Genomic DNA, 243,793 nt, shown 5'->3' on the forward strand with positions numbered 1-243,793 from the left:
TTTCCTTCCTTCTTTCTCTTTCTTTTTTCTTTTTCTTTCTTTTCCTTCCTTCCTTCCTTCCTTCCTTCCTTCCTTCCTTCCTTCCTTCCTTCCTTCCTTCCTTCCTTCCTTCCTTCCTTCCACAAAGTTTTCATGCCTGAGAGATCATTCTAGGCACGTTAAGCAACATTGTTCTCGGTTTGTTACCCAAAGTTATTTCTTTCTTTTTTAAAAAGTGGGAATCTAAACAGGGAATGAAAAAAAAGGGAGCTGAAACAGTAACCAAAAGAAGAAGCTGAAAATGTAGCAAATCACACAGGGAGGAACAAAAACACATTAAAGTCCCAAAATGGCAAAAGTAACAGAGGAAAAAAAAAATCATTTCCTAATTGGGTAGACATTTATCCCAGTTATCCAGGCTTGCTCCAAAGAGATTGGATGTCCCATCATCCCAAGCCAAGAACAGCCTTCAGCTGCCTCCTTATGCCTACCCTACAGGGCTGTTGCTGAATGTTTTGTTTTAGTTTTCTGTGGGAATTGGCAGACCGGCTCCTGGCAACCTTGCTAGTAACCTAGTTCAGATGCTACAGCCTTGACCTGACCTGGCTTTCCTGCATCCTGCTGTGCACTTTGCTTTGAAGAAGCTGCAGACATTGGCCTGCGGGCAAATTCTGGGCCAGGAGTTATCTGAGGTTTGAACCACTTTAAATAGTTGGCAATTAGACCCGGAAGGTAAACCACAAATGTCTGCCAAAGAGGCCTGAGGCTTTGCAAAAACATGCCTTTAAGTCCCCCCCACCTCCCCATTTTTGCTGGAACACTCTCCTAATGAACTGTTGACTTGCTTTTTGACAAACACAGTCCTTTTTTCCCTTTTTCAATTTTTTTCATCAAAAGAAATAAATAACTCTTCTTCTTCTTCTTCTTCTTCTTCTTCTTCTTCTTCTTCTTCTTCTTCTTCTTCTTCTTCTTCTTCTTCTTCTTCTTCTTCTTCTTCTTCTTCTTCTTCTCCTCTTCCTCCTCCTCCTTTGACAGTGAATCTCCCTCCCTCCCTCCCTCCCTCCCTCCCTCCCTCCCTCCCTTCCTTCCTTCCTTCCTTTAGAAAGCAGTATTGCAGGCTGACTCTGCTCACTGCCAGGAGTTCGATTCTGACCAGCTCAGGCTTAACTCAGCCTTCCATCCTTCCCAGGTTAGTAAAAGGAGGACCCAGATTGTCGGGGGGGGGGGGGAATATAAACTGATTCTGTAAACCGTTCAGAGAGGGCTGTAAACTACTGGGAAGTGGTATGTACAGTAAGTCTAATGCTATTGCTATGTTTCCTGAAATGATACTTGTCTTGGCTGTGGCTTTAATTTGAATTGGTGGCAGTTTTGAGCTGTGATTTATCTCAATGGAGGGCAGTGCAACCCGAGAGGGTCCCTAAAGGTCAGCAGTGTAAATATGGAGTGTGAGCCACTGAGGGGAGTAAGCAGAGGCCGTGGCGTCCTTCTGCTGCCCCTCGCCTCCAACAGCTGCGCCTCTCCTGGGCAGGACAGGCTTTGGAAGTTGGCTCCTCTCTCGCTCAGTTGCTGCCGTCCTTCCTTTCATCTCAAGGTGGCATGCAAACCTACATGGGGGGAAACCAGGTTAATGCCCCAAAGTCTTTTTAAGACCCTGCATTTGCGGTGCGGCGATGACCAACTGACCTACTGGCAGTGAAGCCCATTCAGATAATTGGATTCCCAGATTTTTATTTTAATTTGAGCAGGGGGTGAGAATGTTTTTTAAAATGAGATTTTAATTGTTGCTTGCTGGGGAAAAAATCCTTCCCTCCCTCCCTCCTACCCTTCTCCTTCCTTCCTTCCTTCCTTCCTTCCTTCCTTCCTTCCTTCCTTCTTCCTCTCTCCCTCCCTCCTTCCCTCCTTTCCTTCCTTCCTTCCTTCCTCCTGCCCTTCACCTTCCTTCCCTCCCTCCCTTCCTTTCTCCCTCCCTTCCTCCTTCTTTCCTTCCTTCCTTCCTTCCTTCCTTCCTTCCTTCCTTCCTTCCTTCCTTCCTTCCTTCTTTCCTTCCTCCTGCCCTTCCCCTTCCTTCCTCCCTCCCTCCTCCCTCCCTTGTCCTTCTTCTTGCTCCTTCCTTTCCTCCCTTTCCGATGACATTTTCCCTCTCCCACTGTTTCATTTGTTGTGATCTGTAACACGCGATATTATTTTGCCTCTCTAGTTCTGCCGTTGATATTATTTGGGGGAAAAAACGCGGTCACCTTAAAACCACCTAGAAGGCCCACTGTGCCCAAGCTGGGATTTGCACCTCTGCTTTGGTAAATCCCTGTTTAGACAGCCTTGTTCTATAGTTCAGAGGGCTTCTGGGTGGATCAAGCTGACTGTCAGATATCCAAGAGACAATCAAAATAAGAGAAAGAAAGAAAGTGAATGCCTTGAACCAAATCAGTTCAATCGGTTTCCGGGTGTTTTATATATGGTCAGGGAACCATCCTCCCTTGAAGGATACAGAAGAGACTTATGCTGTGCTGCTTTTTCTTTCTTTTGCAAATATTTCAGAGGTGGGTGAGAAATGGAACTGTGTGGGGGCCCTCAGCCGTTCTTGAGGAATGCCGTAATCTGGATACTGTATTTATTCCTTCCTCGCGTCTGTTGAACGTTTTGTTTCAAAAAACAAAAATGAATTAACAGTCCTGATTTAAACATCCAGCATCAGGATCCTTCCAATTCTGAATTTAAAAAAAAAAAAAAAGCTGATCTCTACAACACAAAGGGAAATTACCTGGCTGGGGAATTCTGGGAGTTGAAATCCGCAAATCTGAAAGTTTCCAAGGTTGCGCACATCCCTGCTTTAAACAAATGGTTGTGGTTTTTGGGGTTTTTTTTTTTGCAACATCTTTTAATGGCACATTCCCAGCCCTGGAGAATCTTCTGTGAGTAAATTAAGCTGTGGATGTTTGCAGGTGTAATCATAATAATGACCCTTACAGAGAGGGAAGACGAGGGCTCCCTTTCTAACCCCCCCCCCACATTTCTCTCCATTAATCCAACTCTCTGGGTGGTCTGCATCAGCCTGCTGAAGATTATGGGAAGCCCATAAATGGAGTCACACTAATGCTTACATAGCACTCGTCCATCACCGCCTTTTGACAGGCTTTCTATTACAAAACATAAATGCACGTGTCCATTAATGTCAATCTGCCCAACAATGTGATGTGCAGAGATTACTTTAAAGGGACACGGCTGGCCTGTCCGGGGTGACCTTAGACCCCACTTCCTGTTGGAAGAAGGGACACAGCTCAGCCCTGGGAAGAGGAGACAAAATGGAAGAGGGCAGACCCCACCCAAGGATGATTGTGGAAACCTACATCAACCTGCTTCAAAGAGAAAAGATTGGAGAACCATTTGTCTAGAATGGTGTAGGCGGGTCTCCTGCTTGCGCAGGGGGCTGGACTGGAAGACCTCCAAGGTCCCTTCCAACTCCATAATTTAGTTATTCAACCGTTCATCATACAGTTTAGCCTCCAGCCCCCTATTCATCTCTGCTGCTCTTCTCTGTACTCTTTCTAGAGTCCGAACATCTTTTGGGTACCATAATGACCAAAGCTGGACTCAGCGTTCAAAGTATTGTTGTACCAGTGCAGTATAAAGCAGTACTAACTTAGTAGATTAATGATGGCAAATCTATGTGACCCAGGGTAATGTTGCAGGATCCAATGGGGGTTGGTCACCTGGACCAGAGAGGATTTGCCTTCCAAGCTTTTGGACTCCTGCTGGAGCCCACCCTCAAGAGAACTTCTCTCTAGGCCTCTCTAAGCATCTCCTCAAATAAGAGGAAACCTCGGTTGTATTTGGGGACTTAAGATTTTCTCTCCAAAATCAAACTTGTGCTAGGCTAGAAGAACCCAGCAATCTTGTCTAACCCAAACTCCTTGTGGGCCTCTTGATCAGGTATGCCACCAGATGCTTCTGGCCATGTGTGTGTTTGTGTGTGTGTGTGTGTACATGCCGATGAGTGTGTGGTGGACTGTACTAGGCAGAATTTCAACCCGGCTCCGTAATTAAACCCCTCCCTGTCTTTTGCTGGAGAGCTTTTTGACACTCACAGTCGGGGGAAAAAAACAGTTATTATGACATCCAATTCCAGGTGGCTACAGCAGAACCTTTGAGTGTTTGCCTGCCGTGGCCTCCTCTTTGTGTTGTCAAGGTAATGGTAATGGAAAGGGGAAAACTGACACCTCGAGAGCTTTACTAGGGCTTGATTAAATACCTGGCAGGCAGTCAGGGGGTCGGGAGCGAAGGTTGCCAACTGACCAGGGAGATAAACAACCAGAAGGCAAGCCAGACAGATTGCAGAGAGGTTGCCAAAATTTTGCTGCTTGGAATGCCGGGAACGCTATCGTGTCCCCCTTGCATAAATCCAATCCCTTTTTAAAAAGCAACGTGGTTTATTGCAGCCAGTTAGCCTTAGATTAATCCATCGAAACCTTTCTGAAGGTACCACTTTTTCCTTGACGTACGACCACAATTGAGCGCAACATTTTTGTGGCTAAGTGAGACATTGGTTAAGTGAATTCCCCCCCCCCATTTTACAACATTTTTCCTTTCCGCAGTGGCTAAGTGACTTACTGCCGTTCTTAAGTCAGTAACAAGGTTGTTAAATGAATATTGCCAGTTGACTTTGCTTGTCAGAAGGTCGCGAAAAGGAGGTCACTGCGACCGTCATAAATTGGAACCAGTTGCCAAATGTCTGAATTTTAATCACGTGGCCACAGGGAGGCTGCAGCGGCCGTAAGGGTGAAAAACAGTCATCGGTCACTAAATGAAATGTTGTAAGTTGAGGACTACCTGCAGTAATTTTAAGAGGCAGAATCTGTAATTATTATTATTATTTTTTTAACAGCAAAGAAGGGAAAACAACCAGGACGGTAATTAGTTCAACAGCCACCCTGATAAATTCATAATAAACACTGGAGCATTCTGAAATGAAGTTTTGTCTTTTTTAAAAAAAACACCTGTTTTGTTTTGGAGGAAAAATATGGGAGAAATTGGAGACGCGTGGTTCAGTCCCGCCGGAATTTCAGCATTTTATAGCAGAAGTTTGGATGGTTGAGATCCAAAGCTAGTTAATGCTAATCTCTTCCCATACAGGTGGCTTGGAAAATTTTATTGCATGTGTTTTATTCCCTTTTTCCGGGGTCGGTTGTACGCTCTCCTCTGCTTTTTTTTTAATGTTAAACTGAAATGGGCTTTGACGTTCCTAAACCAGGAGTTTTTGCTATATTTGTTTTAATTAAATTGGCTGTTCCTACTTTTCTCTTGCAGACCTGGCCATTCTCTATTTCTTTGGGGCTGTGTAAGGAGAGGCAACTGGATTCTTTTGATCTTTGCAATAAGCAAGAGAGAAATATTTGTGTGTGGGCATGCACTGGTTGGTATGTGACCGTGTTTTGGGATTTTATAGAGGTAGATGTCTTGCGGTGATTACAACTCTGGTTTAATTTGCAGCTGTGTGTGTTTGTGTGTGTGTGTGTGTGTGAGAGAGAGAGAGAAAGGAGGTAAGGTTTGCAAAAAGCCAAAATGGGGGCTTGACTTGCAGATACAAGCTGAAGCCAGTGTGAGATTTATTGATTACAGCTTGTCCTGACAAGCTGTCTGCAGCCAGTAAATTTACACCCTGTGACTCTTGTATTTTCGGCCCATAAGTTGCATGTAGAAAAGGCGTTACTGAAAGAAAGATGAAAGCAAACGGCATCGATCTGAATTGATCTTTAAATCGCTTTTTTCTGATGATGAAACCTAACGATTAGGTGTGATATTTTTTTCCTCTCAAGCACATATACAGACCTGTTTTGTTTTTTTTTAAGTTTATGCCAATAGGAACTAGGTAGAAATCTGTTGGGGTGGAAAGAATAAAAAAATGTGTACTTATCTATATTATTATTATTATTAGGGCTTTTTTTCTTTTTCAAAATTTGAGAATAATAATAATAAAGGTTTTGGCTCAAATCAGCTCAAAGGAGGCAAACTTCTTTTTTATACTGTAAAAACAACTCAAAATACTTAGCTTAATAATAATAATAATAGTAACAAACTTGGAAGAGACCTTGGAGATCATCTAGTCCAACCCCTGATCAGCATCAGGAACTACCTTGATGCTGTAGGGTTTTGGTGGGGATTAGTCCTGGAAGGCTGGCATCTCTGCAGAGGAAAAATATATCCCCACAAATCAGGTATGCTGATTTCATCAGAGAGAATATCAGCCATACGATAGCTTCTGTTGAGGAGGGTGAGTTATATTTAACATGGACAACCTGTTCCCCACTTATACTTTTACACACTTAAATTGTTTTGATGCATTCCAGTGGAACAGCCACTGGGAAGAGGTGACCTACAAAACTGAGATTTTCTGGGACAGCATGGCCACTTGATTAAAAATAAAATTAAATTAAAACCTGGTACTCAGAAATCTAACCTAACAGGGTTAAACAAATTGCCTTGACATTTTTAAGGGTTTTTAAGGTCTGGAGGAATTGAGAATTGGGGGGGGGGGAACACATTTTATCTCTCTCTGACTCTCTGCGAGTCAGGCTGTGTGATAACTTTTTTTTTTTAGAGCTCGTTAAGCTATTTTTTTTAAGCATGTAGTCCAATAAATAAATAATGAAAACATAGTTATTTGCACGTCAAATCACATGGGAATCCGAGTTAAGTCTGACATGGATTCTACATTTTTAAGCTTCTAAATTTAATAAATAAAAACAAGCGAAAAGCACTGAAGCACGCAAACCGCAATATACGTGCGCAGAGGGGAAAATGTACTTTAATGCTTATTGCAGTTAAACATTTACCTTATTATTAAGACAGATCTTTTAAAGACAAAGGTAAAATTGGGCAGAGAAGGGAGGGAGACAGTTTCTCAACAGGATGCACACTTGTGTACCAAGAAGGTTTCCACAGGGACTTAAAAAAAAAAAATACCAACTGCTATCAGTAATATTTCATTGATGTTATTTTAATATGCCTCCTGGAATTTAACCTTGAGCCCTTATCCTCTCTATCTTCTACCAAGAGGCCTCAGACTTTGAAAACCTGCCAATATTGCAAAATCTGGATTTTCCAGTTCTGAGGAAGTGAGTGTGAAATTCTTTTGTGTTGAAAAGGACAGGGAAAGGGCATAGAAAAGGCACAGAGGGGGAAAAAAAAGATTGCTCTGTTAAATAATTCTTCTTCTTCTTCTTCTTCTTCTTCTTCTTCTTCTTCTTCTTCTTCTTCTTCTTCTTCTTCTTCTTCTCCTCCTCCTCCTCCTCCTCCTCCTCCTCCTCCTCCTCCTCCTCCTCCTCCTCTCTTTATTAATGCTCTGCAAGCTAGAAAGATATAAGTCAGGGGTGTCCAACTGTGGAAACTTTAAGACCTGCAGACTTAAATGCTGGCTGGGGAATTCTGGGAGTTGAAGTCCACAAGTCTGAAAGTGGACAGCCCTGGAGCGAACAGTCTATATCCCAGCTGGTTCTCAAACCTACTAAACTAGCCGAAAATACAGGAAGTCCTCAACTTACAACAGTTCATTTAGTGACCGTTCAAAGTTACAATGGCACTGAAAAAAAGTGAATTATGAACTATTTGCAGAGCAGATGGTTAAAGCTCTATTGCTTCTTGGGCAAAGTCAATTTATTTTTTTTACGGTTCCGCGCCAGAGTTTGTTTTGTTCTTACCTTGAGCTTGAGATTTGTGACATAGCAACCTTTACAAAGAGATAACCGCCTTATAATTTATTCTCTGCTGCTGTAAACCAGCGAAGAAAGAGAAGCTTTATCTGTGACTTCATGTCTGACCTTTTTCCCTATTGGAGAACAAGCCTAAGGGGTGGGGGGGTGTTTCATCCTGCAATATTGATCAATAGATAAGTTTCCACTTCTTTTAAAGTCCAGGTAAGTGGCAGGAACACAAGGAAAAGAACGTGACATCTTAATCTCAACAATGTAGAACTTTACTCAAGACACTGAATTAAAAACAAAACAGGCACTCCATTAGCCATCGGGGTTTTTTGGGATGCAGTTCAAGGGATTTTTCCAGGATTTTTTTAAAGAGCTTGGGGCTTGGCTCTGGCATCAGTCTTAAGCTATTGAACGCTGTTTCTCAGGAGTTCTATTTTCCATTCCACTTTTGGAGAAGATTTCAGATCTTCTTCTGAAGGCAGCTCTTTTGAGTTTGACGAGGCCAGCTTGTCAGTGGTACTCGAATGATTGCTGTTTCATCTTAGAGGGCAGCCTGCCTGGAATGCTTGCTTAATGCCCCATAAGGGAAAGAAGGCAGGGAAGTGATAAAGCTAATAAACACATTTTGCCGCCTTTTGACCAGCTTCCAAAATGGAAGGAAGCCCACAAGGGACAGTTGGATTTTCTTAGTTCAGGATTGGCTTCTCATGACTTTCATGGATGCTTCCCTGTGATTTCCTTGGTCTTGCTACAGAAGGAGTGCAGGGGTGGCTTTCCCAGTCTAGCACTGAGCTGTCTCTCCCAGCAAGTGAGGAAGATGGAATCTTAGCTTGTTCAAGATTAGCCAGATCAGCTCAAGTCTGCCATCTGCTGTAAATGAGATCAGGGTTCCTTGCCTTGAGTAGAACTTCCAGTGACTCTATGGACATGTTTGTGTAGTTCTCTGGCAATTAGAGAGAAGAAATGGATGGATGGATGGAGGGATGGATGGGATGAGAAGAAGAGATGATGGATAGATGAAAGATGAGAAAAAGACAAGAGAAGATGAAAGCGATGAAAAAGAGATGATAGATATATGATGGATGGATGGAAAGAAGGATGGATGGATGGATGGATGGATGGATGGAAGAGATGAGAAAAAGATGGGTAGATGAAAGAGATGAAAAAGAATAGATATATGGTAGATGCATGATTGGACAGATGAGAAAAAGATGATAGATAGATGAAAGATGAGAAAAAGACATTAGATGATGAAAAATCCATCCATCCATCCATCCATCCATCCATCCATCTACCACATATTGTTTTGAGAAAGAGACAATAAATAGTAGATGATGGGTAGATGGATGGGTGGGTGGGTGGGTGGATGGGTAGACAGACAGACAGATTAAGATAGATACTACTTTTCAGTCTATCCTAGTGGTCTCATCCAAGTATTAACCAGGACTCCAGTTAGCTTTCCTGAAATCACCAAGGCCAGCGAGGGGCTGCCAAATACCTGGCTGGCATCCTCAGCTAATGTGAAGGTTGGGGTCATGCAACCCGCCAACCCACAAAAAAACAGTCAATATTTAGCAAGCCGATCCTCTGACGGGACTCCAGCTACTAGGGTGAGCAACTAAAAGTGTACTCTAGGAGCTGAGCAGAACGGAGTACCTACTCCAGACTGAAATCCTTGAAAGCTGACGAAAAACAAAACAAACATGCACTGGAAAGTTGGCTTTCTACCAACGATCCGGCTTCTTCATGAAACACCATTGTGCCTTTTATTTTAACAGCAAGGTAAGGTCTTTGTCGGTGTTTACACACAAAAGAATGAGTCACCGACAGAACAGACAGCCTCAGTTGGATTTTTTTTCCCCAGCTGCCCTCTGGAATTCTGTAATCGGTCTGTGTCAATAGCTCCGTGTTGGAAATCTAGAAATTCTGCTACAGATGGCTTTGCTGTTGGGTCAGTCTTTGGTTTTAAACTGTTCATTCATTCAGAAGACATTTCCAGTGCAAACAGAACAGGAAGGTAGGAAGGAAAGTCCTTGGAGATCCTCAGAGCCGATTCCCACCCAACACAGGAAGGATTCTTTGCTAAGGGTCCTGATGCCCATCCAACTTTTGCTTCAAAGCCTCCAGCGAAAGTCCACTCACTACAAGGAGTCCTTGAGTTATGGCCACAACTGACCCCAGAATTTATGCTGCTAAGTGAGACCCTTATTGAGTTTTGCCCCATTTTACGACCTTTTTTTTTACCAGAGTTAAGTGAATCCCCGCAGTTATTAAAGGAGTAACACAGTTACTTGAATCTGGTTTTCCCATTGTCAGTAGGTTGTAAAAACGGATCACGTGATCCCATAACACTGCAGTCATCATAAACACGAGCCAGTTGCCAAGCGTCTGAATTTTGATCACGTGTCTGTGGGGGTGCTGCAAGGGTTGGAGGTGTGAAGCAAGGATCGTAAATCCCTTTGTTCACTGCGGTTGTAACTTTGAGCGGACACTAAATAAACTGTCCAGGACTACATATAAGAAACGGTTGCTGGAATTGGGGGTGTCTAGTTTAATGAAGAGAAGGATGAGGGGGGACATGATAGCCGTGTTCCAGTATCTCAGGGGCTGCCCCAAAGAAGAGGGAGTCAAGCTATTCTCCAAAGCACCCGAAGGCAGGACAGGAAACAAACAGAGGAAACTAATCAAGGAGAGAACCAACCTAGAACTAAGAAATGGTATAGGGTTTCCTGCCTGGGCAGGGGGTTGGACTTGATGGCCTCCAAGGTCCCTTCCAACTTTATTATTATTATTATTACTATTATTATCATTATTATTATACATGTACAAGCAGAGTGGGTGAGGGTGAGGAGGAGGAAGGATGGCTGCCTAATGAATTGCACACAGAGAAGCAATAAGTCTTAGTGCTTTTAAAATACATCCTTCCTTCCTGCCCAGTTGTAAACAAAACACCACGCGTGCACACACCCACAGGTTGTCCCTTTCCTGGAGTTTCACAACACACTTCTGAAAACCCTCCTGATTTTTTTTTTTTTTTTGCAACCTTCTGTCTGTAGACAGGTTTGCTTTTTTTTTTTCAAAAAAATTTCTCTTTAGTCACACTTTAGAGAACTGGAGAATGCTTTTTCACACCATTTTCTCCAGTTTGTCTAACACGGCACCCGGCTGACACCTCCCTGGCATAAAACGACACCCCTTTTTCTACCTTCTGTATTATATTGCTGACAAATGGGGAAAGCAGAGCTTTGCACAACAAACTCAGGCGTAACATGGTGCAAGTTTGGTTTTAATTTAGGCGCCAAGCGATTGCCGTTAACTAAGTGGCGTTGATGACGCCGTGGCTTCCAATTTCTTCTTTTTTTTTGTAAAGGTTTTAATGAGAGTTTATTGTGAGATAAAACACAAATACGAGCGAAACTTGAGGAAGTTAAAAGAGAGAAAGAAGGGTACAGAGAGAGCAAAGACAGAAAACCTTATTTGATGAGGATGTCTATGTAGGATTGGCAAAAACTGTGACTGGAGTTAAAAGAAGGACCAGCCTAGAATCTCTACGTAGTCACAAGTAGTCAAAGCCCTACTTTCCTCCAGTGTTGTTGACTCTTATCTAATTCTAACTAGGCGTCCACGTTAATTAGGGAAGATACTTAGATGTAAACAATAGCAATAGGTACATCAGTTTAATGGAGCCTTTGTATCAGTTTAATTGAACCTTCACATGGAGGACCTGGTTTCTTCATATCTGACAGTTCATCATCCAATGGCAAGGCAGGGATTAGAATGACCTTCTTTATGGGGCACCTTGGATGGGAGGGGATGATGGGAGAAGCCGTGCATCCAGGAAGAGGCAAGCTGTGATGCAACCTCTGATTATGTGAGGTTTAGGGCAGAGGCCCCCAACCTTTTAGGCACCAGGGACCAGTTCTGTGGGGAGAGATTTTTCCATGGACTGGAGGGGATATGGTTTCGTGTGCTGCCTGCATCTTTGCTTGTTTGCGCCACCCAGTTTCTGGGCGATTTCTGGTTTAGGGTGGCCTTTCTTCCCAGCCACCTAAATTGCCTATGAAATCAGGGTCAGTGTTAGTTTGTTGAGTAAGCCAGGGTTGACTGAATCTCAGGTAGGATTCCAATAGGTGAACAACCAGTTCTCTGTGTGGATGCAGCTTCTGGGAGTCCATTCTGGGCCTGGGCCACAAAAAATTAGCTACCAGTTCTACCGAACTGGTGCAAACCGGCTGAATCCCAACACTGGGTCGACTACCAAAGCCATGGTTTGCAAATTGCAGCATAGTCAGGTGAAACCAAAGGAAGAATATTGATTGATGCATGCAGCAATCATCTCTCTTATCCACAAAGGCAAGGAAGTAGACCCCTGCATTACTTTTGGGTTCCTGGGAAGGAGAGGTGAAATTAAAGCAATGGTGGTCAACGAGATCCCTTTGAACAACTGTGTCCTTCAGGATCACCCACAAATGCTGACAGAGGACCTCAATCTTTCTTGTATTCCTTTTTCTCCTCAAGATTTGGAGTGATAAACCAAACCGGTTTGGGTGTGGGGGGGGAATCGTAGCTTTCAGCCCTATAATACATCTCCCCCACTCACAGTTCTGTGGTAAGCCGTTAATTTCAGAAACAGCAAATGTCACCCCTTACTGAGAAATTCCGTATTTATATTTTGAAGGGCAAACAAGGAAAGGAGGAGGAGAGGGAAGGAGGGGGGAAAAAACGGATGTTTCTTCAGAAACAGATCATGTACGGTACCCCCCCACCCCACCCAAAGCGAATCTGAGTTTTTAAAACCAGGTCATTAGAAAAAGCAACTTCCCTTCCAGCTGTAGGAAAGACATAATAATTTAGTATTCTGGCTTTGCCTACCTATACATTTGCCGCTGTGTGTGCGCGTGTGTGTCTGTGTGATCCATGGTACTAGGGACACACAATTTGCCTTTCAAAATAATTTAGAGCTGAAAGACTTTTTTTTTTTTCTTAGACAAACTATATTTGGCTCATATCTGCTTCCTTTTTTTAAACAATCAAACTGGAACATCTGAAACCGATTACAGTGTTTTAACACAGAGCAAAAAGCCTTGTGAAATTCTCTTCTCAAAGCAATGAATTTTACATTTAGGAGCTTATGGGAAACACACACACACCCTCCCTTCACATTTCCCCTAAATTCTTAAATTGTTGAAGAATGCCATTACAAAACAAACAGGAAGGCTTTAATCCAGACAAACAAGATAAAGGTTGTCATGCTCAAACTGGGTGCAAATGGATTATATTTTAAGACACGAGAAGAATATTTTGGATGGGTGTGTGTGTGTGTGTGTGGAAAAGCAGAATTGTTTTGCAGAAAAATCAGGGTTCAAACCAGCCTCCCCAAAAGGCGATGTATTTGACCTTCTGCTTGAATATTTCAAAATGCATAGCTTTACAGGATTACCTGTATTAATTTTTTAGAAAAAAATTAGATAAGGAAGGGGCTGCAAGCTCCCTCACAATTTTTTTTTTTTTTAAAAATACTTTCTTATCCCCAAGACTGACCGGTGCACACTTGCAGTGTATAACCCACACATTTGCAAAACAGCCTATTTTGGTGACTCTTGCAGGAAGATGTGGTTGCAAAACCATTTCACAACAGAGTGTGATGTTTTCTAGAGATAAATAACATGATTCTCAAAGGGTGATGGTGGGGCTCCGATTCTTTTATTCCCTTTAATAAATAACAGCCCTGCTCCTCAAAATAAAAATTTTAAAAATGAATTTAGCACGAGGCCTCGGTTTATTTCTTTAGAAAACTGGAAAGGAAAGGTGTGTTTTTGTATGTGATTTCCTGCTAAATTAGAGCATTGAGGGAAATTGGATTCCAACATAACGAAGGGGGGAGAATTAAAAGGACACAAACACACATACATACACAATTGTGTTGGGTTTTTGTTTTTTTGCAAGACATTCTGACTCACCTTTTAAAAACTTTTTCCCCCCTCCCCTTAGCAACTAGGGGCTAGTATTGCAACCCTTAGAATATTTGGGTCAAAAGTCATGTCTGCTTTTTCATTTTGGCTAGAGGTAAACCTATCTTGTGTAGTCTAAATATAAAATGGAAAAGAAGGGTGGGGAGAGATAGTGTACGCTGCTAGTTTCAAGGTTAAAATTACATTTTCACAAGAGGCTAGAATTTTTTTTTACTATGATGCAGCTAAGCCAGCTGGCTAGATTGACACCTTAATGACACCCAGTTCTCTGGAAATAGCTGCAAATTACCACCAGGTCAGAAAACTTCCAGGGGGGGGGGAAATAACTGGGATGGGACAGGAAGCTTAAAGGAACAAGAGCCCTAGACTTACCAAGAGGTGAAGCCATGGACTTCAGCACAGCCCCATCCTGAGAATCAGTCTGGGTTGACTGGCGTAGGAGAGGATAAATGTTTAAGGTTGCGTCAGGTCCATAAGAATCATGGACAAAGTGGGCAAAACAAGCATGTTTGGGAATAATTTCTTGCCAATTTTAGTTCTGCTTTAAGGGTGAGGCATGGATTTGAAAGAAACTATCCTAGGATGGAGAGAGAGTGGAGATGAGTTAGTACAGTATAAGAACAAGAAATATTTGAAAAAAGTAAAAGCTTTCCATATCCAGAAAGACAAGAAATTAATTCCCCTCCCACATATATAAAATCAATCAATCTATCTAATCTTTCTCCCTCCCTATCTTTCTCCCTCCCTCCCTATCTATCTCTTCTTACCTATGCATCTACTTACCTACCTAATCTCTCTGTGTAATCTATCTATCTATCTATCTATCTATCTATCTATCTATCTATCTATCTATCTATCTATCTATCTATCTATCTATCTATCTATCTATCTCTTCTTACCTATGCATCTACTTACCTACCTAATCTCTCTGTGTAATCTATCTATCTATCTATCTATCTATCTATCTATCCCCCTATTTTCTCAGAAATCCTTGCTGCCTGCTCTCAAGTAACTAAATAGAACGGGAGCCTTTTAAAAAAGTCTTTTCCCTTTGGGGTGTGTATATTTTATTTTGCCCGTCTCCTTAATAAGCCAAGCATATTCTTCCATCCAGGTCACATAGGTAAAACGGACAGCTCCGCCTTTGCACAGAAAACGGGGTGGGAGATGGGGGAGAGAATGGGAAGGAGATCAAAATAGAATTAAAAAGAAACAGGGGAAAAAATAGAAAGCTAGAAATAAAAGGAAGAACGAATGGGGGAGGAAAAAAAAATCCGGGGGGGAAAAAAAATCGAAAGGCAGAGAAGAGAAACTTTCTGTTCTGGGTCTAAGCAGAGGTGCCTGCATGCCGCTTCCAATAGCCCGGAGGCCAACGAGACAGGCGGCGAGACGTACAACTTATTTTAGCTCCCAACCTGGAAAAACAGCTGATGGCAAATTTTAGTCGCTCTTTGCTAGCGCGCACCGCGACGCCCCAACGCCGCGCAAATACCGCTCCGGAGAGATTGCGGGGCGGAGGGGAAAAGGAAGGGAAAGGGGGGGGGGGAAAGGAACCACTTTTCAAAATTCTCATCCCCCCTCCCCCCAAAAAGGCCCTCTTCCCTTTTAGCTCCCCACCCAGCCGCAGTTCACAAGATGGCTTCCAGTCGTCCTGGCACTCCCCACCCGCCCAGGACCCCCCTTCTCTTTGGTGGGTTCGCTTCGGTTTCGAAAGGCGAAGACGCCCCCTCCCCTTCTCGCGCCTCCCGACCTCTTACCCAACCGCGGGGAAGCTTCCTCGTAGCTCGAGTTTGACTCTTAACTGGGTTTTTTAAAAATAATAATAATAATAATGATGATGTATTTATTTTGCTTTTCGCGTGGAAAGCGATCCCTCCCCCTTGGATCTTGGCTTCCAGAGTAAAGAGTGGGGGAAGGGAGGGAGAAAGAGAGGGGGGGGGCTGGTTTCCAATCGCTTTCTCCGGAGAAGTGAAAGTGGGGGGCGCGCAACGAGACAACAGAGGGAGAAAAACAGCCGCCTCCGCTCTCTGGCCTTGTTGCTTACAAGGAACAAGCTCGGGGCGAGAAAAAGGGGGTTCCTCCTCCCCCCCATTTTCTCCCCCTCTCCCCACCCCTCCCCTTTTTCCTCCCCCTCCCCCTTGCCTTTTCTTGCCGTGCCGTGAGAATCTGGGGAGCCCCTTTCCCGAGGCGCGCGTAAAAGGACTGGGCTGTAAAGAACATCCCCCCCCCCATTTCCAATTTTCTCTCGGGTGGGGAGCAGGGGAAACTCTAGGGGCGGGTGGGGGAGGGGCAAAAAGAAGAAGAAAGGTCTCGAAGGGCCGAGCGACGGTAATGCAAGGCAGATGGAGGGGCGTCCGGCTCGGAGGGAACGCGCGGCGTGGACTTTATCGGGATTTCTATATTTGGTGCTTTTACGAGGCGGGCGGGGGTTCTCCAACAGCTTCGGGGGTGGGGGGGAGGCTGTCATTAATCTAATGAGCGGCTCTGGAGGGGGGGAGGGCTGGAAATGCAGTCCTCCTCCTCCCCAAATAACCCCACGGGAGAGAATCTCCCCGTTTCCAAGAACGAAGAAATGCTGTAAAAATCAGAATTTGGCCGCTAGCGTCTTTTCCCACGAACCGTGGTTTTTTTTTTTTTAATTTTTATTCCCAGCTGCTTTTTTCGCCACCCTGGAACTTCAACCCGCTTGTCCGACCGACGTTCCGGGTGAAAAGAAGTGTGTGTGTGTGTGTGTGTGTGTTTTCAAGTCCCACCCACCGCCGTGCCCAGAGTGTAAAGTGTGTTTTGGCTGAAAGGCAGGGGAACCCCCCCGCGTCCAGAATTGGGTGCTCCCCTTTCCTGGAGAGAGAGAGAGAGAAAGTAATACAAATCGGTCAATCCGGGAAGAGCCTCGGGCACTCCTGCGCCGGGTAGGGGGCGCGACTAGATGACCTCCACGCTCCTTTCCCACCTTTTAAGATGTTGGGGGGTGGGGTGGGGGCTTTGCGCGGGGAAGGGGCTCTCCTGTCGGTGTGAAACTCTGGAGAATTCACGTAGCCCGGGGAAGCGAGAAAGGGAAGCCTTTGGAAAAGCAGCCGTTCAAAGACAACACACACACACACACACAATAACACGCGACCGAAATCTGGGATGGTGTGTGTGTGTGGGGGGGAATTGGTTTGTGACCGGGCGAGGAAACCCCACCCCCGTCTTAACACCTCCGTCTGGTTGATCCTCGCTAATTTGGAGCCCATCCATAAAGGCCCGCTTGCCAAGTCGTCAGCCTTTCCTCCGGGGGGGGGAATGGAAGTAACGGGGGGGGGCAGGCACGTTTAAAAAAAAAACAAAACCCGGGCTGCAAAATTAGCGGCCCTTTTCATTAATAGCCTCGCCTTTGGATTTTTTGTTTTTTTTTCTTTCCTTTTCATCTTACGCTACTATTTTGGATAGCTTTTCCTCCCCCCCCTCACTTTTTTTCTCTCTCTCTCGTTCCCCCCCCTCGTGTTTTCCTCCTCCTCCTCCTGTCTGCTTTCCAACGAAGGGCAGCCTTGAAACCGCCCTGGGGAAAGCTCGGGGGCAATTGGAAACGGCTCCGTTCCGAAGAGAGAAAAAGAGCGAAAGAAAAAAAGAAAAGAGAGACCCTCCCCCCCAGAACTAAACCCATTTGAGCCAAAAATTCTAGGGGGGGGAACTTCATTCTCCGCTTCTTCTTCTTCGCCCCTTCCTCCCCTTTCCCTAAAGGGGAGTCGCGTTTGAGTCTGCCCCGGTGTCCCAAAAGGCCGCCAACCCCGAAAAATAAAATAAAAAATAACCCCCAGATGCATGTTTCTTGGTCGCTTTTATTTTTCCGAGGGGCAGATTTTTCGCTCGAGAAATCCGCCTCTCCAGTCCTCAAAAGCGGACTTGAACAGGGCCTTGAAACCCGAGACGGACAGCTCCAAGTGGGGCGGGGAGAAGGAGGGGTACGTGTCCTTAACCCCAAAGAGGATCGGGTTTTTTTCATTTCTCCCCTCCCTCCTTCCTTCCCTTCCCCCCCCCCGGGAAAACCGCGGGGAGCCTGCATGCAAATACAGGCGGATTACGAGCGATCTTTGGTATGCCTGCCCCATAAAAGAAGAGAGATTTTAAAAAAGAAAAGAGGCTAGACGAAGGGAAAAAAATATATGAATTATTTGCCTATCTCAAGTCCCATCTTGTTTTCCTTAAGCACTCTGCAAACTGCCACGGTGTGTTTTAAACCAAAAGCTTATATATATAAAATATATATTAAAAAGCTTAGATACTGTATATAAAAATAACACATCCTGGCCGGGCAACAGCGGATACATGATCCATCCTCCACGGCTTGCTATCAAACCCGTCCCTTTATTTATTTCTCCCCGTGCCAAGCGAACGAATTTAAGGAGCCTCGCCTTAGCCCCCCTCCCTTTCCTTTTTCCGAAGGAAGAGTGGGGGGTGGGTGGGAGGAAAAAAAATAAAAGCGAAAAGAATGCGAATGCACAGATTACGTCCCAGAAAAAGGCATTTTCCCCCTTCCAGCCTTTCCGGAGGGAAACGAAGGGTTTAAAAAGCATTATTATTATTATTATTATTATTATTATTATTATTATTATTATTATTATTATTATTATTATTATTATTATTATTTTGCAAAATTACCCTTCCCTGGTAATAGTAGCGTAAGATGAAAAGGAAAGAAAAAAACAAAAAAAAATGGTTTTTTTTAATTCCTTCAAAAAAAATGACAAAGGGAGAATCCGGAGCTTTTGTAGATGAGGGCTAGAAAAGGAATGTAGAACAGGTTTGGGGGAAGGTGGGGGTCCCAGAAATGTAATCTAGGAGAGAAAAAAAATAAGACCTCCCCCCTGCCCCGTTTCTGAGATCACACAGCGTACAAAACCGCTGGACTTTAATCAACGTTGTTTAAAGAAGAGGCGAAGCGAGCGTGGCGGATGGGAGTTAACAAAAACCAAATGGGTTTTACTCACAATAAATTATTGACTCGGGTATAACAACGCCGCCATCCTTCCCCCCCCCCTTTGCCGCTCTCCACCCTCCCCCCCAAAAAAGCACGTCCTGAAATAACATCTAGGTAGATCTATTTTGGGTATAATTCTTGGGTCAATGACAGCCCCGCTTCGGTTGAAAACTTGGAAAGGAAGAGGGGAAAAAAGATGATTTACTCCGCTCCAAGAGGCGTCTTGGCTCCCAGGCTTTTCAGGGCGGCTGCTGCCGATTCTGGAGACACGGGCTCCGGATAGAGTGTCCTCCTCCCTTCGCCGGGGGGGAAATCGGTGGACCCCCGTGCAAAGGAGGATCGCCCCCTTCCCCTCCCCCCGAGGCCAGGATCGGCTGCTTGCTTACCTGGGGGCGCCGCGCGCTTTCCTCCCGCGTGAAGCTGTCCGGCTCGAAAAAATAAAATCCAGGCACAAGACCCCAGTCCTAGCCCAGCCGCCCCACGCGCGACCCCAAGCCCAGCAGGCGAGACCCCTTCCCCTTCCTTCTCCCCCTTCCTCCCCCTGCAAAATCTTCCAGCCTCTTCCCCCCCCCCTCCAAATTCCTTTTCTTCCTTTTATCAAGAATGCATCTCCGTCTTCACTTACTTTATTCGAAAAGTCCTTTTTTTAAAAAGAGAGGGAGAGAGGGAAAGAGAAAAGAGAGAGAGAGAGAGAGAGCGGAGGGCCGTTTTTTAGCTTGGGGCAGCGCGCTGAAAAAAAAAAACCAGGCAGCCCAACCGCCACCATCTTTCTTCCTCCCCCCTTCTCCGTTTCGATCAAGCCTGACCAGCCCGGAGGACGAAAAAAAAAAAGTAAGAAAGAAAGAAAGAAAGAAAAAAGGGGGGAAAAATGAAGAAAAAGGGTGGAAAACAAAAACCACAGAAACAAAACAGGAAGGTTGAATCGGAACTGGAGGGAACTGGAAAGGGGGGCGCCTGGAAACCGCCCTTCAAAGTGCGCCCCGCCCCTTCTTGCTCATTCAAGCCAAGCCGGCGGGGGGAGGCTAGAAACTGCTCGCCTCCTCCTCCTCCTCCTCTTCTTCCTTCTCCTCCCCCCCCCTTCCATAATTGGTTTGATAAGGTTGGCGGTCAGCCAAAGTATTTACATGAGCGCGAGTGGCAGGCGGGGCAGCCAATGGGGAAGCCCACGAAGACATTCCGAGTGGCGGGGGGGGGGCGGGCTGGGCGAAACAATGCTTGTTTCATTGCTAGTTTCTTTCTTCCTCCCCTCCCCGCCTTTCTCCTCGCCCTCCCCCCCTCTTTTTTTTTTTTTACATCTTCGGAGAGAAACTTGCAAGGGGGGGGGGCTTGGGTAATGTACCTTTTCCGACGCGGAGCGTATATGGAGATGGCCAAGGATTAACCAGCAGGAGCCTGGGCGCGCTTCGTAGGGGAAACTAAGGCAGCGAAAGAGGCCAGGGATCGTGGGGTTTTCCCCCCCCCTCTCCACCCAGCAGTTCGGAATTCTCTCCGCCTTCCTGGGGGTTTCTTTCGGGCCGGAGGGGGCCGTCCGTGCAAGACCCCCCCACCCGCGAAGAGCCAAGAGGAGGGGGACCTGGAACGGAGGAAGGAACCGACCCCCGGGGCTCTCCAGCTAGGGCGCATTTTGGTTTTTACGCGCCGGGGCGAAAATCGGAAAGGGGGATTTTTTTTGCGGGGGGGGGAGGAAGAGAGGGGGTTTCTTTGGCCCCCCCTTTTGCTGATGGTGGTGGAGGCAACGGATCCGAGGGGCCAAGAGACCCCTCTTCAGAAAATGCCCACCAGGATCGGGCTAGGAAGCCAGTGAAGGCATCTCCCGAGAGAGGAAGGTAAGGGCGGCGCGGCCAACTTTCCCACTTGGGGAGGGCTGTTTTGGCTGGGGAGGGGGGCAGAAAAAAAAGAGGGGAGTGAGGGGGGGGGAGACAATCTTGACTGTGGGGTCAGCTTTTTGCCCCCTCCCTAGACGTCTGGAGAAAGAGGCCGGATGGAGTTGCAGCCCCTTTTTTCAACCGGAGAGAAGTGACACTATCTAGGGCTATTTTTCCCTCCTTTAAATTCTTTTTTTTCTTTTTCCGCCCGTTCTTGGAAAGAAAGCAAAGCAAACAGGCATTTTCGCGTCCCCCCCCTCCTTCCCCGCTTCGGGTGGGCTGTTTTTAATTAAAATCGGGGATTCAGCCATTTTGGGAGAGGGAGCACTGATTACTGAGGCAAGCAAGGGGAAAAACGAGATAGGAGGGGGAAAAAAAAATCTCTTAATATTTTGGCCCAAACTCTACATTGGAAGTTGCAGAGGAAGTTTATTTTCACCCTGAAGAGAGCGAGCGGAGCCTTGGCGTGTGGATCCACCCGCACCGACACAAACACACACATACACACTCGGTCCTGGAGGAATCCTGTGGCCAGCGGGACACCAAGAGAGAGGATTTATGGCGATTTTTTTTACACGCGTGGACACTTTGGGGGGAGCCTCCCGCCCGAAGAAACCCAGAACTTTCCCTTTCACAGGGAAAGCGAACTCCCGTCTATTCTACGGAGTCACCTACCCAAAATCGCAATTAGATCTTCCCCCCCTTCCGTTGAGCCCCCTTTTGCCCCCACGCCCCCCAAAGTAGAGGATTGCCTTGAATCCAAGAGACGGTAAAACCCGATTCGGCCTAAAATGAAAGCTTAGGCGTTATTTTATTTTTATTTTTAAATTTGATTTTAGTTCAGCCTCTCCTGCTCTCTGCGTGACTTGATAAAGGGCAACCTTGAGACTGCAGGATTAGGGCTTTTATTAGTAATTTTTCCAGGAAAGGTAGGAAATAGATTTCCAAGGGGCTGGGGGGTGGGGGGACAGAAATCAAAGCCGGCTGGCCAGTGGGGAGGACGCAGAAAGACCTGGTTTTCCTCCCCCCCCTCCCCAAAGGCTTTACCTTCGATCTTCCTCCGCGCATTTTGGGGAGATTTCAATCCCTCGTTTTGGAATATTTTGCAAAGGGCAGGCGCGAGCAGGCGGAAAGCGAGAGACGTATTCCTTTAAATAAAATACGACTCGGTAACCGAAGCCCGCTTGTAAATATAATCGCTTAGGGGTGCTTAAGCCGGCTCCCGCCTGTCCTGGCTCTCCTCGGCTCTCCTAGATGCCAAATGGGAGAACTGAATTCCACACCGGCTTCGCGCATTCTCCACCGGGGCGTAAACTCACGTCTGAATCTTACCAGCTTGCAGCTCCCGCGTCCTTGAGTAAACAGGGAGAATGGGGTGCCCTTTTTAGGAATATGTAAAAAGTGGTCCTGGATATCTCTCTCTCTCTCCTCTCTCTCTGTCCCCCCCCCCCGTTTTCCCTCCCCACACCAGCCTGGATTTCTTAAGCAGCAAGTCCTCATGTCCACAGCGGGGCTTCTGAGTTTAATTATCTCAGACTGCAGAGTTAGAAGGCTGGGAGGGAAATGATTTTTTTTTGGGGGGGGGACGGGTATCGGGGGGGGGAGATTGTTTTTCACTCAATGACGAGAGCCCCCCCCCGAAGCTTTCTGCATTTAAAAAAAAACACAAAAATCCTGGCTCTTTATCTGAGCTAGCTTGCCTGCGAGGCGGAGAAGGTTAAACATTAAATACGTCGCTATTTCCACTCTTTATTTTTAAAGCTGGGGACAACCTTAACCCTTTTTTACATTTATTTATTTTTGGAGGGGGGCTGGGGAAGGGTTGAGGTTATAATCAGATTTGATAGAGAAAAAAGGGGGGAAAATGAAGGTCCGAAACAAATAAAATATAAGGGAAGAGTGAGGTTCAGGAAGCCTGGATCGGCGCGGTGTTAATCCATTGAAATGGTCTTTATTTTTTTTTTTATTTTTTTTCAAAACTAACAGGGTGGGATCAAACCGGGCGGGCTAATTTTCCCTGCACAGCCTCCCCCCCCACGCCATAAATTGAGGTTCAAGGGCAGCGCAATTTTGAATGCGGGTTTTTTCAGCTTCTCGCTCACCGCCCCGCTTGGGGCTTTAGGTTGCAGCTTCGCCGGCTGCCTTCTCCTCGCGAGTAAATGTCCGCCCAGGTGGGTAGGTAGGTAGGTGGGTGGGGGGCTGGAGCGACCCCGGGGGAACGCAAAGCTCTCTCAGCCTTTCCCCCCAAAAAAAAGAAAAAAAGGGGGGGTGTGCGGAAAAAGGGATTATTTCCTCCCTCTCCTTTTTGTCCGTAAAAAAAAACAACTACCCAAATGGGTTTAAAAAGACGCTCCCCGTTTTGAAGAAGCGAGGCGGAGGCGTCCGACAGCTGCTTGTGACCCCCCCCCAGACCTCGCGGTGCGTTTACGTGAGAACGCAGCTTCCATTTGAAGAGGAAGGGGCGATCCTTCGGGGGTCCAGGAGCCTCCCTTTCTCCGGGGGAACTCGGGGTGACAATTCTCATTTTGCTCTCCCTTCTCTCCTTCCTGCATTTCACCACCCAGGACTGAATGTATTTCTCTCTCTCTCTCTCTCTCTCTCTCTCTCGAAAGGAAAAGCCAGTTACACCCCCCCCCCAAAACCAGGCAGCTGGGTAAGGGGAGGGGACTCCCAGAAAGGCTAGGTTTTGGGGAGGGGGCTCTCTGCCCTCCCCCAGAGAAATCCCCCCCACCTTCCCCCTTTCCAGGGATGTGCCTGTCTGTCTGTCTGTCTCTGGCTGGTTTATCTTTTTTTAAATCCTTGCTGTCTCTCTGCCCCCCCCCTTCACTCACCCCCCCCACCCCCGTTTCCTCAGGCTCCTTGGCTGGAAGAGGACTCCAGGACCCCCCAGGATGATGGATCCCCGATCCCCGCGGGCGCGCTCCGGACTCCGCCACCTTTGAGGCTGGGGCCGGCCCGAGGAAGAGGAGGGGGGCGGCGCGGGCGGCCATCGGCCAGCGGAGGATGGATGGAAGAGACCTGGGGGCTCCCCGCGCCGTCCACGTCCCCTCGCCGCTGCTCTCCGGGCTGGCCATGGAGAGCCACGTCGCCGCCGCCGCTGCCGCCGCTGCCGGAGCTGCGCGCCTGGCTCCTTTGGCGACGCCGCCGCTGCCGCCGGGTAAATACCTCGCCGCCCCGGGCCTCAACCTCCATTCCCACCCGGGTGAGTCTGGCTGGGCTTCTTGCGCGGGAAGAATGGGGGGGGGCCTTGAATCGCCCCTTTTTAGGGGGAGGGTGGACCTCTTTCCCTTTAATCCCCCCTCTTTAAGGTGGGGTGCACATCTTTCCCTTTAATCCCCCTTTTTAAGGTGGGGTGCACCTCTTTCCCTTTAATCCCCCTTTTTAAGGTGGGGTGCACATCTTTCCCTTTAATCCCCCCTTTTTAAGGTGGGGTGCACATTTTTCCCTTTAATCCCCCCTTTTTAAGGTGGGGTGCACATCTTTTCCTTTAATCCACCCCTTCAAGGGGGGAATTCTGCTCCCCCATCGCTCCCAGAGGGAGACTTCACTTCCCCTGCTCATTTTCTGCACAAAACAGCCTTCCCCCCCTTCTGGAACAGCCCTGCAGGTACCCCAAGAAACCCCAGCTGCACCCCTCTTTTGGCTGCCAAGGAGATTTAAGCCTGCTGTGGCCGGTGCGGTAAAATTTGGAGGGTTGGCTGAGAAAATGCCGGAGGTGTCCCCATTCCAAGTAAAAATGGCTTAGGCTGTTGCCTGGTGGATTCTTCCCTTTTCTGTTTAGCCATCTGGGGCCACCCCCCCAACCTTGTTTGAGAGGGGAGGCACAAACATTTAAAGCAAAAAAACGGGAATGAGCTGATCTTTTCTTTGGAAGCAGCTCAGGACAGCTGGGAAGCGTCTGCCTGTTTCCAAATCTTTCTGAATCCATGAAGGAGAAACCAAGTTCCATATGAACCATGTAAACCAGATGTCTGTTCCCCTGATAGGGACAAAGTTATTATCAGTAGATCCCTGGCTGGGGTAGGAAAAAAAAATAATCTGTTTTTAACCGGGCAGATAGCAGATGGTATATTTCTTCCCAATTTGCCGAGGGCAGGAGGAAATAAATTCATTTTCTCTTAAGATTGAAAGGAAGCGAGAACTGAAAACTGTTGTTTTGGTGCCTATTTTGAGAAGCTGACACATACGATTCAACTCTAAGCCATCACATTTCTATCTTGAGCGAAATGTCAGGGCTGAAACATCTGGTTTATGGCTTGTTTTGTTTGCTTTTCCTGCATTTTTATTTTTTCCCCTGGATTTTTCTATCCTGGCACATCCTATCCCTTGCTTTCTCCCCCCCTCCCCTTGTCAGTTGATTGGCTCCAGAATGAGTGCTGGAGAATTTGAAGCTGCTGTTGTCTCTTCTGCTAGTTTGGTTTGTAAAATAATGGTGTTACTGTGCTTGTCTGAGGATTTTAGATTCCCCCCCTTCCCTTGTGGAATAAAAAAGCCTGATCTTTATTCTCTTTTGTTTCTTAAGTATGCTTTGGGAAAGTCCATGTATCTTAGCAGCAGCTGCTGTTTGTTTCTGCAAATGGCTCTTCCCAAATTTGCTTTTTTGCTCTTGTAAATTCCCCTCATGGCCCAAGATCTTTGTCTAGTAAAGCCTTTTTGATTTTGATTTTAAATGGATATGGAAAACATATATGGAGTCCTCAACTTACAACAGTTTGTTTAGTAAGCGTCTGAAGTTACAACAGCCCTAAACGAAGTGACTTATGACCGTTTTTCACACTTACAACCGCTGCAGCAGTCCCCTGCTCACTTGGCCATTGGCTCATATTTATGATATAAAATAAAAAATAAATCGGGGTGTTGGAATTAAAAAGGAGACAGGCTTTGTTGCTCTGGTGGTGTTTCTAAAGTTTTCATACATACTTCAGAATTGCAAAAATTGCTAATGGATGGTTGAGCACAAATTGGTAGAATAACTTTTAGAATCTTCGAAGCAAAACTGAGTTAACCAACAAAAGTTTTGAGAACGTTCTTGAATTGTATCTTATGCTCGAAGGACAAATGCTTGGGCAGCATTTAAAACAGCCAAACACATTCCTTTGCCTTTTGAATTGTTTATCTTGCTGGGACCAAAGTTTTGAACTAGTAAAGAAATAGCTGGCTTGGCTTAGCAAGTTCCTTGTGATGGCAGTTAAAATTAACTCCTTTTTGGGGTGGCAGGGAGAAAAAAAGCTGGTGCTTTATCCAAATAAAAGCTTTAAAAAAAATTAAGTTGGAGAGCTGGTATGATTTTTTTTTTAAAAAAAATCTTGTCATTGCATTGTGTATATGTATGTGGTAGGGACATGACTGAGGAATAAATGCATGTGCTGAGGTTATTCCTCCATCTTTCCCCCTCCCCTCGTAATGTTCTCCTTAACTATTTCTTTCTCTCCTGCAATTCAAGAATAAATGAATTGCCCTTTAATAAAATCAAAATAGCAGCGTTGTGGGGTGTGTTTTTTTCCCTGGGTCTGTGTGTGGATAAGTGCAACTCAAAATAGATGACAGAAATGGCTTGTCTTTCTGAGCTGAAAAGGGGAGGGCAGAGGGTTTGTGTGTGTGTGTGTGTGTGTGTGTGTGTTGGGGGGTTATGAATTAATACAGAGGTTAAAAGATTGGGAGCCTGTACATTGCAGTGCATTTTACCTTCAGACGCCTGTTTGTGGTTAGGGTTACTTTAGAGGCATGGTATAAAAGCCAGACACAGTCAGAAGTGTGGTGTATTAAGTAGGTGGGTGTGTATTTTTTTTTAAACAACTGCAGATGTTTAAAATCCTGTGCGGGTAAGAACAAAACTCTCTTTTTTAAAATTACAAGTATCTTTGTTTTTTTTTTTACTTGAGGTGGAGGTTGATTTATTTTTCCCACCTTAACTGAAATAGCCTTTCTGAAGCCCTTCATTCTTTTCAAAGTCGACTTTTTTTAAAAAATATATCATTCTCAGCTCACCCACCCTTACCTGGAATGTCAGGTGTTCCATACTGGAAGGAAAATAAATCATTTTTTTTCCCCATCAATGGACTGATGTGGTTGGCAGGTCTTGGGACTTTCCAGCCTTTTTCAAATGGGTCAAGAATCCTTTGGTACATGTTTTTTTTAAAATACAGCTTCGTGAGTGGGTTTGCTTTTCTTCCCCCCCCAAAAGATTGGGGTGGGGTAGGGTGGAGTGAAGGATAAATCCTGGGTGGGAGAGAGGCAATGCAGAATTGACTTGAGGACTTTGGTGGGGTGATAGGTCCTGAAACCTGCTTTGAAATTTTTGCAAAACCCAATTGCCAGCAACAGAGGAAAATAGGAAATTTGCAGAAAATATTTATTGGGTTTTGGAGTGGTTGACACGGGCAATTTTCCAGGTGCCAACAAAACTCGGAGGTGCCAAATGCACAGCGCTATCAAGAGCATTTTATTCACACACACACACACACACACACCCTCTGCCCTCTTAGCACTGCCACTATGCTTTTAAAAAAAATAATGACATCACTTTGCAGACTAGCTCAAACTGAGCCAGAATGGAGCTGTTTTAGCATTTAGGGTTTTTTTTTTGTTTTTTGTTTTGTTTTTTTAACATCGAGGTCTCCAATATATTCCATTTACTTTGAGGCTGTTTCCAGATAGGATGGCTTTGCATATTAGCTGATTCTAGCACTTGCCTTTTTCTGTCTATATTTTATAGAGTTCTGCCAGGGCTATAGGAGTAGTCCTTGACTTACGACCAAATTTGAGCCCAAAATTTCCGTGGCTAAGCGAGACATTTCTTAAGTGAGTTTTGCCCTATTTTTAAGACCATTCCCGCCACCGTTGTTAAATGAATCCTTGCAGATGTGTCGTTAGGTGAACCCGGCTTCCCCCATTGACTTTGCTTTGCAAAAGGGGATCACATGACCCCAGGACACACTGCGACCGTCATAAATATGAATCAGTTGCCAAGCGTCTGAATTTTGATCATGCTGCAATGGCTGTAAGTTTGCACAATGGTTCTAAGTTGCTTTTTCAGTGCTGTTGTAATTCTGAATGGTCACTAAAGGAACTGTTGTAAGTGGAGGACTGCCTGTATTACAGTAACCAGCATTGCCTGGTTACCTTTGGGGAGCCTGGCAGAATGTTCAGCATTTGCACGTGAAGCTTGACAAAAGTAAGCCAATGTTAGAAAGCTTGAGGAATGTCTACAGACCCGCTGTAAATCAATGCTCCTGCTGGAACTTCGCCCTGGTTGCTGTGTTTCCAGTGGGAAATTTATATTCTTTATGTTCCAGAAAAATCTACCCTCTCTCTGCTATTCAGGAGCAGAGACAGAAAACAGCTTCTGAGGTTCCCCAAATGTTGAGAGTTTGCCTCCAAGGCACCACGTTAGAGAAAGTTGGAGGTCCATCCTCTCCGTGATGGAAAAGTGCTCCATTCATTGGTGGGGGTCATTGCCTGACTTGGATCATTGGGGTTTACCTGCTAATGCAAATCTTGGCGAGTGTTAACCTTGGTTAGAGTCTGGGGCGGTGTTGTGGGTGTGCTGAATAGACCCCACCTGTTGGATGGGACTTGGAAGATGATGTGACTGGAGAAGGACACAGTCATTTATGGCAGGGGTCCCCAATCCCCGGTCCAGGGACTGGTACCGGTCCGCAACGTGCCAGCAACCGGTCCACACAAACAAGCAAAGCCCCATCTGTGGGATGCAGGTAGCACACAAAACTATACACTAAGTCCGTGGAAAAACTTTTCTCCATGGAACCGGTCCCTGGTGCCCAAAAGGTTGGGGACCTCTGATTTAGGGGGTCTTCTGTGAAGGCAGCTGGTGTGAAGGAATTGGGTAGGTGGGAACATGGACATACAGGTAGTCCTTAGGACCACAATTGAATGGTTGTAAGTTGAGGACCTATGAATTGTTCCTCCATATTTCTGTCATTTACAATTTCTGTTGTCTATTTGGTGGCGCAGCTGTAGCTGGGCTGTCTTGCTGTTCAAGCTAAAAAGCTAGAAGAAAGGGGACTTGTTATTATTTCTATCATCCTAGCACTGATGATGTTCCCTAGTTGGGTAATGAAATGTCTGCAAGCAAGCAACCCAACTCTCCTCGCATTGATGTTACCTAGTTACCTAGAAGTAACCCAGCTAAGAGAGCACCAGAGACCCCACTATTATTACTTTTTTCTGTTTGCTTCCTTCTTGTCACCCTATTTCCTGCAACTTCCTTGACATTTTTCAACAGTTGATTAAGATAAGGGCAGAACGATGCCCTTCCCAAACAAACAATGCAGCATGTTTCTGGTCCTCATTGTGTTGGGATGAAAGTGAAAGACAGCAATCCCCAACCATGCTCCAGTCTGCCTCTGAGAGCAATCTGCTACTTAAAACAAGGCAAAGAAAGCTAGGTTTCTAATCCTTAGGGGGCTGGAGTTGTGTTTCAAAGCAGATTTTTTTTTTTTTTCCAAAAAAGACCCTTTCCCATCCCTGCAGAATTTCAGCAGTACTGTATGTATATCCTTGGATATTATTAGACCGTCTGAGAATTTGGATCTGTTTGTCTCAAACTTCATCTCCTGAATTGTTCTTTGGTCTGTGTTTCCTCATCTTCAATTGCAGGCGAGGGTTATAAATATCGCACTTTTAGGATGGATTTTTTTTTTCATTTCAAACGAAGATCGAACGCTTTAAAAAAGCGTGCATCGCTTTTTGCTCGCCTTGTCTCGATGGTGTATGTGCTATTTATACGGCAAGTCTAGGTGGAGAAAACATACCTTGTCTTGGATCAGCCTATCAAATCTAGCAGTCGCCCTCTTTTAAAAAAAAACATGTATGGCCCAGCCTATAAGGACTGAACTATTTTAAACCTCAGCTTTGCCAAGTGAACCTTGTTGCTAAACTTAGCAGCCGAATTATTTCATTTGACAGGCTGGGGGGGGGGTCGAGGTGGAGCAGAAACGGCTCTGCTGCTCTGGGCCTCCTTTAAGGCCGTATTTATTCTTAATGTTAACTTTTCAAGAAATGAAAAATGGCCTGCAATGAAAAACAGGCAATGCTTTATGTCAGAAGAACTTGAGCCGGCTGTTGGAATTTCCCTTTGGGGGGGGGGGGGAGAGAAATCTGCCTTAGCTTGTAGAAGGGAATGAATTAAGACCTCTGCTCCTGGCCCAGCCTTATGGAGGTGATTGAGCAAGGTGCTAGTCCATAGGACTAGGGCTTGCTTTGTGCTTTGCACCGTCATAATAAGGTTTGGGCTTGGCAGGATGTGGTTTGCAAAACCAAGATAAGGCCCTAGTGAAGGTGTAAGGCTGAATATACATCCACCTAGTATATCCTTTTCGCATTTAGACCTCATGCAAAATTCACTAGTGGAAGTTGGGCTGGGTGTGGGAAAACAGGTCTTGTTATAAGCAAATTGTGTTAATATCAATGATGAGAATTTGTAAAGATTAATAGGTAGAAACAGAAATATACATTATTCCTCGTGGCAGAAAGAAAAAGAAGTAGGGGACGACTGTTTTATCCAAAGAAAAGAACATTACAAGCAGTTAAGGCCAGAATTGAATCCCGGAGTTGTGTTGCCAAGTGAAACATTTGTTAAGTGAGTTTTGTCCCATTTTACCAGCTTTCATACCACGGTTGTTAAGTGAATCACTGCAGTTGACAAGTTAAGTAACACAGTTCCCCATTGAATTTGCTTGTCAGAAGGTTGCAAGAGAGGATCCCGTGACCCCAGGACACACTGCAACCGTTGTAAGTCTGAGTCAGTTGCCAAGCGTCCAAATTTTGATCACTTGAGGAGGCTGCAACAGCCATAAGTGTGAGAAACAGTTACACATCACTTTTTTCAATGCTGTTGTAACTTTGAATGGTCACTAAACAAACGGTTATAAATCAAGGATTACCTATACTTAAATTTTGTTCTTAATTGCTTCTCATTTTTGTGCTTGTGATGGAAAGGATGCAGCTTTGATTTTGGGTTTTGCTGCAAGATAGGTTCGTTTTTATAGAAATGGCTACTATATATTATTGTGTAAAAGGAAAAAGTTGAGGTCATGATGTTTATGATTCTACTGCGCTAAAGAGAGAAATCAATGCCTTTTTTTTCTTTCTCCCCTTTACCCCACCCTCTTCCTTTCTCCTTTTTTTTCCTTCCTGTTCCCCATTATTTTTATTTCCTTTGAATCTTTTTATTCTGATCAACTAATAAAATTTTCAAGGGTGAAAAAAAGCTACAACATAACTTGGCTGCAAGGGAACCGTATGTAGCCTAAGCCTTCGTGCTGCAGAGTAAAAAGTGCTTTGAAAAGCAAATGACAGCTGTTAAAAACTGGGTTGTGAAGTTAGGAAAAGAAAGCTTTCCACAATTCTGGTTCTGCCTGTGTGAATCACCGCAACCCTCTCACTTCGCATCTATCTGCCCAACCGTTGCAATTTTGCGCGTTCAAGGAACAGATTTGCAGGCGTCTTCGGAGCTTCAAGCAGTGATTCTCAGCCTGGGCTGTGTGGACTTCAACTCCCAGAATTCCCCAGCCAGAATTCTGGGGGGGGGGTTGAAGTCCACGCCGCTTAAAGCCGTACAGCTTAAGAAACACCAGCTTTAAAAAGTGTTGTGTGAGTTCAACAATTGATGGCATATTCAATGCATCTTTGCTTTCATGCAATGGAGGGATGGAGAGATGGATGATACAACGGCTCTTTGTAAAGGTGAGCATCTCCTACCTTGCCGTTTGGACTCTACTTCTTCAGACAATTTGAAATTGAGGTTCCCAAGTGTGAATTTTTGTAAGTGGCAACCATGAAAAAAATAAAAAAGCGAATTGCTTGCTGCTGCCCTTGAAGAATCTATAGCAGGAGACATGGAGTCGGAATTTTCTGCTGGAATCCAGAGCGCATGGAATTGTTTCTTCCAGGAGAAAGAACCCAAATCTGTATTTTCCTATATATATATATATATATATATATATATATATATATATATATATATATATATATATTTTCTGAGGTTTTCGCGGGTGTTTGTATGTAGGTCTTTGGTTGTTCGGGTTTTCTCCCGCGTAAAATTGGAAGTGTCTTGGCGACGTTTCGACGAAGTCCCATTCGTCATCTTCAGGCTGGTGTTTTCAGCTTCGTGCTTCGAGGAGCACGAAGCTGAAAACACCAGCCTGAAGATGACGAATGGGACTTCGTCGAAACGTTGCCAAGACACTTCCAATTTTACGCGGGAGAAAACCCGAATAACCAAAGACCTATATATATATATATAATATATATAAAATATATATTTTTCCCCAGCTGCAGCCTGAAATGGTGCAGCTGGCTTCTTTCTCTCCTTCAGCTAATCTGTCCTTGGCCTTGAGATTCTGATTAGATGGTGGGAGACGACATGTTTTTCTCAAGGTCCTAAAATCAAATCCTGGCAATGCACTGGCCGCAGAAAAACCTTTGTATATTATTCTGGAGACCTCTGCTATTCCTCCACTCACTAAGGAAGCATTCTGGAGCACCATCAGTGGAGGAGGAGGAGGAGGAGAAGGAGAAGGTTTAAACTCTGTGAACTGCAGTGAGTGGCAGGATGCTGTCTGAATTATTTTCAGGTACACAAATAGAAAAACAATGAGGAGACTGTTAAGTCTCAAAAGACTACAACAAGAGTTGTCTTGTATAGCCTCTCCTAGGAAGTCTGCTGGTGAAAGCTGTGTTTTCCTTGTTTGTTTAATTTGAATGTGTGATTTTTTAAAAATTATTTTTAGTAGGGGAATGCAAACAGCTACCAGACGGATACACGGAAAACAAATAGCTATGGCTATACAGAAAAAGGTCTGCCTACATTGGTAGGGATTAAAATGGAAGGAAGGAAGGAAGGAAAGAAGGAAGGAAGGAAAGGAAGGAAGGAAGGAAGGAAGGAAGGAAGGAAGGAAAAAAGAGACTGGAGGAAGGGAGAAAGGAACGAGGGAAGGAAAATGTTCATGTAATATCAGCCTAGAATTAATTTGGTCCTTAAGTTTATCTAGACCAGTTTTTCTCAACTGCGGCAACCCCAAGATTGCAGACTTCAAATCTCAGAATTCTCTAGCCAACAAAACTGGCTGGAGAATTCTGGAAGTTGAAGTCCACACCTCTTCCAAGTGGGCAAGCTTGAGAAAGGCTGCTCCAGATGGAAGCATATGACTTCAGCTTCTCATTTTCCCAACCAAGATAACAGACTCGTAATCTGAATAGATTCCTTGGTACTAGGCGGAGAAGTTGGAGACGACTGTTGGAAGGGGTCCCAACGCCTTCGAAACCTCTTCCCTGGATGCTCAATTTCTGCTTTTGGAGCAAGGAAGTGGTGCCCAGTGGTTGCTTCACAATCGGCTGCAGAAGCCAGGCGATGTGGTTGAGGAAGCCTTCGTTCTTGCTACGAAGGAGATCGTGGATGTTTGTGGAGGATAAATTTGGCAAGCTCAGTCTGTTGAGAGCAGATGGGTTGCCAGCCCTTCTGATTGCAAATGGGAATTTCCCATTGCATCAGTTCTTGCTCAACCTTCCCGGAATAACTAGGAAGGCTGGTCTCCATTTCAGCTGGTGTTTAATTAAAGCAGGGACACCTTCAGAGTGGGTGTGGCTGTTTTGTCCCTCACATGGGCTCCGTTTGGCTGGGTTCCCACCTCGATGCAAAGCAGGCGTATGGCTCGCCGTGCAAACTCAGTCATGGGTGAGCTGGGGAGATAAACCCTGGCGAACGGCTGGACGGGCGGTGTGAAGCCTTGCCAGTTCCATAAACCAGAGCTTTGGGTGGGTGGGGGAAATGGATGAGTTGGGTTGGCAGCTTTGGAAGATCTGGTGGGTTCCTGGAGATCTTGCCTAGATTGTCAACATAGGGGAAGGTGAGGAAGAGCAAATTTGGGGTGGCAAGGAGAACAGTTTTAGATCAACGGGAGCTGAGGGCCTAATTAGATGGGCTGAAGTTATTAGAAGGTCCCTCATGTGAATCTCACCATGTTTCTGTATCTACCAAGAAGGAAGGATGGCTTTTAAGAGGGCTTTCTCTTAGGACAGGAGTCTTCAAACTTGGCCCTTTTATGACTTGTGGCTGAGGAATTCTGGGAGTTGAAGTCCACAAGTCATAAAAGAGCCAAGTTTGAAGATCCCTGTCTTAGGACCTCCTCCATTGCAGTGGAAGTTCTTGGGATGCTAGGACAACCTTCTCCAAGCTCAGAATGTAGGATTGTTTTGCATGAAGAAATGACAGGCGTGGCTCTCCAGGTGTTCCCAGCATCCTTGACTCTTAGTCATCCTGGGCCACTCTTTGTAGTAAGTTGTGTGGACCTTGTGAGTACAATGCCAGCTTGGAATGTTGATGATCTAAAGCTCAGGTTTTGTAACTGTAGATTAAAGGTAGCTGTTATAGCCGTCAAGGGTTTTGGATCACAACTTCCACCAATGTTAATTAATAGGTTAATAGGTACTGTAGTCCCACAGTACCATTTCTGTGGGAAAGAGGATTTCTTTTTATTTATTTATTTTTATTTTTTAAACCAACAAAACAAAACAAAACATAACACACACACACAGTGTACACTCCTCCCTTTTTTTAAACAGCGATTTCATAACGGTAATCTTCTATTATTTACATTTTCCCCCCTTATTCTTCTTTAGAATATTTGTTCTTATTGCCCCGTTGTTTCTTATTTGCATTTTTCTTCCTTCATACTATACTTCATATTAAGAATAATACATATTATTATTACTATACATTATTATACACACGTTTTCCACTTTTGACCTTTCCACATTTATTCTCTATTATTTCTAGTCTCCAATTTCTTCCTCTGATGGTATATTCTCATTTTTCCAGAACTGTGTCTATGCTATTCTTGCTGTCGAAAGAGGTTTTCAAGGATCCACAAGTAGATTGGGTCTCTCAGGAATAGGTGATACAAATTGCAGCCACAGTTGTTTTTCTAATGTTGCGAAGTAAAATATAATTTCATTGCACCTTTTGTGGAAGAAATGCAGGTAGTCCTCAACTACAATTGACCGTAAGGTTTCTGTTGCTAAGTGAGATGGTTAAGTGGTTCAGAGTCACATTGGTGTGAAAAAAAAAAAACCCACCCGGTCAGTTTCCTAAACTTCTCCTAAGAGGGGTTGCAACCCACCTGTCTGCTTTCCTTTGTGGATTGCTGATCTGTGCTCCAAAGATTCCCAGCTGTTGCACTGCCCTTCTGTCCCACAGAAGCCATGCGCTGCACATCGCATGTTTTCTTGCACGCCACTTCCCCTTCTGATGATTGCAACCCTACGGCATCATTGCTGCCACATAAGCAGGATTTTGCTCTCTCTCTTTCTCTCCCTCCCCCCCTCTCCACCAGTCTCCACCCTTTGCCAAGCCTTGCCAACTGCTTAAAGATGTCTTTTTAGCCGATTAACTCTTCTGGGTTTAAAATGATTAAGCAATTAAGCAATTACCTTTATTGTGTTTACATCTTGCCCTTTCTCCAAAGAGGAGCAAGGGGAGCATATTATATACGAAGGTGGTAATTGCTTACCTGGATCTTGCGAGGTAGGCTGGGTGGGGATAGGGACACTGCGGGGGGGGGGGGACACATGGATTGGCTAAGCTGGGGGGAGGGCTTAACCTTGGCACCCTGAAGCCCTCAGCTTAGAGACAGTCCAGGGGGGGGGTTAAAATTTTGGTGGGGGAAAAAAACAACAACTTTGGTTATCCTTAACTTTCCCTTGAAATTTAGCCTGTCCTGTTATTGGTTTGATGGGCGAATAAATTAGCGGATGTATTACTACATTACACTTGTGATTTTTTTAAAAAAACACATATTTTCATAACTGTATTTTGGTCTGACTGGCTTGCTTTGTATGGCCTGTATTGGTGTATTTAAATTAATTTTTATGAGAATGGGTTTGTAGATTTTCCCAGGTGTTCAAAGAGTTTGGCGGTCCCAAAGGTTAAGACTTGTGTGCCAACACAAGATTGTTTACCTTTTATTTTCTTTTTCTGAAAAGAGTTTTTGTTTAACGGGAGAGCTGGCTGATTAGTAATCATCGTAACAACCCTGCGGCATTTCATATTACGAAACAACATCTGCTTATGTTACGTCCTTGGGAGGGGCTCAATAGGTAGACAAAAATGCCAAACCCAGTCTAAACATCTGGCTGACTGCGTGATCAACCATAATAATACATGTATGTGTCACCTGGCTTCCAGTAACTCTGATTAGCCAGAAGGTTGAATGGAGTCTTCACTTTTATAGTCTGGCCAATAAGGACTAGAATCTTTTTTTGTTTTTTTCCTTTAGAGGAGAGGCTAAACTTTCAAAGAGCTGCTACCAAATCAAAAGCTGACAAGCAGGAGGTCCCGTTGTGTGACTTCTTTTTGTTGTTGTTGTTATTGTTATTATTTAAATGCCTATGCCACCCGACTCCCCATCACCTCTGGATGGTTTTAAAATTATTCAAAACACGAAAAACGAGAAATGGGGAAACAAAAGGAAAGGTAGAGAGGGCAGAATAACAAACTACGCAGAAATGAAAGATAAACAAACTAGGTTAAAAAGAGGCTTCGGTCTTCCCCACCTCCATTCAAAATAACCAGATTCACACATTTTGTTAAACTTTGGTAAGTGACCCACTTAACAACCGTAATGGCAGGCTTAATTATGATTGTTAAGTCGAGGATTCCCTGCACCGGAACTCCTCAGCTTTACAACTGTTTAGTGACCGTCCGAATTTATAATAATAATAAAATTGGAAGGGACCTTGGAGGTCATCTAGTCCAACCTCCTGTTCAGGAAGGAAAGCCTATATCATTTCAGACAAATGGCTGTCCAGTCTCTTCTTAAAAACTTCCAGTGTTGGAGCATTCACAGCTTCTGGAAGCAAGTTGTTCCACTGGTTAATTGTTCTGTCAGGAAATTTCTCCTTCGTTCTAGGTTGCTTCTCTCTTTGGTCAGTTTCCATCCGTTGCTTCTTGTCTTATCCTTCAGATGCTTTGGAGACTAGCTTGACTCCCTCTTCTTTGGGGCAGCCCCTGAGATATTGTAAGACTGCTATTATGTCCCCCCTTGTCCTTCTCTTCATTAAACTAGACATACTCAATTCCAGTAACCATTCTTTATATGTTTTAGCCTCCAGTCCCCTGATCATCTTTGTTGCTCTTTTCATCCGAAGTAGTCAAACAAACCACTTAAAAAAAGAGTTATTTGGGGGGCATTCGGAGTGACATTGAGAATCCCAAGGGACTTGGATGCAAGAGAAGGGAAGCTCCACCTTCGAAAGAAGGAAGCAAATTCACTTTTGCAGTGTTGGCCATCTTTTAGTTTGCAATGTGCTCAGCCTTCCCCCCCCTCCCCTTTACGCAACATGGCAATGCCCCCTCAACAACCCCCTTCCCCTCCTCCAGGCTTCTGGAGTCTCTCTCTCTCCTTGACTAATGATAGTGTCAAGCAAGAACATCTCTTCGGAACCATGACAGATAGATCATCCTTCAAAAGATGGCTTGATGGAAGGAGAAGTCCCCCAAGGCGCTCAACCCTTAAAACGCTTGGATTCCAGCCGCTCTGCGTAATGCATTCCCATCCGGAGAGGAGCTGGTCTCCAGCAGAAAACATGCTGGGCTCTTCCCAACAGCTTTTGGGAAGCATTGTTAGCAGGTGTGGGGCAGTACTGAAGAGAAAGCTGCCAAAGGAAAAGAACATCTGAACATCGGCCTCTGATTGTAAGGCGAAGAGACCCCGGCCGTAACGCTTTGGACCATGTTCTCATTGGTTTTTTCTTAACTTTTCTTAACTTGCACAAGGATCTCGTTTTTTTTTTAAGCTTCTTCACCGTAGGGTTGAGAATTCCTTCCAAATTTCTCTTTATGGATGGATTTGAGCTGGGGTGAGTGCTGGAAGTGACAGAAGGGGTGCAGCTCCTGTTTAGGTTGTTTGTCTATCCCACGTTTGTTCCTCCTAGGAAGCCACCCTGGTTCCTGACATTTCTGCGTCTGGAATAATTGCTTCCTGGTGCCTCCCTTGGGGTGGAATGGGAGCAGGGAAAGCCAGAACAACGACTGCACTGTAGAAAGGGAAATGATACAACCAGTGTAAAAATGTCACATTTGTCCTTTGAGAGAAGGAGGGTTTATTGTTGTGTTGCACAACCTGTCAGTTAGAACAATTAATCCACGGAACAACCTGCCTCCAGAAGTTGTGAATGCTCCAACACTGAAGATTTTCAAGAAGAGATTGGACAACCATTTGTCTGAAATGGTGTTTCCTGCCTGAGCAGGGGGCTGGACTAGAAGACCTCCAAGGTCCTTTCCAACTTTATTATTGTTGTTGTTGCTGTTATTATTATTATCACCCAGGTGAAATTTGGGAATGCTGTTTTTCAGCCTACAGCAGGCGTGTACAGCAACCTTGGCAATTTTAAGACCTACGAATTTCATTTCCCTGAATTCCCACAAGCCACCACATGTCTTCAAAGTTGCCAAAATGGGACACCTTTGATCTACAAACATGCTTTTGCACATCCTTGTTGTTTTCAGAAAAGAAGTTGAGTTTTCTTTTTTCTTTTTTCCCTCTTGGCCAGAGGAAGACCTTCAACCTATATTCTAAATCTGATCTGCAGAGATTTCGGCCAGCCAGTTTGCTGACTTTCTTTGGAAGTTCACAAAAGCTTGTGGTTTAGTTTATTTTTTTTATAAAGGGTGAAGGACGTACCTAAAACTCTTTCTTCCTCCTATTTTTCTCCCACAACAACCCTGTGAGGTGGATTGAGCTGAGAGGGAGGGACTGGCCCAAAGTCACCCAGCTGCCTTTCATGTCTAGGGTGCAACTAGAACTGACCGTCTCCTGGTGATTGGCCCAGAATCACTCAGCCGGCTTTCTCACCTAAGTCAGGACTAGAACTCACCGTCTCCTGGTGATTGGCCCAAGGTCACCCAGCTGGCTTTCATGTCTAAGGTGGGACTAGAACTCACTGTCTCCTGGTAATTGGCCCAAGGACACCCAGACTAAAACTGAGGTCTCCCATTTTTTGGGCAAGATGTCTTAACCTGAGGGCCTTTCATTTTTTTTTAATTTAATGTTTACTTTTCTTTGCATTGGTTTTTCCCCCCCTTTTCTTTCCTTTTCTTTCCCTTGCAACCTTGAGGGTTGTCAAAACGGCTGCTCGGTGACATTTCCTCTTTCTTTGAATTGCACAATGATTGCCTTCCTGGCACCCACTGCTTGCGGGTGGGGTTGTGAGACCACAACCTGGCCGAGCTGGAGGTGCCCTCTTATCAAAGCCCCAAGGCGTCCTTCTCGTCCTCCCCCCCCCCCCGTTTGACTTCCTCCCCTGTGACTTTGACCGCCAAGCCCATCATTTTAGAGTCTGTCTCGGCTTCAAGGATTCCCAAACCCCTGATGCCCCCCCAGATGGAAACGGAATCGCCAAGCACTTGCAGACCCATTTCCTCAATTGGGGGGGGGGTGCTGGGGGTGTCAGCTGCCTCCTGGGACGGGGAGTTGATGGAGAAGTGAGATGTTGGTCTTTGGACTTCCCTTCAGTGGCCACCAGCTTGTCTCTGTGGCCAAATAAATTGCAGAAGGAATTTAGGAAGCTGTTTGGTCTCCATTTCTTGACCACTTTCAGAAATTTGGGGTTTTTTTTTTTTGAGGGGTAACATTGCTAACTGTCAACTCTGCTCATTTTTGTCAGGGTTTCCTCCCCCCCCCTCATATTTTTGACAAAACAAACGGAGGGAGGGAAGAAGGCAGCGTCAGCAGGACAGTTGAACAGCCCGACTTTTTTTTCTTTTCGGTTTCTTAATGGAACTTTTTAAAATTAAATTTAAAAGAAAATACCAAAAAGCTAAGGGGAAAAAAAGAGGACATGGGGGAGGGGAGGGAAAGGGCAGGGAGAAAGCAACATGGGGGGGGGAGCCCTTTGAATCCTGAGCTGATCTGTGAATTTTTCTTCCTTTTTAGGTTTCTCCCACTTGCCAAGTGGTCTCTACCCCTCATACATTCCTTTGAGTCACCTGGAACCCCACGGCAGCGGGACCCCCTTACTTGCTCAGTTGAATCAGCACAGCCTCTTTGAGACCCCAAAAGGTTAGCCTCTCCTTCCTTCTCTCCTTCCTTCCTTCTTCTCATTTCCATCTCCTTCCTTCTTCCCTCCCTCCCTCCTTCCTTCCTTCCTTCCTTCCTTCCTTCTTTCTTCTCCTTTCCATCTTCTCCCTCCTTCCTTCCTTTCATTTCCATCTCCTTCCTTCCTTCCTTCCTTCCTTCCTTCCTTCCTTCCTTCCTTCCTTCCTTCCTTCCTTCCTTCTTTTCATTTCCATCTCCTTCCTTCCTTCCTTCCTTCCTTCCTTCCTTCCTTCCTTCCTTCCTTCTTCTCATTTCCATCTCCCCCCCCCTCTCTCCCTTCCTTGCCATTTTGCCTGCAAATTAGAATTTGAAACCATCTGTTCCAAGGTTAAAAAACATCTGACTTGGCATATTTTAGGGCCAGCCCACTTCATCCTTGAACAGTTTTGTACACTTGGATTTGTGTGGCCAAGAGAATTGATCTCCCTCTTTGATTTGCAGATGGATTTTACCTTGCTGGGCACGCAGGACAAGCTGCCTTGCACCCCCAGGCCACCCCGTCCAGGGCAGTCCCCAACCCCACCTCAAGCGCCCTGCTCCACGAAAAGGACTTTGGGCATCCGCACAGGACCTCCAAGGACAGCCCCAAAGAGCTCGGTGGGAAGGACCGATCTTACCGGGGCAACCTCTCCTTGTCCCTGGCCAAGAAGGACGCCAAGCTGCGTGAGGAGTCCCGGCCTCACAGCGTGGTGGATCTCACCCAGGACACCAAGCCGGACAACGAGAGGAAAACGAACGGATTTGAGAAGGCCGTTAAGGTTGGGGAACGCTTGTCTCCCTTCCTGGCGGAACAGTTGCCCAACCGGGGGATCTTCAGCGGAGAACCAAAGTCCAAGAACCCACTTCAGACCTCTTCACTCAGCAACTGCAACACGGGTGGAAGCGCCCAGGGCTCGGAGCTGGACCACTGTCCCAAGGACCTCAGCAGACATGACGAGAATGTAAGGCCTCCTCCTTACGTCTTCTCCGACCGGTTGAAGAAAGTCGACTCTGCGGTCAGTTCGGTGGCCAACTTGCACGTGGCCTGCAGTTGTCCTTCTCCAGCTCAACCCGGGAAGCTCCCCCCGCCCTCGGCCTTCCCTCCCCAGCCGATCCACCCCAACATGTACACCATCTTCCCCTTGACCAAGGACTCCGGGAGGGAGCACAAGGTCATCGCACCCACCTTCATGCCTTCCCTTGAGGCTTATGACGAGAGAAAAGGCCCCATTCAGATAGCTTCCCAAGCCCGGGACAACACCAAACTGAAGGAGAAGGAGGTCCCTGCTGCCAACCGAGTGGGGGTCCTCCAGGCGGTGCCCAAGAGGTGTCTGGCTGATGCTTCTCACAACCTTTTGGCCCAAGAGTTCTCCCTCCATGGAGATGCCAAGCGGATGGAGGTCTTGCGGGAGAAAAGTTCGGTCATCAGGGCCAACTCCATGTTCCTGAAGAAACAGGGGGCTTCAGAAACCTTCTTGAACAGGCCAAGATTACGCTCCCCCGAAAACAGGGAATTCCTCCCTTTGAAGGACTTGCCCAAAGCTGGCTTGGAGGCAGAACATCACTCCTGTGAGCGGGACCGGTTTCAAAGACCTGGCTGCAAAGAAGCGGCCAAGATCTATGGCACTTTGGACACCTCTTCCTCATCCTCATCCTCTTCCTCTCGGCAGCATTTAGATCCCAGCCAACAATTGAAGCCCCCGGAACAAAAGTGGAAGCCTTTTGAAATGGGCAACTTTGCCACCACCCAGATGGCTGTTCTGGCTGCCCAACACAACCATGCCAACCGGGTGGAGGAGGAAGTCAAGAAGACCTACCTGGAGCCCAGCAACCTACAGAGGTCCTCAGTCGTGGGAGCCCGGAGTGTGACAGACGGCCTCCACCCTCCTCCGTCGCACGGGGAAGGATCTGCCATGCAAAGCCTCATCAAGTACAGCGGGAGCTTTGCTAAAGAGGCATCCTCACGGCAGGGGGCTGGTAAGAAAACCCCTTTTGGGGGTCTGGGCAACATGAAACTGGACCCTGGTCGACAGCCTTCCCCCAAGGTCCAGCAGCTGCTGTCCCACCAAGCTGGCAAGCAGCTGAAGAAGGAACCTGAACGACCGGAAAGTGCCAAATCTTTCGGACGAGAGAGCATCGGATCTCAAGGAGAGGTGGAAGTGAGACATCTCCCCGTTGGCATCGCGGTGGCGGTGGCCCGTCAGAAGGACAACAGCAGTGGCGGAAAGCTGGGGCTCGTGGACCGTGATCGATCCCTCTCCTTGAGTAACGTGAAAGGTAGGCTGTGGGCAGGGAAGCGTCGAGCTCTGGATGGGACAGTTGCAACTGCTGGATTGACGGTATCGATGAGAGAGTTAATGGGAACCAAAGTTCTCATCAATAAGCTGCGAAGGTTGGCCAGATGGGAATCGGCTATGGGAATTCTCCAAATTGTTAGCATCTTCGGAAAGTTTGGGCAAAAAAGTCAGAGGGGATAACACGGGAAGGTGACCTTTGAGCCAGAGTCATGATGGTGTTGATTATTATGGTAGTGCTGTTTCTAGGAGAGAGAAGGGACTTGATGTTTTACAGAAGAACTTTGTTGCAGGATCCAATCTGGGTCGGTCACCGGGAAGAAAGGATTTGTCTTCTTGGACTTGTGCTGGACCCCTTTTTCAGGGAACTTCTCTCTCGCCAGTGTGTGCTTTATGTGGTGCTTGGTTGTGGGTGGCTTTTTTATTTGTTGATTGGGGTGTTGATGGCTGGCTAGAATAGAATAGAACAAGGATCTTCAAACTTGGCCACTTTAAGATTTGTGGACTTCAACTCCCAGAATTCCTCAGCCAGCTGGGAGTTGAAGTCCACAAGTCTTAAAGTGGCCAAGTTTGAAGACCCCTGGAATAGAGCAAACATTCTGGTGAGAGGAGATGGTCTTCAGCACGAATCCGAAAGCTTGGAAGCGTAAATCTCTGGTCCCAGTGACTGACCCAGATTGGATCCAGCAACATTATCCTGGGCGTCCCAGGATTCTATGTGCCGTCGATTCACCTTCATTTGTGAAGAACTTTTGTGCCTAGTGAATTCTCTGTGTCAGTTTTGTTTTCATGCTCAAACCAAGGAGCCGGTACAAGGCCATCATATCTGAGGCTGATACCAGATTTCAGGGTCAACCATCTTGGTAGGGTTGAAGAAGCTTCATATTTTCATGCAAGCTTCCATTTTTATTTTTGGGGAAGAAACCAAGTCTACAAGGAAATGCGTTGGCTATGCCATAGGGTGTCACTGTTGCACTGCTGTCTTTTGCGCACAAAATTAACACACGATATAAAAGAACAAGCCCAACACACAAATACATCATATAGATGGAGACTAACCTTCTTGAATCTAATTCCTTCTGCTTGTGGAGAATTCTAGTCTGGTGTTTACAGGAGACACCACTGGGCGAGATTCCTTTTGAGTGTGGATTGCTTCAATCTACTCCAAGTTGCTAGTCCCTGTCGGGCAGATGTTATTGTTCTTTTATTCTTTAAAAACCATTTTTATACCATGCTTTTCTCCTTAAACGGCTTAAAATCAGTGGAAAGGAGGAAAAAAAAAAAGTGATTTGGTCTATAGGTTTACAGTTGACCAGAAGGGAAAAAAAATGAACGAGAAAGGAGATGTTAAAAAAAAAATGGTAAAAAGTTTCTTCTGTGCTGCTTTTAGGGATAAATGTTGATCTGCTGGACATTTTTGAGCTTGCCTCCTTGGGTGTATGTGACATACCATCGCCCCGAAGTAAATCACTGTCACTTAATTCTCAGGTTTGTTTGTGTAAGATGCTAAGAGCTCCTTCCCAACTAAGCTGCTTTTTTATTTGAAAGAGAATCTAAACTGCCTTTCATTTTTAAAAAACAAACCACACCCAAAGTCAACGTTTGAAGCCACCACATCCCAGCGTTTTCTGCCTCGTGAATAATTGCAAGGAGAGACGGGTGTAGCTGCGTACAACAGACACGTCATAATTAAAAGTGGGGACGCAATTAAATGAAAAAGGAAGAAATGGCCATTTGAATGAGGATTGTTGAATGATGGCAGCTATTTGTGATGGAAAGCCTTGTGATTCTGGACCATTCCGGATGTGGAATATAGTAGATCTCTGTTGGTTCTGAGTGATCCCGGAAACCCAAAGTTAAGCTCCAGACCAGGTGTGGTTAGAGAAAATTAATCCGGAAGGCTACTGAGTGGGGAGATAAGCCAGCCACCTTGTTGTGTGATCTCTTCTGTTCCCGCCCAATTTGGTGGCCAAATGAAAATTGCAGGTCTTCTGTAAGATTGTGGTAGCCAACGCCAAAGGCTTTTGCGCAATGTCGGTTGAGATTTCAGCTAAGCCTTCTCTGAAATCGTGAAATATTGCCAATTAAAGATGGAGGAAAGAGTTTGGAAGGTTGCCTTGACTTTCCTAATTCCCAAATTATAGCACTCTGTAGTCTGGATCCCTGACAGCTCTTCGGACTACAGTTCCTGCAGATGTTCTCTGCGGTAGAGAACATCTGCAAGACAGGGGTGGCGGAAATGGAATGGTGAGCAGCTAATAAGTGGGGAAGGAAGGAACCTAGGTCTGGTTTTAGGTGTCCTAAAGGTGCTTTTTCAAGAGGCAACTTTATTTTTTCTTGAAGGCATTTCGCTTCTCTTCCAAGAAGCTTCTTTAGTTCTGATGGTGCAGAATGGAAGGATTTATATTTCTTGCAGACAGCTGGTCCTTAGCACACTCTGAACTAAAGAAGAGAAATGTCTTCAAGGACAAAAACCAAGAAAGTCCAGTTGCCTTTTGAGGGGGGGAAAAAAAAAGCAAAAAAACCACCTTTCGGATAACTATGACTTTGGATAATTGAGACTCTCCCTGGACGTCTTGTTTGAATTATTATGAATTATGAATTCTCCCTCTGCCTTTCATTTTGCTAGTTGGCAACTTCAGAATGTGCCGAGCCCTGATTTCTAACCGTGGCCTCTCTGTATGTATTTGCTAACTCCCCCAACTTTTTTTTTTTTTTAAAAAAAATAAGATAAAGATAAATAAATCGAGTCTTGTCTATGGAAAGCTCGCAGACACCACTTAGCTCTGTGGGAATAACTTGGGGAACATTTTGTTAGAATGAGTCACGGTAACGGCTATCCAACTTCCCTCTCTCCCCCCTCCAGTTAAATTTCTCAGTGGGTCACGTGCAGTTCTGCTGATGTGTGCAGTGTATTTCCATCTACATTTTATTGCAGTTTGCTTTTTTTTTAAAAAAAATTGCTTCACTGCAGCCAGTCTGTTTTTCAACCAATTTGGCATTTCAAGAGCATGTCATGGGCACTCCGACAAAATGGCAGATGGGGCTGGCCTTTTTAGAGAGGGTGCAGATAGATAGATCCAGAAAGTTCGATATGTCCCCGTTATCTTGCCCATACCCTCAAAAGTTACCAGTCCACCTACGTTTTATCCCCTGCTTTTTTTTTTCTTTCTAGGCAGGTAGATAACCATGTTCAAAATCCATTTTTAATTTTCTGTGAAAGCTGATTGGAGGTGGGAGAGAGAGGGAGAGAGCAAGCAGACGTTTATTGGAAATTAAGATGCTTTACAGAGACTATCCCCTGTTTTTGAAGGGTATAATCTCTTAGAAAAGCTGTACAAACATCGGGGTCCTGGACATGGCATTTAGCCCCTCTAAAATAAGGAGATGAATGGAGAACATGGAGGGGAAGCTTAACTTCACCCTTTGATGGAAAATCATAATATTTTTACCCAAAGGTGGCTGTTGAAGAGGTTCCAGACTGGTACCAATATTTATTTTATTTATTTATCCCATTTTAAATACTGCCCACCTCACTCACCTTGTGTTTCCCTGCTGAACTATGTCTAGGAATTCAGGTAAACAGTCCAGCCAGCTTTCCTTGAATTCTCAAAATGTGTACAGGAAATCCTTGACTTACAACCACCATGGAGTCAGGCGATTACCGTCGTAAGTTGAGGACGATCTGCAGTGGTGCTGTGAAATAGTGAAAACCAGCTGAGTTTCCCTTCACTGTTTAACCAGGCGTTGTCAAGGCAAGTTTGGTTTTAATCCTGGTAGGTTTGTTGATTTGGCAGCTTACGGTGATGGAGGCACGAATTTGTGGCAGCGTGGCGTGTGGGCAAAAAATCCAGGCAAAGCTTAAACTAATAATTACGATTTCGAGTTTTCTAATTGATCCATTTGGTTAATCACTCACTTACCTTTGGTGAATGACGCCAGGGAGAGAGCATTGGGGAGATGAACAAAATTAACCAAAATGTACAATTCTGGATAATTTCCCAAGATGGTGATGTTTCAGGGGTTAGAGGCATATTAAAAAAAAATGGGTGGAGGTTAAATCACAGGATGGAGACCATCATCTTGACATTTCTGATTCCCCCCCCCCCAAGGACACTGGCCTGTAGGTGTGCAAACTGGAATAAAAATGGTGTCCATCTTGTTGCAAGATCGGAGAAACCCAACAAGAACTGATGGCCACTGAAATCATGGATAGTGGTCCTTCTCTCTTGCTTTGCTAATTTTGTAAGAGTGATTCAATTGGTTGCTGGCCAAACATTCCCCAGATTTTGAGATGGGGGGGGCGGGAAGAACATATTCCCAAGTCCCTCCCCACACACATGCTGGCTGCAGAAGGAGACCCTTGAATTTGGGGGGGGGGTGCACAGAGGCAGAATGTGGCTGAAATTTGTGAATTGGGAGTCTTGAATTGGTGTGTGTGTTGGGTAGCAACTTAAAATTTGCCAATAGGGACCCCCACTCTCTCCCTGCCAACTCACAAGCTGTGTGTCCTTCCAAGCGCATCGGTGCCCTCTTTCCATCTTGCCCACCTCTCCATTTTGGGTGGGTGGGTGGGGCAGCCAGCTGCAGTCCAAACCTGCTCTGATGCCTCTCTGTCAATCCGTCTGTCCATCCGCTGGAACCCCCCAGGCCCCCCCTGGTTCAGCCCTTTTGTGTGCAGCGGCCAGCCGACTTCATTTTTCCGGCTGGGTTCCCACAGCCTCTTTGCGTCTGGAGCCAAGAACTGGGACTGGTAGCCAACAAAAGAGATGTGTTTGTTTGAGCTGGTCTGAAAGCTTCCAACCCCCCTCCCATATACCCCCCTCCCCAGCCATCCCCTGCTCTCCCCCCACCTTGCCTCTGTTAAATGTAATTTACTGAGCAGAAATAAGAGCTGGCGAACAAGGACTGTACTTTGTCTGGTTGCTAAGCAATGGAATTGGCGCACAAGGCTCTCCTTTTTGCCCAGTCTCGCAGCAGCCCCCCTCCCCAATTCTCCCTCGCCCCTCCACCCTTTTCCCGTCCTTGCGTGCCAGGAGACTTTCTTCCTCCTTTCTTTCTTTTTTTTTTTTTAAAAAAAATTAATAATATTGAGTTGGTCTGCGCCAAGCAGAGGGCGCGTGAAGGTGCCAACCCTTTTAAGAGAGAGAAAAGCAAGGGGGGGGGTTTAACTTGGCTAATCTAGGAAGATTTGGTGAGCCAAACCACACATTGAAGAGGGGTGTTGGTCGTCAAGGAAATGGGGCCTCCAGAGATATTTTTTTCACACACCCCCCCTGTCTCCCTCCCTCCCTCCTTCCCTCGCGGCTCTGTGCATAACCGATTGAATTTTGCACGGAGATAAATTTTGCTCAGGCGGACTTCATATGTCATGTCAGGAAATTTATAAAGACAAGATTGCCTATTGAAGATTTGGGGGGGGGGCGGGTTATGAAATGGCAGTTTGTCAGTTGTCTTTGGGACATTAAGGGGCATGCAGAACCCTCCCCCCCCAGTACAGCCACACGGGACCGCCCTTTCGAAAGGCTGATTCACCATTATTCCTAAGCCAGCAAGGAAATTATGGGGTAGGCTATTTTATGGTTTTTGGGTTCTAGCTGCAGTGCCCTGGATGGGGTGCCAGTGGGGTTCGGAAACATGCCAGGGAAATAAAAGTGATTGGAAACATTTGCAAGAATGAGGTAGCTTATTTAGGAGAAACCTAGTTACTACCATCAGCCTTTCACGATTTAAACCACCTTTTGAGAGAGAGAGAGAAAAAAAGAGTACCCACAGAGATGACCGAGAAGATGGAAGGCAGACAAATCCCAAATGCCAGGTTCTTAAAGGGGGAAAAAAATTACTGACCGTTTGTGATGGAAGATAAGAAGATTATCTTCTTATTACAGGTTGCCCTCAACTTATGACCTCAAGAGAGCCCACAATTTCCGTTGTTAAGTGAACGAGACATTGGTTAAGTGATTTTTTCTCTCCATTTTGCGACCTTTCTAGCCACAGTGGTTAAGGGAATCACTGCAGTTGTGAAGTTAGTAACGTGGTTGTTAAGCAAATCTGGCTTCCCCCATTGACTTTGCTTGTCAGAAGGTTGCAAAAGGGACCCTGCACCCGTCATAAATACGAGTCAGTTGCCAAGCCTCTGAATTTTGATCTCGTGACCGTGGGGATGCTGCAACAGTCATAAGTGTGAAAGTTTCAGTGCCGTTGTAACTTTGAAATGGTCACTAAATGAACAGTTGTACGTTAAGGACTAGCAGCATTGGGGAGCAGAACCAGGAATTTATCTATAGGCATTTGAAGCTTGCTGATTAAGCGGAGACGTGATCTGTCCTTCTGGTTCCACTTGATCTCTTAACCATTATACTATTAACTGTATCTTCAGGCTTCTCCATCCGGGATCTTGGGATCCTGGTTGTTCTTGAGGAGAGGTCTAGAACAGGGTCCCCAACCGCTAGGCCTTGGACCGGTACTGGGTCGCGGCATGCCAGCAACCGGTCTGCACAAAGAAGCAAAGCCCCATCCATGAGATGCAGGCAGCACACAAAACCACGCACCTTCCAGTCCGTGGAAAAACCTCTCTCCACGGAACCGGTCCTTGGTGCCCCCTCTGGTCTAGACCTTCAACTGTTGGCTGGAGAATTCTCAACGTTTGATTATATTTACAGGAGGCTCAGCTAGCTTTGTTTCGGTTGCCCCTTAGGACACGGACGGTTGGATGAGGACTGTGGGGACGACCGTCCACGCCTTCGAGAAAACCACCTCCTAGCAAGCCGTTTGGAGCGAGACCAGGAGAAACTGCTCAGGTGATCTTCCTTAGGCTTGGGATGCTTTGCCTAGCTCTGCTTTAGCTGTAACCTCGGGCCTTTTCTGCCCGCGGTTTTGCAGTCTGAAAGGTGCAGCTCTCCAAAGTTATCTGTAAATGGAGAAATATATTTTAGCCACACCTGCCACAAAAGCAAAAGCAAATAAACAGCAGGGAGAAAGACAGAATTGCCAAGCAAAAAAAATGTAGATAAATTCAACAAGCTAACCATTTAGTCTAAGCAAAAACATTCTTGCTGGCTGGTGGAAGGACAATGAAGAAGGGGCTAAGTTCAGAAGTTATCTGAAGTTAACTACATACCCCCTCTTCCTCCTCCTCCTCCTCCTCCTCCTCCTCAACCTCTACTACCACCACCACCACCACCACTTCCTCCCCCCCCTCCTCCCCCCCACTGATGATGTAATCTAGATGGGTCATGAAATGTCCACAAGAAAATTCAGAGAACATCAAGGACCCCACAGTTGTAGTCCTCCTCCTCCTCCTCCTCACACTAATGATGTAATCTAGTTGGGTCATGAAATGTCTACAAGAAAACATCCAAGTTCAGAGAACATCAAGGACCCAAGTCCTAGTCTTCCTCCTTCTTCCTCCTCCTCCTCCAATTTTGAAACTCTTCCACAAATGCCTTCCACCATCCATTGAAGTGTTGTTATTTCCCCTCCCAATGAAGAACAGAAGGACCATGTTTGAAACCCATCAAGACTTGGGTCCCTAAGCTCCCCGCCCCTCTTCTTTTTATTTTCCCCAGAGAAAGCAAAGAATTGGCTGATTTTGCTCGGATCCATCCGGCTACTTGTGCTACCAGTGGCTTAAACTCCAACCTCATGGTGACTGGGGGACCACCCCTGACTGGTTCAGGACGGTGGACTGGTGACCCCACACCACACCTGGTGACCCATCCATGGTTACCCAGAAGCAGCAGTTCGTCCATGTGGCTTACTGGCCACCCCTACGGTAATGAACTCCAAGTTGCCTCCTGTTTAGACCATCCATCAGGGGTGTGTGTGAATGTTTCGTTCTGAAGGGTTTTTGGCATGAAATTTCGTGAAAAGCCCTGTTTTTCAACCCCCCCGGGCAGTGTTTCAAGTTTGAAAAAGCCCATTCATTTCACATTCTCCAGCAGGGTTTCCCAACAAGTATGCTGATGTCCAGCAATCTCATGTGTGTTTTTTATGCTCTTGGAAAATGAATTCTTTCAGCTTGTATGTTGTCACTTAACACAGTGGGCGCCTGCAATGATTCTAGACACCCCAAGGGACTAGAATTGAAAATGATGCAGCAGTTACTTTATTATCCATGCATGTCTCAAAGGTGCTTTTTCAAAAGGCAACAAAAACTTGTGGAAGGAACAAAAAAGCTATTTTTTTCCTTGAGAAAAAGTGCTTTTGAAAAGGCACCTTTGAGACAACTATGACCTGGATGCATTTATGCATTTATCCATGCATATCTACGTTTTCCCTGTGTGACCAGCTGTACAATCCTAAAATATCTTTGTTTAGGCACAATCTCACCTGGTCTCATGCGACCTTTGATCGGTTTCTCTTCTGATCCTGTCTTCTTTGCAGGGCACCCTTCTTTGCACCAAGGCATGACCCCTGCTTTTCCTTCTGGCATGGGGGGAGCACTCCCCTCTGCATACCAATTTGCCAGAGATCCTCAATCCGGCCAGCTTGTCATGATCCCCAGTGAACACCTGACCCACTTCGGTAGGTACCCAAAGAGAGTTGTACCTTCAGATGTGCAAGTTATTGTTCGTGTTCAATAAGGTAGAATCTGGTCATCTCTTGCCTGATCCACCAGGAATGGCTGACAAGAGATACTTATTGGGAAGCACCAGCCTGGCAGGGAGGAGGGGGTCAAGCATGGAATTATCCTGGAGTCACTGGGCAATCACAAAAGGGTTACAACTGACCCTGCCTAAGTTCCTTGGAGCCTTATCTAATTGTTCCTAAGAGTAGGCTTACAGACTAGGTGTCAACTCTGCAATGGAACTGGCTGAAGCCATCTTGCTTGTTTTTGGTTGCCACAAGATTGGGGGGAGGAGATGGGGAGTTTTATGCTAGCCTAAACAAATTCCTGTCCCTTGGGAACCAAGGTCATTTCTGTTCATTAGATTGGGGGGTTGTGTCTAATGTTAGAAACCCCGCCAAACTATTCTATTGGGCGACGTAATTAATTGCATAGTTTTGGGGTGGGAAGTTTAACTTTGTAATATTGTTACTCCTTGGGTGGGAGACTTTAGTCTTGGTTTCACTTTTGACCGGGCCGAGACTTTGTAGCCAATAAACATGTTCTTATAGGAAAACTCAAGCCTCGGAGTTCTGCTTTAACTGGACTCATTTGTCGGAACCATGGCACTAGGGAGATTCCTGTATTATAGGCAGAACATAATAAAGTAGTTAGCTTGAACTCTACACATATGGGCCTGGTTGTTTCCGCCTGGCATGTTTTGGGTAAAGTTCATATGTGGCCAACTGAGTGGTACATAGCCCACCTCCAGGTTGCTTAGTCCTTGAATTCTGGCTTGGATGGGTTTTCAAGTCAATCTGTCTCTTCATTCCAGCAGAATTGATGGACCGTGCACCTCCTCTCTGGCCTGCCATATATTCTCCTACCAGGAGCTCCCTCCAGCACGCTCACCAGCTCCAGCTCTTATCTCACCAGCAGCTGATCCGTCAGCATGAGCTATACCTCCTGCAACAACAGGCTGCACATGCCCAGTTGGTGGTAGGTCCCTTGGCTTCAACTCTTGCAACTGCCTTTGGGAAACCAACCTTATCTGTCTCTCCTTTCTGAAAATGGGTCTCCAGATGTGATGAATGGAGAAGACCTGGCTAGATCCTACTTAGCATTAATTAAATCAGCTAGACTGATGTGGTGGAATGTAGTAAGGAGGTGGTCCCCCAAGATGGAGAGGCTGCATTCCAAATGAGTTAGGAGGCAACTCAGCCCAGATATCGTGTGAAAGAAAGAGGGTGAGGACAGCTCCTCCCTAATAGTTCCTAGAGTATAAGATAGATGCAGATAGTGGAGACTTCAGTCTGGCAAGATTCTGTCTATCATTGTGAAACAATAAAGAACTCAGCTTGGAAGAATCACCACTTACCATTTTTTGGTTCTGGGCCTTATAGCTGGCCTTTTCATAGTGTTGTTATTCCTGGACACTATTCCTTTTATACAAGGCAAAGTGGGACAATTAGTGAAAACCAAGTTGTCTATGAGAAACTCTAATCCAGCCCATGCATTAATCCATGTTTCTTGAACATCTGAAGGTCTACAATTCGTTCTGGCCAAAAGCCTGCTCCCGTTATTGCAGGGAAAAAAAAAAATCGCCTGCGTTTCCAAGCATTTGTCACTTCTAATCAAGTTTTGAATGACTTGCCTTGTGTCCAACCTAGTTTACTTCTGGGTCCCCTTTGTGGTTGATGTAGCATCAGTGGAGAACCACCACTATTTCAGAGCTCCTTTCTTTCAACAGGAGAGGCTAAAAGCCAGCGAACAGCGGGCAGAGATGGAAGAGAAGATCACTAAACGGAACCTGGACAATGCCAAATCAGGTTTGCCAACGTCTGCCTCAAGCCTTCTGCACCGGAAGCCTCCAGTTTTGTCTCCAAGCACTTCTGTGTCCTACAATAAGGCGATCAGCCCTCCTCCGCTGTCGCCCAGGTCCTCTTCTGTGTCGTTGCTCAAAGCTGAGGTTATCCAAAAGTTGGAGGAACCACCAAGCCAGCCGACCTATTCCTACCCCACAACTCCCATCACTCATCCATCTAGCCCACCTCCTGCTTCTCCACCCCCTGCCCCTAACCTTCCTCCTAAAGAAGAGGAGGAAACTGAGAACATGGAGAAGAAAGAGCTGGAGCTGGAAAAAGAGACCTCTGCTTCATATCAGACGTTATTTCCAGGTACAAAGCCCTGCTGTTTTTTTAATCCACTTTCTTTTATTAAATTTCCTGTTTGGTCTTTTCCTAATTCTGCCACTTTCCCAAAGCTCCTTTTCTCCCTGGAAAAAGATGTGAACGTTTATGTAAGCAGATTGGTTTGAGATGACTTCCATCCTACAATAGGAGTTCCACTATACTGTGCAGCTGAGTGCCCAAAACTGGTTAACAGAAATTCATTTTTCTTTCTTTCTTTCTTTCTTTCTTTCTTTCTTTCTTTCTTTCTTTCTTTCTTTCTTTCTTTTCCTTCCTTCCTTCCTTTCTCATTCATTCATTCATTCATTCCCCTTCATTCCTTCCTTCCTCTTCTTTCTTTCTTTCTTTCTTTCTTTCTTTTTTCTTTTCCTTCCTTCCTTCTTTTTTAGAACAGGGGAGATTTTGACTCAAGTCAATGGTAAAGTTTGGAAAATAAATTCCTCTAGTCTGGAAAGGTTGAGGACCACTGTTGTTAGGGACCCTCCTCAGAAAATATGGGACTTATCTTCCAGTTTTTAATTTTTGCTGCCCTCTTGCAGAAATTCCATCCGGCTATCCATTCCAGTCCCTTCCAGACTCCTTCAGAAGACACTACCCATACCTTCTCCAGCCAACCGCTACATCCGATGCAGATGAGTTGGGCTCCAGTGTCCCTCTGCCTACCAGCAGTCCCGAGCACTTGACACTTTCTCCAGAGGTGAAGCCTATTCATCTTTCCCCATCCAAGATTGTCAAGCCCATCCAGGCTGTGGAGGAGGAAGAATCCTTGGAAGAACGGGTGAAAACGGAGATGGAGATGGACAATAGCCAGGAAGAAGGCAGCTGTGAACAGGATATGGAGGTCCTGGGTATGGCAACTTCGGTTGCCCTCCCTGTTGAGGACGCCGATGGTTGTGATCTTCAGTTGCACCACGGCAAAACCCTCAGGACTTCAGACCACGAGGAAGTTCTTGAGGATTGCCAAGCTGCCTACCCAGAGATGTCCTGCTCGGTGGAGATGGACACCCAAGCAGACGAGACCAATGACAGTGAAACCTGCCCCATTCATGACTATGGTGGAAGTTTGTTACAGAGAGACACTGAACAGTCTGAGATAGGACTGGTCCCTCAGCCTGAGAAGTCACCGTTGGCTGTAGAAATGCCCCATATCAGTTCTCCCTCAAACAAGGAATTTCCCAGCATGCTTCAGGAAGAGGGGGAACCCACGGTAGAAGCCCCCATCTACAGGAATGAGATGTATTCCTGCCCACTCCCACCTCTGGATATCAAAATGGATGACCCATTGGCTGGTATGAACGCCTTAGCAGCAGCAGCTGAATTACCCCAAGCGTGTTCCTTGCTCACAAACAGTGATGGTGGTGTCACTCAGGAGGCAGTGGTGAACTTAGAAGTGTCTTCTAGCCTGTCCCCAGAGCACACCTTTCTGCACGGAATTACCCTCCTGAGCGAAATTGCAGAACTGGAGTTGGAGAAACGGCAGCAGGAAACCGAAGGTGAGTAGATATGGACCTCCGTTCAAGACAACATTCAAGGCTTAGCTTTGAGCCTCAAGCTCTTCTCTTCTGGCTTGTACGCCAGGTGTGAAAGGCCAGGTCCACAGGTGAAGGTCCAGTTAAACTGATTTAGTGCACAGGGATCTTCTGAACTCATGGTTAGCCCCTACTAGGAATTAGATAAAGGAAGGTTGGACTTTGTTTGCTTAAGCATTTCCCTTGGTCCTTCTCTGTTGGACGTCCCTCCTGTTCCTAACCCCTTGTCCATCCTATCTCATGCAGGTCCAGAGAACTTCTCAGCTCATCCAGCCTTGGAAAGCCTGTTAGCTGCTGGTACCCAGATGCTGATGGAAGTCCTCTCCACCCCCTTCATGGATAGCCTGAAGAACATCCGTCTGCCTCGGGAACTGGACCCCAATAAGAAATACAGCTGGATGCAGAAGAAAGATGAGCCGGTGAATAGGATGGGGAGAGTAGATTTGCAGAGATGGGGGAAGTGGTTAGGAAGAGTTTTTTTGGGTGAGATGAAGCAGCCCAAGGGATATCTCAATAGATTTCCTGACCTTTGAGGGACACCAAGGTCTATTTTGCAGCCAATGTGGCTCTGTCTGTCCTTTCTCATTGGAAGTTGCTCTTTGTGATTCACAGGTGGTTGCCAAAAGCCAATCTGTGTTTTAACTGAGAGCAGAAACCTGTTGGGAGAAAGATATTATTGAATTCTTAATTGCCATCTTCTGCCCTCTAGATAGGTCAGCCCTGCAGCTGGTCAAGAATCCTAGGAATTGCACCCTTAGACTTAATACTTACTCAGATTTTGTTAGGAACTTGATTCTGAATTGTAGCTACTGAAGGGAACTAACAGAAGAAAATATTTGTAGCTCAGGGTTGGACTGTAGGGTCTTCAGTGCTTTCTGACCTGGGTTGTTTTCTTGCAGATGTTTCATGACCCAACTAGGTTATATCATCAGTTTTGGAAGGGAGGAGGAGGAGGAGGAGGTTTGTGGGGTCCTTGGTGTTCTCTGAAATTGGTTGTTTTCTTGCAGACATTTTATGACCCAACTAGGTAACCTTATCAGTGCTAGGAAGGAGTGGGGTTGGGTCTCTATTTCTGTATAAGTGGCTGTGAATGAATGAGACTGACAGATGTTCTGGTTTTCCTTCTCTCCCAACTCTTTGCTGTTTTCTTGTCTCAGATGTATTCCATTAAATCGTCCATTGGGAGCATGGATGCCATGGAACTGGATTACCGGATGAAGTTAGCTGAGCTGCAGAGGAGATACAAGGAAAAGCAGAGGGAATTGGCGAAGCTGCAGCGGCGGAGAGACTCTGAGTAAGTCACCCAAGGACCTTCAGATATCCTTCTGCACCTGCCCGGTTGGCTGGGCAGTGGCATCATCTTTGAGTCTTGCACCATCTTGGCTTTTCCACCCCTCTTCTTTGTGCTCTATGATACTCAAATTGGACTTTGAGAATGTGGCTTGGCAACATGACCTACTGTTTGTCCATGGGGCAGATGCTGTAGGCACTTCATTAGCAGTTGTGGCCTTCCATGGGGATGTTTTGAGTGTAGGTCAGTGTAGAGGTTTGGTGATGGATCATGGCCTTCTATCTTCTTCTTCTTCTTCTTCTTCTTCTTCTTCTTCTTCTTCTTCTTCTTCTTCTTCTTCTTCTTCTTCTTCTTCTTCTTCTTCTTCTTCTTCTTCTTCTTCTTCTTCTTCTTCTTCTTCTTCTTCTTCTTCTTCCACCCCTCCACCTCTTTCTTTCTTTCTTTCTTTCTTTCTTTCTTTCTTTCTTTCCTTCTTTCCTTCTTTCCTTCTTTCCTCATTGCTCTTGGTTAACGGTCAAGTGTGTGGTTTTTTTTAAGGGAAAAGCATGACGAGAAAAATAGAAGCTTGGCAAAACGAGGTCCAGGAAGGCCCAGAAAACGGAACCATGGATCAAGCGCTCTGTTGCCCCCTAAGGAGCGAGGGAAGAGTGACGGAAGGAGTGGAAAGTAAGGTTGGGCTGTGGGGTGGGAAAGGGACTGTAGCAGGGTCCCACCCTGGTTGGGTTGCCTTCTCTCTGCCCCAAACACGGATGTTGGTACATAGTGTCTTGGCCGTTGGGGGTGCCACCAGGATGAATAAGACTTGTGTGGAGTATTATGGGATAGATGTTGGTTAAGCAACAGGTAGGGCCATCGTGGGGTAAACTGTTGCGATCTAGAGGACGTGTTGATTATTGAGGAAAGAGGAGAGTGAAGTAGAGCAGGTTCTCTGTCTTTAGGGCTGCGTATGGGTGAAGGGTGGACTTCCAGTGGGAACGCTGTGGATGTTGGATTTTGAACTTGTTTTCTTCGGCACGAGTGGAAGAGAAACCTACCTGTGTTAGGATACGTTTTGGTCCTGCTTTGCTTGTCTGTGGTGCAGCCTCTGTTTCCCTTTTGTTCTGTCTTTGCTTTCTTGCTGATACATTGAGAACTCGGCTTCGCCTTTGTTTAAGGGCCTCCTGCATTGTCAACCTCTTTGGCCTGATGTTTCAGATTTTTCAAATGAGGGAAATTAAGGAATCCTGCTTGATCTGGAGATTGTAACCTGGTCGTTCTTCTTACCTTTTTTAAAATCCCCCTGGAGCTTTTGCAAAATCATGGTGTGAAGGTTCTCCTCTCTCCTCCTTGTTTCTCTCCTCTCCCTCTCCCCCTTTCCCTTCTCTTCCCTCCTTTCCCCTCCCAGCTCAAGTATCCAAATAAAAGTCCAGGATTATTTTCATTTCTGAAAAGCTTACTATTTATTGAATACACAGCTTGGTAAAGGCGAGGTAAAACTGACTCTAAAATCCCAAGGCATCTGACCATAGCATGTAACAACAATTTTCCCAGACAACTGTCCCCACCCCCCATGTCCACACAGTTCATGTAAATATGTTCTCTTTGTTATGAGACCCCTCTGCTATCTCCTTCACACTTGCTAGAATGTCCTTGAAAGGTTTCCATCCTGCTGACTTTCACCTCCATAGCACTGGAAAGGTTTCATTTCTCTAAATAACCCATTTGAAAACAACACCTCCCTCCCACCCCCATTCTAATGGCAGGATGAAAACAGAGAGGTACGTAGCTGCCACATTTTCACTCTTGATGGACCGGTTGTAGAAATTCCGAATGGTCACTAAACAAATGATTGAAAGTCGAGGACTGCCTGCATTTATTTGTTTAACACCATCAGATTTCCTAGCTGCTCATCGCATCATGATGACTCCGAGCAGCTAAGACAAAAATCAAAAACGGAAAACAACCAATAACAAACATCTCTCCTTCATTTCTTGGGCTTCTATCCTGCTGGTGATGCTACTAAGGTTCTCCCTTGGTCATCCTCTTTCTTTTTCTTTTTTCCTGATGTTTTCAGGCTGAGCAAATCCCTGTCGCTTTCCGAAGACTCAGAAATGGGTGATGGGAGGGAGGAGAAGCACCGAGGGCTTCTCCTGGATGAGGAAGAGGAGGGAGAGACCAGGAGTGGGAAGACAAAGACCAGGCATCGCAGTTGGGATGAGCAAGATCTCTTGATGAACTTCTCCAGCGAGGTGAGTCTTCTACCATATTGGAGACAATATGGTCGAACCAGAACAAATAGTTAAGCACAAAATGGAAGAGGGAGCTGTTGTTGTTTATTCAGTCACTAAGTCGTGTCAGACTCTTTGTGACCCCATGGCCCATAGCAGGCTAAGAGCCCTGTCCTCCACTGTCTCCTGGAGTTTGCCCAATGACACTTATCTAACCATTACATCCTCTGCCGTCCCCTTCTTTGTTGGTCTTCCATCTTTCCCAACATCAGGGTCTTCTCCAATGAGGAGGGGGGGTGGTAAGCAAGGTTTAACTTTTCCATTCCAGATTTAGGCTGAATAGATACAATTGCCATGGCTCTCATCTTCACTTGAGCAATCTTAAATCAGCTGGGCAGATTAAATTGTTGAAACCATTCAATTATTTAACCATTCAATCATGTCCAACTCTTGGCGACTTATATAAGCAAGTGCTCTCCATGCTACCTGGCTTCCTTCAGTTGTTGAATATTCAGCTTTGTATCAGTTTTGAGGGTATCAAGCCAACATGTTGCTTGCCCCTTCTTCTTGTTCCACTAACTACTCCTAGCCTCATTGACTCCTCCAAAGAACTTGCATGTATGACATGACCAAAGTAAATCAAATGTAGAAGCTTGTGGTTTTGGCTTCTGCCGATGTTTCTGGTTTTATGTATTGAAATAAATTGGATGTAAATCCATCAGAGCTATCATAGAACATTCCCCTTCCTCAATTTGAGGACTTCTGGATGGGTTGCAATCCCCAAATTCCAGTCCTGGAGATGAAGCCATTGGAGAAGGTGTCAGAACCTAGCTCAGAGTTTTTGAAAACATCTAGTGGATTCCACCTCAAAATGCACAGAGATTTCTGGATGAAGAAGTCATTCCTTGTGTGACTTTTTCTGGATCCCTTGCTTTCCTCGATTTCCGCTCATTCTCCCTCTCTCTTTTCTTTCTGCAGCTCAAGATTAAGAAGAAGAAGGTGGCCTCTGATCAGGAACAACTGGTGAGCAAGCTCGACAAAGCCCTGTCACTCACCAGGCGCAGCAAGCTGAAGTCTCCGTTCAAGTTCGTGGATAGGTCCAGAGGGAGGCAGAAAAATGGCGGCTATTACAACAACCGATACTTGTCCCCCCACGGTGCCTTGTTTGGCAAGGATGCCAAAAACAACTTGGCCAAAAGCCTCAGCTTCTCCTTGAAAGCCTCTAAAGAAGGTAAAAACAAAATGGCGGTCAAAATGAAGAAGTTGGAGGTGGGGCTCAAAATGAAAGGCCACCATCTGAAGGTTTCCAACTCACCAGCGATATCTGAAGTGAGCAGTTACTCCTACAGTAAGTAACTTCTCTTTTCCTAGTGTCTTCTCCTCCTCACTGTTTTTAGTGGGTTGTATTTAACAGAATAGCAAAGTTGGAAGGAACCTTGGAAGCACTTTCCTATTATTTTTTTTGGATATACCGAAGACTGATTTAGATTATTATTAGTTTAATATTTTACTAATAAAGATCCTGGTTACAGGATTTCCAGGCCTTTCCCTTAATTTGCATTCTGATCTTTCAAATTCAGAGATGCCTCTTCTAGGGTCCTTTTCTTGGACCCTCCTGAATGGTTACTTTTAATGTGACAGAATGGAAAAATAATTAAAACACATGGGAAATAATCATCATCATTGCATTGACTGCATTGAACATGGATGTAATTGTAATGGAGTCAGTTTAATTCTTGGTCTGGTCTGTCTTTTAGAGCAGGATTGACAGGTCCCTCAAAAGATTTACGGGTGGCCCTTGACCCTAAAACTTTGAATAACGGACAGCCACGCTTGAATTGGATGTGAATAATAGACAACTAGGTTTGAACTGCAGGGGTTTGGGTGTTGAACATAGGATTGCATTGTGCCAAGCCAGCATATTCTAACCCTCTTCCATATTCTTAAGTCTGTGGTCTATAGACCTAAAAGTACAGTGCTTAAAATTGTCCCAAAGACAACTGGAATTTGTTTTTCCTTGAAGACATTTCTCATCTAAGAAGCTTCTTCAGTTCTGATGGAATAGTGGAGGATGGAAGGATTTATATTCCTTGCAGTCATCTGGTCGTTCAGCCACCATTCACCTCCATCCTCCACCGCTCTTGGCTGAGAAGTGAAACATCTTCAAGGAAAAACAAAGCCCAATTGCCATTTTTGGGACAACCCTGACCCGGAATCTCCATAGACAGTGCTTAAAGTTGGCAGTCATGTCTGGCGTTTCTTTTTTTTTTTTTAAAAAAAAAAAATAACTACCTTGACCCCAGATACAGATTCTGAGGAAGAGGAGGAATCCTTGAAGGATGAGTGGTCTTCTCATTCCCCAACCAGTGCCAGGATGAGACCCTCCAGCCTCTATAGTGTCATGGCCCCCAAATGCAGCAGGATCTCTGACATCTTCAAAGCCGGCAAGAAGAGCATCACCTCAACAAGGACTCTCAAATCTAAAATGGCTGCCAATAGAAAGCGGGAATTTTGTTTACTGTCCAGGGAGGCCAAAGCTGGATCGTCATACAGTGACTCTTCGGAGGACTCGTTCGATCAAGGTTACTAGCTTATAACCCAACCCCAAATGTCTAGGTTTGAGTGAATGGGAAGGAGAAGGAGGAAAGGGTGGGTGATCATTTGAAATGGCTCTGTGGATGGCCAACTTGTTGATACCATAGAAGATTTTTTGGGGGTAGTTTATGGTTGATCACTAGTCTTACCTACGCCAACAAATCTGCTTGTTCACAATTGTTTTGTTCCTGATCAGCTCTTTCAAGAGCATCCTAAGTCTCTTTTCCACACACACGTATACTTTTTCTCTCTCTCTATTTTTTTTTTTAAAAGGAGAATATACATCATTTCTTGTTACCATCGCTGTTGTTATATGTGGCTTATTTTTTTTTCCTTTCCAAATTTACTTTTGGCATGTGTTAGAGGGCACGGGAGAGGAACTGTGTAAATTAGAATATCTGTTGTGTGGGTGCGCCCCCCCTCCCTTCCCCCAAACCCTGAGATGTTTGTACTACAATTTGGTACCAAGCTTTTTATTAAAATTATCCAGTTTGTTTTTAACTAAAACCGTCTGCCTTGTCTCTCTCTTGCTGTGTCTCTTTAGGTAGCTTGATGCTTCACTTCATCTTGCTGTCTCACCTCATTCCCAAAGATTTAAGGGAAAACCAAACCAAACCAAACAAACAAACAAACAAAAAAGGAATTAACAAAATTGAGATGTGTTTCCTATTATTCAAATATCCCTGGCTTCAATTCTCTACTTTGCAGGAGGAAACAGACAAAGCTGTCAGCTGATCTCATCTTTCCTTTAAACCGAGTGCAGCTTCTTACGTTGTGTGTAAATTATTCTAGAATGGGCTGGACTGTTTTGTCCTCTTGTGTACATACTGTTGCATTTTCATTTTTCATTACTTTTTTATTTTTTAACAAAGGGCTTTTTATGTTGCCAAAGGCACACGCACACACAAAAACCTCATTACGTTTCGAAACCTTAAGACAGGGGTCTTCAAACTTGGCCACTTTAAGACTGGTGGACTTCAACTCCCAGAATTCCTCATTGGCTGAGGAATTCTGGGAGTTGAAGTCCACCAGTCTTAAAGAGGCCAGGTTTGAAGGCCCCTGCCTTAATGGCTTTAGTTTCGTCAGTGAAACGCCCGTGTCCCGGCCACTTCCAAATGAGGGTCATCTCCTCTCAAATTAATTCAACTTGAAAAGAAATTGATGACAATTTTCAACAGCCTGCTTACGAAGAGCAAAAAGCAATGATTAAACAGGATCTAATATACAGAGAGGAAGATGCAATTGTTTTCTTTTTTTGGTCCCTTCTTCTTTTTGCTAGATCTGCTCTTCAGATTTGGGAAAGTCAAGAAAGAAGGCCAAATCCCAAGAATGGTCCCAATGGACCACATCTCTCCATCCACCTACCCAACCTCTTTTTAACCACTTTGGTCGTAATAGAAAAGATTAAATAAGGAGCCCCTTAGGGTTAAGACAGGCTGAGATTGTGGTTTTCTATCTGTAGGTTAACGAAGAGATGGGTTCCCATCAGCTAAGTAGCCTATCCTCGTTGTGGCCTTGCCTTATAGCCTCTTTTATAGCTCCCTTCTCTTTTCCTAAAGGTGTATACTTCGGTTGGTTACGGTAGATGGAAGTATGTAGTAGTAGCAATTAATATTTTCCCCTAAAATTGAATGATCTCCACCCTCAACAACGCCTTGATAGACCTAGCCTGCCATTTTCTTGGCTGCTGTGTGTTTACTGTTTTGCCATTGCATTCTTCAAGAATGGGTTTTTTTGACATTATCCTTACTATTACTACTAATTTTGCCATTTTAAAAACTTGGAAGAGATCCTTCTTGAGGGGTGGGGGGTTTGGAAGCCAAAGGTCTTTTCACTTTGAGGAGACCAACAATTATAGGATCTCTTATTTATTTATTTATTTATTTATGAGACTTATATACCGCTTTAAGTGCAAGCACTCTCTAAGCGGTGTACACCAGTAAGCAATGTATATATATATTTACATTGCCCCCAACAATCTGGGTCCTCATTTTACCTACCCCGGAAGGATGGAAGGCTGAGTCAACCTTGAGCCGGTGAGATTTGAACCACTGACCTGCTGAACACAGTCAGCTAAAGTGGCCTGCAGTACTGCACTCTAACTGCTGCGCCACCTCGGCTCATATTGAACTTTTGTTAACCCTTCCAATCAGTTACTCTTTGTCCAAGTAGATAAGTAGCCCTGGAGAACTTCTCAAATGGAAGAAACAAATAAATAAAACTAAATAAACTCGAGAAGCATTTTCTTAAAGAGAGGGGTGGAGGGAGAGAAAAGGTAGACCTGAATGAAAGCCTTCTTAGCTTATTGATTGATTGATTTGAATTTATTGGCCACTCAACTCCTCATTAACTCCCCTTAAAAGCTGGGATACAATGTAGGCTTAGCTGCATATGAGTCCCATTGAATTCTATGGGATTGGTTTCTAAGTAAATGGGACATCTGCACTCTAGGGTGCTGTTATTTTGACTCTTGAATTCCAAAGATTGGGTGTATGTGGATGTGTGTGTATAGACACACACAAACACACACAGCTAGAATGCTATTTTTGCCTTTTTTTCACCCCATTTGGATAGCACATCCCTTTTTTGGACATCTTCAAATTTTGTTTCCTTTGAGCATCACCCCATTCCACCTTACAATTGTGGGAGCCAATGGATAAATTTCCCAATCCAATGTGCAAAAGGTGTCTGGTCTGTGGGCGGGGGTGGAATAGGAGGGAGGGAGGGTGGGAGAAATTGAATCTTTTTGTCAAAAAAAAAAGTCTATGCAGAAATATATATGTATATATATATACATGTTTTCTTTGGACATTTGTTTTAAGGGATATTTGTGTAATAGCTTTGCTAATGCCTTTCCCTGATTTTACTAAAACCATTAATAACCTCAGCTTTTCAAGCTTGCTTTCGCTCTCCTTGCAGCTGCTTGACCCAACCCTTCACCCTGGTCCCTTCTCATGATGCTTTGAGTGTCTCTGTCGCTCTCTTACATTTGCTCTCCCGCCTCCACGGCTCAGCGAAAAATCTCTGAGCCTTATCATGTAGGTAGGCAAAATTAGCTTTCTCTTTCTCTCCTCTGTAAAAAAAGCTTGGCAATTTTGCACTCGTAAAAATGGTTCAGGACAAGGATGGAACTGGGTTGCCTGATTCTCCTCCTTGCAAACACTGGAGGTTGATCTGGGTTTGAAGAATTGAAGGACAGACATGAGGGGTGGGGTGTCTTTGGAGAAGACATTTCGAGGAGTTTCAAAATGGTAGTGGGGACCAAGGATGGCCAGGCACATCATCAGTAGACTGGATAAAGAGTGGTCCATTCATGGTCCCTTCTTCATCGTCATCTTTGCAATTTAAATTGGGGGAATTCTGAGAGGGGAGAAGTTTGGGTTGTGTAGACCCCTTGTTCCTCCCATTCTAATTTTGGAACTCCTGAACAGGAAAGGCCTTTGGCTCCTGACTCCAGAAGGGTGTTTGCTGTTCCTGCTACCTGCATGGCAGATGTTTACATCTCAAGCTAAAATTTCCGTGTTCCTGTTCTTGAGAGAGGTAGCATTTTATAAGTCTTTCTCCAGCCAGACTGAGCTTGGTTAACCTGCTTAGAGAAGAAAACCTCCTTTTCTGGGATTGCACAAGAGAGGGAACCAGGCCAGGAATGTAAGATTTGGATTTGGACAGCAGGCTTTGCCACTGAGAACAATCCAACATCCGTGAACCAGAATTAGTAGTAAGCCAATTTAGCAATGCTAGATCTCAACTGGGTCTGCCTGGAAGGTCCCTTTCAGCCCTTGGATTATATGATTCTATGATTGTGTAAATGCAGCCCATGTGTCATTTCACCCTTGAAATTTAAGTAGAATAATATTCCAGAAAAAGAGGTTTTTTTCCATGCAACTAGCTTGATAAGTACATTGATCATGCTGGGGTCAAATAACTTCGCTAGGACCCCAAGAGATTTTATGTAGCACCTGTTTTGAAATTGAAGCTGACTTCCTGGCCTCTCTTGTCAAATATGTAATTGAGATGGGAAGAATATGTAATATTTTTGCAAAATGTGTTTCCTAATACTACACACCTTATTGGATCAATCTCTTGGTTTTTAATTTTTTGTGATTTTTTTTTGCCCCTTTTTGTTTTGTGATGGATTGGTGCTGATGATGTAGGAAGCTTTCTAGTGGCAGAAATATTCCATTTTTTTATATATTTAAAATTTAAATTTATTAAAATTATTATGGCTGCCCACTCTGACAGCTCACATTTCTCCTGCAAAAACAAACTGTATTTTTAAGTTAATTGCATTTTTTCAAAAGTTTTTCTTTCAAAAGCATCACCAAATAAAGATGGAAATAAATTTGGGCAATAATCAAATTCAGATCTACACTTTTTTTTATGGATCACATTATTTTCTGACAAAACATGCACTCCCTATTTTTTTCCCCCTTTGCGATTCTTTTTTTTTTTTCTGGAGAAGGCCATTTGCAAACTTGTCCCCACTCGCAAAGTTCTCTAGAGCTGATTCGAGAAGAGACGCATCCTCCAGAATATTTGACGATCATTACAAAGGTGTAACCATCAGGCTAAGCAGCAGAAATCAATTAAACCCTCTTCTGGAGTCAGCAGTGTGAAAATGCACTTGAGAAAAAGCTATGAAAATGTCTTTGTGTTTTTTTGTTTTGTTTTGTTTTTTTGCAAAGGTCTGTCCAAATCTGCAATAAAGTTGAAAGTGGGAATTTGGACAGGCCAAGGTGAACCAGATGTGGAGGGTCAACAGCTGTCTCAAATCTGCCTGCCTTTAAGCTTTCTAGGTTTGTTTGCAACATGATAACTTTGTGGCTGTTTGGTCTAATGTATATATCAGTGTTAAATATATATATATACGCGTATATATTTAACGATGCCGAATTAATCTTCAGTGTGCTTTTTTTGCTACCTGCTATTTCTCCTCTCATTCCTGAGCCATTCCCAATCATCTTGTTGCCTTTTGTAGTAATTTAACCAATGTCTGTCTGCTGTTTAACTCGTTTTTTTTAAATTGTTGAGTTTTGAGGCCTGAACTGAAAGTAACGCAAGAAAATCTGTACCAAACTGCGGCAATTTATTCCACCCACGGCTGTAACAGATTGCATGCCAAACTGCCTTGCTGGAATCTTGATCCATGTCCACGTTTTCAGTCCTTTAAATCAATAGGTTACTAGTCCTCAATGGTTCAAGGGCGAAAAATCAGAGGGAAATTTTGGCAGTCAATCTCTTTTCCGATGAAACCCAAAAATGGCTTGTGCAAACGATGCAACTCAAATCAGAAAAAGGGCATCGCTATTTTTTTTTTCTGGATATGTTCCCCTCCAACAGGAAAAGAGGATTTAAAAAACAAAAACAAAAACACAAAACGATTGTTGCACAAATCTTAACGGCCAATTGTTGCATGTGACTTATGAATGTCTGGTTTTGTTTTAATGCCCCTTCTTTAATCTCAAAACGCATTTGCAATTGTGTAGCTTAGCAAAAGGTGTCCTAGAGAGACAGAGAGAAGGAAGATGAAACGGACTCAAATGCATTTGTGGAAATGTTAGTTGCATATTTTTTTTTGAAAAAAAAATGTAATAAATGTCACGCTGCAGATGCAAAGGGGTGGGGAAGCCCAGAAGAGAGCTAGCAGATCCATTTCATTGGGTTGCCTAAAGCTGATGTACTGAGGTATATTCTGCTAGTAGTAGTAAAAATTCTCTTAGCTCAGAATAGCTAATTTCTGTTACTAAGAGAAGAACGTATTTGTAGCTCAGGTCCTTAATGCTCTTTGAGCTTGGTGGTTTTCTTGCAGACATTTCATTACTCAACTGAGTACCAGTACAGTAAACTACAGTCTAATCAAGTAACCATCCAGGACTCCCTTGCTAGGATGAGCAACCTCCCTTTCCTTCTAGCGCTGATGATGTTACCTCGTTGGGTCATAAAATGTCTGCAAGAAAATGGCCAAGCTCACGGAGCACCAAGGACCCCATCGTTTTTTCTTCTCCTCTTCTCCGCAAACCCCATTCCCTTCTAGCACAGATGACATTACCTAGTTGGGTAATGAAACGTCTGCAAGAAAAATACTAAACTCAGAGAGCACCAAGGACTCCTCATTTCTGCTCTTGGTTAGGATAACAATAACTAACAGTCTCTGCTAATACTAGAGATAATTTCCCTTCTTCATCACCCAACTGGTGGAAAGCTGTTTTATATGGTCTAATTTATTTATTTATTTTTTGCTACCTTTTTCGAAACCATGTCCTTTAATGGACAATGTTTTCCACAGTCCCAGTTAGGTCTTGAGTTTATTTCAATCACGATGCTATGTAATTTCACTTTCCTGTTAGTTTCTGGCCAATGTTTAAGCCGTTATTCATAAATGTCCATCCTTCCTTGATTAGTTTGGTTCAGAACCAGCCATATTTTGTTTGTTCTGAGGCTGGTCCGCATCGTTGCTCCAAAGTTAAAAGAGGAAGTGTTATTACTGAAATGAAAGATTGCCTGAGTCTTTTGTGTAGGTGTGTGTGTGTGGTTGTTGTTGGCCTGTCCAAAGAGGAGGACAAAGTTCCCAAGAGTTCATGTTGGCTACTGACTTGGAGATTATGGGACTTGAAATCCAGAACCTCAAAGAGGTCCCAGTTTGGAGAACATGATTCTAGATGATCTCTGGCTTTAAAAAGGGAATATTCTGTGCTATTCATGGAAAGCCATTCTTCTCCGTTGGGAGACAAAATTCTTATCTACATTTTAAAAGCTGAGTTTTGTATCAATTGTAACATTTTGGCATTTCCCCCCCCCAATTTTTCCCCCCTCCCTGCTCCTTGTAGCAGCAATTTGGTGGACAGGCACAACGTTCTATTTAATGGATGCTTTCTAGGGACTTCTTTGAGACTTTCCTTAGGTCCAAAGAATTTCAGGTCTCTTTGCAACGGTTAAGAAATAGCCCTGATGTTATGTTCTTCTAATAACAAAGCAGAGGTTCCCTCAAAAGAAGGACATCTCAATGTAATTGCTGTTCTGCACATGCTTTTGTAGAATTGTGTTCTTGAGCACTCGAGATAGCCTTAGCTTAGCAAGATGGAAAGGCGTTACCTTTCTATCATCCATGAGTTTTGAGCTCCTGATAGATAAACAAGCTTTTTTTTTTTTTTTTGCAATGGCTCTCTGGGAAGGAAAACTGGAGGGGAGGGGTCTTCTTCATTCCGATCGTGGGATTGAAGACCTCTCCTTTTTCTGGGAATCTTCTCCTGGCGAGACTTGGAGTGTGGAGTACAAAAATGCCTAGGCCTTTTCTAGCCAGAAAGGGGTGTACGGAAATGGTCTTGAGATCCATCAGGATGAACGGTGGATTTGAAATCCGGTTGCAGGTTTATGAGAGGTTTTCATCTTGTCACCTTCAGATTCTAGCTCAGAAGAAGAGGACGAGGAGGAGGAAGAAGACGATGATGACAATAATGATGAAGAAGAAGAAATGGAAGGCTATGGGGCAGCGGTCAACGAGAGGCTTTCACCATCTGCTTTGGATGAAAGTGGCTTGGGGCTCCTGGCCAGGTTTGCAGCTAGCGCCATCCCAAGCCCCATCATTGTGCCTTCCGTGTCCATCGTCCAACTGGAAGCCAAACAGAAAGCAAAGAAGAAGGAAGAGAGACAAAGCCTGATGGGTATGTTGGCCACAGTGCCATGGGGGGTGTGTGACTAGATTGGCCTCGGGTTAGTTGGGGATGAAAATGCTGGTGGCCTCCATGCCTCGATTAGATTTTCAGTAATCAAAAGGTTGAAGAAATGGAGTTGGAGCAAATGGGACACCATTCAAATGGGGTGCCCAACTTTGGGGCAAGACTAATCAAGCCCTTACCAAGATCAAAAGATGGATGTCCACCTCCATGCATTGATATTCAGAGGACCATAGGTTTTTCCACCCAGTGATGTCAACCCCAGCTTTCATATCTCTTGGTAGCCTTTCCTTAAACCACTAGCATCCTAATCCCTTCAGTACCCATCTTTTGAGTTCATCTCCCATCCAAACACTCAGCCAGACTAAACCTGTTTAGCATCTGAGATCAGTCTAAGTAAGGAGTCTTCAGAATGGGGCTTTCTGGAGAGAATTACAGGAAGGTTGTTATTTCCTCTGTTAATTGGGATGAAAAAAAAATTCTAACTATGGCTGAAACACCTTCATTGCCTCAAATTAAATCAGCAGAGTTTCAATCAACTCCATTAATTAATGTAGATTGCATATTTCAACAAGGGAGAGACCCAAGCAACTCACTCCTGAGAATATCTGCAGAAATCTCTTTTGGGTTTGCCCCCCCCTTACCCACTTTATCCCTCCCCTCCCGGGGTCTTGCTGATGTGAATGATTAAAATGTCACTTTTTAGTCCCTTTGTGCTTCTCCAATAGCAAAACTGCCTCAAAGGCAGCATCCTTTCAAGTTAAATTTGTTCTAAATCACCACAGAACTACTTAATGCAAGATAACTGTATCCTAGGCCCCTTCCTTCCTTCCTTCCTTCCTTCCTCCCTCCCTCCCTCCCTCCCTCCCTCCCTCCCTCCCTCCCTCCCTCCCTCTCTTCTAATTTTTCTTTCTTTCTTTCCTTCCTTCCTTCCCCCTCCCTCCTAATTTTTCCTTTCTTTCCTTCTTTCCTTCCTTTCTTCCCTCCTTCCTCCCTCCCTTCCTTGGTTCCTTTCTTCCTTCTTTCCTCCCTCCTTCCTTCCTTCTTTCCTCCCTCCCTCCCTCCCTCCCTCCCTCCCCCTCTCTCTTTTTCTATTTCTATAATGAGTTGTCCCATTCTGTCTAAAGATTGTATTTAGAAACCCCTTTATTCATATAGACTAATGATCCTGGAATTTCTAGTTGGTTTTGGAAAGGAAGGGGCTATTTTCCACGGGATGACTTGATGGCAACAGCCCTTTCCCCAGATCAGTCCTTTGAAAAGAGAGCAATCTCTCTCTCATCCTTCCCTCTCCTGGCTCCCTCCCAGAATTCCCAAAAGCCTCATGGAAGTTGTAGTCCGGACACCTTTGGAAAGGAAATAAAATGTGCGCTTTGGAAGAGAAGGAAAAAGCCGGGGAGATAAGCAGGGGGGGTTTCCAAGAGGTGCAACTGTGGGTGGAGAGAATGTCACGGAACAGAAGGGGATTTCCGTGAGGTTGTGCCTGCCTGGTGGTTGGGGAAACTGAGGCACAGCCAAGCCTTCTGAAAAAAGAGGTGGGGAAAAAGTTCAGCTCTCGTATCTGGTTCTTCATAGCGAATTCTAAAACGTTTTGAAATTGCCATCGCCAGCCTAAATCCAAATCCATTTCTTTTTGCGATTTTGAGGCACGGAAGCCAGTAGCTGAGTCTGGAAAACATATCACGGAGTGATTCTTCTGGCTGATAGATCCTTTTTGTTCCACCTTTAGGGACCGAGTTTGAATATACGGACTCTGAAAGCGATGTGAAGATCCGGAAGAAATCTCCAGCGGGTTTACTCCATGGGAAGAAAGGGTCCCTAGAGCAAGGCCCAACTGCAGGCCCCATGGAGACCTCCTCAGGTAACTCGTTGGACAAGACCAAGATGGTGACTGAGAAGAGCCGGAAGCTGAAGAAATTCAGATCGCCCAAAGAGCTGAGTTTTGAGTTTGGGCTGGAGGTCAACGATGACGATGCCTGGAATCGGCGACGGAGCGAGAGGATCTTCCTTCACGACGCTACCACCTCAGCTGGCTTGGCCTCCTCCACCCCGGCGAGCTCCATTCCGGTTTCCAAAAGTGGACGCTGCCTGAAGGGGACCCTGTTGAGCCCCAAGAAGGAAGGGAACAGGGGGAAGGAGAGGAAAGAGCTGAGCAAGGTAGGAACCGGGGGAGGGGGGAGCGTTGAGAGGGGGGAGAGAAAGGTTGGAGGGAGGAGTGAATTTCTGGCCATTTGGACTTCTGTTCTTTTACCTTGAAAAAAAGAGGGGGCCAAATGGAAAGCATATAATAATAATAATGATGATGATGATGATGATGATGATGCAGGAAAAATTAAAAGGACATTTTTTCCAGGAAAAAACAAGTTAAAGACAGATAGTCATGGAGAAAAAATCCTTCCTTCCTTCCTTCCTTCCTTCCTTCCTTCCTTCCTTCCTTCCTTCCTTCCTTCCTTTCTTTCTTTCTTTTTCTTTCTTTCTTTCCTTTTTTCTTTTTCTTTTTTGCCTTTCTTTTCCTTCCTTCCTTCCTTCCTTCCTTCCTTCCTTCCTTCCTTCCTTCCTTCCTTCCTTCTTCTTTCTCCCTCTCTTTTCTCTCTCTCTACAAGCCAACAGTCTGTTACCATCTCTGTATCTTTTCCCTTTTGTCTTGCAGAAGAAGAAAAACAAGGAGGGGGCTGTCTGCTCTTCCGCTGGTTCGTCCTCTTCTTCTTCCTCGTCCTCTTTGCTTTCTCCTCTGGGCATCGCCAGCTCCCTGCCGGACCTCCATGCCAGCTTGGCCAGCTCTTTGACCTCCAGCAAGAAGAACAAGGGCAAAGCTAAGACAAAAGAGGCCAAGAAGGAGGTGAGAATCAAAGCCAGGAAGAAAAGGGGCATCACCCCAGTTTTGCCCTCAACATCTTGTCCCTAATGAAGCAGGATCTTCACGCTAGATCTGAACTCCATGCAGACATGGAATGGAACCATTAGGCCACACGATCCCTCTAGCCTTGCTAGGCAGAATGGGGATGAATGCATGGAGGGTGTGAGCTGTGTAATCTGGGAATCAAAGCCATTCAAGGTTGTTTACTAAGAGGGAGGGTTTCTGTCATAATAATGGTCTGATGCTTAATTGGGGGATGTGGCCTGCTCTGTCAGGGGAAGGGGAGTGTCTATATTTTTAATTTACTGTTCTGGCGCCCGTTTAAAGCAGAGCTGATTTTCTACTCATCTGTGCCGATATGGTGCGCTCAATAAAGTTTTGCATGAGAGATTGGAAGGTCTCAGTCGGAACCTTGACATCTGGTTTCGCTCTAGACCCGAGGGAAGGGAGGAGCCGTGAGCAAACTTATGGAAAGCATGGCCGCTGAGGAGGACTTTGAGCCCAACCAGGACAGCAGCTTCTCGGAGGATGAGAACATACCCCTGAATCTCCTTCTGGAAAGGCCCTTGACTCCAGGTGGGTAGATAAGATTGTGTGTGAGAAAGACCTTGGCAGAGGGAAGGGAGGAAGACATTCTGCCTAGCAACAGTTGGATAAGAGATGGCCTGACGGGAGTCCACCTCTTAGCTCTGGTTCTCTTACAGCTCCTCGTTCTTGCATCATTGACAAAGACGAACTGAAGGATGGCTTGAAGGTCCTGATCCCCATGGATGACAAGTTACTCTACGCTGGGCATGTCAAGACCGTTCATTCTCCTGACATGTGAGCAAAGAGATTTCTCCATCCTAGTTCCAGTGGGCCTACAGAAGAACCTTTGATATTTTTTTTCTTGTTAGAAACAATTGTTTTTTGTTTGTTTGTTTTGTGGGCTTTAAAAAGGCTGTTGTACTTATTTCAGATACCGGGTTGTTGTGGAAGGCGAGCGAGGAAATCGGCCTCATATTTACTGCTTGGAACAGTTGCTGCAGGAAGCTGTAAGTTGGTTATCTTTGTGGTTAAAAGTATGTGGCGATGAACTTGGGAGATGGGGGAAGAGATGCTGCTTAGGGAACAAGTAGATAAAAGGTGGGAGAGTCCACAGGCAGAGGAAGAAACTTAGAAACTTAGAACTGTCCTAACTTACCAGATGATTAAAAGGCTGCAGTAGTGGCACCGTGGTTAGCATGCAGTATTGCAGGCTGACTGCTCATTGCCAGGAGTTCGATCCTGACCGACTCAAGGTTGACTCGGCCTTCCATCCTTCCGAGGTTGATAAAATGAGGGCTTCAAGAGGGCTGTAAAGCACTGTGAAGCAATATATAAGAGTGCTATTGCTTATTGCTAAAAAGAGACAGTGGGCAATTTGTATTTTCAAGATTTTGTTAATGTAGCCTTACAGTAAAGTAGAATGAACTCATCTGGATGTGCTTCCTGTCCAGTCTAATTGGGAGGCCAACATAATGTCCCGGAATATGAGGCAGAAAAATATACCTAACCACCTATCTGAAATGGCAGAGGGTTGGACTAGAAGACCTTCAAGGTCCCTTCTAGCTCTATTCCGATTGATTGAATATAACTCAAACTTGTCTTCCCTAGAGATTGTTCTAACGCAGACAGTGGCTGATGCAGTTCCTGGTGCCTGTTTTACCGCTGGCATGGAAATTGTCCCCGTTTCTTCCGTTCTTCAGCTCTTGCATCTTCCTTCCTATTCAGATCATTGATGTCAAACCCCCTTCCGTGCGGTTCCTACCAGAAGGAGCACGAATAGCTGCCTACTGGAGTCAGCAGTACCGGTGCCTCTACCCGGGGACGGTTGTCCGAGGTAAGTCTACAAATGCCTCAATCCACTTCTAGGACAATGTGAAGGTGGAAGCAAGGAACATTGGGTCCCAAACGTGCTTTTTCGAAAGGGAACCGGACTTTGTTTTCCCTTGAAGACATTTCGCTTCTCATCCAAGAAGCTTCTTGACCTGGATGATTGAGAATCTCCATAGACATTTAGATTGAAATATGTTTTGTTCTTGTGCTCTCCACCGTAATTCTCAAGCCTGGGAGGAGTAAAACCACTTTTTACGGGCAGGCCATATATTCAGGATGGTGTTCTCTTCAAGGAATTTGCTGCCCTCAGATGTGCTGACGACTTATTGCCTTAAAGAGCTTTGAAAAAATAATAGAAGTGAAGATGGTTCTCCACTGTTAGGGTTCTGCAGACTTCTAGTCAATTTTGTGGAAAACAAGAGGAGGGGAGGAAAGGCTACTGCTCTTCTTTTTGCCTCCAGTTGCAACTCTTCCCTCTTCGGTCTACAGGGGTCCATGATCAGGAGGAAGATGGTGATTTGATCACAGTGGAATTTGATGATGGGGACACTGGGCGGATTCCTTTATCTCACATCCGGCTTCTCCCCCCTGATTACAAGATCCAATGTGAGTTGTTTTTTTTGCGACATCCCTGGAGAAATAGCCTCCTTATGTATCTCAAGATGAGGTGGGCTCCAACTTCCTTCCTTCCTTCCTTCCTTCCTTCCTTCCTTCCTTCCTTCCTTCCTTCCTTCCTTCCTTCCTCTCTCTCCTTTTTTCTTCCTTCCCCTCCCTCCCTCCCTCCCTTCCTTCCTTCCTTCCCTTCTTTCCTCTTCCTCTCTCCCTCCCTCCTTCCCTCCCTCTCTCTCGTCTTCCTCCCTCCCTGTTTTCCTTCCTTCCTTCCTTCCTTCCTTCCTTTCTTCATCCCTTCTCCCTCTCTCTCTCCTTTCCATCCTTTCTTCCTTCTGTCTTCCTTCCTCCCTCTCCTTCTGTCTCCTTCCTTCCTTCCTTTTCCTTACCAACTTACCAAATGCAGGGATTCATTTAACAATTGTGGCACGAAAGGTCGTAAAATGGGGCCAAACATGTGTCTCACTCAGCCACAGCGGTGGTCGTAATTGGAGGACCACCTGTGCAGTACATGCCCTAGAGATTCTTCTGAGCCTCTGGGGATCCCTGGGATGTGTCCGGTGCCCACTCAAACTGGCCACTGACCCTCACAGGTGCCGAACCCTCTCCTGCCCTTCTGGTGCCCAGCATGAGACGCCGCAGCCGCAAATCCAGCAAGGACTTGGGCGAAGGAAACGGGGTGGAATCGGAAGAAGCCGGAGCCAAGGGCAAAGGGCGCGGGAGGAAGCCGAACAAGAAGCAGAAAACAGGTGCGACTCGCCCATCCCTGTGGGGGGGGGAACAGCCTTATCCCCAAGCGATTTGGAGTTTTTCCTATGTCTTTAGAAAAAATGCAAGATTGCAAATGATGTGGTTTTTTTTTACGATGGATGATTTTAATGTTTTTTGACATTTTTTATGTCGTAAGCCACCCAGAAATGTTGGTTACAAGATGCATGGGAAATAAATTTATTTTCTTTCTTTCCTTCCTTCCTTCCTTCCTTCCTTTCTTCCTTCCTTCCTTCCTTCCTTCCTTCCTTCCTTCCTTCCTTCCTTCCTTCCTTCCTTCCTTCCTTCTTTCTTTCTTTCATCCATCCATCCATCCATCCATCTATCTATCTATCTATCTATCTAAACTAACTGAATGACTAATTAACTAAATACAGGCATACATGCATATGCAAATGGGAGATTTTGTATTTTTTAACCCTGTTCGCCAGTCCTTCTGGTTTCTGTCTCTTGGTATTTGTCAATCTTTTGGATTTAAATCGATCGATAGATTTCTCTCAACTTTAGAAGTGATGCGTCCTCGCAGGGCACACAATCTCTCCTAGGCAGTGGTGTCTACAAAATGTGTGGGTCAGAAATCAGCACAATGGGCAGTGTGGCTTTGCAGTCCATGCTCCAACCCTTTTGTACGTTTGTGTCCAAAGGGAATGGACCTTCCCTTGTGGTGCTGTGGCTGCCATCTTGCAAATGCGGGCGTCCCTTTGGGGGAAACCTCTGTCTTTGTTTATTGTTCCCAACTGTTGTTGTTCTTGCTTTCTAGAAGAATCTGTTCTGGCTGATCAGACCATCACGGGAGAGATACTGGCCAACTCTTCTATTGGCTCGGAACTGCCAATTTGCAAACCAGCTGCCAAAGGCTCTCAGAAGATCCAGTCGGTTCCTTCCAGGACTCCTCCAGCTCCAGCAGAAGACAAACATCACAGCAAAACAGGCAAAGGGAAGATTTCTTCCAAGCTCCATGGCTCCGTTCCCACCACCTTCCAGACCCCGGTGTTTGGCAATGTTCGTGGGAACGAGCCCTACCCTGGACCGTTTGGTCCTTCCAGTAGCTCCTCGGGAAAAGTCAAATCAAAGAAAGGAAAATCCACCGAGGAGGGACAAGAATTTGGGTCTGCGCCCAAAGCCCAGAGGAAGATCCCAGACAGTGAGATCCTGATCAAGCTGGACCACGAGGGGGTCATGTCTCCCAAGACCAAGAAGACCAAAGAGGCCATGAGGATGCTGGGGGAGTCAAACTTGGCCAGTAGGAGAGACGCTAAGAACCTCTTAGGACTTGGGTACAGCGCCATGGGCTGCCCAAACCCCAAGCAGAAATCTTCCCGAAGCAAGACTGTTATGGAGGGAGAGCCTCCTCCTAATTTTGGAAGCACGTTTGAGAACTCTGCAGATCCTCCATCTTCTAAGGCTCAAGAAGATGGTGGTGAACTGGCCCCGGCGAGGGATGAGTCAGAAAGTAGTGGTAGCAGCTCAGATTCTGAAGGCGAAGAAGAAACGGAGAAGAACGGAGGTGGTGCTCAAGATAGCAGCTCGGCCAGCTCAAGGGCCTCCACCCCAATGTCCTCCTCAAACTCCTCCTCCTCTTCTTCCTCCAGCAGCAGCAGCTCGTCCTCCTCCTCTTCCTCCTCCTCCTCCTCCTCCTCTTCTTCCTCCGCCTCCAGCTCCAGCTCTTCTTCCTCATCCTCCTCTTCCTCCTCTTCTTCCACCACCGACGAAGACTCCTCCTGCAGCTCCGAAGATGAGGCAGCAGAGACCCAACCCAGCGCCTCTTCCACGCAGCCCACCAGCCCAGCCAAGCCCACCAAGGCCTCAGGGAAGTCTCCGTCCTCTTCACATTCCCGGAATCCAAAACAGCCTCAGCAGCAGGTGGTGCAGAAACAGCAACCAAGCGGGAACAAGAACCGGTGCAAGAAACGGGAAGGAATCCACCTGCCCACCACGAAAGAGCTAGCCAAACGCCAGAGGCTGCCCTCGGTGGAGAACCGGCCCAAAATTGCTGCCTTTCTGCCTGCGCGACAACTTTGGAAGTGGTTCGGGAACCCTACCCAGGTAAGAGCGCCATCTTGGATTGTCCTTCGCTATGAACTCTTCGGTTGAGGTGGACTCTTCTTTCAGCCAACGTTCATTATTGTGTAGTGGGTTTCAGTAGGCAAGGAGCAGACCAGCATAGTTACAACATCATTTACTGACTCAAACTAGAACTGGAGAACTGCAGGCAATTGCCTGTAATTTGTACTCTGAGCCCACAGGGCCTTAACCAATCACAATACTTGAAAAGCCCGCCCAAATACAATGTTCAAAACTCCAAAACAGTTGGAGTTAACAGTCAGGGTCATCTAAAGGTTAGTTTCATTTTCGCTTCACAAGCAGTTGGAGTTAAGTTAGTTTCACTTTAGCAGGGATTAACACAACTTTATATATATTCAATACATAACATTCACGCTGGTTGGGTGTCTGGAAATTGTCAACCCATATCTGGAAGGCACTAGGCCAGGGGTAGGCAACCTTGACTCTTTTATGGTGGGCTTCAACCAGGTTATTAATTTAACAACTGCAGGGATTCACTTCACAGCTATGGCAAGAAAAGTTGTAAAATGGGGCAAAACTCACTTAACAAACATCTCATTTAGCAACAGAAATTTTGGGCTCAATTGTGGCTGTAAGCTGAGGACTACCTGTGCTAACTTAACCAGTGAGCTAAGTCAACAGGCCAGTCAGTCCACAGCTTAGCTGAATGTGAAAAGTCAAAATATGGAGGTTTCCTAACTCCCTGCTTTTTCCCGCCACAGAGACGCGGGATGAAGGGGAAAGCCCGCAAGCTCTTCTACAAGGCCATCGTCCGCGGGAAGGAGATCATCCGCATCGGAGATTGTGCTGTCTTTCTGTCAGCGGGGCGGCCCAACCTCCCGTACATTGGCCGGATCCAGAGCATGTGGGAATCCTGGGGAAACAACATGGTGGTCCGAGTGAAATGGTTCTATCATCCTGAGGAAACCAACCCTGGGAAGAAGCTCAATGAAGGCAAGGTTAGTCAAGTCACGTTAGTCAAGGTTGGTCAAATGTTAGTCCAAGTTAGCCAAAGGTTGGCCAAACTTAGTGAAGGTTGGTCAAAAGTGGGTCAAAGGTCAGTCAAAGGTTGGTTAAAGTTAGTCAAAATCAAAGGTTGACCAAGTTAGTAAGAGATTGACCAAGTTAGTCAAAGTTGAAGGTTGACAAAGTTAAAGTCAAAGGTTGACAAAGTTAGTCAAGGATTGGTCAAAGGTTGGTCAAGTCCAACCATATTGAAACTAGCCAGAATGCCACATTAAAAGGCAGGGTTAGGGAGACCAGAGAGGAACAGTTTTGGAGATCCCTTAAGGATCCTTTCAAGCAAGGGGTGTCCAAACCTTCTGCTGATGTAGGCTTTCATGGCCAGTATCTTCTAGGATTTAGTGATCGTGGTCTAGACAATGAGATTTGATGATGTTTCACCAATAGCTGTGGCTGTCATCTTCAGATAGGCAGACCACTGGCAACTGAGCAGGGACTGATGGTGTACCTGTCTTTATAACCAGGTGTCCTGGCTTCTAATTGGCTGAGCTAGTTTCTGGTTAATGAGGGCAGGTCTTTGCACCAACTCAGAACCACCATCTTGACTGAAGACCAATCAGAAGCCAGGGACCCAGCTATAAAGAAAAGAACCTCAACAGTCCATGTTCAGTTGCTGGTGGTCTGTCTATCAGGTCCCCTTGCCTCTGAAGATGGCCATCATTGCCAGCGAACTGTCAGGAAGTCTGTTCTCTAAACCATGGTTACTAACCCTTGAAGGCCAACAATGTTCAATGATGTCAAAATTCTCTATGGAAACTTTGCTTACTGGTGGATGGGCTTTTAGCGGTAGGGTGGGGATCAAGGAACTTATTCAGTGGAAATGTTCCTCCATTGAGCTGATGAACAAATGACTGTATCGGTGAAACATTGCAATTTGTCCAATGGGGTGATACCTCTGAACATAAGTAGGATGTTCTGTTGAATTTCCCCTAATCCATCCAGAAAAAGGAGAGCATTCTGAGAACAGAACCATGAAAAGGAAATTGATATTTTTACTATTTAATTTATATGCTGCTCATGTTACTGTCAAGTGACGGTTGGATTTGCCTTCTAATCATCTTCCTTCTCCTTGATGGCTATATTTTCCCCCTTCTCCTTGACCCTCTCTGCTGCTTCTGCACGACACTTGAACTTCAGCGATGGGATCAAAAATCTGTCCGGACCTTATCAGCAGCTCTTCAAGCTTCCAGCCAGAGAAAGGACTTCATGGAGGTGTGTAAAAAAAAAAAAAATCCACAATCACAAGGAGCCCGTAGCCCCTTTTCTGACTCACACATTTTATGAAAAGCTTTTGGGAAAGAAGCTGATGCCTTCTGATTTTGCCATTGGTGGCCTTAAATTATTCAGCACCAATGGACTTGTAGCATCTTAAGGGAAAAAAAACCAGATTTTTGATGGTATATATTTTGGTGGGTAATGACCCATTTCTTCACAATCCATGGGTTTAATGGAGCAGGCTGTAACTAAGGTCATCATGCATCTTTTAGATGTTGAATCAGAAGTTGGTTCCCTCTTCAAGATCTGGGTGTTACTGCAATCAGGTGATCCGTATCCTCCAATTATTTAAATGCAGTTTTGGAGGATTTGTGGACAATGTTTTGTGAGTGATAGGTACCTGGGCTCTTTGGGGGCACCGTCACTGTGTTGCCAACGATGACTTTAAGATGATACAAATATTCTGCTGTTGTTCCTAGAGTGCTTTTTCAAGAGGCCACTGAGCTTTCTTTGTTTTTCTTTGAAGACGTTTCACTTCTCATCCAAGAAGCTTCTTCAGAACTGTCTTCAGGGAAATGTCTTCAAAGAACTGAAGAAGCTTCTTGGATAAGAAGCGAAACGTCTTCAAAGAAAAATAAGTAAGTCCAGTTGCCCCTTGGAAAAACACTTTGGGGAAAACTATGACTTGGATGATGGAGAGTGTCCATAGATAACCTGCTGTTGGTTGCGTGGCAACCGAGTAACTGGAAAAAACTGATAACCTTTTGTTAAGCATGCTTAATACATTTAGGTCTCATACTTCTGAGAATGACGTATAGAAGCTAGGAGAGATAAATAGGAAGAAACAAAGATGAGAGAGACGATAATAATGGGAGGCTCTCAACATGTTTTGAGGACACAGGGACCTTAGAAGCTCTTCCTTGCCTTCAAGCCCTGAAGGAACCTTCAGCAGATGTTCTAACATCTCTGTTCTTTTCTTTCTAATCCAGAGGGCTTTGTACCAGTCCTCTCACGTGGATGAAAACGACGTTCAGACAATCTCACACAAATGCCTGGTAGTTGATTTGGAACAATATGAGCAGATGCTGAAGACAAAGAAGTATCAAGACAGTGAAGATTTATACTACCTAGCAGGGACTTACGAGCCCACCACGGGCATGATCTTCAACACTGATGGCGTCCCCATCGTTTGCTAGACAGCTTTGAGAAAGACAAACGGGGGAGGCACCTCGCACCTTGTGCCTCCCTCGGAGGAAGAAGCACGGAATGAAAGTTATGTGCCTGTTGAAACGACAGCATGATTGTGTAGTGCTTGGTCACAATGTTTCCAAAATTTTAGAAAAAGGTTCTCCCCATGCTCAACAACTTCATGAACTCAAGAGCGATGGATTGGATTCTGTGGCCCCCTGAAAAAGGAATATAACGTTGGGATTTTTAAGAAAATTAATTCTTGGGCAGTGGGCCTATTTCTGGTCCTTTGCAATATAGTATTGGACTACAGGCATCTCCATCATCAATCTTTGAGTATGAACCTTCATAGGTTATTTCAAGAGGCCAATTTTTGGGGGGGAAATTGGCACTTTTTTTTAATCTTCAGGGTACTGGTTTTATCTGCCCTCACCAACTGAAAACTCAACTTATGGAAGAATACGTGGTTGGTTCAGGGACAGCTTTGAGCAAATGCCAATCAAGTGGTGGGCTGGGCCGTTTTCCACCCACTTCTCTATCTCCAAAAACTGTTCTATCAGAGAACTGGTATGAAGAAGCAATTGAAGAAGCTCCGTTGGCCAATAAGATAGTTACTGGAAGAACAGTTGTCCCACTTTTCTTTTGAGTTACAAGGACTTAAGAACAGGTGGTTCAGAAATCCACCACCGAATCTCATTTATTCTCTTTTGCAACCCTTTCTCTCCAAACCCTTGGAATGATGAAGGAGCCTCTTTCTCCTCTAAAGAAGAGCTATTCAATGGACATGCTTCCTCCCTCATGTGAAGTGAATGTATTTACTCCAAGTCGCGCTTGGAAAAATGGCTCCTCATCAGAGGTTCATAAATATTGTGGGGGATCTATATTTGAGAAAGTAGGCATGTTAGCTTCCTCGCTAGGCCCACCTCAAGGAACATTTCAAGTACATCTTCAACTTGCTCTTGAAGACTACTGGATGGTCACTTGGAGCAAAATGCTGAAGCTTGCGTCCTCACTTCTCACCATCGCCCAAACTCAGCACTTGAAGGACGCACGGAAGAACCGTTGGCTGGTAGTTTTGGGAAACCCACTTGGGTCTTGTCGCAGGATCATCTGCTTGACCTCATCTCATTTATTGACCATCCAGAAACTGAACGGCATTCTTCTGCCCCAAGGGTGGTGAGACCTTGAACATTACCACCTGCCCTAATTCAAAATGAATGAAAAGTCCCTTGGGGGGGGGTGAACAACGTCTTCTTGGGTGTGGCTCTGCTGCAAGGCCAGAGAGGATATCGTGACCATTAAAATGCCAGTGTTTTTGCACTTAAGAAAACTCACCAAACTCACACACTACAAGAGAAGACACCACAATTGTTTCAGATAGGGACAGGTGTACCATTTCAAGCACTACAATGGGGAGATGATTTTACCTGTCTTAACACGGGCAGATTTCTCTTTTATTTTTGGCTATCCGCTATGGTACAAAAGGAATGCTACCCTCAGAATCCTTTCACAACCTCTTTGGAGAAACACAGTGGTGCTGCCCAGCTTCAGATGCCTCCTCCAGTCCACCAGATCCCAGCCGCCAAGCCTTAGGTGGACAATCTTTCTGGATGGGCAACGCCGGGCTTGTACAGTTTTCATACTACACCCAAAAGGTTCACTGGAGCCCTTTTCCAACGCATTGTTTAAAAAAAAAAAAAAAACCATACAAAAAACACACAACAAAACAAAAAACAACTCTTTAACGAAACAAAAATGGAGGAAGGGAAAAAAAAGGAAAGAGTGAGCGAGAGAGAGAGAGAAAGTACGAACAAAAAGCAAAAAAAAAAAGCAAAAACGGATTTACCTTTTTAATTATAAATATAAAGTATAAATATATAAATATATATAAATATATAAACTTTTTAAAGAAAAAAAACTGTGAAAAAAATTATGGGAAAGTATAAAAAAAAAAAGAAGCAAAACACGGTCTGACATTGAGACGCTTTTATTTTTATTTCCGGTTGGAATTGTGACTGTAAAAAAAAAAGAGAGAGAGAAAGAGAGAGAGAGAGAGAGAAAAAAAGACAAGAGCGAAAGAACGAATGAACGCACACAAGGGGAATAGGAAAGCCAGGCATTGCTTACAAAACAGTGGACTGTATATTGTAGAAGCGACTCACATGAGCTTCTGGAAGAAAAAGCAAGGCGACGCGAATGTTAAAATAGAAAGCACTTAACTGCCTACTGCCTTCTATGGGACACAAGGATTTTTTGCAGACAATCGAGAGAGGAATGGAGCCACGGGGTTGTTTTTTTTTTTTTGTCCTCCCCCCTTCCCTGTCGTTTTGTGTGTTTTTTTTAACATTTTCATCTGTTTCCCGTTCCCTCCCTCCCCCTTTTTTTTTCTTGCATTCTGTTCATTGCTGTATGATGTGTGATTCTTTTTCATAAAAAAAAAAGAAAAAAAGAAACCTTGAAAAACGAAGCAGCTACGGGATTCTTCTGTTGTTTTCTTGGCTTCGACTTAACGGGGGCTGAGTTCTTGGCTGCCCCCCCCCCCATGATGCTCTCTGGAGCCTTTCCAGGAGCATGCCCTCGTTTCAGATGGCTTGAAATTAATAAAAGAATGACAGACTCGGAAGGGACCTTGGAGGTCTTCTAGTCCAACCCCCTGCTCAGGCAGGAAACCCTAGACCATTTCAGACAAATGATTGTCCAATCTCTTCTTAAAAACTCCCAGTGTTGGAGCATTCACAACTTCTGGAGGTAGGTAGTTCCACTGGTTAATTGTTCTCACTGTCAGGGAATTTCTCTTTGGCCATCCCTGTGTTTTAAAGAGGGCTGTGTGCATGGGAAAAAAACTTTAAAAAAAAAACTGTGATGGTAGATGAGCTCCGAAGCAAAAGGGTATTATTAGATTAGGTTTTTTAAATTGGATTTTTATGATGATGATCCTGAAAAGAACGTCCTTGATTGAAAAGGGGCAACCTGTGACTTTTGGGGGCCCCAAGTGCTAATTTTAAACACTACCTACATAAACTCAGTTCAGATCTGGGAAGATCCTTTGTGTCCCCCACCCCTAAAAAAAAAAAAGACACAAAGCAAATTGCTGCAACTTTGCAATGCTGGAACATCCTTATTTTACGAAACTCTTGATTCTACCCCTTAGAATGCCGCCCGCCACACCTGCAGATCTTTAGGTAATTGTGATCTCAGGCAAATCATGGTTTCTTGGCTTCTGAGGTCCCTTGCCCCAAAGCGAACCTGGTGGAGAGACGATGGTGACGTTCGCCCCCGAGGGGGGTGTGCTGGTTGCTGCACAAACTAGAAAATTGCGCAAAGGGTATCCAGTCTCTCTTTCATTTCTGTCCTTTGGGGAGGAATTTGAGAACATTTCAGCCTGGGTGTAAAAGTGGTTGGGAAGTGGGAGGGGCTTAGCTAAATTGTGAGCCCCAAAGACCCCCCCCCCACACACACAGACACACTTCCACCCTGAGCTGCAACTATCCTCTTCTATAAATATATGGTTCAGGAAGATACAGAGCAACAGGATCCATCAAAGATCTTTCGAGCTTCTTGGCTTGCAGCAAAATCAAGCTGATTTTGTTGACATGGTGATGGCTGTAGTGACAGCCCAACATAAAATAATAATAATTGTAAGCAGACTTTTTTTAAAAGTCTGCTGTTGAATTAGACTCATTCAGTGATGTGGACAACACACAGAAATGGAAACAAACCACAATAGATAACATCCTCAACACGGTTTGGTTTCGCACAACATGGTTCTTAGCTTCTAAGTCAGCTGGCACAACATCGCTGCTGCTTTAAAAAAAAAACCAACTTATTTTATGAGATACACCTAGAATTTCACACATGAATGTCCCACGGACAAACTAAGGGAGATTAGGGTTTTGCGTTCTTCCCCTGCGGAAATGAGAATTTTCATCTGCAATTTAAATTTTAATCTAATAAGCTCTGGTTGAAGGCGTTTGGTACAGAGGTTGTGTGAGTGTAGTTCCATCAGGGAAAAAAAAAACTTTACAGATTGTCCTTGACTTACAACAGTTCGTTTAGTGACAGTTGAAAGTTACAAGGGTGTTGAAAAAAAGTGACTGATCAGCATTTTTTTTACTCTTACAACCATTGCAGTCATGTGATCAAAATTCAGACCCTCGGCTATAGGATGGTTGCGGTGTCCTGGAGGGTTGTGTAATTCCCCCTTTTGTGATCTTCTGACAAGCAAAGTCAATGGGGAAGCTGGATACACTTATCAACCGGGTTACTAAGTTATCAACTGCTGTGATTCATTTAACAACCGTGGTCGTAAAATGGGGCAAAACTCACTTAACAAATGTTTTGCCTAGCAACAGAACATTTGGGCTCAATGGTCATAAGTCAAGGACTACAGCAACTTGCTCTGACGGATAAAGCTGCAGCGAAATATCGCTAAAATAAGTTCGGTTGCCATGATGCGGCCCCCAGACATTCTGTTTTGCACCCCATTCTCCTTTGCGCCCTAAAACCACAGTGCCACGTGCAAAAAACCCCTCTGCACCAGACTGTCTCCAAGTGGGGAATCGCCTCTTCGCAGGAGACGGGCCGGGCCTTCCAGCTGTTGACTGAGCAGCTGCCTAAAAAAAAAAAACCCAAGCAGGAGACAGCAAAGGCTGCCTATGTCATGACATGGGCCAGGTGCTACTCTGACCAATGGATTTAAGTGCTACTAGAGAGAGCTGTAGTAGAGGAGGCGAAACAGTCCATTGGAGAAAGAAACTTCCTGCTCAGATGTAGCTGGGACGAACAGGGGCAACGCAACCTGCACAGAAAACTAGCCACATGGGTCATCATGTACCCATGCGAGTATGGGTTAGGATATATCACACACATGGTCATGGGCAAGGATGTGGCTTGGATTTTTCCATGCGGATCCTGAAGGAGCTAGGGCTGTGCCTGCAGGGGGCTCACAAGCTCTCTTTCCCCGCTACCATCTTGGCTGGCATGCCTAGATGTCAGTCAGTGCCCCGTTGATGGTCTGGTCAGTTGCCATCCAGGATGGAGGCAGTGTAGTTCTCTGGGTAGAGGCAAGAACTTGGAGAAGTGCTGGTCAGGCTGTAAGCAGAGTAGGCGACAACAGAGCCCAGGGTCAGCCCTGTCATGTAGGACACCGTCATGGTGTTACCTGGGAGGGAGAAATGGAGGAGAAATGGTTACAACTCTTGAGTCTCCTGTCAGAGAGAGCAAGGGATGTTCCAGGGGGAAGGGCCGTGACGTCATCCTGCAAAGTATGCAAGTTACACAATGGACCTACTTTGCAGGATGATGTTCTGATGCACAGGTCTTCGTGTGAGGGAGGACCACATGCATAATTTATTTTAATAATTACTCTCCCTCAAGATGGATGGATGGATTGATATAGATAAATGATAGATGGATGATAGATAGATGAGGGAGACATAAGAGAGAATGAGTAGATAGATAGATAGATAGATAAGATAGATAGATAGATAGATAGATAGATAGATAGATAGATAGATAGATAGATAGGCAGGGAGGGAGGCAGGCAGTCAGGCATGATAAATATGGATAGCTATAGATGAATGGATAATAGATGATAGAGATAGTAGATGGATATATAGATGGATAGATTAGAGAGAGAGAGAGAAAGAGAGAGAGATAGGTAGATAGATAGATTAGAGAAAGAGATGATAGAGATGATAAATAGATTGATAGATGATAAATGATATAGATAGATAGACAGAGACAGACAGATGATAGAGATGATAAATTAATAGATGATAAATGAGATAGACAGATGATAGACTGATAGATGATAAATGAGATAGATAGATATAGATACAGAAGATAGAGATGATAACTAGATTGATAGATGATAAATGAGATAGATAGATGATAGAGATAAAGATGGATGAATGGATGGACAGATAGATGGATGACAGATGATAGAGATAGAAATAGATGGATATAGATAGATGGATATAGATAGATCATAGATGATAGATAGATATAATACATGTTAGTTATAGAGAATGAGAGAGAAAGATAATAGAAAATAGAGAATCAGAGTATGATGATAGATATAGAAAATGAGAAAGATGATATAAATAGATATAGAGAAGGAGAGAGAGATGACAGCTAGCTAGACATAGAGACTCCACAATAGTAGTTCTCAAGTTTGGCCACTTTAAGGTGGGTGGACCTCAATGCCCAGAATTCCCCCAGGCTGGCTGGGGAGGTCCAGACAACTTAAAATTGCCAGGGTTGAGACTTCCTGCTTTGCAAGGTGCTTGCTCTAATGAAATAACCATTAAGCGGAGCTGGTGCCGACATTGTCCCCTCTGATCTCAACACTCTTCCTGGCCTTTTTTTTTTTTTTTTGACAATTCTTTTTGGAGGGGAGAGGCGTGCAACTGTTGCACTAACCTGCCAATTCCCGCTGCTCGGGGTTCACTTTGCCGGCTGCCAGGATCATGGGGACGCTGCCGAAGTAGCCGTTGGTGATGCCCATCAGGAGGGAGAAGACGCAGGGCCAGGCCGGGTGACTAAATGTGGGGCTCCCGTTGGGGTAGATGCACAGGATAAACAGAGGGATGAAGACCACTCGCAGGCAGGAGCAGAGGAGGAGGTGGGCTCCTCTCCAGTCGTAAGGCAGTGCAGCCAGAATCTGCAAATGCAGAGGGAGAATTGAACGCTTAAGAAACGGCGGAATCCACGAAAGAAAAGTTAAGAGAGATTTCCTGGATCTCTGTCTGAGCCCGTCTCCCACACGAGGCCAAGCCAACGGTCGGGTTCCCAGATAGACTGCCACAGGCTGGGGAGTCTTGTTGAACCAGAGGACTTGGGATTCTGTGCCTGTTAAAACACGGGCAGAGGTAAGAATTCATCTGGGATTTATTAGCGGGCACTTCTCCTGAACTGGCCAACGGGGCTATCGAACTATTTTTCAAGCAACTTTGTCCTGGTTTCAAAGTCTTTCCCCCAACAGAACAGCTCAGGTTTCGGCTTGGAATGGAAGATGAAACTGGGGTGAGGGGGGAGGAAAGGGGGGTCAGAGACAAAAAGGGAGAGGGGGTCACATCAAAGAGATCCTTGTCATCCCTCCCTTTGATCTGACCCACGGCTGGCTTGCTTCATCTTTGCTCACCCTACAGCCCCCATCAGAGAATCAAGGGCAAAGGGTACCTATCCCAGACCTTGTCTGTCCCCAATGCCAGCCGATGGATGGCCCCTGTCGCCCTGTGATTCCCTGCAGACTTGGGGGTTCTCCTCCTGCACAGAGATGCCCGGTCCTCGGGCCGTTGGGCAGGATCCCGGCCAAGAGGGTTACCTTGCCCACGAAATCGGACAGGTTGAAGACGGCCATGATGAGGATGGGGAGCCATTCGCCCAGCGTGCAGTTCCGGATCTCTGATTCCAGCCCAGGAAAGAGGCACAGGGTGATGAAGTAAGTCACGGCGATGGACGCCATGTAGGTCCAGATCACGCGGGAGACGATGTAGCGGTGGAACATCATGTCTGTCGGAATCCAGAGAAATAAAGCAGTTAAGCCAGACATGCTTTTCCTGCTGGCTTGTTGGCTTCATCTGAAACCAGGCAGGTGACCTAGAATAGGTGGTGGAAAGAAGAGAGACAGGTGGTGTGTCTAATTGCCAAAAGAAAGACTGGAAGTCTCCCTTCCTTCCTTCCTTTCTTCCTTCCCCTCCCTCCCTCCCTCTTTCTTTCTTTCTTTCTTTCTTTCTTTCTTTCTTTCTTTCTTTCTTTCTTTCTTTCTTTCTTTCTTTCTTTCTTTCTTTCTTAAGATAAGATAACCTTTATTGTCATTTTTTTTACTGTGGACACAACGGCACACATCAAAAATGAAATTTAGTTGCCCGCTCTCAAAGTGAAACCCATACATGACACACACCTAAACATACTATGAACATGTGTACAGACCCACATCCCTACATATACGTAGCAAATAAATATTAAATACTGTCCATCTTGAATATATAACGGAAGGAGGAAGTTTGAGAGTTTTTTCTTTCTCTCTCTCTCTCTCTCTCTCTATCTCTCTCTCTTTCTTTCTTTCTTTCTTTCTTTTTCCTTCTCACTTTCTTTTTCTTTTTTCTTCTCTTTTCCCTTCTTTCCTTCCTTCCTCCCTCTCCCCCCCTCTTTTCCTCCTTTCCTCTCTCTAAAAAGGCAATTGTATGAAAAGAACCAAACGCACACAAACAAGCTCTCAAGAACCACCAGTCTTCGGCCTTCCCCCCCTTGAGGCTTTGATATAGTTACCTCTGAAGCTTGGCCAATTCCTTTTGATTTCAGGTTGAGGGACATCAAACCGAACGTAGGTGCCACTGCCAGCCAGCTCACCTGCATCCGCAAAGGTGTCGGGAGGGGACCCATTTTGTCTGGGGGGCCGATTCTCCTTGGAGTGAAAGGACAGAGAAATAGTCACCATCAAGGTCGGTTGCCAAGAACTTTCAGCACAGCTCAGAGGAGGAGGAGGGGGGGGAAGTTGCAATGATGATAATAATTTAAATAATTTGGAGGTACACTGCTTTTAAACGTGAAGGATTTCTCTTGGAGCCAACATGCCAATTATGCATGAATCTCTCCTGGCATAAGTAGATTCATTTTCTTTCTTTCTTTCTTTCTTTCTTTCTTTCTTTCTTTCTTTCTTTCTTTCTTTCTTTCTTTCTTTCTTTCTTTCTTTCTTTCTTCCCTCCTCTTTCTTTTTTTCTTTCCTTTCATTCTTCCCTCCCTCCCTCCTCTTTCTTTCTTTCTTTCTTTCTTTCTTATTTTCATTAAATCTCTGGAGCTCAGACAGTATACGAGGCTGCTAATTTTTCTCTACAATGCAACCCTGAAAGTGGATTTAAATCTAGATTTCCTTAATTGTACCAACATTTTAGCTATAACACTAAAATCTTGTAGTTCTCTTGATTATTCGTTCCTCTGAGAACTATCCCTTGGGCCAAAGGGGAGGTTGAAATTTCCCCAAAAGATCTTTGAAGCCCTCTGATCAGATCTAATGTCTCTTCTAATTGACTTGAGTTAACTTCGTCTACCAGAAGGGGTCGCCATTTCTCTCCTTCAACCAATCCTTGGATCAGTGTTTCTCAACCTTGACAATTTTAAGGCATGTGGACTTCAACTCCCAGAATTCCACAGCCAGAGATCCTTTGCACCACAAAATCCATTCAATTTACAATCTTTATGTTACAATGTAAAACTCAAGGAGGAGCACAAAACTTTTCTGGCCACAACTTACAAATCGGATGTCTTCTGCAGTGACATCATGGTGGACTCTGTATCCGATGCCGTTGTCCGTCGACCCTTTAAACTCAGAGGCCTTGTTCTGGGATCGGGAGGTGTAATACCTGACAAAGTAGGTTTGTTTGACCAAGAGGTGGAGGAGGAAGCAAGTGAGCTCCAGCCCAATGGAGATGCAGAAGAAGATCATGGTGTTCCCCTTCTCGTCAGACAGAAGAAGCTTGGTGAAGATACGACTCAGGGAGATGATGACTCCAGCAGTACCTGGAAGGGAGACATGGAGTGTGTGTGTTAGCACTAAGACCACCCTATGGACAATGGCATTTGCAGAGTTTGTGGAGGCTTGCTTTCCTTCACAAAAGGTCAAGAGGTCTTCCTGGTCCCTCCTATATCTCAGCTCCTCCATCTCCTCTGTCCATCCCATTAAATACTGTCAAGATTTATGAAGGAAAAATCGGGGGAGTTCCCAAGTTGCCTTTTGATTGTCAGTGCTAGTAAACCTCTTCTGAAACCACGTTAAGCAGGGTTTAAACTCTACACATGTCCAGAGAGGTGAGAAGCATCATCAGGCAAGATGTTCATACGGGCCATATGTTCTTTGAGGCCCTTCTTGAGGTCTTTTTGGCTTCTTCTCTCCAGCACAAGCCAGAAGGACATAGTCACTAATTTCAGGATGATCCATATCGACTTTCCAGCTGCCTTTAACTCTTTTATTTTTCAATGCCTTCATCTAGAGTTGACCAATGGGATTAATGTTCCTATTTTGAAAGGCAGCCCCAGAAATAAGAATGAATTATTAAGAGGCTGATAGAGATGTCTTGCTACACATCCTTCAAACTTCAGTGCACTGTATTAAGGCAATACTTACTTTCGCCCGTCATCACTCCTTGAGTGTACCGCTTGGGCAGCATCCCGGTGTAACCATAGAAACTGGATTGCTGCACTTGAAAGGGAGATAGAGTTGAGCAAGCAAAGGAGAAGGAGAGTTATGACACCTAAGTCAGGAAGTATTAGGCTTAGATTTATTAGATTTCATCTTCGTTAAGGGACTTCTTCTCCACCACCTCCCTGACTCATTTTTGGTCAAGAATGACGTAGTTTATGAGTTCCACCAAGGACAGCTCTGTTCCTAGACATCTGGAAGGCTGGGAAAGCTTCTGCTCCCGTTCCCACACATACCTGTGCAACCAAAGGCCACCACGCCCACTGCCATGAGATTGACAGCATAAGCTTGATGCTGGGAGAAGAGATCAAGCCAGACGTCACAGATGCTCACAAAGAGAAGAGGACCCAAAGCAAAAAGATATCCTGAAATGAACGATAGGGCAAAAAGAAGCTTGCTGCGAAAGAAAGACAAGGATGCTACAAATTCCAGACGTTTATCTTCTGGCATATATATTCTGCACCACGGAAATAATTGAGAATAAGTAATATTCAGGTAACATCTCTATGGCTTCCTTCTGGAACTTTGAAGGAAGACATGGAGAAGATAAGACATAGAAGATTCTAACCCTGGCTACAGCTTCCTTGGTGAGGATCAGAAGCCAAGAAGTGAGATGAAGAAGACAAAGGGATTCTGAACATACCCACGGTGATCCTGGTGTGAAGACTCAACATTTCGACCAGGACATTGTTGAGAATGACAGCAACCAAGGCTACCAAGATGTAGGTTAAACTCATGTCAAACACAATAGAGGTCCCTGCAGAAAGACACAATATCTTGGTTCATTCATCATGTTAAATCAGGGCCTTGCTTCACAAGGGTATATTGAATAACCATTGATTAAGTTCACACAAGATGCAAAACCAAAACCAAAAAAATCATAAGCCAGCTTTGTGGGATGTGTAAACGGGTGAAAAAAGGTGGATCAGAGGTAACAGACAAATTTAATAAAAAAAAATAAGGAAGGAAGGAAAAATATGCAGTGAAGTTTTCTTGGTGTTCCTTAGGTTCAACAAAAGTTGGAACCTTATGAAGAGCAAGAAGAAAAGGAGGCTTTATCAATAATTCCATAATAAATTCATCTTGTTATCCAGCTATTCCAACCTCAATATAGTAATACTATCTTGGGATAAGAAAGAGGCACACCAAACTCAGGATTCAATTGAACAAGTGGGACTTTGCAGATAAAAACACATCTCCAGAGCAGTGGTGTCCAACTGTGGCAACTTTAAGACTTGTGGACTTCAACTCCCGGAATTCCATGCTGGCTGGGGAATTCTGGGAGTTGAAGTCTACAGGTATAAAGTTGCAAGGATGAACACCCTGCTTTAGAGTCTCTCAATCCTTAAATCTGTGGTTCTCCTGATGTTTTGGACCACAAACCCTTTGCATTAACCATGCTAGCCAAAGCTTATGAGAAAGTTGGAACCCAAAAGGCACAACCTTCTACTCACGGTGTGTGTTGTGAATGTATGTAGAAAATCAGTTGCAATGCCTACTTCTAATAATAGCTTTCATTCCATAAGAGAGCTCCACAAAAGACTTTCAAAGGTTTTGGAAAACTTTGGAAGAGGGAAAAAAACACCTACCTGGGTACTTGTGATGAAGGTAATCAACATCTGTGATAAAGCTGTTGTAAGGCAAAAGAAAACCGACACCCGCTAGAAGCATAGCAAAGTAGATTCCATGGTAGCAATCTTGAGGTTCAGGGTCTTCACAGACTAAACCCCCCAAAAGACAGAAAGGTAACAAGTTAAGCAAAGTGTTTGCTAAGTAAAACTAGGTGTCAGCTGCCACCTTATGCCTACTTGTGCTTTGCTACCATGTGACAGTCTGTCGTGAACTCTGGGGAGAGAGTATGGGAAGAGGGATGCTTGGGGAAAAATGAAAGTAACTGCTGTATCTCCTGGAGATGCTGCCTCAAGGTCACCTGGCTGGGAGAAGATAGCAGCTTGAAGTGACCGCTCTGAATACACCATGGAGTCAGTGATGGGAGACAGTGAAGGGAGAAAAAAGTTGAATTTAGGGATTTGGGCATGTGATTCTCAGTTCTGACTATGCATTATTGCAATACACTTGACTTCTAAGAAAATTATACCTTTCTCGATAAATAGGCCAAGGATTATTTCTACTTAGAGGTTTAAGTGCTGGCAGGTGTGACACTATGACTGCCCTTATGTTCTTCCTTCAACTTTCCTTCAACTTTCCTTTTACAAACCTATAAAGATTGTCAGTTTGAGCTTAGGATTCACTCCTCAGATCCAAAGGACTGAAAACCAGGACCACAAAACTTCTGAACGCCTGTCTATCCAATCCTATACTTTTAAAACCCTTGGGATTCTTAATCCCAACTCTAAGCGCAGCTCTAACCGAAGGCAAGCAGAGAAAGAAAATTGAAAGAATTTCCCCAGAACAAACCAGAGAAGACCCAAACTGTCAATTGAAGGCAAGAAGCTCAATGATCATTAACAACTTTATGAAAAATGGAAGCCAGGTTGAATGAGAATCATCCTGGGAACTCAAACAGCACTCCATCCATAGGTCCTTAAGCTGGAGATAAATAGACACGGTTGTGTAGGAGAAGAGAATCACAACGTATAAAAACACAGAAGGAAGTTTAGTGGCTATCCCAAAAAAGCACCACTCTCCATGGGAACCACATCTGGAGAGGTCCCAAGCCATCTCTTCAACTCTTACCTGGTTCCATGAACGTGAGGACCCCTTTGGTATGACCTGTCTTCTCCTGAAGCTCTTCTTCTTCCAGCTGATAGCTGTCAAAACTAAAGCTCATCACGATGTTCCCTTCAGGTGTCACCACTGGACTTCCCTCCTTGAAGTGGTGGTCTCCTCCTACAGAACCCATGGCTATTGACCTCCTAGACATTGGAAGAAAAGATCACCATCTGCACCCATTTCTTAGCGTGTCATCAGAATTACACCCTTATTCTGGAATGCTTTTTTTATTGAAAAGTTTTATACAGTATACAATATCCCAAAACCCACCCACCCCTAACCGTCCCCCCACTTCCCAGAGCTGAGTACAGGGTTACAAATTAATAATCAAATTCTAATTAACATTACCCAACTATATAAGTAACCAAATCCATAAAATACTTTAACTCCCATTTAAGATAAATATAAGCAAATTAAGACAAAAAGAATAATATAAACAAGTCAATATTAATTAAACCATAGTAATACCAAATCTAAAATGAGTTATTATACTATCAGTCCTAATCTAAAATTTACTCATAAGCTAAATGAAACTTTTTAATCCCATATTTATTCTGAATATAATCTATCCATCTTCTCCAAACCGAAATATATCTTTCTTGTGTATGATCCTTCAAATAGGCAGAAATGTTTGCCATTTCTGCTAAATTTGACACCTTAAACGTCCATTCTTCTATAGTAGGCAAGGACTCTTTCTTCCAATATTGCCCCACCAATAACCTTGTTGCTGTTATTAAGTTCAACATCAAATTATTCTGGAATGCTTTTTGAAGGCAACTATTCCTGGGTGGAGTCAGTATCTTTCAGCTATTGGAAGTATATGAAGCACCAGAGAAGAATATGTTTTGTAGGACCCAGAGAGTTTAAAAAACCCCATCTGTTATCAGATCCATTCCTCCATTCAAGCAATAATTGCTTAAGCTGTTCTACTCCAACCTCATTGTATTCTAGACCTCAACTCCCAGAGTTCTTAGTCATGATCAGGTTGAAGGGGGAATTCTGGGAAGAGAAAGTCTACGCTTCTAAAGGTTTTTAAAAGGCTGCCTTGCTATTCCTGGTCAAACTTATCCTTCCCCTGGAAACAAGTCTTCAGAAGTAACACATCCTAGTAGGATTTTACCTCTTTTGTTCACCATCAAAGTGCCTCACCAAGGTTCTAGTCAACCAGATGTCCAGAAGTCAGAAATTGACTGTGGAATAACGTTATTTTCCTGCCCTAACACCTGGCCCTTCAGTTTTTCCTACATGCAAATTTGCACCGTTGATAAGCGCGACGCTCGCTCGACCGATTTCCGGGAATAACATCTGAGTAAGATTTTTAATTTCTAGGTCCTGACAATAGGGAGCACTACATTCGTACTAGCCGACTTCACAATCCTCTTTTTATCTGCAGAGTAGAAAAACAAACAGGCTTCTCCCCTCCCTTTCTCGGGGGGGGGGGATATGGCAAGGTATCTAGCTGAAAATTCAAGCTCCATCTTACTAGCTTCCTTTGATGCTCTCTTTTCTGGAAGGAGATCATTTTCTTTCAAGCTTGAGTTGCTCTTAGGAAGATCTACAGTTGGCATTATTAGTGGGGTGAAGTTGTGCTTAATTATCCTTACGTTAACTCTTTTTAACCAATGAGGAAACAAAACACGAGAGAGCACCAAGGAGCCCACAGTTCTCCTCCTCTTCCTCCTCCCTTGAAACCACACTCCCTTCCATCACTGATGGTGTTACGAAGTTGGGTAATGAAACATTTGCAAGAAAAACACCAAGCTCAGAGAGCACCTAGGATCCCATAGTTCTCCTCCTCCTCCTCCTCCTCCTCCTCCTCCCTCCTCCTCCTCCTCCTCCCTTGAAACCACACTCCCTTCCATCACTGATGGTGTTACGTAGTTGGGTAATGAAACATCTGCAAAAAAACCACCAAGCACCTAGGATCCCATAGTCCTCCTGCTCCTCCTCCTCCTCCTGCTCCTCCTCCTCCTCTCACATTGCAAACCCAACTCCCTTCCAGAACCAATGAAGTACCTAGTTGGGTCACGTCAGGAAACATCTTCAAGAAAACAAGCAAACTCAGAAAGCACCAAGGAGCCCCCATCATAAAGTTCCTGAGGTTGAGAAACCCTGGTCTAAATTTTGGGGCTCCTTCTGCTCAGTCCTGTTATGAGTAGAACATGGGAAAAGCACCTTGCTTGGCTGTCCTTCTGCAATCCTTGTCCAAAGACACATCCAGAGAAATGTGGGAAGATGTTTCTTCAAACCCCATTTCATTTATCTTGTGGACAATTTATGTGCCAGTTGCCTTGGCCCTTGGGCTCCATCTAGCCAACTGAATCCTTTGCCAAAGGTCTCCTTGATGGAACAAAAAGGTCCAGATTGGGATGGGGATCCTAAAAGCCGGATTTAGGAGGTCTCTTCCAGTGCAACCCAATGGGATCTCTCTGTCTAGATCCATGAAGGCAATGGGGGAAGGAGGCACCCCCTAACAGGTGCCTTCCCCACCTGATTGCCCTGTGCCAGCTTGGATTCCCAGCTGCCTAAATCACCAGCCAGAAGGACCCAGACATGTTCTGAGGGGGTGCCAGGTTGGAGAAGTCAGGCAGGCTGAGAGAGGAGGGGCTGAAGCTCGGGGGGGGGGCAGGCTCTGGGGGACCTCTGCCAAGGGGAGGGGGGTGGATGGGTTTCTCAGAAAAGGAGTAAAGGCCACCCACCCAGGCTGTTTGTTTATGGGGCTGGGGGACTTTGCTCTCCACCGCATTCTAGTTTGAGGGTCTCACGACCCCCCCCCACGGTCCCGCAACCCCCATCCCCCCTCCTTTCCCCCCTCCCCTTCCGTCGGACACAAAGGCCAGACCCTTTCCCTAGGATGCGGCGCCAACAGGTTTGCGCGCCCGGTGACCCTCTGCGCCCCGCGAGACCCACCCGCGCCCCCTCCCTCCTTCCTCTTCTTCCCCCCCCTTCCTCGTCCCCACGGCCGGCTCGGGCTCTCACCCCTTGCCCGGACTGCTGGCAGCCGGCCCCGGCGTTGCTCCTGCCTGCTGCCGCAGCGCCCTCCGCTCCTTCTCAGCGGCGTCCCGGCTCTTCCACCAGCCGGCCAGCCCTCGCCTGCCCCGGGCGACTTTCCATGGGCTACTCCAGGCGCGCTCCTTCTAGGGAGGGGGCGACCGGGTGGGGGGACGCGCGGGTGGGGGGCCAGGGACAGCCCTCTGCTTCCCCCCTCCCCGCCTTTCTCTCCTCCTCCTCCGAGACGCTTTCTCTTTCTCGCCTCCTGGTTTGCGCCTTCGCTGAGCCTGGGAGAATCGCTTCTCTCTCTTTCTCTGTCCCCCCCCCCCAAAAAAAAGGAACGGCAGAGATTGCCCCCCACCCACACCCCGCCCCAGACAGCCTCTGTCTTGCCCAAGGAAATCCTCTGAGCCCCGAAGCTGCGAACGGAGATGGAAAACCACCGTGAATTTCTCCGCCAGGCCGAATCGTGCAATGCAACGGGGTTGTTTCCAAGTTGATTGATGGGTGGATTTGGGGGGAGAGGTGGGGGTGGGGGTTAACCAGACAGCAGCGCGATGCTTCCCCCCCCCCCCCGATGGCCCGTCTCTCTTCCAAGAGGCTGAACGCCGTCGGCGTGGGGGGCTGCCCCAGTTCTGAAAGAAAAGAGAGGGGTCCAAAAGAGGGAGCAGCCCAAGGCGGAGAAGGGGGAGGGTACAGCTTTGGGGCTGGAGTTTTTTTTGGGGGGGGGGGTTGTCTTCTAATTCTGGGAGTTGAAGTCCACAAGTCATAAAAGGGCCAACTTTAAAGACCCCTGCTTTCACAGATGCAAGGAAGGGCTCAAAGGCGAATGCAAGGAACACGTTTCTCCTCCATTCTTTGGTGACTCTCTTCCAGCATAGGGAACTGGTGGTCTGGCAGATGATAGACTGGCCTTGCAGCTGAGAGCGGAGAGGCTCTTTGGTCTTCTCTTTTGGGTCCTTTTGGGGTGGAGGAAAGAAGGAATAGGAGAAAGAAAGAAGAGGAGGAGGAGGAGAGAAAGAAAGCAGGAGAAGAAAGAAAGAAAAGAAAGCAGGAACTGGAGAAGGAAAGAGGAAGAGGAGGTGGAGGAGGAGGAAAAAAGGAAAGCAGAAACAGGAAACGAAAGATAAATAAGGGAAGGAGGGGAAGGAGAAGAAGGAAAGGAGAAGAAGAAAAAGGTGGAAAGAAGGAAATAACGAAAAAAGGAAAGAAGAGTAGAAGAAGGAAGAGTAGTATGAAAACAGGAGTTTTCATACAAGAGTAGAAGAAGGAAGAGGAGGAGGAGGAGGAGGAAGAAGAGGAGGAGGAGGACAATAACAGTGGGATCCTTGATGCTCTCAGATTGGTAGGTTTTTTTGCAAACATTTCATTACCCAACTATGTAACACCACCAGTGATAGAAGGGAGTGAAGTTTCAAGGGAGGAGGAGGAGGAGGAGGAGAAAAAGAAAGAAAGAAAGAAAGAACAATTGTTGACAATGTTTGACAACATTGTTGTCTTCCAGACACCTTCCCTGAGCAGAACATTCTGTCGTATCTCCCCCCCCCCCCTTCCAAATAAGCCATTAAATATCTTATTTTGGACCTGCTCCCTACCAGGGTGAAAAATGTCACCAATTAGGGGTTTTAGCGTCTTCCAAATTTGGCGATGGTTTCTTACACAGACACACACAGACACACATCCCCCCCCCATCCTTGTGGCAGACATTCAGTCGGGCAACAGGCACTGCTGTTTGTTTGTTGCACCACAGCAGTGCCTAACAGAAGACACATCTGCTGCTCTCGGAAGAGCTGGCCAAAGGCGAGGCAGGAAATTAATTACGGGATTGATAAGCTCAGCCGCCTTCCTGCTGCAACGGGGAGGGAGGGAGCCTTGGCAGCCACCGACACAAAATGGAGGTTTTTGCAAACAGCCGCGGTGAAGACAGGAGCCTTTGCATGAAGCAGCTACAGGTCCCTCCTCGACTTAACCACCAGAATTGGGTCGTACGAATAGGTATCTGGTCGCCAAGCGCCCGTATTTTGATCACGTGATCCTGGGGATGCTGCGATGGTTGTAAGTGCCAGTGCTGGTTGTGGGTCAATTCCCCCCCCCGTGTAACTTCAAAGGGTTGATGGCAAAGAGAGCAAAGCCTACTCCCTTCTAGCACTGATGATGTTACCTAGTCAGATCATGAAACGTCTGCCAGAAAGCCACCAAGCTCGGAGAGCACCAAGGACCCCACAGTTGTCCTCCGCTCCTCCTCCTCCTCCTCCTCCTCTCCGCAAACCCCACACCCTTCTAGCACTGATAATGTTCTGTAGTTGGGTCATGAAATGTTCTCTAGTTGGGTCATGAAACATCTGCAAGAAAATCACCAAGCTCAGAGAGCACCAAAGACTCCACAGTCCTCCTCCTCCCTGCAACCCCCCCTCCCTCCTAGCACTGATGATGTTACCTAGTCAGCTCATGAAACGTCTGCAAGAAAACCACCAAGCTCAGAGAGCACCAAGGACCGTGCAGTCCTCCTCTTCTTCCTCTTCCTCCTCCTCCTCCTCCTCCTCCTCTCCACAAACTCCCTTCTAGCACTGATGATATTGTTTAGTTGGATAATGAAACATCTGCAAGAATATTACCAAATGCAGAGAACACCAAGGCCTCCACGGGTCACAAACATGCCTCTTTGCAATCCTAAGAATCACGGAGAAAACTCAACCAATCCCTGCTACCTACAACCAGACAGTGCCAGGAAAACTGCCAACGAGGCAAGGAAATGGCAGAGCAAAAACAACCCCATTTCATGCCAACAAGTCTGAGTATTCAGGGACGCCTGACAAATCTGACTGCATTTTTTTTTTTTTTAGCTCTTCTTTTTTGCCCTAACCGTTAATTGCCATCTGGCTCATAAGGGACAGAAACCTAATTTATCCTCACCGTGATTAAGTTAAGCTCTATTAGGCTGGTTCTGTCTCTTCCTCCGCTCAGGACATAGCCTTGCTCTGGTGATGAAAAGCAGAAGAGGGCTTCAGAAAGACTGTCTGCAGTTGTCATGGCAATAATGCTGACACCGTGGGTGCTCATGTCACCTTCCAACAGAGGCAAGGACCAACATTGTGTAACTCAGATGTTTTTTCCTTGGCGGGCGACAGCCCTTCTCCCCAGCGAGGCCAGAAATTTACAACGGGTGCAAACACTAGAGAAGAGAGTATATTTCAGCTCTGCATCTGGAGCACCATTGACAACCAAGCCTATGGACAGAGACCCGTGGGGTGGAGGTTGCTAGGGAAGGCATGGATTGCAACAAGGCACGATCTAGCCTGGTTTGTTGCTTTGGCAGCGCTTCGATCTAGCCTGGTTTGTTGCTTTGGCAGCGCTTCGTGTATTGATGGAGCCTCGGCTTGATAATCAAAGAGATGCAATTTGCTGGAATCTTTCTGTGGGAATGAGAAAGAACAGACGAGATGGTTGAAGTACAGGGAGTGTAAATGAATGGTTGTTAAGCTGAGGACTTCCTGGAGATGCAGCCCAAGACAATTCCCCATCACTCAGTGCGGCCCAGGTAAGCCAAAAGGTCGGACACACCTGCTCTAAGTAATATCTGCAGGCAATTAAGCTGGCTTGATGAGTCTTGGCAAATAGGACCAAATTCTCTGCGTAGTAAAATGGCTTTCAAAATGTTGGGAACGTAAGGTGGGCACGATCGGATGTGACTGGATGAGGGGAGGCACAATCAGAGGGTGGTTAGGTACCATCTGCCAAGGCAGGTTGCATCCTGCCACCAGTTGTGTTGTGCCTGGTGGATGCCACAATGTACAAGTCCGGCGTTTTGTTACTCAGCTGCCGTTATCTGTGGTCAACGTAGCGTTTTTATTCTGGCGGACATTTCTCTTCTCAACATCTTGTCAAGAGGCTGGCAGGCTTGCTGCCATAGATATATCTACTTGATTCAAGCCTGGCTAGACATTTGATTTAGGTTTATTGCTCTGTGACAGCACAAACACACACACACACACACACACACAGAGAGAGAGAGACTTATTGTGATTAAATCACAGCTTAGTGGGGTTTGCTTGATTGCACCCCACCCTTTCACTTGCACCCACAACCTAAGTAGGAATGGATGTGGGTCTTTGATCACAACTGCTGTAAGCTGCTCAGAGTCGCTTGATTGTGAGATGGGTGGCATATAAATTTATTACACAAAATAAAGGCCTCCTGCCCATAAATAGGCAGCTGTATAGGTCCTGTAAGTAAATAGATGAGTAAAGGATCTACTCTTTCCTAAGTATCAGGACAAAACAAAAATGGTTAAATTGTTCTGTATGTTAACTGGAGGAAAACAAGCCTGTTTATTTCATGATTTTTTTTCTTTTTTCCAAAAAAATTAGCTTTCTCAGGTATTCCTGGTTTGAGAAGTGCCCTACCTGACCTAAAGTGGGGATCAACTGGACGACTGGGACGGCAATCTTCCTCAGTCTCAACGGTCCTCAGCTGCACTGCGCAGTCTCTGCATGTATAACTGGCAGAAACATCGGCCATTATAGAACAAGTAGAGAACTTCAGGTGGAGAAAAGTTCTTGTGGTTCATTGACAGGTCAGCAACTGTGGGGACTTTCAGGACCTTGGACAGCTCAAACCTCAAAGGGGCTCTCTTGGGATGTATCTTCTGATACAGGGGTCCTCAACCTTGGCAACTTCAAGACTTGTGGACTTCAACTCCCAGAATCCACCCAAAACATCAGAGTATCTCACATTGCAATAAAACAAGGTTCCTCCGAGGTAACTGTATTTAAAGCCGTGTATGCAAATTTTGTTTTGTATTAAGGCACACCCACCCAGAACATCTAGTGGTCCTGTGGTCAATTACAGGGCTTTCAATTCTGGGAAAGCTTGGCTTATTATGACCCTTTCCTGAAATCTGAATTTCAGCCCCATCCTGGCAACTGGGAAATTCCCAGTGCACTTTTAAGGATCTCATTTCAATCAATTCAACAAAAGTAAAAAAAAACACAAAAACCCTGAATTGAGACAAAAACAGGCGGAGAAACGAAGTCTTGTAAGAAAGAAACGTTTTTCCTCTTTGCAAAGACATATTTTTCCAGTCTTTCTTTTCCTGTATTTTTTTTCAGCAAACGTTTTTATTCATTTTCATTTCCAGAAGAGAAGGTCACAATAGAGGAAGATTGAGTGATAATTTAATCAAAAGGAGGAAAAGAGAGGGAAAAAAACAACAACCCCAAGATGGCTAACATTCTATGAAAAAAGAAAAAAAAAACGTTCACATAATTTTTCTTCTTGGCGCACAGAAACAAATCTCAAAGGTTCAAAACAAAACAAGGCACATTACAGCTCAGTAAAGAAAAGGCAGTTTTTTTTTTCCCTTCCGATTTTGGTCACACTTTCATCCAAGTCCTGGCAGTTGCAAACAAGCTTGTTTCTTCCCCCCCACCCCATGACACAAGAACCTTTGTGCAGGCTGCTGGAAGTGAGAGTAGGCCATGTAACACTTCCAGAGGAGGAAGAAGAAGAGCTGCAACCAAGAAAAAAAAATGACACAGGGACATGATTGTCTATACCTTGAGCCGCAACTTAAGGAGGACACGTGGGCCTTCATTAACATGCTAGAAATGAGCTTTGAAGACGCCCTTCAGAAGACACCCCAAAGTTCAGGCTTCACCCTTTTAATCTCCCAGAGCAACTGTTGGTGGCAGTTGCGATGGAGGGGAAAAGGCACAGCACGACAATATGCCAAATATAGAGATGAACCTCCGGAGAGAAGGAAGGTGGAAGTAAGAGGTTAAGGTTGAAATCCACAGGAGCTGATTCTGCTCTGAAGACTGGAGAAACAAAATAAATAAGTAAGGTTTGTCCATCAGCAGAAAACAAAACCCAGCACGGATCTAGACAAATTGACAAATTTCTCAAAAAGAGTTTAAGAAAGTGACAGACAGGGAAGGATTTCAAACTGAGACAAGTAGATTTATACAGCTTGGACAAAACTAACCGGAGGAGGAACATACTTTCTGGTTAACAACTGAACACTTGTTAAACTCAACATGCTAGCTAGGTTATGACATCGTATGAAGTCCAGGAGAAATTAGACATAACAAACCATGATGCTGGTAACAAGCAGCCCGTTTCCTTCACTCTTCAAGCAAGCAAATAAAAGCAGGACAGATTTGTATGTCAAGCCCAAGCGTGTAGACAAATTACGCAGAAGCTGGCTTAAACTAGGATCTCAAGACATCTACGTTCAAAAACGGAGAAAGGAATCTAGAGAGACCCAGATCCCAGCAACTTTGGAGTTCACACAGATTCCAAGACAAAGAGGTTGCCCATGTGTGCACTTTCAGATTTTTCCAATTCATCTGTTGCTCTCAAAATTCAGATTTCTCCACTGCCTTGTCGCGTGCTGTCAATATGCAACCGACTGTGATCTACTAAGCCAGGATTCCTGGCTTCACACAGCTTTTAAAAATGGCCCCAAAAGACAGAGAAAGCTTTCTCTTCCCTTCTCTCTCTCCTTGGCTGATCAAAGCCTTATCTTTATGGTGGAAGATGCTTGGAAAAACAAGGTCCCTGGTCAGGTTGGAAGAGAAAAATACCACACTCCCACAAACGAGGCAGAATCAGGAGGAGTTTTAATTATCAAAATGGTCTGAGGAGCCGGGAAGAAAGCAAAATGATACAAATCAGAGAAGAGGCGGAGGAAATGGATCATGGAGGAGAGGCGGGAAAGATTCGGAAGGGAACCGCTTGATCTTTAGTAAAAGTAGTGAGTCAAATTCACCAGGCACGCCTGTTAAGCCGTGCGCAAAACAAAACGTTTTTTTTTTTTTAAAAAAATTATTATTTTTCTTGTCCAGGCAGAAGAAGCTAAAGTGTCTTGAGCTCGACAATGCTGCTCTTCCTCTCCCTCGCCAATGCCCAGTGTGAAGTTCACAAACTTGCTTTCTTTAGAAATAGTAATAATAAAAAAAACTGTTATAAAATCTATTGGCTCGCCTATGTTCACTTGGCACAAGGAGGCATGCAAAGCTCAAAGGTGCCGAATAAATAGCGGGGGTGGGCTTTTTTTTTTTTTTTTTGGCAACAACAAAAATATACGGGTTATTTCCTGACGGCTAAAAAAGCGGGGCGCCACCCAGGTGAAATCCAGGTGTGCGTTTCCACCTTGGATGGAAGGGAAATCGGCGCTACAAAGCTAGGGTGGGGCGTGTGTGTGTCTGTGTGTATATGCATGTTTCGCTTTGAAACTATTTCAGAGGGAAGTCTGTCTCCTTCAAGGATCACACTCTTGGTTCAGGCCAAAGTCCGCAGCAGCGTCGACACAAGTCCTCCAGAAGCGTCAGGCTGACGTTCTCAGCTTTGGGAGTGGAATTCACAGGTTGAAGTTCAATCAGTCCGAAGGATCATGGGAGGATGTTCACCATCCTCGTCTAGCCGCAGAGAGCTGATGTCGTCCTCCAGGCAAACACCCCCGACGGCCCCCAGATCTTCGTTATAGACTGAAGGAAGATGGAAAGGAGACACCGTTCAGAAGAAACATGCACCTTCTCCACCATCCAAGGTCAGGGTTGTCCCAAAGATGCTTTTTTTTCCCCTTGTTTTTTTCCCCACTTGAAAATGTTTTGCTTCTCAACCAAGAAGCTTCTTCAGTTCAGAACTGGAGAAGCTTATTGGATGAGAAGCGAAAGGAAGGGGAAAAAAATCCAGTTGCCTTTTGGAAAAGCACCTTTAGGATCCTTCCTTGTCCAACTTTAGAAGGATTCGAGACACGAGCTCTTTTGAGTTTCTAGGGAGGTGTTTTGCAGCCCTCCTTAAGTCGTTACTGGACATCCTGTCACCCTTGGTCCTTCTCTACGTTAAACTAGACATACCCAGTTCCAGCAATTGTTCCTTATATGTTTCAGCCTCTATTCTTCCTAACAGGACAGGGAATCCCTGCAAATGTCTCAGCCCAGAGTGGGAAGTTTCTAAGAGGTTCTTACCATGTCTTGTGGGTGAAGAAGGCATATAAGCAGCACCCCTAGTCACAGCGGCACTGTAAGTCTGTGCTACTAGCGGCCTGTCATGGGAGGCAGATTCTAGGATTTCATTGGCTGGCTCCATGCTGCCATCCAACCTAGGGAAACAAGACAGGGAGATATCACAAAGCATGCCCCAGTCGCATCAACAGCACAACTCAACGTTGGGCAGGAAAACTCAAGACATACTTGCAGGATCCAGCTTTATTTCAGATCAGAGAGACTCCTCCAACAGAGTCTAATTGTAATCATTTTTGGCACACAAATGTAATCGTTTTATGAGTGTAATTGAGCCCAGAATTTATGGGCATAAGTTATATTGGTCATTAAAGGCTCATCATGTAACCTAGGGGTCCTCAACCTTGGCAAAACTGGCTGAGGAATTCTGGGAGTTGAAGTCCACAAGTCTTAAAATTGCCAAGGTTGAGGACCCCTGATGTAACTGACCTGATTTCACGATTCCTTTTCTTTTCTTTTTTTATTTGCAGTTGTTAAGTGACTGCCGCAGTGGTGGAGCAATCCACTGTCCACAATGGCCGTTTCTCGGTCGTTAACTCGAGAACCATGTCTATATCGGTTTTCAGACATGACCGAATACTTGAAGAAAACGTATGCTCAGGTCTTATTCTTTACTATCGCCAAAGATCACTTCAACAGACGTGTGGGAAGCTCTGTGCCCCCCCCCCAACTTGGAAGCCCATGTTGTGTCTTTAGGACCAACCCTCAAAGAAGAGTTTGGGGAAAAGATAGTGAGGGAGAGGACTCACTTGTGCTGTTTCATCAGTGTGCATTCACCCCCTTCCTGGGGGTCCAAATTGTACATGTAGAGGTATCCATCGGCAGCCGCTACCAACAATCGAGGGATTTTCTGAATTCTAGGAGGAATTAAAGATTCATCAGCTAGCACTGATGATGTTACCTAGGTTGGTAATGAAACGTCTGCAAGGAAACCATCAAGCTCAGAGAGCACCAAGGACCCCACAGTCTTCCTTTACCTCCTCCTTCTCCTCTTCCACAAAGCCCACTCCCTTCTAACACTGATAATGTTACCTAGTTGGGTCATGAAATGTCTGCAAGAAAACAACCAGGCTCAGAGAGTGCCAAGAACCCCGCAGTCTTCTCCCTCCCCCCGCCTTTCTGCAAACCCCGCTCCCTTCTAGCACTGATAATGTTATCTAGGTTGGTAATGAAATGTCTGCAAGAAAATCACCAAGCTCAGAGAGAAGAAAGGAAAGAAGGAAGGAAGAAAGGAAGGAAGGACAGAGGAAGCAAGGAAGGAGAGAGGAAGGAAGGAAGGAAGGAAGGAAGGAAGGAAGAAAGAAAGAAAGAAAGAAAGAAAGAAAGAAAGAAAGAAAAGGAGTCGCCTCAAGGCTGTATTCTGAAGGATATCCATGTAACTATGATCAACACTGCCCAATTGTAAAGCTGGAACCCCCAGGGTGCTCCATCAGCCTCCGTCTCCCCTGAAGGCAGCTCTTGTGGCCAAAGACCACCCTTCCCGTGCTGCTACTCACGTGGCCAAGGTGCAGATGTTTCTGTGCCCACAGAAGGGGAGCCGGACCGTTGCGAAGGCTCGGCCTTGGTTGAACATTTCGGTCACCTGGGCAGGCAGGTAGTTTGGGAACGTCCGAATGGTCTCCACAAAGTAGCCCGTCCAAGTGGTGGGCTCCTCCTGAGGTCTGGAAGGGTGGAAGGGAAGAAAGACGGTCGTCAACATTGTCCCCTAAAGACACGAGCATCCATCCAAGAAGTTGGGGATTGCTCTTCTTTTCAAAGAGGAGTTTTATGGGACTTCGCTGCTGCAGGAAACCACAACCTAATCCCCCCCCCCCCAAAAAAAATTGCAGGCAGAAGCAGCCCAGGACACAATCGACGCCCCTCTGCTTCCCCACCCCAACTTTTCTTTCTCTGGGAAGGGATCCTGCAGTCACTCCTGAGAATGAAGCCAGTTGTCTCTCCGTGTTCAAGCCAATTCGGAGATCGCCCTGCCTTCCCCAGACTTACTTCTCTTTCACAGTCTCCAATTTGAAAATGTGCACCGTCTCGGTGTTACTGGAAGCCGACAGAAACATGCCATCCATGCTAAAGGCCAATGAAGAGATGCTGACACACCTGGAGGGAGGAAGCCAAGAGACAGACAGCGGGTCAACCACGGAGGGTCTGTTGCAGGTAGCTCCTCCCTGCTCCCTGCCTCTTATGCCTGCCCTACTGAGGCCACAAGATGCTGGCAAAGGCTCTGGAGGGGAGAGACAGTCTCCCCAAATCAGGAAGGAAGGAAGGGAGGGAGGGAGGGAGGGAGGGAGGGAGGGAGGGAGGACCACTTGTGGAGACAGAACAGTTCACGCAGCCTTCAATCTCCTCCCAGAACCATCTTCAGACGGCAATCACACATCACCTCTTCATCCCTCTTCGGAATTCAAAGAGCTTCTGCCCTTCTGGAATGGAAAATACTCGGATCACCGTACCCTGTTGAAAGAAAGAAAGAAGCCCCCCTTTCAAAGCCATCAAAGCCACCTTCTCAAAGTGACCGCTTGGTTTCTCTGCCTGTCTGATTCACTTGAATCTCTCTGGATCAACTCAAGCTTCCCTTTTTTTCTTCCACGGAGGGGATGAGGAACTCACCTTTTCTGAGGCGGTGGCTAGCTTTGTACCGCTTGCGTCGAAAGCCAGGGCAGCCAACGGACTATCGTGGGCGGGGATCATGTTGGTAGCTCTCTGTGGGGAAGCAGGAGAACGGAACACAAGACCTTAGTGTCAACGTTGCTAAACATTGGATGTTTTTGCATTGACAACAGATGGAAATGTAGCCATCTTTTCTCTGTCGCTTTTAGAATTAGATGATGCTGGAGGGGGGGATGTGAATGAGAGTTTAGCTAGACATAACAACACCAAACATAGCGTGAGAATCAAGGTTATTGAGCCCAGAGCTGATAAAGAATTGGTGGGATGGAGAGCTGGAGAGGAAGCCCCGGCTTCAAGCTAATTGGGGAATGTGATTTATGACTGTTAATTGGAGGAGGGAATTGTGCTTGGATACTATGTGCCCAGGGGAGGGGAATTCAGTTTTTGGCTTCGATTGTGTAAGTGCCGATATTATGCTACTCGAATAAAAGATCCTTTAAGGTAAACAATGCCTCGAAGTTCTTTTGAAGAGTTTCATCTGTCAGAATCGTGACACTTAGGGCAGAATGGTGGCTCCTGACCTCCCACCCACCCAAGACGCCTCCAATTTTCAGAGTCAGAGCATGGCGGAAACCTGCAGGATCTTACCAGGTTGATGGTGTCAAACACTTGGACTTCACCGATGGTCGCGCTCCCTGGATAGGCCAGGTAACAGTTATCGTTGTTTATGGACAGGGAACATAAGCCTAAGAAAAACAGAGAGGAAACGGCACAATAGGACTCTCTCCTTTCCAAAACTGCCATGATTCAAGATTAATTACAACAATAATATTACCAAGCCTTAATGGATTTTTGCTAACCAGGACTGAATCGTGTGATTTTAAGGTTGTGTTTACTGACAGACCAGGTGGGACAGTTAAGAGATGATTTGTTGTATTTTAAAAGGAAGTGATATGTTGTTAAAAAGGTTTATATTTATTGAGGCAAAGAGGGAAGCTATTTCTTTATATTTCTTATTTGTTACGTTATTTTTCTTTTATGTTCTCCCCCTTTTCTGCACTCGCTTTGCCAAAAATGTGATGTCGTGTGTGTGTGTGTGTGTGAGTGGTAACTTCAAGGATGGGTCATAAGTACCTTCTTTGGAGTCAGTTGTAACTTTGAACGGTCATTAAGCAAGTCATTAAGAATTAGTTCTAACTGGCTCTTGGTTTTTGACCAAAAAAAAAAAAAAAAAGACAAGGTGCCAATTTGAATGTTGTGCCAAGCAAATGCAGAAGGAAACTGTCTCAATCTGATCAAGTCCTTCCTTCGGGCCCCAGGAGCCTGGTTGTGTGTGTGCATCACAACTTCCCAATCTGGGTGATGTCAAAAACACCAGATAAGCTCAACTAACTGTAGGGGACAGCAGCGTAGAATCTGGGGGTGGAGTCAAAAGAAGAATCAGCTTAGAGTCTCCACGTAGCTGCAAAAGACTAAGACCAAACTTTCTTGAATGTCATTAACCTTCACCTAGTTGTGTAGATTCCTACACAACTAGGTAGAAATAAATCAGTTTAAATGCAGTTTCACATCTGGTCCAGGTCTTTCGTGCCTGACACTAACATCCCTCAGATGAACAAGCCCACCTTACGTTTTGGAAGTAATTAACCAGCTAAAATGGGGGAGCGGAAAGATATCAGCATCAGAGGAGGATCAAAGGAGAGTAAGCAGCATCTTTACCTGCAGGATTGGGGGGCGTCTCCCTGATGGTGTGCAGCACCTTCATATCCCGTATATTATGTATGTACAGAGACTCTTCTAGGCAAACAATCAATCTCTGGGGGGGGGGGAGGGAATAAAAAAAAAAGGAGAGAGAGAAGCAGATAGCAATAGCACTTAAAGACTTATACAGATAGTCCTTGACTTATTACTACAACTGAGCCCAACATTTATGTTGCTGAGAAATCTGTGAGTTTTGTCCCGTTTTACGACTTTTCTGGCCACAGCTGGTAAGGGAATCACTGCAGGTGTTAAATTGGTAACCCGGTGGTTAAGTGAATCTGGCTCCCCCATTGGCTTTGCTTATCAGGAGGTCGTAAAAGGGGATCATGTGATCCTGGGACGCTGCGACCGTCGTAAATAGGAGTCAGTGGCCAACCGTCTGAATTTTGATCACCTGACCACGGGGAATGGTGCAACGGTCCTAAGTGTGAAAAATGGTCATAACTCGCATTTTTCAGTGCCGTTGTAATTTCGGTCTCTAAATGAACTGTTGTAAGTCGAGGGCTAACTGTATACCGCTTGGCAGTGCTTTACAGCCCTCTCTAAGCGGTTTACAGAGTCAGCATCTTGCCCCCAACAATCGGGGTCCTCATTTTACCAACCTCAGAAGGATGGAAGGCTGAGTCGACCTTCAGCTGGTCAAGATCGAACTCCTGGCAGTGGGCAGAGTTAGCCTGCAAAGCTGTCTTCTAACCACTGCACTACCAGGACTTTTAGAAAACCAGCAGGAGGAGCTCACCTGAGTGGGGCCCCACTCACCTGCCTGTTCAGCTTGACAGCCAAGATCGTGTTGGAATAGCTGTAGTTGCAGATCTCCGTCCCTTTCTTGAAGTGGCAGACTTTCAGCTTGCGAGGCGCTCGGAGGCTCACGATGGCTACCAGGCTGCTGGAAAAGAGCCGTTCCACAATGCACACGTCTTCTGTGTCAGCTGCAGGGTGAGGGTGGAAAGAGAACAGAAGAAGAACCAACTGGGTTAACTGCAGATGCAGGGGAGGAAAGATTTCATGAGACTCACCCCCCCCCCCCAAGAAACTGTCTAGGATGTCTCTAGAAGGTTGTCTGGCTAAAACATTGGGCATCTACAGTTCCTATTACTTTACTAGACAACCTGTGGCCTGTGGGGTTTGTTATAGAATAGAGCTGGAAGGGATTCTAGTCCAGCCACCCGCTCAAGTAGGAGAACCTATACCATCTCAAACAAGTCTCTGTCTAGCCTCTTCTTAAAAATCTCCAGTGATGGAGCGCCCACGATTTCTGGAGGCAAACTGTTCCACTGGTTAACTGTCCTCACTGCCAGGAAGTTTCTCCTTAATTCCAGGTTGCTTCTCTCTTTGATCAGTTTCCAACCGTTGTTTCTTGTTCTGCCCTCTGGTGCTTTGGTGAATAACGTGACCCCCTCTTCTTTGGGGCAGCCCCTCAAATACTGGAAGATTGCTATCATGTCACCCCTGGTGCTTCTTTTCACTAGACTAGCCATACCCAATTCCTGCAAAGCATTCAGAGATACTTCCTTACTAAACAGAGAAATAGAACGAGCATGGGCAGACAGAAAAGCAATGAGAATAACTTTTGACTTCCTGCTGGCTTCCCCATTGAATTTCGTGGTAGGAAGCTGACCGGGAATGTTGGAAATAACGATCTCAGGACTGTGTCAGCAGTGAAGCAGCTATAATGCTGTTAAATTTCATGGGTCCCGGATTTGGGACACATTCTTTTAAGTTCGCCCATTTGAGGTTGGTTGATTCAATGACTGTTGCCCTACAATCCACTGTTTCATCCCACTAAAGCAAAGCTGGCTGAGGAATTCTGGGAGTTGAAGTCCACAAGTCTTAAAGTTGCCTAGGTTGAGAACCCCTGCACTAAAGTTACAAACAGACACGAGAGTTTTAGCAGTAAGCAGATTTAAAAAAAAAACAAAACAAGGGCAGAGGTACGTGGGTCTGAGAGACAGGCCATTTCCAAGTGAACCAGAACATGGAGGCAGTCAATTAAACCACTGAGACAGCCAGAGACTGTCTCTCCCTGGTGGATCAATAGGTTGCCATTTCCTAGCACAGCTGGCTATAAATAGCCTGCCATATTTCAGCGCGAAGCTGTTAAGTGGGGGAAGGCGAAAGAACAAGAGGGGTTAAAGTCCTCCACTCGCTGGCGCTTGGAGAGCTGTAAATAAAAAGCAACTAAAAATCGGTGCTGCTAAACACATTTCAGGCCGCTGGTGAGGCTTCTTGGATGGAGCTATTAATATAAATCGAACATGATCAAAGGACGTTGCAGCCGGTGTTGGCCAACTAGGAAAACGGCCAGGAAGTTAATATCTTTAATGGTTCTGGTTCAGGAGTCCATCCGACCGAGAGACAATGTTCTGCTCTCTGAGCTAGTCAGCGAAATTTAGGAAGTTAGAGACAAAGCGAGTAAGTGCATGCAGGATCCAATCTGGATCGGTCACCGGGACCAGAGGTGACTGTTGTGTGCGGCTTTTTAGATGTTGATTGGGGTGTTGATGGCTTGCAGTTAAATCCTTGGTTGTTGTTTCCTGGTGCTGCCAAGTCCTTGCCGCCTAAGTACTTGGTAAGCTGGGGGTAAATTTCCCTGGCTGTTTTTGAGACCGCTCGTCCAACAATCTTAGTAGCTGCAAAATTGAATGTATGTCAACAGCCAACGATTGAATAGCCAGACATCAACACCCCAATCAGCAACTAAAAAGCCACACACAACAGGCAGCATATAAATGCTGCACACAGAATAGCCCAAGGCACGCATTCTGGAGAGAGGGGAAGTTCCCTTTTAGCATGAAAGCTCAGAAGACAAGACTGACCCAGACTGGATCCTGCAACGTTATCTTGGGACAACGTGTATCTTCGCCTTCACTTGTGAGTAGTCTATGACCCAAGGCCATGTGAAGCTGCTACGATTTCACATAAGATCTCCCCATATTGGAAACTGAATGCTCCCGTTATAGACATAGTCTTCGACTGAACAACCATTCATTTAGCGACTCAAAAGTTAGTGGCACTGAAAAAAGCGACTTACAACGAGGAATCGAAGTCCATATATCCTAATGTTGAGAAGGCTGAGGAATCCCGCCTTAGTCTGCAACCATAATTTAGGAAAAGGGAGACTCAGAAGGGGAAAAGAACACCGAGGAACACTTACTGCATTCATAGATCTGCTCCAGTTTATCCACAGAAGAGAGGGAGAAGAATTTGTAGCCCAGCACACTGCCAACGGCCAAGGAGCTGAAAAAATAAGCAACAGATCAAACAAGGATACCGATTTTTTAATGTACATTTATTTTCTACGAAGCATGCCGGACTCCTAACATTTCTCCCAAGACCCTCAAATGCCCTCCCTTTTGCAAAATCCAGTGGTCAGCCTTTTTGTCTATTGCACACCCCACAAAAGCCAGTGACAGATCAATAAACTGAGCTGGTGGCAAGCAGGGACAGTTGAAAACAGAGCTGCAGTCCTCGAGTTACGTTGCTTAGCAGCCGTTGGAAGTTCTAGCAGACCTACCTGGGGGCTATTGACGACCTGGATTTGAAATCCCGATTACTGCCCCCCTCCCTTTGGCAGCCCTGTGACCACACTCCAGGGCCTCAACAATACAGCTGCCATTTATAACCCTTTGTCAGGTCGCCAAATCCTTATTACTTCCTTATCACCCTTTCATATAATATAATAAGCTGGAGAAGACCAGTTACCTGCACATCATTGCCACTGTGGATTGGCTGGATTTCAAACAGACATTTTGACTTTGGTGGGAGGAGTAATATTGCTTTTAGCTATATCGTTTGCGCGGGATTTTCCCCAGATCATGCCTTGACTCCCTTACTGTCACTAACCCCTAATAAAAGAGACGATGCCCGTTTCAAGAGTTCTGCTTTTGTGGTTGGTTAGCTGAGGTGGGTCTTTATAGTCTTGTTGTTCCGTGACAACGCTTTACTGAAAATTAACCCTTACTGGGTTGTTGGGGGTTGTTTTTGGGGGGGGGGAGAGGGAGCAAATCTGCAATCATAGGGAATAATTAGTTCGCTTAATGGCTGCGGAAATTTACTTCAATAGGACCACGGCCAAGTCAATATAGGACCATCACTATTTGCCACTGTGATGGGCAGGCTTCATTGTGGTCTTAAGTTGATACCCACACTGAATTGTGTTTGCATTGTGTTGAATTGTTTGTGCCGAGCTAGATAATATTTTGTCTACTCTCTGCAGCCCTGTCTCTCAAGCACAATTCTTCTATTTGAGAAGGCCGGGGAAGGAGAGAGACAGCACACGATCTCTGGGTTTATTGCAAAGGCTGGTTATCCTCAAGGGAGAAATAGCTATTGATTATAAAAAAAAACAAAACACAATCTCATTTGTATCTCAGCACCGTGACGAATCGCGCGACAATTCATTTTCTTTTTCGAAAGTACAACTCGGGCAGAAAACTAAAACGCTTCTCCATAATGCGCCCCAAAGGGAAAGTCAGTATTTTTTTTAATCTAGTGGTTTTGAGATTATTTATAGAGTTTATACTAGCCGTTATTTATAAGTCACTATCAATTTTAACAAGACTCTAAAGCAAGCAGAACTCACTGCATGTTCTCTTCTTGCTAATGATTTAGGGGAAAAAAAAGACTCTGTGTTATGGAAAGCAAAATGGATTAAAGATAATCCTGTCATCCGGCAATGAGAAATATTCAGCAGAATGATATATTGTTTTACTGCCCTTTAAGGGGGGAGGGAAATGCAACTTCCACCACAGTCAAAGCTGCCTTCTGGGGTACATTGGAGGTCACGAAACAAGGGTTTTTGTCGGACTCTTTTTATTTTAATAAGACGATCAAACGGATATCACAATATAAGCAGTCAGAAAAATGAGCAGAAAATTTGGATCTTGTTACTATGGAAAATAAGGCTGGCCACCGGAACTGCTGACTTCAAATAAGGATTGTGTGAACTGATAGAAATCGGGGAATCAATGGCTATTAGTCTTGATGGGAGTGGGTCTGCCTCTGAAGACCTTCATGCTGGGAGAGTCATGGGTTTCAACAGAAAAGAATAGCTCTGGGTTGAACTGGGAAGTCTGAGCATGCAGACGTTTTGTGACCCAATTAGGTAACACCATCGATGCTATAGAAGGGAGTGGGCTTTTGCCCTGATGATGTTACCTAGTTGGGTCATGAAATGTCTGCATGCTCAGAGAGCACCACGGACTGCCCAGTTCAACCCGATCTACAGCAAATCAGGTCGCAATGCCCTGACTTCGGAGGATGAAAAGAAGGGATTTAAATGCTTCAATAAAAAAATTCAAAGGTCCCATTTTAAAGGACAAAAACTAATAATAACCAAGCCTGTAAAAAAAACAACAATTACGGCAACCTTATTCTTAGTAATCATGGAGGCCTACCAAATGCTATTTGACAAAAAACTCTCGTCCTGATTAAAGCTAATATTGCAATATTGTGGAATATGGAAATTATAGCCAGATCTCAGAAGATATAACCGGTTAGGAAAAGCCACCTTAACAGCAGCGTCCAAATCTCCTCCAAGAGAAATGTGTTCAAATCTACAACTCAGATGGTCCTCGACGTACGACGAAAATTATGGACCAGAATTTCCGTTGCTAAGCAAGCTGGTTATCCAGTGAGTGGCGCCTGATTTTATAATCTTTTTTTTTTTTTGGCCAGGGTTATTAAGAGAATCCTAAGTAGCTGTTAAGTGAATCGCTTGGTTATTAAGTGAATCCAGCTTCCCCCCATTTGATGTTGCTTGTCGGAAGCTGGCTAGGAAGTTTGCAAATGGTGATCACAGGACCCTGGGAGGCTGCAACCGCCATAAGTACACGCCAGTTGCCAAGCTTCTGAATTCTGATCACGTGATCGTGGCTGTGTGAGGACTGGTGACCACCTCACTTTTTCAGTGCCAATGGAACACCGAACGGTTGCTAAACATTTAAGTCAGGCAAGGCCTGTAATAGCATCTCATTCGCAATTCGAGGATTATTAAATCTTCCCCCACTTCAGTTATGCAAATTGAGGATTTACCTGTTGGGGCAAGAGAAGCAAAAATTGCTGAGTGTGTGGAATTAGTCGGTGAGGATCCAGGAAAATGAACTGGCACGTTCTTCTTTGCTCATCCTGCCTACAGACAAACCCAATTCTGCAAGCAGCTCAACCCCCAAGTTTAATCACTTCCTGTGGGTCATCCTTTCTTAAGTAGCCATCCATTACCATGCTGATCCCTCTCTTGCAAAGCTAGCTAGTTTCAAAGCTCCCTTCTTTGCAAAAGAATTAAACCCACTTTGCATTCAAGAGAGGAGGCCTCTGCAGCATTTTGGTTTTGGGCTCTCCTGCCAACTCGCAAATGTACACATACACACAAGTAACCACCGTTGGAGCGAAGGGAACAAGCCGCCACAGAAGGGGAGATGGGAACAGCCAAAGCAGCTTAGAGTTTTTCCTCCCAAGTGAACCACACAGAAAAAAAAATCTGACCTGGCTTTCCTGGGGTGTTTATAGTGAGCTCATTTGCTCACATTCAAGCGAAACAAACAGAAACTTGAGACGTTAGGGTTTCATAACTTAACCGTTATGAAAGAATCATGTGAAAGCAGACTGTGACAACAGGGGGAAAATACTGGCTCCCCTCCCCTTCCCTGCTCCTCCATTTCAACATTCCTAACTTAAGAGTTGTTGGTTTTTATTGAAATTATAAAACCTGTTTTATGAGAAAGTAAAATCTTAAGAGGAAAGAGTCAGCACTCTTAGCTAGCTACGGTAAGGAATGGTCCCAAAGGTGCTTTAAAAAAAGGGGACGGCAGAGGATTAGATGGTTGAATAGCGTCATCAACACACAATGAACATGAATTTGGGCAACTCCCGGGAGACAGTGCAGGACAGGGGAGGGGCTGGCATGGGGTCGGGGAGAGCAAGACATGACTGAGAGACTTAACAACCAAATCAAAGCAGGCTAACATTTTCCATGTCACTTATCTGTTCATGCAACTCTAAGCCACCTACACCATGCTAGAGTAAAAACAAAACAAAACAATAAAACAAGGGGAAAATAGTTAATAGGGCTACCTCCCCAAATTACTACATCAGTGGAGAAAACAAGAACCAAGGAATGAAGCCTCAATTTCAGGGCAGGGTTGCAAAGCATGAAATGTTTTAAAAAGTTTTTCTCAACGGAAAGGAGCACATTTTCCCGCCAGCCACTAATAATCCTGTACCCTAATTTGCTTTTTAAGTAGTTCTTTCACAGGAGCCACCAATCCTGCACCCTGATTTACTTTTTAAATAGGTCCCCCGGGGGGGGGGAAGGGGGGGAAAATCAGGCCAGTCTCCCTGATAGGCAAATCTCCCCCATCTTGGTTAACCTTCCATTTCCCTCCCCCCCACCCGCCTTTATGAAACCCACCCAACCCAATGAACCCCCTACTTGGACAACCGTCTCCCCATGGAGATTTGGCGAGGGGGGGGTCCTGCCCCTCTGGCGTCCCTCCAAGGAGAGGGTTGGGCTGCCTCCCTTCCAGGATGGCTCAATGGGCTTTCCCTGCCCAGGGCAAAGGGCTGGGCTAGATGGCCTCTGGGTGCCCCCTCTCCCTCTCCCCCTTTCTGGGATGCGCTGCTGGGACGGAACCCAAGTGGGGCAGTCTTTTTTCCCCCTTCCCAAGGCCCATAATCCACAACCAGTTGGGGGGGGAAGTAGGAAGTCAGGTGGGAGAAGGGCATCTTGGCCACGCCCCCTCCTCCTCGCCCCCACCTGCTTTCGAATCTTGACTCCTGCCTCTCGCCCCCCCACCCACCCGCGGCGAGCACGCGCGTGCGCGCTCCCTCTGGCCACGCCCCCCACCCCTTACGTGTTGTCCTGGTTGAAGTTGGCGAAGAGCAGTTGGCCGGAGCCGGCCTCGCCGCTCTGGCTGGCTAAGTTCATGGCGGCCTGGTCGCGCGTCCTTGGCCGGCGGGAGCGCAAGAAGGACGGCGAGGCTCAGCCTCAGAGACGCCCAGCCCGACTCATCTTCTCCGGCCGTCTCCTCATCGTCTTCTCAGCGGCGCCTTGTTTACGCTCGGCTGTAGCGGCCGAAGCCTGTGCGCGCGTGCGCCATCCCGCCCCTCCTTTCCCAGCGGCCTCTTCGCCCTGGCGCAGGCGCGTTGGAGGAAAGACGGGAGTCCCGGGAGGAACAGCGAGGCGCCTGCGCACATGCTCTTGAGAGCCGCCGACCTGGATTTTTTTCCCCGTCTGTGTGTATGTGTGCGCAGGCGCGGTTCTGCTTTCCGTCTGCGGACTGCTTTTGCAGTGAAAAATGAGGGTTTTCCAAACGAAGCAAAAAAAATGCCAAAAGGCAATGATAAAGATAATTAGAGCATTGGTGCCTGTTAGAAATACATAGTTAGAAATGGCTAAATAATTTAAAAGCAGAGCCCCCCCCCAAAATAAAATTTAAAAAGCAAAAACTTGATTCATTTGCTAGCTTAGGGAAAGGAGTGCAAGGCAACGCCAGATCGTGCCAATGAATAAAGAGAACCATTAATGTTTTTGGAAAATAAAATAAAGACAATGGAGGAAAAAGCTCCCAGTTCAGCCTGTATAATAATTCCTCATTTTACTCCTCTTGCAATTTCTCAGGAGAAGCAATATTCGAAGGGGTTCATTTAACCCAACTACGGTGGACCGTTTTATTTCTGCGATAAAGATGATGCATTTTTTTTCCCTAGACAAAATCAAGGGTGCTAGGAAATAATGTTGTCCCCTAAGGCCATTTCTAAGCTCGTTTTCTCGTTAGTTAGATTAGCAAAAGGGCCAGACCAGTCAAGAGGTCTTCTTTTGGCTCCAATTAGAGCTATCTCCATTAGCCGATAAAGCCGAAGAGATTTGCTTACCCTGAGCCTCTTTGGAGGATGCCAAGATTTGTTTGCATGAAGGACAACAGATGGTGGTAGAAGAGAAGGGAAATGAAACAGCCAGAAAATTGAATCAAGAGATTTGTGGTGTGTGTGTGAGTTTGTGTGTGTGTGTACAGAAACACAAAGGGCATATTAATTTCCTAGTCTTTGGTTCTCCTTCATCGGCCAGCTTGATTCCCTGGACACAGAGATGGCTTTGTGAAGCCACATTTCTAAACACATTTGACCTGGATCGCATCTGTTTTTTGGTGCTGAAAAATCACCTCTTTCTCATGGGCAAGGGATCTGTTGGACATAGCAGGCAGAAGGACCTAACCTGATCATCTAACCTGGTTGTCTTCTTTTCTTTCAGTTTTCCCATCATCACAGCCTTCTTCAGAGACTTGGGTCTTCACATAATATACCCAAAGGAGGATAGTTTGAGCCTGGTCATTTGTATCTTGAGCAAGAATTTTAAATTCGATGATCCATGAGTTGTTTTCTTGGCTGTCCATGATCATCTCAAGAACCTTCTTCAATCACCAAAGATCAAAGGCGTCAATACTCTTCCTATCTTGCTTCTTCAAAGTCCAACTTTTGCTTCCCTATACTATCAAAAAAACATACAATGGCTTACACAGTTGAGATCTTGGTAGCTATAGGCACATCACAGCATTTGGATATCTTTTTAAGGACTTCACAGGTTACTCTATCGTTAAGCTGACCAACCTCAAATACGCACCTTTGGAGATGCTCCTTATGGACTGCAGTTCTGGGAATTGACACCAGGGGGCAGAGGCAATAATCAAATAAAATGATTTATAACTAGAGATGTGAAGTCCAGCCTAGTATTTTGGTAGAGAAAGTATATCTTCAGAAGAAGATAACAGCAGGAGTCTTGCATTCACAAAGAAGCAGCTAAACTTTGGAAGCTGGCAACAATTCAGGTTTCAAAATCCTAGATTGGATTGTTTATTTATTTAGATCTGTTGAATCTAACTTAATCCTCTCTTTTGTCCTTACCGACACAGAAAAAAAGCATATGACTTTCCAAAAAGTTGTATTCCCACCTAGTGCTAAATCCAGTCCTTTAACCAAGGGTTGAATTTTTTTTCCCTCCAGGCCCTATTCTGTGGTTTTAATACGTTTTTATGGTTGCATTTTGTAAGCTGCCCAGAGTTGTGCCGAATTGTGGTGATGTAGAGACGTGTGTGCGAAACACACTGTAAATCTCATGAATCAATAAATAGGATTAGCAGGCAGATTTTAGCATTTGAATATGGAATTGCACTGAGAATGTAAGCAAGCAACCTTCCTGGGTTTTTGCAACATCTGTTGTGAACGTCTTGAAGAATATGGCTCTAAAATGTTTTCTCCTCGAGAACTTTTCTTAAGAATACCAAAGAAACTTGGCTTATGATTTCCCCCCCCCCCCAAGCCCTAGTCATAAGGAATGACGAAGGTGTATTTCCTTCAGCTTTTGCAGCTCCAGGTGTTAATAAACCCCCATCTGGCAAATTTAGCTGTTTTTCACTAAGTTAATTGCAACTATTTTATTCTCGGATCAGCATAGGAGGAAGCTGTAAAAACAAAAAACCTCCTTCCCTGATGCAGTTTTTAACCTTTACAAATCGCAGGGAAAGATTTGCGCTCTCTGTCCCTCTCTTTACGATCAATCGTCGATGCGTGGATTTTATTGTATTTATATTCTACTTCCTTTTGCCAGGTGAGGTAGCATCAGAGTCACCTTTGATAGTGAGATGGGCTGCTTATAAATGTAATAAGATAAATGGCTTTTAGTCCTTCCATGAATCCAGATAATAACAGCCACTGGTATAAAACTGGACTAAGTAAAAAAAAACAAAACAAAACCCCATTTCCATTTGTAGAATGGACCTCGACTTACAACAGTTCATTTAGTGACCGTTTGAAGGCACAGAAAAAAGTGACTTTAGGACCGTTTTTCACACTTATGACCATTACAGCATTCCCCTGGTTATGTGATCAAAATTTAGATACTTGGCAAGTGACTCCCATTGATGACGGTTGCTGTGTCCCATGGTCACGCGAACCTCTTTTGTGACCTTCTGACAAGCAAAATCCATGGGGGGGAACCGGATTCATTTAACAACCATCTTACTAAATGAACTGCAGCGATTTCACTTAATAACTGAGGCAGGAAAGGTCGTAAAAGGAGGCAAAACTCACTTGGTCCCCAATCCAAAATTGATTGGGACGATTAAGTACACCATGTCAAGGTAATAATTTAACAGCTAACCAGCTTGCATAATGTGAGGTGTATGATGTAATGATGGGAATGACTCAGCAGGGTCTGTGTCCCTTTAAGAGCCAGCTGGGTCTGTGTCTCTTTAAGAGCATTTGTATAAAAGGAAGACTCCATCGCTATGTTTTCTCTCTTCTGTTTTCCTGCTGTGACTGCTGTGTGTTGAATCCTGCTGTATTAACCCATGTATGTATATTGTATGATATTGTAAATAGGGTAATATAAACCACCATTTAATACAAGCCACTGTTTACTGTGTTTACTCCTGGGTTATCCCGCGCAATAAGACTGTGCACGCTCCGACACACCATGATGCCTGAGAATGGAGGGAGGGAACTTTAGCCCACCTACCTGGAAAAGGGGACATTGGCTTGACTCTTTGGCCTTGAGGCTGAAGGAAGTTCCTCCCCCCCCCTCTTAAAAAGAAAAGCTGGCCACTAAGTTTATTGAACATTGGAAGGTGAGGTTATTTCTCTTAAGGGACACCCAGGGGATTACGCTTGTCCACCTGGAAATGACCTCTGACTTCTCCCACCATTCCCCCTCCCAGCACCTTGTGAGTTCTGCCATTATCCTACCGTCTGCTTCAAGAGATGCTGGTTGCCCTGGCAACCACTTCCGGGTTTTAAAAATAGTAATGTCTTTTTTCATTCAGCTCCTTCTCCTGCCCTTACAACCAAGGCTTATTTTTTTTTTTTTATCATGCCAGTTTATTCCAGGTCTTGGTGCCCTCATCCAGATGGGACAGCTTTGGTTGTTCTCTAGGTTCCGGATGCATCCGTTTGTTTTTTGCAAAACCTGTGGATATTGTCACCCAGTTACCAGGCACTCAGCTGGAGATTGTAGCCGAAAGCTGATTGTGGCTTCTGAATACAAACCTAGGTTTCCCCTTAGACTTTTTCACAAGGTTCTGCCCATTGTTTGCTGGCTTCTATCCTCATTCTATCATTTTTTTTCCTACTTCATGCAAAGCTCCATGGTCTCTCTTTTTATAAAAAAAAAATGGCACACAGTTGACTAAAGACTTCATCTATCTTGTAGAGTCAATCAACCATTGTTGTGTTAATTGAGAACCGGTGTTAGGTCACTTCAAGGATGGCTGAGCTCCCACTGTGAAGGAGCTATAAATCCCGGTCAGGGTCAGTTCTATTTCCCAAGCAAATTTCTGTGAAGTCCAGGCCCAAGAGTTAAATAAACTTTCAAGATAAAAAAAGGAATCAGCTGTTTGGTTTGGGTTTGTTGGGGGATAATAGAATAGAATAGAATAACATAGCATAGCATAGAATAGAATAGAATAGAATAGAATAGAATAGAATAGAATAGAATAGAATAGAATAGAATAATGGGAATAAAAAAGAATAGAATAGAATAGAATAATGGGAATAGAATAGAATAGAATAATGGGAATAAAAAAGAATAGAATAGAATAGAATAGAACAGAATAATGGGAATAGAATAGAATAGAATAATGGGAATAGAATAGAATAGAATAAAATAGAATAGAATAGAATAGAACAGAATAGAATGTGGAATAGAGAACAGAATAGAGAATAGAATAGAATATAGAATAGAATAGAATAGAATAATGGGAATAAAAAATAATAGAATAGAATAGAATAATTGGAATAGAATAGAATAGAATAATGGGAATAAAAAAGAATAGAATAGAATAGAATAGAATAGAACAGAATAATGGGAATAGAATAGAATAGAATAATGGGAATAGAATAGAATAGAATAGAATAGAACAGAATAGAATGTGGAATAGAGAACAGAATAGAGAATAGAATAGAATATAGAATAGAATAGAATAGAATAATGGGAATAAAAAATAGAATAGAATAGAATAGAATAATGGGAATAGAATAGAATAGAATAATGGGAATAAAAAAGAATAGAATAGAATAGAATAGAACAGAATAATGGGAATAGAATAGAATAATGGGAATAGAACAGAACAGAATAGAATGTGGAATAGAGAACAGAATAGAGAATAGAATAGAATATAGAATAGAATAGAATAGAATAGAATAATGGGAATAAAAAAGTAGAATAGAATAGAATAATGGGAATAGAATAGAATAGAACAGAATAAGTTGAGGGCTACCTTTGCTCAAGCGTCATTTTTATTGCTTTCGATGTCCTGGATTGTGGACCGGGATGTAATTGGGTCTCAGGAGATTTAGCCGGGCAGCTTGGAAACAGCATCAATCAGAAGAGGAGACCCGTATTATCTGAGCCTGGTGAGGAATAATTGGAATATGAGAATATGAGTCTGCTCCTTCTGGTCATCATTGACTATTCTTCTCAGGGGGAAAAAACGTGGCATGGGTCCTGATGGACCAGTGGAGAAAATATCAATAAAAAGGAAGAGCCGATGAAAAAAACTTCAGCCTGTTCTAGTTTTGAACCTGTTCTGTCCACTGATTCAGGTTAAATCATCTTAACTGAGCAGTGGATCAGGTCCTTTGGAATAACTTTCCGTCTTCCTCAGCCATCCCTTTATTGTTTGCAAAATTCCAGATTTATCCTAAAAAGCCGATATCCATCTCTCTCGCACGTCTATTATTCTGAGTTACAAAATGAGCAGAATTCACAACATTGGGAAATATTACTCCATACCATTGCTTTGCTGATAAAACAAGGTTACAATAGCAAAATAAATAAAATAAAATAAAATAAAATAAAATTCTCTGGCCATCTGAAACTCAAAGCCACGCCACTGGTTTTCTTCTCTTCTCTTTTCTTTCCCTCCTCTAATCTTTACAGCCACCCCACGAGATAGGCTAAGTTATCAGAGAACAAAAGAAGATTGTCCCAATCTGACCCTTGGTAGGATTTAAAGGCCCAGCAACTTCAGATAAGCACAGCTCCAATCCTCCAGTCCTACTTTGTCATATCTGAGCTGGCTTGTTTACTTGCAGATGTTTCATTATCTCACCAGGTAACCCGATGAGCACTGGAGATACTATCTAGTTGGGTAATGAAACATATTTGAGCAAACGACTCCGAGCAGACAGCACCCGGGACTCCACCACGCAACCCTTGAGCTACAGAGAGTCTATCCTCTTGGAATGTCATTTCGTGGAGTTTTCCCAGTGTGGTACCCCATCCCTAATTTCCCGTTTTCTTAAGCCATCCTAACGGGATTTCCACACCAATCTTTCTCTTTGCGTTCCAATTTAAAAAGGATGCTGTAATGAATCCCACAAAACAGACTTCGATCAGGAATTGTTCCCCTCGTCTTTTGAGGGAGGGAGGGAGGGAAGGAAGGAACAGAAGAAAAGGAAGAAAGGAGGGAGACAGGGAGGGAGGGAGGAAGGAAAAGAGAGAGAGAAGGAAAGAAGGGAGGAAGGAGGAAGGGAAGGAAGGAAGGAGGGAGGGAAGGGAGGGAGGAAGGTAAGGGGTTGAGGACAACCTGTAACTCTCTTATTTGGAAGGAAGGATTAGAGGGAGGGAGGGAGGGAGGAAGAAAGGAAAGAAGGAAGGAGAGAGGGAGGGAGGGATGGAAGCAAACCCCTCACGGAAGAGCACAAAGCCCACTCAAGAGTTGCATTCCCAGAAAAAGGAATCAAGTCCTCCCAATTAAAAGAGCGGAGAAGGGAAATAATTATCTCTCCTCCTCCCCCCAATCCCCAAATCTCCCCTTTATCTCCCGGCAGACTGAACTGTAGTTGGAAATCTGCTATTTGATCCGCGGGAGGGAGGGAAGGCTGGAAGGAAAGAGCGAGCGATATTTACAGCTTAGAGAGCCCAAGCTGGCTTACTCAACAGGCGTTCGGGCGAGACCTCTCCGGCGACTTTAGGGGCTGGGGGATCTCTCTCTCTCTCTCTCCCGCACCCCCTCCCCCGACCCCCTTGGTCTTTCTCTTCCTCTCCCTCCTTCCCACCCACCCTCCTTAGCTATGGTGCTCCGCAAATCCTGCCCACCCCACCCCCGTCGCCCCCTCCTCCTCCTCCTCCTTCTCCTCCGGGGTCGCTTCCTCGCCCCCCTTCCTCTCTTTAAGACTCGGAGTCCCAGACCCTGCCTCTGCCTCTGACACGGCCCCACCACCCCTCCCAGCAGTTTCCCAGTCGCCTTTCCTCCTCCTCCTCCTTTTCATGCAACTGGGACTACGAAGGGGGGGGCACTCGAGGGACTGCCTTCCTCGTCCTCCTTAGCCCTCCGTTCCCATTCCTTCTCTGGGGTGGGCAGGGGGAGAATGTCCCTCCCTGCCCACCGGGGCAATTAACACCCCTTCCCACCCAGCCGCCCCCCCCCACCAGCCGCGGGCGTCTGATCTTCCCCAGCCGGACCCACGAAGTCCATCCATCCATCCATCCATTCATTCGTTCGTTCCGCGTCTGGGAGGCGGCGATGGGCGATGGGCGGCTCAGGGGAGACCCCGCTGGGTGGTGTGGAGAGACCCTTTCCTCCCGGACGCCGGGGGAGGCTGTGAGGGACCCCCCTCCCGCCCTTTTGCCCCCCGCCGTCACCTCCGACGCGGCGACCTGATGGAAATCTCACCCTGTTTATTTCCAGACTCCTGGATTTTCAGAAGACGCGCTTTGCCAGGTAAGGAAAGTTCTTGGGGGGGGGGCGCAAGGAGGAGGAGAGGCACAGGCCAGACCCCCCCCTCCTCCTCCTCCTCTCATTTCTCCACATTGCCTTATCTGTGAGTTTACTGGATTTCTTTGCTAAATTCAGGGCTTTTTTTTTTTTTTTTACATCAAGGGTGGGATTCAAATGGGCTTCAATCTCCTTTTTTTTCCCCCGATCCAGGAAATGGGCCCATCAGAACAAAGCCTAAATGGGATGCGGGACCTTCACGGACCCCAACAAAAGAAGGAAAATAATCCCGATAGGGTGAAGATGAGGAAAAAGCAGAAAGGGCTCTGAAATAAGGCTTTTTTCTTTAAAAAATAAAAACAAAGGAAACTTAACTGTGCAAGGGTTTCAGTTGCTAGGGAATTCATGCCGTTTTCTTGGCAACCACAAGGAGCAGGTTTGCTAACGGGGTCCTTCTGAGATATTATTCTTTGTCCTTTCACTTCCCAGTCCAACCTAGCGCCCTGAGATTTCTTGGTGGTCTCCCATCCCAAACTAATGTGATCTGGCTTGGCTGGTTCCAGGAGATCAGCCAAGGTGGATGAAATGTTTTGTGGCCCACTTTCCAGTTACATCAAATGCTTCTTCAGGCACCCCTAAAGGATGCAACTTGACCCATGTAGTAAAATTTACCCATGTAGTATGGCTGCATTACTATCATCCTTCTCATCTTTTCTACTACCTTCTCCTATTGGTATCATTCTCATGACCATCACTCTGTTGTTTTGCATGTACATCCAGAGCTTCCATACCACAGAGAAAGTCCTTGTGTGTCTAATCACACTTGGCCAAATAAAATATTCCTATCCTATCCTATCCTAATTCTACCCATTCTATTCTTTCCTGTTGATCTGTTCTGTTTTATTCTATTTCTATTCTATTTTATTCTATTAATTCTATTTATATTTCATTCCATTCTTTCCTGTTGTTCTGTTGTTCTATTCTGTTCTGTTGTTCTGTCCTATCCTATCCTATCCTATCCTATCCTATCCTATCCTATCCTATCCTATCCTATCCTATCCTATCCTATCCTATCCTATCCTATCCTATCCTAGGGTGAAACGATGAACTAAATGTAGGAAGGACTGTTGCTTTACCTGTTGGATGGCGGCTGCAGGACTAGAACACAGCTGAGAAGATGGCTCTGATGATCCTCCTGGTTAGGTTAAACTGGAGCTTCTGGGAGGTGCTTGGGGCCCACCTGTTCCCCCCCCCAATGCAGGATCAAAGGGAAAGCATCTGGAGAAGGCTGGATCCGGTCATCCTGTTGCTTCTATTAACAGCCTGCTATTGTTTCTCTGGGCTGGATCATCCCTTTTGATCTGCCCATTTGCTTCCTGAAAGCAGAAAGAGAATTCCAGGAAGGATCAGATCACCAACCAGGCTTCAGCAATGGTAAACCTAGATGCCACAAACTGAAAGAGTCTGGAGGGTGTGTGTGTGTATTTGTGTGTGTTTTTCATCCCATCCCCCCTTTTCTCCATGCCTGTGGAAACCAGCTGCCATTGTGAAAAACGTGACCTTTTTTGCATTGATAGAAACCGTCGTCGATGCAAAAGATTTCCCACCCATCTGTGAACTGGCAAGATTTTTTTTTTTGCCTTTCTTTCAAAGCAAACTTTTTGGAGGGAGTTTTGTGCAGGCTGCAGATGCCCCAAATGGACATTGGGGTAGAAACGGAGAGAAGAGACATTTGGAGGGGGGGGGAGAGAGATCCTAAACTTTCAAGATGAGACACAGGCAAAATGTTCCAACTTGGGCACTTCCCATCACTTGTGTTTCTTCCTTGAGGGAGAAAATTTGGAGGATCTGACCCAGTAGGGCTGGCAAATTGTGAGCCTTCCTGGTGAGCTCAGAACTGTGAAATGTACACGATCAGGAAAGATTGCAAAGAAGCCAGGATCCTATAAATAAAAGCTGCCCAGTTGAAACACGAACTTAACCCAAACTTTTCAGGAATCAGAAGCCTCCCAGCAATCAATTCCCTTTGGCTGCCTTTTCAAGACTCCCCAAATGTGGGACTTCACTGCTAAAAGCTGGCCCAAATCTTGGGGAACAACCCCAAGCCCCCTTTGCCAGCTTGCGGGTCCCTTACCCAAACTAGGCAAGGATGCCCTGACACGGCTCCCCGCAAGGGAAAAAAGAGATGATAGAACGGTTATGAGCTGACTTACAACAGTTTATTTAGTGACAGCTCAAAGTTACACTGAAAAAAAAAATGTGACTTAGGACCGTTTTTCACAGTTACGAATTTCCTTGCCGCAATTGTTAAGGGAATCACTGCAGCTGGTTAAGTTAGCGAACTCGGTTAAGTGAATCCGGCTTCCCCATTGAATTTGCTGGTCGGAAGGGGGTCACCTGACCTTGGGACACAGCCACGGTCATAAGTATGAGTCAGTTGCCAAGCGCCTGAATTTTCAGCACAGGATTATGGGAGTGCTGCAAAGGCCGTAACTGTGAAAAACGGTCCTAAGTCACATTTTTTTTTCAGTGTAACTTTGAGCTGCCACTAAATAAACTGTTGTAAGTCATAACCGTTCTATCATCTCTTTTTTCCCTTGCGGGGAAAATGGGGGCAAAACCCTCTCAACCAATGTCTCCGTTAACGACATAAATTTTGGGCTCCCTAAGACAAGGGTTACCTGTATTTTCACGCAAATGCGGACACAAAGTTTTGGCGTTAAACTAAGAGATTTAGAGATGGGCTTACAGAAAGCAGAGCAAAGGATGGGACAAAGGATGGACTAGATGACCTCCAAGGTCCCTTCCAACTTTATTATTATTATTGTTGTTATTATTATTATAATAAAGAAATGTTCAGTTGCCTTCTAAGAGATAAGTTGTTGGGTTGATTCTCTTTGTGGGTAGCAAAGTTTATTTTTTCTAAAACCGTTCCTTTTTTTTTCTCTCTCTCTTTTTCCTTTTGGATTAATTATTTTAAATAAGTGGTTTGAGTTTCTTGCAGGACGGTTTTCCCTGGCCTTCTTTCCCCAGTTTTGATGCCCAATCTCTGCAAATCATTTGCAAAGGGTTTCCATGGGGATCTGAAGTACAGGGGAGGGGAGAGAGGCGCGGGGGGGGGGGGAGGGGGTGGAGAAATTAAAGTTTTCCTCCACACAGTGATCAGAACACTTTGAAGTTAGGAAGGAACACAACCCCTCACTTTTAAAAATGAGCCAGAAAGAATCAGGAAGTTTTTATGAAGAGACTGGACAGCCATTTGTCTGAAATGGTATAGAGTTTCCTGCCTGAGCAGGGGGTTGGACTAGATGACCAACTTTGTTATTATTATTATTAATAATACTAACACCCAATGGACATCTTCTACAGCAAATCTCCTATCTTACTTCTTCAGCATCCAATGGATAGCTTCTTCAGGCTGGGTGAGCAAACCTATCTCCACAAATACTGAATCATGCATAAAAAAAAAAATCTCCGAGGACCTAGGACTCCATATGGGACTCACGTCTTCTGACAGCGAGGCATCTGGTTGTTCCCAAACAAAATACAGCACACGGTTCCATGTGGGTGGGTTTTTTTTTTGGCCAAGTCTTGTCAGCTGGTAGAGCTGGGATTCTTCCAGAAGTAATTTTGGTTGGAAGTCTTCCTCCTACATTGACTGAAAATTCAGTGCCTCATCAAAATATTCAGGAAGGATCTTGAAGACTTCATCTAGTGCAGGGGTCTTCAAACTTGGCCCTTTGTTGACTTGTGGGCTTTCACTCCCACAGTGCCTGGCTGAGGAATTCTGGGAGTTGAAGTCCACAAGTCATCAAAGGGCCAAGTTGGAAGACCCCTTGATCTAGTGCAACCCTTCTGCTAATCTTGGCTGTCACCATCCATGACTATATGTCTGTGGAGGTTCTCAATCAGCTCGATGAACCACTCAATGCAGTCCATAGTCATGGTTGTCCCAAAGGTGCTTTTTCCGAAGGGCAACTGGACTTTCTTCTGGATGTCCTTATTACCTATCCCATCCAAGGCCCACAACCACTGTGGGGTGGCAACCAAGGTAGATTTGCACCTGAGTTTCTCAAAGTCTAGTCCAACCTCCTTTATCACCACCTTGCAAGACTTAAATCATCCTTTGTTCTAGCTGAATCTCAGGCTAGGCTGTGAAAGAAAGCCAAGGAGTTTTCTTCCCCAGAAGAGCTATTCAAATCTTCTCCAGGTATCTTCCATCAGATGGATCAGGGCTGGGAACTAGGATTTAGAAACATCTGGAAGAGAATGAGTGGCACTCTCTTCCACTTAGCTACTCTGGCAAACTTCACATTTCACTCTGAAGCACCACAGGGGGTCTTGGTTGAGGGTGTCGTGGGACTCAGCTGACCAAGAATGGTTTCAAAGAATGGTTTAGGGCTTGGCGTGAAATGCTCAAAGTCTAGGCAGATGCCTACACAGAATCTTTTTCCTCAGTGCCTGGGATCTGGGTGCTTTGCCAAGGGACCGTATGTTCCCGGATGAATTTCAATGTTCAGAAGGGAAAACTAGCCAGGCTGCCTGGCATTCAGTAGAAAGCTTTTCTTTCTGACTCACAGCTAACAAAGGGCAGGCAGAGGAAGAGAAAGTGAGTGACGGGCTTCAGACTCCCTTTTCATTTCCTAAGACAAACACGGCTTTGTTTGGGGTCTAGAAAGCGGTGCGCCCAAGGCTGTTGTCTTGCCATCTCTCCGTGGCCCTGAGAAATGGCACCAGAGAAAGACCAGCACCCAACGGGGTTGTGAGAAACCCAGAAATGACAGGCGAATCCCAGGAGGATGTGGACCAACGTGATGCTCGGGTGGGGAGGGGAACTTATCTTTGCAATGCGAAAAGCCTTCAATTGTTGTTTTTAGCCTTGGGGGGTGGAGAGGAGGATGCAAATCCATCTCAGAATTCTAGCATCTCAGAATCTGAAGGGAGCTGAGTCCAGTTAGGATTGGGTTTGCTTGCTTCAGAAGACATCTGATGCCTTTTGTTCCTGTAAGTGTCCTTGAAAAGGTCGGTTCTTCTGAAGGAGAAAGGTGGATGTTGGATGGAGACCCATCCTGACCTCATCGGTTGGAGAAATATTGGACTTTGACCTAGAGAGTTGTTCCATCTCGTCCTTTGCTGGCATCATTTGAGCCTGTCATATGGATGTGGCCACCATGATCTGTAAACTTTGGTACCCATAGAAGGGAATATTTGTAGCTCAAATTGAATTATGGGAGTCCTTGGTGTTCTCGGAGCTTGGTTATTTTCTTGCAGATGTTTCACTACCCAACTAGGTAATCTCATCAGTGCTACAGTAGAAGGGAGAGAGCCTTGTGGAAAGGAGGAGGAGGAGGAGGAGGAAAGAGGGGAACTGTGGGATCCTTGGTGTTCTCGGAGCTTGGTTGTTTTCTTGCAGACGTTTCACTACCCAACTAGGTGACATCATCCGTGCAAACCCCAATCCCTTCTAGCGCTGATGATGTCACCTAGTTGGGTCACGAAACATCTGCAAGAAACAACCAAGCTCCGAGAGGACCAAGGACCCTCGTAAGCCATGATTCCTAGTCCAGTGCATGTGTGCATCTAGCTCGCCAAGCTTAGTCCAGACCCCACAATTAAAAGCAACAAAACTTAGCATGATGTGTAAACAAAACCATTTGTCCTAGGAGGTAGACTTAAGATGCGGGAGAGGGAGGGAGGGAGGGAGGGAGGGAGGGAGGGGGTGGTAAGGAGGAGGAGGACCTCTTCTCCTTGGTTCTTTACTTGCTATTTTGGGATGTAAGGCAGCATTAGTCCAGTTTCTGTTCAAGGTAACGCCGGACTAAACTGAAATTATTCCTCTGTGTGTTTCTCTGGAAAGCGTGACATCCCTCTGCAGCTCTAGTGCAGGACATGCACCCCAAAGAGGAGAAAAGACACCGACATTGAGGAGAGGGCTGGATGGTTGCCTGGCAACCCATCCCAAGGAATAATGCTTGCCTTGTCTGCAAGAGGCTGGCCCCTGGTGAAGAACTGAAGTGTGCCAATCCAGCCTCAAAACCGGCCCCGACATCTCTTTGTTAACCAGGATGGAGACGCGCGAAGGGGGAGGCCGCTGTGTTTAAAACATGGACTTTTACTTTCACTGGGGCGTAAATTCATCGACTCTTTTTGCCTTTCTGCTTCAGCTGGAGGGAGAATTCCTTGGGAAAGTTTCCAGGCCTCTGTAGGATTTACAAGACCCTCCAAGAGACGAATTCATCCATCCTTAAAAAAAAACAAAAACAAAAAGAAATATCCCATGCCTGTTAAAACAAACAAAAAAAGTTTGGCCTTGTGGAAAGGAGGAGCAAGGATGCTTCTGCTCAAAGGAAGTTTCCCATCGCATGGCTTGAATGCTAAGGATCATGGATAGGGAGGGTCTCTCTCTCTCTCTCTCTCTCTCTCTCTCTCTCTCTCTCTCTCTCTCTCTCTCTCTCTCTCTGTGTGTGTGTGTGTGTGTGTGTTTCTGTATAGCTGTGGCATCCCTGCCAATGAAAATGATTATATTAATTGTTGAAGCACGGCCCGTGATTAAAGCATTGCCTGACGGATCTGGCAAGTAGGTCTCCTCTGTTCCAGATGGTAGGTAGTTGATGGACTCTCCTTGCTTCTGTCTCTCATTCAAGGTTTATGAATCACAGGGTCCCAGCCAACCGAAGGTACCAACCCACAGAGTATGAACATGCAGCCAACTGTGCCACCCATGCGGTGAGTTGTATGTATCTTCTCCAGGGAGCATTCTGGTAGGATGAGACAAGAAGTTGGGGGTCTTCAGAGCCCAAGTGAGGTACCCAATGTCCATGGGAGATATCCAATGTCCATGTGAGATGCCCAATGTCCATGTGAGATGTCTAATGTCCATGGGAGATATCCAATGTCCATGTGAGATGCCCAATGTCCAAGTGAGGTACCCAATGTCCATGGGAGATATCCAATGTCCAAGTGAGGTACCCAATGTCCATGGGAGATATCCAATGTCCATGTGAGATGCCCAATGTCCATGTGAGATGCCCAATGTCCATGTGAGATGCCCAATGTCCAAGTGAGGTACCCAATGTCCATGGGAGATGCCCAATGTCCATGGGAGATGTCTAATGTCCAAGTGAGATGCCCAATGTCCAAGTGAGGTACCCAATGTCCATGGGAGATGCCCAATGTCCATGGGAGATGTCTAATGTCCAAGTGAGATGCCTAATGTCCAAGTGAGGTACCCAATGTCCATGGGAGATGCCCAATGTCCATGGGAGATGTCTAATGTCCAAGTGAGGTACCCAATGTCCATGGGAGATCTCCAGTGCTCAAATCCATGATGTCCATCTCCTCCAGCCTCCTCTCAGAACTTTCCTCTTCTCTTCTACTTTCTGTCTTCCAGTTCTGGATTGTTCCCAGCATCCTTGGAAGTTCGGTTCTCTACCTCCTCTCGGACAATCAGTGGGAGACAATTTCTGCATGGATCTACGGCTTCGGCTTGTCAGGACTCTTCATCGTCTCCACCACCTTTCATACCATCTCCTGGAAGAAACGGCACTTAAGGTAATCAGCCTTCAGCCAGCCGGGCAGCAGCAAAGAAAGCTCGATTGTCAGAGGAAGCGACATCAGATCCCTGGTCCATCCGGTTTGGACCGATCTCCTTTACGCCCTGAGAAATTAGGAAGGGTCCCTTCTGAGCCACTTGCTCCCCCAAAGAAAATGAAACTCAACAAATCCCCCTTTTCTCCCTCTGCCTCTTTTGCAGGACCGTGGAGCATTGCCTACACATGTTCGACAGGATGGTGATTTATTTCTTCATTGCAGCTTCCTACGCTCCTTGGTGAGTTCTCACAAACCGCCTGTCGCTCTCTGTGACCGATCCTCTAAATCTTGGTCTGCAACTTCGGCCGCTTTAAGTCTTGTGGACTTGGACTTGTGGACCCAGTATGGCTGGCTGAGGAATTCTGGGAATTGAAGTCCACAAGTCTGAAAGGGGCTGAGGTTGGAGACCCCGGATCTAAATGATTCTCTAGGTCTCTCTCTGTGTGTGCGTGTGTGATAGAGAGAGAGAGGGGGGGAGGGAGAGAGAGAGAGAGAGAAAGAAAGAGAGTAGGAGGGGAGGGAGAGGGAAAGAAGAGAGAGAGGGAGGGGAAGAGAGGGAGGGAGAAAGGGAGAGAGAAAGAGGAAGGGAAGAGGAAAGGGAGAGGGAAAGGGGAGGAGGGAGGGAGGGAGAGGGAGGGAGGGAAGAAGTGAGAGACAGGTAGAGAGAAGGGAAGAGAGAGGGAGGGAGGAGGTGAAAGAGAGGGAGGGGGAGAGAAAGGGAGACAGGGAGGGAGGGAAGAGGTGAGAGAGAGGGAAAGGGGGAGAGGGAGGGAGCAAGGAGAGGGAAAGGGAGGGAGGGGGAGGGAGAGAGAGAGAGAGAGAGAAATCTACTTTTGCTATGTCTTTGTAGTCTTTCAAGCAGTAGAAGGAACAATCTAAAGCCACTGGCTGGTGACAAGACTTGGGTACCGGGTCAAATCTAGATTGAACAGGGGGAATGGTGAGGCGGGGGGGGGGGGAGAAGGTGGCTGTTGAATCCCAAGGATGTCACCAACTTCCTTGAGATCTTTCAAGTCATCTCGGTGGTGTCTGGCCTGCGTTGCCAGTGGGTGGCTTCTCCCCTTGACTTCTAATGTCCCCGTTGTGCCCCCAGGCTCAACCTGCGGGAGCTGGGTCCCTGGGCATCCCACATGCGCTGGATCATCTGGATCATGGCCACAGGGGGGACGGTCTACGTCTTCTTTTTCCATGAACGGTGAGCGGGCGAGCGAGAGTGGGATCCTCAGAGGGCAAAATCCACGCGTGGGCTTGGCTGGGAAGTATAGCTTTCGTTGGTCTACACTGCCCTCTGGTGGAACGAAAGATATCACAGGCACAGCTTTCTTTTGCTTGCTTATTAGTTTTTAATCCTTTATCATGGTTTGCTTATAGAACAAAGTTAGAAATGTCGTTGGAAGATTGTGAAAATAAGATAAACTCGCCCTATAACTCATGAGCCCAAGTTGTTTGGACAGAGTTCAAGAGTTCGATCCTGACCAGCTCAAGGTCGACTTAGCCTTCCATCTTTTCCCTCCCTCCCTCCCTCCCATCCATGCATCCATCCATGAATCCATCCATCCATCCCTGCATCATTGAAGGCTGACTCTGCCCACTGTCAGGAGTTCAATCCTGAAACAGTTCAAGGTCGACTCAGCCTTCCATCCTTCTGAGGTCGGTAAAATGAGGACCCAGATTGTTGGGGGCAATATAGGCTGACTCTGTAAACCGCTTAAAGAGGGCTGTAAAGCATTGTGAAGCGGCATATAAGTCTCAGTGCTATTGCTATTCATTCAGCAACGGGGGAAGTCGGTTGTAGCTTATCTTGAGTTGCAAACCATATCAAGGTTTCCTAAACTCAGGTTGGCTTTCTTGATCCCCAGGTACAAGCTGGTGGAGCTGTTTTGTTACCTGGTGATGGGGTTTTCCCCTGCCCTGGTCATTCTCTCCATGGTAAGTGACTCAGTGGAAATGCAGAAGGTGACAAGGTCCATCCAAGTGTCTCCTCCTCCTGAACGATTGGGAAATCATAGTTAGCCCTTGTCTTACAACCATTTGTTTAGTGACTGTTTAAAGTTACAACAGCACTGAAAAAGTGACTTATGACCGACTGCCACACTTGCAGCATCCTCAGGGTCATGTGATCAAAATTCGGGGGCTTGGCAACTGACATGGACTTATGACTGTTGCGGCATCCCGGGGTCACGCGATTCCCTCTTTCTGAACTTCCCAGCTGGCTTCTGACAAGCAAATATGCTGCAATGGAGGAAGCCAGATTTGCTGAATGACTTCCTGGTTTCACTGAACAACTGGCAGTGGCTTCACTTAACAACTAGGGCAAAAGAGATCATAAAATGGGACGCAACTTGCTTAACAACTGCCTTGCTTAGCGATGGGGATTTGGTTTCCATTGTGGTCGTAAGTCGACTAGACTTTCATGGGTTCTGGGTCTTCTTTTACCAAGTCCACTGACTGCTTCCTCTGCTTGTCCTGGTTCTTGCAGCCCAACACGGAAGGCCTGGAGGAGCTGGTGGCTGGTGGCATTTTTTATTGCTTGGGTACCGTCTTCTTCAAGAGTGATGGACGCATCCCCTTCGCCCATGCCATCTGGCACCTCTTTGTGGTGTTTGGAGCTGGCACCCATTACTATGCCATTTGGAGATACCTTTATCGGCCGGATGCTCTCCCGTCTCACATCTCCAGGTAGTGGCCTTAAGGATTCCAAGACAAAGAATCAAGAGGAGGAGATCCATCCTTCCTTCTTTGTATCTTCTGGAAGGTTGGTCCCTCTCCTCCATGTTCTTCAGGACTTCCAAGATGAGATGGCAGCTTTTAGACTGGACTCCTTGCCCAATCTTGCCGAAGGTCCAGAACTTGGAAGGTGCAACTTTTCTTTGATTACAAAAGAACCGTGATGGCATGTATTGTTCTTGGAGGAAAGTTCTGACCCAAAAGGAACAGTGGATGGGTCTTTTGTGAAAAGGAAAGCTAGGAAGCAACCACTGGAAACATCTGCTACAACTCAAGAGCCCAAGAAGTCAACCGAGAAGCGAGAAACGACTCAAGAGGTTGGATGGAGAGACTTTTAAGAGTCCCATCCGTTCAATTGTTGTGTTTCCGTTGTCTCTTCTACCGCAAAAAGAACTCATTGTCTGGCCTGCCACTCTACCTCTTATGACGCTGTTAGTTGATCCTCTCTAAGCCATTCCAAGCAGATTGTAGAGGTAGAATTGTCCCAGTTATGCTGTCTCCCATTGGCTTAACTTCTGTGAGGTCACAAATAGTACAGTCAGATATCCTTTTGAGGCTGACACTCTCTGGATCTCCTGGACGTCTGCAGGAACACCATGGTTGGTGTCCTTCAGCAATTTCCAAATCTCATGGTACAAGTATTCCTCAACTTAACGGCCACAATTGAGCCCAAAACTTCTGATGCTAAGCAAAACATTTGTTAAGTGAGTTTGGGCCCAGGTTACAACCTTTCTTAAGTTAGTAGACTATCTCACAGTTATGCCAAACCATCATTACCGTCACTTCCTATTTGTGACCCTGAGCAGATACAGTGACGCTGAAATTTCAGCCATGTTTAAACATTCAGACCAATTCCATTTTCCACTCATTGGATTCCTCGTCATGCGTGCCTCTCAGAGGTGTTTTTAAGCCACCTTCTTCCCAATAACTTATCTCTTGAGGATTAAATGGGAGGTACTAATGTAAGCCGGATAACTTTAAACCAGTGGCATCCAGCCAATTCTGAAGCCCTCTGACCATGTCATTCTGAAGAGGTACAGTGAGAAGGTAGACTGGAACACGTTCCTTCAGGATGAGATGGTGGAAGGGACCATATTCCTTCAGGGTAGTGGAAGGGACCATGTTTCTTCGGAATATGGAAGAAACCATGTTCCTTCAGGAGGAGTTGGTGGAAGAAACCACTCAGGATATGATGGTGGAAGGACCATGATCCTTCAGGGTTGTGGAAGGGACCACATTCCTTCAGATAAGATGGTAGATGAGACCACGTTGCTTCATGTCCTCCTTTCCCCATTTCCCTCTGTGTAAAGCTTCCACACCAATCCCAACTAACAGTGTAAGCATTGAGTAGGTTCTGGATTTTTGATGGTGTTTACTTCCGGGGAAGAAGACGAAACCAATCAACCAAACCTCCCAATATTCTGCAACAGTCCAAGGCATGGCCCACCTTAGGATTCCAACTACCTCATGATGCTTCGTGGATAGAGTAGACCTTTGATATTGTCACAAGCTTAAGAGTTCTCAAAGGTCATTGGTCCTTCTTGAGATCCCGCTTGATATAATTTCGGCTTCCTAAGAGTTAGTACTCATACCTAAAACACAGGGAGTTACAATTTAAATCTTCTTCAAAAGGAGAATAAGAGTGAGTTTAAAAACTGCGTCCCTCATTTTACAGCAGAAGGTGTCCAACCTTGATAACTTTAAGACTTGTGGACTTCAATTCCCAGAATTCTTTGGCTGGCTGGGGAATTCTGGAAATTGAAGCCCACAAGTGTTAAAGTTGTTAAGGTCGGACACCCTGATTTAGAGCATTCCCATTGATGAAAAAGGTAAAGGGGTCTGTCTACATCAGGTTTTCATTTTCCACTCTGTCCTACAGCACTGGAATTCTCCGCTGGAAGCCCAACCAAGTGTTAACCAGGCCGGACCCTGCTTAGCTTCCCAGCTTCAAGGACACCAGTCAAGTGTTCTGCCTTGCTATGAATTCCTTTCTGCACCCTTCAACCAAATCAATTTGGATTCCTTGAAATCTCTGTTTGTAGCTAATTCTGATTTTATTTTTCTGTCTGGTGACTGTTTTGTACTCTATAATCAGGGGAATGAATGGGTTATACTGATCGCCCTAGCTTTTTGTACTAACTTTTCATGACTTTGTAACTTTAAAAGAATGTTGACCAGTTAAAACTTCTGAATTTTTTGAAGAAGAAGTCCTGTATTTCAAACCACTTGTCTCTTATTTAAACATAAGTATTTTATATATAACACAGTATTATTTAATGCCGGTTGTAATAAAAACCATATTAGGGAAGGTGGTTTCTTGTGGAATAAGATTTAAATTATAAAAAAAATAACTTCTTTAGGGCTGTATTTATTGTTACTGAAGAGGGGAAAGTTTTTTTAATGATTTTTTTTTAAAAGGGAAGCCATCATCCATAGGCTGATGAGACTCAGTTTTACAAATGTTACAAGTCATAACTCTAACAATTAATTCTCATAAATCTGATATAGAATTAAAATTCTACAGTCACTTAAATGAAATGGGTGGTATAGAAATTTGATAAATAAAAATTGTAATTGGAAACATTCTTGGACTATACAACTTTATATATCGATTTGTTTCAAACTCAGATTTTGGGTTTATCTACAGCCAGAACCTACATTTTAACTTGCTAGGAAATTACATTTCTAGTATTCCAGTTAGGGATTTCTACTGTGTAAACAGGATGTCTTTAATTGAGAAACCTGAATTTTGTTTCTGTTTTTTTTTAAAACTGGCATGTCAAAGTATCATAAGCAATTAATAACAGTTGCTAAAGAGTAGCCTTTATGATTTTTTTTTTTCATCTATTTGCACTGCATTACTTATACTTTAGTACTTTTACTTCTATATGCTGTCCAAACTTGACAATTTTTAATACTTGTGGACTTCAATTTTGCATGGCTGGCTGGGGAATTCTGGGAGTCGAAGTCCACAAATTTTCAAAGTTGCCAAGATTGGACACCCCTGCTTTAGATCTTCTCTTGCTTATATTATTTACTAAACAAAAACCTGTTCAACAACAACAATAACAACAACAAAATAGTTCATTCTCTGTCTACATCAGTGGTTCTCAACCTGTGGGTTGGGACCCCATTTGGGGTCAAACGACCATTTCACAGGGGTCGCCAAACAATGCAGTCCGCCATTTTTTCCCCCTTTTCCTTAGCTGTGCTCCTCCCTTTTATTCTATTGGCTTTCGAAAGCCAATAGAATAGACTCTCTTGAATAGTCTAATTCTATTGGCTTTCAAAAGCCAATAGGAATTGTTCAGGCTGTCTCTGCCCTGCTGAGCCCGCCAAAAGTCACATTCTGCAAACGGTGCTGCACCAGTTGAGTAGTCCTCGACTTACGACTGGTTGGGGGTCGCGGCATTAAAAAGGTTGAGAACCACTGGTCTACATCAAAGGACCAACATTATGGGGGGTGGGAAACCTCCAGAAATGTTTAACTTTCATTATGTATCTATCTCAAGTAAGTTTTCTCAAGACTTTGGGCATACAATCTATTTTTTTTTTTTTAAAAAAAAAACCTTTTAAAGGAATGGCTTATGTTTTTCTGCTAAAAACATCTCTATCTGATCTACTTTCCTGTGTTTCTTATTTTTTATTATATATATATATGTATGTATGTATGCATGTATGTATATATATATTGCAACTCCATTTTGGAGTTGGGTAGGAATAAGCAGCAGGGCAAAAATAATTACAGAGAGAAGAATGCAAAAACTGCTTCAGAGTCAGTTTTAGTAAGTGTGATGTGACCCTTATCAGCAAAGCAAAGGGTGACATCACCAGGGTGAAATAGTTGCGGGATGAAATCGTTGTGGGTTTGTCAGAAGGATGACACACAAAAATACCACTGAGTATTGCTGCTTGCTAGAGAGAGAGAGGTCTAAATTTCGGCTTTTTGTCATCCTTTAAAAGTTTCAATTCCCTTTCAAAACAACCCAAACAGGGGATCCAAGTCAGGAAATCCTGATCCCGTCTAATCCGCACCTAGGAAAGACACCAATTCCCACCAGCTGGAGAAAAATTGAGCAAGGGAAATCCAAAAGTCTCCAGGAAGAGTCCAGATGTGAAAAACACATACCGTTATTTAAACCCAACAAACATAGTTAAAAGCACTTCTATCTTATAAAGTAGATGGAAAATGTTTAGGAAACCGAAAAGCGTGGCTCTCTGGGCCTCAAAACATACTAACCTGGTTAATTAAATCTGGGTTAGCGCAAATGGACCCAGATAGCCGCTTTTCCCCCAAAACAGCTGAGTAAGAAGTCAAAAACAGATGTCTATGGAGGTTCTCCCTCATCCAGATCATCGGTGTCCCAAAGAAAGCAACTGGACTTCCTTGTTTTTCTTTGGAAGACGTTTTGCTTCTCATCCAAGAAGCTTCTTCAGCTCTGAAGAGAAGGATTATCCCACCTACAAGGAATATAAATCCGGTTTGCACGAAAACAACCCAGCTCAGAGAGCACCAAGGACCTCTCCTTGCTACAAAGATTCTTCTTCATTGGAATACAGATCCTTCTGTTCCCCACCACCCAGGCAGAGCCGAAGAAGCTTCTTGGAGGAGAGGCGAAACGTCTTCAATAGGAAACCCACCCAAAAGTCCAGTTGCCTCCTGGAAAAGCATCTTGGGGAAAAGTCAAAACCAGGCCAGGAGAGTTTAAGGTGGCTGCCAAAATTTAACAGGGGAGGAAGCAAGAAAAGAGGGAGTGCACTCACCGGCATGCAACGGCTTCGGGGTTCAGAGACACCCCCCTCCAAATTCAGCCCAGGGGCTTGGCTAGCAGCCCCGCTTGCACAGCTGCAGGTCTGAACGGGACTGTTCCTGGCCCAATTCGGGCTCCGACGACTCCAAGCAGACGAAAGCCAGCCCCAGCAACGGCTGGGGAGGCGGACGTGGGTCCTTAAGGGACGGGGGAGGGGGGACACAAAACGCGCAGCGCCCGCAACGACAAGTTCCCCCCGCGCCGTTAAACCGCGCTGCTGGGATGGGGCGCGTCGTGGCGCGCGGCGGCCACCAGGCGGCGCTGCTCCGCTCCGGCTGCCCGGGACGTGGCGAAGCGGCCGCCTCGGCTGAAGCTGCGCTCTTAATTCGGGTGGGCTTCGCTGGCTCGCCCGGGCATGATGCCCACCGGGCGGTGGCGGAGACCCCGGCCCGGGAGGTGAGTGGCAACTCGGCGCACTTTGCAGGTGCGGGTCGTGGGGAGGGAGGGGGCGAGCGTGCAAAGTCGGGGGGGGGAGAGAAGGAGGCTGGGGTCGGTTTCCCTGGAATTGGAATTGGGGAGGTGGGGGGGGGGAGAAGAGAAGGATGCGGGGTGGGGGGAGAGAGCCAAAGACAGGATGCAATGATAGACCGGTCCTCTCCCCCCCCCCAATCCCCGCTCCCCTTCTGCACCGGGCACTCAGCTCGGATGCAGAAGCCTTGGGAGCGCTGCCTGGGAGAGACAGTGCCCCCTCCGCCCAATTGGGGCCGATGGAGTCGGAGCTAATGGGGTGGGGGGTGGTTGGGGGACTTGAGGTTGAGGAGTCCCCCCCTCCCTTGGTGAAGGCACAAAGGGAAGCGAGTGGCTGGTCGCGTGGCGTGGGTGGAGAGGGAAAGAGGGGCGGGGAGGGGGTGAGGTCAAGCCAAGTGCCAAGTCCTCAAGGAAAAGACGCGGGGGGGGGGCGTGTGTGACCCAGGTCTGTGTCCAAGAAGGGCTGGAAGTCCTTCAAAGCCGATTTAGAGGGATTAGCGCCTCCGAAGGAGACTTGGCTGGTGTTGGCGAAGGTCAACAGAAGGGAATCTCTTAGCTCAGGGTTGAAATGAGGGGTCTCTGAGCTGGGTTGTTTTCTTGCAGACGTTTCATGACCCAGCTAAGTAACATTATCAGTGCTAGAAAAGAGTGGGGAGTGGAGGAGAAGGGAAAGAAGAGAACAAGCACAAGGACTATGGGGTCCTCGGTGCTCTCTGCTGGGTCGTTTTCTTGCAGACGTTTTATGACCCACCTAGGTAACATCATCAGTGCTAGAAGGAGGGAGGTCTGCTCTCTATTTACATGTGACAGTTTCTGTAAGAAACGAGTTTGTGATGCAATGGCAGCGGTGATCAGGAGACACGAAAGAGAGAAGTTTTGTGTGTTTATTTTGCAGGAATAGCAATGCAAAGGCAATTCCCCTTTCTTTGTTTTTTGGATCCTTTTCCCCCAAATAATGTACAGGAAGAGGCTCAAGATGTTTGGGGTTTTTTTTTTGCGTTCATGAAAACTGCAGCTAAGAACGAACCCTAACCATTCCCACATACAGGGGCAAGTAGAAGCTTGCCTGGTTGTCATTGGTGACCCAACTGGGTTATGCTGGGAGGAGGCTCCTAAGGAGAACTTTTCTGCCCTCCCTCACCTCTAAAATTGAGCCCTGGGATTATCTGGCCTTGGGGTGGGCTTGGTGGTCTTTTCCGAAGGCTTTGGATCGTGTCTTTCCGCTGGATCTGGATCAAAGATTTGGAGGTGATTATCCAGCAGTTCTGATCGTTGGTTCAATCTGGGCTTTTAGGCTGCAATGTGACTAAAACGTTCCAGAGAAAGGAGGAGAAAGAATTTTACCTCTGACATTTCTGCTCCATGGAGACACAAGACGCTGGGGAGTTGTGTGTGTGTGTGTGTGTGTGTTGGAAATCAAAGCCACATTGTTATGGCAGTGAATTTTCTCTCCCTTGGCTTTTGCAGTTATTAAGAAATTTTGAAAACCGAGGAAGGTTGCTCTCAAGTCTAAGTCAAGACTGGCTTTCCAGGTTGTGTGTTTGTGTCTGGGCTTTGCAAAGAGCCAGCATACAGCTGGTGGTTTTCGGGACACATGGCGTTATTTGGGGGTAAGACCAGGAACAATTTTTCTATGATTATCATTTCCGCTGCTCCGTGCAATTGCCTAAGGACGATGGCTGTAATAAAATCTTTGTTAGGCAACCTTTGGAGACTTGTGGCCTTTGGGAAGAGCTGGAACACAAACCCAACACATTCTTTTTGTTCTTGTGTGGTGCTTTTTGAGAAGCAAAGAGCACAACAGCTCAATGGCCTGGGCCTGGACTGGAAAATCATTTAAAAATTCCTACACCCAGCGTGAATTTTTAAGCAGCCAAAATTCCAGCACCAGCAATTTGATAATTTGGGGTGGGTTTTTTTTTTTTTTTCATTTCTTTGCTCTGTTTTTAAGCTATTCAGATGATGAGATTTTCAGTTTTAGCCCACGTGGTGTGGAATGTGTTGGAAGAGAAACCGTGAAACGCCAGTCAGTTGGCACAAGCATTATAAATTTGTCGATTTTTATTTTATTTTACTTTTTAAAAAACACTGTTCTGCTCTGAAGCCTCTTAGAACAAGGCTTGGTCAGCAGAAACAAAGCAGTTTAAAAAAAAATTCAGACATTTTTGCCAGAAACATTTCTGTGACTTAGCTCAGGACTTTTGCAAGCTGACTTCCCTGGCACGGTTCTGCCCAAATGCAGATGGTCCAACTTTAAGTTTTAGGTACAGGCCATGAAAATGAGGGACGTGACCCCCCAAATTGTTCCAGATTCTGCCTCTGGATTGCACTTTATTTTGTTCAATATTTTATTATTTTTTTATAGTCACAAGTCCTTAATATTTTATCAGCAACCTATTGTCTGGGTTCCAATGTTTAGTTTACTAATAGATGTTAAACTCCTTTCTCTCTCCCTCGTTTATCTAGCCGTTGATAAAAGGTATCCCGTGTTCTAAGGTATTCTGAATCTTCTTTCTCTTTCGTTTTTAGTGTCAGTCTGTCCATTTCTCTGGATTGCACTTTTTTGATGAGATAGAAAGAGAATTATCAAAAAAGCTCAGGGAACGAAGGCCTTCATTCCACGGAATTAATTTAATTTAATGAGTGTGGCGTTTTGTTCTCCGATTGAGGGTCAATGCCTTAAAAAAGAAAGAAAGCTATGCCTTAATTTTGATCACGTGACCCTGGGGAGGTTGCAACGGTTGTAAGTGTGAAAAATGGCAATCAGTCACTCTTTTCAGTGCTCTTGTAACTTGGAACAGTCACTAAAATGTTGTTAGATCAGGTGTGGTCAGAAAATATGGCCGCCGCGAAGCTTCCATCAAGCCCAATCTGTTCCTATGCGTGTCAGAGCTTCAGTTGCACCACTGGGGCTGCCATTTTGACTTTTTTGACCTCACCTTGGCAGTCTGCTCCTCAGCTGCTTTATTTCAGATCAGGAAAGACCTGGAAAAGGATTTTATTTTTTCCAAGGATGCTTCACCCTGTTGCTGAAGGCTTCGTTTGGCCAGGGAGAGAAGGACAGGATATAAAATTTGGCAGAAAGCAAAATTTTGCTTCGGTTTCATATTTTTTTCCTCCCTCCCCCCCGGCCTTCTATTTCCTTTGCTGTTTTGGAAATAATAATGTTTTCCACATTGCGACTCTGAAATAACAGTTCCTCCCTCTCTCTTCCTCCCCCTTACATTTTCTGATCAGCTTTTTCGTTCCGCGAAGATCATGAAGGTTTCACGGATTCCCATGGACTTCGTTAAAAGAAAGAGGAAGGGGCAGGATTAGAGACGAAGGCTGCCAAATACGTTCCCTCAACCCAGTGATTGGTTGTCACGGCCATCTGCAAATGATAGCTCTTAGGAGGGTTAACAAAGCAAACATTACATTCTCTCAAATGATGATAGAATAAAAGCGGGGGAAGCAGTTACCAAAATAATATACTAGGCCTGACATAAATCGGATTTGAATACATGTCCATTATCCGGGTGGAAAATTCATATTTTTTGCAGGTTGAAGTCCTAAATTCTCCACTGTTCTATGCAGAAAACGGCCCACAGTTACTAGCTGGAGATATGAGAGAAGACAGCAGTTAGTTCTCGACTTACCAGCTGGGAAGGTTAACCAATGGCAGTCACGTGACCTCGGGACGGTGCAACTGACCTAAGTACATGTCAGTTTCTAAGCCTCTGAATTTTGATCACGCAAGGATGTAAAGACCAGTAACCTGGGAAAAAAAAAACATCCTAAACTGTAGTCACTTAAAAAAAAAATTAAATAGATTTTAAATTTATTTGCAACCTCTCTCGCCGGGAGATTACCCTAGCTGTAATTGCTGAGCGCTAAAAATGCGGTCACGTGACCCGGGGAGGAGAGGGAGACGGGGAAACTTTGGAACTGGGTCCTAAACATCTTTTTTTTTTTGGTGTGGGGGTGCGTGTGTCTGTTATAATGTCGAATGACCACTAAGCAACCCGCCGTAAGTTGAGGACTGCCTGTGTATTATTCTGCAGAACGTGGGAATATCAAAGTTTGCAGATGTTGATGGTCAAGAAGCTCCAGCAAAGTCACAAAATTTCTTCCCCTGTCTTCTCTACCCCCCCTCCTCACCCCGGTGCCTTTCCACCCGAGTTTAATGCCTCGGTTGTGCTGGAAACATTTATAAAGAATCTCACTTCAAATCCATCTCACCCAGCAAGCAGGGTGGTTCCCTTCTCCTAAAAATAGAAGCTGAGATTTTGGCGTGTAACTGTCCATCCCCTCCAGCCGTGGTCCCGCACATGGAGCAGGGGCTTGATAAAACAGCCAAGTGATGGCAGATCCCCTCCAGATTTCATTAACCTCCCATGGGGGGGAAGAAGGATCAGCTCTGCCAGTCTCGTGGCCTTGGGAACGTCTTTGGCATTCTTCGCGGAGGACAAAAAGGCCAAATATATTTAGAAAGAATCCAGAGGGAGCCTGCGGCTCTATTAGTCCCCTACCATGCTGAAGGATACCCAGAGCTCAGAATGGTTAAACACTTTGCATCCAGATAATTCTGGGTGCACAATGAAGGCAGCTGGGGACGTTGTTATAAGATAGGCAAGTCAATAAAATTATTCAGATTTGTTTGGGGAATTTTTACACGTGGCAAAATAACAAAGTTGGAAGGGACCTGGGAGGTCTGCTAGTCCAACCCACTGCTCAGGCAAGAAATCCTACACCATTTCAGACAAATGGTTGTCCAGTCTCTTGTTAAAAGCTTCCAGGGATGGAGCACCAACAACTTCTGAAGGCAGGCAGTTCCACTAATTAATTGTTCCCACTGTCAAGAAATTCCTCCTTAGTTCCAGGTTGCTTCTCTCTTTGGTTAGTTTCCATCCGTTGCTTCTTGCCCTGCCTTCAGGGGCTTTGGAGAATAAGTTGGCTCCTCTCTTCTTTGTGGCAGCTCCTCCAATACTGGAAGACTGCTATGCTATCATGTCCCCCACCCAGCCCTTCTTTTCACTAGACTAGACATACCCAATTCTGGCAACCATTCTTCAGATGTTTTAGCCTCCAGTCCTCTGGAAGGACCCATCTGCCCTTGACCCAAAATCTAGCTTTTGTTCACAGTGGGATGGAAGAAGGTCGAGGTCAGGCGAGGATTGGATCTGTGACAAGTTCTCCAGATGGTTGGCTGCCGTGTTCAACAATGTTTGCAAGGACAAAATGATTGTTTGATTTGCTGTCACATTGCTGAAAGCAACATGGGAGGGCCAGAATGACTGAGAACATTGTAATGCTCAGGAAACACCCTCTTTCAAAGGGGTTCTAGTTCAGGAGATTAATTGGGACCTGGATGATTGTTGCTAGAGCAGTGTTTATCCCAAGGTTGCCACGTTTGAAAGTCCCTGTCTTGGGTGACTTCACCAGGCTTCCTTTGGTTTTCTTGGACTGTTCTCAAAACCACGTTAGCAAACTCCCTCTGGAGCTCCAGCCAACTGTAGGCTCTAGAAGCCACCTGTGCTCCAGGATTGTTGTTCTTCTGCAGAGGTTCTATGAACCTCTGCAGTTTGTCAGCCATTTGTCTCTTGTTTTTGATCTCCTGACGACACATTGATGGCTCTGCTTTCTTTCTGTCCAGCCACTTTCCATGACACCCACCTGCGTGATGTTCTACAGATCGCCTTCAGCCATGTCGCCACCTTCCAAAAACCGATTCAAGCGACAAAGCCGGATCTTCTCCCAGGTCTTGTACCGGACCCTAAGCTACAAGGATCGCAGCTCGGTGGCCACTTATTCGGGGTCAAGCAAGGAGGATCCGTCGGAACTGTCCACCCAGGTCTCGGCCCCGGGAGTCCTCAAGATCTTTGGATGTCATGTCTGTGTGGGGACTCACTACAAGAGTGTCTTGGCCACGGCCAGCTCGTGTGCCCAGGAGCTGCTGAAAGAAGCTCTTGAGCGGTACGGACTCAGCAGGGTGGATGTGGGCCGTTACGCTCTCTGCGATGTCGTTGGGACGTTTGCTGGCTCGGAAAAGCAGTGGAAGACGGAAGGCTTGAGAATCCTGAGGGACCACGAGAAACCTCTTTTGATCCAGGAGCTTTGGAAGCCCCGGGAAGGTTTCTCTCGGAGGTTTGAGCTTCGGAAGAGGTCCGAAGTGGAGGAGATGACGGCCGAGGACAAGGACACCATCACAGCAGGTGAGCAACAGGAGAAGTTGAGAGCCGTCTCCGCAGCGGCGAGGTTTCAATATCGCAAGCCATCATCTTGTGGTTTGTTGGGTTTGAGCTTAGCATGCAAAACTGCCACGATGGGGGTGGGATGGGGGGTGGGGAGGGAAGGATATACCAACACATGGCTTAGACCTAGAGAAGGATTCAAGGATCTACCCTGGGGAAAACCTGGCGGAGACGAATTATTCAGCCAAATAGGTACGCTGAGTGAAAACCATAAGGAAGCTTTGGAAGGTGTAGCTGGAGGCTCTGGGACTTCCCATGGATTAGGCTTTGGATGAAGTGGGTGGAAGGGGAGAACATTTGGGTTGAAATCTTGGCTTGGCCAAAAGTCCTTCAAACTGGATCACTAGCCTTGTTTGTTGGTTGGTTGGTTTGACCCTAAAAGATGGATGTTTTGGCAAGCAAAGGATCAGCACTGGATCCCTTCCTTGCTGAAGGGCGAGGACTGCAATGCAGCGGTAATCCCAGCAGCATTTATTTGTAAGGCTGCAACGGTGCATACAATCGAGATGAAGGGCAGGAGGAGGAGGAGGATTGTCAGGTCCTCAGGGCTCCCTGAGCTTGGCTGTTTTCTGGCAGACGTTTCATGACCCAACTAGGCAACATCATCAGTGCTGTTGTTACCTAGTTTGGGTCATGAAACATCTGTCAGAAAACAACCAAGCTCAGGGACCAGCAGGGACCCCCCATTTCAACCCTGAGCTACAAATATTCTGCCTTAAAAAGCTGAGAACTCTTTGGGCACGCCAGAGAGAGAGGAAGGTCTTAGGGGGGTTGCAGAACCCTCTTCTAGCAGGTTGTCTGAACTTGATTCAGTCTGAAAGCCCCGTCTGGTTGCATCTGCTCACCAAGGGGAGTTTGAAGAACCAAACCTCTCAACCACAAGCCCGAGAGGCTGAAACGGGCCAATCTCTTTGAAAGCAGAAGCTGCTTGGCTGTGGTCAAGAAATACGTCCCGCTGTAGGGCCAAGTCAAACTTTGGCACAGGAGGAGTCACATCACACCCAGAAACCCATGTTTTCATTTGCAACCCAGGCCCAGCGTCCAGCGTCAGCCGTAGCAGCGTGGGAGGGAAATTCAGACCCACAGGCCAGACACAGAGAGGGATAGATTTGGCCACATCCAGGAAAAGTCCTGGTGTTTTTTTTTCCAGCAAAGCTCAGTGAGTTTCAGCAGGGTTTAACCGTCTTCTTTGGAGAGCAAAAACTCCAGAGTGGCTGTTTTCCCCCCCCCCCCCATTTTGCTTTCGTTTGGGGACCCAAAGTCAATACAGAAAGTTCCTCTCCTACAGATAAGGAAATTCAAAGTTGGCTTTCTTTAGCAGAGGAAGCTGGAGGCAGAGTGCTGAAGTTCATTTTTTTTTCTTATTTTGATTTGAGTCTTTTTCTTCATTTGGACTTGAGTCTTTTCCTTCGTAGAATGCTAAGATTGGAAGGGACCTGTAAGGTCTTCTAGTCCAACCTCCTGCTCAAAGCAGGAATCTTACACCGTCTCTGATCAAAGTTGTCCGGTCTATTTTTGAAAACTTCCAGGGATGGAGGGCCCACAACTCCAGGAGGCAAGCTAGTCCTTTGAGTAATTGTTCTCGCTGTCAGGAAATTTCTCCTTAGTTTTAGGCTCTCTCTTTCACAAACTTTCATCCATTACTTAAAATACAGGATCGATTTCTAGGGTGAACTGGCATTGTTGACAGATTATTAAGATCAGGAGAATGATGGAAGACAAAAAGATAAAACAAGCTAAAATCCTTCCAGGCTGGCCCATCCTTGAAGCTTTGCCTCTCTTCCCTCCACTCAACCTTCTGGGGACTGTCTTAATTCCAAAACTCAGGATTTTTGATCTCAGCTTTGACCCTGGGCTTGTTTTACAATGCATAGTCATCCCTCCTGCTCCCATGAAAAGCTTCAAGATCAAGAAGGTTCTTAAACAGCTTGAATCAATTGGACTCAAGAAGCTTCTTGGATGAGAAGCAAAACATTTTTCAAGAAAAAAACAAAAAAGTCCAGTTGCTCTTTGGGAAAAGCACCTTTGAGGAAACCATGACCTGGATGATTGAGAAGCTCCATAGATATTTGCTGCAAGTATCGATAACCTAATCAAAACTCAACCTAAGTTTTGCCTCCAGCTCTAGATTTAAGTTTGGACTTTCAGCTGCTCTTCCTGGGAGTCCAGAATCTTCATTGCCTGAACCTTGAGTGTCAAATGTCCACATTTTCTCCTCCACACTTCAGTTTTGCTTCTTGGGAGGGTACTTCGGCCCCTTTTTTGGTGGCCAAGTGGTCCAGCTTGACCTGAAATCGTTGCTTGTTATTGCGATAGACTATTCTGCTCTATTTGTCCTTCTTTTGCCTAATCTGGAGGCATATAAACAAATCCAGTAAGCATCTCTGGCCAATCCCTGCTCCAGTCACCTCTTTTGAGTTTCCCAGCAAAGACAGAGTTTAAAGCAAACAACAAAAAAATGTATTTGAGTACTGCAAGACCGTTCCTCACCAAATAAGGTAGATTGCTTGGTGGACTCTAAGCCGTTTCCTTTATAAATGGGCTTGGATGGTTTTCTGACCCTGATTTCTTGTTTCATCCACAAAGAAGCTGGCTCTTTTCATTCTTTCTCCACCTTCTTCCAAGGGGGGGAGGAGAGTCCCATCTCTAAATTTTGCTTCTGTCCAGGAAACGCAGAGGTTTATTATTTTTTAGTCCCCCACTCAGGGACTGTGAGAAAAACTTGAGAAATCTAGTTTGGGGAAGATAATGGAAAGTTTTATGGAAAACGGTGGTCCACCTCAAGAAGAAGGCGATATCTCACTTCTTCGGGAAAACTGCGGATAGAAGATGGGAGAAGGGATCACCAGGACCAGCTGCCCCAGAGAATGGAGGACAGAGGTAAATCCATTCAATGCATGTGTGGGTCCAAATAAAGTTGTGGGTTCACCCATACTCGAGGTGGGTGCTCCATTGCTGGAGGTCCTCAAGAAAAGATTGCACAGCCATTTTTTCCAGGATGGTAGAAGGACTCCTGCCTTGGGCAGAACATTGGAGACCTCCAAGCTCCCTGTGATTCTATCGATTATTTTTTCAGATTGGCGTAGTTGGATCCACACCCCACGTCCCAAACTCTTTTGGGGCTTCCTTCTTCAAGAGTCCACCCAGACTGCTTGAACTGTTTAGCAATAAGGTACCTTCGCTGGTCCTCCTTTGATGGTTGAAGAGCCAAGGTGTCAGAATAGGAGAAAGGAGAAGAGAGATTGCTCCTCTGGTTTTGCATGAGGCGTATATCGGACTTCTGCGTTTGCATTTACAAGCTTTGTCGTGCCCCAAGGTAGAGACACATTCTCCCTCTCTCTCCTGGAGAGACGGTGTGGAGAAGTTAATTGTTCCTTTCCTCTGCAGCTAATGCGCAGAGTCTCCACTGCAGTCGGCAAGTCCTGTCAACCAGCCAGTGTGCTGGCAAATGAGCTTGGCTTCAAGCTAGTAGGGAGACCGATACCCTGGGAAGCCCTTGGTTCAACTTTGCGGTAAGACGTTGATGCTCTTCAACCTTGTTCACTCCAGGGAAGCAGATCCGTCCTCTGCATTCAAGCTTTGGCTTATTTCCAGGGATTTGGGGAGGGAGGGAGAGCAAGAGAGGAAGAGACTTTTCCCTTTGCTTAATCCCCCCCACCCCCACCCCGTAACAGAAGGCAGGCTGGGAAAGGTTGCTGCACAAGATGTGAAATTGGATTTGTGCGTGTTTTGTGGTTCGTGTGTCAGAAGAAAGAACGGAGCTGCTGAAAGGGCAGAAGGGAACCTGGAAAAGGCTGACGGAAGGTGGGGGGGAAAGCAAAGAGAAATGCCACTTGTCTGGCCCAGCCAGATGGTCTTTTGGGGTGTGTGGGTGTGTCTCTCTGTGTGTGCAATCTCTCTTGGAATATATTTTTGGCTGTTGTTCTGCAGCATGGCTTGGGAGGGAGGCCAGAATGGAGAGCAGAAATAGGGAAACATCTTTATCCCCGGCAGCTTGATTTTGATGATGGATAAGCGGCCCCCTCCTTTTCCTTGACCGCCATCCCAAACTTTTTTTTTTGTTTCAAATGCGTATTTCCTAAAGTTAAAAAGGAATCTGCATTTCGCCAGGATGCGGCTAGTTACAAGAGGTCACAGAAGGGGCCAGCTTAGCAGGGAAAAAAAAAAAAAAAAAAAAAAACTAGAGGTCCCCAGATGTTCCTATTGAAATTGGCATGAATTTACCGCAAAAAAAAGTGGGTTGAAATGAGGTGAAGCAGCCATCTGCAAAAGGACTCCAACTTCCTCGTTCGATCTTCTCCCTGGAATTGTGGGGTGTTTTTTTTTCATTTCCTTTTAATTAAAGTCAGACCTGAGGTTTTCTCATTTCGTCATCCTGGTATTTCCCACCAGAGTTGACTTGTATTGATTCTTCTATATGTGTGTGTGTGTATATATCTATATCTATATGTCTATATCTATATATATGACATATGTATATGTATGTGTATGTATGTGTATTTGTATATATCCTATCCTATCCTATATCTGAAATTGAGTATGTTTAGTGAAGAGAAGGACATGATAGCAGTGTTCCAATATTGGAGGGGCTGCCACAAAGAAAAGGGAGTCAAGCTATTCTCCAAAGCGCCTGAAGGCAGGACAAGAAACAACGGATGGAAACTCATCAAGGAGAGAAGCAACCTAGAATTAAAGAGAAATTTCCTGACAGTTAGAACAATTAATCAGTGGAACAACCTGCCTCCAGAAGTTGTGGGTGCTCTAACACTGGAGGTTTTTAAGAAAAGATTGGACAGCCATTTGTCTGAAATGGTATAGGGTTTGGACTAGAAGACCTCCAAGGTTCCTTCCAACTCTATTATTCTGAAATAATGTCTAGCACTGTTCTTCACAATCAGGGCTCAGAGTTGATAATTTGACAGAAGTGGACCTTGAAATAAATTCAAGTCTTCTAGAGACTTCATGAATATGTCCATGACATTCCCTTGGCAACAGTATAGAAATCTTATCTGTGCCTTCTTCATGGATGTTGTTTCAATGTCCATCTTGCAGTCTGAAGATCTCTTGAGGTTCCTCAGGCTTCCTGCTTCATTTTAAAGACCAGCCAGGATCAATGAGGAGCATCTGTTTAGCTGGGTCCTTCATCCCAACCAACTGGGAAGTAACGGAGGTGGGATAAGGGGTTCCTGATGGAATTCCTTGCTTCAAGGAGGGATGATGACCAGCTATCCAGATGGATCTTAGTTGCGTCTGTACGGAGCCTCCAAGGTTAGGAGAAATGCATTATGAGTAAGAAAAGAAGCATCCGGGCCCTAGAGGGCAAGACAGGATGTTGGCTTAGATGGTGCAGATGGTTAGATGGGTCTTATCTGCCAACTTTCTTCTCCTTCACCCCCAGGAATTAATGCCCAGGCTCGGAAGCTCCAGCGCAACCGGACCAAAGGCACCATGACCCTCTTGGCAGCTTGCCATACTTCGCCCCCCAGCCTTAGGCGCACTGTCAGCGAGACCAGCCTTAGCCAAGCAGGCCTCCCGGAGGACCAGAAAAAGGAGGGGCCTCTTCGGCGGCACTACTCCACACTGCCGGAGACCCTCCGATGCATGGAGGGGGTGCCAGACGGGCGGGCATCTGCCGCCACTGAAGAGGCAAACGGAAGCAGCACCTTGAGGCTCTCCCTCTATCAGTCCCCACATCTTCTGCTCCTGCAGGGATACAGCCAGCAACATGTAAGTGTCCCCTCTTACCTAAGCCAGCCTTTTTCAAGCTGCCCCCCTGCTAGATGCCTTGGACTGCACCTCCCATTATCCCCAGCCAACTCCCAGGTGTGTTGGAAAGCCATGGCCATGATTGATGGTGGCCAGGATGCTCCTCTGCCTTGGAGTTTTCTAGATTGCAACAAGAGCTCCCTAGCCAGCTTCTGTGACCCCTTCCTTTCAGAAGAGTAGGACTGTAACTCCCATGTTCCCCAGCCAGACTTCTTCCCCATCCTGCTATTCTCTAGATCAGGGGTCTTCAAACTTGGCCTTTTTATGACTTGTGGACTTCAACTCCCAGAATTCCTCAGCCAGCCCTGGCTGGATGAGGAATTCTGGGAGTTGAAGCCCACAAGTCTTAAAGTTGCCAAGTTTGAAGACCACTGCTCTGGATCCATACCTTTGCCATTCTTCTCAATCGCCTCCCTTCTCAGCCAGCATCCCCTCCATCCAACCCCAGGAGATTGTCCACCATCCCAGCAGGTGATCCTTCATCTGTGTGGAGGAGGGAAGTTCTAAGTTGCTTTTGGTAGCCCCCTTGTTGGGCTGTGAAAGGGAAGTCCCCCCCCTGAACGTGGCATGAGGGTCCCCCCAGTCAGAACAGGTTGCCCTGAGCTCGGCCCTGTCTACCTGCTTTGTGTGTTGGACTCTGTAGGACAGTCTGGTGTACCTGTTGAACCGCGAGCAGCACACAGTTGGCCAAAGGACTCAAGCCAGCAAGCCAAGTATTAGCCTTTCGGCACCGGACATCCTTCCTCTCCATTGTTCCATCCGGCGGGTGAAGCTGCCCAGCCGTTCTCACCACCGCTCCGAAGAGAGACTCATCTTGGAACCCATCCCTGGCGCCAGCGTCTCCATCAACTTCTCCGAGGTGGGAAAGACGGTGGTCCTCCGTCACGGGGACCTCATCTCCCTTGGCCTCTCCTACTTGTTCCTCTACAAGGACCCTCTGAAAACTCAGCTGCTGCCCACCCAGACGCTGGTGAGGCTGAAAGCCCTGCGCCGGGCTTCTGAAGCTGAGCTGTCATCCACCTGCAAGATGTGTGGCACCCATTTCAAAGACAAGGCCTCTTCTTCTTCCAAAAAGCAGGATGTCCAGTCCTACTCTGGCCGGAAGAACGGCCGGAGAAAGCTACAGCTGGAGTTTGACAAGGCCAACGAAGATCTCTTGCTGAGAAGAGTCATGACGCTCATCGAACCCACAGGAGATGACCACAAGTTGGCGCCGGCCTTTTTACTGTGTCTCTGCATCCAGCACTCGGCCACCCGTTTTCGGCTGGGAGACTTTGGGCAGCTGCTCCTCAAGGCAACGAAAATGATCCAGAGGAGCGTGTGGGTCAGTAGATTGGTTAGAGAAGGAGAAAACGGGAGGATTGGCAATTTGGGGGTTTGATGGTGGGACATTTTTAGTCCTTGTCAGTTTCAATCTGTTTTCACTCCCTCTCTTTCTCTCTCATATCCAAGGGGTCCTTGGTGCTCTCTGAACTTGGCTGTTTCATTGCAGATGTTTCATGACCCAACTAGGTAACATCATCAGTGCTAGAAGGGAGTGTGGTTTGCAGAGTGGAGAAGGAGGAGGATTATGGGGTCCTTGGTGCTTTCTGAGCTTGGTGGTTTTCTTGCAGACGTTTCATGACCCAATTCGGGAACATCATCAATGCTAGAAGGGAGTGGGGTTTGAGAATTAAGAATGGGGAGACGTGGAGAAGACTGTGGGGTTCTTGGTGCTCTCTGAGCTTGGTTGTTTTTTTTTGCAGATGTTTCTTTCCCCAACTAGGTAACATCATCAGTGCTAGAAGGAAGGGGTTTGCAGAGAGGAGGAGGAGGACAGCTGTGGGGTCCTTGGTACTGTGGGTTTATATAGAAACGGCTTGCTCAGTCAGTGTTGATGGGAATCTTCTTGGTGGTTCGTTGACACTAGGCTCTTATTTACTGTTTGTTTGTCTGAGCTGATAGTTCCTTGATTGGGGTATTGTTTACTGCTAGGGGTTAAGACTCCCACCAATACTGACAAGGCAAATGACTTGTACATAAAGAGAGAGGCAACTCCACACTCCCTTACACTGAAGATGTTTCATTCCCAGTTGGGTAATGAAATGTCTGCAGCAAAACAACCCAACTCAGAGAGCACCAAGGACCCCTCATTTCAACCCTGAGCTACACATATATGATCTCCTGTTGGTGCCTCTCTGATCTTCAAGGTTCCTTTCCATTCTTTCCAGGTCAAAATTTGCATGGTATTTTTTCAGAAAATGCAAATTACACAGCTCGCACGAAGATCCTCATTTTTGTACTCGGTTCATGGTAAAACTTCATTGTGTGTGTTCCGGTTCTCAAAATATGCACCATTTATCAGTTTTGCTCTTTTTCAAAAAGCTGTTGCGGTTGGCGCGACAACCTCAAATTCAAAATGGTGTTTTTTTTGAGATCAAAACACTTTCAGAGTGATCAAAGCAGCCTCTTTGACGTGCCAAGCGCTCATGTCAAACTTGAAGGCAGCGTTTTGAATTAAGAGCCAGGCGTTTTGACTTCCAGACCGTTTGAGGTTGAAATAATTTGCAGGGCCCTGCACTGAATGGAATCTGCATTTTAATTGCCACACTCATCTAGGCAGCGTGAATTGGGTTGGTTTTCATAAAAATGTAGATGAAATCTTTCGTTATCCTCATAACAGCTACCAGAATGGAATGTGTGGTCCAGCAGCTAGAAATCTTCGAAAAGAACGTTAATTCTTGCACATAAATGGTGCTGTTTTGCTTATCCCATGCAATGGAACCCATACGTTCCCGGAGCCTGGAGATCACAGATAGCTTTGTCCATTTCTGTAGATCACTGGCACAGATTTTAATTTTTTAAAATTTGTTCCTATGTGCTTTCTGATTCTAGGAGAAAACAAACGAGCTTGCAGAGAAACAATCCTTACAGTAAGTGCTCTGTATTCGTATTTCTTTCAAGAAGAGTTGAACAGTGATTCATATTTCTATATTATCTGTGTGTAAGGGTGTAGGTCTGTACATATGTTGTGTATAGCATGTTTAAATGTGTGTTATGTATGTGTACGCTTTGAGGGCAAGCAACTCAATTTCATTTTTAATGTGGGCCATTGTGCCCACAGTAAAAAATGACAATAAAGGTCTAAGCCATCTTAGACTCCTTTTAATTCTTGGTCTGTTTTGTCAGCCAGGATCCAGCGTCGCTTTCCCGCTTTACCATCACAGACCTTCTCCCCGACCTTCAGCATGTGCTTTTCTGGATGTCCAACTCCATCGAAATCCTGTATTTCATTCAGCAGAAATCCCCCGTTTACATCCAGAACATGGAAGAAGAGCTGGACATCAAGGGTAAGTGGAGGAATGTCCATCCATGGAGTTGAGGTGTCACTAAGAGATTCCTCAAAATTTTGATTCAGAACGTTGAGTAGAACTTGACTTTCACCCAGTGCCATTGGGGAAGCTGGTGGCCCTCTAAATATTCCTGAACTCCACTTCCTTCCATCCTCAGCCATTTTGGATGAGAAAGCGGTATATAAGTCTCGCAAATAAATAAATAAATAAATAAATTTGAAATGTCCCTTGATTTCTTTAATTGCAATCCACCTGGAGATCTATTGTGATTAAGCCGGTGGAGGATCACTAGTTCCCTATCTCTGCTGTGCAAGCAACCAATTTATGGGCCACCAGCTGGACCACGAAAGGTCCTACAAGGCAAACCACGTGCATCTTTTTCTCCTTTGGGGTTGTCCAGCCAAAGAGAAATCCCCACTCAGCTTAACAGAAATAATTCCCAAGCTTGAGTTGGATGAACACTGGCTGGTTGACCTTGTGTTATCTTGGGTACTTCTCCTCTTCCCTCCCCCCGCCCAGCTTCATCCCAAAGGGAAAAAGAGAGCAAACAAACCATGTTCTGGACGGCTTCCATGTTTTTGTCCTATCTCAGTTCCCATGCTGATAGTACAGCGAAGAAGGTCAAGGGAAGAGAATTAAATTCCACTGAAAATTCAGCTTCAATCAGTGGATTCAATCCAATCCCTCCCCCCCCACCCCCTCAAAGTAGAAAGCTAGCATGTCAGGAGGAAGAAGACTTCTAAAAGTTGGCTTCTGAGTTGAGCTGATCCAGAAGTCTGATTCTGAAATCTCCACATAGAGGTTTATCTTTCTTTCCCCACAGGTTCCAAGGAATCCCTCTTCTCCTTGACCATCACAGCCAGTGAGGAAGCCATGACAGTTCTTGAGGAAGTGATCATGTACACCTTTCAGCAGTGTGTTTATTACATCTCCAAGGTACGTCAACCCGAAGTGGCTCCAGGGAGTCAGGAAAATGGGGATGTTTGCGGAGTCCCTTCCCTCTTTCCTAACTAAAGAATTAGCTAAAACAGGAAGGTATGTTTTGCAAGAAGAAACCAAACCCATGTTTGAGACTAGCTTTTTCCCTGCAAGGCTGAGGATCAGTTAGAGGAATTAGATCCCCCGTCTTGGTGTGAATGATACGGGCTGAAAAACTCAGGAATTTTGTTGGTTGATCTTGGCCGTTCTTACAAAAGTTCAGTTGGGCTGTACATGGACGGTAGACTTCAGGAGATTTCAGTATTGCAAATTAAACAAGGGAAGCGAGACTTGCAAAAGTGGGCCACCAGCGGTTCTCCAGATGTTCCTGCATCACAATTTCCATCAGCCACTGCCAGCAACAAATAAGAATCCGAGACTGGGCCTGTCGTTGCTTCTGGCCCAGCAAGCAAGGACTATCCCTTCAGAGCTTCGAGAGAAAGTAACATGTGACAGAACTGGATTCTTCAAGGCATATTATGAATTTGTGACTGTCTTCTTTGCCCGTCCTGTGTTTGTAGACTAATAGGGCACAACAGGAAATGTTCCCATGTTGTGGCCAAGAAAAACAGCACATCTGCCTCCATTGGGTCACCAGAAATCCCTTTCAGCTTGACGGAGAGTTTCTGCTTTCAGAAGCTAAGAACTTTTCTTATGCTCGCGATGGGACTCTCCTTTCATGAATGGCTGAAATGGGCAAAGATCTCCTTGCTGAGTTCCTGGTTCCTCACCGGTCCAGGAGGGGAAAACAGAGCTGTTGGAAAAGAGTCTGATTGTACACCACAAGGAAAGAAGGGAGGGAGAAAGACCAAGGAGTCGTGAAAGGAGAAACATCTGGACAGCTTCCCAAGTTGGGGGAGGCTCCCATTTCACCCCATGCTGGGAGTCAGTCCAGAAAGGGTTGAGTTCCTTCTTGGGGCAGGACGTCACCCTGTCCTTCAGACAGAAGTCTCCTTTCTTCCCTTTTGCACAACAGGCTGCTCTGTTTGGGTTTGTTCCTCCCCATCTTCGGGGGGAGGGCAGAGATTCCTTCTGCTTGGGGGGGAGCGAAGGGGGCAGAGCAGATTTGAGAGCATGTCCTGAGGCGCGGGAAGGGCCTCCATCCGAAATTTTTGCAGCATAGCAGAAATATAAGCGAGAGGAGACGAGTGCCTCCCAGGAATTTGCAATCCAGATGTTAGATGGAATAGTAGAGGCAGCAGAAGAGAGAAGCCAATTGCTGCATTAAGACACAAACAAAAACAAAAACCTTAAATGCATTTTTTTTCCTCTTTGCAGAAACAAATAAGATCAGGAGGCGGGGTGGGGGTGACCTTGAAGCCTAGGCAAAACCCAGATGGAAAACTGAGCTGGAACACAAGAAGGGCATCACCTGAGGGTTCACCTTTGCATCTACCTGAGCTGCGCTCACAATTAGAATAGAGCTGGAAGGGACCTTGGAGGTCTTCTAGTCCAACCCCCTGCTGAAGCAGGAGACCCTATACCATTCCAGACAAGTGGCTGTCCAGTCTCTTCTTAAAAACCTCCAGTGATAAAGCACCCACAGTGTCTGAAGGCAAGCCGTCCCACTGGTTAACTTTCACTGTTAGGAAGCTTCTCCTTAATTCCAGGTTGCTTCTCTCCTTGATGAGTTTCCATCCATTGTGTCTTGTCTTGCCTAAGTTGACCCCCCTCCTCTTTGTGGCAGCCCCTTAAATACTGGAACACTGCTATCATGTCATCCCCCAGTCCTTCTTTTCTTTAAACTAGCCAAACTCAATTCCTGCAACCGTTCTTCATATGTTTTAGTCTCCCGATCCAATTCAACACCTCCTGTTTCTTATTTCTCCTTCTTCTCTCTGTCCCTCTTTCACAGTCCCTTTATGTGGCTTTGCCCCCGTTATTGGAGTGTAACCCCTTTCAAAGTGAAGGCCAGGATGGCTGGGTCTCCTCTCCTCAGTTGCCCAAGGAAATCCGCAAAGTGGTTCTGATTTACCAAGCCGCCCTGGACCTTCTCCATCAGTACGATGTCCATCCTGAAGTCACCTCCCAGATGTTTGCCTACCTCTTCTTCTTCTCCAACACCCTCCTCTTCAACCAGCTCATGGAAAAAGGTGAGTGGCTTCCCACCAAGGCAAGGACAGTTGGGTCATCCTGGCTTGGGGAACTCATAAAACCACGGGGCACTTTGCTCCGTCTCCCAGTGACCTGCAACGCAAGGATCTCCTTTTCCTTCTGTGGAACTTGAAAGACTCTGGAAATACGTCGGTCAGGTGTGGCTGATCCATTCCTTGTCCCTACTCTCTCTGGCCCAGGTTCTTCTCTGGGCTGTTTCCACTGGTCGAAAGGGGTCAGGATACGGGCTACCTTACATCTCCTTCTGGAATGGGCCCAGAGCGTGGGCCTGGGGCCGTTAGCTGACCAGTTCTTCATCAAGCTCTCCAGCATCGCCAGCCTGTTAGCCATGCCAAATTCTCAGCTGCTGCAGGTGAGTGTGTAGACGAGGGTGAGTTATGCCTGGCTGACCACATATTGAAGGCCACACAGTCGAAAACATGGAAATATTTTTTAAGCAGGTTTTCCATTCCTGCATTTGTAGGGATCGGAAACACGGCTTTCGGGGAAGCTTTCCCCAAACCTGCACGTTAGCCCAACTGAAACAACTTAGAAATAAACAGAATTTAAAAAAAGAAAGCTTATCCGAGGCTTCCTTACTTTGCTCAGATGACCTGGCCAGTTTTGAGAAGTGAATTTCCTGCCTTGAACGCAGCACAGCTCCATCACATTTTGATGCAGTACCAGACTTCATCTGCCATGGGGTGTGTCTCTGCATGGCAACCCAGCAACAGTGATGCTCTTGCAGCTGTGAGGACAGGTGAGGCTTCAGATATTATGAGGCTGGGCTGGTTGACCTGGAAAACCTCAGGCTAGAACCCTGGAGAAGCTTTAGCAGAAGGTCCATTAACATGTTGTTCCAAACCTGGAGGTTTCCAAGACAAGCTGAGGTTCAGTTTGTGAAATTACATGGTTTTCAGAGGTGCACCCTGGAGATGGGGTGGGTGGGTGGGTGGAACAGCTGGATCTTGGGGCCAAAGGGGTTCCACTCAGCCTGGCAGATGTTTATAGGCCCCAAACCTCCCTCCCAAATGGAGTCTTTGGCACTGCCCCATTTTGGACTTGACATGAAAAGCTGGATGGGGTGTTGAGTTGAGGGACGTTGTACCCGACATAGTCTAGGACAGGGGTAGGCAACCTTGGCTCTTTTATGACTCGTGGACCTCATCTCCCAGAATTCCTGAGCCAACCATGCTGGCTCAGGAATTCTGGGAGTTGAAGTTTGCCTACCCCTGGTCTAGGAACAATGTGGATTCAAGCACAGATTGAAACAAAATGGTTTGATGGGAGGGCTGTCCCTTGCAGATGACATTATGGAATCTTTTGATAACCATCCACCCATCATGCTGCCCACTGGAGGGTTCAAGGTGGACCTGGAGACCGATCATCTTGATGACAATGTCTACCGCCACCTTCTGTACATCCGCCATTTCCTGTGGAGCCTACGCAGCAAAAGTCCCCACTCCAGTGACTCTCTGGAGGCAGAACCCCCAAAGGTAACCCCACTCTTTAGTTTTGATGGATTTCAAAAATTCTGCTTCAGCAGAATGTCAATCTTATAGAAGCATAGTCTCCTTTGAGTTCAGTTGGATTGGAGGCTATGCCAAGGATAATGTGGGACATTGGTAGAAATGTCCTGAAGTGGGAGAAAAACATAAAATAATTTTTTTGAAGGAGAAGAATAATTTTTTGGGGTGGAACATAGTCTGGATTCCCAGGAGGGGGTGGAGAGCTGCATTCCAGAGGACCAAGAGACTGCAAAGTTTAGATAGATTGGTTGGGAGAAAGAGAATCAAGATAGGTCCTCCTTAGAAGTTCTCAAGAGTGTACTTTTATTGATGCAAGTAGTTGCCTTAGCTTGGCAAGATTCTGTCTGTAGGTGAGGAACAATAAAAGAATCTGCTCAGAAGAACCTCAATGTGTCTTTCTTGGTTTTTGGAGCCTGATATTTTTCTTTGTTTTCCTACTATTTTCTTAAAGACGGAAACAATCAGCTGCCAAGTGACCCCTCCAGCAGAGTCTGAGACAATAGTTGGATCAGTTGAGAGTGCCTTTGACTGGACAAATGGCAGGCAGATGATGAACTGTGAGAAGCTAAAGATGGGGGAGAACGTCTCCCAGGTCACTGGGACCAACCTATCCATCCCAGACTATGGGACTGGTGAAACACAGCTAGCTAAGACCCTCCAACAGCACCATCTTGAGAGACCAAAGGGGAAGAACGGGACTAAGGCGGTCACTGTGTCCATGGACTCTTCTTGTTTGCTGACCCCGCCCAACACACCCCTAATCTTTGACTCCATTGGTCGGGAATTGTCCCCAGAAACTACTCCTGGGAAGGACATCCCAGAGCCTCGGAGGAATGGACTCAATGGCACCAAAACCCCAATCCAGGAAGGTATGAAGGATTGTTAATTAGGATGGGATGGCGAACAGTTTGACCTTCAAGATGAGGAGACTGTTGAAAGGAAACCACTAAAGGAGAATACGGGTCCTAGGTGCTCTCTGAGCTTGGTTGTTTTCTTGCAGAGGTTTCATTACTCAAACTAGGTAACATCTTCAGTGCTAGGAGGAGGGAGGTTTGCACAGAGGAGGATGAGGAGGAGATCTTTGGGGTCCTTGGTGCTCTCTGAGCTTGGTGGTTTTCTTGCAGACGTTTCGTGACCCAATTAGATAACATCATCAGTGCTAGAAGGAAGTGGGTTTGCAGAGAGGAGGAGGAAGGGGGCAGCAGGAGGAGGAGGAGGACTGTGAGGTCCTAGGTGCTCTCTAAGGTTGGTTGTTGCCTTGCAGGCCTTTCATGACCCAACTAGGTAACATCATCAGATGTTAGGGGATGAAACGTGTGCAAGAGAACAACAAAGATTTACAATGCTTTCCCAGCAATGTGGCAGGAAGTTATTCTTTTGAGGAGCTGCAAATCTGGTTTCATTTAGGCGTGCTTTTTGCAAATCTCTGACATTATTATAATGGTGATAATTACCTGCTGCTGCTTTTATAAAAATTGCTGGGCTAATGTTTCTTCAGTGCTTTGGGCCATTTTCAGTGGGGGCGGAGGCTCTGCACTCTGTATCCCACTGTGCTAATTGCGCCCAAAGCAGCCTTATCCGTCTTAGTAGAGAAAGGGGGCAGAAATGGAAACAAAATGCAGGAATAGAACACAACCCACTCCACCCCTGTGGAGGAAAGCTCAACATTCCCAGTGATTATACAGGTTAGAAATCCAGCTAGATCCAGGTTGGGGGAGGATGGCTTATGAAATTCAAAGGAGCTGACAATAGTGTGTGATGTTTATAAAAGCAGAATCGGGTTACTTTTTCTCTCCTTGGCCTCAGGATCTTCTCCCACGCCCTACGACTTTCCTACTCCGGCTTCTTCGAATCGCAGCTCAGCCACTGATGATTTTTGCTACGTCTTTGTGGTGGAACTGGAAAAGGGGCCCATCGGTTTGGGGATGGGGCTGATCGACGGCTTGGTGAGTAGGTCTTCTGGGTGAAGTGATACAAAGTGAGGACCGCAAGGGGTAGCTTCCAGGAGCTGTGGTTGATAGCTCCCACATTTCTCTCTGCTAGCCCTGGTCCCTGACATGGAGGGAAGGTGTAGCTGAACAACATTTGTTGGTTCGATGGCCTTTCTTGAATTAGTGCTCTGCAGATGTGCAGGACTAGAATTTGTATCTTCCTCCTACCACTGTAGCCAGTGGGAATTCCAGTCCATCCCACTTGGAGACTGCTGGATTGAGGAAGGACTCCAAAATACGTCTGTTTTAGGAAGGAAGGATGGAATTAAGGTAGCACAGAAGATCTGGAACTTCTCAACTGTGATGTCCTGGGTTCTTCTCTCTCTCTTAATTACTCTGCTTGTGGCTGAACTGGTATATTGGAACTTACTCATGTTCTTCTGCTCTTCTGTCCTCTGTCTTGCAGCATACCCCTTTAAGTTCTCCTGGGATCTACATTCGGACTTTGATCCAAGACAGCCCAGCAGCAGCAGATGGCAGACTCTCCATTGGGGACCGCATCCTTGCTGTTAACGGCACAAGCCTCATTGGCTCTCATTACCAGAGGTACAGGCAAAGTAAGGTTGATGGGTTTTGCAGGACACCCATCTCTGACGGTGTCTTCTCTCTGGTGGCTTTTGAAAAGAGAATTCTGCAACTGTAGTCCGGAGATCTTTGGAGGCAACCCAATTTGGGAGCATGTGCTATCCCAGGTCCATCCTTGCTAGTTGGTTTTAATTTCCTTTCTCCCCAGTGGAAATATCGAACATCCCTCGCAAATCTTGAATTTGGGGATAAACTTATTTCTGGGACTGTATGTGAAAAAGATCAAACTCCGTACACAGACGATCAAAACACTGCATGATTCAGTTTTCAAGATGCAGCCTAGAGATACAGACCCTTCATATTCCAGAGACAAATTGTAGATTTCTGTAGCCTTTAATGGGTGGAGCTTCATCCTACAGATGCCCATCGCAATGGATGAAAGTCTCATGGGAGAAGGTAGCTCAGGGTTCTCTCATCCTTTTCAGTTGTTTTTTTTTTCTTTCAGCGCTGTAGACCTCATTCGATCTGGGGGGAAGAAACTGCGCTTCCTGGTGGCCAAGTCTGATCTGGAAGTCGCCAAGAAGATCAGCTATAGTTCTTCCCCTTCTCCGTAAAAAAAAAAACCTGGTCAAAAGCATCCTTCGGCATTCATCTACCGTTGAAGGTTCTCAAGGGTAGCGGAGTAAGCTTGGTAGGACCATCAGCAGTCGACACACTGGGAAGTTCAGAACGCTGCCTGGAGTTGCAATTGGTCAATTTGTGTGTATGTGTGGGGAGGGGGGCACAGCGTCATGGTATCCTGAGACCCAGAGGTTTCCCACCAAGTGCCCCAGTACTGACTACAAAGCATTTTTCAATAGGACATGAAAAAGTTGATCTTCTAGCAACTTCCAAGTACTGGAATTCAGAACAAGCTAACCCCTCCTTGCTTTGCTTTGCAGTGAATTCCATCTGTGTCACACAGTCCTTTTAATACAAAGTTTGCAAGGTTCCCAGCTGGTTACTTGGGATCTGCTGCTGCTAAGGACTTCACTGGTTGCAGATATCTTGCCCACTGTACCAATTGATGTTTGTTGCAATGACTGATCAAGTGAACGGACTTTAAGGATACAGTACTGATACGGACTTTAAGGATACAGCCCTTGGAGGCTCTGAAGCTTTCAGTTCTGGTTTTTGCCCTAATGGTCTCTGTATTCAGCTCAGAATGGTCTGGAACCAGCTGCCTGCTGCGGGGTGTGGAAATCAAATTAGGAGCATTTTAACGAGGTTTGGGAAATAATAATTGCATGCCGGTAACCAAAGATGGATGCTTTATAAAAACATTCCCTTCCTCCGGTTAAGTAAGAAGGGAATGTTGCTATGTACGTAAGGGAAAATGGGCTATTTAAACAAAAATAGAATGGGCGGTTTTCTCTTGCTAGTATGGCTACTTTGCATACAGGATTTCTCTCTTTGGATCATCCGTGGGATAAACCAAAAGCAATAAGAAGGATAGCTCTGAAAAATGACGTCACAGGAATTCTGAGTTGGGATTAGAGTTGGATGAAGACCCCTCCTGGTTGATCATTCTTAATTTAGCCAATCTCACAGGGCTTTCCAGTAAAGTTATCGTATCTGAGAGTGTACATGATGATGTAGATTGCTACCTAAAGTCACTTGAGATTGGAGAAAAAAAAGACAGACAGAAAGAAAAAAGAGGGAAGGAAAGAAGGAAGGAAAGAAAGAGAAAGAAGAGGGAAGAAAGGGAAAGAAAGAGGAAGGAAGGAAAGAGAGAAAAGAGAAAAAGATAAATTTGGGCTGCACTAATCGAGATTACCACTAGACGGCAGCAGATACACAACACAGTAAATCTCTGCTGCCATCCAGTGGCTGTCCAGAGTGCAGCAGTCAGCCTTCTGGTACAGGAGCAGAAGGCTGCCTTCTAATGTCACCTGCTTTGATCAGGACATTCCATTTGGGGGCTTCTCAGACCGAACTCATTGATGAGCTTCGCCAGCGTCTGAAAGACAAGCGGCCAACGCCTGGGCAGGTGATGACATTCAAGTATGACTAGACTCAAATTCAAAGATTTTCCTCTTAGGAACATCAGATGGTTCGAATTGCTGAGGACCAACAGCCAAGAGCCTCGCTCGGCTCTTCCAACCGTCTATGGATGCCAAGACCAACAATCGGGTGGCTGCCACTTTGGCGAGGCCGTGCTGCCCCCTGCTGGGCTGCCGAGTCCCTTTGCAATCCAAAAGGGGAGGCTGGGGAAGAGCTTCCAACCCAGACAAAGGCAGACAGGATTGGTGGCCAGTAGTAACGCTGCAAAAATAATTCCTGAAATAAAGTGGGTTTTAATTGCTTAGCTACCCACTCTCTTCCGGGCTGCTTGCCAAGGACTGCAGGAGAAGTAGAAAATTAAGATCGTGGCATCGAAAAGGTCAGCGTTGCCCAATCGTGGTGCTTCCCAGATGCTTGCTTGAAGGCGCCAAAATCTTCAAGATCAGGAGATCAGTGCTACTTGGGGCCTGGCCTGGCAAGCAGCTGGGGAGGATGGGTTGGGGAACATTGGAAGAATATAATCTCAACGTGTGATCTGATAGGTGGAGGAAACCAGAGTTGGCCCAGGGATCCTCCTCAAGACATCAAATTCACCTGTTCTACTGGCTTACAAAATCCATCTGCACTACTGGCTTGAAAAAAAAAAGACCCATAGAAGTGGATGATGGTCTAAAATGGTGTTGGCAATCCTCCAAATTTGCTGGGTATTTTGTTCTTTCCAGCCCTTCAGCCAAGCTAAGGGTTGTTTTGTTCCATGCTAATGCCATGTTCTTTGTAGGCCTGCAATCGATTGCCTATCTCTTCTATTGATCTCCAGCGAACAAAAATTTGGGAGGATCTATGTGGCTCTCCCACTGTTCCTGAATCACAGATTCCATCCCCTCCCTCATAGATCTGATGACACTGACAGAACAAGATCCAGAGGGTCAACCGATTGATTGTGAACTTCCTCATAAGCACAAAGTCCTTCTGCTTCTAAGGACACATGAGGAAGAGAAGTAGTACCCTTACGTACCACCATAATAAACCAGGGGTGTCTCCAACCTTGGCAACTTTTAAGACTTGTGCACTTCAGTGCCCAGAATTCCTGGCTGGCTGTGGAATTCTGGGTCTTGGAAGTCTGCAAGTCTTCAAGTTGCCAAGGTTGGAGACCCCTGCCATCAACCATGAATGCCTCTGCCTGGGCAAATTCCTCCACCATTTCCTGAAAGCTGAAGAGGGAGATAAAAGAGGTTGCCACTCATTTTCCAGAGAATGTGAATCTTTGGCTTGTAAGAATTAAGGGCAGCTGCCTTTTTGCGTTTGTGTTTCTTCATCTGCTCTGTGTCAACGCTGCAAATACTGTATATTCTTGCTTTGACAAAATATGCAAAACTGTCTGGTATTTTGAGAGTTAATGCAGAGCAGAGGAGGGAGGAGGGAAAAGCCCGGGAAACAGAAGGGAAGTGAATCTTTGCCCTTCAAGTTAATTGGAAGATGTGAATTATAACCCCAAAATAAGGGAGGGAAAATGCCTGGAATGTTATTAGTCAGACACATGACACTCTGCATCTTGCAGGTGGGTGGGGAATGTATATAATTCTAATACTGCAAAGGACTCTAGTGGGCGGATTCGAACCGTTCCCTTCTGTGTCTAAAGACGGGATGAAGTAAAATAAGAACATCACAGATCCTTGTGTCCAAGTCTGTGCTTCCAAACTCGTGTAAGGGGGAGGGGGGGAGGAGACGAGGAATAACCACCTGGGATGTGAGACAGTCCTTGATTTACGGCCACAGTTGAGCCCAAAATTTCTGATGCTAAGCAAGACAGGTTAAGTGAATTTTGCTCCATTTTACGACCTTTCTTGCCGCTTTTAAGCGAAACACTGCCGTTGTTACATTAGTAACACGGTTGTTAAGTGAATCTGGCTTCCCCAATGGATTTTGCTTCTCAGAAGATCACAAAAGAGGATCACATGACCCCAGGGGGACACTGCGACCGTCGTAAGTACGAGTCAGTTGCAGAGCATCTGAATTTTGATCATGTGATGCTGCAACAGTCATAAGTGTGAAAAAAGGTCATAAGTCCCTTCTGGGGCCGTTGTTAACTTTGAACATTCACTAAATCAGGGGTAGACAACCTCGGCTCTTTTATGACTTGTGGACTTCAACTACCAGAGGTTGCTCCAACACAAAACCTTTTTAAGAAGAGACTGGACAGCCATTTGTGTGAAATGGTATAGGGTTTCCTGCCTGAGCAGAGGGTTGGACTAGATGACCTCCAAAGTCCCTTCCAACTTTATTACTATTATTATTATTAAACGTATACCATAAAGTCTTTTAATATGTGAGAGGTGCTGATGGAGTGAACATTTGCCATCAATGGTAAAGACACCAAGGTGTGCTAGGAGATGGGGAAGTAGGACCTGAAGAGTCCTCAGAAACGGAGAAGGCACCAACAAGATCTACCTGTCACCAGGAAGCAACCTTATGTTGGTCCTAAGAGCTTCCTCAGTCAGGAACACACCCGGTTCCGCCTTCCAAAAGCTGGCTGGTCATCTTCATGGCAAGCAACAAAGGGATGTGGGTCTCCTGCTGGCTTATGTCCCCGGAGGATGGTCTGAGCACGAATTGAGCCACGCTGGGCATTTTCAGTAAATTCATCAGCTCTGTCGCCCGGGTTAGAATGGCCTCGGCTTCTTCGGCGCAGTAGACGGAGGACACGGCCGTGCTCTGGATGAATATCTTCATCTTAGACAGAAACAGGCAAACTCTGCAGAGAGGACCAGATAAGTTATACAGAAAGTCACTCGGAAGCAGCAACAATTGGTTTATAAAGAACCAAGTTCAGAGAGAAGCAACTGCTCCACAGATCCAGAGAGGGAGGGAGGCAGAGGGAGAGGAAGGAAGGAAGGGAGGAGAGAGAGAGAGAGAGAGAGAGAGAGAGAGAGAGAGAGAGAGAGAGAGAGAGAGAGACTGACTCATCGGGGACCATTCAAACCTGGGGATCAGGTCCTGGCTGCGAGAAGCTAGCTTGGTCAATGCGGTCATGAGGACAGCTATCACACGAGGGGACGACCTGGGGATGTTAGCTGAAGGGCGCAGCTGGGTGATCTCGAAAAGCATGGCTTCCAGAACGTCAAAGAAGGTGTTGATCTGCTCCACCGTGCAACGCTTATCGTGGGTCACCGATGCATATTCCCCAATTGCCCAGACCTAGAAGAGAATAGAAGAATGGAATGGAATGGAAGACCCTTGCCATAAAATGAGCTTAACAACTGTCAAAACAGTTGCCAAATTCACCTATCAACTGTGTTGCTTGGCCACGGAAAGTCTGGGCTCTGTTGCAGTCGTAAATGGAGGACTACCTGTAAACTCATTGGGTTGACTTGCTGTGGTGACCTGCCACTGTTCCACGGAGCAGCTTGGTAGGATATCAAAGGAACATAATCGTTAGCACCACCTCTCTTAGTGGCACAGCAGCAGAGAGGAACATGTAGTCTAGCCAGCTCAGAAAGATCAACGAATTCAAGAATGAATTTAGGTTCCCTGATGGAAAAAGGACTAGGGGACAATTTGGGGAGGGGGGGGAAGTCTCTGGGACATGCAGGTATCTCCTTACCACGTGAATGAAGAGGTCCTCCTTAGTCTGAATGTTGGACACCGTTCCCGAAAACTCCAGAAGTGGCTTGGACAGCTCCACCACCAAGGAGGGGTGTTGCTTGCATAAGACTCGTAGCTGGGAACCCATCACTCTACGGGGCAAAGGAAGAGTCTGAGAAAGTGAGGACGCTCTCCAAAGAGGAAGGGAGTTCCTGGCACATCCCCAAACCAAGATTCAAGCAGAGGACCAGAATTAACTCCAGTTTCTGAAGATGTTTGCAGTAGAAGCCGGTCTGAGCTGATCCCTCTAAAGCAGGGGTTCTCAACCTTGGCAACTGTCAAAACAGTTGAAGTCCACAAGTCTTAAAGTTGGCAAGGTTGAGAAGCAAGTCTAAAGCTCCTGTCTCTTGATTTAGAAAGTTCTGCCCCTCACCTGAACACCTCGGCCTTGAACCCAGGGATCTCGTAAAGCTGATCACTCCTCTCCAGGGCTGCCAAGGTCAGCTTCTTGGCAAGAGCTTCATCTGCAAACTGGGGAAGAAGCTCAGAAGAATCAGCCAGTTCATTCTTTGCCTTGCAGGATGATTGCAATACACTTCAGCAAACGTCTTTACCCTTGTCTTTTTTTGAGCTTGTAAAATAAAAAGGGCTAGAAAGGAAAGTTTGGGAGGGGGTCAATTCTCCTGCCTTTTGGCCTTCCTGCAGCCTTCACCCTTGTCCTTCATCAGAATAGACCCAGGATCATTGCAGCAAACCTGATGGGAAGGTTTTTCAGTGCATCTGAATATAATTTGTGGTCTTCAATGCAGCAGCCATTTAAAAAAAAATTAGCTCTTTTAGCAAAGACAGTGAGTTTTGCAAAGCCACACACTGGTACGCATGAAGCATTCCTTCCCTATTATTTACATCATGGTTAAGTATTATCACTCTCTAAGGCTGGTGCTTAATGCTGCAGATGTTGTCCAAGTAAACAAACCATGAATGTTGATTCTTGATGTATTTCAAGGGAAGAAATCCTGGATTAAGACCAAGAAAATCTGGGTTCAAATCAGGCTTGTTTTTATTTGATGTGGCCAGCAATGATCCAACTGGAATGAACAGTTGCTGGAATTGGGCATGTCTAGTTTAATGAAGAGAAGGACGAGGGGTGACAGGATAGCAGCGTTCCAGTATCTCAGGGGCTGCCCCAAAGAAGAGGGAGTCAAGCTATTCTCCAAAGCCCCTGAAGGCAGGACAAGAAGCAACCGATGGAAACTGATCAAGGAGAGAAGCAACCTGGAACTAAGGAGAAACTTCCTGACAGTGAGAACAATTAACCAGTGGAACAACCTGCCTCCAGAAGCTGTGAATGCTCCAACACTGGAAGTTTTTGAGAAGAGACTGGACAACCATTTGTCTGAAATGGGATAGGCTTTCCTGCCTGAACAGGGAGTTGGACTAGATGACCTCCAAGGTCCCTTCCAACTCGGTTATTCTGTATTTTTTAATTGGGAATGCTACAGCCTTGGCTGTTGAGCTGCCCTCAACACATCCCAGCAATAACCTTTTTTGGACCATGTGGCAAGGGGCGTCCTGCAGGTGGGATCTTACCTTGGACACCAACCTGAAGAAGAGCTGTAATAAGGGTGGGACGCTCCTGGCACATTGCCCAACACGAGGGTGGCTGGCCAGAGACCCCAAAAGCTGCCGGAGAGGAGTCAGCCTGCGGACAATCAAACAACTCACAATGCACACCACACAAGGCTGTGTAAATTAGTCACATCATTTTTTTTAAAAAGGCTTAATCTTGACGATACCTGCCAGGGTCACTGGGAGTGGTCTCAACCCGCAGGAGATAATGGAAGAGGCCCCTATATTGGGGGTGGCGGAAGGCTTCCAGGAAAGTGACAGGCTTTGTAGTTGGATCTATGGTGGCCCTCTCAGACAGGGGGGTCAGGACAGACCTAGTGAGAGATTTAAGAGACTGGAACCAGATGTAACAGTGGAACAACTTTGCCTTCAGAAATCATGGGCGCTCCATCAATGGAGATTTTTAAGAGGAGACTGGGCATTCACCTGTCTGAGACGGTGTAGGTTCTCCTGATTGAGCAGGGGGCTGGACTAGAAGACCTCCAAGGTCCCTTCCAGCTCTATTCCATTCCATTCTATTCCATTATTCTATTCTATTCTATTCTATTCTATTCTATTCTATTCTATTCTATTCTATTCTATTCTATTCTATTCTATTCTATTCTATTCTATTCTATCCTATTCTATTCTTATTCTATTCTATTCTAATTATTCCTATCCTATCCTATCTACCCTATTCAATTCACAACGTCTGGAGGACCCTCACAAGGATCAGCCCCTTCATTCATCCTTTGAAGCCTGTCTGGGCATTGTGATTTGCCCCTTCTCATAAAAAGCTTTCCCTCATCCAGTCCACCGGGGCCTAGACCTAAATTATGAGAAACCTCTTTGGATATTTCCACCACAACAACCAGAACAGAAATAGGCTTTTACAAGTGGATTAACAACCTTCCAGGTACCTGAGTTGGGTGTCCAGTGCAGCCGTTAAACACGGAAGGTCAAGCAACAAGTGGAAGATTTCCAAGGCGTTATCCGGACCGAGCAGGGCTGGTAAAAGATCTGTGTAATCAACAATCAGAGCCGGGCTATTCCAGGCCAAGAACTGCAAAGGGAAGCAAATGAGCGTCCATGCATGGGATCCATTTCTTGGGAAAATCTCAAGAGATCTAGGTTCTAAGAAGAAAGTAGAGCGGATCCAGAGAAACAGAAGCAGAAAAACAGAGAAAGAAATTCCCAAAAGGGAATTCTCTGTTCCCCGCTCGATGTTTATAGCGTCTGCTTCTCCTTGAGTTTTCAAAAAGCTCAGTTAAGACTCTTAAAAGCCCTGCTAATGTTTGAGTGGGTTTCCCAGGCCAAAATCACTGCCAGGCTTTTCCCTTTTAGCAACTTTTCTGGGGCTCTTGCCGGAATGTGGAAATTAGGTGACCTTAGATCAGTGTTTCTCAACCTTGACAATTTTAAGGCATGTGGAATTCTGGGAGTTGAAGTCCACATGCCTTAAAATTGTCAAGGTTGAGAAACACTGCCTTAGATGGTGGCACAGGCACCCATGGGACCTGTGGAGGTGTGGGTCAAAACTGACAAAATGCCTCTTCCAAAATGCCTCCTGCGTGGAGGTCAAAAGTTCGGAAGGATGAAAGAGTCCGGAGTCTGATACCTTGAATAGATTTGGGGCGCTTTGTCGGAAGATGCTGAGATTCCCAGGGAAGACTCCGACGTTCTGCCGGCAGAACTGGAGAAACTCATACGCCAGCATGAGGTTGTGGAAAAGCTGAGCGGGAACTTTGGCGAAGAGATGCCGATAAATGGCTTCGGAGTCCACCGCTGCCGTCTCGCCTGGTTGACGAAGGAAGATTTTAAATTGCAGGTCCAGATGGGGCTGAAGTGACCCACAAGCACCCGCCAGGGCGGATGCCGGGTGTGGACGATCTGAAAGTCACCCCTCCTTCTTTCCTCCCACCTAGCAAAGCACTGAAATGTTTGTGGAGTTTGAAACCCCACTCCAAGAAGCTAAAAAAAGGGGTCTTTCATTTGTTTTAAAGCGAGGCCCCTTCACCGCAATATCCAAGCTTCCTGACTCACTGTGGTTCAGAAAAAACTGGGCGATGGGAATCAGCACGCGGGCGGAAGAAGGATCCCCGCTGATCCGTCCTTGGAGGTTTTTCAAGCAGGAGAGGGAGCGGTAAACGTAAGAAGAGTCGTGTCGGCAGATGATGTCCATAATGGTGACTGCTTCGATGAGACACTGGAAGGGAAAAGAGAACCAAAATTCCCTGTCTTGTCAACTTCTGGGTTCCTGCTAAACCAGCCCCATCCGTCGGCGATACTTACGGCTTTCTGCAGCTCCCCATCGGCTTTCTTCAGAGCCCCTGAGGGACAAAAATGAACGGAGCTCAGACTCCTGGCCACTAGAAGGGAGAACCTTTGACTGCACGGCTATTTTCGTGCAGTGAGGCGTAAACAAGCTCAGTGGGTGAGCTTATGAGGCGGCAAACTCTACGCCAGTGGTTCTCAACCTGTGGGTCAGGACCCCATTTGGGGTCAAACGACCATTTCACGGGGGTCGCCAAACAACGCAGTCCACCATTTTTCTTCTTCTTTTCCTTAGCTGTGCTACTCCCTTTTATTCTATTGGCTTTTGAAAGCCAATAGAATAGATTCTCTTGAATAGAGTCTAATTCTATTGGCTTTCAAAAGCCAATAGGAATTGTCCAGGCTGCCTCTCCCCTGCTGAGCCCGCCAAAAGTCCTATTCTGCAAACGGTGCTGCACCAGTTGAGTAGTCCTCGACTTACGACTGGTTGAGTAGTCCTCGACTTACGACCGGTTGGGGGGGGTCGCGGCATTAAAAAGGTTGAGAACCACTGCTCTATGCACTTTGATCCTAAACCCTGTTCAATGGCAGGAAGAGAGTGCTATAGTCCTTGGCTTATGACAACCGGGACTGGGAAATTCATCCTTACGCAGGGCAGTTGCTAAGCAAGGCATTATATGACTGCCCTCGGTTTCCCCCCAATATCTGCCTCCTACTGCCTAGGCCAGGGCTCCTCAGACATGGCCACTTTAAGACTTGTGGACTTCAACTCCCAGAATTCCCCAGCCAGTGAGGTCCACAAGTCTTAAAGTGGCCATGTCTGAGGAGCCTGGCCTAGGACCAGGGCTGCCACTCACTGCGATTGCTCTGCTCCAGAAGCCGCTGGCAGTACTCAAAGGCCTTTTCTCTCAAGCGTTCTCTTGGGGACAGGAGGCGGCTTGAGGTGGATGTGACGGAGACCATTGACACGAGGGAGCCATCCACCTCTGACTTGTCATCTGTAAGGGAAGGGACAAGGTGGGTAGCTTGGGGCTGGATTAGCAAGACGAGATAACAGAATAATAAAGTTGGAAGGGACCTTGGAGGTCTTCTAGTCCAACCCCCTGCTCAGGCAGGAAAGCCTGTATCATTTCACACAAATGGCTGTCCGGTCTCTTCTTAAAAACTTCCAGGATGGAGCACCCACAACTTCTGGAGGCAAGTCGTTCCACTGGTTAATTGTTCTAACTGTCAGGAAATTTCTCCTTAGTTCTAGGTTCTGGAACCCAGAGCCCAAAGGCTTCCACAGGTTTGGAACTGTCCCATTTCTCTTCCACACAGGGCCCCAAGAAAAACCCTCACCAGAATTTGGATTGCTTGTTGCGTCACTCCTGTAACACAAGAGCCACTTCCTCAGCATGGAAAAAGCCTGCATGTTGAGCCACTGGTCCTCTGTGTAATTCTGGCCCACGGAGAGCACGGTGAAGAAGTCAGTGGCCACTGTGCCGTCCACCTCGGTGATGGGGCCAGGCTGGGAGAAAGGCAAAAGGCAGGTTAAGTTGTAGGATTCTGGGGACGAGAAAAGGGGCAGGGCAAGTAACTCCAGGTTTAAATGTGAGGATTCCCAAGGGTTTGTCAAGGGGGTTACCCAACTCCAGCCAGGCAAAGCCATCGAGGGGTGAGCCCCTAAAACAAGGGTGCTCATGCTGGCTCAGGAATTCTGGGAGTTGAAACCTACAGGTTTTAAACTTGCCATAGTTGCCAACCCCTGCTCTAAGTCATGGGAAAAGGGCTGTTCAAGCCATTTTATAGCAGGGCTCTCCTAACTTGGATGATGACAAAGGCACCCACCCAGCCTCCAATTTGGCAACATTAAGTCTTATGGACCCCAGCTCCCAGAATTCCTAAGCTCAGGATTCTGGAAGTTGAAGGCCACAGGTCACAAAGGGAACATCGTTGCCCACCTCTGCCTGGGCTGAATACCTGTTTTCCTCTTGGATTGAAAAAGCCACTTGTCGCTTGAGTCACTCCTTGCTGAAGACTGGCATACCTCAGCCAGTCCACCATCCTTTTGCTGATCAGGTTGATCTGATCTAGGAACCCAAAATAAAGATGCCACTAAAGAGACTGCAGGTGATATTTGCAACTCTAATTATTAGGTTTTTTTTTTTAATCAGACAACTCTTTAGTCCAAGCGTCCCAGCCACTCAGTCTGATTGACAACGGTTGAGAAGTTGCGTAAAAATTTTAGAATTCAAATATTCACCTTCGTTCAGGCTCAGTGGTGCAGAACTGATGACATTGGACAGAATGGGGAGAAGAGGACGTGCGCTCTGATCTTCAGGCAGTCTGCCTTCCAGAATTTTCACCACGTGCTGCCCCACTTCTTCAACGGTTGTCTTTTTATTGCACTTTGGATAAAGCAATGATTCAATATCCAACAGCAGAATTGAATCAAGTTAACCAGAAAGTCATCGGAATTCTGGAGAGGTATTTTAGAGGTTGCACACCAATTAAGAACCCCAAAGCAACTAGAGGGTCTTTGGTATTTTTGTGGATTTCCAGAATTTGAAAAATATCCATTTTCCACCACACGGGGGAGCTTAAAGAAAGTGTTTAAAAAATCCTTCTGCATGTGTTTATCATGTCCAACATGGAAGGGGGTGTGTGTGATGGACCAAATGGAAAACAATTGCAAAACAATTTTTTTTTAAAAAAAAGGAAACAGCAATATTTTACTATGCAATATTATTATTTGGCTTTTTTTTTTGCTATTGTTTGATTACATATGATAGGGCTGAAAGCTATTAAGAGTTAGTGGACAACTGGAACACACTTGATTATGTACCATCGTTGTTTTTGATTCCTAGCAACCAGATAGAATAAATTGAAAAAAAAAAAAATTAGAAATAATAAAATGCCTTGCTTACTTGGGATTGCACGATGGAGAAAGCTAAACTCAACAGCCTGGTGTCCCGGAACTTATCCCAAGGCAGAGATAAATCATCGCAAAATGATACCTCTCTTAATATGGCACTACAAAGTATCTGGATTTGCTTAGGAGACTTTGGTAGATATAGGGTTGTTTGCAGAAGGCGAACAAGTTTGTCCTCCAATCTGCAAGAAAAGTCATCCAAAGGAACAAAAACAGGAAGTTTAAAGTAAGAGAAATGCCTAAACAATGTACTATCCACGCGATGTTTTCCCATAAAAAAATCTTCCAGAATAAAAAAGACAACTGAATGAAACTACGATGGCAGTCCTTTCATCGTATTTTCTAGATTTTTACCCCATTGTTGTCAACCACAAATTTCTGATTTCAGGTGCCTCTTAATTCATTTCATCTTTTTAAAAAGAATGTTGGATAGATATTGAAAAAGTCCATTTTCTTACCTTCCCCACCCAAACCAAAAATAATCTGATTAGGAAAATAAATTCCACAAAGTACAGTATATGTTATATGCAGGGCTGATTCTCACTCACATCCGACTACATTTGCTGGCTGAGACAATAAGAAATAGTCTTCGCAAGGAATCAACTGTTTCATTTCCAAAGTCTTGATTTTGAAGGAAGCCTGAGACCCGAGAACTGAATTTTTTAAGTTCACCATCCTGGATCTCTCTATCAGGAAAGAGGAATTGACAAGTTAAGAAGTGCCATTTTTGATACAATTCAAAGTCAATTTTGGTCAAACACCCCACTACAGATAGTCGTCAACTTAGGATTTTGGTAGGAAGGAAAAAAGCCTAATTATTTCTGAAAATCTTGCCAAGAAAACTGTGGGAACTTGTCCAGGCAGTTGTACGCAATCAATGGTGACTCAAAAGTATGCGTGCGCACACATGCACACCTTCCCCTAGCACAAATACTATTACTATACAAACCAGGAAGTGGTCCCAGTGACCAGGCACCACCACAATGGGGGACAAACGTTATAATGGGAATTATTTTAAAATGGCTGTTCGCTCCTATTCCCTTCTAGCACTGATGAAATTATTCAGTTGGGTCCTGAAACATCTGCAAGAAAACCATCAATCTCAGAGAGCACCAAGGACCCCACAGTCCTCCTCTTTCTCCTCTCTGCAAACCCCTCTTGTTCCTAGCACTGATTATGTTATCTAGTTGGGTCATGAAATGCCTGCAAGAAAACAGCCACGCTCAGAGAGCACCAAGGACCCCACAGTCCTCCTCCTTTCCTTCACCTTCTTTCTCCTCCTCCTCCTTGCAAACCCACTCCTTTCTACCACTGATGATGTTACCTAGCTGGGTCATGAAACGCCTGCAAAGAAAGCCACCCAACCCAGAGAGCACCATGGATCCCTCTTGAGCAATGAGGGTGAGCCTCTTGTGAATAGGCAGACAGGCATGAGGACCCCTGTGCCCCAAGAAGGCGGCCTAACAAAGCTCAGCCAGCCAGGGAGGTTTGCACAAACCAGGTGCCAGCCAGCAGATGGGAAGCTGGCTTATGCAAATCTTCCCCCCCTCCTCTCTTTCCTACCTGGCCTGCCGCAGCAAACTTTCCGTCCCTGCCGAGTACATCCCGCCCTCCTCTCCCGCCCCAGAGCCGGGGTTACTCGGGAGGACGAAGACAGACCAGCCCAAACCCCAAAACCAAGTTAGTTTTCAAGCCCAGTCGAAGACGACTCTGCGCATGCGCGCAGGTCCTGCCCTAAAATCCGCCCGGGCTGAGCGCGAAGCTCCTGCTCGCAACGTTCCGGGTGACGTTTTGGCCACGGTTTTGCCAAGAAATAGGGAGAACTAAATGGAAGAGGAGAAAGAGGGGAGGGAGAAACGGCGGGGAGGAGGTGGAGGGGGGGGGCTTTTCAGTCCTGGCATCAGCTGATAAGATGCATAGGAAGAGGACAAAAGGGAGGGAGGGAAGTGGCTGGAGCAGACAAGGAACAAGATGTTGTTGCAATGCTTCCCAGTCCGGCAGCTTGGAGAAGTGGACCATCTTGCTGGGTGTTTTGGGAATTATAGTCCTGATGCATTTAAGGGCTGCCAGATGGAAAGAGGCTGAGACAGCCTTTGTCTATGCCAGGCTTTCTCAACCTGAGCCATTTTAAGAAGGGTGGATTCAACTCAATCAATGTCATACAGTCAGACCCGCAGAAGGGTGGGTACAGCTAATTAAAAACCGTAGAAATGCAAATAGAAACACCTTAACGGTTATAAACACCATTGTGGTTTCACTTAAGTGACAGTTTCACTTAAAAGACCAATTTGTCTGTCTCAATTTTTGTTGCTAAATGAGGACGATCAAATTGAAAGGAACAAAGCTTTCCCCTACTGAATGGGTAAATAGCACCTTGCAGCCTCCAGGTAAAAATTGATCACTGTATGAAGGAGGAGAACAGCCTGCATTTACAGGATTCACTTGCCACAAGATGACTAGCTATTATTTTATCCCAGTGCATTGAATGAATCTAGCTAGCTACACGTTTGAAACCTGAAATTTAACAATAATGTGCAATAATGAAATGCTATAGGGTTTCCTGCCCAAGCAGAGGGTTGGACTAGAAGACCTCCAAGGTCCCTTCTAATTTTGTTATTCTGTTCTGCACCTAGCTAAAATAATGTTGGAGTTTAACTTCCAACCATTTTGCTTTCTGTGTAGAATAGATGCTCATTGCCTCTTCTGCAGGTGCTGCTTACAATAAATTGCTTTTTAAAAACTTGTCAATAGTTTTAGCCTAGCCCTAGTCAGCTAATGTGATTTTTCTTTCTCACCCAGTCAGTCGTTTTAATTAACCTTCTGAATGCAGCAACCTTCAAACACCAATGCTTCTTTTAAGATGATGCACGGTTCATTCAGCTGATGGGTTAGCTGGTAATCCAAATGATATCCCAGCTCAAAAGATTTTATCGCATCTCTACACTACATTTAAAATTATAACCTGCGGTCCTGAAAACAATAGAAGAGTTCACAGCTTTTGGACACGAATTGACTCTTTAATTTTCTATTGATTAGGTTTTAATCTTTTGTATTCTTTTTCCTGTTTTTAAAACAAATGTGTTCTCAATTTGAACATCAAGTAGAAAAGTCAATCAAGACACAACCTTAGTTCCTGACGTATCTTGGGTTGGGATTAATGTTCTGTAGTCATATTACATCTAACATTAGATATAAATAATGCTGTACTAAATATAATATTCAGAAAAACATACTCAGCAGGGTTATTCCCTAGTAAAAGTGTGCCCAGGAGAGCAGCCTAAAAAAATGTATTTGCCCATTTGTTCTATTTCCTCTCTGGCATCTCACAGCTGAAATTCAGATTGATGTCCACAGATTTATTATTTTTGCCAGACAGGTAACCTAGAGCTGTTTTAGAAACTCCCATCACAGCATCTGTCACAACTGGCCATGCTTATATACTCCAGCAAATCTGGATTTGTATAGCTGTGCTACCCAACCCCATGCAATGACAGGAACTCTGTAATAACAGGCAAGCTTAAAGTATAAACTTACCAATAAGCACAAAGCTTCTCACATAATGGAAAGGAAGTCACTAGTTGAAGATCTCACAAGAAGATCAAGTATGAAAATTCACTAGGCTGCTATTAAACCTCCTGTCCTTCACTTTCACCATTCTCATTTCCTTTAGCAGTTTTCTCAGACTTGGGAATTTTAAGATGGGTGGACTTCAACTCCCAAAATTCTTGGTTGGGGAACTCTGAGAGTTGACATCCACACATCTTAAAAGTTCCCAAATTTGAGAAACACTCATTCTAGGGTTTCTTGCCTGAGCAGGGGGATGGACTAGAAGACCTCCAAGGTCCCTTCCAACTGTTGTTGTTATTATTATCATCTCTCCAAGCCAGATGGATTGAATCACCTCAGCTCTACCTTCTCTTCCTGGATGTTGACATGATGGGAGACTGAACACCCATTCAACTTTTGTGAACGCTCACCAAGGACGGAGAGAAAACTCACTAGAAGTATTTTTGCATTATACACCTGGAATTTAAAAAAAAAATACTGGGAAAATTGATCTTTTTTTAAAAATAAAAATAAAAATGCTAATACTTCCTACCAAGAGATATATTGGGCTATTTTTTTTCATGAATATTTTGGTCATGTCTCTAACCAACCCTTCTTTCAGGAATTTATACGGCAGTATAAATGCAAAGCATGCTTTCTGGAGATGGGACTCTTTTGGAAGTGACTTGACAACTGCGTACAATTTACTACTGGGTTTTTCTCCCCAACAAGAAGAAATTCCTCCCAGATTGCCACAGTATACTAAGAGCCTAGGAAGATGGTTATCTAAAGATCTGGTCTGCTTTTTTCTTTTTTTTAAAAAAAAATATTTCAAAATGATTTGAGACCTTATTTATTCAAAAGAATATTGTTCTGACAACACAGTAAAGGGGATTGTATAAATTTTGTCTCGTGGCTAAGTCAGGTGGCATATAAATTATTATTCACCAATTTTGCTGAAAATGGGAGGGTTGAAGGACCTGATCACTCTAAAGAGCTCTCCTCTCTACTAACTGCATCCACCTTTAGATAATTATTTTTTATTCTCTTCCCAAGTTGCCAATTCTGTTCTTATTATGCTTTTAAACTGCCTTTTCTCTATCAATAGCCATGGCTCTCTTGCTTGAATTTTATTACAACTGCCCTGTGATAAAGAGATCAGGATCTCTTTTATACATCACCCTGTAATTCGTTTTAACCATGGCGTTAGTTGAACAAATGGCGATGTATGAGATTCCCATAATTTACTTAGCACAAACCAGGCACGCAGAATCCAGCATCTTAAAACTATCTCTGCCCCTCCCACCCACCCCCCACAAGGCTTGGGGACACCACTGCTTACTCCCAGTTTATCCTTTTTAACATGAAAGGAAATTGTTAAGGCTATGAACAGCAATTACATTAACTGTATTCAATTAAAATTAATTTTAGTTACATTTCAAGGTCAATTCAATCAAATTTGGCTTTTGTCTGGATCCCTATCTATGTCTTGGGATTCAGCTTCTCCAGCACAGCGTTAAAAAAAGGACAAATATGATGTGTCATACAAAAATAAGAGCACACTGTTTTTGTAAAGTGTGACGACATTCACATGCTCGGTTAAAGTCAAGCCAATTAACCGAACATTTTCTGCAATGTCCCAATTCGGTCAGTAATTTAACTACCCAGACAGTGGAACAATTGATTAAAAAAAAAAAAAGATAATGAAACTAGCTACAATCCATTAATCACCCCGTTGCTTCATTGCACATAAATCTTTTGTATTGATACAGGTGGTCCTAAACTTACAACAGTTCATTTAGGGACTGTTCCAAGTTACAACGGCACTGAAAACAGTGACTTATGACCATTTTTCATACTTACGACTGTTGCAGCCTCCCCGGGGTCAGGTGATCAAAATTCAGATGCTTGGAAACTGGCACGTACTTATGACAGTTGCAGTATCCCAGGGTCATGCGATTCCCTTTTGCGACCTTCTGACAAGCAAAGTCAATTTGGGAAGCCAGATTCACTTAACAACTGTGTCACTAACTTAACAACTGCAGGGCTTCACTTAACAACCGTGGGCAGGGAAGGTCATATAATGGGGCAAAGTTCATTTAAGAAGAGAAATTTGGGGCTCCATTGTGGCCGTTGAGGACTATCTGCACTTTGCAACAATTTCTACCACAGATGGCAATGTCTAGCTTTCAGCTCAGAAGCTAGCCGGGCAAATTAAATCCAACACAACTTGGCTGTCACTTGCGATAAGCTCAACTTTGTTTCAACAACTTGATGCAAATTCAGGTCAGCAAGTCAACTCAGGTCTGTTTTCTGCCCTGATGTTATTAAAATGTTGTGTTTTTGATATGGAAATCAAGAGGGGGGGGGGAAATGCTGGTACAAGTAAGTTGCAAACCGCAGCTTGGTTTCTGGGTCAGTCCTTTTCCTATACTTAAGGTGATAGAAATTCAGCCTGGGTAAATGCTCCATTACACAAACACATTAGTCTTTCAGCACCAGAGCAGAGACATTTACATTTTGGTTGAAGCTGACTGTGTCATTAATTCAGGAACTCCGACCCAGGGCGTTTGGCAATTAAAAATGAAAACTGGGTTATCACCTGCACGGCAGGAGTCTGCAAACATAATAAGCAGTGATAAACAATCTGTAAATTAAAATGTTAAAATGCAAGTGTGAAAAGGCCAGAAAGTTACCCTTTCTTTGATTTATGGATATCTGGAACAATGAACAAAATATACCAAGATACAAAGAATGTGGCTGTCGACATTTTGAGAAAAATATTTACTCTCAGGAAACAGCGCGCTTATATGCAGAGATTCATTCCTAAATAATCTGCTTTTCAATGGTTTCCAAAGGTTGTTAGATCTGGAGTTGATCCTAAAGATTCAACTGTTCAAAGAAAACAAAACTGGCATCAACACACACACACACACACACACACACACACACACACACACACACACACACACGCCTCTTGCTCGGCTTCAAACACCCAAGCAAGAAAACAAATATTACCACAATAAGATCTTGTAGTGACACAAAACAGCCAATCAATTCACAAGTGCTTTTGAAAACAAAAGAACCAGCTCAACTTCAGCTCTGCAGAAGCTTCTCCAACCCAGTTGCATCAGTTACTCAACCAACCCTGGTTAAAGGAAACTAGGGTTTACTCAAAAGTGTGTGTACTCAGCAACTAATTTACATGGGATCTCACAAGATCAGGGAAGAAAGTAAACACGATCCTGAGCACAAAAATCTCCAGTGCAAAACATCTCTCTAGACTTATCAATCATTGGTGTTAAGAAGAAACACCAGTCTGCTCAACTTTACGACAGCCGGCATCTGTCCTTAGTACTTTCTGGGTGACCAACTTCATAGTATGTGCAGAGACATAGGTTTTTGGGGGTGGCGTGGAGGTTGGATTTGGGTTTTTTCGACAGCCAGCTAGCTAACTTTTACACTTGATGGAACCATTACTTATCTCCCATCTCCATGTATCAAGGAACTGTGTCCCCAGTTTGTGGGAACTTCAGTCAGAGATGGAGCTTTGAGGGCATGGATGGACTCAGGCCCTCTCTCCCCACCTTATGGCTTGTCCTATAGCAGTTAAATGTGGGGGCACCTCTGCTTTTTCTCACAGCTTCCTGTTCCAGCTGGACTCAATTCACTTGTTTTGGACTTCCCTTTCTCATCGTCTGTCCCAAAGGTGCTTTTTCCAAAAATCAAGTGGACTTTCTTATTTTCTTTGAGAACGTTTCGCTTCTCATCCAAGAAGCTTCTTCAGTTCTTCTTCCTTCTGGGTTGAAGAAGCTTCCTGGGTCAGAAGCGAAATGGGGAAAACCCATTTGGGACAACCATGAACCTGGAGGATTGAGAAACTCCATAGACATGTCTCATCATCTCTTCATCAGCTGGAAATAAATGTTTGCCGGAAGTAGGGTCATTGAGACCCGGGTCCCTTTTTATGTGCCTTTGGGCCTCTGCAAATTCCTGTGCCAGCTGCAGATGAACCCAAGGGTCAGATAAAAGGCTAATGGTCCACTTGTAAATTAAGACCATCACACTCTTTTCTTGTGACGTGACCTGTTCTTGCAACTTTGCTTGGCGTGACTTACAGCCTGAAATAGAAAAAAAAAAAAGTTGCTTGCTTGGAAGAGTTTCTGATTTACCAAATGTGAACCGGGGGTACGGTCCTCTGTGGCCTGACATGAACTTCCCACTTTTGAAAAAATCCCAGGACGCGCAGAAGCAGCCAAACTTCTGGAGAACTGAAGTTATTATAATACAGGGACTTTTTTTGGGGGGGGGCAAACAGCTTCCGGGCTATGATTATTTGCAAAGGGAAAACGTAAACCAACATATGGAGAGTTTAAGTGCTTAAAGAAACTGCAGAGAAGACATTCGGTTTAACCCACAGTAATTAAAACCTTTTTCCTGCTATTTCTTTTCTTCCATGATGTTCATCAGGGGTGCATTTTTTTTAAATATCAAAGGGCTGCTAAAGTCAGACGAAAGAGGGAAGCCTGCATTATTTAAATATTACTATCATTCCCATATTAGCACCGAAATAATGAATGTTATTAATAAATATTTAAATATTAACAACTCCTTGTGTTTCGATTTTGTCTTACTGGAGCTCTCATAACTTGGACTCCGTTTCACCTGTGAAGTGGATCGTAAGGGGATTCCGTTCCATTTCACCTTCAATTTTGGGATTCGTCCTTATCGGGGACGGTCCCAAACCTGCCATTAAAGAAATTTCCGCTAGGGTTACCGGCTTGCAAAACTTACCAGAGGAAAACGGATCGAGATTCCTGTCTTGTTCATCACACACACAAAAAACTCCTACACTCCAAAGTGAGACAAGGGATTGTGTGACCTGAACGTGTTGATGGTTACTGATTTATTACGTTTTTTTTAATTCTGCCTTTCCTCCAAGCTCAAAGTGGCATACATAGCTCTCCTCCTCACCCCTCCCCTTTGTCCTCACAACATCCCTGTGAGGTAGGTTAGGCTGAAACAAACAATGGCTGGTCCAAGGTTTACCCAGGGAGTTTCATGTTTTTAAACCTGGTCTCTCCAGATGTTAAGTCCAACGCTCGAACCGTAACACAACAGAGAGCTCCGGGGAACTGTCCTTAAAGGTTATAAATGTTAAAAAATTCTATTCCTTCTCTCTCAAAATCAACAGGAATGAAATTAAGGAACCCACTTGGTTGTTTCACAAGCCTGCAGGTATGACAATTCTTAACAAGATCCACAAATTCCAGACCTTCTTATCACAATTGGTTGTTTTCATTGAACAGACAATATTTTCAAAGGATTGAAATAAACTTTTCTCTCTTTCTCCAAAAGGCACCTGTGGGGGCCAAGTGCTGTGTAGGTCAGCCATCCCAATGAGGTAGGCTGTGACTGCGATTCCCAGAATCCCCCCATCTGTCCAGTAGGCTAAGAATTCTGGGAAGTTTAGGCTTCGAATGCATTGGGAAGCCATCTAACTGGGATAAACTGATTTTTCTGTGCTCTGAGATCAAAACTTTGGACAGGGATGTGACTCCCCATTGTCAGAACATGAGTTGTACTGCATGTAGGCAACAAGAAGGAAATATAAAGTTTCTGCCATTTTAGGTGGCAGTTACCGAAGTGTGATATTGCTTTGCAAATAATTCTTTTTTTTTTGCAAATAATTTTCATAAATTGGAGTTCCGAGATACAAACCGGACGCGCTTGTCTTCCTTGGAGAGTGAAAAAAAGTAAAAAATAAACCTGTTTTTGAGGTCAGACGTTCCCACCTGAAGTTCGTGTCTCTGTCCGGCATTTTTAGTACGCTCACATATAAACTACCATGCTTAAAGGAAAACAAGGAAGGGATGAAATTAAGGAAGGCGAGGAGGGATAGAAAAATATCCCAAACAATCAAAACGGTCTGCGTTTCTTTTTTAAATCTAGAAAGAAAGAAAGAAGAAAGAAAAGAAAGAAAGAAAGAAGGAAGGAAGGAAGGAAGGAAGGAAGGAAGAAAGAAAGAAAGAAAGAAAGAAAGAAAGAAAGAAAGAAAGAAAGAAAGAAAGAAAGAAAGAAAGAAGGGGGCAGGAGGATGTCTCCAAAATAAAAAGCAGAAGAGGATTAATTCCATGGGTCCAGAACGATGGGAGATTTTGCCCAATTCATTTGGCACCTCGACAATCTTGACAAACGCTGGCTTGTCCTTCAAAATGTTCAAAAGGAGATTTTTTTTTTTAAAAAAGGAAAGCACAAAAAAAAAACCAAAAAAAAAAAAAAAAACCAACCCCACTGAAATGATCCAGGTGTTAACAGCTGCAAAAAGAAAAGATTTCTGCTAGGAAAGAAAAAAAAAAAAAAAAAAAGAGAGATTTTTCTCCCTCGGTGCCTTTCTTGATCTTTCTGCGGCCTCATTCTCCAGCGGATTGTCCGGAGGGGGCTGTGGATGTGATGACACCAGTTTGCAACGCCGCTCTGGGGTCTTCCATTCGAGGTCGTTTGACCTCAGGCTCTCTCAAAAGCTCTTCAGGATCTTTCAGCCCGGCTTCTCTCGTCTGGCTGATGACCACAGGGGTGGAGGAACTGGCTTGAGCCGCAAGCACCTGCAAGGGATTGGTGAGGGCTGGAGCCGGGGGGGGGGGGACAAGAGAGAAAGGACTTTAGAAAAGCTGACAGGGTCTATGTAGATGAAAGTTGTGTCCGACTCTGGGGGCAGTGCCCATCTCTATTTCTTGGCCGAGAGAGCCAGCACTGTCTGAAGACATTTATTTCATGTGGCCAGGATGAGTCTACGCCACACTGCTATTTTCTCATTGAGGTAGTACCTATTCATCTACTCGCATTTGCATGCTTTTCAACTGCTAGTGGGCAAGCGCCAGAATGGGACAACTTGCTGCATCCCACTCGCCACGGACAACTTGCCCTTGGGCAACACACTGTGGGAGGATTTAATAATTCAATGACTCAAAATAATTACACGCGGCCACTCGCGCTAACAGAGCTTCACGTGTGTGTGTGTGCACCCGGTTTCTGTGCAAGTGCAGCTTCCACGGCCCGGTTCTGAATGGGCCACGGTCTGGGAATGGGTCACAGTCCGGGGGTTGGGGTTTTGCAAAGTTGAGCAAGCTCATTTTGCAGAAAGATTCTAAAGGCAGCTCAACCCTGGGAGAATAAAGGAGAATTTGTATATATACCATAAGTCCCACTGCTTAGGCTGTTCGTGGGAATGGCATGCTTTCCGTTTTGGGTCACTGTGCGGACAGGTAACTGGTGCTGCCCAAGGGCCATGGAGGTGGCTGGCTGCAAGATGGTGACCGTCTGTCCAGGGACGCCCTGACCCATCTGGCTGGCCACTGTCTGGATGACCCGACTGGCAGTTGGTATGGCGGCAAATGCAATGGTGGGCTTCTCATCCAGCCCTGCAGTGAGAGAGAAATTTAGAAATTTATTTATTTAACAACCAAGAGTTTGGGCTCAATTGTGATTGTATTCTTAGTTTTCTTCTGATGTCCATACATTTATTTCTGAGTGTCCAATTAATTAAACAGCCTGAAAGAAAGCTGGAGAAATTTGCCTAGCCCTGAGTTAAGCGAGGATCTCTGCCATTCTGTGGACAAGCTACTACCCTGAAGCTCACCAGCTAAGTCCAGGACAGTCCCTGCCGCGTCATGGGTGCTGCCAGCTGGCCCCTGGTTGGTCAGGATGTATCCATTTGCTGAGCTTGCCGAAGTCGTCACAACTCGGACCATTGTAACAGTGGGGGCTTGCTGGACCACGTGGACTGCGTGGCCTGGAGGCTGCTGAGAGGTCACGATGGAGGCGGGCAGGTAGGCGAGTGGTTTAGCCATCAGCGCTGAAGGCCTGGGAGGAACAGCCATGATGACCGGCTGGGCACTTACGGGGGATCCTGAAAGAGGGACAGAGAGAGAGAGAAAAGGGAGGTAGGGGAAGAGAAGGAAAGAAGGGAGGGAGGGAGGGAAGAAGAAAAGACTCATCAATGGCTACAACAGGAGATTCAAATCCAAAATTCACAAATAAAGTTAAACAAATTTTGAGAACAACATTCCACTAAAAACCAAGAACCAGTTTCTCCAAACTTGACGATTCTCAACATGTGAAAAAACTGGGGCACTCTGTTGGGATGTTTTTTTGCAGGATATTCCTCTGCTGCCTTGCGCCTACTCCATCCAGGAGCCTATCAGGCCGGCAGAAACGCTGGTTAGAGCCCACCTCTCCACCTGAGGCATCCTTACCAGGAGCACTTTGTGAATACCGATACTCTGGGACAGAAGCTAGCTTGGCACCAAAGTCGTGGTCGTGAGGAATCGGGGAGCCTTCTCTCGACATGCACTCTGGAGTCTGTAGGCCACTCGTGTGGGGAGAAAGCAGACCGGGATGAGTAGGGGAGGCGGGGGCGCTCCTGGAAGAGAACGGAGAAGAGTGCAAATCAAAGCAAACATTCTTTGCAATGGCAGTGTGTGTCAGGACTGCCATCCTGCTACGCCATGCATTGCTTGCTCTCAGCCTGCCACTCAATGGGAGGGGGAGCTGCAGGGTGGGACAAGGAGGCGGTGGTTCCAAGGTCAAACTATGGATTGCAGAGCCATCCAGCCCACGAAAACAGGAACCCTTACCCAAACAAGTTGTTAGGGAGGAAAGTGGGAACAAGGAAAAAGTTATCTCTATGCTTTGGGCAGGAAAACTTCAGCTCCAGCTTTGCTTCTTCTGTAACCACTTGGCTTTAGTAAAGTGAACTTTCGTTAACAATGGATCTGAGGGTCTTTCTCTTCTAACTGACCAGGTTGGGAGGGTTGACAGAGAGCATTTTGTATTCATTCCTCTCTCTTTATTTTACTAAACTAGGTAGCTAGTCCATAGCATCTTACTGACCTCACTTTCTCTACTCAATTGAGCAAAACACAGCAAGCCCCTTTCCCTCCGATATCAGAGAGTTGTGCCCCAAATTTGGCTACAGGAAGAAAACTGGAAATAGTCATGGCTTCTATTGTTGGATCTAAGTTTCTGTTTTTTAATTTTTTTAACCTTTAAATTTTTGTTTGGATAAATCATCCTCTTGGCCAATTTTTTTTTATAATTAGGCAGTGGTAAGCGTGGGTTTCTGGCTGTTACAATGAACTTACCGGGAAGAGAGAGGTCCAAATGGGGTTCGGAAGCAGGACACCCCTCTTTGCCTCCGTTTTCGGAATGCCTGCTCCACTAGCTTGCCTTCAGAGGGAGGGTCTATCCGCCAAAAGGAGCCTTTTCCCGGCTCTTCTTGAGAACGGGGGACTTTAATAAAATATCGGTTCAAGGATAGGTTGTGCCGAATGGAATTCTGCAGGAGAAAAACGGGTTATCCAAGCTTTACGGTTAAAAACTGACAGGTCCAATTTAAGGTGTTGTTTGTCCCCTTGAAAGCCCTACATGGCGTGAGGTCAGGTTATTTGAAGGACCATCTTTTCCGAGTTGTGTCTGTGGTGATTCTCAGTCATCCAGGTCATGGTTGTCTCAAAACTGCTTTTTTCTTCTTCTTCCAAGTGGCAACTGGACTTTCTTTGTTTTTTCCCTGAAGACGTTTCTTCAAGGAAACGAGAAGCCAAATGTCTTCAAAGAAAAAACAAAGGAAGTCCAGTTGCCTGTTGAAAAAAAAAAAACCACAACAAAACCACCTTTGAGACATCTTTTCCTAGTCCTATTTACCCAACCCACCAGAGTGGGGAGGCAGGTATGCTACAGGTCCCCTCTCTTAAGAAAGACAATCTAAAGCAGGGGTTTGGAACTATGGCCCCTTTATGGTCTGTGGACTTCAACTCCCAGAATTCCTCAGCCAGGGTCCCCAACCTTGGGAACCTTAAGACTTGTGGCCTTCAGCTTTCTGAAATCCTCAGCCAGGGTCTCCAACCTTGGTAATGTTAAGACTTGTGGACTTCAACTTCCAGAATTCTTCAGCCAGGCTCTTCAACCTTAGCAACTTTAAGACTTGTGGACCACAACTTCCAGAATTCCTCAGCCAGGCTCTCCAACTTTGGCAACTTTTAAGACTTGTGGCCTTCAACTCTCTGAATTCAGCCAAGGTCTCCAACCTTGGCAACTTTTAAGACTTGTGGACCTCAACTCCCAGAATTCCTGAGCCAGCCAGTTGAAGTCCACAGCTCATAAAGGGCCACAGTCATAAAGGGCCTAAAGGGACCCAGAAGAAGGGAATTTGGAATGGTGGCTTTCTCCCTGTGGAACATCATCCCTGCAGAGATATGATTGGCCCCCACTTTGACACCTTTTCACAAGGTCCTGAAGACACATTTCTGCCAACGGGCTTGGGGAACCCAGAGTAATATGGAGCCCATCAAATGGCTGGTTTGATTGTCGTTGTGAGAGTTGTGGAAGATTATTGCTTCGTTGTTGTACTGGGGATTTATCTTTGTAAGCTGCCTGGAGTCACTGAGCGTGAGTTGGAGGGCCAGATCCATTTTCTTAAATAAGTAAATAAAAAATAAACATGGGATGAGTCGTGCCGAATCCCTTACCTGCCAGCCTTTGTCTGCTGTCCTGTAATACGGATAATGCTTCGTAATGTGAGCATAGATCCCACTTAGTGTTAATTGCTTGTCCTGAGCTGACGAGATAGCTTGAACAATGAGCTGGGCGTAAGAATACGGTGGCTTGGATTCATCCTGCGGACCAGAAACACAAACACAAAAGAGCAAGGGAGGTTTTTTTTAGCAGCTTCGCAAATCATTAATAATTTAGACCTGAGCTTGTCTAACAAGTTGGGAGGCAACTAAACAGCTGCTTTTCAAGGTAAAGGAGGACTGGGGGGGGGGAGAATAAAAATAAAAACCGAAGACCCCGCTTTTTTGATCTGCAAACACACTTGAAATTCTTAACCTCAGACGCACGTCCAAATAGCCACAGGGTGCCGAAAGGCTTGCCATTAACCACTATTGCTGCTACTGTGTTTTGCAAACCCTTTTTAGTGGTTGCAATAATCTGGGTGGACTTTTTAGAGTTGCTAGCAAAGCCCCGGAGCACCGTGTAATACCAGACAAAATAGATTATTGATCCGCGCAGTTAACAGATAGCTCGAGAAATCTCGCCTTAAAATGATTCCTCGTGAGTCTGTCAGAGTGAGGCCAGCTTTGGACATAATATCAAGAGCTCAAATCCAACAGGAGCTTTGAGGCTTGGCCAGGCTGGCCTTGGAAACGTGTTGGAAGGGTGCCAGGCTGGAGAAAGCTGGTTTGAATGCCATACCAGGGGTGGTAGTTCAACCATCTGAACCCTAGGTGATTTTGGAGTCAGGAGGGGGCAGTTGTGAGCAGGTTGGAGAAAGGGAGGAGGGTCACACGGTTGCTTTCTGCCTGTTCCTGCCACAATTGTGGGTCTGAATTCCTGGAAGTGTCTCCTTCACCCTTTGGTCACCACAAAATATTGCTTCCTCAATGGAGAATGAAGAGGCATTGGATGATTTGAACTCTGCTCCTTTTGGCCAAGGTGATGGTCAACTTGGGTGTAGCAGCAGAGGACAAGGGGAGAGAGCAGAAGACGTGGAAGCTGGTCCTCTCTCCTGGCTTCCCTCATCTTTTCTACAACCTCTACTAGGGGACGAGAAGACCACCAGATCCCACTCACCCAAGATTTCTCCAAGATGGCCTCCTCTCTTCCTTGGCTATCTATGCCCCTTACCCTCCCGACCACTGACCCGGCTTTTGCAAAATGGGGAGGGAGAAGGGTCTTCCAACCTTGGGGCTGTCTCCCCCAGAGGCGTCCGTCTGTTGCTCCAAAGTAGCTTTTGCTGCGTATTCGGCAGCCAGTTGGAGGTCAGAGGTAACGTTGTGGGTAAAGCGAAAACCTGAGGAACCAGCACCTCGGGGACTAGCTGGGCAGGAGTTAGGAACACTGCAGGGAGGAAAGACAGAGATGTTAGGGCTGTTCACTCTGCTAGTGTCAGGTACAAAAAAAAAAAAAATCAGGTGCACACGTTGAGACTCTGGAAAAAGTATAGAGAAGAGCAACAAAGATGATCAGAGGACTGGAGGCTAAAACATACAAGGAACGGCTGCTGGAATTGGGTATGTCTAGTTTAATGAAGAGAAGGACGAGGGGGGACATGATAGCAGCGTTCCAATATCTCAGGGGTTGCCCCAAAGAGGAGGGGGTCAAGCTATTCTCCAAAGCGCCTGCAGGCAGGACAAGAAGCAACGGGTGGGTTCATCCGTTTTAATCTTACAAGCCACCCTGATTTATTTGTGCGAGATGGGCAGCTAAATAAATCGTATCAATAAATCAATGCCTTTATTTATTTAGTATGTTTATATAGCTCTGCATCTCACAAACATGTGACTTCGGGCAGCATGGCACAACAGCTAAAAACTCTCCCTGACAAGCTAAAAACAGTCAAAAATAAATAAAGATAAACAGATAAAACCATCAACCCAGCAGCCAAACCTATCAACCATCAATCCAATTAAGAGAAGTAAGTCTCTTATGGATCCTCCAAAAAGCAGACAAGTGCAATCCGTCTCACCTTTTTAAGAATTTCACATAATTTTTTTTTTTTAACTGACTTTTTCTTCTGAAGAGCCATCAAGAGGGTTAACACACTTGGTGCAAAAGAAATGAAAACCACAAGGTACATTTATTTACAACTGCAGATAAGGAACTTGTGGTTCTCTAGAAGTTTACCCAACTAAAATACTTCTAGCCAGGTCTTCTGTTTTTATAGCTGTCACATGATTTTGTTAGACTGCAAGACAAATCAACCTGAAAGAGAAACTAAGATAAGATGAACCTGTTGAAGCTTAGACCTTTGTAATGATTTGACTTCAGGTCCACTTTCTTCAAAACTAACACAAGAAGTCAAGGAAGATCCTAATTCTTTGGTTTCCTTCCCATTTATAAGAAGACTTTTAAGAATTTCAGCCTGACCTGGGCACAGAGGGCAACATTTGTTGACCCAGCTCCAAAACAAGGCTGTTTTATCCTTAGCGTTAAACGATTTCCAGTTTGGAGAGCAAATTTCCAGAGACCACTGAAATTCTGGAAGAGAAGGGTAGAATATTCCATTTTTTTTCTTCTGCACAAGGCTCTACAATGTTCCTTTTCTGGATCTATGGATTTTTCCCATCTCTAATGCAGACCGAGATTTGTTAGTTGCTTTTTGCTGTTTCTGAACAATTTCTGAAAGCTGCATCTAAGTTACATTAAAATAATTGGCCAACCTCTGCCCCATCAACAAAGCTGTGTTATTTTGGAGTGATAGAAAAACTACCTTTTGCCTTTTACATGTACACTGGAGATTTATTTCCAAAGAGTTGGCATACGACATGTGATTTCGTGCTCGGGTTGATGTTTAACTCGCTACCGATGGCGGTCCTACCTCGCAAAAGTGGGCTGTGTGTTTTCACAATAAACACTACGAGCCGAGGAAATCACACCTTTTAATTCTTAAAAAAATATTTTTTTAATCATGGAATACAAACCACGACAATGTCAACAGGGGAAAAAAAATAATCCTAATAGACAATGAGAAAAAGACCACATATATTCTTGGTGATTAAAGTAAACATAAACAAAGCATCAGCTCCTGTTTCAAATGTACATCTTCGAAAGGAGAAATTGAAAGCTAGATCACATTCACAAGACCATCTCTCCTTACAACAATCATGCTAAATAAATCGATTTAAGTAATTTATCCTGTCTGACTCAAGTGTTCAAGAGTTTATCTTCCCTGAAGTCTTCAGGTTTGGTTTTATACCACAATGTTAATTTTTCCTGTGATTCTGGATTCAAATGTAACTGCTTACCTATTAAAAGCCAAATAGGTTTAAAAGCTGCCAAGTCTGAATTGGGGGCACCTCTGGGATTTTTTTGGGGGGGGGGGCATAAGTAGTCTGGTATCTTAGATTGCTTGCATCCCAAGCTATGGTTTGCTTAATCCCAGTTTGCTGAACAAAATACCATGATCTGTCTTCACACAATGGTTTTGGAACAATGCAAGGGCTGAGTTATTTTTCCTGATGGTTAGCCCATAGTACATTGTGATCTACAGATTTTCAAAATATAACTCTCACCGTTGCATAATTTATCTTAGAAATTTGTAGTGAAGTTTAGATTTGTTGATGATTAAATTATCTTTATTGTCCTCCTGAAGTTAATGATTCAACCAAGGGTTGGGGCGTAACAGGACAATGTTTAACCAGTGGAACTGAGCAGATCTTTTCAGATAGGCCAACAATAGTGAGTTGGTTCACGACAGATCTCCAACCGAGTATGTTCACACCTTACATTATCCCATAAGGTAGCTTCTTTTCGCTTAGATTGGTTTTACAAACTACTATTCGTGGCATTGTGTGACCCCCAACAAGATATGGTGGATGCAAACCACAGGTAATCCAACCAGCTTAGGACAAGGATGTCCAACTTTGGCAACTTTAAAACTTGTAGACTGGCTGGGGGATTCTGGGAGTTGGTCCACAAGTCTTAAAGCTGTCAAGGTTGGAGACCAAACATGGCTGGCTGAGGAATTCTGTGAGTTGAAGTCCACAAGTCTTAAAGCTGTCAAGGTTGGACACCCTGGCTTAGAAGATGCAAGTTGACACTGAGGAGAAGCTGTCAAGTTACAGTCTTTTTGTTCGTTGTATTTCAATTTCTTGCTGAAAAAGAGTACTGTATTACCGGGGATAAGGGCCACAAGAGGGCACTCACAACCCAAGCTGCAAATCTAGACGAAAACACACATTGCCAAAGAACACAGAAGAAAAAATAAGTAATGGCTGCTTAAGCTCCTGCCTCTTTCAGGAAAACACAGGAGTCTGTTGTAGGAGGATTAAGAAGCAAGCGAGGCCAACAATCTTGGTCAAGTTTGATCTGAGGGAGGCCATCTTTCAAGAAAGCCAGGCTAAAATGGGATGATTTTGCATGCAGGCTCACAAAAACTATACTGCAAGTATTACAAAGCCCATAATGTGTGACCCTCAAGGGTCATCTTCATGGGATAGTCAAAAAAAGTCAAGAGAGTGTCAAGATGATGGCCACAACTACTTCCGTCATCTTGACTTCTTCGATTAACTGCTTCTTGTAGCCTCTCCTTCATGTAACTGTGTTTTCATCTGTCTTCAACCATCATGGGCCAAACCCACCATAGTTAAAGCAATATGCAAAGTATGCTGAACAGAATGCTTGGTTATGGGTTATAAGACGTTGTGAACATTACCTATTGAGATCCCCAGAAGCTATCTATGAGTAGAAAAGCATCATAAAATACTGTCCTTCAGGAAATAATTGAAGTTTTTCCTCAAAAAAAGGGAGGATATTTGTAATTCAAGGGCCCTTGGTGCTCTCTGAGCTTAGTGGTTTTCTTGCAGACATTTCGTGACCCAACTAGATAACATCATCAGTGCTAGGAGGAAGAGGGGTTTGCAGAGAGGAGGAGGAGGAGGAGGTGGGAGAAGAGGACTGTGGGGTCCTTGGTGCTCTCCGAGCTTGATCGTTTTCTTGCAGACATTTCGTGACAAAACTAGATAACATCATCAGTGCCAGAAGGAAGTAGGATTTGTGGAGAGGAGGAGGAGGAAGGGGGTCAGGAGGAAGACACTTCTGTCCTTGGTGCTCTCTAGGCATGGTTCTTTTCTTGCAGATGTTTCCTTACCTGAACTAAGTAACATCATCAGTGCTAGACGCAGAGAACATCAAGGACCCTCCATTGAAACTTAGCCAACGGAGATGCAGTATCATATAGACCAGAAATTTGTGGGAAAGAATCGACAAGGGATATGGGGAATCCAAAACTGAAAGATATGTTCTTTGTGGAAATTACAAAAACATCTTTCCTCTCTTTCAGGCATACATAGCTTCAGTCAATACAACAGCCCTCCTCTGAAACTGCTTCACATTCCCGTTTGAGGAGGTGATTGGATTCTCAAATATTTGCAAAAAGAGCTTCAGAAAAAACTGAAAGGTTGCCGGCGTCACCATGGAAAGAGATGTTGGTTTCTACATTTGGCTGAGGACCGTGCACCTTGTGTTTCCCCGTCAAGCAACCCATGCAACTTAGCAACAGGAAAAACAGGATTATAATCCAAACCTAAACATAATCCAATTGAGCAACAGATTGCTGTGTCGCTCTTTTCCTGAACCGGGTGCCCTCCTGTTCGTCTGGATATCAACTCCCACAATTCCTTTCGGCCTTGCTCCCTAGGAATTCTGGGAGTTGGAAGTTCAACGTCTCTTAGGGACCATGAATGGCATGGACACAGAAGTAAAGATAGTCCCTCAAGTTACACAATTCGCTTAGTATCCATTCAAAGTTACAACAGTTTGAAAAAAGTGACTTAATAACCTGTCCTAACAATTATGACCTCTGTGGCATCTCCACGGAATGGCGATCAATTTATTTAGCGTATGGCGTATCACACATGGCTTAGTAACATATATTAACAGTTTTGGTGATCAAAATTCAGCTCCTTAGCAACTGGGTATATAATTACGATGGTTGAAGAATCCCTGGGTCACGTGATCACCATTTGTGATTTTCCCAGCCAGCGCCCAAGAAGCAAAGTCAACGGGGGAAGCTGGATTCATTTAATGACCGCAAGCAATTCACTTAATTGCAGTAATTCGTGGTTAAAAAAAAGCTCATAAAATTAGACATGACTCACTTAATAAGTGCCTTGGAAATTCTAGTTCCAATTGTGGTCTTAACCCGAGGACTATCTGGCATTGGGCTCTAAGTAGACAAACTAACCAACTTGCCTTCCCCAATGAAGAAAGGGGGTACATGGAACAGACCAAGGTTTGCAAAATTATACAGAGCAGAATAGACAATTCCAGGGAAGAATTGGACCAAGATAGGGAAAAGTTCTTCTCAAGGCTGCAAACTTTTTCCAGTCGCAGTTCTCTTTGTTTCTAAAACACACACACACATACACGAGGGAGGGCTCCACCAAAATAAGCCGATGACCCCTCCTTCAAAAGGAGAGGCTCTGAATTTTTGATAGGCATGCAGCCAAGGGAAGCAAGGCTGCACCTATGTGTGTGTTTGTGTGTGTGTGTGTGTGTGTGTGTGTGTGTGTGTGTATTTTCTGAAAGTGACATGTTGTGTAAGGAACAGGCTTGGTCAGTTTGGTGCACACCTTTCATTACAGCTTCAAAAATGTTGCCCCAGAACCTCAAAATGTGTGCAGCAGATAAGAGACAGCCACACCCATAAAGGGTTTTCCCAGATTGTTTCCTGGAGATTGTCTGAAGCCTTCCACACTGTAGCCGAGCCAGGATCTGACCCATAGTGGTTGCATTCCATTCAACGCAATGCACACACAGCCTGCACTCGAAGAGCAGAACGGCGACAGTGGCTAACAAGATTTTATGCAGATCTGAGACTTTTTTCCACATGATTTGCTTAATGGCCATGATGACTTGTTTAACAACCAGAGTTAAAAAATGGTCAGAAACTCGAATCCGATCTCTTTTAAGGAAGAGACAAATTACCTTAAGGTCAGGCAGGAAAGAGGTGAGAAAACATTTGTTCATCTCTTACTACCCAGCCCGGAACTAAGTAGTTCCCCCCCTGAAGCACCTCTTGACTGGCATCAAGAGAACTTCTTGGAATGAAAAGCAACGTCATGGTTTGTGGTCCAGCAAAGGAGTTACCTCACAACCTGCCAGATGGTCTTTCTGCAATTCGTGACTTGTGGAACTCAAGGCTGCTGCCAGCCTCCTGGTGACAGCTACGGCTTGCAGAAAGCAGCTGGTTCCCCTGGCCTCATCTTTTCTTGTGCCTGGTTTTGTTTTTCTAGATTTTCAATTTTGTAACCTTGATCAAGGGCTGTAGATAAGGGGGGGGGGAAGCTTTTGGAAATGCTGAATTGAAGCAACAGGACCACTGCTGTGGCATTAACGGTTCCACAAAAGGTGGTGGGAGGTAGAGGAACACAAGGCTTACCTAAGCCAAGATGTGACAAATTTAAGAAACCTTGTGAGTTCAAGGTGGACTGGAGTCTGGATGACTGTGTCCATCCATACCTCGTGGCAATAACAGAAATGATTTACCAATGCTGGGTTAGAGATCGTTGTTCAATGTCCTGGTTTGACCAAGAGTCCTAGACTCCTGGAATGACCTGCCATCCAAGTATTAACTGGACTGGATCTCCCTAAGGCTTGTCATCTGCTTCCTTTATTCATTGGATTAAAAAGTCTGTATTTCAATCGGGGCTTCTCAACTTCAGCAACTTGATGTGTGGACTTCAACCCCAAAATTCCCTAGTCAACATGGGTGGACTTCAACCCTTGCTCTATGAGGGAGATGGGTGGCTTCTAGATAGATAAGATAGCTAGATAAAGCCACCAGATTTCCTAATCAGCTTGGGTGGACTTCAACTCCCAGAATTCCTCATCAGACTGCTGAGGAATTCTGGGAGTTGAAGTCCACACAACTTCATCGCGTTCATGATGATTCTGTGCTAAGAAACAGGGCTATGTTTTTATGATTATTCTGAGTACTGACTGCATCAACAGATTGGTAGATGTGTTGGGAGATTGATATTTTCTGTTTATATTTGAAAAACAATTGCCTGGCTTTGTTCTTGTCGACTGTGGCTTCTCAGCTATTTAGAGACAAAGGCCACATAAAAGGACTTATAATACATATTTTAGAAAGTGTTTTCTAATCGGGATGCTTTAGTTTCAGCAATAGAAAATCACAGTTTGTCTAATAAGAAGAGAAACATCTCAACCAGTAATATAGATCAGTCCAAGCAAAGATTTTCAGATTCAGACACCTATCAAGATGTTAAGAATGAAGTCTGAGAAGCAGAAATTAAGAGTGAACACACTATGCCCCAACAGCCAAGCCTTCACACTATTAATCTTATTTTTCTCTGCCTTTTCCAGGTTTTTTCCCCCTAAAAATATGAACAGCTGAAAGCCAGAAGGTATAACTCTATTTTATGATCGTAAGGGTGGCTGGTTTCTTCTGTCTGGTTAAACTTCATATTTACATTTAATAAATATACCAAATGTGGTAATTTTATGAGCATGCTAAGGCTCATAATAAAGCGTGTTATGTTTTTCAAGTAGCAAAATCAACACAGATCAGTGAAAGGAGCTGCAAAAATGACTGTTATTACTGATTCCCAGTTTTTCTAGGCATTTCCATCCCCCCAGAGAAAGCTCTCACATTTTTGATGTTGACACAGTTATGTAACAATTAGAATGAAAAAAGGTCATAAAAAATGAAAACTGTCCACTCCAGCAGCCTAATTAGGAGTTGAAAGAGAGAGAAGAAATTACTAATTATTTTTATGTTACTGCTAAGAAATCTCTTAGTGAGTGCTAAACTGCTGAAAATCAGATCATGAAGACACAAGGTGAAGCCTGCAAGAAGCTCTTTAAAAACAAGTTTTTATGTATGAGTTTATGTACGAGCAGGCAGTCCTTCAATTGCTCACATCCCAACGGAAACATCATTTTTAGATATTTTCACTTACAAACAAAATTTACTACAATAAAAAAAACCCATATCTATTACTTTATTTCTAACCGGGTTGACTTTCATTTTAGCATGCCGTTTTTTTTTCCTTTTTTTCGTAAGCCATTTTTATCTCGATCTGTTTCTAACTGAACTGTTTTTCTTCTGTATTATTGTTTTTTTTTTAAAAAAACAACAACAAAAAACTGAAGACTGTGGTTAAAAATATTAAAAGACTGAACACCTGCAGTTTTAAATGGTTTTCAGCTCATCCTAACCTTTGGATTTGTTCACAAAGGTAAATCAGCTCCTGGACAAAACAGGAAGAAATACACCAACTTGCATTTCAAGTTTTTTTTTTTTTTTCAAACCTGGAGGGCCTTATTAACACCCCTCTGCCTCTAAAACGCCCGTACACCCAATGTTCCTGCTTTATATTTTCTGTAAAAAATTCTTGGCTTGTCACCGTTTTTCTATTCTGGCAGTTTGCACACAAAGCATGATCTCAGCGCAGGATGTTCCTACTGGCATTTTACACCCAGCCAAAAGCTATTTCCCTTCCTTCTCTGTTCTGCAAAGCAGTAAACAAAACAGAAAATTGCCCACACATAACTGGCTTTCTTTTTTTTTAATAGTCCCTGGCTTGACAAATTCCAAATTCAAAACAAAGGCTTTTAGCCCGTGCAAAGCCAACTAACTACTGCTCTCAAGAACTGGAGAAAAAATCTAATTATTATTGCCTTGCCTTTAACATGGAGAAACAGCAACTTAAGATTTAAGTGAGGGTCTAAGAGGGGGGAAAAAAACAGAGGGGTGGGTGGGAGAAGAGGAAGATCAAGGAGGAAGGAACAGAGGCAAAGACCTTTTAAAAGCAACAGGCTCTTTTGTTGAAACTGCTGAAGCGGGTAGGACTTGCTAAGCAAGGCATAATTCTAATTTTAAAAAACCACTCCACGGCCATACTTTCGATTTTAAATGACTTTGAAAAAGTAGAGTGTCAGACTTAAGTCCTTAAATGTATTTCTTAGTCCTCAACTTATTGTCAAAGCTGAGCCCAAAATTTATGTTGCTAAGCGAAACATTTGTTAAAGGAGTTTTGCCCCACAACCTGGCTTGCCCTAATTCTTAAGCGAATCGCTGCAGTTGTTAACATTAGTAAAACAATATTGTTAAGTGAAAGTGGCTCCCCCCCATGGACTTTGCTTGTCAAAAGATCGCAAAAGGGGATCACGTGACCCGATACACTGCCACTGTCATAAATATGAGTTAGTTGCCAAATGTTTGAATTTTTGATCACGTGACCACGGGGAGGCCGCAACGGTCGTAAGCGTGAGAAATGGACATGTCACTTTTTTCACTGCAAGTTTGAACAGTCACTAAACGAACGCTTGTTAAGTTGAGGTCCACTTGTAGAGTGTTGGAAAGGAAGAAGAAATGTAAAATTTCTTTCTCAAAGATTAGGGTGTCATTTGAACCCATCACTCTCTGAGATGGGACACAGTCCACCATCTCCACCTTAGGACTGACTCTGCCTTGAGAACCATCGTCAGATGGATAGATTTTATTTTCCCCAGATCCAGCTTTTGATTAAAATTTCCCTGGAACAGAAATTCGAGAGAATTGCAAAAACACGGACACGTTTTCCACGGGGGGGGCGGGGCGGGGGAGACTCTCTTTAATCGAAGGATGCTAGTAGAATTTAAATTGTGTTTCCTTGGAAATGATTAGGATGGTCTTGAGCAAATCAAGACAAAACAGACAAACTTTTTCCCAGTATTTTAAAAAAAAAGAAAGAAAGTTATGGAGAAGAGGCTTGGAAGAGCCACGACGAGAAACCACAGAGAAGCAGAGCAGGGATAGCCTAACAGATTGTTTGTTTGCGTATCGTATGGTAAACGCTGCTGCTTAGCTTGAGCAAAACAAACAAAGGGAGGGGGGGAAGAAGGAATCATAATCATCATAAAAGCTGGGAAGTGTCTGCCAGCACAGGGGAAGGAGGGAGGGAAGGAGGGAGGGGCGGTCTCTGATTTCCAAAAAGGAAACGAACTCGGGATCTTTGTTGGAAAACTTTCCCGGGGACCAATCAGGAGCACGCAGGGTGCGGGCACACCAAATTAGGTAAGTGAAGGCTGCCAAAAGGGGTGGGATGGAGTGGGGTGGGGTGGGGGGGACAGGGAAGGAAAGCTGATCGCATGAGAACAGTTTCCTAGCACAACCAGGAGGGGGAGGAACCCGAAGAGAGAAAGGTTTTTTTTTCTCTCTCTCGCCTTCTGGCTGGGATGGTTGGCATTCCTCAAAACGAGCCTGCAAAGTTTTGCCAGACACACACACACACACACACACACACACACACACAGAGAGAGAGAGAGAGAGAGAGAGAGAGAGAGAGAGAGAGAAATATGCCTGGTGTCATGGCAGACTTGAGTAACAAAGCCTCTTGGACCAACCGGATCCTCCCCTAGCCCGTTTGCATAAAAAACGAGAGGTCTGGTGTGTTAAGATAGAGTGCCTTGGAATATGGAGGCTCTGTTTGGCACCAGCTTCCCCCTTGCAGGGCTGCGGGGGGGGGGGATAAATCCCAGCTGGCTGCAGTCAAGGAAGTAAAAGTGAATGAAAGGAGAAGTAATGAAGGATGCAGGGAAGGAGAAAACCCAGAGGGCTCCTTTTTCAGCCCGTTCAGCGGAAGTGAAAAGTATTGAGTGACTTTATAGGACGAGGGCAGTGTCCAAGCTTAAACTTTTCCTTCTTTGGGAGGGAGGAAAAAAGATTTTTTTAAAGGGGGGGGGGAGAAAGGAAAGGTGAGGGGAAGGAAGGAAGGGTTAAGAAGGAAAGAAGTAGAGGAGTAGAGAAGAACGAAAGGAGAGAGGGAGAGGAAGAGAGAAAAGAAAAGAAGGGACGAAGGTAGTGGAGGGGTAGAGAGAAAGGAAAGAAGGTTAAGAGGGGAAGAAGTGGAGAGGGAGGGAGGGAGGGAGGGAAGGAAGGAAGGAAGGAAAAAAAGAGAGAAGAATGGAAGGGGAAAGTGAAATTTTGTATTAAGACTCAGTATGAGACCATAGGATAGTGAAGGGGGCTGCTCTGCCCCCACTTCCACCTTAACTCTTTTGCTCAAAAGGATGCTCAGGGGTCAATCCCAGGCAGCCATCAAAAGACCCCTCCCCACTTTTTCATTTCCATGACAAAGTGCATTTCAAAACCCCAGCAAGGTGGGGGGGGGGGCTTAGCTGCTGCCAGTTTGGACCACCCCTTTTCCTCCTTGCTGCGTCCCACCCAGACCCAAAAAGAGAGGAAGGATGCTGCTCGATCAGGTGAGGCCACCTGCTTGAGTGACGCAGGTAAGAAAAGTCTGAAACCTGTAATTCCAGCCCATCTAACAGAGCATCAAGTGGAACCAAGCTGATGCAGCCAGATGTGGTCCTCTCTCAGCCTCTAGAGCAGGGGCCTTCAAACCTTGGCAACTTTAAGACTAGTGGACTTCAACTCCCAGAATTCCTCACCCGCATAGCTGGCTGAGGGATTCTGGGAGCTGAAGTCCACAAGTCTTAAAGTTGCCAAGGTTGAAGACCTGGCTGAGGGATTCTGGGAGTTGAAGTCCACAAGTCTTCAAGTTGCCACGGTTGGAGACCTCTACTCTAGCAGGTCTCCAGCATCTCCAGTTCAGAGGAGACTTCACACTTCTCAGGACCCTTGGACTCTGCGATGGAGATCTTGGGTCTGTCCCTCCACCAGCTTGGGAAATGACTCGTTTCCCATCCAGACCAGCAAGCTGAAGCCTGCCTGTGTCAACACTGGCTCCAGGGCGTGTCAAACTCAACGTATCAGTCTGGGGCACGTGATTTTTTTTGCTTCCTTAAAAAAAATGAAGTCACCACAGAAAGAAAAAGACACCCATCACCTTCCCCCTTCAGCGCCATAGTTCCAGCCAGGACCTCTGACAAAGCGTGGCAGAAAATAACTCAGGACTTCATAGCTTCAAGTTTCCCATGAGCTTTGACCCAAGTTGTACAAGATCATCACCATCACCATCATCACCATCATCATCATTTTATAGGACACCTTTCTGATTTTTATAAACAACTCAAGGCAGCAATACTCCTTCCTCGTCCTCTTTTTCCCACAAACGACAACCCCCTGAGGTGGGTTGGGTTGAGAGAGGGGAACTGGCTTAAAGTCACCAACCAAGCTGTCATGCGGTGGGACTGGAATGCCCTGTCTCCTGGAAACGGACCCAAAAATCATCCAGTTGGATTTCATGCCAAAGGCGGGACTAGAACCCACAGTGTCCTGATGATTGGCCTACATCACTTAGCAGAATAGAATAGCAATACAGAATAGAATAGAATAGAATGGAATGGAATAGAGCTGGAAGGGACCTTGGAGGTCTTCTAGTCCAGCCCCCTGCTGAAGCAGGAGAACCTATAACATCTCAGACAAGTGACTGTCTAGCCTCTTCTTAAAAATCTCCAGTGATGGAGTGTCCACGATTTCTGAAGGCAAAGCTGTTCCACTGGTTAATTGTCCTCACTGTCAGGAAGTTTCTCCTTAATTCCAGGTTGCTTCTCTCTTTGTTCAGTTTCCAACTATTGTTTCTTGTCCTGCCCCCTGGTACTTTGGTGAATAAAGTGACCCCCCTTGTCTTTGTGGCAGCCCGTCAAATACTGGAACACTGCTATCATGTCTCCTTTATTTCTTTTCTTTAGACTAGCCAAACCCAAGTCCCTCAGCCATTCTTCACATGTTTTAGCCTCCAGGCCTTTGATCATCTTACTTGCTCTTCTCTGAATTTTTTTTCCCAAACTCTCAACATCTTTTCTGTGACCTGGTGACCATAATTGGCTGCAGTATTCCAGATGTAGTCTTACTAGGGCTTTGTAAAGCGGTAAGAAGAAAAACAGTAGTATTTAAAAACAAACAAACAAACAAACAAAAAAACCAAGGAGCTCACTTAACAACAAAAATCTGGGTTTCCATTGTGGCTCTAAGACAAGGACTACCTTGTATAAGAGGAGAAATGAGAATTTTGGGAAAAGAAGCGAAGTGGCGTTTTGTTGACACTGGGCTGGCCCCACCTGTGCTGGAGAACCACACCCCCTTACTTACCTGATGGTCCCAGTGGGAGAAGGCAGGGGGCTGACCAGGCTCCGAAGATCCGGCTCCGGAATGTGGATCTTAAGCGGCGATATCTGGGGGTAGAGTGGCCGGAGTGGAGGAGATGCTGTGTCCTCTCTCGCTTCCTCTCTATGGTAGAGTGACGTGAACTGGATTTTGATGACTGTGCTTGGAAACCGAATGATACACCTGAGGGAGGGAGGGGAAAAAAAAAACACATGGGTACAACTGAATGTGTGAAACATCAACCGGAGTTAAACATCAGGCACTGATTTAAAGCAAGGTCCCCAACCCCCAATCTGTGGACCGGTACCAGGCTGCGACACACCAGCAACCGGTCCACACAAACAAGCAAAGTCCCATCTGTGGAATGCAGGCAGCACACAAAATCACGCACTCTCCGGTCTGTGGAAAAACCTTTCTCCATGGAACCGGTCCCTGGTGCCCAAAAGGTTGGGGACCTCTGGTTTAAAGAATGCAGAATTGGAGGGTCTTGATGTAGAATCAGACCTTGGGTCCCAAACCGTAGCCTGAAACTGACACCTCCATCAATGGGAGTTTAGCTAACAACTAGTATAGGTCAGGAGTAGGCAACCCTGGCTCTTTTATGACTTGTGGACTTCAACTCCCAGAATTCCTGAGCCAGCATGGCTCAGCTGGAAACCTCTCCCTTTCCCCTCAGTGTGGCTGGCTCAGGAATTCTGGGAGTTGAAGTCCACGAGTCATGAAGGGGCCATCGTTCCCTCATCCTGGCCCAGGAATTCTGAAAGTTGAAATCCACCTGTCATAAAAGAGCCAAGGTTGCCTACCTCTGGCCTAGGCTGCTTTGTGACTCGTAGACTTCAACTCCCAGAATTCCTGAACCAGCATGTCTCAGCTTAGAAACTCTCCCTTTCCCCTCAGCATGGCTGGCTCAGGAATTCTGGGAGTTGAAGTCCACGAGTCATAAAAGAGCCAAGGTTTCCTTCCCCTGGTATAGGTAATCCTTGACTTATGATGGCAACCGTGCCCAAAATTCACGTTGTTAAGCAAGGCGGTTTAAGTGAGTGTTGGTCAAGTGATCAAAATTCTGATGGCTTAGCAACTGGCAGGTACTTAAGACGGTTGCAATATCCCAGGATCATGTGATTCCCTTTTGCGACCTTCTGACAAGCAAAAGTCATAAGGGAAGCCAGCTTCATCTAACAACCGTGTCATTAATTCAAGAACTGCGATGATTCACAGTTAACAATTGTGGCAAGAAAAGTCATAATAGGGGGGCAAGGCTCACTTAACGAATGCCTCACTTAGCAACATAAAGTTTGGGCTCCGTTGTGACAGTACGTCAAGGGCTGCCCCTACTGCAATTCTTTTGTGACTTCTTTTGAAAACTCAAGCTACCCACCCTGGGAATGTATGCAAAGCCCAAACAAGGAAGGACGAAGCAGAAGAAATACAGTAGTATTTTTTTTTTAAAAAAAACCAAAGAGCAGGAAGTATAAAAGACAGCAATGTTTTTCTTTACTTAAGGGAGCCACCATAAAAAAAAAAAAAGAGAGGAAAAGGAGAATAAAAAAAAAATAAAAATAAAACCCCTGAAAGGAATCTGTAAAAAAGAGCTGCTTTGGGGTTGATCCCTCTGTATTTTGCTTCCCCCCCCCCCCTCCGTTTTTTACAACTACAGCTCCCTGGACTGCAGGAACTATAAGCAAGCCCCAATAAAGAGGACTTCCATAAATCACAGCCAAACTGTAAATTCTACTGACATCTTAACATTACTGTTGCTTGGAAATATGTGCGTTGGAAAGCTTTGTTTACACTTAGGGATTTCCGTGGCGCTTGCAGCAATATTATCTCCAGGGCATAAGCCTGAAGTCAGGCAAACATTTGGCATTTTTGCCTACCTGTTCAAATGGAAGGGGTCCTTGGTGCTCTCCGAGCTTGGATGTTTTCTTGCAGATGTTTCATTACTCAAACTGGGTAACATCACCCAATGGCACTGATAATGTTACCCAGTTAGATCATGAAATGTCTGGAAGGAAACAACCAAGACAGAGAGCACCAAGGACCCCTCAGTTCTTCTCCTCCTCCTCCTCCTCCTCCTCCTCCTCTTCCCCTCCACAAACCCCTCTCCCTTCTAGCACTGATAATGTTACCCAGTTGGGTCATGAAATGTCTGCAAGGAAACAATCGTGCACAGAGAACACCAAGTACCCCTTAGTCCTCCTCTCCCCCTGTTCAATTTTACAAACCCCAACGGTCGTGAGTGTGAAAAGGGGTCATAAGTCACTCTTCCCAGTGCCTTTGTAACTGAACGGTCATTAAATGAACTGTTGTAACTGGAGGACTTACATGTACTCCACCCTTTCCAAGCACAAACGCTTCTTACTAATCTATTTCTTTTAGTTGTGATTGAAAAAGAACTCTTTTTTCAAAGCCCACTTTTTTTTCTTCTTTTAAACAAAATGAATTTACATGGGCGAAATTTTCATTCCCCATAGGCATCCACGGGAAGTTTTCTGAGCATGCCTTGATATCAAAGAACCTCACCGTATCTCCCGTAGAATAATGAGAGTTATTTGCAGCCTTGATAATAGCACAAGACATCTGGACACATTTAACAGCTCCGAGCTAGATTCGTCTCATCAGCGCAGGAAGGAAAATAAAACGACAACAAAACAAAATGCAATTGCTGTTTATTTTTCGCATTCCAGTTGCAATATTCTAGCCAATTTGGGGGGGGGGAGAAATTACATTTGTTCTTGGCCTCAAACGAAGCACTAAAAGCTTTTTAGCTGGAAGCAACGGTCCCAAATGGTAAAGTTCCCTTCCAGACCGTATTTGTAGCTGGACCATCATGTTAGCAAACAGCCGATGCGCGCATAGTAAGATCTGCTCCTTGTCAGCTAGGATCTGAACTATTTAAATAGCTTAATGTACAGACGTGGCTTCACACTCTTTCTTGGAATCGGTTCTGAAGATCCATGTTTGTGATTCTCCTCGCGATGCTTTCTTCCGAAGACTTGAATATGTGGACCTGGGGTTGTTTACATCAGTTGTGTGTATCCAAACATTCTTTTTTGTTGACCAACTTCCATGCTCTGGTCTTTAGGACAAGGATGTCTCTTTGTGTTGCCCAGCAAAAAAGTGAAGTACATATTGGTGTCTCGTCTTCTGCCAGAGTGGAGAAAGGCCTCCATTCCAGACTGGATTAGAGATCAGAAGACAGCAACTCGCCCATCTTAGGAAAAATAGGACATTTTTCCTGGCTAGGCTGAGCTTCAAGTGCCATGCACACATAAAAGGATCTTGTCTGTGGGATCCTCGTTGCTCTCTGAGCTTGGCGGTTTTCTTGCAGCCGTTTCATGACCCAACTGGGAACCATCATCAGTGCTAGAAGGGAGTGGAGTTTGTGGGATGGAAGAGGAGGAGGACTGTGGGATCCTTGGGGCTCTCTGAGCTTGGTGGTTTCCTAGCAGACAGTTCATGACCCAACTCGGTAACGTCATCAGCGCTAGAAGAGAAAGGGGTTTGTGGGATGGAGGAGGAGGACTGTGGGGTCCTTGGTGCTCTCTGAGCTTGTTTTCTTGCAGATGTTTCATTACCCAGCTAGATAACATTATCAGTGCTAGAAGAGAAAGGGATTTCTGGAAAGGAGGAGGAGGAGGAGGAAGACTGTGGGGTCTTTGGTGCTCTCTGAGCTTGGTTGTTTCCATGCAGACATTTTATGACCCAATCAGGTATCACCATCAGCGCTAGAAGGGACTGGCATTTGCAGAATGAAGGAGGAGGAAGAGGAGGAGGAGGAGGAGAAGAAGCAGAAGAAGCAGAAGGAGGAGGAGGAAGACTATGGGGTCTTTGGTGCTCTCTGAGCTTGGTTGTTTCCTTGCAGACATTTAATGACCCAGCTAGGTAACACCATCAGTGCTAGAAGGGACTGACATTTGCAGAGAGGAGGAGGGGATCCATTGCAATTTTGGCTGTTATCTGTACTTTGACAGCCCTGAACAGGATGGAGCTAATGCAGGGGCTGGAAGACTATCAAACAGGGCTCCCCATAAGATTGATTAAAGGATCTTTTCTAAGTCCTTGACTTACAACCATTCATTTAGCGACCGTTCAAAGTTACAACAGCACTGAAAAAATTGACCTAGAGCCGTTTTTCCACACTCAACGACCGTCGCAACAGCTTCAGGGTCACGTGATCAAAATTCGGCCGCTTGGCAACTGACTCATATTTATGGCGGTCGCAGCGTCTCGGTGTGTGTGTGTGTCAGGTGATCCCCTTTTGTGACCTTATGACAAGCAAAGTCAATGGGGGAAGTCAGATCCCACTTAACGACCGTGTAACTAGCTTAACAACTTCAACATTTACTTAATAGCTATAGCACAAAAGGTCATAAAATGGGGCAAAACTCAACTTAACTGCTGTCTCGCTTAGTAACAGAAATTTTGGGCTCCACTGTGGTCATAAGTCAAGGCTACCTGTACAGACCACATTCTCAGATCATGAAGTAGAGGAGAGAAGCTTAAATGGGCAATAAAAGGAGGTTGGGAAAAGCTGCCGTTCCACATTTGGCTATGGAAATATATTTGGCGCTGCTCCATTTGCACCCCCAGCGCATCCATTTTTTTTTTAAGCAGCCTTGGACTCTGGGAAGAAAAATATTTAATAACCCCCCTTTTTCTTGAAATAGAGCCTGCACAGACACCCGTTCCAATTCCACCCCATTGTTTAAGCGAACAAGTCATAACAACGCTGCTTGGCCAACGTTTTTCCTCCCAAAGTGAACATCAGCATTAAGAAATACAAGACGTTGTTTTAAAAAGGAGGGGGAAAAAAGAAAAAAAGGTGGGGGGAACCCAACTGTGCTTGCCAAAAAGGGGGTTAAAAGAAACCTTCTGTTTTTTTCTCTACAACTTCAGCTGCAAAACGCTAGACGGGCGAGACAAATAAGCTACGATTCGTGGTTCTGGATGGTGGAGCCTGACCTTCTCCCAACTTATCAACAGAATAACAAGAGCTGGAAGGGACCTTGGAGGTCTTCTAGTCCAACCCCCTGCTCAAGCAGAAAATCCTGGTTCAGAATAACAGAATAATGGAAGGGACCTTGGAGGTCTTCTAGTCCAACCCCCTCAAACAGAAAACCCTATACTATTTCAAACAAACATTCAACATTCAAACCAGCTTCTCCTTGCTTTGCAGGACGGCTCATGGGTAACCTGTTTGTCCTCTTGAGGAATGTAAGGATTGTGCGGTGTCTGTTCCCAGGGGGAAGTAGGGGCCCTACACCACCACAAACTTGCCCCAATCAATGCCCGCTCAGTAAAAAAGGACAGGAACAGAGAGAAGACATTCTTCAGAACTTTCCTGGTGACACCGAAGCCCAGAAAATTATTGACCCTCAAGATATATTTTAAGAACCAGCACAAACCTGTTTCCACCCCCAGATACTCAAAATAAATCCGACAAACCACACAGCACAACAGTTTACTGGGTGTTCCTCAGAGGACCTCAGCGAAGTACTACAAGATCACACAAAGCTAAGCGGGTGCCGCTTCAGAATATCTGCTTGCTAAGCGCTAATTGTGCCCCGGGGCGCAACTTTTAGGAGGTGCCAATTTGCTCAACAGCCTCCTGTTATGGGACAACCTCCACTCCAGATTTGAAAGAGGGGTTTTTTTGTGGGGGGGGGGAATGAAGAGGGTGCAAGTCAACTCCAGTTTCTTCACCGAACTTCGTGTGGTTGAGAAAATTGTCTCCAGATTGTCTCCTACTCAACCTAGTTACGGCTCCCCGCAGCCAACGGCAGTTGAGGAACATTTCAATCCGATGTGAGGTGGGAATATTTGCATTCCTGCCGGATGATTCAATCAAGATCATCCCCGCCTTGTCAAAGACGGGCTGTCGTTGCAATCTGGCAGCGGTTTGGTGTCCTTTCCATCAACGGCCACGCAAGGAAACCAGAAGGGAAACAGTTGCATAGTTGTGTCTGATTTCTAAGTGCCGGTTGCATCACATTTCATTCATATTCATTCAGGATATAAATGGAGAGCAAAGCCTGTTCCTGTCTAACACTGATGTTACCTGGTTTGGGTAATGAAACGTCTGCAAGAAAACCCAGCTCATTGAGCACCAAGGATTTCCTCCCCCCCTCCCCTTCTTCTCCTTCTCCTTCTCTTTCTCCTCCTCCTCCTCCTCCTCCTCCTCCTCCTCCTCCTCCTCAGCGTGAAGAGTTTTCTATCTCTTCACATGGAATTTTCCAACTCACCTTGCCCTGATGACGTGACCTACTAGGACAGAGGTAGGCAACCTTGGCTCTTTTATGACTTCTGGACTTCAACTCCCAGAATTCCTGAGCCAACGGAAATGTTGGAGGGGCCCTCAGCTGTGGTCGTAAGTTGAGGACTTCCTGTTATTTGCAAAGGCAGAAGAGAACGGGTCATGTGGAGTCTGGCTGTTGCCTTCTGCACTCTCTCTCTTCCCATGTCAATAAATCTCCACTCGGCTGTTTGAATAATGATTAATAATAAACAGACTTCAACAGAGAGGATATTAGGAGCCCTGAAAACAGCGGGGAATAGAATAGAATAGAGCTGGAAGGGACCTTGGAGGTCTTCTAGTCCAGCCTTGTGCTCGAGCAGAATCTATATCATTTCAAACAAATCATTGTCTAGTCACTTCTTAAAAATCTCCATTGAGCCCCCAGGATTACAACCGCTGCAGCATCCTCCACCCCCACCCCCCCCGTGGTCACGTGATCAAAAGCCAGACTTGTATTTATGACGCTGGAAGTGTCCCGGGATCACGTGATTTTCCTTTCGCAGCCCGGCATTTTGGACCAGCAGAATTGGGCTTGTGAATGCGAGGTTTTTCTAATTTGCATCAGGGTAACTCTATCTATCTATCTATCTATCTATCTATCTATCTATCTATCTATCTATCTATCTATCTATCTATCTATCTATTTTTAAAAGGGGTGGTGGGGAGACTTCTGTGGAGAAGCAGCTGGCTCCTTCAAAGAAAACTTTGCAGTGATGAATGGCCCATTAAGGAGAAAGTGGAGGGCAGAGCAAGTGTAATTTACATAACAATCAAACCAGTCTGGTGTATCCAGGAAAGATGCTAACACAATGATTCTCCCTGGGAGATTTTGCTATTAAGCTGCTTTATGAACTGGGCTCTGGGAAAAACGGTTTGCATTTTGTTCCTCTGGAGTGTGAAAGTGTCTGAAGACTTGGGGAGAAAAAGAAATGGAAAAAATTCTTCTTTTTGCTCTGGGCTACCAAAGCAGAACTATTATTGTCCAAAAATATTAGATATTTTTCTATCGAGTCCTGTGAGAAGAGAAGAGACAATCTGAAGGGGGTTGAAATGTTGTGGCTTGGCGGCCGTCACTAAGCAATCGGTCGTTAAGTCGAGGACCAAATCGGTGTTTAAGGGAGATTAGATATGTACGGTGGTCTTCAATTTATAACCATTCTCTTAGTGACCGTTTGAAGTTAACAACGGCACTGAAAAAAGGGACTTAACGATGGTTTTTCCCACTTACGACCATCTCAACATCTTTTTTACATCGTGGTGACCAAAACTGGATGCAGTATTCCAAGTGTGGCCTTACCAAGGCCTTGTAAAGTAGTATTAACACTTCATGTGATCTTGATTCTGTCCCTCTGTTAATGCAGGCTAGCACTGTGTTGTCCTTTTTAGCAGCTGCAGCACACGGCTGGCTCCTATTTAAGGGATCGTCCACTAGGACTCCGAGATCCCTCTCACAGTTACCACTCTTACTACATGTAGAGCAGTATTATGCAATCTTCGTCGCTTGAAAATGTGTGGAAAAGTCCATTTTTTTTTTAGCGATGTTGTAACTTTGAACGGCCACTTTGCAAACAGTTGTAAGTCAAGTTGTACTCAAATTCTTCCAAACTTACAAGGCCGCTGGACGGAGATCGACAACAGAACTCAGACTGAGAGAGTGGCATTGTGGCATTGCACCACCACATCTGTCTCCTGGTTTTGATGAAGCCTCTATGCAGACAACTACTTTGCATTATTAAAAGCTGTCTTATTATCATCGAGAATGAATCAGAGACAAACTACATTCCTATCGTCCCATCTTCCTGGTTCATGAGGAACAAACCCAGGTGGCTGAGATAATTCTTAATCTGGTTCCAGGAACTTCAATTTGAAGCTAAAGGAATGGAATATCAAGAATTTATCACAGAAGAATGGCGAAATATTACCACACAGAAACTGTGCTGTTTTTAGTACAACAACCTGAATAACTGCTCTATCATGCCGAAGTGTAGATCTCTACGATTCTAGAGAGACTGCAGAGAAGAGCAATAAAGAGGATCAGGGGACTGGAGGCTAAAACATATAAAGAGCGGTTGATGGAATTGGGTATGTCTAGTTTAATGAAGAGAAGGACGAGGGGAGATATGATAGCAGTCTTCCAATATTTGAGGGGCTGACACAAAGAAGACGGAATCAAGCTATTTTCCAAGGTGCCTGAAGGCAGGACAAGAAGCAACGGATGGAAACTAATCAAGGACGGAACCAACTTGGAATTAAGGAGAAATTTCCTGACAGTGACAACAATTAATCAGTGGAACAACCTGCCTCCAAAAACAGTGAATGCTCCAACATTGGAGGTTTTTAAGAGAGACTGGACAGCCATTTGTCTGAAATAGTGTAGGGTTTCCTGCTTGAGCAGGGGGTTGGACTAGAAGACCTCCAAGGTCCCTTCCAACTGTTATTCTAACTATGGTTTGTTGAAGAAAGCATGATGCAGTAAACCAAAAACAATTACTCTTTAGTGTGACTTGTAAACCCAAACACTGGTGCTTCCATTGGGTAGACATTACGTTGGTAAGAGAACTGCCAGATGCAAAGCTTAAAAAAAACCCAACCAAACAAAAAGGTTAAAACATTTGTGTAAAAATGGTTTGTTCCATTTTGGTTTAGCCTGTTGTATAAATCTAGCTATGCTGTTTTGGAAGTCATGGTTATCAAGCTTGTGCACAATCAGGAAGTCATGCTTTATTGAAGTAATTGTGGTTAAAAACCAAGGTTATCAGATTTTGGATCTAAATTGTAACTTATTGGAGCTTGCTTGCTTGTACCCGCTATTTTTGTGAAGTGTTTCGGTTTCATTTAATGCAATTTGCCCACTCACATGAACCGGGGAAGCATAGAAACAGGGCGGAATTAAAAGCCACAACACCCCACAGGTGGTTTATCTGCTTGCTTTGAGCATCTCTACCTTTAGACGGTCCTCTCTACAAACCAAACATCAAAGCAGCTCATATGACAGCGAGCCAAGCTGCAGCCCCATTTTTTATAAAATTCATAACCTTGAATGGAGAGGAGCATGGAAACTTTTCCAAGACCGCATTAACACCCCTAGGTGCATCTTCCTTCTGACCTAATCTTGGATTTGCTGCAAATATCTGTGACATCCAGCCGACAAAGCTTGCGTTAGATTTGTTTGTTTGTTTGGGTGAAATCTGGAAGCGAGAAATCAAATGACAATCTTGGTTTGCTGCAAATGTGGCCTCCAAGCAAAAAGGCTTGCTGTTAAGATTTCTGTGTGTTCGTGTGTTGTGAACTCTGGAAACGAGGAATCTTGGTTTGCTGCAAACGCCTGTGGCGTCCATTTCAGACAGCTAGCTTTGAGACATCTGTGGTCAAATCTCGCCGTAAGAGGACTAATATAAACTTTGGGGTAAAAACAACGGTAGCTGACGTCGTGCGAAATGCACCACTTTTGGAGGAATCCCACACTCATTTACTCCATCATGAAAATAAGCCTCTTTCCATGCCTGAACGGTCTCCAGGGACGAGAACTTCAGATTAATTCAGAGCAGTCGAGAAGCTCTCGGCTTTCAGAGATCAATGTTTTCTTTCTCTGGGTTCTTCCTGTTCTCGAGGAAACCGCTCAGAGTAAAAGTTGCTTTCACTGCCTTCCTTGGAGCAATTTCATGTTTTTGTTACCTCTTTGTTCAAGGTGCCCGTTTGAAAAAGCAGACAGAAGCGGACAACAACACAGCTACGAAACCTGAATCCCACCAGCTCTTGCTGAGATGTATGTCGCTGGGAAATAGAAACTCGCAAGGCGTTTATATTTTCCAACACAGCCGAAGGGGAGAAGAGAGAAACGCACAACCCCTTAAGCGCCAGAGATTTTTCTCAACAGAAGAGTTTTAACCACACTGTCAGAGAAGGGGCAGAAAAACACAAAGCGACTTGAAGTGCATTTCCTAAAAACACAGAAAATCCAGGCTAATCATTAAACCCGCACCAGGATGATTGAATGTCTCCTTAGAGCATTAATTCTGGAGCTGATCTAGCCTCTGATAGCTGCTCTCTGCAGGCCTGGAAGGTAAGTGGCAAGTTCTCTTCAGTAACAATACGGTGAAATATTTTAAAATAATCCTTGGCTTTCGACACGGCTTCCCTTGCTAAGCAAGGCGGTTGTTAAGCCGTGCCTGATTTTATGACCTTTTTGCCACGTTGTTAAGCGAATCACTGCCTTGTGAAGGGAATCTGATGGTCGTTAAGAGAATCTGGCTTCCTTTGCTGAATCTGCTTGGTAGCCAGCTGGGAAGATTGCAAATGGCGATTGTGTGACCCCCCCCCCCAAGGATGCTGCAACCACTGCAAAACACAGGCTGGTGGCCAAGCGCCTGGGTGTCGGTCACGTGACCACGGAGGTGCTGAGATGGTTGTAAATGCGAGGACCGATTGTAAGTAACTTCAAACAGTTGCTCAATGAATTGTCAGATTGATTTGTAAAAAAAAATATGCTTGCACCAACGGAAGTGAGGGTGTGGGGGGAGTTCATTTTATTAAATTTGTGTTCCTCCAGGAGTTAAAGATCTAAAGATACAAAGCATATTGTCTCCTCCAGTTTTTTCCAACAACCCTGGAAAGTAGGCCAGGCCAAGAGCCAGCAATTGGCCACAACTCACTCAAAGATCTCTGAGAGGTTTTTTTTGCTCTGGGTCCAGGAGTATAATCGTTGCCCTGGTTTTCATTTTATTAAATCTCTGTTCCTCTAGGAGTTAAAGATCTAAAGATACAAAGCATATTCTCTCCTCCAGTTTTTTACAACAGCCCTGTGAGGTAGGCCAGGCCAAGAGCCAGCAATTGAACACTTCAAGAACTATGTGAGTTTCCTTGGTTTTGGTCCAACAGCACAATCATTAACCTGGTTTATTCGTCACAAGCTGGTCACTACTTCATCTTCCACAATCCCTAAAAGTGTTTAGCTTTTCCTGCAAACTCCCCTAAGCCACTGTTGCAATCAAACTTCTGGCAGGCGGCTGGCTTTAACAAACCAAGATCTACTACAAACCCTAATTTAGGCCCAAGTAAATACAGGTAGTCCTTGACTTACAACAGTTCATTTAGTGACTTTCAAAGTTACAACGGCACTGAAAAAAGTGACGTGTGACTATTTCTCACAGTTATGACCTTTTTAGCATCCCCGGAACCAGAAGATCCAAATTCAGACACTTGGCCACTGCTTCATACTTATGACGATCGCTGTGTCCCAAGGTCACTGGATCCCCTTTTGCGACTTTCTGACAAGCAAAGTCAACGAGGAAGCCAGCTTCACTTAACAACTGAGTTTGGGCTCAATTCTGGTCGTTAAGTCAAGGACTACCAGTATATAAATACTGCCCTTGAGAAGGAAACCTTGTTTTTCAACTCTTCGATCCAGCTCCTGTGGCCCAAACACAGAAATTCTTGCTAGCAGAGTCTATTTATAAAGCGTCTCTAGGTCTTCGGTCCCCCCCCCCCCGACGGTGGAAAGGCTAACACAAAACGGCCAAATATCTCAGCTGCTTCTTTCTGTCCTGCCAAAAGCCCCGTGTAAAATCTCTGCGGAACCCCATTTTAAACTACAGCCGTAGGCAGGAAAATATACCGCAGACCTGTAACATACATGTGGAATTTCCTTTCCTGCAGGGTCTTCCCTTCTTCCCCTGGAATCTGTGACCCAAAACATATAGGAAGGGTTTGCAAGCCAAAAAAATAAAAAATAAATAAAAACCCAGAAGTAATTATATCCATGTGCTCAGCCAGATCCAAACGAGTTTCAAGTTTTAGCCTGGAAAGGAAAACACGTCACACGTTTGAGGCCTGGTCTGTGAGCACGCACCAAATGCAAGGAAAACTGGAACTGTTTACCTGTGAGAAACCACAGGGCAAATTCCATTTAAGGGGAGGGGGAAAAAAGCAAGCCAGCAAGAAGGGGGTAGGAAATATTGCATCATCAGCTTTACAACTGGAAAGGGAGGAGTCTGGGGTTTATTTACCCTGATCATAAACAGCAGCTGAGAAAGCCTACGTTTTTCCCCCCCTCCTTCGGCAGAATTATTAGCAGCTTAGAAATCAGGAAATCAAATAAAAGCTTTAACATTGCTTTTTAAAATTCCTTTGCCAAATGAAATAAAAGGGCACTGCTTTTTAAAATTTCTTTGCCAATTAAAACAAAAGGCATTGCTTTTTATAATTTCTTTGCAAATTAAAACAAAAGGCATTGCTTTTTAAAATTTCTTTGCAAATTAAAACAAAAGGCATTGCTTTTTAAAATTTCTTGGCCAATTAAAACAAAAGGCACTGCTTTTTAAAAATTTCTTTGCCAATTAAAATAAAAGGCAGGACTTCCCAACTTTTTTTCCCCTTCATTACCAAAACTTATCAAACAGCTCTTTACACATTTCATGTTCCTGTTGTGATGGATGACAGGTTCCTGTGTCGCTACCCAAAAGGGGGAAAATATACACTTTTATCCCATTTTGCATAATTTACCCAGGTGTGAAAAACACGGTTACAAGCGTTTGGAAGGGGAAAGATGTTGCTGGGGCATTTTAAAAACAAATCAATCATGCAAAAGACAAGTTGCCTTTCCCAGGCTCTTAATTTGGCACCCGTTGCAAATTTAGCAGAGAGAGAGGAAGTTAATTGAGGGGGCACCGACGCCAAGGGCTCTTGCAAAGCAGGAAGGGAAAAGTCAGCCATGTTTTACAAGGAGAAATTAATTGCCCTGATAAAGAGTCCCAGATCCCCCCCCCCAAACAAAAACATTTCCAAGCCCAGATTGCCTTGGGGGAAAAGCAAGGAGCTCGGAATGGGTCACCAAATATCCAAACGCAAGAAAACAGCTTGCAGTTATGTAACTTTGTGTATTTTTTTTTTTTTTTTTAAAGAGAGAGAGCAAAAATTAATTTGGAGGCTGGTGACAAAAAGCCAGCCAAGCTATAAGGTTTCAAGTCGGAAAGATGCCCCTTTTTGCCTATTCTTTCCATGTTTATTTGTTTTTACAATAAATGTGTTTTTTTACAAGTATGATTTATTGTATTACTTTGTTGCTTGTATGTATCCTGAGAGCTTCTGTACCAGAGAGAAATTCCTTGTGTGTCCCATCACAACTGGCCTATAAAGAGTATTTATTTACCAAATCTCTACACTGCCCACCACACTTGTGTGCATTGTAGACTATCTTCTGCCTATTCTTTCCATGATTATTTTTATTTTATGTATTTAACTAATTTCTACACTATTCACCACACTTGTGTATATCTGGGACATCTTCTCCCTATTCTTTCCATATTTTTATTTTATGTATTTAACAAATTTCTATACTGCCTATCACACTTTATTGCTTATTCTTTCCATGTTTATTTATTTTTACAATAAATGTGTTTTTTTATAAGTATGTTTTATTTTATTACTTTGTTGCTTGTATGTATACTGAGAGCTTCTATACCAGAGAGAAATTCCTTGTGTGTCCCATCACAACTGGCCTATAAAGAGTATTCTATTCTATTTATTTAGCAAATTTCTATACTGTCCACCATACTTGTGTGCATTCTAGACCATCTTCTGCCTATTCTTTCCATGTTTATTTTTATTTTATGTATTTAGCAAATTTTTATACTGCCCACCACACTTGTGTATATCTGGGACATCTTCTCCCTATTCTTTCCATGTTTATTTATTTTTATTGTATATATTTAGCAAATTTCTACATCTGTCCATCACTACATCTTCAGCTTATTCTTTCCATGTATTCTTTTTCTTTTTCTATACTGCCTATCACAAGAGAGTGCCTCTGGGCTGTTTACCAAAAAATTCAATTACAAAAATGGTGCAAATTGCAGGCACCAATGACTATCTTACAATTAAACAACTCCAGGTAAGGCAAAAATTGGACACCTTATTGGGAAGATTGCATCTCGCCCAAACTCCTGTTTCGTGGCTACTTTGCAAAAATAGCAATCGTCCGTTGGAAAATTATCTTGGAAGGAGAGAAGTTAGCAAACTCTTGGGCTTCCTTTTACTCTTTCCAAAGCACGTTTGTGGCACACGTAACACATGCACAAACGCTGAGTCTGAAATCACACTGAGCTACTGTGACACGCAACATGGAGGCTACAAATATCAGGAATTCTTTTAATGATGCCCACAAGGAAGTCAACAGGCTGGGCTGACACATTTCATCAAACCAGTTTGCTTAATCCTTGGTCCGTCAACTCACCCCCCACTGGATAGTGTACCCATCTATGCTGAGCCATAAACCATGGTTTGCCAATGATCAAGCCAGGTAAGACTCATGTGAACAAACGTTTCTATGTTTGTAAAGAGCAGGCCCTGCATCCATCACAATCCTGCATCGGTCAAGAAATTGTGTTCAATTTCATTTTATCTCCCCAAAATGTATTTATGGGATCCAGCTGTTGCTGGGACATTCTTCCCCCCCCCCATTCCTACAAACCAAAATCCTTCAAGGAATTTCCAAACATGGACTATTTTAGACCCCAATAGCAGAAAACTCTCTGCTAATATATATATATATATATATTTAATTACCATCCAGAGGCAGATCTGGTTCTCTAAATACAGGAGATCTGCTACTTAAATCCATTTTTTCCTCTTCCAATCAGAAAATAAACTCAAAATAAATAAACTCCTTCTTTAAACACCTGGACCACTTTTTACACAATTATTCCCCATCCGGAGGTCACGCGATGGCTTTTTTTTCATTAAAACACCCCCCATCACTTTCTGCCCCATATTGGTGTTTTACTTTACCAGGTTTGGACAGAAGAGTGTTCACACAACTCCTTGTTCCGATTCAGGCAGCTTCATCTTGGTTTATTGCCCAAACCGTAATGGGCTGGGTTTGTGTAACAGGGCAAAAACTTTTTTCCCAGAAAGGAGACTTAGAATTTCACCCTCTTCTTCCTCACCTCATCTTCGTCATTCCTCATCATCTGACCCTTTCAGGAATGTTCTTTCTGCTTTTAAAAATGTTATTTTTATCCTGTTTCTGTAGCCTAAGGACAAGGGCTGGCTTTATTATTATTATTTATTTCTTTTTCTTTGCATTTATCTCTGTGCCAGAGATTCTTAACTTTGGCAGCTTTTAAGAGGTGTGGACTTCAATTCCCAGAATCCCCCAGCTAGCCCATGAGTTGGTCGAAGAACAGAGCCAGATGTTTAAAATCCATTTTTTTTTTTAAAAAAAATCCAGCAGACCCTGTTCTTTATCATCTGAAGGATTCCATTTCCAGGCCCAAATTTTTCCAGAATAACAGCTCCAATTTTACACATTGTTTGGGTGACTTTCTATTTCCTTGAGAGGGAATATCAACATTCATACTAAAGGCATTCCGTTGTTTTCCCTCTTAAAATTGAAAATATTTTCCCCCCTCGCTCGCTTGGAATTTTGACTGCAAAAGCCGAGGAATCTCATTCTTACCATCGTCTCGTCACTTTAAATACTCCCCCTCCTTTAAAACCCTCCTTCATTTGTTAGTCCCCCTATTACACACTCATAATTAGCTCTCAGGACCACCCACATTAAAATCCTTTTGAAATTCCAGTTGTTCTGCTCTAAAATACCCCAATGCTTTCCGTTGGGATCCATATTTAGCAGACTATAACTGCTCACCCCCCAAAACAAGTTACCTTCTGCTTAAAACAGGAATGTGCAACCTTAACAACTTTGAAACCTGTGGACTCAGTCATGTTGGCTGAGGAATTCTGGGAGTTGAAGTCTACAAGTCTTAAAGTTGCCAAGGTTGGACACTTCTTGTCTAGTAAAGAAATATTATCTCATCGTTATGAGCTTCAAACGTGCTTTAGACTAGACTAGGAATGCGCAACGTTGGCAACTTTAAGACTCATGGACCTCAACTCCCAGAATTCCTCAGCCAGCAATTCTGGGAATTAAAGTCCACGAGTCTTAAAGTTGCCAAAGTTAGGCACTTCTTGTTTAGAAAATAAAGCTGGTTTAGTGTGCACTACTTTCCAAACAATTTTATAAACACAAGCAAAGCAAAAATATCTAAGATTGCTCCAAAAGGCAACTGTGGCAGGATACGATCTAGATATCAACAAAGGATTCTTCAACATGTGCAGAATTTTTGTTGTGCTTTCTTGTCCTTTTCTAATCTCCCTAGAGGCCTGTAGCAGCGAAGGTGCTGGATTAAAAGCAGAAAACACACACACACACCCCCTTCTCTCAGGCCCTAACAAACGCTACTCCGGAAAATTCACTTCCGACAACTTTGCCAAGAAAACTCACATGGAGCAGGCCCGAAGGACTATTAACAACAGAACAAACAACACGCTTTGTGCCTTTTCACAACTAGGCAGGGATGGCGAACGAACAGAGGAGAAAATGGAAGCAAGACACCCCGATTTTATATTATATCTGAGTTTAATCTGCACTATAAAGCACGCACAATTCATGCATTCTTATGGTCCTAAAAAGCAACATTACGCCATGTTACATGTGGCGATCAGGGACAACAGCCCCCCCCCAACACCACAGTTGCCTTCACACCTCTTACAAAGCTGAATTGTGGATTTGTTTGCTTTTGGCTGGGTCGGCTGTTTGTTCATTAAGCCGCTTCCTTCGTTGGTGTCCGATATCACCCCCAATCTTTTCAATTTGCAGGCTGCTGCTTGAGACTGATGGTCAAGAGGGACCTCTGTCCTTTCCTTAGGACCCCAAAGCAGGGTTTCTGCCTGGGGGGGGGTTGGTCTGGACTCCCCACTTTCTTCCTCTTTCTTTCTAAATAGACCTGAGATGGTGCTCCCAGCAGCTGACTTATCCGGCTAATTAAGCAATGACTGATAGGAGAAATGACACTATAAAAGGGTGTGGAGAGTCAGGGGGTGTGTGAAGTTTCTCCAAAGCTCCCCCCCACTCCTCAAAAAGACCCCCCTCGAATTTCTTCCCCTTCTCTAAGCTAGACCAGGAAACCTACCATTTAAACGCCTTCCAGATGCAAGGCCTAGCCACTTCCTCTGGCTTTGATTCCCCACCCCATCAAGGCCCACCCCCAAAGCCTTTTTAAAAGAGACCCCTGTTTTGGGGGTTCACCCACCCTGCTGAACCAGCGTGAAAAGCCAGCAGGTCCCTTCTGATAACCTGCCACGGATGGAGCCTGTTGGGTGAGCCTATCCACGAGGCCATTCCACGATTCAAGTCGTTGCTCCCTTCTCCCCATCATTTAGGGGTGCATGCAGCTCCTCTGTGCCCTTAAGCAGGGTCCAGTGGATTGTGCGAACCCCATAGCACCATCCTGACTCTGTCAGGATTTGGATGAAGAACGAATGTCAGACAAAACTCAAACACAGGCCCCCTACAAGGTAGGCCTGCCTTCCCCAGCCAGTCCCCCTGCTCAACCGTGGTCCCCTTCTTCGAGAGGGACACCCCCTTTTCAGAGGCTCCCCTCTCCCCGAACCGGACTCCCCTCTCCAGACCTTTCCTGGGTAGGGGGAGCCTCTCCAGCCTGCCTTGCAAATGCCCCTTCCCACGACACCCCCCCCGCAAACATACAACACAAACATACACACAGACACACAGTGCCTGCCAAGCGCGCATGGGGACGCCGGTTATTCTTGCCCCTTTCCCAAGACCGCGACTCGCCCGTGTGCGCAACGAGCCCTGTCAACAAATCCTCCCGCACCGGCCCCGACACGTGTCGGCCCCCTCCCTCCCTTCGGAACCGCCCACCCGCGCGTCTCCTCCTCCTCCCCCCCTCCGTTCGCCCAGCTGCATCGCCAACCGAGCCCGCGGCGGGCGCCACCGCCATCCCCACCCCCCCCCCAGCCGCTCCTCCTTTCTTCCTCCCGGCCGGCCGGTACTTACTGCGGGGGCAGCTGGAGGGGCGGCCCACCCCGCCGCTGGAAGGCTCCGTCGACGAAGACGCCGTTCTTACCGAGGCAGCGGAGGAAGAAGTGGGGCGCGCGGAAGGCCAGCTCCAGGTGGCGGCGGGAGATGAAGCTGGAGTGGCCCATGTGCACGTCCACCGCGCCCTGCGAGGAGTTGCGCCCGATGCTCACCGCCGCCTGGCGCATCAGGAACTCGAAGTCGCGGCCCTGCAGCCGGGCCAGCGGAGCCCCGCCGCCGCCGGAGGAGGAGCAGGAGGCCGAGGAGGGAGCGGCGGGCATCAGGGGCAGCAGCAGCGGCGGCGGTGGAGGCAGCGGCGGGGGCGCGGCGGGGCTGCAGGGCGCCGAGCGCAGCGCCACCAAGGCTCCGCCGCCGCCGCCGCCGCCGCGCCCGTCCTCGCCGACTTCAGCCATCTTCCCCCGCCAGCCAGCCAGCGTGCGAGCCAGCCAGCCAGCCAGCCGACTCCCCCGCCGGCCTCCGGGGCGGAGCCGCGGCCGTGGGGGAGCCGCCCCGCCGCCGCCGCCGCCGCCGCTAATGCGCCCTGCTTGGCTAGGCTGAGTGCCGGCGTTGCGCACGGGCTGGCTCGGCGGGGGCGGGCGAGGGGCGGGGGTCGACGGGGGGGGCGGAGAGGGGCGGGGCCGGTCGAGCTGGCACAGGCGTCCGCGGACCCCCGCCCGCGAGTGGGCCCCCCGAAGAGGGCTGGCAAGGGGAGTGCGCTTGGAGAGGTTGGGGGGGGGGTCGGTCCCGGCTGGATGCGGACTTCCCGCGAGTGTGGAATGAGGGATGTGTGTGTGTGTGGGGGGGGGGGTTAAGGTGTGTTTGTGTGTGTCTGAGTGACCCCGGAGGAGGGTGCAGCGGGTGGGGGGGGGGAAGGAGGCGACCGCGTGGCCGAGCAAAACAAACACGATCGGGCTGGGCTGAGCCGGCCCCGTGGCTCCGGAGGGGCGAGGGAGCGTGGTCCTTTTCCACGGAGGGCACGGGTGGGGTGGGCTCTGGGGCTTTCTGGAGGGGTGAGAGGGGGTGGGGCGTGTTGCAAGGATTGGGGGGCCTTGCAGGAGTTTGCTGGGCTGGGGACGATGTGAGTTGCGGTCCGCGTGGCCTGGAAAGCGAGGGGGGGGGATACTGGCACCCGCGGAGGTCTCGGGGGGTGTGGGGAGAAGAGAAAACAGGTCGGAGGGAACAGAAACTGAACTGGCGCAAAAGGAGGCTGGCACGGATGTAGGGATGGGTGGAGGCTCCCGACGTCAGCCCGGGGAGGGCCGGTCGTGGCAGCCGACTTGGGGAGGGAGGAAAGGCCGTTATGCAACCCTCTGGCAAGGAGAAGGAAGCCTGCCCTTCGGAGTCCCGCTTGGGCTGCGTTCATACGACCCTTGCTCCTGTTGACTCGAATGCACGTGTTCGGGCTTGCAAAAATCCACGGGTGCACCTTAGGCTGAGTTCGTGAAGCCCTTAAGCAAGAAACCAAAGACAGGTCGTGTGAACGCAACCTCTTAACGCGGTAACCTTAGTTAAGCGTCCTTTTCCGTTGCAAAACGGCTTGTTTTCATCCGTCCAGGATGTGCCAGGCAAGGCATGCCCGGGCCAGGCAAGTCGTATCCGCCACCCAATGCGCGGCGGGCATTGAGCAGCGCGCAGGGATCAGCGCACCATTGCAAAAGAGCGCAAGTGTCAGCTGGACCTTGACAATTGGGGTGGGAGGGGGTCTCCTCCGGAGTGAGATACAGTCGTGCAAGCCACGTGGTGTCGGACAGACCTTTCGGTTGGTCCTGGTGGCGCCCCCCCCTTTACACGCCCCTTTTAATGTCTAGTAAACTCGGCTCTTTAAGAATTATGGGAGTTGAAGTCCAGACATCGGAAAAGTGGCTAACTTTTAAAAAACACAGATTTGGGGGAAAAGGGATGATGTTCTCTCCCCCCCCCCAGTGTCACACCTCACCCCTTGGTACCTTCACCATAAACTCGCTAGATGTAACTTCTCCAGAAAGTTTTCTAGACAAGGTCTTCTTTTTCAACCTGGTTTCAAACTGCAAAAGAAGGAAAATTAAAGTTTAGGGGGCACTTTTAACAAAAGAACACACAACGCTCTCCCAGCTGGGAAATGACAGCTTTAGGAGGGGGCAGGGTTGTCTGGATGTGTGTCACACAGATGTTAGCCAATCCGATGGGTGGCTGGGGAATTCTGGTCCTTGAAGTCCACCCATCTTCAACATCTACACAGCAAGGGTCTTCCAACTTGGCCCTTTTGTGACTTGTGGACTTCAACTCCCAGAATTCCTCAGTTGAAGTCCACAAGTCACAAAAGGGCCAAGTTTGAAGACCCCTGGTCTACAGAGATTCTCAATCATCCAGGTCATGATTGTCCCAAAGGTCTTTTTTTTTTTTTTTCAAAAAGCAACTGGACGTGATTTTTTTTTCTTTGAAAACATTTCCCTTCTCATCCAAGAAGCTTCTTCAGTTCAGAACTGATCTGGATGATTGAGAATCTCCATAGACATTGAAGATGGGCTGAGAAACTCTGCTTTAAAGAGTATTCTAACATAGTTTGATCGTCTTTCTAAATCGGTCAGGTTATTAAAGAAGTGAGTTTATTTTTTTTATCCCAGATTGAGACATTTAATGAGGGTATCCCAGACTGAGCCATGTTTTTCCAAAATATAAAGTGTCTGTAGTCTACCAAACATTAGATAAACTTTAAAAAAACATTTTGGACTGACCCAGAGTGAAATACACACACAAAAGGAAAAAAAGGGGGGCGGGGGAGTTGACAAACTTTAAATGCTTTTTGTTTTTATAAAAACATTTTTGTAAAAGTGTACACATGAAGGTGGGTGTATTTTTACATGAAAGAAAAGTAGAAAAATCTTGTTTTCTGTTTGTGTGAACAAACTAGGTCTGGAATCCGAAAATAACACTTCCTTGAGTTTTACAGCTTGGATTTTAGTAATCTTACACTCATCAAGAATATATTAGCACTTTTTTTTTAAAGCATGTTTAGAATTTGGAAAGCTGTATAATCTATTTTTTGGTGCCAATTTTCTTTCCACGGTTATATTTTTCGCCTGCTTTCTGCAAACATATTGGGCAGGAAATTGTTATAATAAAATATTGTTATAACAATATTATAAATGGTTATAATTGAGTATTATAAAGGATGCAGAACGTTTTTACAATGAGAGCCAAACAGGAAGGTGGGGAACGATAGGAAAAAAAGGCAAAAAACCAGATTTTCCTTCTGTTCCACTCTAACTAGGTGAAATAAACTGCATTAAAATGTGTTAAAAGGAAGGTAATCTTCATGAACAAAGCTTCTGGTTTCTTCTAGCCCCAAAAGTTGACAGCACTTTTTTTTTTACAACAGCTGTGAAATAGTTGTTAGCACCATAATGACAAGACGGCATACTACCAGCTTTGTGCCAGCTGCAAATATCATCTGTTGCCAACAGATTTATTTACTAAACTACTTTTAAAAAAATATAGAGTCTGTTATGTAAGTTTCAGCATTGCTATGGTGTCCCATTTCCATGTTCAAAGTGCAACTTGGGAAGGAACCTGTTTCTTAGCAAGTCCAGAAATGAGACTTCAAAGTCATTGGAAGGCGTGGAAGCTGAGTTGAGAGGATTGTGGCTGTTTTTCAAGGATGGTGTCATTCAGGGATACATTGGGGCTACTGCAGTGTTTCTCAACTAAAACAACTTTAAGGGGGGGGGGGCTTCAACTCCCAGAATTCATCGTTCCCGTTCGAATTGATGAGGTTGAGAAACCTTGGTTGTGCTTCTTTGGGTGCCTGCTAGATGGCAGCAAAAAACCAAACATTTTTCCGTAGGACTTTACTGCCATCTAGTGGCCGATCAAACATTTTTCATGAAGCGGTGTATAAGTCTCAGTGCTATTGCTAAGTCGGCTGTGCAAGCTCTGTTGCACTCTTCCTGACCCCTTTTGCTAGGGCTCCAGCAAACCGATGGCCTGATCAACAACTCCATCTAGTGCTGGGTGGATACATGGATGGTTCCAGCCTGCAGCCTTGGTCAGCTGTTTTGCTTCTTCAGGATGCTCGCCAGTGAGCACTACCTTGAAGTTCGGGTAAATTGATAGCTCGCCGCACCTGTCTCTTGGTTCTGCTGTCAAGACAACTCCCATGTTCCTTTGTTGGGAAGATGAGTGTGTTTTCCTGCCATCATTTTTTTCCTGCTAATAACAAACAATTTCTCCAGAAAAGGAGATTCCACACAAAATTCACGCGGGCTACTGAAGCATGTGTTGAAAACCCCGAGCCCCTTTCACAGCTTTCCAGAACAATTTGTGTAAGGCATACGGGTCTCTTACGACAACAATTGAGGCCGATATTTCTGTCGCTATTTGAGACAGTTGTTAAGGCAGCTTTGCTCCATTTTACGACCTTGCTTGCCCACGGTTGCTAAGCGAATCACTGTACTTGTTCAATTAGTAAGATGATTGTTAAGTAGATCCAGCTTGCCCTTGGCTTGCCAGAAGCACTCCAGAGGGGATGGCGTGACACACACACACACACACACTTACTCCACGGGACACCGCAACTGTCAGAAGTACATGCCAGTTGCTAAGCATCTGAATTTTGATCACGTGGACCGTGAGGATGCTGCAGTGGTCATCAATGTGAAGAAAAGGTGATAAGTTCCTTTTTTTCAGGGCCATTATAACTTTGAACGGACGCTAAACAAAATATGTAAGTCGAGGATTTCCTGTATTCATCCTTGCTTCCCAAAAAGCAAAGGACAGGGCACCACCTGGTGGCTTCCCCAGTATAAAATGCAGTGGGGGCAAGAGATTTGCTCCCTCTCATGACTTCGGGGCAGGGTTGGGGGGAGCCCAGGTTTATTAATTAGTGATTTATTATTTATTAAACATGTTTATAGAACCACCCAGCTCTCATGCAGGAACTCTGGGTGGCTTAGAGCATTAAAAAAAGAAAAAAAAATCCCACACGGTTAAAACTCCAGGTCTTTCTTTTCTATCTTTTACTTTAGACTTTCCTTCTTGAAGCAGTGGGTTGGGCTAGAAGACCTCCCAAGGTCCCTTCCAACCCTATTATTCCACTTTCTACGTTGTTTGGAACTGTTTTTTTTTTTTTTGCTTTATGCAAAATCTGACAAATGACTTTGGAAGAGGAAACAGCTGTTTTTTTTGGGGGGGGGGTATTTTCACCCAGTATTTTCAGGGTGTCTGTGTCTACCTGTGGCACAGTGGTGGGATACAAATAGATGAACAACCAGTTCTCTGGGTGGATGCCGCTTCGGGAAGTCCGTTCTGGGCCTGGGCCACAAAAAAATTATCTACCGTCTCTGCCGAAGTGGTGCGAAGCGGCTGAATCCCACCACTGCTGTGGCAACAGGTCCTCCACCGGTGTCCGGTTGCTTCGTTGCTACCTGTGGAGTGTGTGTGATCCTGTAGACACCTTTCCCCGAGCCTGCAAAGCTACAGCTTGGCCGGCAGGGGGCGCTCTATGCCTTTGATAGACCTCCGCTGCAGATTTCCTAAAAAGGCGCTTTTCTGCTGGAGTTGTTCATTGCAAAAGTGAAAGGTTTCGCCCAAACTTCGCTCTAGAATGCAGGAGAGTCGGAATAAGTCTCCAAGGGGCCTGTCCTTTGCTTTTGAGGCCTGGAGGGAGAGCAAAGACTCTCGTGAAAAGCAGATTTCACCTCCTTCGTGCTCCTTGCGATTCTCAGCATCTCCAAAGGGCTTGTGGGCTAAGGCAACCTGCGTTATAATCCACAGGTATCCCAGCTTCCTTTAGGAGGGATGAGGTCTGCCACCAGATCCTTTTTCTGCAGAGATCGTTCTCTCTGTTTTGGGATTTCAGGTGAAGGTGGTTAGGGGGGCTTTGAGCTATAGAAATAGGAATGGATGAAGCTATGTCAGAATCTGGACCATATGCTTGTTGGGAAGGGACACTTTAGACTGGAGGTCAAGCCCCCCCCCCAGATCCAGACTGAGGAGTTGTGGGTTGTTAGGTCAAGGTGAACAGAACTCAAGGAAAGTTGGACTTAGTTTGTTGACGCCTAAGTAGGGATTCTAGGCTGATGCCTCTTTTAACTCCACCCTCCAGGTTCTGCTGTTCTATCTCCAACATCTGGCCAGGCCAATTTCTGCATTCTTTCTTCTCTTACGAGGAAACGGGAGCTATTTTGAGAACTAAAAAAAATAAATAAGGGGGCAATCCGAAAGCTTCCTGGAAAGTTAACTCAGAGCTATTCCGTGCTGTTTCAAGACACCCTACTGATAATCTTAGCATCGTTGGAGAAAGACGATTAGTTCCAAATTTCCATAATGTTTCCCCAAGAATACCATCTGCCCCATTTCCATCTGCTCTAAGGTTCCTTTTTGGCACCAAAAAGAGATTTTTGTTTTTTCGGTTGCTCAGCTTGAGATGCCTCGAAATGACTGTATCCTGCTCCAGGAATTAACTAGTTAACCAGAATCTGAAGAAACAATACAGGTAATCCCAGATTTGCGGCCACAACTGAGATTTCTGTTGCTAAGCGAGTCAGTTGTTAAAGGAGCTTTGCCCCGTTTAAAGACATTTCTTGACCCGGTTGTTAAGTGAATCACTGTACTTGTTAAGTTAGTAACACGGTCGTTAAGCAAAACTGGCTTCCCCATGGACTGGGCTTATCAGAAGGTCGCAAAAGGGGATCACGTGATCCGGGAGCACTGCGACTGTCATAAGTATGAGTCAGTTGCCAAGGGTCTAAATTTGGATCACGTGGCCATGCAACGGTTGTAAGTGGGAAAAACGGTCATAAGTCGCTTTGTAACTTTGAACTGTCATTAAACAAACTGATATAATTCAAGGACTCTCTGTAATTACTATTTTTTTAAAAAAAACAAACTGGAGCTAGATTGGGAGGCAGGGAGAGAAGCTTTTTTCTGTAAATGGGGCCAGATGCTGGAGTTTGCGCTCCACTATGTACAAGGAGGACAGCCTCTTTCATCATCTTTGTCAATAAACTCCAGTGATCTTTTAGATCTGCTCAGTTGCCAATAAACTCCATTGATCTTTTAGGGCTGCTCAGTTGCCAATAAACTCCGGTGATCTTTTAGGGCTGCTCAGCTATAAACTGCCTTGAACTTGCAAACACTTTTATCTGCCCCGAGGGATTGAAAGTGGAAAATAAACTCTCTTGCTTCAGAAGGAAAAAAAAAAGAAAAGAAAGAAAGAAAGGAAGGAAGGAAGGAAGGAAGGAAGAAAAAGAAAGAAAGAAAGAAAAAAGGAAGGAAGGAAGAAAGAAAGAAAGAAAAAAAGAAAAAGAAAGAAAGAAAGAAAGAAAAGAAAGAAAAAAGGAAGAAAGGAAAAAAGAAAGAATGAAAGAAAGAAAGAAAAAGAAAGGAAGGAAGGAAAAAAGAAAAGAAGGAAGGAAGGAAGAAAGAAAGAAAAAGAAAGAAAGAGAGAAGAAGGAAGGAAGGAAGGAAAAGAAAGAAAGAAAAGAAAGAAAAAAGGAAGGAAGGAAGGAAGGAAGGAAGGAAGGAAGGAAGGAAGGAAGGATGACATTTGGAGGGTGGAAAGCACCCTTTTGAAACCCACTTCCCCCGCATCAGCCGTCATGTCTCATAGCAATAAACCTGGGCAGGAACTGCTTTGGCTGATTAAATCCTGCATCCATTCAATACCTGGTTATCCATTTGATACCTGAATAGCTATGGAAATACCGGCTGGACGAGGGAGGGAAGGGGATAATTTGTGCAAAGTAAATGAATCTGGATGAGAACCAAGAACCTGTTAGCTGTCCAACATTTGAGGGGCCGTCACAGAGAAGAGGGCTCCACTTACTCTCCAGAGCCCCTGAGGGCAGGACAGAAAGTGATGGAGGAAAACTATTCAAGGACACAACCAGCCTAGAACTAAGGAGGAATTTCCTGACAGTGGGAACAATTAACCAGTGGAACGGCTTGCCTCCAGAAGCGGTGGGTGCTCCATCACTGGAGGCTTTCAAGAAGAGACTGGATGACCATTTGTCTCAATTTTTTCTCTCTCTCGCCCTGTTCTTGCTTTGGTGCCAAAAGTTGATTTGGCGTCATCTTATAGGAAATCAATCCTAGAGTCTTACAATCTGCTCAACTCCCCATGCCTTGATTGCAACAGATACAGGATCCTTCTGCTTAATTAAATTACATCAGACTTATTAGAAATGGGGGAGAACCCTTGGAAGAAGGAAGCAGAAAAAAAATATTCTCTTTTCGGCTCGTTATCAGGTTTTAATGATACGGAGAACGTTGCTTCAGCACTGTGCCAGATCTATAAAAAAAAGTACGATATGGAAGGATATAGAATTCTTTAGAGATTCCATGGCTTAAAAGGAAACAGGAGAATGAGGCCCGAAGAGTAGGATAATGCATTGCATTTATATACATTTGAATAAAATAAAATAAAAAGTGTGCATATTTTACCCCTGCTTCAGAAAACACAGCTTATCAGGTTTTCTACAAAGGCGCCCCATCTGGGCAAACTCACTTTCAGGAGAATGAATTCCTTTCAGGGAGAATTGGGGAGGGGGGGGGGAACCGCCCCAGGAATACAGAAACCCAGTTTAATTATTTCAGTCTGGGATTTCATTTCATTCAAGGATGAGCATCAGGGCCTTTTACCACCCAGGACAGGTTTGGATTTAAGGTTAAGTGGAGAAAAATAGCATAGGCCCTTGTAGCCTTGGGTTCAATGCTCACTGAATTTCAAATTCAATGGTCATTGGATTTCCCACAATGCCTTGAAGAAATTCTGCATGGGAAGATGGTAGGGAATTTACAATGGAGGTAGAGCAGGGGGGCAGTAGAGTAGGGAGCAAGGATAACAAACCTCACTCCCCAGTTGTTACCTAGTTGGGTAATGAAATGTCTGCAAGGAGAAGGAGAAGGAGGAGACTCTAAAACAAATACAACAGAGAATGAAGTTTGCTTGGGCAATCCGAAGGGTGACTAAATGTTGATGGAGAGCAATTTCTTTGCATGAAAAACAAGTCTGGTGCCAGAGACAAATGTACACCTTTCCCAATAAAACTCCATGTCCCATCTGACTTTTTTTTCAGTCCTTTCCCCCCCCCCCCGAACATCCTGAAGTACAGTAACATTTGCCATCGATTTGCATGTGACAGCATTGTTTAGAATATCATGGTTATTCCACCCTAATCTCCTGATTGATTTGCACTTGAAGGTCTCAGCCAAAAACAGGAGGAGGTGAGGAACGCCCGTCTATATCCCGCTGTGATAAAGGTCAGAAGTTACAAATCATCAAGGCTGATGAGCAATCACTCAAGCTAGATCTCCCCGTTTCCAGTCCCATTGACATCTGATATGGAGTGATCCGAATTTCTAGTGCAAAGCTTGAAATGAGAATAAGGGGGGTGAGATGATCTTAGATGCTGGGTTTGATTGTCTAAAGATGGGCCTTACATAAAAAATGTGATAGACTATGCTTTGGAGGCCATCCTGGTCATCCAAATACCAGCCTCTGAATCCTAGAAGGTACTTCTAAAAATTAGTTATCTGATGAAAGTTCTGCTATCATCTATGGAAGTTGCTGGCAATGCAGTGCTGATGAGGTTACCTAGTTGGGTCATGAAATATCTACAAGAAAACAATCAGGTTCAGACAGCACCAAGGAGATCCAGTCCTCCTCCTCTTCCTCCTCCTCCTCCTCCTCCCTCTTCCTCCACTCCATAAACCCCCTCCCTTCTAGCACTGATGATGTTTGCTAATTGGCTCATGAAATGTCTACAAGAAAGCAACCAAACTCAAGACCACCAAGTACTCAACAGTCTTCCTCCTCCTCCTTCTCCTCCTCCTCTCCCTTCTAGCACCGATGATGTTATCTAGTTGGGCCATGAAAGTCTACAAGAAAATTAACAAGCTCAGGGATCACCAAGGACCCCATAGTTCAACCCTGAGCTACAAATACAAAACAAATCCCCTTTTTAGGGGCACTTCCTATGTGAACAACTTATTTTTAGGCACTTTGTGAAAACATATCTTTTCATGTTGCCTTTGGGAATTTCTTAGGAATCTCAGGACTCTGGGTTAGGCAGGGAAGTTGAAAATTCAGGCCAGAAGAATGCAATGGGACCCACAAAGCTATGAACAGCATGGATATGGTCACTACCAGTGAGCCCAACTTGAGAACTTCTCAACTTCCTCTAACATCAGAAGAAGTGGAGATGTTTTGAAGTTGGACTTGACTTGGGTTGACCTGTTTGCTTTATAGATTTGTCACAACTTGCTTTGGGTGTACATATATAAGAAATGATGTACAAATATTTTACTCCATGAATCAACAATCTTGCTTCACATCCTGCCAAAGCCACGTTGTGGTCCTTCAGTCCTTGAAACCACTTAGATGCAGGCTCATAGATGGTGGCATAGGTAAAGTTATCTATGATTACTTAACAAAGCACATGCTGATATGTGTTTCTGTATTTTGTTAAGGAAAATAAAAGTTTCGAAGTACATAATGTTCTTGCTAACAAAGCCGGTCTGAATTGCTCTTTCATAAGAGGGCAAGCAAGTTAATCTGAGTTCACAGCCTATCGTGTATCAGTAGGAGGAGCAATGACTCCTCTTTTGCAAATAAATATAACAGAAAGTCCCATCAGGACAGGTTCACATCTCCAGTCATAAGAAGGCTGACAAAGGACAACCAAGAAATTGTGAGAAGACTCGTCCACTGAAGGACTGAAGCTCATAGAAGAATCACCCAGCCAAAAGAATCAAGAATCACGATGGATCTTCTTCCTACCTTATCCATGGAGACATGGTTCATGCTGGTGCTTTTGATGGGACTTCTTCTGCTGTACGTATCCTTCTGTTTTTCTGCTTTCCTCCTTTCTGTTCTTTTTCCTCATTGCTCCTAAGTTTTAAAATCGAGAATATCTGCAGCGCAGGGTTGAACTGTAGGGTCCTTGGTGCTCTCTGAGCCTGGTGGTTTTCTTGCAGACATTTCATAACCCAAGTAGGTAACCTCATCAGTGCTAAAATGAAGTTGGGTATGCTGTCTGAGCAAAATTCTAGCCCTGATGATGTTACCTTTTTGGGTAATGAAATGTCTGCAAGAAAACAACCAAGCTCAGAGATCACCAAGGACCCCCAAGTTTTAACGTAACAGGGTGGATTGGGTGTAACCAGTCTACAAAGAGTAAAACCACTCAGCACTATGTTGATGGGCAGCTAGGAATCCCTGTATAGACTGTGATAATGAATCAAGTCTGATCTTTTATCCAGAATGTTTTTAATTAATTGTAAACATTAAGAGACGTGTCTTCAGAACTTGAAGCTTCTCGTTCAAACCTTGTCTATGCACCATTAATTCTTAGGAGGGGTTGCATTTCAGTCACTTTCTCTGACCCACACCAAGGTGAGGAATACTTTTATCAATCCAGGTTAGAAACTGGATTGATAGAGTTCACCAGGCTGTTTTCAAAGAAAGCCCTACTTAGAGCAAATCACAGGACCCCAATACAGAATGAGATATTTTTAAACATTGATGATATTTCAGCTATGTATAAAATATCTCACCCAGGCTTGTAAAAGGAAGCTGGTGAGTCATTTACCTGGATAAATATTAACAAATCTCAGTTAAATTATTTTAAAAAGCGGAAAAGGGTGACTGAGAGCAGGAGATATCAGTGGGTGGCACCTAATTGCACCATCAACCTCTTTGCCTCCTAAACTGAGAACCATAAGCAGCTACATCTGGAAGTTGAGTCATAGCAACTGGGCTTCTTGTCTTTTCCTGTTGATTTGAAACATTTCACTGCTTATCTCAGTAGCTTCTTCAGTCTGAGCAAGTTAGTTAGGGGAACCTCATATATGCCTTCCAGGGTGGTTTGACTTCTTGCCTAACGCTGTATGAAACCACCCTGGAGAACATATTGAGGTTCTTCCAACCAACTTGCTGAGACTGAAGAAGCTAACGGGTAATGTTGTTACCTATTTGGGTTATGAAATGTCTACAAGAAAACAACCAAGCTCAGAGAACACCAAGAACCTCTATAGTTATTATTATTATTTTTAAAAATTTAGGGCATTGAGTAAGATTTACTCAATAAAGCATGGTTCAGCAAACATCTCCTGGCTTTGTTTGAATCACATTTCTTTCTCTTTCCAGGTATGGAGTTTGGCCATTTCGAGTTCTCAGCAATTTGGGGATTCCTGGTCCAACCTTATTGCCCTTCTTTGGGACGGTCTTGAATTACCGCAAAGTGAGTTGAGTATTCACAGATATGTAGAGGACCAACTCATCCTTTAGAGCAGGAGCGGACAACGATGACCGTTTTATGACTTGTGGAGTTCCTGAGTCATACTGGAGGTCCACAAGTCATCAAGGGACCATTGTTCCCTATCCCTGCTTTAGATAAAGAAGGCACAGTGTCTAGAGTCCATGAAAAAATAATATTTTTGTTTAATCTGAAAGAAGAAAAACGAAGTAGAAGTCATTTGTTTCCATGACTGTTAATAATGATTTATTTTTATTAAAAAGCAGGCAAGCAATGCACCAATTCTGAACATTAGATTTTTTTTTTTTTGGTAACCTATAGGTGTAGCGTGAATGCTAAATTTAGCAACTCTGATGATCAGCCATAATTGGCCACAGCTGATTATTATTATTAGAAAATAATGCAGACATTATTTAGTATCCCACAGTTCTCTGTAAAAATACACAGAAAATATTGACCATCAGGTGAAATGTAATTTTTAACACTATTGTTGTGATGGAGGGAGAAGCCCACGAAGACCACAATGTGTGTAGCCCACAAAATCACAATTAAGCCCAGGATACGCATTCTCTGTTAACAAGCTGAGCAGTTCGTGTGATGCATTTTTCTAAACCTTTAACATCTTTTTCCCCAGGGGTTTATAAAGTTTGACACTGAATGCTTCCAGAAATACGGGAAGATCTGGAGGTGAGCACTCTATTTATTCCAAGTTTCTATTTCTCAGCCCAGATCTAAGGAAGACTAGGCATGGCCCAGATAGAAAGGGTAAAAAAAAAGAAAGAAAGAAAGGAAGGAAGGAAGAAAGAAGGAAAGGAAGAAGGAAAGAAAGAAAGAAAGAAAGAAAGAAAGAGAGGAAAATGAATGAATGAATGAATGAATGAATGAATGAAGGAAGGAAGGAAGGAAGGAAGGAAAGAAGGAAGGACAAATAAATAAAAATAGAAACAAACCAACACTGAATATTCATCAGCAGGTTTGATGATTCTGAATTGGTTTCTGCTTCTCATCAGCTTGATAAAAAATATCTATTCCTGAAACGAATTGCTTCGGGTTGCAGTCTAAATTTCTGAATAAAATTACACTTTTTCTTTATTATGCATATATTCGCAAGGCTTATAAAGTTCTAGCAATCGAAGGACCTTTGGGTCTCTCTTTCATAGCTACCCCGTCCCAAATTATAGAATTAAACAGAAATCCAGGTGTTCCTCTCTTTCTTTTGGAGCCTTGCCGGAGATTTTCCATGGCTTCTTCTGATGTCTTTAAAGCTATGCATCCCGGCACTAATCTATCGAGAGGGAAAAGCTGGACTGGCTGTACAATAGCTAAATACAATGGCTTTCTGTTGATAAGCTTCCGGGCAGGAGAGTGGGTTGTTGCTGGTGCTTCAACAAAGCAAATAGTTGCCCTTTTCAAATATGATTTTTCGTGGAGATTATCTGCTTGGCTGTGAAAGGAGCAGAGAAGCTCCTTCCTAGAAAGTAAGCAGATCTAAGCCCAGACTGTAAACAGCCATGAAAAGTTGGAGGGAGGGAAGGGAGGGCTCCTGAAATGATCTAGGGTAGAAATTTCCCTGTTTTCATTCATGAGAAAAACAGAATAACAGTCGGAAGGGACCTTGGAGGTCTTCTAGTCCAACCCCCTCCTCAAGCAGGAAACCCTATACCATTTCAGATAAATCTCTTCTTAAAAACCTCCAGGGATGGAACACCCTTGACTTCCAGAGGCAAGCTGGTCCACTGATTAATTGTTCTTGGGAAATTCCTCCTTAATCCCAGGTTGCTTCTCTCCTTGATTAATTTCCATCCGTTGCTTCTTGTCCTGCCTTCTGGCGCTTTGGAGAATAGCTTGACTCCCTCTTCTTTGGGGCAGCCCCTGAGACATTGGAAGACTGCTATCCTGTCACCCCTCGTCCTTCTTTTCACTAGACTAGACGTGCCCAGTTCCTGCAACTGTCCTTCGTATGTTTTAGCCTCCAGTCCCCTAATTGTCTCTGTTGCATTGGAGGTTGTGTAATCCACTAGTAAATATCCTTTGCATCATTTGTTCTCTCGATTATGTCATGGACAACATGTTCATCCATGGAATCTTCTTGACAACAGGAAATAAGTGGCTTGATGTTGCCTTTGGTCAGAATGTTGTCATCTTCTCTGTCTAGGTGGCAACCATACGATTTGATGACCCAATTTAGCTTTTCAACATGCCTTAGTTCCTCTATGGGATCCCAGTTTAGTGAACTCTATTCAGAGTTGGGCAACTGAATGGAATATTGGTACATGTGACTGTCTATAGGGAAGAAAAATTATTTCCATCAACCCCATCATCTGGAAAAGAATAGCTGACAACCCATCAGCAACTAGACTCTTCTGATTGCTAGAGTTTTCTGTAGCATATAACTATCAGTCATTCTGTTTTAGATTCTCCATAAAGACTACCATCACAATAAAGTTCTCTCAACTCAGGATTGCTTCGGCAATACCAGTCTACACATCCCATCCTCTTCAAAAATGCTGGATGGGGTTGATGGAAGATCTATTCCTCAAACTAGAGCAGGGGCCAAGTAGAAAACGCTGTGCTATAAGCTCAGAGAATATATATCTTCTTTAAAAAAACAAACAAACATCAGAATCTCTGAGTGTTTCTTTCTTCTGAATGCAGACTTTATGATGGCCGTCAACCTATTATTGCTGTATTGGATTCTGCAGTTATCAAGGCTGTCTTAGTGAAGGAATGCTACAGTACTTTTACCAACCGGCGAGTAAGTGGCTTGCATCTTAAACCCCCAGATAGCCAAATGAATGTCTGTGTCTTAAATCAGAAGATGGGAAGAGAAAACTGGGTTTTTATTTCCCTTGTGTTTTGAAACATGTGAAATTGAGCCTGGATTGAGATTTTTGCTTACATCCACTTTAATCGGGAGCAGGGGGTAAATGCCTTCACTTCCCCAAAATATGGGTGGACCTATCACCCAACTATCATGGTATCTGGTGATGCTTGCATCCAGAGGTTTCTTCAGACAAGGCTGAATTTTTGAAATCTGAATATTGTGATCTTTTCTTCCGGATCCCTAGGCTTTCCCTGCACCAGAAATCTTAAAAAACGCAGTGTCTATGACCCAGGACGAACAATGGAAGAGGATTCGCACTGTACTCTCTCCGACTTTCACCAGTGGGAAGCTGAAGGAGGTAACAAGTAAAACCTTAAAAGAATGGAGAACTTTCTCTAATGACTTTCTCAATTTCTTTCTTCAAAGAAGTTGTTTCCTCTAAACTTCATTTCCTACCCCAAAACTAGAGCTGAGTTTTGGAAGGGAGGGAGGGAGGGAGGGAGGGAGGAAGGAAGGAAGGAAGGAAGGAAGGAAGGAAGGAAGGAAGGAAGGAAGGAAGGAAGGAAGGAAGGATCCCTACATTGCTTGTTTAGGAGATCTGTGGTTTTTTTTTCTAATCATCTGATGAATTTACAGTGCAATCCTAGATTTGTTTAGGAGTAAATATGGACTGTGAGGACCATACCTCTCAAGTGACATTTTAGTTTTACAAAAAGCCATAACAGATATCCCAAAAACATTGATCCCTGTTCATTCCAGCCCTAAAATGTCCCATGGAGAAAAAAAAAATAAATTTTGCAGAACATGTCAAACCTAAGAAAGAGTGTCACTATCTCTATCCCGGCTGAATTTGTAATTATTTATGAATCAGCCACAGACTTTGTTGGAACACATCAGTAACTAAGAAAGGGAACTGTCCATAAATGTTTAAAAATGTGTCCACGGGTTTGTTTTTCAGATGTTTCCCATCATTAAACACTACGGGGAGATTTTAATTCAAAATGTTCAGAAGAAAATGGAAAACGATGAGCCCATAGATGTGAAAGAGTAAGTTCTGTGGAGCAGGAAGACCATCTAGCCCTGTCACAAGTGGGGATGTGGGAAAGATGGATTTAGTTATGTCACATTTGAAAGCCATTTCTCATTAACCGACCAACATCCAGAGTGAAATGTGGTTATCTTTGAAAATGTGTACCGTTGTGATACATTTCAGAGTTCAAAAGAATGCTTGGGACAAATCTGGAGAAAAATGCATAGAAAAAGGCATTATATTAATGGAGTTTGTTTGCAAATGCTCAGTGCATTTATACTAGAGAAAATTGCAAATTAAAATATAGGGATTTGGAGAAATGTAATTTGAGGAAATGTGCACCAAAATACAGACATTTTAGTATCTTTGTTTTTCTTGTCTGTCTCTCTGTCTGTCTCTCTATCTCTCTATCTAATCATCTATCATAGCTCTCTTCCATCCAGTATCTCTATCTCTATCTCTATCTCAACACTGATGTATCTGTAAAGATCAGAAATAGAGAAACTGAGAAATGGTAGGAACCAAATGGATATATTTGTCCAAAGTCTCTATGGAGGATGAACCTGGACTCCCGATCTGGAAAGCAAAGACATCAAGCCAATTGCAGCCTACAAAGTATTAAACAAATTGCAACAAAAGGCCTTGTATGCTGAATGTTTCAATTCAATTCAGGGTCAGGCTACAGTCCAAGACCCTGGAAGGCTGCTGCTGGTGACATCAGGCCTATGTTCTTCAACTTGACGTGCTCCAGATGTGTTGGGGACTTCAAGAGCTGAAACTGATGTTTAACAAACCAAGCCCATCAGGAAGCTGTGGATTTCTGTGTGGGCTACCCATGTTTTGATGTATCTTCTGTCTGGATTTACAGCCATTTCCTAAATCTTTGTCACCGAACACCTGCAGCTTGGATCATCTGTTACTCTCCTTTCTCTTCTTAGCGTCTTCGGTGCTTACAGCATGGATGTGGTCACCAGCACTTCATTCGGCGTAGACATCAATTCCATGAACAACCCCAACGATCCTTTTGTCAAGCAGATCAAGAAGCTCACCAAGTTCAGAGCTTTCGATCCACGGATCATTGCTGCATGTAAGTTCTGATTTCTGGAATCCAGGGAAGGCTTCCCTAACTTGTCCAGAGGAATCTGGCCTCTGCGTTTCATCCTCTAGGTAGGACCTCCTGCTGTGTTTGAGATGAGAGATGGGAAATCTTTCTTCTCCTGGGAGATGCTCCTTCTTGACTGCAATCTACTCACAGAAGATGGTGTGACTGAGATGGGGTTACATGCAGAGCCCAAAGGGGTGTATCTTTGGTGCAATGTAATTTCGTTGCTCTATAGACGTCTCTAATCGGAGTCAAAAATGAGCGGACGCCTCTTTTCGTCCACCTCCATCTCTGTCACTGTTTCTCTTTCCCTTTCCTGATCAGCTTGGACAAATCTTTTACAGAGAGCTTTTGAAAATGAAATTAAACCGTACAGCAGGTATGAACCTCAGGTTGCAAGGCACCTGCTCCCAATTAATGAAGGATAATGACACTGCTTTGAGTTTCTCTTGCAAACACAACCTTTACACTGTATTTTCATAGAAGAGGATGCATTTTTGTGTAATCTGGAGATTCTTAATGCATCTGCAAAGTGGCCAGTGGTGTTTGCAGACACTGGCCTTTTCAGTAAATCTTGTTAATGTTTATTTGTCGCTCACCTTGGATACTTTGAAGGGAAGAAACAAGTGTATAATAAAATAATGTTTTCCTCCAGGGATATGGCTGTGTTTTTCACAATTAATTTCTTTTTCAGTTATGTTCCCCACACTCATGCCAATTTTGAATGCATTGGACCTCACTGCTTTTCCGAAAGCAGCTCTGAACTTCTTCTCCAAATCTTTTATAAAAATGAAGGAATCACGACTAAAGGAAGGACAGGGGGTGAGTCCTAAGATTTTGCTGAAACTCAGACGAGGAAAAAACTGTCCAAAATGTTCTCCAATAAAAGGAATGTGTGTGCATGAAACAGGCAGTCCTCGGCTTCATGACCAAATCTGAGCCCAAAATTTTGCTTGCTAAGCGAGACAGTCTTTGAGCAAGTTTTGCCCCATTTTACGACCATTCCTGCCACTGTTGTTAAGTGAGTCACTGCAGCTGTTAAATGAGTCACAGGGTTGTGAAGTGAATCTTGGTTCCCCATGGACTTTGCTGGTGAGACGGTTGCAAAAGGGGATCAGATGACCCCCCCCCTTGGGATGCTGCAATCGTCACAAGTACATGGCAGTTGCTAAGCAGCTGAATTTTGAACACGTGACCATGAATGGATGCTGCAACGGTCGTGTGTGAAAAACAGCCATACTTTTATCAGTGCTGTTGTAATGGGTTTATGTCAAGGACCAGCTGTATTTTGTCCCTTCCTCCATTCCCCTCGTGCTTAATGACACCCAAGGGATCTTGAGCTTCGGTTTTCATTGGTCCATTCATTTGATCTCCAGAGCCGTATGGATTTCCTCCAGATGATGATTGAATCCCAAAAGAACAACAAGAATTCTGAAAATAATAACAAAAACTCTACAAGCAACGGACTGACACACTCATATAAAGGTAACCCTGCCCTGTTCCTGTTTAGCATTATACATTTTCTAAGTGTTGTGGTGCATTTCTATTGATTGGTTGATAAGTCCTAGCTACCCCACTCATAACAGAAGAATAGATCTGGATGGGACCTTGGAGGTCCTCTAGTCCAACCCCCTGCTCAAGCAGGAGACCCTATACCTTTCCAGACAAATGATTGTCCAATCTCTTCTTGAAAATTTCCAGTGATGGAGCACCCACAACTTCTGGAGGCAAGTTGTTCCACTGTTAATTGTTCTCACTGTCAGGAAATTTCTCCTTGGTTCTAGGTTGCTTCTCTCCTTGATTACTTTCTACCCGTTGTTTCTTGTCCTGTCTTCAGGTGCTTTGGAGAATAGGCTGACCCCCTCTTCTTTGTAACAGCCCCTTAGATATTGGAACCCTGCTCTCATAATTTATGGCTGTAAACCACCAAGAGATATGTGATGAGGCTCACTGGAAGTAACTTGCTAAAGCCCCACCATCTCAATTCTGTAGCCAACATTGGTACTCGGAGTCCACATACCTGACTGACTATGTGTCATCAAGTCAATATCAATTTTTAACAACTCTATAGATAGATTTTTTTCTCAGGCTAACCATGTACCTGGAGTAGATGCAATATTAATTTCCACAACTTAGCATAACATTTTATTAAAGAACCTTGTACTTATGGGGACCTAGCAAGATAAGATTTTTTTTTTTTCAGTAGAACTTGCAAGTCTCAATCAACCTCAAAAGTCCATCTGGAATGCTAGCAAGAAGTTCTTTCCCAAGAACACACACACAAAAAAGACCGCATATGTGATTTTTTTTTAAAAAAGCAGAGTCAGCATCAATCAATGCTGTTCTATGAAGCCCTAGGAGGTTTGGCAACTTTTAGCTGTGTTTCAAAGTACATAAAACAGTACGAGGCAAGGTCCATTATTATCCTTGGTATAAACTCATAATGATTGCCCAGAGTAAAGTTTCTGTACTGTATCCCCCTATTTGTTTTTATTTCTATTTTGCAGGACTGACTGATAAAGAAATTCTAGCCCAGGCTTTTATCTTCGTTTTTGCTGGATATGAACCCACCAGTAATTCCCTTGGTTACATGGCCTACAGCTTAGCCACTCACCCAGACGTTCAGAAGAAGCTTCAAGAGGAAATAGATACTGTTTTACCTAACAAGGTAAAGAGTGTGGTGATCGTTAACTCATAGGTCTGCAGTTCGGCACAGTGAATTCATTTCACTTTGCTTGGATGGCTTAAAAGAAGTAATAATATCTGAATTATTGAATTAATGATGCGAGGAGAAGTCCATGACTCTGTTATCCGACATGCAAGACACAGAATCGTGGCGTTAATGCAGAAACCAGTTTAATGTTAGGAAATTCTGTTAGCCTATTTTGACCCACAAGGAGCCAACATTCCTGCTTGAGCAGGGGGTTGGACTAGAAGACCTCCAAGGTCTCTTCCAACTTGGTTATTCTGCTTCCATAGAAAGGGGAAGGGAGACCTTTGCCTCTATCTGTGAGAGGAAAAGTGAATTGAATGTGAAATTAATTATTTTAATTATCTCCCTCCCCTCCAGGCACCGCTTACCTATGATGCCATCATGCAGCTGGAATACCTTGACATGGTGCTGAACGAAACCCAGAGAGTATATCCCCTCGGAGGGCGTATTGAAAGAATCGCCAAGATGGATGTTGAAATCAATGGGTTGACCATTCCCAAAGGCACCGTGGTGATGATCCCACCCCTCGTTCTTCATCAGGTCCCCGAATACTGGCCGGAACCGGAAGAGTTCAGACCTGAGAGGTAGTGTAGAAAGAAAAATCTTCATCAGGGTCCAGTCCAAGCTGGGAATAAACAAAATGGAGACTGCTTTAGAAAAAAGGTTGCAGTTTACTGAAGAGCAGAGCCAGACAGAAAGATGGCTGTGGGAAAGCTGACCAAATGTATCAGGGAATGATGGGTTTTTATACCTTCTTGGGCTTTTGTTTGGAGTTGTTCCTGTGGCATGAACTTTGGCACAAGTGATCAAAATCCAACTACTCTTGAATTCCGTTGACCCTTATCTGGTGCCAATTTGGTATTGAACTTTAGTTGACTAAATTCTTGTGTTTGAGCTGGAGCAATACATCTTTTGAACTGCAACGTATGGTTTTGATTCTATGCGCCTGAGATAAGGATGGCTATTGGATTCGCCACAGGATGGAATCCATAGTGTATTAATTCTGAACTCACATGATACACTCAATCAAAACATTTGCCTCTTTGGGGTGTTGCATTTCCAGTGAATCTACGTAGTGGGGTAAGATATTGTTAAGCAATGCCCAGGCCCCATTCACACGTGGGGAGGTCCTAGCTCCTTCTTACAGTTCCTGACATTCTTTCCTTCCTTGGTTCACCCAGGTTCAGCAAAGAAAACAAAGAAAACATCGATCCCTACACATACCTGCCCTTTGGAGCTGGGCCCCGGAACTGCCTCGGAATGAGATTTGCATTGGTTTCCATGAAAGTTGCTATTGCCATCATTATGCAACACTTCTCCTTTAGAGTCTGCAAAGAAACACCGGTGAGAAAGATTTGGGATAGATCTATTAACAGAATAACAAAGTTGGAAGGGACCTTGGAAGTCTTCTAGTCCAACCCCCCCCCCCCGCTCAAGCAGGAAACCTATTACCATTTCATTGCAATTTCAGACAAATGGTTGTCCAGGCTCTTCTTTAAAAACCCCAGTGATGGAGCACCCACAACCTCTGGTGGAGAGCCATTCCACTGGTTAATTGTTTTTACCATCAGGAAATTTCTCCTTAGTTCTAAGTTGGTTCTTTTCTTGGTCAGTTTCCATCCATTGTTTCTTGGAAGTGCTTTGGAGAATAGGTCAGCCCCCACTTCTTTGTGGCAGCCCCTGAAATACTGGAAGACTACGGGAGAATTTTTTTTTACTGTCTTCTGAAAAGGGGCAGCCATTTAGATCGGAAATTTCTACAGGAGCAGCCCTTCAACAGAACTCTTTTACAACTTGAGCCTGGGCCCTTCTTGGTCTAGTATCCTGAAACTTCTGAAAGGTGTTGGATATCAATGGATATCTCCAAATAACAAAAACAACAGAAGAGATCTTCTATTGGAGATTTTCTAGTCCAACCTGCTGCTGAAGCAGGAATGAGTTGTGTTCCATGGTTCTGTTTAGACCCGGAAAGGCCCTAACTAACCTTTTGCTGCAATCTTCAATTTGGTGAATCTGGAAGTTGAGTTGGGTTATCCTGTTTGCTAACTTCTTCTTTCTCTGCCTCCCCCTCTTCTGCAGATTCCCCTGGTGATGAGCAATCAAGCTTTCTTAGTCCCAGAGACACCAATCGTTCTGAAGTTAGTCCCACGATGAGACAGTTGAGAAAGTGAGGAATAAAGATAAGCCATGGCTGTATCATCCCTGCAGTGGATTTTACAGTTCGGGGCTTTGTCTTCTGCAGAAGCTTGGAAGAAAACCATTGAAATATTCACTAAATAACTTTGGAGAGATGGACCTGTTGCTTTAAGTAGCTCTTATAAGGCTGAAATCATAACAATGCACTTAATAGGTGGGGGGAGATGTTAATATTAGTTGTTGATGTTAATGATGATGTATAACTTGATATTTTGAAGATTCTTGAACTATAAATTAAGCTGGTGATGAATCCAGTTAGCAAATCCAGACTGCACATGTACATGAATCGGACTGTTCTTATCACCAGCAGAATTTGGAACTTTCCACCAAGAAATGTCAACTGATTTTTTCTCTCTGATATCCACTGAATATCCATTAATATGTAAAGTTGACCTCATCCAACCTTGGAGAGTCTTGAAACAGGGGCTAGAGGAGGCTTTAATTGGATGGAGTCTGCACCATGGATGAATTTTAATGGGCTTTCAACTAATTATTAAATGGCTTGGTTTGCATTTTATTGTATTTTCTAATAATTAGCCATCCCACCTTGCCGTTCTTGGCAGAAAATACCTATTTTCAAAAAGAAGCAAGCATGTAAAATATAGACATGCGAGATAAATAAAGGATTTTTTTTTCACTTTCTTTGCCTTTGTCTTGTTCTTCTTGAGTTGCCTTAGTGGAAAGGTAAATTTTTAATGTGGGCAAAAGACAGGTTGCACAAAGGAAACACTTTTGCTAGTCCTTTTGGAAGAATTTGTGTTCTCAGAAGTGGATAATAAAGTAGAATAACCAATAATGCAGAATCTGCGGTCTCCAGAACTTTTTCGAGCAGTGTTTGCTGGGGGAATTTTGGCAGTTGAAATCCACACAAGTTGAAGTTGCTGAGGTTGAGAAAGATGGCTTTAGAACAATTAGAGAGGGTGGATGAGAGTAACATGTTGCCCTGCTGCTAGAGGCAACAGAAAGACCCAGAATGCAATACCCAATCAACACCCAATCATACAATACCCCAACCAAGGAATTACCAATTCAGACAAACAATCAAACAGTAAACCACAGCCTAATCAAAGAACCACCAAGAAACTCCACCAACACTGATAGGGCAAGCCACTTATATATAAACAGAGATAAATTCCCACTCCATTCTAGCACTGATGATGTTTCCTAGTTGGGTAATGAAATGTCTGCAAGAAAACAACGAAACTCAGAGAGCACCAAGGACCCCACAGTCACCTTCTCCTCCTCCTCTTTGCAAACCCCTCTCTTCTAGCACTGATGATGTTACATAATTGGGTCATAAAACATCTGCAAGAAAACCACCAAGCTCAGAGAGCACCAAGGAGCCCACAAATAAAGTAATTTTGGAAGCCTTGATCCTATTCTTTCTTTTCTTGGCTTGCAAACCTTGCTTCATTTTGCCAAGCTGTTGCATTACC

General features: G+C 45.1%; 8 protein-coding genes and 2 long non-coding RNA genes across 22 annotated transcripts; 5 read left to right on the plus strand and 5 right to left on the minus strand.

Moving 5' to 3' along the window:
- The first annotated feature begins 19,919 nt into the window (after window positions 1-19,919).
- Window positions 19,920-81,209, plus strand: TNRC18 (trinucleotide repeat containing 18). 4 transcript variants are annotated; one of them, XM_039360389.1, is made up of 29 exons: window positions 19,920-20,431; window positions 23,325-23,672; window positions 39,424-39,549; window positions 40,027-41,841; window positions 48,556-48,658; window positions 49,427-49,632; window positions 50,244-50,384; window positions 51,245-51,405; window positions 52,157-52,583; window positions 53,135-54,088; window positions 54,371-54,543; window positions 55,282-55,418; window positions 55,953-56,081; window positions 57,469-57,643; window positions 58,601-58,970; window positions 59,926-60,204; window positions 67,618-67,878; window positions 69,620-70,047; window positions 70,541-70,729; window positions 71,182-71,323; window positions 71,452-71,569; window positions 71,706-71,781; window positions 72,500-72,608; window positions 73,094-73,210; window positions 73,807-73,962; window positions 74,742-76,027; window positions 76,768-77,004; window positions 78,206-78,280; window positions 79,273-81,209. In XM_039360389.1, exons 2-29 carry the CDS (start codon window positions 23,474-23,476, stop codon window positions 79,477-79,479), a joined length of 8,796 nt encoding a protein of 2,931 aa, XP_039216323.1. In that variant the 5' UTR covers window positions 19,920-20,431; window positions 23,325-23,473; the 3' UTR covers window positions 79,480-81,209. The 4 variants fall into 4 exon arrangements, with proteins under 4 accessions (XP_039216323.1, XP_039216324.1, XP_039216322.1 ...); XM_039360390.1 differs by having other exon boundaries at window positions 23,325-23,627; window positions 51,242-51,405; XM_039360388.1 differs by having other exon boundaries at window positions 19,921-20,431; window positions 51,242-51,405.
- A 2,381-nt stretch (window positions 81,210-83,590) lies between these two features.
- SLC29A4 (solute carrier family 29 member 4) lies at window positions 83,591-98,438 on the minus strand. 3 transcript variants are annotated; one of them, XM_039360398.1, is made up of 11 exons: window positions 98,310-98,438; window positions 92,370-92,548; window positions 91,262-91,393; window positions 90,316-90,429; window positions 89,909-90,037; window positions 89,598-89,672; window positions 88,728-88,993; window positions 87,746-87,881; window positions 86,799-86,986; window positions 85,895-86,135; window positions 83,591-84,632 (listed from the first exon to the last, which is right to left on the minus strand). In XM_039360398.1, exons 2-11 carry the CDS (start codon window positions 92,533-92,535, stop codon window positions 84,490-84,492), a joined length of 1,590 nt encoding a protein of 529 aa, XP_039216332.1. In that variant the 5' UTR covers window positions 92,536-92,548; window positions 98,310-98,438; the 3' UTR covers window positions 83,591-84,489. The 3 variants fall into 3 exon arrangements, with proteins under 3 accessions (XP_039216332.1, XP_039216331.1, XP_039216333.1); XM_039360397.1 differs by lacking the exon at window positions 98,310-98,438 and adding an exon at window positions 95,385-95,684; XM_039360399.1 differs by lacking the exon at window positions 98,310-98,438 and adding an exon at window positions 93,526-93,590.
- A 360-nt stretch (window positions 98,439-98,798) lies between these two features.
- LOC120315668 lies at window positions 98,799-102,213 on the plus strand. Its single transcript, XR_005558741.1, has 2 exons — window positions 98,799-98,934; window positions 99,764-102,213. It is a non-coding gene; the product is annotated as an uncharacterized LOC120315668 (long non-coding RNA).
- WIPI2 (WD repeat domain, phosphoinositide interacting 2) lies at window positions 101,999-115,867 on the minus strand. The gene is made up of 12 exons (XM_039360400.1): window positions 115,636-115,867; window positions 110,940-111,022; window positions 108,545-108,714; window positions 107,744-107,840; window positions 106,673-106,770; window positions 106,025-106,117; window positions 105,798-105,868; window positions 105,407-105,514; window positions 104,917-105,081; window positions 104,170-104,277; window positions 103,367-103,500; window positions 101,999-102,883 (listed from the first exon to the last, which is right to left on the minus strand). The coding sequence occupies exons 1-12, from the start codon at window positions 115,707-115,709 to the stop codon at window positions 102,771-102,773; spliced, it is 1,314 nt and encodes a 437-aa protein (XP_039216334.1). The 5' UTR covers window positions 115,710-115,867; the 3' UTR covers window positions 101,999-102,770.
- A 5,184-nt stretch (window positions 115,868-121,051) lies between these two features.
- Window positions 121,052-138,702, minus strand: LOC120315667. The gene is made up of 4 exons (XR_005558740.1): window positions 138,574-138,702; window positions 138,050-138,270; window positions 124,629-124,868; window positions 121,052-121,183 (listed from the first exon to the last, which is right to left on the minus strand). It is a non-coding gene; the product is annotated as an uncharacterized LOC120315667 (long non-coding RNA).
- Window positions 122,895-136,394, plus strand: MMD2 (monocyte to macrophage differentiation associated 2). Of its 4 annotated transcripts, none has more exons than XR_005558739.1 (8): window positions 122,895-123,498; window positions 130,137-130,218; window positions 130,883-131,043; window positions 131,246-131,320; window positions 132,176-132,277; window positions 132,942-133,011; window positions 133,562-134,126; window positions 135,689-135,819. XR_005558739.1 is itself a non-coding variant. In XM_039360403.1 (8 exons), exons 2-8 carry the CDS (start codon window positions 130,141-130,143, stop codon window positions 135,744-135,746), a joined length of 744 nt encoding a protein of 247 aa, XP_039216337.1. In that variant the 5' UTR covers window positions 122,895-123,498; window positions 130,137-130,140; the 3' UTR covers window positions 135,747-135,895. The 4 variants fall into 4 exon arrangements, 3 of the variants coding, with proteins under 3 accessions (XP_039216337.1, XP_039216336.1, XP_039216335.1); XM_039360403.1 differs by having other exon boundaries at window positions 133,562-133,761; window positions 135,689-135,895; XM_039360402.1 differs by lacking the exons at window positions 122,895-123,498; window positions 133,562-134,126 and adding an exon at window positions 126,638-128,496 and having other exon boundaries at window positions 135,689-136,394.
- A 104-nt stretch (window positions 138,703-138,806) lies between the features above and the next one.
- RADIL (Rap associating with DIL domain) lies at window positions 138,807-165,247 on the plus strand. Of its 5 annotated transcripts, none has more exons than XM_039360392.1 (15): window positions 138,807-139,016; window positions 144,724-145,282; window positions 150,720-151,048; window positions 151,731-152,411; window positions 153,962-153,999; window positions 154,256-154,416; window positions 155,243-155,355; window positions 157,253-157,490; window positions 157,692-157,864; window positions 158,101-158,251; window positions 158,797-158,987; window positions 159,472-159,889; window positions 160,827-160,966; window positions 161,418-161,557; window positions 162,042-165,247. In XM_039360392.1, the coding sequence occupies exons 1-15, from the start codon at window positions 138,843-138,845 to the stop codon at window positions 162,148-162,150; spliced, it is 3,615 nt and encodes a 1,204-aa protein (XP_039216326.1). In that variant the 5' UTR covers window positions 138,807-138,842; the 3' UTR covers window positions 162,151-165,247. The 5 variants fall into 5 exon arrangements, with proteins under 5 accessions (XP_039216326.1, XP_039216327.1, XP_039216329.1 ...); XM_039360393.1 differs by having other exon boundaries at window positions 138,873-139,044; XM_039360395.1 differs by lacking the exon at window positions 138,807-139,016 and adding an exon at window positions 139,786-139,843.
- Window positions 165,248-165,882: 635 nt separating this feature from the next.
- On the minus strand, window positions 165,883-175,703 carry AP5Z1 (adaptor related protein complex 5 subunit zeta 1). Its single transcript, XM_039360793.1, has 17 exons — window positions 175,521-175,703; window positions 174,506-174,643; window positions 173,953-174,139; window positions 173,289-173,433; window positions 173,006-173,115; window positions 172,385-172,553; window positions 171,901-172,041; window positions 171,062-171,099; window positions 170,813-170,975; window positions 170,388-170,566; window positions 169,690-169,832; window positions 168,958-169,104; window positions 168,752-168,863; window positions 167,595-167,692; window positions 167,181-167,313; window positions 166,560-166,774; window positions 165,883-166,331 (listed from the first exon to the last, which is right to left on the minus strand). Exons 1-17 carry the CDS (start codon window positions 175,559-175,561, stop codon window positions 166,070-166,072), a joined length of 2,421 nt encoding a protein of 806 aa, XP_039216727.1. The 5' UTR covers window positions 175,562-175,703; the 3' UTR covers window positions 165,883-166,069.
- A 6,687-nt stretch (window positions 175,704-182,390) lies between these two features.
- FOXK1 (forkhead box K1) lies at window positions 182,391-220,771 on the minus strand. Its single transcript, XM_039360552.1, has 9 exons — window positions 220,236-220,771; window positions 202,066-202,263; window positions 189,245-189,401; window positions 188,030-188,176; window positions 186,647-186,840; window positions 185,759-185,925; window positions 185,143-185,412; window positions 184,700-184,924; window positions 182,391-184,128 (listed from the first exon to the last, which is right to left on the minus strand). Exons 1-9 carry the CDS (start codon window positions 220,667-220,669, stop codon window positions 183,917-183,919), a joined length of 2,004 nt encoding a protein of 667 aa, XP_039216486.1. The 5' UTR covers window positions 220,670-220,771; the 3' UTR covers window positions 182,391-183,916.
- Window positions 220,772-230,871: 10,100 nt separating this feature from the next.
- Window positions 230,872-242,999, plus strand: LOC120315772 (cytochrome P450 3A9-like). The gene is made up of 13 exons (XM_039360660.1): window positions 230,872-231,069; window positions 232,384-232,477; window positions 233,127-233,179; window positions 235,148-235,247; window positions 235,561-235,674; window positions 236,275-236,363; window positions 237,285-237,433; window positions 238,143-238,270; window positions 238,825-238,933; window positions 239,956-240,116; window positions 240,519-240,745; window positions 241,343-241,505; window positions 242,241-242,999. Exons 1-13 carry the CDS (start codon window positions 230,999-231,001, stop codon window positions 242,313-242,315), a joined length of 1,533 nt encoding a protein of 510 aa, XP_039216594.1. The 5' UTR covers window positions 230,872-230,998; the 3' UTR covers window positions 242,316-242,999.
- The last annotated feature ends 794 nt before the right edge of the window (window positions 243,000-243,793 follow it).

Source organism: Crotalus tigris, unplaced genomic scaffold, assembly GCF_016545835.1.
Source record: "Crotalus tigris isolate CLP2741 ecotype Arizona unplaced genomic scaffold, ASM1654583v1 scf7180000019173.45859301935:6455823, whole genome shotgun sequence".
Lineage (NCBI taxonomy): Eukaryota > Metazoa > Chordata > Lepidosauria > Squamata > Viperidae > Crotalus > Crotalus tigris.

Coding starts and splice junctions, on each gene's coding strand:
- SLC29A4 (XM_039360398.1), bottom strand. CDS start 92,535: ATGGGTTCTGTAGGAGGAGACCACCACTTCAAGGAGGGAAGTCCAGTG. Junction 90,038..90,315: donor TCACACCAGGATCACCGTGG/GTATGTTCAGAA, acceptor CGTTCATTTCAG/GATATCTTTTTGCTTTGGGT. Junction 89,673..89,908: donor GGTGGCCTTTGGTTGCACAG/GTATGTGTGGGA, acceptor CTCCCTTTCAAG/TGCAGCAATCCAGTTTCTAT.
- TNRC18 (XM_039360388.1), top strand. CDS start 23,474: ATGGATGGAAGAGACCTGGGGGCTCCCCGCGCCGTCCACGTCCCCTCG. Junction 51,406..52,156: donor CTGCACATGCCCAGTTGGTG/GTAGGTCCCTTG, acceptor TTCTTTCAACAG/GAGAGGCTAAAAGCCAGCGA. Junction 57,644..58,600: donor TGATGAACTTCTCCAGCGAG/GTGAGTCTTCTA, acceptor TTCTTTCTGCAG/CTCAAGATTAAGAAGAAGAA.
- LOC120315772 (XM_039360660.1), top strand. CDS start 230,999: ATGGATCTTCTTCCTACCTTATCCATGGAGACATGGTTCATGCTGGTG. Junction 236,364..237,284: donor GAGCCCATAGATGTGAAAGA/GTAAGTTCTGTG, acceptor TTCTCTTCTTAG/CGTCTTCGGTGCTTACAGCA. Junction 240,746..241,342: donor GAAGAGTTCAGACCTGAGAG/GTAGTGTAGAAA, acceptor TGGTTCACCCAG/GTTCAGCAAAGAAAACAAAG.
- AP5Z1 (XM_039360793.1), bottom strand. CDS start 175,561: ATGTACTCGGCAGGGACGGAAAGTTTGCTGCGGCAGGCCAG. Junction 174,140..174,505: donor GCCAGCAAATGTAGTCGGAT/GTGAGTGAGAAT, acceptor CTTTTCTTGCAG/ATTGGAGGACAAACTTGTTC. Junction 166,332..166,559: donor AGCCAGGACCTGATCCCCAG/GTTTGAATGGTC, acceptor TCCTCTCTGCAG/AGTTTGCCTGTTTCTGTCTA.
- FOXK1 (XM_039360552.1), bottom strand. CDS start 220,669: ATGGCTGAAGTCGGCGAGGACGGGCGCGGCGGCGGCGGCGGCGGCGGA. Junction 188,177..189,244: donor CTGGGGGAGACAGCCCCAAG/GTTGGAAGACCC, acceptor TCTGGTCCGCAG/GATGAATCCAAGCCACCGTA. Junction 184,129..184,699: donor CCTAAGCAGTGGGACTTATG/GTATATATACAA, acceptor CCCCGGCTCCAG/CCCTCACCAATCCCTTGCAG.
- RADIL (XM_039360392.1), top strand. CDS start 138,843: ATGGGGCGCGTCGTGGCGCGCGGCGGCCACCAGGCGGCGCTGCTCCGC. Junction 154,000..154,255: donor GCAGAGAAACAATCCTTACA/GTAAGTGCTCTG, acceptor CTGTTTTGTCAG/CCAGGATCCAGCGTCGCTTT. Junction 158,252..158,796: donor TCTTGCAGCTGTGAGGACAG/GTGAGGCTTCAG, acceptor TGTCCCTTGCAG/ATGACATTATGGAATCTTTT.
- MMD2 (XM_039360402.1), top strand. CDS start 130,141: ATGAATCACAGGGTCCCAGCCAACCGAAGGTACCAACCCACAGAGTAT. Junction 130,219..130,882: donor CCAACTGTGCCACCCATGCG/GTGAGTTGTATG, acceptor TCTGTCTTCCAG/TTCTGGATTGTTCCCAGCAT. Junction 132,278..132,941: donor GTCTTCTTTTTCCATGAACG/GTGAGCGGGCGA, acceptor CTTGATCCCCAG/GTACAAGCTGGTGGAGCTGT.
- WIPI2 (XM_039360400.1), bottom strand. CDS start 115,709: ATGAACTTAGCCAGCCAGAGCGGCGAGGCCGGCTCCGGCCAACTGCTC. Junction 111,023..115,635: donor AACTTCAACCAGGACAACAC/GTAAGGGGTGGG, acceptor TTATTTTTTCAG/CTCCTTGGCCGTTGGCAGTG. Junction 103,501..104,169: donor ACACTGATGAAACAGCACAA/GTGAGTCCTCTC, acceptor TTGTTTCCCTAG/GTTGGATGGCAGCATGGAGC.